Source organism: Hemicordylus capensis, chromosome 5 (assembly GCF_027244095.1).
Source record: "Hemicordylus capensis ecotype Gifberg chromosome 5, rHemCap1.1.pri, whole genome shotgun sequence".
Classification (NCBI taxonomy): Eukaryota; Metazoa; Chordata; class Lepidosauria; order Squamata; family Cordylidae; genus Hemicordylus; species Hemicordylus capensis.
In genome coordinates, this window is record NC_069661.1 from 217,422,028 (window position 1) to 217,654,168 (window position 232,141).

At 45.0% G+C, this 232,141-nt stretch overlaps 3 protein-coding genes and 3 long non-coding RNA genes across 13 annotated transcripts; 2 read left to right on the top strand and 4 right to left on the bottom strand.

The window, feature by feature from the left end:
* Positions 1 to 13,391: 13,391 nt before the first annotated feature.
* LOC128326522 (uncharacterized) lies at positions 13,392 to 41,215 on the bottom strand. Its single transcript, XR_008308093.1, has 2 exons — positions 41,039 to 41,215; positions 13,392 to 13,855 (listed from the first exon to the last, which is right to left on the bottom strand). It is a non-coding gene; the product is annotated as an uncharacterized LOC128326522 (long non-coding RNA).
* Positions 27,919 to 96,028, top strand: CSNK1E (casein kinase 1 epsilon). Of its 5 annotated transcripts, none has more exons than XM_053253479.1 (11): positions 27,919 to 28,221; positions 46,248 to 46,335; positions 67,427 to 67,537; positions 74,390 to 74,538; positions 75,516 to 75,744; positions 87,146 to 87,316; positions 90,273 to 90,421; positions 91,351 to 91,543; positions 92,290 to 92,429; positions 93,501 to 93,566; positions 94,584 to 96,028. In XM_053253479.1, the coding sequence occupies exons 2-10, from the start codon at positions 46,260 to 46,262 to the stop codon at positions 93,531 to 93,533; spliced, it is 1,251 nt and encodes a 416-aa protein (XP_053109454.1). In that variant the 5' UTR covers positions 27,919 to 28,221; positions 46,248 to 46,259; the 3' UTR covers positions 93,534 to 93,566; positions 94,584 to 96,028. The 5 variants fall into 5 exon arrangements, with proteins under 5 accessions (XP_053109454.1, XP_053109453.1, XP_053109457.1 ...); XM_053253478.1 differs by lacking the exon at positions 27,919 to 28,221 and adding an exon at positions 41,225 to 41,658; XM_053253482.1 differs by lacking the exon at positions 27,919 to 28,221 and adding an exon at positions 41,225 to 41,658 and having other exon boundaries at positions 94,680 to 96,028.
* Positions 96,029 to 97,623: 1,595 nt separating this feature from the next.
* Positions 97,624 to 112,027, bottom strand: LOC128326523 (uncharacterized). The gene is made up of 3 exons (XR_008308094.1): positions 111,764 to 112,027; positions 107,053 to 107,111; positions 97,624 to 101,197 (listed from the first exon to the last, which is right to left on the bottom strand). It is a non-coding gene; the product is annotated as an uncharacterized LOC128326523 (long non-coding RNA).
* Positions 112,028 to 112,484: 457 nt separating this feature from the next.
* On the top strand, positions 112,485 to 178,664 carry TMEM184B (transmembrane protein 184B). Of its 3 annotated transcripts, none has more exons than XM_053254460.1 (10): positions 112,485 to 112,872; positions 134,436 to 134,672; positions 140,925 to 141,090; positions 154,072 to 154,162; positions 154,835 to 154,910; positions 166,256 to 166,347; positions 167,732 to 167,901; positions 171,835 to 172,029; positions 173,442 to 173,465; positions 174,516 to 178,664. In XM_053254460.1, the coding sequence occupies exons 2-10, from the start codon at positions 134,478 to 134,480 to the stop codon at positions 174,755 to 174,757; spliced, it is 1,251 nt and encodes a 416-aa protein (XP_053110435.1). In that variant the 5' UTR covers positions 112,485 to 112,872; positions 134,436 to 134,477; the 3' UTR covers positions 174,758 to 178,664. The 3 variants fall into 3 exon arrangements, with proteins under 3 accessions (XP_053110435.1, XP_053110437.1, XP_053110436.1); XM_053254461.1 differs by lacking the exon at positions 112,485 to 112,872 and adding an exon at positions 112,923 to 113,124; XM_053254462.1 differs by lacking the exon at positions 173,442 to 173,465.
* On the bottom strand, positions 114,803 to 169,480 carry LOC128326820 (uncharacterized). 2 transcript variants are annotated; one of them, XR_008308295.1, is made up of 5 exons: positions 169,242 to 169,480; positions 163,905 to 163,986; positions 136,222 to 136,308; positions 127,090 to 127,387; positions 114,803 to 114,954 (listed from the first exon to the last, which is right to left on the bottom strand). It is a non-coding gene; the product is annotated as an uncharacterized LOC128326820 (long non-coding RNA). The 2 variants fall into 2 exon arrangements; XR_008308294.1 differs by lacking the exon at positions 114,803 to 114,954 and having other exon boundaries at positions 127,064 to 127,387.
* A 13,821-nt stretch (positions 178,665 to 192,485) lies between the features above and the next one.
* MAFF (MAF bZIP transcription factor F) lies at positions 192,486 to 230,460 on the bottom strand. The gene is made up of 3 exons (XM_053254826.1): positions 230,191 to 230,460; positions 200,240 to 200,313; positions 192,486 to 196,821 (listed from the first exon to the last, which is right to left on the bottom strand). Exons 2-3 carry the CDS (start codon positions 200,273 to 200,275, stop codon positions 196,408 to 196,410), a joined length of 450 nt encoding a protein of 149 aa, XP_053110801.1. The 5' UTR covers positions 200,276 to 200,313; positions 230,191 to 230,460; the 3' UTR covers positions 192,486 to 196,407.
* Between the last annotated feature and the right edge of the window lie 1,681 nt (positions 230,461 to 232,141).

The window sequence follows — 232,141 nt, forward strand, 5'->3', positions numbered from 1 at the left end:
AACACTCTTATTTAAATCAGCGAGAGCTTTACTGATGAAAGTGTTCAAGAAGATGGCTCCACATAAGTAAAACAAAGGCATTCTAAATATCTCTGGGATTGTTTTTTGTTTTTACTAACAATACCAGTGCTGGTGTTGGGGTGTGGAAGGCTCTGGGTCAAAACCCTACATGAGGCCTCCATGGTACATTGGGCCCTGTGTTCCCCAAACTTACTGGTGGGTGGCAGCTCCTCCCCCCTTCCCATCAGTGAATAAGAGGGCCAGTCTTTGGCAGTAGCCACTTTTCTCTCCCACTCATGAAGCTGTCACTCCATCCCACTTCTATTTGCCTTTGGGGATGGAAGGCAGAAAGAAGACAAGCTCCTGCCACTGTCAAATTCTGCTGTGGCAGCTTCCCTTCTCCCACTCTCTCCACCAGCCAATGGGCTTTCTCTCAAAGGGCCTCAAATAGTCTTGCATAATTACAGGTACCTCTGCGAGAAAGCTCATTGGCTGGTGAGGAGAGCAGGAGGAGCAGGAGCTGCTGTGTGAGTCTCTTGTCTGGGAGACTCATGTGGCATTTCCTCGTTCTCCTACCCATCACAGCAGCCAGTGGAAGAAACTCCTATAACAGGGTGGCCAACCTGTGGCTCCCCAGAACTACAATGCCTATCATCCTTACTCCCAATTTATTGAGATGGGGGGTGATGGGTGAGATAGTCCAACCAGAGCTGGAGAGCCTCGGGTTGGCCATCCCTGCTCTAAAGGCCCTGTGATAATATAGGGCCTCTGGCACATGCTCATATTTGTTGATGGGGGTGCAGTGCTGGGTGAAGCAGTGGTGGCACGAGTCTCTCATGCCACCACTGCCACCTGTCCGATGGTGTTTAGGGGTCATCAGTGGGGTAGGCCCTCTGATGGTTGTGGGCCCATACTAGTACCAACCTGGCCATCCTGCAGTGCTGCCCATGAACAGCCATTTCCTGTCCATCAGCTATACAACTCTAGAAGTGTTGTTCCCTCCATATTTCAGAGAAGCCTTCTGTGCCCTAGTGTCTTATCACAATCTATGAAAAGGAAAAGGGAATAAGAATGATTTGAAATGATCAAGAAACCAGCAAGGAAGCCTAAACAGATCTGGAAATAAATGAGTGCCTAGAAATCACAGGCCTGGTTCACACAATCATTTGAATCTAGGTTTAATGTGGGTTTCCAACAGTAGTGTGAATGTGTGAACTTGTGCCAAGGTGCAGAGCCAGTCCTGTGGTAGCAAGCACGAACTGTCGCCTTTGTTAAGCAGGGTTTGCCTTGTTTTGCATTTGGATGGGTGACTACATGTGAGTACTGTCTGCTGTAAGATATGCTTAGGGAATGGGGTTATAGCTCAGTGGTAGCGCAACTGGTTCAATTCCTGGATTTCCAGGTAGGGCTGGGAAAGACCCCTGTCTGAAACCGTGAAGAGCTGCTGCCAGTCAGTGTAGACAATACTGACCTAGATGGACCAATGGTCTGACTCGGTAGAAGGCAGCTTCCTATGTTCCAGTGTTCCAAGGCGGTTTTATAGCCAGAGATAAATAGTAAATAGTAAATTCCTGCCTTGCCATGGGTTCACACAATCACATTAATGTCGGTAACCCACATTAAACCTAGATTCAAATGATTATGAGAACCAGGACAAAGGAGACTAACAACAAAGGAACAAGAACAGCAAGCTGTCTGCAGGACTACCAATAAGCATATATGCCTCAGCAGTAATTCTCTCATAATGGATTTAGGTTGTGCAATGTGCACATTATCAAATAGCTAAGGAAGCCACACAGGGATTGTGGGTGCTTTGGTATTGCTAGCCTAACAGAGAGCCTCACGTGCAGATTGTTGATCCATCTGCATGCCAGACCCATCTCTCCAACCTTTCTTCCTCTGTGATCATTAATGAAGTCTTTTCTCCAAGGGCATGAACAAGGGCCGGTATTGACCCAGCTTTTAATATAGCTTTCAGAGGCCGACTCCTCTCTGGGGCATCGTACTAATGGACTGTGAAGGAAAGGCTCTGTGTGTGAGGACACAGGAATCCAGGGCACACATCCCCTCCCCACACTGGATGATGCAGTGCAGGAGCCCAACGGGACAGGCATATATGCACCATGGAACTCAAGCTAGTTGGGTGCACACAGAAGTTGATTGCAGGCCAAAGAGCTAAGCTAACGATCTTCACATGCCACCTACAGAGGGACGAGGTCTATGCACAAAAACCTTCGCATAGGGTTGCCAGTTCTACAGGACTGGCCTGGAGTCTCCAGGAATCAGCATCAATCTCCAGGTGACAAAAGCAATCTGGAGATTTTAATGGCTTGACACCATGAAAAATATTGGAAACCATATTGGAGGGAAAGTCTCCAGGATGCAGAGTGGGCAGCCTTACATACACATGCAAACCAGTGGATGAATGGGAAGAGAGCTGGTCTTGTGGTAGCAAGCATGAATTGTCCCCTTTGCTAAGCAGGGTCCACCCTGGTTTCCATTTGAATGGGAGACTACACTGTAAGATATTTTTCTTAGGGGATGGGGCCGCTCTGGGAAGAGTGTCTGCATGCTTGCATGCAGCGAGTTCCAGTTCCAAGTTCCCACCCTGGCATCTCCAAGATCGGGCTGAGAGAGACACTTGCCTGTAACCTTGGAGAAGCTGCTGCCAGTCTGTGTAGACAGTAGTGAGCCAGATGAAACAATGGTCTGACTCCGAATTTGGCAGCTTCCTATGTTCCTATGAAAGGGAGAGCATCACACTTTACTATGCAAATGTGCAGACATGGGAGTGTGAAAATAATTATTCTGCATGTGGAGAGGGATAGGCTCCTTGTATGCACAAGGCTATGCTTGCACTAATCTTCTTTCTTTCAGAGGACCCATAGGAAACAGGTTGAGGTGAGCAATGAGACCTTTAAGGGGCAGATCTCCCACTTGTCAGAGTATGTTTTAAGGGACAGTGAAGGACTTGGAAGCCAGAGAGATTAGCAATGGAGGAGAATACATTTCAGGCCACTTCCCCACACAGAAAGCACCCTTGAAATTAGGGCTACTTCACACACTACGTTGTATAAGTGTACACTGAGGGTTGCTAGCCCTTCAGGATTGGCCTGGAATCCAGGAATCAGCATCAATCTCCAGGTTACTACTGAAAACAGTCTTGGAAATGTTAATTTCCGCCCTGAGCCATTTTTGGAGGGGCGGTATATAAAAGAAAGAAAGCAAGCAAGCAAGCAAGCAAGCAAGCAAGCAAGCAAGCAAGCAAGCAAGCTTGCTTGATACTGTGAACATTGAGGGGTTGGGGTTGGCGGGGTGTGTGTGTGTGTGTGTCTCCAGGAATAGTTTCAGTCAGAATTGGAGGCTCTATGTATAGCTAAGATATTTTTACATGTATCCCTAAAATGGAAGATTATGCACGTGCACCAGTCAAGATTGGCTGCAGCTTCCTGTCAAATGCACACCATGACAAACTATCTTGGCCCATAGCGTCTTCTTTGCTCAACAACGAACTTCTTTTTGTAGGTTCTGCAGTGTCTGAAAGATATTTGGTCTTCATAAACTTGGGAGCAATTACTTAATGATTCCACAGAATGCCTCGCTCCTGGAGAATATGCTGCAGCTGCAAGGCCAGTCTAGGATTAAGTGCATACCCCACAACCATACTTATTTATCTGGTATATCAGCTATGCTTTCAAAATGGTTGCTGATGCATACTGAAGCTGCACCCCTAGGAGCAAATTCTCCAAATGTACCATTTACTGGTAAACGTGCCATAGGAGCACATTCTCCAAACGTTACCATTGATTCAGTGATGCTGAATTGAAGGACTGAAAAGCAAACTCTCTCTAAATGATAACTGGAGTTTTATTTTGTTCAGATTTCCAAAAAGCATGGCTAGGCACAAGATCTGACGGAAGCACACTCTGGCACCTCCAATTAAAGACCTCTGCCTGAAAGCTTTGAAAGGCAGTCTCAGACAGAGTAGGCAATATTGAGCTAGCTGGACAAGGGGTCTGACTCAGTATAAGGCTCCATCAAGCTGCATTACAGCAGTATTATCTAGCTCAGTATTATCTACACTAATTGGCAGTGAGTCCAGGGTTTCAGACAGGGGCCTTTTCCAGCTCTACCTATGTAGAGATGCTGGGGATTGAACCTGGGGTTTCTGCATGCCAAGCAGATGTTCTTCCACTTCTGTCCTTCCTCAATATTTAACTTGAGCTAATTGCACACCACTGAACTTCCCCCCCCCCACCCTGTCTTCCCACTCAAATCAAGCACTACAGTAATGGGACAAGAAGATGTACCCCATCCTTAGCTGTTGCTTCCATCCTTTGTATTCATGTAGCAAAAACCCACAAACGTGTTTTGGTTAAAGTTGGGTTTGCTAGGTTAAAACCTAGCCTCATTGATTATCCCAAGAGCACCACCTAGAGACCCAAGCATAAATTGCACATAAAAGTGTAGCATGCTATACACACACACATCTCAAACTTTGTATGTAGCCATATTGGTCCATTTAAGGGGGTGGGTGGGGGGAATCCACAAGCCAAAGTAGAGCCATATACGTTTATTGGGGCCAACTAAATGGTCAAACAGCAGTAAGAAGTGAGCTTTCAGGTTCTCCATCTCTTAATCGGGCTAGATGTTAAACAAAAAACTGCAGTGGGAAAAGATGAAGGGCATATTGGAAGTACCCCAATGGTCTGCAGTTTGTAGAATCTAAAGATGGTCAGTTGGCAGTTTTAAGCTTGGATCAGCCTCTGAAAAGTGTGAGGCAGTTTAATTATACTCAGTGGGTTTCTGGGATGAAGAGGCAACTTATGGTTATACCTTCATATTTGGGAAATATCAATCCAGGGGTTACTCAATCCAGAGTGTAATTGAAACACACAGGTTCCTTGCTTCCAAGGCAGAGAGCAGGGGGTGCGGGGGTGCGGGGAGAGAAACATGGTAGACTATATTCTGATAAAGCAAGAGATACAGGTGATACTGGGCTGAAAGTCAAAGGTAGCCAAATTTTGGCAATGTTATGTTTTCTACAGCAATGAGAGAGAGAGAGAGAGAGAGAGAGAGAGAGAGAGAGAGAGAGAGAGAGAGAATATTGCCATTATAACCCCTTCATGTGAGTGTTTATCAAAATAGTTTAACTGAAAATAATGAACGACCTGGTTCACTAAACTGCTCAAATCTAGGTTTAATGTGGGTCACCTACATTAGCAGGATTGTGTGAACCCATGCCAAGGTGGTTTAAGGCCAAGATGGCATTGTGATTGTCTTATAGATATTAATGTCTACTAATGGATACTGGTCTGAGGGCTATAGGCTACTTCCAGCCTCAGAGGCATGATGCCTCTAAACACCAGTTGTGGGGGAGCAGCAGTAGGAGAGAGGGCATGTCCTCAGATCTTGCCTGTGGGCTTCCCAGAGGAATCTGGTGGGTCACTGTGAAACAGGATGCCGGACTGGCTAGACCTTGGGCCGGATCCAGCTGGGCTGTTCTTAAGTTCTTATAGATCCATAAGAGGAGAGCAGTTCCAAAAGACCTTGAAGAGCACCTCAACACCATAGGGGCCACAGAAATCACCATCAGCCAATTACAAAAAGCAGCTTTACTGGGAACAGCCTATATTCTGCGACGATATCTATAACAATTGACAATAAAATTCAGCCATCCCAGGTCCTTGGGAAGGACTCGATGTTTGGATAAAACAAACCAGTCAATAACACCTGTCTGACTGTGTTAACAAGAAATAATAATTCGATTTCTATACCGCCCTTCCAAAAATGGCTCAGGGTGGTTTACACCGAGAAATAACAAATAAATAAGATGGAACCCTGTCCCCAAAGGGCTCACATTCTAAAAAGAAACATAAGATAGACACCAGCAACAGTCACTGCAAGTACTGTGCTGGGGGTGGATAGGGCCAGTTACTCTCCCCCTGCTAAATAAAGAGAATCACCATGGTAAAAGGTGCCCCTTTGCCCAATTAGCAGGGGCATAGAGCAGGGGCACTGCTGTGGAGACTACATGGGTGAGCACCATAAGATATTCCCCTCAGGGGATGGAGCCACTCTGGGAAGAGCAGAAGGTTCCAAGTTCCCTCCCTGGCTTCTCCAAGATAGGGCTGAGAGAGATTCCTGCCTGCAACCTTGGAGAAGCCAATGCCGGTCTATGTAGACAGTACTGAGCTAGATGAACCTATGGTCTGACTCAGTATATGGCAGCTTCCTATGTTCCGATCCTTACCTTGGTGTGGGTTTCACACAACCATGCCAATGTCAATAACCACATTAAACCTAGATTTAACAATTGTGTGAACCAGGCCTTTTTAACAACATCTGGTGGAAACAAAGTTCTGGAATGGAATTAATGTTCTGTTAAGAGTTGTTTTGTATAGCCTGGCCGATTAATACAGTCATGAAACCAGCAGAAGCAGCACTGGCTGGCCTCCCATTGCCCCACTTCAGTCATCTCACTTCTGTCCAGCACTCTGTTGCATCATCCATCTCTTTTATTACTACAACCACATGACACTTCCCCTTAAATTCTTGTACTGGACTTGTCTAGTAATAGTAGTCACATTACTGGATCCTCCATAAACTTCTTATTCTTTCCTTCCAAGCCTTCCATGACCTTGCCTCACCCCACTTCTCTCTTCCCTCTCATATCCTAAGACAGGGGTTCCCAAACCAGTTCAGCACTACTGGCGGCGGGGGGGGGGGGGAGTGGGGAGTGGGGAGCAAGGAGTGGGGAGCAGCACTACCTCTAAAAAGGAGGAGAGCAGGTCCTTTACTTGCTCTCTGCTGCTACATGCAGCTTCCTGTTATGATGACTCTCCACCCCAAGAACCCATGTGTGATACACGATGCACATGGCATCCATCCGTGCATGCACAGGTACCATCTGCATGGCCAGTGTGGTGTTGCTGACCAAGCAAATGGTACCCGCGCATGCATGGGCACCATCTGTATCCTGGCACCACATGTGGGTTCTTGGGGGGAGTGCCATTGCAGCAGGACGCTGCATGCGATGGCAGAGAGCAAGGTAAGAACCAGTTCTCCTCCTTTTAAAAGATCCCGCTATCAGACTCAGCAATTGTGCAAATAATGCTAGAGTTGCTTTTCCCCATTCCAGGGAATGGTGAAAACTGTGGTAGTGCTTCTTTTACAGCCGCTGGGTCTGAACAGTTTGATTTTTTAAAACATTTTTTACAGTGTTGAGGCTGCTTACGAGTCGATAGCAGCTCCAGTGTGGACTGTTACAGAAGCGAAATGCTGTACAACCAGTCAACCACTGTAACTAAGCCCAAGTTAGTGTACATGAAGCAATAGTATATTCTTTCCCTCCATCAGGGGTGGAGCTATAATTGGGCAGACGGGTTCACAGAACACGAGCCACCCAGAACCTGAGAGCCACCTGGCTTGCTCCTCCCCACGACTCCAGCCAGCCTCATTCCCAGCTGGCATCATTGTCGGCTGGATGTTTTCTTCGTTGGGGAAAAGAATGAAGGAAATACCCAGCTGACAATGAAGCTGGCTAGGAAATGAGCTCCTGACCAGCCGAATGGACCTTTCCAGGTGATGTTGTGCTGGCCATGCCCCCTGCATGTGACATCACATGCAGGGGTGTGGCTGGCATGCACAAGGTGCCAGCAGCCCACCCTCCCCTAGCGATGTGGCTGCCTGCATCCACTTCCCTGCCCTTCCTCTGTTGTCTTCTTTGCACCTCCTTTAGATGGTGACCTGTCTTCTTCTCACTATTTGTAAAGACCTATGCATATAGATGGCACTAAATTATAAACAACCATAGGGTGACTGCTTCCAGTGGAGGAGAGGCCTGCAGTATCTTTAATTGCTGTGAAGAAGAGGGGATTTTGGCATGTGCAGGACAACTCTTAAAGGTACAGGAATCCTTCCTTGCATTACAGCTACTCTTCCTTTTTACAGGACAAGTCCCAAGTCCTGCTCCAGGATAAGGGCTGAGTTCCAACGGGGCTGCAACTAAGGCTTTCAAGGATAAGACTGCTGCGGCAGCTGCAGAACAGATTTATCTTTATTTGTTTAAGAAAAACAACAACAACAATTCAGCGCAAATGCTTCCGAGGCCGCTCGCATGAAACTGGGAAGCCATCCAGGTCAAAACAAAGAACAATAAGACAACCAGGGCCTCCCTGAATATAGAAAATAATAAATGCAGAATAAATGCATCAAAGACAAAAAGAGGAATAAAAATTGCAACAGTCAATGCAGCAAAACAAACTATCTCATGAAGCTTGGGGGGCCAGGAACAGTGGCATAGCCACCACTGAATGGGGCAGGGTGCAAATGCTTAGGACCACGTCTGGAGGACGCTGGCCACGCCTCCCGCTTCCCCCCCACCCCGTGCTGGGTGCTTTGACCCAGCACCAGCTGCTGCGCTGGCCGCTCTCCAAAGCAACGGAGCTGATGCGAAGCTGCCTTATCCCACTGAGAACAGACAGCCCCTTTAAGGCAGCCCTGTCCTCGCTAGCATAGGGCATTGTGGCCGTGCCTTCTCTGTGATGTCATCAGACTGTGTTGGCATGGCTGGCGAGGAGTTGGGGCTGGCTGGTAGGTGCTGCCTGGTGAAAGTGGGCAGGCAATTGTGGGCAGGCAGGTGGTTGGGTGGCAGGCTGTGAAGGCAGGTGGACCAAGTCTAGCCCTAGGGCCTCCTCCACCCTTCCTACACTCCTGACTAGGAATGTTTTTGCCTGGTGCCTAAATTTTCACAGAGTGTTGCTGGGGAGAGTCCTCTACCACTGGACATCACCACCAAAACAAAGCCCTATCTACCACCTACCTAATTTCAGAGGATGGGAGTACCCAAAGAAGAGCCTCCAGTGAAAACTTTAAAAAGCAAGCAGGTTCATATGGGAGCCGAGCATGTCATATGAGATACCCTGGTCCAAGCTGAAAATATTTTACAGTTGAAAACCAGCACCTGAACTGTGCCTGGAAAAAGTTCTCCTCTGTAATGAGCTCCACTGGCAAAGCTGGCAAAGCTGAGTGAGTAAGAAGGAACTTTGTATGCGGCTTTCAGGAAATATGAGGTGTGCTTATTCCTGCTTCGTAAAATATTCGTAAAATAAAATATTCTCTTAAAATTTGACCACAGAGGGTTATGTCATAAAAACATAAGAACAGCCCTGCTGGATCGGGCCCAAGACCCATCTAGTCCAGCATCCTGTTTCACACAGTGGCCCACCAGATGCCACTGGAAGCTTACAGCAGGAGTTGAGGGCATGTCCTCTCTTCCTGCTGTTACTCCCCTGCAACCGGTACTCAGAGGCATCCTGCCTTTGAGGCTGGAGGTGGCCCTCCAACTAGTAGCCGTTGATAGACCTCTCCTCCATGAAGTTATCTAAGCCCCTCTTAAAGCCATCCAGGTTGTTGGCTGTCATCACATCTTGTGGCAGAGAATTCCACAAGCTGATTATGCGTTGTGTGAAAAAATACTTCCATTTGCTGGTACTAAATTTCCCGGCAACCAATTTCGTGGGATAACCCCTGGTTCTAGTGTTATGGGGGAGGGAGAATAATTTCTCTCTATCCACTTTCTCCACACCATGCATGATTTTATAGACCTCTATCCTGTCTCCCTGCAGTCGTCTTTTTTCTAAACTAAATAGCCCCAGGTGTTGTAGCCTAGCCTCACAAGAAAGGTGCTCAAGGCCCTTGATCATCTTGGTTGCCCTCCTCTGCACCTTTTCCAGTTCTACAATGTCCTTTTTAAGATGTAGTGACCAGAGCTGTACACAATACTCCAGGTGTGGCCGTGCCATAGTTTTGTATAAGGGCATTATTATATTAGCAGTTTTATTTTCAATCCCCTTCCTCATGATCCCTAGCATGGAATTGGCCTTTTCACAGCTGCCGCACGTTAAGTCGACACTTTCAATGAGCTGTCCACCATGACCCCAAGTTCCCTCTCCTGGTCATTCACCCTCTCTTGATGTCATCCCACAATCATGTCTCCAACCATCGTACAGATCACACATCAATTTCTGTAAGAGTGTAGATATGGCAACAATGAAAGGGGACGCAGGGAGATTTCAGGGAATATTCCCCGCCGCTCTAAACCTTTCTGTTTTAGGAAAATGAAATAACTGAAACAGTGAAGCAATGAGTTGATATGGCCCAGGAAATGATCCGGGAGTATATGATGTTCTGCTGCTAAAAGCTAAGCCTGCTGGGACCTTTCAGTTGCCTGGACTTTCAGATTATCTGGGAACTGTGGGGATGGGCCACAGCTCAGTGACAGAGCCTTATTTTGCCCTAGTTGAACCTGGAGCCCTTTGAGAGTGCGCCTAAGATGCAGAAAACTGCAAGTATTCAAGTTCTGCCCTGACCAAAGGGGACAGCATGTTAACACACATGTATCACACTTGTTTGAATGGTTCTTTCTTTCTCATGTCGGCGGAAAAGATCTCTGTCCTAAGCTTACTGCAGAAAGTAATTTCCTGCTCTCTCCCACCCTACCATAGGAGGGCTACTGTTGTGAGAGGCCTTTTGTTAATCAGCAGCCTGTCCCTGTCGGGTTGTTCGGCTGACCAGGACAAGCTGTCCCTTCTGCAGAAACCCCTTGCGTAAGAATTAAAGCTAAGCTGGGTTGAGATGCTGAACTAATCCACTGGAGCATGCTGGGAAGCTGCGTTTTAAAGCACTCCATGTGTGTGGATGATCACTGCTGCTCTTCCCATCGAACTGTGTGCATCATCCTCTCACAGAACAAGCTGGTTTCATAACCACATGTGCTGCCTGCTTCAGTCCACATGGGGGCAGCCAGCTCATTGGAGACTTGCATGCGGGTGGAGTGGCGGGGGGGGGGGAGGCTGCTGCTTGCCTAGGAAAAACAAACAAGCTACCCTGAAGCACTGCACATCCTTCTACACCCACGCACAGCGTACATGTGTGCTGCTGCTGCCCATTATTACACAGCACACAGAGGCTCATGGTAAAAACGCACATCCCCTGCTTGCCAGACACACACACTCTTCATGATTCCGCACAGCCTGTGTTAATCACCTAGTCACTGCAAACCTGCAAAGGCTGCTTGTCCCGCATTTAGACACATGATATAAATATACAGAGCTGCCTTAACACCAAGTCAGACCATTGGTACATCCAGTCCAGTATTGTCTGTTCTAACTGGCAGGTGCTGCTCAGGATTTCAGAAGTGGAGCAGCAATGATCAGAATGGTCCCCAGGATGAGTCCTGGGGCGGCTGGCTTCTGTCACTGATGCTGCCGCCGCTGCCACCCACCACTCACCCACTGCGCTCGGCTGCCGCGCATACTCTGCCCAGTTGCGCATGCTGCTTTCCTTTGCCAGGCCAGGCTGTGTCATGATACCACCGCGCTGGCCCAAGCCAACATCATGTCATTCTCAGACTGCATTGTGGCTGGCCAGGCCAGGCCGCCAGTGGTGGCAGCAACGGGTGACCAGAAGGCTGGCAGGGGCCACGAAGGCAGACGGGCCCTATGCCTGGCAGCTGCAGGAGGGGACCGCAGTGTGGCTGTGCAGTATGGTGTGGCAACACTAAGCACCCAGTGTGAGAAACCCAAGGGACCGAAGGTTGGGAAGGCGAACCTCCAGAGGCCCCCGGAGGTCCTACAGGCACTGGTGTCCTACCAACATTTGTCCATTAGAGCTACATGGGTTTCAGGCAGAGGACTTGCTCACTACCTGATCCTTCACTGCAGGTGATGATGATTATGATGAGGATCTTATCATCATAATCATAATCATAAATAACAACAAATTTATTCGTTAGCTGCCCCATAACAAATTGTTCTCTGGGTGGCTTACAACACAACATTAAAACATGAGATTAAAACCACACATTCAATCATAACAGACTCTCCAAAAGTGGGGGGGGGGGAGAGAAAATACAAAATAGAATACAAAAACAATTTAAAACATATTTTTAAAAAATCAGTTACAATCAGACCATAATTTTAAAAAAATTTAAATTTAAAAGGCCTGAGTGAACAGAAAGGTCTTTACCTGGCGTCTAAAAGAACAAAGTGATGAAGCCAAGCAAACCTCACTGGTGAGGCCAGTGATTAAGCAATGCTCAGCCACAGTCCCTTTCCAAAGAGAATGGGTACAGTCCTCGCAAATTCACTGTATGCATTCATCACAAAAATATCACACTTATACAAAGTGTGCACACCTAAGTCATGATTCAAGGGCACCTAAGCATCACGTACCATCATAATTGTAGACCATTTCCTTTAGGTTCTGCTTCCACTTCCCCAAGGTTCTGCTTCCACTTCCCCAAGTTTAAAAAGCAGAATGGGCATTGGGCACAAGAGCTGTGCACATATAGGTAGCACCAGAGGCGTAACTAGGGAAAACGGCGCCCGGGGCAAGCACTGAAATGGCGCCCCCCCACGTGCCCCCCGCCGCCCCCCCCCAACATACTACATTATACTTAGGTTTTTCCTCACAAGCGCCCGCCGCCGCCACCAAGCCAGGCCACTGACTGGCTGCCAGGCGCCAGCAAAGCAATGGGGGGGGGGTGCAGGCAGTGCGGAAGGGACCGCTCATGGGGAAGGGGGCACCGACGCACTCCCTTGACTGCTGCAGTGCTGCTGCACTGAGCAGGAAACATTTGTATTAACAAAAAATTTAAATTTTTTTTTAAAAAATTGGTCATGGCGGCGCCCCCCATGTGACCAGAAAAGATGGCGCCCGGGGCACGTGCCCCCCTGCCCCCCCTATAGTTACGCCTCTGGGTAGCACTTGTGTGCAGCTTGCACATACTCTGGGGCAGCAGTACACGCATGCAGCAGGCACATGCCCTGGAGGCAGTTTTTCTATTTGGATTTCTCATACCTATCCTCCAACCAAATGTGACTCATTTTTACATTTGGGAAGTTTGAACTGGAGATAAGATGGGAGCCTGCTCGTAAGAAAGCACCAGGAAGAGAGCTGGTCTTCAGGTAGTGAGCATGACTTGTCCCCTTAGCTAAGCAGGGTCTGCCCTGGTTGCATATGAAAGGGAGACTAGAAGTGTGAGCACTGGAAGATATTCTGCTCAGGATGGAGTTGCTCTGGGAAGAGCAGAAGGTGTCAAGTTCCCTCCCTGGCATCTCCAAGATAGGGCTGAGAGAGATTCCTGCCTGCAACCTTGGAGAAGCCGCTGCCAGTCTGTGAAGACAATACTGAGCAAGATGGACCTATGGTCTGGCTCAGTATATGGCAGCTTCCTATGTTCCTATAGTAATGCTGGTAAGCTGCTGCATGTATGTGCATCTATATAGGCCATATGCCAGAAATTTGGGAGTAGTGCCTGAAAAAGTAACCCTCCTTTCATCCTGCACCAACATTGTGAATTGTGATATGAAGAAGACAATCTAGAGTGTATTGAATGATTGATTTATTTCTATACTGCTTTTCATTAAGATAATCCCAAAGCAGTTTACAATATAATTAAAACAATGCACTTTTAAAATACAAGTCCAGTTATTAAATAAAAATATAAAATATAAAATATTTCTATTTAAATGTTTTAAAACCTATATAAAACAGTAACACTTTTTAAATGTTTTGATAGTTTTAATGTTTTAACATTTTGTAAAAACTGTGTTGGAGGCTGAGGAGCAGATGCCAGCTGGGAGAGCATGCCAAAGCCTGGGGGCTATGACTGAGAAGGCCCTGGCCCACATGCTCAACAGTCGAGCCTCTCGTTGTCAGCATGCAGAATAGAGACACACACACACACCCCCGATGATCTTGTCAAGTGGGCAGAAACCCTTGGGAGCAGGTGGTCCTTTAGATATCCAGGGCCCAAACCTGGATGGTAAGATAGCCAGGTTCACATTGCCTGAAAGGAAGAAATGAATCAAAGAAAAGGAAGACATACAGGGCATTCGTTGCAATTTTTTTTTTAAAAAAAAAAGGACAAAAAGGACAAAAACAGGGCACTAATTTGCATAAAATTGGCATATGTTAATTTATATGTGTAGATGTACATATAAATTAATAGTAATAGTAATAATTTTATTTACAGTCATTGACCAAACAGAAAATGGAAACTAGCAAGCATTAAAATGTGTGTGTGTGTATATATATACAATTTAAAATTGGGATGATATCCCATTATACCTTAACGTATAAGAACCCAACCTTTTCCAATGGCAACATTTAAAAACAGACATCAAAGTACACAATGCCTGCCTAATCCCTTTGCCCTCCCCCACCTCTGGAAGAGTTGAATAAAATTTTAAAAAGAAAAATAAATTATCTGCTCCAATCCCAGACAAAGAAGCAGTCTGAACAAATTATGCTATATTAGATTGGATGTGTTCCCTGACTTGATTGTTACTGGTGGGATGGCCAGGTCCACGCTGCCGAGAGAGGACATAGATAAAAAAAGAAAAGAAAAGAGGACATGGCCCTTTCCCCTCCACAAAGAGGACCGTCCTCTGTAATAGAGGACCCATGGCCACCCTTATATGGATTGGGGAAGACATGGTGGAAGATACTAATATTTAGTATTGGCATAGTCCTTTTGAACGTTCTAAGCACTTCACATACCTGGTGTGGTTGCCCCATTCCCATAATACCTATTAGGACCATTTCACCAGGCACATTTTAAAGGTAGCTGGTCCATAAGAAGAAATCCAAAAGCCACATTCTAGTAATACCTTTATTAGGACCAACCAAATGGCAGCTAACTTTCAAATGTTTAAGAACCCTGCATCAGGGACGTTGGGCCTGGTCAAATGGCTGCAAAGGTCTGCATTTTATAAAAGTCTTAAAACAGAGTCAGGAGGTGTTATGATGAAAGGTTCTTAAAAAGCTAACTGCTGCTCAAGGTGTCATGGCATTTTGACTCGTGGCTGACATTCAGAGAGCACAAAGTACCTGTGCAGTGAGAGAGCAGCCTAACAGAACTTCCTAGCTGCACCAGCGCAGCAGGGAAACAGTCATTATTTATACCCTCCTCTTCCCCAGGAACTTCTCTGTGCCATCCAAAAATATGTCCTTGAGGTTTGAACAGCCCTTCGGGACATATTTTTGGGTGTCAAAGAGGGCATTCTGGGGGAGGATGCTGCTTCCTTGGCTTCGGTCCTTTCTTGGGGCACGGTCTAGAAGGTGGGGAAATACTACTTGGCTCCTTGGTTATTGGCCTGTAGGATTCTGCAGGGTTTGGTTTTGTCCCCCATGCTGTTTAACATCTACATGAAACCACTGGAAGAAGTAATCTGCTGACTTGGACTGAGTTGTCAGCAATATGCAGATGACATTCAACTCTACTGAAGCGGTAGAGTCATCTGATCCTAGGGAGCAGTAGAGTAATCACCTGATCCTAGGGAGGCAGTAGAGATCCTGAGTCGGGGGCTGGAGGCAGTGATGGATTGGATGTGGGCTACTAAACTGAGATTGAATCCAGGCAAGACAGAGGTGCTGGTGGTCAGTAGGAGAGCCAATCAGGCTCTCCCCTTGAAAGAGCAGGTGCACAGCCTGGGGGTACTGCTGGATCTGGCTCTGCTTTTGAAAGCTCAGGTGGAGGCAGTGGCCAGGAGAGCCTTTGCACAGCTTTGGCTAGTGCATCAGCTGTGTCCCTTTCTCTAGGAGGCAGATCTGGCCACAGTTGCCCACGCCTTAGTCACATCACGGCTGGATTACTGTAGTGAGCTCTAAGTGGGGCTACCCTTGAAAAATATTCGGAAACTCCAGCTGGTGCAAAATGTGGCAGTTAGGATTGTATCCAGAGCTGCCTGCTGGGATCATATTACACCAATTTTGAAAGAGCTACATTGGCTCCCAATTTGTTTCTGGGTCCAATTCAAGATGCTGGGCTTGACCTTTAAAGCCCTTAATAGTTTGGGCCCTGGATATCTGAGGGACTGCCTGCTCCCAAGGGTTTCTGCCCATTGGACGAAGTCATCAGAGGGGACTCCACTCCGCGTGCCATCAATGAGGGCGGCTTGGCTGTCATGCACGCGAGACAGGGCCTTCTCAGTTATTGCCCGCAGACTTGGAATGCTCTCCCAGTGGGTATGCACTCCTCAGTCTTCATCAGAGTTTTTAGAAAGCAAGTGAAATCTTGGCTTTTTATCCAGGCTTTTATATGAGTGTTTTTGTTTGCTGCTGCTCTGTATTTTATGGTCCTATTGTGTATGGTTGTTTTAAAAAAATTAATTAGATTTGTATTTTTATATTTCAATTTAATATTTTTGTGTAACAGTTTTATAGTCTTATATAGTTTAAAATGTTTTATAAACCACCTTGAGATTGTTTTAATGAAATGCAGTATAAAAATATAACAATATTTTTAAATTTTTTAAAAAATAAATAAATAAAGGTGGTGTGGGGTAGCGCAGGGGGCAGATGCACTGCAGGCCTAGGCCTTGTTGCATCTTTTAGGGGCAGGATTTGGTCATTGTACTCGACAATACCAAAGGGATTTGTCATGTATGGTCACAGTGAAATACTTGAAATCTCCCCGCTCATTGGTACAGCTGAGCCAGTTGCTATTTCTAGTCCACACTAACACACAGCCTGGTGGATCAAGGCTTAAACGGATGGCGTTAGTGCCTTAATCATCTTTGCCCAGTGAGGGCAAAGGGGAAGGAGAGGGGGAAGAGGGTGAAAACTCCAGGTTCCCCTGTTGCTGCCCCTGCCACCCACTGCCTTATGTGACTCTAGGCAAGTCACTTAATTTTCCTGTACATGAAGGCCAATTAGTAACCACTTAAGAGTTCAGTCTCAAAGAAAGTAAGCAGACTGTGATAATATCTTGGGTTTCTCGTATGGAAGTGTGTTCAAACATATTTAGCTGGAACACTTGAGCAAGTGGTTTGTAAAACCCTCCCATCCCTGGGAGAATTTCATTAGCAAACTTGGCGCAGGCTTTGAATCCCCAGAGGTTTTGATTGCCCTAGAATGCCAAGACTGTGTGGGTTTAAGTTGCAATGATCAAGCCTCCCTGAGAAGGAGAACAAAATAGATTTGTGTCTCTGTGACCCATCCTGATGATTAACTGTACCACCCACACACTGCTTTTGGAAAGTAAAGGTGCACAGAGAGGCATTTTTGGTTGTGCTGCCTCATGCTTGCAGACTTCCTACTGCCTGGAGGCTCACCGAAGCCAGGGCAGCTTTGGGGAATGTTGAAGGGCCTTCTGCTTGTGATGGAGTTAAGCAGGTAGCAGGCTGTAGGTTTGAATCAGGACCGAAACAAAATTTCACATGAATTCAGAATGGGGCAAAATCTCCACGTTTTGAGTATCAGGGATTTTCAGATTTTGCTTTTAAGATTTTGATTTTGAGGCACTTCCTTTTTTTTTTTTAAAAGTGTTAACTTTGTTGATGAATATCAAGGCAATGACATATTGATGTCATGACCCAGACTCCCAAGAATGGCCAGATGTCCACTGACACAGAGGGATGGGGCTATAGCTGAATGGTAAAGCATCTGCCTTGCATGCAGAAGGTCTCAGGTTCAATCCCCAGCATCTCCAGGTAGGACTGGGAAAGACTCCTGCCTGGAACCTTGGAGAGTGCTTTCGGTCAGTTTAGACAAGACTGAGCGAAATGGATCAAGAGTTTGACTTGGTAGAAGGCAGCTTCCTATGCCCAGGAACCCCAAGCCAGGACCCCCTATGCCCAGGAACCCCAAGCCAGACTTAGATTCCAGCAAGGAATGTGCATGTTTGCCCCCAAGGCCCTCATGGTCCAAACAGCTCACTTGCCACCATTGGCACTGTGCCTGACAAGAACTAGTGAAAAGGCAATGGAGCACTAGGACGGAGGGCTGTCCCTTTAAGACTCTCCACAGAAGATGCTGAAAGGCATCTCTCATACTGTGAGGGAGGAGGCAATGGTAAACCCCTCCTGTACTCTACCAAAGAAAACCACAGGGCTCTGTGGGCGCCAGGACTCAAAATCAATTTGACGGCACACTTTATCTTTACCTTACCTTCTAACAAGGGGGTGGAGTCTGGGAGTGGAAGTCAGGGCCAGGGAGTACACAGGGGCTCAGTCAAGCTGCAGATCTTGTTGGAACAAGTTGTTTGCTTGAAACTGCTTGCTACCACTGACTGTGGCAGGGTCAGCCTTCCAGAATCTCTTCTTGTTCCACTGTCTCCCTCTTAGGAAAGGCAGTGAAGTTGCCAAAATGTAAAACTTCTCTCCATTGTTTTTAAACTTCTAATTCCAACAGCATTCATAATTTGTGAGAGTGTAAAAAAACAAACAACCCACTACCCAACAAATTAAATTAATATACATTTAAATAGTTGCAAACAAATTAAAGCTAGGGAAATTTGCCTGAGAATCCTGCCTCTTCGCTCTCCCTTCCTTATACCTTAGTTTTATCTGTTCTATTTTAGTTATTTAGGGGAATGTCCAAAAGGCAACTATCACTGCTTCTGGTTCAGCATTGTAAATATGGAAAGTATAGGAACATAGGAAGCTTCCATATACTGAGTCAGACCATTGGTCTATCTAGCTCAGTATTGTCTTCACAGATTGACAGTGACTTCTCCAAGGTTGCAGGCAGGAATCTCTCTCAGCCTTATCTTGGAGAAGCCAGGGAAGGAACTTGGAACCTTCTGCTAGGGATGTGCAAACTGGCTTGACGTTTAGCCAGCTGAACGACAAACCAATTTGGTTCAATGGTTCAGGGTCAAACCAAACCATCCCGTTCGGTCTGACCCCGGACCAAACACCCCCTGACTGTTTGGGGGTTCGCGAGGTTTTTTTAAAACGGATTTTTTTTAAGGCACTTGCCTCCTCCGGGGGAGTTGTTGGAGGCAGTGGGGGGGGGGTTTCCATGGAGGTTCCCCCTCCCCCCGCCGGCCTCAATGCAGCCCAAACCGGCCCATTTGGTTGGCTCTTTGGCCCGTTCAGGCCTCCCCCCTCGGTGCAGCGGCCATTTTAGAGGCCACCACGCCTGCACAATTGGCCTCTGAGAGGCTGCAGGTTAAAAAAGGAAAACAAGCTTGTGAACCCCCCCAGACTGAACGGGGGGGGGGGGATTGAGGGGTGCCGGACAGAACTGGCCCGGTCTAGTTCAAATCCGGTCTGGACTTGAACCGAACTGGGCCAGCTGGTTCCGTGCACATCCCTACCTTATGCTCTTCCCAGAGCGGCTCCATATCCTGAAGGGAATATCTTATAGTGCTCACACTTCTAGTCTCCCATTCATATGCAACCAGGGCAGACCCTGCTTAGCTAAGGGGACATGTCATGCTTGCTACCACAAGACCAGCTCTCCTCTCCTAACTAGAGAAGACAGGCACCTTTAACTAGAGAAAAAGGATGTGGTACAGCCTCCTGGGATTGTACCACTTTAGAATTCAGGTGGGCAATTAACTCTATTTTAAAGATATTTTTAATGCACAAAACACCCCACAATAGGTGATGTCTATTGGATGGATAGGTCCATCCATCACTACACCCTATGTTGTAGCGATGGATGGACCTATTGGGGCCTGAATTCCTCAGGTATGTTCTAGTCCACTTCCTAAGTTCTTGACTTTTATTTGGGGGGAGGCCACAAAAAGGCTGTTCACACACTGGGTAGGACAAATGACCTACTCTGGCTTGGAAGCTGTGCATGCTCCCAGTTTTTCCTTGTGTGTGAGCTAATAACTAGGTGGGGGGGGGATGATTGTGTGTGAGGCAGGAGCTGGGTTGGACAGTGCCGTCCTACCCAAGTTTCATACCCAGAATTTTACCAAGGTAAGAGGAAAAGCTGTTCTACCCAGCTCCCGCTTCACACACAATCACTCCCTCTTCCGCCTCCCTTGTTATTTGCTCACACACAAGTGACAATTGGGAGCACGCACAGCTTCCAAACCTGGGTAGGGCACTTGTCCTACCCAGTTTTTGACTGTATGAACGGCCTTAAAGTCTCTCTATAGAGAAAATGTGCAAGCATTAACTCTACCCAATGGCTTAGTAAGCCTTCTAGCCTCTAATGTTCTAGCCAAAAGCACTGGGATAGCTCTGACAAGCATTAGAGCACTTGGTGCTAATTTTTTGTATGTTATTAAAATTTTAGTTAATCTTCTTAAAATTTGTAATGCAGTATTTTAATTTAAATGTACAATACAACTTGTATTTCGCTTTTTTCAGCTTCACACTGTTTTAAGATTACTTCCAGTGTATTCTTAGCACAAGCACACATAGACGCACAAAAGTTCTGGCTGTGGGCTTGCCTGGCGCATACAAACCTAGCACATTAGAGAGAAACGTCGGCTAGAACCCTTCTCCCAAGCATGTCAGGAAGGTAGATTTTGATATGTGTGGACATTCAAACATGTGGTGCTGGGATTCTCATGGGGAATTTTGTTTTCTCCACAAAAGAAGCCCAGCAGCGGAGAGGAATAGTCTATCTGCTTCCCATCTAGTGCTGCCTGGTGTGAGTGCTGTTGGCTCCTTCTGCTGCGGCCTGCCTGCCTGCTCCGGCTTCCCCTGTGAGACTGCTGTCTGCTGCTTCTGTGAACATCGGTGGGGAATGTGTGCAGGACTGGGGCCAGGGGTGGATGACTCAGGATCCCCCGTGATGTGTAAAGGTGGGTGGGTATTTTAAATCGGCTTCTGTTTGAAATCCTGGGTGAGTTGAGTTTTAATGTGTCTGGGGTCTGTCTGGAGATGGGGAGACAGGGGGTGTATCCACTGATTATGGGGCAGCTATTCCAGTGGTGGTGAGGAATAAGAGAAGTCACACTGACAGGTCAGTAGGCCGTTGAAGGGGAAAGGAAACCAGAAACCTAATGGCTGCTTCCCCTTCTGGCTGTCCTGCCAGCTCTTTGACCTTGGAAAGCAATGCCAACCACCCACAGAGCCTCATCTTGCTCCTTTGTAATGCCAGGTTGGTCCAGAATAAACCTGAAATCATCCATGGTTTGATTCTGGATGAAGGGGCCAATCTGGTATGTATTACAGAGACTTGGCTGGGGGAGGCTGGTGGCCCAGTTTGGTCTGAGCTTCTCCCTCCAGGGTACTCCAGGGGAGGGGACGTAGGTGGGGAGGTGGAGTGGCTGTGGTCTATAAGAACAATATATCCCTTGCCAGGATCCCTGTTGAAATGTCTGGCCATATTGAATGTGTGTACAATACAATTTGGGGACCAGGAATAGACTGGGACTTCTGTTGGTTTACCAGTCGGGTTTACCAATCGCCTAGCTGACCAACGGAGTCCCTAACTGAGCTGATGGACTTGGTCTCGGGTTTGGCGTTGGAATCTCCCAGACTTGTGGTGCTGGGGACTTCATTGTTAACTTTGGGAAAATTTGTCCAGGGCGGCTCAGGAGTTCAGAGTAGCCATGACAACTATGGGCCTATCCCAAGTGGTCTTGGGAACGATGCATATTGCTGGTCACACACTTGATCTGGTCTTTCCATCTGAACAGGGTGGTGTTCCATGGGTGGGGCCTTCTGTGATTTCCCCATTGTCATGGATGGACCACTATCTGGTTAAGGCTGGACTCATGACCACATCCCACCTCCGCAGGTGTGGGGGGCCCATTAGGATGGTCCACCCAAGAAGGTTATTGGATCCAATCGGATTCCAAGAAGCCTTGGAGGGATTTAGTGTTGGCTCAGAGAGGTCGGAGAAGCCAGGAGATAGGGGTGGACAGGGCTAGAGAGAAGATCTCTAGAGAGACAGGGTATGTTCTGGGACTGGTGGAGCTCCAGTGAGGGACTGGGTAGGACAGGATCTTTGTCTAAAGGTCATAGGCAATCCAACTGTTGCTATGTTAGTCAGATTATCTATCTGTCTATCTACAGAATATTTGCCAGTGGGTGAAATATGTCACAAATCTTACATCATAACTTATACACACAGTAGTCAAGTCTTGTTATTGTTGTTATAGAAACCATTACCCTGCTAACTTGGCAAAGAGGCACCTTTTAACGTGGTGATTCTCTTTATTTAGCAGGGGGAGAGTAAGTGGCCCTATTCACCCCCAGCACAGTACCTCCAGTGACTGTTGCTGGTGTCTATCTTGTGTTTCTTTTTAGATTGTGAGCCCTTTGGGGACAGGGATCCATCTTATTTATTTATTATTTCTCTGTGTAAACCGCCCTGAGCCATTTTTGGAAGGGCGGTATAGAAATCGAATAAAATAACAACACCACCACCACTCTGGTGAAGAATTGGAATAATCAACTCACCAGGGCAGTGGACATGATCGTTCCTAAGTGTCCTCTCCAACCCGCTTCGAAATTGGCCCCTTGGTATATGGAAGAACTATGGGGGCTGAAGTGGTGAGGTATGACTAGAGCACAAGTGGAGAAAGACTTGATTCGAATCCAACAGATTACAACATAGAGAGCATTTGAAAATCTATGCTCAGGAGATACGTGCGGCAAAGAAGCAATTCTTTTTCTCCCATATCGCGTCAGCAAGTTCACATTCAGCGGACTTGTTCAGGGTTGTGAAGGGGCTTATGTGAGCCCCTTCCCCCTTGAATCAATCAATCTTTATTACGGTCATAGACCAGCATAAAGTAAGAGGGGTGATTAAGAGGGGTGATTACAGATTGCATTTTAAAACCAAAGTGTCAGTAGATAAAAAAGCCTAATACATACTTCAAGCATAAATCATGAATAAAAGAAACATTTCGATGACCAAGCAAAGATGACAATGGGTAAAGGCATAACAGAGTGGCTTAAAAAGTTACATGAGTAAACTTAGGGGCATATAAAATCATAAAGGCATAATTAAAAAAAATACAAAAGAGAGTCGCAGGAATGCAATGAAATGATATATATTTTTTAAAAAATTATTTATAGCCCGCTCTTCCTCCAAGGAGCCCAGAGTGGTGTACCACATACTTGAGTTTCTCCTCACAACAACCCTGTGAAGTAGGTTAGGCTGAGAGAGAAGTGACTGGCCCAGAGTCACCCAGCTAGTATCATGGCTGAATGGGGATTTGAACTCGGGTCTCCCCAGTCCTAGTCCAGCACTCTAACCACTACACCACACTGGCTCACCAATATAAAATGAAGCCATATAAAAAGGATGATTGCAAGTTAAAGTAAGAGCAGATACAAGTGATTACATATAAAATTGTACATATTAATACTAAAAGGACTTAAAATACTAAAAACAGTAGAAACAGAATCACACCTGAGGAATAGTAAAAGTCATAAAAATGCATTAAAAGTATTTTAAAAGCATAAAAGGGGGGCATAAAGTTGTAATAAGGTTAAAAGGCATTTTAAAAAAACAAACAGAAATACATAAAATATATAAAATCCTGAGTAATAAAACTAGAAAACAGCCGGATCGAGGGTTATGGGGAGCAGTAAAAGCGAGGTGCGAGAGCAATTGCAAGGCCTGCCAGAGTCACCAGGAGTCAGATTAAGGTTGATAGGACTCACTGCCCATCATCTGCCAACGAATGCTGGTTGCAGCCACACAGTACCTGGTGACGCTATATGTGATGGCAGGCTTAGAGTCAGAGAGTAGCAAGGAGCTGTAGAATTGGCTTGGACGACCTGGATACTTGCTTATTAGTGGAAGGATGAGAGAAGCATGTATGTTTCTATGGAACGAGCAGTATAGGCGAACATGCTCAGTAGTTTCGATCTGCCCTAAGCCACAGGGGCACTCCCTTGAATCAGTACTTGGAACCAGCAATTACTCGCTGTGATGTTTTTAATGATTTTTTTGTGTACAAAATCTCTTTTATTTGGGCCGACTTAGATTAAAACTCCACAATTATTACAGACTGTGATGCCGAGGTGTCCAGCAGCTCTTCTTATGTGATGACCCTGGATCAATTTCAGTTTGTGACTCCTGAGGATGTGGGCAAGTTGCTTGGAATGGTGAGGCCTACCACCTGCCCTCTTGATCCTTGCCTGACATGGCTTATACTAACTGGCAGGGAGGCTGTTGTAGAGGGCCTGGTAGAGATCATAAATGCTTCTGTGAGGGAGGGCAGGATGCCTCCTTGTCTTAAGGAGACAATCATTAGATTGCTTCTGAAGAAGCCTGCCTTGGATCCCTCAGAGTTAAGCAACTACAGGCCTGTCGCCAACCTTCTGTGACTTGGCAAGATGATTGAGAAGGGTGGTGGCCTCCCAGCTCCAGGCGGTCTTGGAGGAAGCTGATTATCTAGACCCATTTCAAGCTGGCTTTCGGATGGGCTATGGGGTGAAGACTGCCTTGGTCGGCCTGATGGATGATCTCCAATTGGAAACTGACAGAGGGAGTATGACTCTGTTGGTCCTTTTGGATCTCTTGGCGGCGTTCGATACTATTGACCTTAGTATCCTTCTGGAATGTCTGAGAGGATTGGGGGTGAGAGGCAAAGCTCTTACGTCACAGGCAGATTCCAGATGGTGTCTCTTGGAGACTGTTGTTCTTCCAAATCTGAACTTTCCTATGGTGTCCCTCAGGGCTCCATATTGTCTCCGAAGTTGTTTAACATCTACATGAAAACGCTGGGAGATGCTGAAACCAGATAAGAAAGAGGTACTTATTGTGTGGGGTTGGAACTTGAGAGACAATTTTGATCTGCCGGGTCACGATTTTGGATGGGGTCACGCTCCCCCGGAAGGAACAGGAATGCAGTCTGGGAGTGCTTCTGGATCCGAACCTTTTCCTGGTGTCCCAGGTTGAGGCAGTGGCCAGAGGTGCTTTTTATCAGTTTTGGCTCATACGCCAGCTGTGTCCGTTTCTTAAGATGAATGACCTCAAAATGATGGTACATATGCTAATAGCCTCTAGGCTGTATTACTGCAATGAGCTTTTGTGGGGCTGCCTTTGTATGTAGTCCAAAAACTGCAGTTGGTCCAGAATGCGGCATCCAGGTTGGTCTCTGGGTCATCTAGGAGAGACCATATTACTCCTGTGTTGAAAGAACTACAGTGGCTGCCAATATGTTTCCGGGCAAAATACAAGGTGCTGGTTATAACCTATAAAGCCCTAAATAGCTTAGGCCCTGAGTATTTAAGATAACGTCTTCTTCACCATGAGCCTCACCACCTGTTAAAGATCATCTGAAGAGGTTCATCTGCAGTTGCCGCCAACTCGTTTGGTGGATACTTGGGAACGGGACTTCTCCATTGCCGCTCCTGGACTTTGGAATGCGCTCCCTGTTGAAATAAGAGCCTCCCCATCTTTAAAAAGGCACTGATGACTCATTTATTCACCCAGGCTTTTAATTAGATTTATGGTTTTCATTTTTAATGTTGGTTTTAAATATTAATGATTTTAATGTTTAAATGATTGTAATTGTTTTAATGTTTTTAATTATTTTAATTGTAAACGGCCCAGAGAAACAAGTTTTGGGTGGTATAAAAATGTTAAATAAAAAACCAGTCAACCCCTTAAAAGCCATAATGCACATGTTCCCAGACTTGGGACCCAAAGGTTGCTGGACTAAAGTTCCCATTATCCCCAGCCACAATGGCCAAAGGCACCAGATAGCCAGAAGCATGCGCTTTAGCAAGCATTCTCCTTAACACTGGTGTAGCGATTGCATTTTGCTTTGCATCCTAACTTCTTGTTAGGTAGTAATGCAGATGCCCAACCACAAATGCCACAGTCAAGAAAAGGAGGGCTTCTATACAACTTCCTCAGACTAAACTGGGAGTTCAGGTGCGAGAAAACAGGTGACTTGCTCCATCTTTTCCCAGTTACTGCAAGTCCCTTCCCTCTCTGGTTAGCTCCCTGCAGCTCTCCTCCTTTTGCTTCTTGACTTCACCCCTTTCATACTCCTCAATCCACAAGGGAAGTTTACTCGGGAGTTCAGCATGGACAGCTATAGACCTGTTTCTAACCTTCCTTTATTGAGCAAGGTGACAGAGCATGTGGTGATGTCCCGGCTGCAGAGGGTCATGGATGATACGGATTATCTAGACCAGGGATCCTCAACACTGGGCCTCCAGATGTTCTTGGACTTCAGCTCCCAGCATCCTCAGCTGCAGTGGCCTTTGGCTGGGGATTCTGGGAGCTGAAGTCCAAGAACATCTAGGGGCCCAGCGTTGAGGATTCCTGATCTAGACCACTTTCAATCTGGCTTCTATCCTGGATAGGGGACATAAAATGCCTTGGTTGCTCTAGTGGATAACCTATGCCAGGAGTTTGACAAGGGGTGTATGTCCCTGTTGGTTCTGCTGGACCTCTCAGTGGCATTCGATACCACATGGTATCCTTCTAGACCGCCTCTCGAGTATAGGAATTGGAAGTACTGCTTTGGAGTGGCTTTGGTCCTTTCTTGGAGGGAAGGTCCAGAAGCTGGAATACTGCTCAGCTCCGTGGCCATTGGTCTGTGGGGTCCCGCAGAGTCTGGTTTTGTCCCCCATGCTGTTTAACATTTATATGAAACCACTGGGAGAGGTCATCTGTGGACTGGACTGAGTTGTCAGCAATATGCAGATGACACTCAGCTCTATCTCTCCTTATCATCTGATCCTAGGGAGAAAGTGGAGACCCTGAGTCGGGGGCTGAAGGCAGTAATAGGTTGGATGTGGGCTAATAAAGTGAGATTAAATCCGGACAAGACAGAGGTGCTGTTGGTCAGTAGGAGAGCCAATCGAGATGAGGGGAGTCAACCGGTTCAGGATGGGGTTGCTCTCCCCTTGAAAGAGCAGGTGCACACTTGGGGGTATTGCTGGACCTGGCTCTGCTTTTGGAAGCTCAGGTGGAGGCAGTGGCCAGGGGTGCCTTTGCACAGTTTTGGCTAATGGTATAGGTTTCCCTTTCCCGAGAAGGCAGATTTGGCCATAGTTACCCATATCTTAGTCAAGTCATGCCTGGATTACTGTAGTGCGCTCTATGTGGGGTTGCCCTTGAAAAATATTCAGAAACCGCAGCTAGTGCAAAATGCAGCAGTCAGAATTTTATCCGGAGCTGCCTGCTGGGATCATCTCCATCACAGTTTTTAGAAAGCAAGTGAAATATTGGCTTTTTACCTAGGCTTTAATGAGAGTGTAAACTACCTTGAGATTGTTTTAATGAAAGGCGGTATAAAAATATAAAAACAAATAAATGAATAAAATGTGGAAACAGATGTCCTGGAATTAAGAGGCGTGGGTCTAGATCAAACGACAGATCAAGCCCCATCTGTAGCAGCCAGCCTTGTATGAAAGGTCTTCGGGTTGATTGCTAGGCTGCTGACACAGGGACTGACTGAAGTGCTAGGATTCATTGCCGTGATATTTTGGAGGCCAGAACTATAAAAAGATTTCAGTACATCTCTCCATAGAAGAAAACATGGGAGGATTTGAGATACTGGTCGTGGAGGAAGACCCTACGTAGTAAGATAAGAAAATGTCCAAAATATTTTGCTGCTGGAAGTGAAAAAGAATATGATGTCTCCCCCCAATTGTAGGTAGGTGCTCAGTAGTCTCAGGTCATGCTACCAAGGCAACAGGTAGACAAGACATGTCAGCATCCTCAGACCATGCCACCAAGCCAGGCAGTAGTGTCAGGGACATTCCTAGCTCGTGTGGGTGGTGGAAGAAGGGAAAGAAGAGTTGCACCCCAGTGGGGCAAAGAGGGGGAAATTAATAGCATGCCCCAGCAGGCGTGAGGAAGATGGTGGCAGTGCATGGCAAAGAGGCTCTTGGGATGGCGTCTGTGGTGGCAGGGGGCTATTATGTTGCCCCATGTGCCCTCCTCACACCTGCACCTGAGGTGACCAACTCACCCTGCCCCTATGTGGGGAGTAAGTAAAAGATGGAGTCAGTGGAGAGAGAGTCCAGTAACTTAAGAGACAGGCCTTGAGGAAGAAATCTATTGAATGCTATTGAATCTGTGTGTATACCAATTTACCAAGTGCCACAGTTGCCATAGGGATTGTGATTGTGACTTGAAGCCTGAGTGGGGAGGGGGCTGGTGAGCTCTGTCCTTAAGTGGCAGTCCATGATATGAAAAGTCTGGCATAGAAATCTTTGCTCTGACCAAGGTACCTTGAATTAGGCTTCTCACACTAGTCCCCAGTGTGGCTTTTGTTACGATGGAAAAGCTTAGGTCTTCAAAAATGAGGTCACCTCACCGATTCCTCACAAATGGAGAGCCATTTTGTCAGCTGGATGAGGCCTAAGCAGCTGATGAAGTAAACTTAGCCTCTATGACACCACTTTTTCGCCCTGGACAAGCTGTTGTTCACTGTTGGCTGCTTGACAGCTTGGCTTTTTCCTAGCCTCTGAGGACTACATGGAATACTGCTAAATCTCAAAGCTCTCTTTCCAGAAGAAGAAAGGTTGGAGAAAGGTACAAGAAGCCACATTTTAAAAGGAAATATTCTGAGGGCAAGAGGCCATTTGTCTTGAATAGCTGAGATAGTTTAATCCTATTCAGACATTATGCTGTGTATGCATTCAGGTGTCTGTACACGTGTACATGTTTTTATGTGAATGACTGTACATTTGCTCATTTTAAAAGTGAACCCGGGTGCAGACCCTCTCAAATGCAGATACAAAGCGTACTGCTGTACATGCATTGAACATATAGTGTGAACTGGATGATAGTCTTGCTCAGTTCAATTATGAGCCGACTGCACATGATGTGGAAGGAAGATGGGATGTTGAGTCTAATGTTTTGTGAAACTTAAATTCAAGCTTTCCTCTCTGCACTTGCTGCTAAAGTAAGGTCAAAATAGATGGCATTTATGGCATGCTTAGCCATCGCTCATCTCTTTTCTTCTGCAAATAACAGCAGATTTGAGCCCAGTCTGGAGAGGGAGGGGAATTATTAACTCTTTCCCTCCACTGTGTCCTGATCCGGTTGCTATTCCACTCAAAAGGGAAGCTGCCATTGCCACTATGGAAGCCCATGTTTTCCTCGCCTGCCATTTAGACAGTATAGCCTTTTCATGCTTATCTACTATATGTCCATGGGCACCACAAAGGGCAGACAGGAGGAACCTATCAAACCTGCTCCATCTTTCAGGAAATGTGATTATTGCTCAGGAAGTGTATCTGCAGCCTGACAGTTAATTGGGTCTGTGTTAATTGGGTCTCCAGCCCACGCCCCCTAGCTCCCGTGGCAGGGTGGTGAGTTGCCATTTCTGTCTCTGCAGGGTGCAAACCATGGCGTGCCAATCCCTCCCACTCCAATGTCTCTACCTGAAGGATGCTACACTGCATCTAAATTTTACCTCATCTCCCCTTTTCTGACTGCCACTGTCATTCTTCTAGAGGTTCTCCTTCAGCAAGGCTTGTTCTTTTTTATGTTTAACAATTTTGTCCTTGTATGCTTTCTATCAATTTACCCAGCACAGTAGTTAAGCTAACCAGCCTGTAGTTTCCTGGATCCCCCTAGATCCCTTTTTGAAAATTACATTACCTACTTTCCAGTCCTCTGGAACAGAGCCTGATTGTAGGGACAAGTTACATATTTTAGCTAGGAGAACAGCAATTCACATTTGAGTTCCTTCAGAACTCTTGGGTGGATGCCTTCTGGCCCTGGCGATTTGTTTTTTAGTTTTTCAAGACAGTTAGAACATCCTCTCTTGTCATGTCAAAATTGGCCTTCAGCCTCCAAAGCTGAGAAGCTCAGTTTGAGAGTGGGTATATGGTCAGTATCCTCCGCCATGAAGATATATATTCAGCTTCTCTGCTATATCATCCTTAATCAACCTCATCATCTAAAGGTCCAACTGCCTTCCTGGCAGGTTTTCTGCTTCTGATATATTTAAAGAAGATTTTGTTATTCCCCTTGACACTTCTAGCTATATGATCCTCAAACTCTCTTTTTGCATCTCTTATTGTCTTCTTGCATTTCTTTTGCCAGAGTTTATGTTCCTTTCTGTTCTCTTCATTTGGACAGGACTTCCATTTTCTGAAGGAGGTCTTCTTCCCTTTTATAGCTTCCCTGACACTACCTGTTAGCCATGCTGGCGTAATCCTGAACTTGGCGGTACCTTTCCTCCTTCTTACTATACTTTCCAACTGAGCTTCTATTATTGTGGTTTTGAATAAGTTCAATGCATTCTGGAGTGATTTGACCCTCTTGACTTTCCCTTTCAGCTTCCTTTTTAGCAGGCCCCTCATTTTTGAGATTTCCTCTTCTGAAGTCTCTGTAGCACTTCCTTGGCAATGCTCCACTCACATATAAGCATAACTGGATCACATTATGGTCACTATTCCCCAGTGGTTCTATAACTCTGACAGATGTCCAGACCAGGTCCTGGGCACCACACAGGATTAAGTCCAAGGTTGCCTTCTCTCTGGTTGGTTCTGCAACCAACTGTTCAAAGCAGAGGCACTCTTACCCCTGGACTTCTGGGTGGATGTCCAAGGCCACCACACCACCTGCTCCCTCCCCCTCCGCAATCCTCTTTAGTCTGTCCCAGGTGGTGTGGTCACTGCACCACACCACTGGCCCGTGCGGAACCAGGCGGCTGAGTGTGACGGTGACCTCACCTGTACCATGTGGCCGAGCATGACTTCTGCTTTAGAGATTGGGGTGGGTGGGTGGGGAAAGAAATATGTGGGATGGGAATATGTTAAGTTGCGTGTTGAAATGTTTCTGCTAATGCATATTTGCATAAATATACTTGTCTTATATTCTTACATTTTTGTGAGTTCAGTTGCTGTTTGTGCCCTCAAGAACCCACATGTTAAAAATGGTGTGTGTGTAGGGGGATGATACTTAACGTGCAGTGGGGGTGAAGGGGACTTCCAAAGGCCTTTAGGTCCAGGCTCCAAAATTACCGAGGTGCACCTCTGGTTCTAAAGCACAGTCATTTAGCATGTCTAGAAATTTGGCCTCTCTGTCAATACTCACTTGTGAATTTGCCCAGTCTGTGTGAGGGTAACATAAGAACATAAGAATAGCCCTGCTAGATCAGGTCCATCTAGTCCAGCATCCTGTTTCACGCAGTGGCCCACCAGATGCCGCTGGAAGCCACAGGCAGGAGTTGAGGGCATGCCCTCTCTCCTTCTGTTACTCCCCTGCAACTGATACTCAGAGGCATTCTGCCTTTGAGGCTGGAGGTGGCCTATAGCCCTCAGACTAGTAGCCATTGATAGACCTCTCCTCCATTAAGTTATCCAAACCCCTCTTAAAGCCATCCAGGTTGTTGGCTGTCACCACATCTTTTGGCTGAGAATTTCACAAGTTGATTATGTGTTGTGTGAAAAAGTACTTCCGTTTGTTGGTCCTAGATTTCCTGGCAATCAACTTCATGGGATGACCCCTGGTTCTAGTGTTATGTGAGAGGGAGAAGGATTTCTCTCCACACCATGCATGATTTTATAGACTTCTATATGTCTCCCCGCAGTTGTCTTTTTTCTAAACTAAATAGCTCCAGGTGTTGTAGCCTTGCCTCACAAGAAAGGTGCTCTAGGCCTCTGATCATCTTGGTTGCCTTCTTCACCACCTTTTCCAGTTCTACAATGTCCTTTTTTAGATGTGGTGACCAAAATTGTACACTGTATTCCAGGTGTGGCCACACCATAGTTTTGTATAAGGGCATTATAATATTACCCATTTTATTTTCAACCCCCTTCCTAATGTTCCCTAGCATGGAATTAGCCTTTTTCACATTTTTCAGGGTAACTGAAGTCACCCATTACTACAGCTTTGTCTCTCTTTGATGCCTCTCTGATTTGCTTCTACAACTCCAGGTCACTTTCAGCGTTTTGATCCAGAGGGCAATAGCACATCCCTAGTAACACATTCCCTTTCAGTCATGGTTCTGATAATGCCTTGTGGTAAGGACAGTAGATATTATCATTGACTCAGATGGGATCATTTCTAGAACAAAGCATTACTCAAAAAAGGAAGTGCTTCTGGGTAGCTCATAATGAGGAAGCTAAAGATTCATGTGTTGTTCAGATGTTCTCCGGCAAAAAGAGGCTTTCAGCACTGTCCATATGGGTGGGAGGCATACAACACGATGAATTTGTATTCATGTAAAGAGGGAGTTGTTTCCTTTCTTGGAGAAAGGCTTTTGTGAAGACAGGAGCCAAAAATTTGCACTGAGGGCCTCTCATGAGTGGGCTTTGAATCAGGCTTAAAAAGAGAGAATTCTAGCCTAGAAATAGCAGCCCAGAGTTTAGGAGAAAAGCATGGTTATTATTCCTCATACAGAGCAGATTTATGTGATACCTTAGCATAGGGCACAGAGGACAGGTCTGGATGATGTAAGAAATGATGACACACGGGGATGTGCCAAGAGTACTCCTGACAAGATGTCCTCCATGGCCATCCCAATGCCCCCACTGGCATGGTCCTTTGTCTTGTGGGGAGGGCTGCTAATCTGAATGGCCCCTTTATACATCTTCCAAATTCAAGTATTTAGAGCAAATTCAAGTATTTAGAGTAAGTATTAAGTATGTAGGGGGCCATTTGGATGAACAGCCCCCCAACATGACAAAGGGATGTGCTGGGAGAGTATTGGGACGTCCACAGAGGGTTCTTGGCATACCCCCTTTCTAATTCTGTGGACTGGCAAAGTCTTGTCCAAACTGGCCAATATATACCCACCTTTCCTTCAAGGGGCTCAAAGCAACATGTATAGGATACCCAGTTAACTTTATGGCTGAGTGGGGATTTGAACCTGGTCCTACCCAGTTTTGTGGCCACTTCTGGGCCCCACATTTTAAGAAAGACATTGATGAACGGGTTCAGAGGACGGCAACAAAGATGGTGAGTGTGGTCTTGAAACTAACTGCTATGAGGAAGAGTTGAAGGAGCTGGGTATGTTGTGCCTGGAGAAGAGAAGACTAAGGGGCAATATGAGAGCTGTCTTCACACATTGGAAGGGCTTCCACATAGAAGGAGGAGCGGACTTGTTCTCTGTTGCTTCTGAGGGCAGGACTGGAAGCAATGGGTTGAGATTACGAGGCAGCAGATTCAGTCTAGACATTAGGAGGAATTTCCTAAGAGCAGAATTTCCTAAGAGCAGTTATGCAGTGGGACAGTATCAGCCAAACCTCATCCAGTGGTGGGCTCTTTTTCTTTAGAGGTTTTCAGACAGAGGCTGGGTGGCAGTGATGCCATAGCAGTTCCCTGCACTGACAAAGGGATTGGACTAGGAGATGTCCAAGGTCCCCTCCAACTCTAAAATTCAAGGATTCTGTTACTCAGTCCTAGTCCAGCACTCTAACCACTATTCCACACTGGCTCACAGTGGAGTTAGAAAGCCTTCAGCCACCAGTCCTTGAGGTAAGGACTCTGCAAGAGGAGCTCTGCTTGAGCAGACTAAGGATTCATCTTATTCAGCATCTTGTTTCCAACACTACTGCCTCTGAATATTATTATTTATTATTTTTACATGTATATCCTGCTCTTCCTCCAAGGATCCCAGAGCGGTGTACTACATAGTTTAGTTTCTCCTCACAACAACCCTGTGAAGTAGGTTAGGCTGAGAGAGAAGTGGCTGGCCCAAAGTCACCCAGCTAGTATCATGGCTGAATGGGGATTTGAACTTGGGTCTCCCCGGTCCTAGTCCAGCACTCTAACCACTACACCACGCTGGCTCTCCATTTGGTTCTCCATATGGAGGCTCCATTTAGCTATCATGGTCATTGGGTAGGCTTACATGTTGTGAATTTGGTTCTTTTAAAAAAATCATCTAGTTTGTCCTAAATTCTGTTGCTGTTCATTGTGAAAGTAAACCGCATTAAAATCAGTGGGACGTCCATCTTACCTGTTCGGCATCGTGGTGCTAGTCATTTTTTCTGTATCCAAAATAATAGGCTCCTGTGGGCATATGCGCATAGAGATTGCATACGGAATTTTGACACATCTCTTTACATTAATATTGATGTGTCTGTAAGTCAGGCCTCTATTCTCTGTAACATTCTTAGAGCCAAACTAGATGTGATGCAGAAGATGTCTGTGTGTGTGTGTGTGTGTGTGTGTGTGTGTGTGTTTAATAATAGCCACAGGGGAGGAGGAGACAAATTGGACTGCCACTTCAGTGCTGGGGCATAGAGTTTCATTTTGTTCTTTAGCCCTTTCCCCTTGCAATGCTTTCCCAATAAATGTGCACACACAACCTCTGCCACCCGCCACCCCGCACATACTGCTATTTGCCCAATTAAGAACCATATAGGTATTTATCACAGGAGGAATAGCAGCGGTGTGTGTGTGGAGGGGTGTGTGGGAGAGGGAGGAAGGGAGAGGGAGAGAGAGAGATTTCCAGGGTGGTCCAAGGATCACAGTCCTCAGGCAAGGCTGCCCCATGCCCCTGATGGAGGTAGAGGTGTACCTAGGTAATTTTGGAGCCTGGACCTAAAGGCCTTTGGACACCACCACACACACACCCTGCCACTGCACGTTAAGCATCATTTTTTAACACGTAGGTTCTTGAGGGCACAACCAAAACCACCCAGGACAGACTAAAAGACAATTTGGGGGGGCCCAGGGGGTGTGGAGGAGACCCTGGACTTCGGCCCCAAAGTCTAGGAGTAAGAGCGCCTCTGGGTGGGGGTCAGCCTTCTTTCAAACCCACCCTTGCAAGCTTTGAAAGTGGCATGGGGGGTGGGTAGCTGGGAAGCTTGTCGGCAGCCTCTTCTCTCCTCCTGCTTTTTACACACTTTGCGAGGCGTGTGAGGAGAGGCGGTCCTTGCCAAGCTTGCAAGAGTGAGGGCAGTCCTGAGGAGCTGCTCCAGTGGCAGCAGCGGGGAGAGGGGGGGCGGATCTTGCTGCCCTGCTGGTGCGCCAAAAATCTGCCGACTGAGATGACAGCTTCACTTTGGCTCATGAAAGGGCCACCGCCTCTGGAGACTTATATCAGGAAGACAGTGCAGAGAAGAAGGGTTAACCCCCCTCCATCCCCAGCGTTGCACTCCTGATCCAATTCCTCCCAGCCAACAGCTATTAACTTTTTAAAAAGAAAACAGGAGGCCCTGATCACAGATCTCTCATGCTGCATCTAGTTAGGCCTGTAGGAATTTCCAGAAGGACACCAGGCTGCTTTAAATGTGGCATTGTTTACCCTGTATGAACACACCACGCCCATCAGGGATGGAACAGCTGAGAGTTAGTGATCTTTAGGTCAGGTCAGATAACAGAGTTTATGATATGGCAACTGGACCAGTTAATAAGAGGAATGCCTGTTCCAGATGGGGTCATGATCACCCCAAAGGATCAGTTTTGTAGTCTAGGGATTCTACTGGAATTCCAGGTGGCAGCTGTGACCCAGAATGCCTTTCTTTTATCAGCTTTGCCTGATGTGTCTGCTGCTGGAAGATAAGGGACCCAGCCACTGTCACCTGTGCTTTAGTGACTTCCAGATTAGGCGCTTGTAACATGCTCTATGTGGACTGCCCTGAAGAGGGTTTGGAAGCTTCAGCTAATGCAGAGTGTTGATGGTGGATTATTAGCAGGCACAAGCATAGATATGATTATATTTGACTATGTTTCTACGTGTATGTGAGTGTGTGTGTGTGAGAAAGAGAGGGATACACACACACACACACACACACACACATATGGGGGGGCAGTATAGGGGGAAAGGGTTAACCTTCACCCCCTTCCACATAATAGCTGCTATTAATTTATTTTAAAAAGTAGAAGATCCTGGTCACAGATCTCCTGTTTCTCATTTAATCTGGCCCCTCAGTCATTTCCAGGAGTTACTGATTTTTTAGTCCAGGAATACCAGATTTTTAAATGTGATGTTGTTTACCCTGCATGGGTAAAATCAGCCAGCACCTTGAACTGGGCCTAGGGACAAACTGGTAGCCACTGCCAATGTCTCAAAGTAAAGGTAACGTGATTGAGATGTTGCCACTGACTACCAGTTTTTTTCTGGATCCAATTCAAGGTGTTGGCTTATTATTGTTGTTGTTTTTGTTTACTACATTTATATACCACCTTGCTACTTGGGCATTCAAGGTGGTTTACAATTTAAAAATATTAAATGAACAACAAAAATTTCAAGAGATAAAACAGGGACAACATAGAATGTTTACTTCTTGAATAATGTGAAATATTTTGTGTTGAGTAAAAGCAGAGCACAGCAGCATCAGATCCTGGGAGCAGTGTGAATTCCACTGCTTTCCATTGTGTGAACTTCTTCTACTGTCTACCACTATGGAGGAGAGCTGGTCTTGTGGAAGCATGCATGAATTGTCCCCTTTGCTAAGCTTCGTGCTCTGCCCTGGTTGCATTTGAATGGAGCACTGTAAGATATTCCCCTTAGGGGATAGGCCACTCTGGGAAGACCATCTGCATGCTTGCATGCAGAAGGTTCCAAGTACCCTCCCTGGCTTCTCCAAGATAGGGTTGAGAGAAATTCTTGCTTGCAACCTTGGAGAAGCTCCTGCCAGTCCATGTAGACAATACTGAGCTAGATGGATCAATGATCTGATTCAGTATAAGGCAGCTTCCTATGATCCATTCCAGATGCACCCTGAAAATCATGGCTTTTAAAATCATTTTATTTCAAAGAGATACAGTTAGAAGGGTGTTTGTTTGTTTGTTTGTTTGTTTGTTTGTTTGTTTTTAAAGGAAGCCTCTGGCCCCATATATTCCACTACTTCCAAATTCGTCTTTAGCACAGCTTTGCCATGTTAGACATGTCAGTTAATAATCATCATCAGACAACTGTTGAAGTCTGGTCAATGAACCTTAAATCTTACCTAGAGCTACGCTGGCACATTCACACAGTTCTATCGACACAACTTACATCTCATGAGTGAGTTACATCAATTAGTAACAACTGAGCTGTAGAGTTCTGCTCTGCTCCCACGGGGCACAAGGTGCTTTGGGAGCATTCAGAGGTGACAGGTACATTGCTACAACATGTCTTGCCTGTAGGTGTGGTTGTAATTAATTTTCTCTGAGGCAGGTTTAGCTGTGTGCGAGCCAAACTGTGAGGGGCTCTGGGTGCTGATAACAGCATGTGCTTGTTTAACATCTTCAAATTTCTCAAGAGTCTTTCTTTCTGTGTTTAATAATAGCTAAGCTGTGTAAGGGGAAATCCAAAGTGAATTCTTAGAGCTTTGTCAATACACATCTAACGGTTGTCTCAGTTTTCAAACCCATTGCTCAGAAAGCAAGTGCAAGCCACTTCCAGTAAGTCTGAACTTAGTCCAGATCCATCAGAGCAACTGACTTCTCTCAGTTAGCCACCTCATCCCTTGAGGATTTCACCCCACAGTTTTGCTAGTTGGTTTTTGAGAGCCTGCAGGGAGACAACGCCAGTATCCTCACTGTAAGCACAACACACCTACAGGATAGAAACTCAGCTTGGGTTCTGTCCTAGGACATAACGTTGACCCTAATAATAAGGTTATTATTATTTTATTATTATTATTATTATTATTATTATTATTATTATTATGCTTTATACAAAAAGGAAATATCTCATAGTTTACATAGCAAAAGAAATAAAGGGGTGGTGGTTGTTCCTGCCCCAAAAGAAATACTAGAAAGACACAAGCAAACAGCCACTGGAAAAAACAACATGCTGGGATGAATAGGGACAATTGCTCTCCTCCTGTTAAATGTAAGAAAACCACTCCTTAAAAGGTGCCGCTCTTTGCCCAGTTATTAGGGTTGGCTGGCTGGCTTGCTACCTCTGAATAATAGCTGCAGGGGAGCAACAGCTAGAAGCGGGGTATGCCTTCATCTCCTGCTTGTGGGCTTCCCAGAGGAATCTGGTGGGCCACTGTGGGAAACAGGATCCAGGACTAGATATATCTTGGGCTTGATATATACCACCTTTCATAAAATATATTGATTCAGCAAGGTTCTTCTTATGACTTATGGAGGCCAAGATGTGTGTTTTCATAGCTTTTTGGGAATCTTTCTTTCGCCAAAACTTGTCTTATTCAAGCCACTACAAGCTTGGTCTCACACACTCTTATAGAAAAAAGACGACTGCGGGGAGACATGATAGAGGTCTATAAGGTCATGCATGGTGTGGAGAAAGTGGAGAGAGAGAGATTCTTTTCCCTCTCACACAACACTAGAATCAGGGGTCACGCCATGAAATTGATTGCCAGGAGGTCTAGGACCAACAAACGGAAGTACTTTTTCACACAACGTGTGATCCACTTGTGGAACTCTCTGCCACAGGATGTGGTGACAGCCAACAACCTGGATGGCTTTAAGAGGGGTTTGGATGACTTCATGGAGGAGAGGTCTATCAATGGCTACTAGTCAGAGGGCTGTGGGCCACCTCCAGCCTCAAGGGCAGGGTGCCTCTGAGTACCAGTTGCAGGGGAAAAATGGCAGGAGAGAGGGCACGCCCTCAACTCCTGTCTGTGGCTTCCAGCGGCATCTGGTGGGCCACTGTGCGAAACAGGATGCTGGACTAGATGGGCCTTGGGCCTGATCCAGCAGGGCTGTTCTTATGTTCACTCAGGAAAGGAGGAGGAGAAGGGTTGGGCAACTCCACTGAAATATGAATATATATGCTCATGAACACATTTGCACACTTTTCTCTTGTTTTGAAGTGGTGGCCAAAGCAGAGCTAAAGTGATTGAGCTAGAAGACCAGGTCTGGGAAGCAAGAAAGGCATCAATACAGCACCTCCAATTAAGCAAGATTGCCCCTGTCAGAGGCAACTGCGGTATGATAGTCTACAGTAATAATTGCTGTATTGTACCCTTCTTTTAATACAGACTTACCAACCTTTTTTCCTGCACTATTTTCATTGACAGACAGGTACTACTGTGTCAATAGTGGCTGTCAATGAAAATAGTGCAGGAAAAATGGTAGTAGGTCTGTATTAAAAGAAGGGTAAGATAAAGTGTGCTGTCAAGTTGATTTCAACTCCTGGCACCCACAGAACACTGTGGTTTTCTTTGGTAGAATACAGGAGGAGTTTACCATTGCCTCCTCCCGCACAGTATAAGATAATGCCTTTCAGTATTTTCTTATATTGCTGCTGCCCACCAATAAGTACCAGCAGGGATTCGAACCGGCAACCTTCTGCTTGTTAGTCAAGCATTTCCCCGCTGTGCCACTTAAGGTGACTCAAAAGAAGGGTACAATACAGCAATTATTATTGTAGACTATATTGTATTGACTCTCCCTAGAATCTTATTCAGGAAGAAGTAATTGCTGATCTGGTATTAGTGGTACACACACATTTGACAGTGAGTGTTGTGACTTTTGATCAAGAACATCCAGAAGACTTTGGAACCATATCAGAACATTAAAAGTACAGGTAGGAATATGGATGATCTGAACATTCATGGTTTGGATTTTGTGTTTGGCATAAAGTTAGGTTTTCATGGCAAAGACAGTGTCTCATCCAAAACATGTTTATCTGGAACTACACTGATTTCAGTGGGTCTTAGTTCCAAGTAACTATGTTTGCAGCATGATATTTAAAATGAAATAATACATTTGTTACAGAAAAAAAAAGGAATGAATTTCAGGAATCCCCAATGAAGAAATTGTTTGTGCAACTGGAGAAATGGAGGAGCTCCCCAACTCTCTGTTATTGATGTATCATCACTTGAGAGCCAGCATGGTGTAGTGGTTAGAGTGCTGGACTAGGACCGGAGAGACCCGAGTTCAAATCCCCATTCAGCCATGATACTTGCTGCGTGACTCTGGGCCAGTCACTTCTCTCTTGGCCTAACCTACTTCACAGGGCTGTTGTGAGGAGAAACCTAAGTATGTAGTACACTGCTCTGAGCTTCTTGGAGGAAGAGCGGGATATAAAATGTAAATAATAATAAATATAAGTAATGTAGTACTGTAAGGGCAGAATGGGTGGGGCTGAAAACTGGTTTACTGAGTCATGGGGCCCGAGTTCATACATATTTACTTGGGAGTAAGTCCCACTGGCTGACATCCTGACTAAATTACTCAGTATTACTACTCAGGAGTTTCTCTAAAGGGCTACTAAATTTGAATAGGACTTCCTATAGTAAATTTATTCAAGATGTCAGGCATTGAGTTCCATGGGACTTACTCCTAAGCTGCAGTGCATAAGACTGCAGCCTCAATGGCATGATGTTTGAGTCATAACTATAATGTTTGTTTCTTACAATGAGGATTGCACTGCCATGTATCAAGCTTTCATTTTGCTCTAGGGTTTCTGTCCCTGATGGCTGCACAGAAAAGCTGCATTGAGAAAATATCTGAAGGATTGTCTACTACTCCCACATAGGTTTGCCCAGCCCGAGATCATGTAGAGCGCCTCTGCTGTGCAATCCCACTATCTTCTGAAGCACAACTGTCACTGACGCGTGGGCAAGCCTTCTCAGTGGTAGCCCTGGATCTTTGGAACTCCCTGCCCCTTGATCTTAGGCTAGGCCCCTCCCTGTTTAATTCTAAACTAAAGATGAAGACATTTTTATTCCAGCAGACTTTCCCCTAACTCTGTATATATTTCTTTGTGATTGCCCTGCTTTAAGAATGGTCTTATCTTGCATTGCTATGATTTTAGACTGTTTTGCTCTGTTTTTTTGATGGATCTTGTTGTAAGGTAAAGTGTGCCGTCAAGTTGATTTCGACTCCTGGTGCCCACAGAGCCCTGTGGTTTTCTTTGGTAGAAAACAGGAGGGATTGACCATTGCCTCCTCCTGCGCAGTACGAGATGATGCCTTTCAGCATCTTCCTATATCGCTGCTGCCTTATCAGCAGGGAGTCGAACCAGCAACCTTCTGCTTGATAATCAAGCAGTTCCCTGCTGCGCCACTTAAGGTGGTTGTAAACCGCCATTAATTCATTGATGAAGAACGGTAGCACATAAATCCTTTAAATTAATAAATAAATTTAGCTAGTGGAACACTTGGAAGGCCAATATTATGCATATGTCTTTGATATTAAGTCCCATTGCGTTCCATAGTTCATAAAGGGATCACATTAAGGAACATTAAATAAGCCTTCACCTCTACCCCCTCGTCTGCAGTTTACACGCTTGCCTGAAGTACGTAAAACATCACTCCTCTCTGATCTGGAAGCATCCATCTTCCAATACCTCTTCAGAAATGTAATAAGCAACAACAACAACAACAAAACCAGACCCGGGATGCTGGACTTCGGTGGGCTGAGCTGTACAGCCCCATCCTGTGCATACTTGCTCAGAAGCAAACTGCAGCAAGCCCGATGGCGTTTACTCCCGAGCAAGCCTGCACAGGAGGATTGCAGCCTTTAGTGTCCTTACCTGAACAATGGGCGCATGACTGGACTGACTCTCTCTCTCTCACAAAGCCTTTCGCGACACTTCTGGATTCCGGGAGCCGGCTGCGCGTCGCAGCGGCGCAGTGTCGAGCCACCTGTCGAGCCACGGAGGCGTTTGTATTGACAGGGTGGCGTTGGCAGACTTCTGGGGGGGGGGGGCGGGCGGGGGGTTAGTTTCCCAGAGTATTGTGAGCTGCTGTTGCTGCCGCTACCGGCGAGTGTGGCTGTGAAGGAAGAGAAGATTAAAAATAATAATAATAATAAAAAATAATAAGCAAGGCGGCTGTCCCTTTAAACCGGAGAGGGCGGGCCTTGGGCTTTGTAGGATGACATCAGTGGGTTTGGCTCGGAGACTCAATGGAAACTCAATGAGCGAGAGCCTGGGCTGTACACACACCCCGAGAGGCTGAAGGGGAAGGAGGGAGGCAGTTAGTTGAGCAGGCAGAGGAGGAGGCAGCAGCAGCAGCAGCTCTGCTCGGCGCTTGGAGCTGGCGTCGGCGCCCAGCCGCCCTTCCCAATCCTCCTTCATCCTTCCTTTCCCAGCGCCGTTCCCCCCTGACAGCCACCGGAGCAGCAGCGGCAGACGGGCTCCTTCCAGGCAGGGTCAGTATTGGGGGGATCCGCGCTGGTTTGGGGGTGCAAACCCGGGGGGAAAGGCGGCCCCTCCGTCCCTTTGTTTTTTCTGCTGAGAGAGGAGGATCGGGCTGGGGGAGGGGAGAGAGGCTCTGGCTTCCTCGCACTCGCAGCAAGGCACCAGCGGCGGAGCTGGGGAGGGACGGGGGGCAATCCCGTGACAGGCGGAGGAGACGGACCCGAAGCGGGGAGGACAAAAGGTTTTGATTTTTTGGACGGAGACAAAGGCTCACGCAGCAGCCCCCCACCCCCGCTTGAATCTCAGAAGGACGTGTTATTAGGGGGCTCCTGTACTCCTTCACACACACACACGCACCCCTTCATACGTTCTTCTCTCTCCTTTGGCAGGTTTTGCTTTTTACATCTTGAAATGGCTCCAATCATCTATGTCTTAAATCGAATTTTTGGCGGCGGGGGGGGGGGCGGTTGTTTGAGATCGCCATAATATCCCATTTTACTGGGGACACTGCTCTTTCTTCTTCCTTTCCGCTTCCCTGACTTAACATCTGTGAATGATTTCAAACAATCAGCAGTGACTAACGGGTATCTTACTCCCCCTTCTTAACTTCACCCCCCCAACTGGTTCATGGTGTGGGGGGGCATCTGTAGTAGGCAGCATTGTATTTCTGAAAGTGTTATCTGTGATAAATAGGATGGGCATGGAGGGGAGGGGGATGTTGTTGTAAATCACTATCTCCTTTTGTGCACAGGGAAGGTTGGGGTATTGTTGTTGGGGGCAGCTTAACAGGAGGACCTTCAATAATCATTTGTTCTAAAATGTAGCTTCCTTGTAGGTGCACAGAGCTTTGTAATAAGGATCCTGTCGTAAATAGAAGTTTTGTGCTATTTCTTACAGATTGTGGTCTAATTTCATTTTTATTTTTTCTGCATCATCAGTCATTATTTTATTTTTTCCCCTAAAGATGCTTCCCAGGTTAGAAGAAGGTGACTTTTATTTTAAGTTCTGCTTGTGGCTGAGTGAAAATACAGTCTCGCCAATTGTTACCTCTCCTTAGTGTCTGCATTTGTTGTGTGGCTGATCAGCCTTTCTTTAGCTCCTCTTCATATTTTTGGTAACTGCTCAAAAGAGAATTGGGGAGAGGAGAGAACAGGAAGCAATATCTCTGTTTTGGCCGGTTGCTTCTTAAATTGTGATTTCTTAAATTGTGTAAGAGAGATGTTTTCTCTCTCTCCCACCCTGCAAAATGCTGAAGCTGGTATTAAATACCCCACTTCCTTCCACCACCACCCCATCCCAATTCCTTCAACCCAGCAGCATCCATTATGTATCTGGTCAGCTCTTGTATAGTCTGGCCTACAGTGGCCTTAGGTGTATTCTTGATTTCTAGCAAATCAAGTAAGACTTGATAAGTCCTCATATTTGCAATAATTGGGTTGTTTTTTTTGGGGGGGGGCAGGGGCATTAGGTAGGGAGATGGTTGCCTACTTGAATTTGTGCTGGAACCTAGTTATCTGGGGGCAACTGTGTGTCTTCTGGGCATGTGTGTGTACATGTTGATAGAAACATGTATATATGTTCTGGGGTGTGTGTGTGTTTTCAAATCGTGCTTGCTGGGTTATAGCTTCCGAGAGTAGGTGAGTGTGGTGTGTAAAGAGGATATTAATATATTATAAGCATCCACTCACGCTGAGTGTATGCATTAGGGTAATGTGTGGGAATCCTTCCTGAAACTAAAAGAGGGAATTCTTGGTTGTCTGCTTGGCTGCCTAGGGCTGTTGCTGCGTTGGGTGAATGCAGGTAGAATTGGCTCGCTTTTCTCTCTTCTCTCTCCCCCCCCCCCTAATTTATCTTTATTTTTGGATGTTGGAGGCAAAGGCCTGAGGTTGGAGAGAAACGAGTATGATGGTGGGGGAGAACTAACTTTTCCCTCTGATACTTGGAAGCAAGTCCCTGTCGCTTTGCCCTTGGCTCAAACTGGTCTTGCTGCCCTTTGTGAACCCATTTGCATGCTTCCTGAGGCCTTATTAATGTTATGATCCTAGACACTCAGGCATAAGTCCCACTGGGATTAGTAGTATTTGGGATTGCGCTTCACGTCACTGCCCCAGCCTGTTCTACTCTAACTTCTTTTGTTGCCCTCTCACTGACTTTATTATCTAAACAATATCTGCTTTTTAAAAAGAGACTTTGAGGTGGCCTGCCTCTTACCTGGAAGTGTTGTGACAAAGCTGGGTGGAATACACATGAATCAAGCCTTGGTGCTCTTGTAGGTCACAAATCGTTGGCGACAGAACCTGGATTCTCTGTGGTGTATGGATTAGTAGGTGCTCAGACCTTGGGCCCTACTGTTCCTGTATTTTGTGTAGTCTTGCTGTTGAGCAGTGCTGGCAGAGAAACCTATGCAACTCGTAACTTTTTGGGATCAAGCCTCCCCAGAGTTGCTTTCGAAAGGCTCTGGCTGTAGCCTGTTCTAGTGTCACTAATTGTATAGTGATTGGGAATAATAGAACTTTGGCTTGTATGTTGGATCAGGTATAGGATAGGAGTCAAATAATTGTGCAGTTGACTCCTTAAATAAATATGTGACCTCTGAGGGAGAAATCCTGTCCCCTCAAGTTGGGTGCACCCTCTTTATTCTAGTTTGGATTTGTGAGTTGGTGCAGGCACCAGGTTTGTACGGGCCTTTCACTTTAGTGCCTTTCCACACCTCTTAGCAGTGATGGGGTCAGGAGTTCCACACTAGAAACCATTGCACTGATGATGCAATGTGCTCACCCCTGCTGTTTCATCACTAGAAACCTTATAGGTCAAGGATGGTGGTGGAGATTGCTGAAGAGTGCTCTGAGCTGCTGCCACCGCATACCTCAGCCAGTGTTCCCTCTAAAAGGGATTCCCTGACAGTTGTTGACCTCAATTTCCATAATCCCCAAGCAAAGGCTGGGGATCCCCAATGCAGCTGGGGATGCTGGGAGTTGTAGTCAACAACATCTGGGAATCCCTGCTAGAGGGAACACTGGCCCTCATCTCTTCTCACTGAGCCTTGGAGCTCATGGGACCTTGTCTGGTACTTGAGTTGGGCAATCCCTGCTCTCTCTAGGGCTGTACTTTCATTTTGTGCCCTGTTTGAGCTTTCAGATAAGAAGGGGGTAACATATTGGCATCTGCAGATACATACATTTGCAAGCATAGAAAAATGTTGCAAGGGTCTAGCCCTTGGTGTGGTTGGGATAACTGAGCATTTAGGGGTTGTGAGACCCTCTCAAAGCATACAGGGAACACTTAAATGTATCTGTAGCTTGTCTTTTCCTTTTTTCGTAATCCCATGACTTAGTGGGATTACAAAGTAAATACAAGGTTGGATATGCCCATAACATATCTTATTGGGCTTATTCTGGCATCTCATAGAGAGTGTTCCTGATTTCTCTCATGCTGCGCCCTATCGAGCAAAAGCACCCCCTTTGCTACTTAATCCTTACCCGTTCTTCAAAGCAGCGCACCCCCCTGGGAGCAATGCCTGCATACAGTGCATTAATAAACATGCATTACATAAATTAAACATACAGCAGCATCCTCTAAAAGGAGGCACAATTTCCCCTCTGCTCCCTCGGACAGATCTACATTACTTGAATGTGGAGGTGGAGAGCACAAGATGGTGGCCGTCCAGTGGGATCTTGTTGGGAACTCTCCAGACCTCTACTCAGCAAAGGTCTCTGCAAGGAGATTGTTATTGCCATGTACCCAAAGGTGGTATGGCTCAGGTTTGGCTAGATCTCTTGAGGGAATGGGTATACTTTGTTGAAAGTTGCTGAGTGTGGGAGAACATGGTGGACCTAGGGGTCCAGTCATCTGAGGCATGCAGAGGTGTGACTTGAGAGCCCATGAAGAAGATAAAAATGTGCTGGTGCAATCTGCTGTGGCACACGACTGTGAAGTGGTACTACTGCACAGGCAATAAGCAAAGTGGGAGTCTGTTCTGTGGAACAGAAACACTCTGAATCCAGTTCTGTTTCTTCCAATCTCCTCCCTTTTGGGCCCTATATGGGCTATGGGCATGAGGGAGGAGCCTTCTGGTTCGGTTGATCACAAAGCCTGACAGGTGTAGATTGCATCACCAGTTCCTGAGATGGATTGGCTTCCTCCACTAGAGGATTCTCTGAATAAGACTAACACCTTGATCTTAAGCATCTTTACTTGCATATCTGTCCCATTCATTTCAGTGATACTTGCTTCCAAGTAAGCATGCTTAGGCTTTAAGCCTAAGGTAGTTTTGGATTTAGGGTGAATGGTTAGGTTGTACTGCTTTCTTGGATCACAGAAATTTGTCTTTCTGACATCCTTCCTGAAGAAATTTCAGATTGCTGTATGCTAAAAAACAGTTTTGGGGATCTTCAGTGAATTTGGAGACTAGACTTCTCAAAGAGAAGTAGAGCCTAGGCTTCTAAATATGGCATCCTCTAAGGCACAGTACCAAATTTGGGCCCCCAAAACTTCTTGTGAGGAAAGTGGGAATCCAGGATTTGGCTCCTCATAGTAGCTGAATATACAGGTTTAAGACTGCTTTGACCTTACTTTGCATATCCTTTGCTTCATTCCCCAGAGCAACTGAATCATGGAGCTTCGAGTGGGGAACAAGTATCGGCTGGGACGAAAAATTGGTAGTGGTTCCTTTGGAGATATTTATTTGGGTGAGTTTCTTCTTGCTGCTGGAATGTTTCTTCTAACTTCTGCAGTATCTCAGATGAGTGGGGCTAGCGTGTGTGTTGAGAAAGGTAAACTCCAGGTATTCTGCTATCCTGTTACCCTTGGGGAGAGTACTGACAGAGTGGAGGAAAAGCAACTTCCCAGCTGTTGCAGATGGAAAAGATTGTGCTGAATAGCAGTGGCCAACCAAGTCAGCCCCTCCAGCAGATCTACCTTGCCCCTCCTGGATCTACCAATTTTTAATTTGTTTAATCAAAATGTAAGATTTGCCCACAACATTATTCGGGGGCAGGGGGGGGATGTTCTCAAATTGTAAGAATTAATGCTACAATTATACATCTCTGTATTGGATTGTATATGTAAAGTTGATTATTATTATTATTATTATGGCCAACATCCTCACTAACCACGCGCCTCCACTGTGCTTAATAATCCAGAGTCCCACTGTGCAGTCGGATGGAGATTTGTACCAATCTCTCCTTTCCTAGGAAACACTCCTTAATACATAATGCATCTCTGATGGCAGTGTTAAAGAACACTTCTGGGGAAGGAGAGCTCAGTGAAAATGCACAGCAGGATGCTGTGCGGTCCATAGCTCAGTGGTAAGGCATCTGCTTTGCGTGTAGAAGGTCAGAGGTTCAGTCCTTAGCATCTCCAGCTAGGGACATTGTAGCAGGACCTGCTCTCCTCCACCCCATGCAGCTTCCTGCTGGGGTGGCACGCATCCCAATACTACCCCCCTCCATGCATATGGTGTCGGTGCATGGTGTTGCTGGCCATGCAAATATGCAGGCTGGCACTGTGCGGGGGTTATTGGAAGGTGTGTTGCCCCAGCAGGAAGCTGCATAGGGTTGTGGAGAGCAGGTCAGGGCCTGTTTCCCCTTAAAGTTCCTGGTACAACGTCCCTAGAAGTACTTGAACCGCAGTTCAGGCACATCTCTAATGGTGGTACTCGAGGATGTAGAAGTTGGCCAGGGGGTGGTTGGGGAGGGATGTGTTCCATGCCCCTGACAAGGAAAAAGAACAGCTTGTGGGAACTTCTGGTTACAACTGGCAAGGAAGTACAAGCAAGAGTTGTGTGGGCTGGGGGAGCTCTTCAGTGACCATTTGACCGCATGCTGAGACAGAAGAGATCTGTATCTCCTGTGTAGCTATAACCACCACTGGGCGATGTTCAAGGTCTGTGGGAAAGAGTTCAAAGGTCTCTCCTGCATTATACTGGGAAAGAGGGAAATGGCATCTTCCAGGCCAATCGGCATACAAATGGAGGGGGCAATTCAGGAAGGCCCCTCACCCTAGAAAGCATGCCTCTCACACGTTGACAATGGCTGACTGAAATCATCACTGTCAGTGCTCTGACTTCCCATTTTTTTTTAAAAAAAATCTCCTGTTGTGCCTTCCTTTTGGCAACCTATTGTTCTTTCTCATACCTTGGACTTTCTGTATCTGTCCTTCTGGGTGTCCTTTCTCTTTTGTCTGCTTAAGGATGTGCCCAGGAGCAAATGAAATGTTCTAGGTGTGGCCTCCCTATCTTGTGCTGCTTCAGAAAAAAAAGGCTACTGTCTAAGTGATCTCTAACCTGATGCCTCTGCATGCCCAGCCTCCCTCCCATGTAGTTGGCTTTCCCAACACCCAGCAGTGTATCGCATTGCACACTCCATCTCCAGTTGGGTGTCTGGCATTGCTACAAGATTTGCCAACTTCACTCTTTCCCAGATTCCACCTCTTGAATGCACTTGGCTTCAGGTTATCTTCTTCCAAAGTGACCTGTTCATTTTTTTTCAATATGCGCTTGTCAGCTCATTCTAGTCCTTTCCCCTCCACATGGATAGAACTTGATTATCTCAGGCATCTATCACTTGGGCCCTTCTGCAGAGGTTGGACTACAGCTCCTGTCATCCTTGACGATTGGCCACTGACTGGGGGTGATGGGAGTTGTAGTGCAAACACAGCTGGGGGGCTGTAAGTTATACAGCCCTCCTCTGACTCAGTGGTTATGGTGCTCTCTGTGGAGTCCTGTTATTTATATGTGCTAAATGCTTTTCTCTCTCCATTATGTTGCATTTTTCTTATGATTCTTCATCTCCAAGGATTGCCATTATGATTACTGTAATGAAGACTAATTACATGACTTGCTTCTTGCCCATTGAAATAACTCTTGAACATATGGTTTCTGTTGTCATGCTGTGTACTGCATTTTGCATTTCTGTTATGGCGCATGGCCAACACAGAAATAAAACTGAACTTTAACTCCTCTCCAAGCTTCTGGTCTTCTACTTGTTAAACTCTCTGCTTTACGTGGATCTCCTCTTAACTCGTTTTACAAGCCCACTCCTTTGTCTCATTTCCCATCTCTCACCCCCCTTCCCTCTTCATGTGTTCTACTACAATGATTTAGCTATTGGACTTGTATCTCTCTCTTCCATGGATTCAGGTAACTAACAGGAGATTCTCATTTTATCCTCAGGAACAACTCAGAGGTAGTTTAGGCTGAGCATGTAATTCACTCAGTGAGCTTTATGGCTGGGAGGGAATAGAGCCACCTTAGTGGTTGCCCATTTGCTTTGGAACATGCTTCAAGAGAGACTGCTTGACCTGCTTTCTAGCAAATTTCCAAAAAGGGCTATGTCATGAAATCACATTTAAGCAGGCTCTTCCAGCGTGGTAGTAATCTTATGTGGGGTGTGTTAGAGTGATACTGCTTCTACTGATTGATGCACATTGCTCTGGAGAGCACCTTGGGGCTATAAAGTAGGGCATAAACTTTGAAATAAATGGAGATTTGAACTCAGGCCTTCCAAGTTCTATATTCTGTGCACTGCATCAAATTACATTCACTTCTCCTTGTATCTGAATTTGCTTTTCTCCCACACCCTGCTCTGCAAGTTACTTCTCAAAAACCAATTCTTCAACCAAGTCTGTTAGCTCCACATTAGCTGCACCTTCACTGCCAGCTGACCTCTATCTATCCTGCCTATATTATACCTTTGCCCATCCTTGATGTTTCCCTCATCCTAGTCCTGACCCTAAATTTTGGTTAATAAGCCCTCTAGACAGGCACTGCACCACTACTCTGGTCTCTTGTGTTTCACCTAGTATTCTGCTGCTAAAACACTTAGTATGTACCATTGCCAATAACTGTAGAATAACTGCCAAAGACTCTGTAGATTGTGATAATTTTACTGGCACTCTCTAACTTCATGGTATTGATGTGAGCTATATATATTTAATGTTTTCCTGCTCTTCCAGAGTTTGAGCACATATAGGGAGCTAAAATACAACCAGTAAGTAATTATCTTGAACCTTTTATAAGGAGCTAACACAGTTCTACAGGATTGCAGGTCAAATGGTAGCAGTTGGCACTGCATAATGGCTGTACTGCATATACATGGTCACTTCCAAGATGAACATAACAGCCCTGCTGGATCAGGCCCAAGACTTATCTAGTCAGCATCCTGTTTCCCACAGTGGCCTGCTAGATGCCTTGGGGAGGCCCATAGGTAAGAGGTGAGGGCACACCCTCTCTCCTCCTGTTGCTCCCCTGCAAATGATATTTAGAGGTATTTTTGCCTCTGGCTGGAGGTGACCTGTAGCCATCAGACTAGTAGCCATTGATAGAGCTGTCCCCCATAAATTTGTCTAAGCCCCATGATCAGACATCCATGTATTAATATATTGTTGGCTGTTAAAGGGGTGTATAGCTGGACAGAGACCCTGCAAGCTCGTGGTGGGGTATTTGTGGGGGGAATGTAGGGAGAGACCACAAAGAATGCCCAACACTGCTAGTTCTGGGGAAGAAGCCCAGACCTCCTGCCAAAACCAAAAACTGCTTCTGAAACAGCTGAGAGTACATAAGTGGAATGCACAGGTGAAGGTTCTGAAAGGAGGTTATTTTCCTCCTGTCAATCAGCAGGGCACAGCCAATAACACTGGAAACTTTCAGGGAGGAGAATGAGAGAGAATTGGTTGGCGGGCGGGGGGGGGGGGGGAGCATTATACAAGACACAGGCTATATAAAGAAAAAAGGAAGAGAAAATGCCAAAAACAGATAGGACAGCCTAAAACACAAATTAACAAAAAAAAGAAAAATCATGAATGCAACAAGTTTACTAAATAAAACCCATTCTGGCAAGACCTTCCCACCCCTTTATTTTGCCTTCCTGCTGCCCATCACTGCCTACAACTACAACAAATATTTATATACCTTTTCAACAAAAAAGTTTCCAAGGCGGTTTACACAGCGGAATAATAAATAAATAAGATGGTTCCCTGTACCCAAAGGGCTCACAACCTAAAAATAAACATAAGATAGACACCAGCAGCAGTTACTGGAGGAGTGCGGAGCTGGAGGTGGGTAGGGCCAGTTGCTCTCCCCCTGCTCAATGAAGAGAATCACCACTTAAAAAAGGTGCCTCTTTGCCCTGTTAGCAGGGGCATAGAGCAGGGGCACTGTTCTGTATTCTGTTCTTTCCTCCCCAATATGAGATGTCAGATCTGACGCAACACTTCTTTTCGTGGGTTCCTCTTGTTTGTTTAATTTAGAACATTTCTAATTCCCTTCTTGGGCAACACTCTCTGAGTGACTAACAAAAGAAAACTGGCAGATGCATAAAAATGCAATATAAAAAGGAAACTGCAGAAAGATAGTAAAAGCCATACTAAAACAATGCATAAAATCACAGTATCTAAAAGACAAGTAAAAATGTCTTCACAAACACTCGAAAAACATCAGACTGGATACCAGGTGGGCTTTTAATGGAAAGAGAATTCCAGAATCTGATCATAACTGGAAAAGCCCCATAATGAGTCATCTTCAGTCTCCGGGGGTAGGGGGGGAATAGGGGTCGTCTCTGAAGAGGGGCTTAATAGTCAACCGGCTTGTGTGTGTGGTATCCTTAATGAATACAGAGTTGATGAAGTAAAGGTGCAGTATGTCCTCCAGGAGTCAAGATGGCAGTGCTGTGCATCCAATTTTATTAGACACAGTATGACCCCCCCCCCCCCAAAAAAAATCACAACAGGAAGATTGCAACCAATAACAAAGACCACCACCTAAGTGTCTGCCGCTTCACATTCAACAGGATTTTAATACCACAAAATCAAAGGATGTATCTTGCATTATACATCTACTTGAGTCTGGGGTCTTGAAACTTTCCAACCTTTGCCTAAGATCTCCTTTTCTCTGTGTCTAGGCTGAAATGCATTGGACTTCAATAAGTGCTTCACAGCATTGTGAGACTTTGTCGTCTTATTTTATTTATATATTGCCTGGTTCACAATATATGCCTGGTTTATATATGGTGGTTCACAAGATGCATGCTTTGATTTGGTGGTATTAAAATCCTGTTGAATGTGAAGCAGCAGACACTTAGGTGGTGGTCTTTGTTATTGGTTGCAGTCTTCCTGTTGTGAATCTTTTTGGTGTCAGACTGTGTCATGTAAGGCGCTGCCAACAGGTGTTCAGCTCCCAAAACAGCAATGAATTTGGCAAGCTTCAGCAATCAATATCTGAACTGAAGTGTTTGGACCCTTCCCAAGGTTTATGTTCATCCCATCTCATCCAGATCTCAGTGTGGAATAGTGGGAAATGAATTATGTAGGTCAGCCCTGGTTGCTTTCTCTGTGTTCCACTTGTACCTTCCTCTCTACTTTATAGGTTTTCCACTTCTGTTTCCTCTGACTAATAAATGCTGCGTGAAATGCATTTTGTTAAATGTTTTTGAAAAGGGCAAACACTTCTGATGTTTACTGCTCCACTGCAAAGCTATAAAGGCTATTCTCACGACGAGCAGCAAAGACCGGCTATGTCAGCTAAGCCCGGGCTTGACTGCCCATGGGAACCCATGGGAGCCGACTGGCTCTCAGTGGCACCTCGGCAGCAAGCCGGCCTCTTAAATGAGGTTAAGGGAGCGAGCGTCACGTTTCCCTGGCAGTCTCTCAGCCCTGGCTGCTTTCAGCCAGCGCTGCAACACAGACGGGTTCCTGCCCACCACTGGGCCGGGGGGGGGGTGTCCCCACAATGCACCGTGCAGTCATGTGGTGCATTGTGGGAATCTTGGAGTGATCCTTCTGCCTTGTTGTGAGAATGGCCTCTTTGTGAGAGCAGGTCAGATGAAGCCAAGTGGTTAGTTGCTTCAGCACCAATGTGTTCTCTCATCCCCCCCCCCATCTCTGTGTTAAATGAGTTTTGTGCTGGGCAGCAGTATGAAGGCAGTGTGTGCACACGTGCATTCAGAGTGCGGCCTTCCTGATGCAACCTGAGCGGGGTCTAAAATTAACAGAGCGGACATTAAAAAATGTGAGTGAGAGCTGGTCTTGTGATAGCAAGCATGACTTGTTCCCATAGCTAAGCAGGGTCTGCCCTGGTTGCATTTGAATGGGAGACTTGATGTGTGAGCACTGCAAGATATTCCTCTCAGGGGATGGAGCCACTCTGGGAAGAGCAGAAGGTTTCAAGTTCCTTCCCTGGCTTCTCCAAGATAGGGCTGAGAGAGATTCCTGCCTGCAACCTTGGAGAAGCCGCTGCCAGTCTGTGAAGACAATACTGAGCTAGATAGACCAATGGTCTGACTCAGTATATGGCAGCTTCCTATGTTCCTATGAGTGTGCACACATGGGCACACCTTAGCGAGAACACGGTTCCGCACATGTCAGTTACTGAGTGAATTTACTCGGTCTGTGTTCTCAGAAAGCCGGTATGACTGGGCTGGAGTGACTTCACCTGAGGGAGGGCTCTCTGTTGTTTGATGAGCTGAGATTGGAGAATGCTGGGGACCAAGCCTGCCCTGGCTGATGAGAGACTGGGAGTATAGGGACTAGACACCCTGTAAGCCTTTTTTTGCATCGTATGGTTCTCTAATTCAATGGCTTCTGTAAACACATGTCTGGAATGTAGAGACTTTGCTTTCTATGGCGAAGATTGTTTTATTTGGAAGGCTCTGCTGAGCAACACTGGTTGAGCTGAAATGGTGGTGGGGAAAAGCTTGGGGCTCTGACACAGGAGCTGCTGTAGTTTGGGAGGTGTTGTGTTGGAGCTGCAAGAAGGTTTTAATAGGAGGAGCTGCCACAGGTCAGAACTGGGGTGTCTTGGCAAGGAGGACTGTGATGGAGGGAACAGCTTATTGCTTCAAAGAAGATTGTGAGCTGAAGGTGGTTTGGCGGGCAGGGCATGCTGGGAAACTGGTGGTATCTGTTTGGACAGTTCCTGGTTGCATGCCCCTCCCTCAAAGGGAGGGGATGCATTCTCTTTGTTTCCTGACCTGTTAACTCTCTCCCTGCCTGCCTGACTTCGCCCATCTGTTCAGTTCCTTCCCATTCTTTTGATTGAGAGAGAAGGAGAAATGTTGCTCTGCTGCTGAATGCTAATAGAAATTGTCCGTGTGTGTGATAACAGGTCTGTGTATCTAGAAAGGTCCCTTGTGAAAAGTGCCATTTTTACTTAAGCTGGTGATATCAATCTGTTTGTAAGACCTTCTCTCCCCCCCCCACCAACCTGCCCCCCATCAGAGCAGTTTGAAACGAATGGATTCTGAAGATGCAGCCCACATGATTGAGTGAGACAGGGGTGGATGCTGCGTAGGATTGTTGATCATTTCCAGATCTCTCAGATCGCTGAAGCATAAGGTCTCCATAGCTTTTGTATCTTTATAAAATGTCACAAAGAACAGGACTGTTTCTAACTACCCTTTGTAGTCTAGACTACGGCATAATTTCTTTTGGAAGCAAAGGCCATTTTACCTTAAAGCCTCAATGATGTGAAGAGATGGATGCCTGGGAATGTTAGGTTTGTGGTGGTGTGGTGTTCTGAACATAACAGCTGTAGACGCTTCTACAGATATCCACATCGAGTGGCAAGGCAAGAATCTAATGGCAAATTGGGGGTTTACAAGAGAATACTGGGTATGGGGGTGCAATCAGGTGGAGGTCATAGGTAAAGGAAGGCTAGTGGTTTAGGAAGGGAGTTGTTGAAGAACTGAAGCTTAAGGAGGAGCTATAGAAGCTTGACCAGTAGTCCATTACAGGTATAAGAAGCAGCGTGGCACAAGGCCTAGCGATGGAACTGGGAGAAAGGGGCAAAGGCGAGTAACCAAGTTCAGTCCTTATGGTTGTCAAGTGGTTTCTGTGATCTGTATGGTTCCTTCATATCCCTCCATCTTATTCCCCTATGCCATGCAGGCTAACCTTCTTAACGTTCCTAAGAAGCAGGAGTCTGTGGCATGACTGGGCTGGAACAGGAGGATTTGTGGGCCTGGCTGTGGCAGAAATTTAGGTTTACCTCTCTGGCACTGAGCTACTGCATTGCTGCTTGCTCCTGGGTCAATTGGGTGTGGAGGCTATGTAGGTATTGTGGTATGTGTTGCACGGCACATTTCATACACCAGACTTGGACACTTGCTAATTACCAGAATGGCTAGCCATTGTTGCCCTACCCATACTTTCCCACTCCTACTGCCTTATGAATCTGAATACAAGACTACTCTGAATTTAATATGAGCCCCTTTAAAAAAAGAAAGAGGTTAAATACAGGCTATACCCTTATCTACCCAAAAGGAAGAGGATTCTGAATTGAAGATAACCCCCAACTTCTAACATCAAATAACTTGGAAAAACCTTATCTTGGATTCAGGTAAATACAGTATTCCTGCATCTCCCCTGTAACCATCTTTTTTTCTTTTTTTGACGTGGGTGAGGGATAGACGAGACACTCCTCCAATGTGATGTTATAAAAATCAAACATATTAAGAACTTGAATGCAAAATAAGCAGGCTTGAATAATTTGTGTTATGCCCAAAGCCTGCTTGAAGCTGAACTAGGATTTTAGTTTTTTAATGGCAGTTTAGAAACAGTCTTCACAGGTATCTTAGGCCTTTAGCCTGAATGGCAGAATTAGTTGCCTTGATACATTTCCCCAGATGGTATTGTCAAACCAAACACAAGCCTATAATGTACAAGATTCCAAACCTTCTGCTCACAGAAATACCTCGCATGTGGCCACTGGTGTTATAAATGGATTCCATTTTTCCTGAGTCTGCAGACGACAAACCTGAACCAGTGACTCAGATGTTGGCTCCTGCGTGCCCATAGCCTGCCTCCCGCTCTGCCTCTCGGCTAATTTCGCTGGGGTTGTAGCTCTAAAGCCTAGTGACAACACTCTTTAAATGTCAGCATTAACTTTGGTTTGCTGATCATTTTAGCAGATGAAATGAAAATAAAGCCCAGGGGAGCAGGTGGGCAGGGAGAGGGCGAGAAGATCCTACAGAGAAGGAAATGCAGTGAAGAGAGAGGAGAAACCGGGTAGTTAGAATGAACAGGAACCTGAGTGAGCTTGTGGATTGTAGAACGCTGGTCCTAAGAGGGATAGATTTTCCTAATGAGTAATGCTAGGCAGGATGATAATGGCTGAGTACTTAATATTGGAAACGTGTGTTATGTAAGTGCCATGTTTTGTCTGGCCTATTCAAGAAGAGGTTTGAGTTGGAGGATCTCCATCTAGAATTTGCCCTCAGGGCTACAGCAAAAATGGAGTGCAACAGCTTTGCCATAACAAAGTTCATTGGCAGGATGATAATGCTGCTGCTCTATGTGTGGTTTCCCCCCCTTTCCTTCTTCCTTCCCTTCCCTATGAACACCTGTTCAGATGATTGCTTCACCTGCACCTGTTCCCTTGGAGCACACTGAAAGCTTCCTGTCTCCCTGGCTTATCCAGTAGTATCTGTTGTGTCTGCATTTATTTCCATCAGAGATAACACTTTTTTGTTGAAAAGCAATATAAAAGTAGTATTGATGATAATGATGATAAAAGAGCAAGGGTTTGGTAGCTTTTTGCCTCTTTGTTCAGTTCGAAGATTCTGCTTTGTAACCCTTTGTCATTTGGGGCTATAAGAAGAAATATATTCACTTTTCTTCTGCAAATCCAGCTGTAGATATAAGAACATTTTTAAAAATCAGCTTATTAATACTTTTATCTTCCCCTGAAGACAGTTGTTGGGATGGAGCCTGGCTATGGGAGCAAGTTGCAGTTGCTGTGGTGAGAGATTGACACTTGGCACATGTACAGAGGTGCTCTTTATTTCACATTTTCCATAGCAGACCTCTAGAACTGAACATAAGCAACAAGTCAGACTTGTGGTCCATCCAATATTGTCTAGGCTGACTGGAAGGAGCTTGCTAGGGTTTCAGACAAGGGCTCTCTCAATCCTATTTGGAGATGCCAAGGATTGAATTCGAGACTTGCCTGTGTTCTGCCACTGAGCTTTGGCTGCTTCTCATCCACATAGGTTCAAGGGGTGGGCCCTGGTCCAGGCTCGATCACACTGCCTTGCCTGCACCCGATCTGTGTCCCAGGATTTGAGGGTGGTTCAGAAGCACTACTAAACCACGGCTTGGTGTGATGTAACCAAGCAGTCAGGGAGTGGTTCTTGGCCTCTTTTCCTGGTTTGAAGCAAATCCTATTTTTGCAATTATCCAAAATGGTGAGCTATAAAGTTCATGCTTGCCCTTTGTATCAGGACTGGACGTCAGTGTTTGATCCTGGATTTCAGTCTTGATATGCAGGGCAAATGCAAACGATGGCTTGCCTCAAACCAGGGAAAGGGGCAAGGGATCACTGTGCATGTGAGGGGAGAAGGGTCCACATGAACCTCTGGCTCCTTGTTTGCTGCTTCATGGTGCCCCAAACCATCTCTTCAGTTGGTCCAGCAGGAATGCTTAACTGGCGAGCTAGATCTGTCTTCTCCAAGACCCCAAATGGCTCTCTTCCTCTCATAAACTCAGACCAGCATATGTCTCTGTGCTAATGATTTTGTCCATAGAGCCTTGCCCAGACTGAAAAGTTCAAAAAGCATGAGGACTGTACTACACAGAATGCCCTCTACTTGCAACTCCTCTTGATTTGCAGGTGCTGACTGAAATGAAATCAAAATATTGCAGCTTCATCTTTTTACTTATTTCATCCTGTTGCCTTTTTGTGAACTGTTGGGTGCAGCTGACTGGCCAGGCAGCCCTTTTGGTGAGGCATTCTTTGGGGGGCATTTTTCTCTTCTTCCTCCCCTTCCTCCCACGATCTGTATTGAAAAGCAAGCAGTCCCTCCAGCCACCAAGGGTTCCAGCTATACTCCATCTCCTGCTTTATTCAGAAGAAACAGGGTTACATTTGAGCTTTGCACTTCTTGCATTTCATGGCCTTTGGCCCCACTGTTCTCCCCTTCTATCCCTTGTGTAGCTACTTCCTCCCATTGAGAATAACACTTGACGCACATGGCAGTGGGCTCTAGTCTGCAAAAAGTTTATGCCACAATTAATTGTTAGCCTTTGGGGAGCCACAAGACTCTTTGGTGCTGGCTTCTAGGACTGTCTTAAGAGAAATAGTCGGGATTGTGTGTTTTCCATTATTACCTCTAACAAACATGCTGAGCCCAAATTCCAACTTCCTGAGTGTGCGTGTGCTCCCTCTCCCAATGCTTCTTGTAGTCCTGTTGTTACTCTACAACAGGCCTGCTCAACTTTGGCCCTCCTGCAGATGTTGGCCTACAATTCCCATAATTCCTGGCTATTGGCTGCTGTGGCTGAGAATTATGGGAGTTGTAGTCCAAAAACAGCTGGGGGGGCCTAAGTAGAGCAGGCCTGCTCTACAACTATCAGTGCATGACAGGAAGGGTTCTGTGGCCGCGAGGTAAAGCTTCAGCCCTGTCTGTTCTGCTTCCCCTAGACATGGGAAAAGGCAGTAAATTGTTTTGTTTATATGTATATTACATTTATATACCACCTCAAACAGCTGTCTCTATGTGGCATACAAATAATTGAAAATAAGAATAAATTTAAATAATTAAAAGACCAAGGCATAATGTCAAAACAGAGTGGTTAGGCATAACCAAACGCCTAAGTGAAGAGTTGTGTGTTTAAGGCCCCCTTCAATGCTGGCCAAGAAGCCAACCCCTGCAGCTTGTCAGGAAATGGCCTAATTCCTGAGCATGGCCCAAGGAGCCAAAGGTGACTGTAAACTGGACCTCTCCATCGGATCCTAAAGACCAGTGGGGTCTATACAGAAGAAGGCATTCTTTCAAGTACCGTTCAGGGCTTTGTAGGTGGTAACCCACTTTCTGTATTTCACTTGGAAATCTACCAGCAGCCCTTGTGACATTCTTAAAACTGGAGTAATATGGACTCTTCACGTTGTTCCAGAGACCAACCTGGCAGCTGAATTTTGTATTAGCTGAAGCTTCTGGACCACATACAAAATTGCAAACGTCAGTTATGCATACAGTATCTGGAATTCTATGTATCTTATTAATGGCAAAGTGTGCACAATCCCTGACACTTTTCAGGCAAGACTAAGCTAACATTCTGCAACCTGGGAAGCCAAATTCTGTAATATCACTACAAGTAAAACCGGGGGATGGGGGTGGGGGGGGGAGGAGTGTATGTAATGGTGTTCTTATCAGGCATACCTGACACTCGCGCTCTCTCTCTCTCTCTCTTTTTGGCATGCCTCCTCTGCAAATACTGAATAGAGTGTACCATTATTGGCATTGTGCCACGCTGTCTAGGTACTTTGGATTGAATGCAAAATTGAGCAACAGCAGAAGGGCGGGAGAACTGGGGCTTGTGGTCATCTTGTATGTAAGTGACAAGTAGGGCAGCTGAAAGTGGGGAAGAAAGAAGAGCTCTTTCCTGACCATTGGAAGCTATTTGGTTTTTTTTTGCCTCTTTCTAACTTCTCTGCAAGAACAATGGATTCCCAATATTGTAGTATATTTGCAGGTTCTCCTCTGCTGTGCTTCTACTTTATTTGATATTGTGGTTGTGTTGTGGTGGTCTGTTAACATTGTATGCCACTTGGGTTGAATTTGCAGAAAATTAGCATATAAATTTGTATTAATAAATAATCCCACAACTTGTCTCTCAGCTTGTAGCATTCTGTTAAATAAGATCCATGATTCTCAGGAAAAGAGCTCAATAGCCTGTGAAACAAGCTAGGTACAGCAAGCAGCTTCTGCAGAATTATTTTGAAATGCTTAAACTGGGGGAGAGTGACTATACCAGGATAATATATACCACTGTGATCTGAAAATTAAATCTGAACTTGGGACCTGAACATTTTTTATGCAGCTGTACCCAAACTAGGGGCTTGGTTTCATACCCCCAGAAAACCAAACCACCAGAAGGGGTTTGCAACAAGGTGCACAGCATGTTCCCTGTAACAGGGATACCCAGATATTGTTGACTACGACTCCCATAATTCCCACCTGCAGTGGTTTTTGGCTGGAGGTTATGGGAGTTGTAGTCAACAGCAGTGAATCCCTGTGACAGGGAAAATCGGTACACAATAAACTGCTGGGCCAAGACAAATGTGTTAATATGTGTTGTCACGCTGCAATGAAACCACTTCAACAAAGTGTGGTGAGCGTCCCCATTGCCAAGGCAACCAGAACTATTCTGTCTCAATAGCGCAGTTGCCTAGACAACAGGGATGTTCTCTTCCCCTCCCATCCCCTTACCGAGGGCAAAGCATTTAACAGCATAAGAACAGCCCTCTGGATCAGGCCCAAGGCCCATCTAGTCAAGCATCGTGTTTCACACAGTGGCCCACCAGATGCTGCTGGAAGCCATAGGCAGGAGTTGAGGGCATGCCTTCCCTCCTGCTGTTACTCGCCTGCAACTGGTACATTTGCCTGCTCTTAAGGATGCCACATTGCCAAATCTGGCTATATGGCACTGTGCTGATGTCGTGTTCTTGGTGTGGTCTCTGGCTAGTATCTCTTGGAGAAAGTTAACCCAAAAAGTGTCCTTGCAGCAGCAGAGGGGGAAACTGAGAGGTGTGAATTGCTGCCAAAAGCACCCAATGAAAGTATTCTTCAGGGAATGTTTTGAGCATCCTGTGAACTCCCCTTTTGAGAGTGAAAACATAGCATGGCCCTAATCTTCCTTAAATATTTGTAAATGTGCTGTGTACATAAATCTGTACTAAGAAAAGCTGGACTCTGCTGCTTGCACAAATACATATTTTGCATAATTCTGGTGATGGGAAAGGGTAAGGAACCATTTAGGCTGATCCCTTGTCCATCACTAGAAATGCCACTTGGGGAAAGAGCTCCCTTGAGAGCTCATTCTGTAACAGTCTGGGGTGGCAGCACAGGTTAAGAACATAAGAACAGACCTGCTGGATCAGGCCCAAGGCCCATCTAGTCCAGCATCCTGTTTCACACAGTGGCCTACCAGATGCTGCTGGGGAGCCCACAGGCAAGAGGTGTGTGCATGCCCTCTCTTCTGCTGTTGCTCCCCTGCAACTTAGAGGCCTCGTGCCTCTGAGGCTGGAGGTGGCCCACAGCCACCAGACTAGTAGCCATTGTTAGACCTGTCCACCATGAATCTGTCTAAGCCCATTTTAAAGCCATTCCAGCTAGTGGCCATCACCACATCCCATGGCAGAGAATTCCATAGATTATGTGCTGTGTGAAAGAGTACTTCCTCTTGTTGGTCCTAAATTTCCCAATCTTCAGTTTCATGAGGTGACCTCTGGTTCTAGTGTTGTGAGAGAGGAGGAAACACTTTTCTCCATCTTCTCCACTCCATGCATAATTTTATACACCTCGATCATGTCTCCCCTTAGTTGCCTATTTTCCAAGGTAAAGAGCCCCAGATTCTGTAGCCTAAGCCTGTATGGTTTCCATCAATTTATCCAGCACCAAAGTTAAGCTGACCAGCCTGTAATTTCCCGGATCCTCCTGGATCCCTTTTTGAAAATTGGGAGTCATACTGGCTACTTTCCAATCCTATGGTACAGAGCCTGATTGTAGAGACAAGTTATATATTTTTTATTATTGTTGTTTACATTTTATATCCCGCTCTTCCTCCAAGGAGCCCTGAGCTGTGTACTACATTGGGAGAGTATTGGGACGTCCACAGAGGGTTCTTGGCATACCCCCTTTCTAATTCTGTGGACTGGCAAAGTCTTGTCCAAACTGGCCAATATATACCCACCTTTCCTTCAAGGGGCTCAAAGCAACATGTACCGGTATGGGATACCCAGTGAACTTCATGGCTGAGTGGGGATTTGAACCTGGTCCCACCCAATTTTGTGGCCATTTCTGGGCCCCGCATTTTAAGAAAGACATTGATAAACGGGTTCAGAGGACGGCAACAAAGATAGTGAGTGTGGTCTTGAAACTAACTGCTATGAGGAAGAGTTGAAGGAGCTGGGTATGTTTTGCCTGGAGAAGAGAAGACTAAGGGGCAATATGAGAGCTGTCTTCACACATTGGAACGGCTTCCACATAGAAGGAGGAGCGGACTTGTTCTCTGTTGCTTCTGAGGGCAGGACTGGAAGCAATGGGTTGAGATTACGAGGCAGCAGATTCAGTCTAGACATTAGGAGGAATTTCCTAAGAGCAGAATTTCCTAAGAGCAGTTATGCAGTGGGACAGTATCAACCAAATCTCATCCAGTGGTGGGCTCTTTTTCTTTAGAGGTTTTCAGACAGAGGCTGGGTGGCAGTGATGCCATAGCAGTTCCCTGCACTGACAAAGGGATTGGACTAGGAGATGTCCAAGGTCCCCTCCAACTCTAAAATTCAAGGATTCTGTTACTCAGTCCTAGTCCAGCACTCTAACCACTATTCCACACTGGCTCACAGTGCAGTTAGAAAGCCTACAGCCACCAGTCCTCGAGGTAAGGACTTTGCAAGAGGAGCTCTGCTTGATCAGACTAAGGATTCATCTTATTCAGCATCTTGTTTCCAACACTACTGCCTCTGAATATTATTATTTATTATTATTTATTATTATTACATGTATATCCTGCTCTTCCTCCAAGGAGCCCGGAGCGGTGTACTACATACTTTAGTTTCTCCTCACAACAACCCTGTGAAGTAGGTTAAGCTGAGAGAGAAGTGACTGGCCCAAATTCACCCAGCTAGTATCATGGCTGAATGGGGATTTGAACTCAAGTCTCCCCGGTCTTAGTCCAGCACTCTCACCACCACACCAAGCAATTTTAGCAAGGAGATTGGCAATTTCACATTTGAGTTCCTTCAGAATTCTTGGGTGGGTGCCTTCTAGGCCTGGCGACTTGTTAATTTTTAGCTTTTCAAGACAGTTTAGAACATCTTCCCTTGTCACCTCAAATTTGCCCGGTCTCCCAGTCACTAAACTGGAAAAGCTCCATTCTGGAGAGTGCGTATGGTCACTATCCTCTGCTGTGAAGATAGATGCAAAGGACTCATTCAGCTTCTCTGCAGTCTCCTTATCCTCAATAATCCCTTTCACACCCTCATCATCTAACGGTCCAACTGCCTCCCTGGCAGGTTTTCTGCTTGTGATATATTTTTAAAAGTTTTTTTATTTCCCTTGACACTTCTAGCTATATGCCACTCAAATTCTCTTTGCAGCCCTTGTTCATAAGCAGAGTATCAACAAACCCAAATTCTATACCCAAAGTAAGTGAAGTTATGCTGAATATCATAAAACAATGTCATGTCATTCCACTATAATTCACTACTGCAACAGATTTTAAAACCCCATAGCCTCAAATACGTTCCATAAAATGTAGGTCTTGACTAGGCCTGGAGTAGGGGTGTTAATAAACCATTTGGTGTGCTTTGTTCCAAATTCAGATCAAACCGTGGGTATGTGGACTGGTTTGGTCAAACTGATGGGTTGGGCCGGTCCATTTGATGAACTAGCCTGAACCGGTTCTGCACATCCTTAGCTTGGAGGGATTGAATCAGACTCTTTAGAAAGTAAGTTTCTTTGGGAAGGTGTCACTGCTGAAAAAGTTCCTTTTATAAACTTGGCATTTTTTGTAATAGAAGCAACATCCAGAGCAGGGTCTCTTCAGATCTAGGACTTCTTCAGGTAGTCATGTGGAAGGAGGTGCTCCTACGTGGCCTTTATCCATCAGCTTTGCTCAGTCTGATCAACATAGTGGGAAAATAAGGGAGAGGAATGATGGTGTGCCCGGAGACTAATATGTTGGAACCTAGAGAAAAGGGTGGGAGTGGCTTTGGGGCCTTGCGGGGCAAGTATGATTAGCTTGCAACAGTCTGAGGGACCATGGCACAGTTCCTGAGCACCTTGCTGAAGCTAAGCAGGTCTGGGTTTGGTTACTGTCTGGATGGATGCTGCCTAGGCCATGTGCTCCACCTTGAGGTCCAGCATGGAAGAAATGCAGGAGATAAATGTAATGAAGGAATAAAATTGATTGTCGAAGATCAAGTAGAGTTTAAACACTTGGAATGGCTAGCCACCTAAAGGTGCAGCTGGGAAGTAATTTGCCTAGGGAGCAAGAGGTTACTGGTTCAAATCCCTGCTGGTATGTTTCCCAGACTATGGGAAACACGTATATTGGGCAGCAGTGGTATAGGAAGATGCTGAAAGGCATCATCTTATACTGTGAGGGAGATGGCAATGGTAAACCCCTCCTGTATTCTACCAAAGAAAACCACAGGGCTCTGTGGTCGCCAGGAGTCGACGCCAACTCAATGGCACAACTTTATGTTTTATGGCTAGGCTAGAAACCACTGGGCAAAATTCCCTTTGGAAAACTGCAGAGTGCCACTCATTCACAGGGTGGGTAAGTAACATTGTACACAACGACCACACTTGATTGTGGTTGACAGGGAGAGGCATAGATGTAGTTTGGCTTGAAGTGGCATAACAATATTTCCCAAAGGACAGGTGGTTGCTTAGATAGTCTTTGTGGCACTTTCAACATGTGAAGTCTCTTTATACCCCTCCCCCAGGTTCTCCTTGCTTTGTGCATTTTAGAAGTAGCACGTCCTGTGATAGCTGAACTCTTGTGTTAGCTTTTGTCCTGTGTAGTGACAGAGTTCTGAAGTAAAGGCCCTTCCTTAAAATGACACACCTTACAACCCTGAGCTTAGGAAAAATACTGTGATGTGATTGTTGTAGGCTGTGTGTACATGTATCTTCTTGTTGTCCTTTTTTAGACTTGTGGAAATGTAGGACTCAGTTATTGAGAAGATGGCACACTTCTCCCACTGCCCTCAAAGAAAAACTGCTCTCATTTTTAAAAATAGGATTGCATACTGCACTAAAACAATTTCTGGTTTTGGTGGCTGCTAAATTTAGCTCTGCAATGCCAACATTTAATTAACGAGGAATATAATGGTACCCTGGGTGTAGTAGTACCTATGTGGTTTAATTTGCTAGTGAATTAATTTCTTCTTCTTCAGCGTGTTTTGTATTTTGTGTGTTTTCCCCTAAAAATGGATAAACCAAAAGAGTTTTTATGTTAGAATATAATTACATACTTAGTTATCAGGAAGCTGAAGAGACTGACATTTAAATAGGTGGGGGAAAGGGATTGTGTGATTTAGAAAAGGAGGGGGGAATTAGCTGGTTGCTAGCTTGTGATTTAGTGATTTAATTGTGGAGTTAACAATGTACACATTGTTTTGTCAGAAGTGGTGTTGCATATGGGTCTCGGGATGTGAGGGGCATGAACAGGAGCTACTCAACCAGAATACCACTACTGGTAGAATTCTGATTCATAGCATTTACAAAACTGTTGTGCACGTGGTCATAGAAACATCTGTGGGGAAAATTGGGTGTTCCTTACCTTTCCAGGATTCATTAGCATGATGATTGGTGTGTACAGTCAGCAATCAATTCATTATGCAATTGGCATTCTGTTCTTTGTTTATGTTAATGTTGTCCACCAATAGACGGTTGTTGCTCTGAATTGCATCCAAACCCTGATGTGAAAGTCACTTGAACTATTTTAAAGCAAATATTTTCTTCTTTTTAAGGACTTTAAAAAAACCTTGCACAAAAGCAAATCCAGGTTTACTGTCAAGCTCAGTAGGGAACTTTAACCAGTTTCATCTTCCTGACAGATGTACATGCATGTTTTTCAAATGCTTGTGGTGTTTTCAGACTTTAGATATTTTTTGGTATACATCTAAAAATGTAGTATGTGAAGAATAGGTAGTGTAGCAATCGACCCCTACCTTACCCTGAAGAGTGAACCAGAAGTGAACCCTGTCCTGACTGACAGGCAGTGACTTCTGGGGGATCAGCCACTCAGCACACGGTGACCGGGACCTGGAGGGCCTGCTGCCCGGAAATGAAGGCTGTCTTTGTTCTCAGGAGGAGCCAAGAGGGCGATGAGGGAAAATGGAGAGCAGGCTTCGTGAGCACCAGCAATGAACTCTTGCTGCCTCATGGTCTTGTTCCCTCATGACTGCTCTCATGGAAGGGCATCTGCAGATCCTTGAGAGTCAGGATTGTAAGAAGCTTGAATTCTCTCCTGGAGTTTGGAGTGAGTTCATGGAGAAAGGAAGCCAAGGGCTTTTTGGCTTCGGAAAGACTTAGACAGGGAATAGTGTGATAGCTAGCCTGAGTTAAGACTACTTACTTTCCTTTTGTGCTTTGCAAATCCTTACACCTGGTCTATTGTGTGTTATTTTGTAATGTAACCTTCTAAGAAACTCTAGCCTGAGCCCTTTCTAGCCAACCAGGGGGGGCTGTAGAAGTCTCTGTACCCTGTAAAGGTGCTTTTAAAGGTTCCTTGCAACTGGGGTGTGTGTGTGCTTTTTGAATTATATAGGCAACTGAGTAACCACAAGTTTTATTTAAAGTGTGCCACTCCAAATACTAGCTGGTTGTCTTAAGTACTGAGTACTTCTTTTTACCTGTAAATCAAAGCTGAGAGAGCCTCGGACTGAAGCAGTCCATAGTATTTTGAATAAAGTTTTTCTCTTCTTGTTCTTTATATTACACCTGCCTCTGAGTGGATTTTTAACTTAGGAAAAAGGGGTTTTACTTTGGTGCAGACATGCCTCAGAGTTAATTGTTCAGCAACCTACCAGGTTCTCTCACCAAATGGAAGCTGCACATGGAGGGGTTTTTGTATTTTTCCATTGGTAAATGAGGAGAGTTCCCTGGACATTCACCCAAATCCAGAAGGGGCAACCTCTGTAATTTGGGTGTGGTGGCAGTGATTACCAAAGGGACAGTTTTAAGTTATAAAGGAACAGCCTTTGTTGAACAAACATGGAGGGAATGAATCAGCATTTTTCTTTCCCCTACGTGGGCTTGCCTTGAGACAAAGGCTGGGCTTAAATCCACTATTCGCTACTGGTGGTAATCCACTTCTTGATTCTGTGAGGTGCTTCACTTGTACAACAAATGATCGGAGACTGAAGGGTGCTGCCTTGTCAAATACCATAAACTCATGGCTAAATTGGGATTTTAACCCAGTTGTTCCTGGCTCTAGTCTGTGCATTGGTCTAGCAGATACACCTATTAACTTGTGTTCCATTTCCCTAGTGAGTGTTGCTGGCAAACTGGTAACCCACCCACAAGTATCTTGAGACTTCTGATGCATCCTTCAGGCATGGCTGCTTTACGTGGATGGTATTCCCCTAATCTAAATGTCTCCTATTGCTGCAGTGTATTTATTACAGATGAGACATAACTGGTGATGGATGTGCTAAAAACCTTCACCATATTAAATAGTTCATGGATCTTCGCTGTCATCTGCAGCTTGGGGCTATGTATGGATCTGGAAGAGGCACATTGGCTATTATTGGGCAAATGTGCATTGGTAAGCATTGCACTTAACAACTTTTGTGAGAGACTCTGGCCAGCCTCTCAGTAATGGTGCAGAGGTGTTGTGTGCAAAGCTCCTCTACAGTATTTGGTAATTGGAATCACACTGTGCTGCAGGTCATGGTGATGCAGACTATTTTTGCCGATATCTCCTTCCCCCACAAGTGTGCTTTAACATCCCTGAATATGCCGAGTGCTGTGTGAAACTTGTTAACTGGGGGTTTGAATGTGATGTTGCCCAACACTTTCCTTAACTATAGAGTCTTACACCCTCCAAGTTTGATTTGCCTTGAATTCTCAGGCTGACTTCTTTCCCCTTCCCCCAAATATATACGGACTGGCACCTTAAATTTCTGTCAATGCAAAAGAATTTCCAGTTCACAGGTGTCTGGAAAAGGGCAAATATTGGGAGAGACTCCTGCACACCAGTTGAAATGGTGAGATTTGTGTCTTAACTTTATCAAAGGCATGTGCAATACTATTTTTACTCTTTGTTCTTGTGCAGGTGCCAATATTGCCACAGGAGAGGAGGTAGCTATTAAGTTGGAATGTGTTAAAACCAAGCACCCACAGCTTCATATCGAAAGCAAATTTTACAAGATGATGCAGGGAGGAGGTAAGTTATTGGAAATGTGTTTTGTGTTTTTGTACAGTAGCTATACACTTGAAGCTGGTGTCTGAACGAGAGGAGTTTACCTTTGGTTTCTTATATTTGTTTATCATCCCAAACTTGTGTCTCTGGACAGTTGCTTTGTGTTTGGGTAGAGTGAGATTCAGAGCCTGAAGTTTAATACCTGTGTATCAGTGACGTCTGTGTGTGTGTGTGTGTGTGTGTGTATGTTCTGATCTCTGTGGGGATCCATGGTCTCTCACAAGTGGGTCTTCGCAGTAGGCCTGCGGAAGAATAGTTAGCTTTATTTAGGCGCTCCGGCCCTTTAAGGCATAGTGATATCGGAGCCCTCAAAGGGTGCCTATAGAACAGGCTGTAGAACGTCTCCCTCTTCAGTTCTTTTTTGTCCGCTGCTCATGCTGCCTCGGGAAGAATCTGCTCCTGTTTTCCTTCATTCCTGTAAGATATTTAGATACTACTTAATAAAAATATTTGGACTTTTGACTTCGACTGTTCTTGACAATTCTTTCTGCTTAATACTCTGGACTGTTTCTTAGCTTAGATATTCTGACCTCGAGCTGTTTCTGGACTTGGCTTGTTACTCCCTTCAGCTTAGGCATTCTGTCTCTGATCTTCTTGGCTGACTTGGACTGTACTTGGACTTAGGTATGTCAACCCCAAAGAGTTTTAAACAATGTGCAGCTTGTAAATATACTATGCCTTCCTCAGATGGACAGCATGACTGCCTAATTTGTTTGGGGCACTCCCACAACACTAGTGCTTGTAAGGTCTGCCTGTCTTTTAAAAAGAAGACACAACCAAGCCGAGAACTTCATCTAAAGGAGGGGTTCTCAACCTTGGGTCCCCAGATGCTGCTGGACTTCAACTCCCATAATCCCCAACCAAAGACCACTGGGGCTGGGGATTATGGGAGATGAAGTCCAACAACATCTGGGGACCCAAGGCTGAGAATCCCTAATCTAAAGGCTTCTCTGTATGAAAATATCCTTCGCCCAGGGACATTGAGATCGAGCCCACTATCGCTGCTAAAACTTGCAACTTCTAGCAGGTCGTTGACGTTGACCTCAGCGCCTGCACCATCAGCGTCCATGCCTTCAGCCTTAACTGGCATTTTAAAAAAACCCATAGAAAGAGAGTGCGAACAGCATAAGCAAAAGCATGATTGTCACCATTATTCATCAGGAGAGCCTCACAAAAAGGGAAAGCATGCTTCCTCGGGGGCATCAATCGCGGCAAATCTGGCTCTGACTAAGTCGGGCTTGGCATCGAGGGTGTCAACAGCGCTGTCGACAAGAACACCCTCCGCTTCGGCTTAACCTGTGACGTCATCCTCCCCTCAATCCTTGTCTCCGATTTACCATTTCATCAGCTCCAGGATGCCCAACCTCATCTCTTTCAACATTGGTGGGTTCCCAACCTGCGGCGCTAGTGCACTTGACACCTACTCCACCTATGTTGACTCATCTACCCTTGGCACCAAGACATTTGATGTCGGCGACGCCGACACCACACACTTCATCGGCACTGACTTGTGGTTTGCCTTTGGCGGCAGCGGTGCTCTCAATCTCCATACAGACGTCAATGCTGGTAACGACTTCAGATCCACATAATCTGTTTCTAGTTGGTTCAACGCTGTCTTCGCCCATAGTTATTTCTCAAACATCTCAACGATCACCTGAGCATCCAGTCACACCTTCCTTGGATTCCCTGGCGCTCCAAAGCTGCCTGCGTCAGGAGCTGGAACACCTCTTGGGATCTATGCATTCTACTCCATCAGGCTCTACTTCTTTTTTTAAAGGGTTCATCCAGTCACAAAGACTTAGAAGAGGAGGAACCTGAATTACCCATGCCAATACTGAAGATGCTTATTGGTGGCTTGTAGATATGCCACAATGTCCTTTGGCTTTACCCTGGAGGGAGCGTTTTCATTTCTCAGCTTCCCATGCTCCTCACGACCCTCTGGATTATTACAGCTCCCCAGGGACCTTTGATTCACCACACATCTGAATTAGAGAGTGCTTTCGTGCCTGTTCTCTGTATAGCTCACCAGCTTTGCCTTAAGATTTTGAGGAGTACAAACTCTAGAAGACCATGTGTCTCAGGGGAGCTTTGCCAGATCCACTGAGTGTCCTTCCCTCGGATCCTTTCAAAAAGCCTGCTGTACCGCCAGGGCTCCACCACCAATGCCAGTGCTGCTGGTGTTGCCTGCTCCTGAGTTACCTCCCATTCTGGCTTGTCCCTTAACACCTCCTACTCCAGTGAATCCTGGGCCAGTGTACACTCCATCTGTGCTGGCATCACCATCTTTCCCCTTGCAGCCTTCTCGTAGGGATCCTTCCCCAGAGGACCCGGACTCTGATGGGGAGTGCTCATACACCACCAATCCTGACTCTAATGTGTCAGAGGGGGACCTCGCCCGATGACAGTGTGGACAATCAACGGTCAAACTTGCCATCCAAGGAAACCAAATCCTATTGGATGCAAGTTCAATAAATGGTTAAAGCCTTGGGCCTTGAGATTCCCCCACCGGAGGTTATGGTCATGGATCCCGTGTACAGTTCCTACCACATCTGTGGGGCATCGCACCACACTTCCAATGCTACCGTCCCTGCTGGCGGCTTCTAAGGCCGCTTGTTCAGCCCCAGTAACATCTACTCTTCCATGTAAGAAACTGGAGAACCTGTATTGGGTCCAGGAGGCATCCTGCCCTTTTCAAACACCCATCACCAAACTTCCTAGCAGTGGACTGTGCATTCCAATCCAAATCTACGCGGAAACACTAGGCCCCGGTAGATAAAGAAAGCCATAAGCTGGACCCCATGGCATGGAGGTTTTACTCTTCAGGATGCCTTTTGCTCAAGGTAGCGAACTACCTGGCCTGTATGGCCAAATACCAGCAAACACTATGGGACAATATGAAAGATGAAGCAAATGCTCTGTCTAAGCCCTTTAAGGGCAGGTTCCTTTCTACTCTCTCAAAATCAGTGGATCTCATGTGGCAGCAACTAAGCACCGCCAAACACCTGACTGAGACAGAGTCGAAAGTACTGGCAGGATCCATTGTACTTTGTCGTCATGCCTGGCTCTGATCTTACCTTTGGAGCCAGGAATGAAGGAAAAGATGATGAATCTCCTGTTTGATGGTGAAGGATTATTATCGAAAGACACTGTCAACACAATGGAAAAATTAAAGAAATCACGCTATACTGCTAAGACCTTTGCGCAGTCCCAGTCATCAGAGGTATCGGCCTACTTTCAACCGGAGGTACCAGCCTCGGCCTTCCCAAAAGAGGAGGTTATTGTGGTGGATCTAAGCAGTATTCCAGGTGCCCCTTCCATCAGCATCAGAAGGGCCAACAAAAAGCCAAAGCTTGAACAACCAAAGCAGTTGTTTTAATGTTTCGGACCTGGAAGTATCTCTCCATGTTTCTTCAGCTGGCATCCATCTCGCCCCTTTCCTACCTTCTTGGTGTTAAGTAACAACAAATGTCTGGGTGTTATGCATAGTGACCAACAGCTATGCTATTAAATTTGACTTTCTACCTGCCCCTGCAGGCATAAAATACACCCACGCAACTCCTGTCCTTGAAGAAAAGGTGTCTTCACTGCTCCAAAAGGATGCCATAGAACCAGTTCCATCTTCCTCCATGCACACTGAGTTCTATTCCAGATACTTCCAGGTCTCTAAGCATGATGGTGGGCTCTGCCCCATCCTGGACCTCAGAGCTAAACAAATTTGTCCAGACCTCCAAATTTTGTATGATTTCTCTACAGTTGATATTGCCACTGCTGGGGGAGGAGGAGTGGTTTGTGTCTTTAGACTTAAAGGATGTTTACTTTCACATCATTATACGTCCTCAGCACCACCATTTCTTGTGCTTTTGTCTGGGCACTCAGGCCTACCAGTACAAGGTGCTCCCATTCGTCCTCAGTACCACCCCAAGAGTTCTCACTAAGTGCATGTTGGCTGTCATTGCCTATCTCCGTGTTCAAGGTGTATCTGTCTTTCTCTCTCTGGATGACTGGCTTTTTATGGCAAGGGAGAAGTCGACTCTTCTACTCAATCTACAACTTTCTCTCTCTTCTTGCAGATCTGGGGTTCAGTATCAATCTAAAAAAATTGGTCCTGATCCCACAGCGTGCCCTCCAGTACATAGATGCAATCCTGGATGTAGGCAAGAAATGTGCATACTTGCCTGCAGAACGCATTCAGGCCATCTCCTCCATGGTGCTCACCTTCCAGTCTACCCCCAGGCAACAGGCTCATTCCATCCACCACTTGTTGGGCCTGATGGCTTCATGCACAACAACAGTGGCGAACGCAAGCTTGAGGATGAGGAGGCTCCAGCTCTGGCTTCTGTTTGACTTCCGGCCAAATCTAGAATAGCAATAGCAATAGCACTTACATTTATATACCGCTCTATAGCCGAAGCTCTCTAAGCAGTTTACAATGATTTAGCATATTGCCCCCAACATTCTGGAATAGTGGTTAGTTGTCCCAGATAATATCCTACAAGGTATACTTTAGTGGTTGCAGCCTGACTCCCTGACGAATTCCTTTTCAAATGTTAAACCCTATGGTATTGGACACTGCTGATGCTTCTGTGCAGGGTTGGGGTGCTCACTGTGGGACACTGAAATCGTGAGGCCTGTGGAACTCCCAGCAGCAGGTACTCCATATTAACCTTTTAGAACTGCTGGCTGTTTCTTTCTTACCCGTCATCCAATGCCAAGTGGTTCAGGTACATATTGATAACACTACAGCTATTGTCTACCTGAACCACTAAGGAGCACTGTGTTGAGCTCCCTGAACAACCTTGTCCTATAACTGTGGGACTCTTGCTTGCATTATATTGTTCCTATGGCCATCCATATAAAAGGAGAGGATAATGTTCTGGCCGACTCCCTTAGTCAGGATGTCTCCTTCTCTATTCTCAATGAGTGGGCGCTAAATGATACTGTTCTGTTAGACCTTTTTGACTCATGGGGTACATCCACTGTTGACTTATTTGCCACTATGGACAATACTAAGTGCTCTCTGTTCTGTTCTAGGGCGGGCCTTGGCAAATGGTCACTAGGAGATGCTTTTCAACGGCATTGGCAGGGCAAGCTGTATCATATTTTCCCCCTTTCGTGTTGTTATCCAGGGTAGTAGGGAAGATCCTCCAAGAGCACACACAGTGCGTCCTAGTCTGCCCCTGGTGGCCCCGGCAACCCTGGTTCCTGGCTCTTCTTCGGCTATTCAAGGTGTCTTACCGTCGCCTACTACCACGTCGGGATTTCTTCATCTCCTACCACCGCATTAGGATTTCTTCGTGAGAGAAGACCCTTGACCACGCTCTGTGGTCCCTCTCGCTGACGGCGTGGAGACTGAACTTCTAGACAAAATCCTGCTAAATGAAAGAGAGGCCTCTATGAGAAGGTCCTACAAATGCAAATGGAAGCGTTTCACGTTCTAAGTTTCTCTGAAAGGCTGCAACCCTCTCAAGGCCTTGATACGGCAGATACTCCTAAATCTCACCTATCTCAAAGGATTGGAACTTTCTAACATCTCCATTAAAGTTCACCTTGCCTCCGTTTCAGCACACTACCAGGGCTGGGATGACAAATCTGTCTTTGTCCATCCTGACTAAATGCTTTCTAAAGAGGGTTAACAACTTATACCCTCCGGTGCAGGCACCCATTGAGCCTTGGAGCCTCTCGCTTGTGCTGTCCACACTTAGAGGCTCCGTTTGAACCATTACTATTGTCTTCCATGAGACTGCTATGCCTGAAAACCACCTTCCTAGTTGCCATCACATCGGCAAGGCAGGTCAGTGAGCTGGCTGCACTAAGGGCGGATTCCCCTTATACCGAATTTTATCCAGACAAGATTATCTTCTGTCCAGATCCTAACTTCCATCCTAAAGTTGTATCAGACTTTCATATCAACCAGGACATTGTGTTACCTACTTTTTTCAGTGACCCTTCTACACCCCTTAAACATTCTGTGCACACCCTGGATGCCTGAAGGGGGTGTCCTTTACTTCTTGGACCGCACAAAGGCGTTCAGATGATCAAACAAACTATTCATCTTCTATGCAGGGACTAGTAAAGGTTCAGCCATTTCAAGACAAAGATTGTCCAACTGGCTGGTTCAGCTGATCTTCTTTCGTTACAAGAAGCGTTCAGCTGCCCTCCAAGATCAGGGTGCATTCCACTAGGTCCATGGCTACCTCAGCTGCCCACATGTCAGGCATCGGTATGAAGGACGTTTGCAGGGCTGCTACCTGGTCCTCAGACCTGCCCTTTGTCTAACACTATGCTGTAGACTTGTGGTTTGCTTCAGAAGCCAATGTTGGGCGGGCAGTCTGTAACTGCTAGCACTCACCTCCTCCTTATGGGAGCTAGTAACTCACCCAATTGTGAGGGACCATGGATCCCTACAGAGATAAACAGGTTACTTACATGTAACTTATGATCTCTGTGGGGATCCATGGTCACTCACAACACCCGCCCAGCCGTCTCCTCTGTTAGCTTCTTTTTGACAAATACTATTTACACACCTGTGCTGCTGTGATTCTTGCTGTCATCTGCTACCTCTGGATGTTGTCAGTCTCTTGGCAGCGGTCAATTCAGGAACCAAAGAGGGAGGCGCTCTACAGCCTGCTCTATAGGCACCCTTTGAAGGCTCCGATATCACTATGCCTTATAGGACCAGAGCGCTTAAACGGAGCTAAAGATTCTTCCACAGGCCTACTGCACAGGCGCAGAAGACCCAGTTGTGAGTGACCATGGATTCCCACAGAGATCATAAGTCACAGGTAAGCAACCTGTTTTTCTTTTTGGCCCTTTTAGTGGGTATCCCTTCCATTAAGTGGTGTGGTGCAGAGGGCGACTATAATGTGATGGTGATGGAGCTGCTGGGGCCCAGCCTGGAGGACCTCTTCAACTTCTGCTCCCGCAAGTTCAGCCTCAAAACTGTTCTGCTCCTGGCAGATCAGATGGTGAGTTACAAATATACAGTGACAAATTGTAAATAAAATGGCTCCCTGTCCCCAAAGGGCTCACAATCCAAATTCAGTTCCCCATGAAAGCTTTGGTTCTTGTTCTCATGCCCTTTTTGCTGTTGGCTTCCCTTCTTCATAAGAACAGCCCTGCTGGATCAGGCCCATTTAGTACAGCATCCTGTCTCCCACAGTCACCTACCAGATGCTTCTAGGTCCGGAAGCCCACAAGTAGGAGATGAAGGTGTGCCGCTTCTCCTATTGTTTCTCACCTGCAACTGCTATTCAGAGGCATCCTGCCTCTGAACCTGGAGGTAGCCTACCCCTATCAAGACGAGTCACCATTGATATAACTGTCTTGCACAAGTTTGTCCAAGCCCCTTTTTTAAAGCCATCCAAGCTGGTAGCCATCACCTGAGTTGTTCCACTTGAATGAGGATGAGGGGACTTTGTACAAAAATAGCCTTCCTTTGGAAAAGCACAAATGGTCATGCAGGAGAAAAGATGGGGGTAGTGCTGGGGAGGGGATGAGATGGGCTAACGCCTCATTTATGAAGATGGAGCGGAATACGTTGCTGCGTTTGGTAGGTGGATACACTCAAACGTGGAGGCCTTGAAGAGGCCTGAGTGCCTCTCCTCTCAACCCTTTGGCACAAAGAACACCTAATTCCTGCTAGCTCCTAGCCTCTGGCCAGGCACATATGTTTGAAGTTGGACATGTGCAGTAGCTGAAGGAAAAGTGTATATGTAAGGGTCCTGAGAACAGACCTCCTTATTTTTGCTTTCATATTGCTAAATACAGGAGGTTAGATTTAAAAGGATTGGGCTCCCCGAGGCTAGCATTTTTAGGCCATATCTCCAAGTTAAATTGCATTTTAGGTTATAGCTGTGTATCATCGGACTGTATAGTTAGTGGCTATGCTTTCATAGATCTTTCCTATTTCTCACCACCACCCCCTCCACTCTTTCCAACCCAGATCAGTCGTATTGAGTACATTCATTCCAAGAACTTCATCCACCGAGATGTGAAACCAGATAACTTCCTTATGGGGCTAGGAAAGAAGGGCAACCTAGTGTACATCATTGACTTCGGCCTGGCCAAGAAGTACCGAGATGCCCGCACCCACCAACATATCCCTTACCGGGAAAACAAAAATCTGACTGGCACAGCCCGCTATGCCTCTATAAACACTCATCTTGGGATTGGTAAGTATGGCTTTATTTTCATGGTGTGGTGGAGCTGGGGGATGCAAATAACGATTTAATCAATCAGAATGTAAAAACTCAGGTCAGAAATGTGTAGGAACTTTGGAGTGACATTTAAAACTGCAGTTGAGAATGGTGATGGAACTAAAGAATGAAGATCCTTAAGTATAGCTTACACACTGCATTCTTTTGGGCACATTCTCACAACCTGCACAATGCTGGGGAAACAAATGGGGCTGGGATTTACAAGGCCTGCACACACCCAGTTCTTCAGCATGCGCAAAGCTCATAGGTGTAAGAGCACAGATGATCACTAGAAGAACCAAAGTTACAGGTAAGAAACCTGTTGTTTTTTGGTCATAAGAACCCAGAAAGTGTTGGCGATTTGAACAGAGATTGATAACTGAGGATTAGATCTAGGGCTGGCGATCTTCATTCAGTGTTGGGTTGGCACTGTGCCATCCCAACATAGCTGAAAATTCCCGGGTTCTTGTGACTGGAAATCAGGATCATTCATGCCTCGTAAATCGCCCCCTTTCCGTTAACCCATAGGTAACAATCCAGTTAATGTATGTATTGGGGAAAATCTTAAAGGTGTCTCATTGAAGCTCTTGAAGGAAGACAGCAGTTTCCCAAGTATCAAATAGCAATTCTGAACAGCCTGCTGGTTCTGGGTATACACTGGAAAGGAAAGCTATCTAAATGTCTTCCATCAAATTTGGCACAGGGAGGAGAGTGTGTATGTGTGCACGCTCTCATGTCAGCTTTCATGTTGTTCGTTCACGAATCCCAGAGTGCTTGTTAGCTGTACCAAATTAATCGGTGACAAATTCTAATTTTGTGTGTGTTGATTTGCACATTAATAAAATTGTAATCCATCCTACCTATTTAGTCAGGATATTCAAAAATCGGGTAGAATACTTATTATACTGTCCTGACCACCCAGTTTCAAAAAGAAAATGGAAGAGGTAGGGGAAAGTAGAGAAAAGGAAAACCAAAATGACCAAGGAGCTGGAATATTTTTTTCTGTCAAGAAAGGTTTAAGAGATTGGGACTAGTAAATTGGGGTGGGATGGGGAGGAGAGGGGTGGACTAAAAGTAAAATGAAGAAATTTGTTAAACTACAGATTGCGTTGAGAGCCAAATATAAATTGTCTCAAAACACTAAACCTTTGCTCCCTTGGTGACTAGGGTAAAACACTTGACTAGGCAATGAACTCAGCCAGGTTAATTATGTGTTATGTGGACACATGCTTCCTGTTGTCTATCCAGAGGTTCAGAACAGACAACAGGAAGCTTTTGTTCATACAACACATAATTAACCTTGCTGATCTCATTGCCTGGTTAGCTTTTTGAAAGGATTAGACAAATTTGTGGAGTCCTTCAGTGGCAATTAGCTGTGGAAGCTGAAATTGGAACTTCCATTTTCAGAGGCAGTATACCTCTAATTATGACTGTTAACATTATGCTCCGCTTTTGGGATTACAAGTGGCATCTGGTCGGTCATGGGAGACAGAAAGCTGAACTGAATTCATTTTTTGTGTGACCCAGAAAGGCAATATCTGTGTTCTTCCAAAGCATAATCTCCTCTGGTTGCCCTTAATTCCTCCACTGAAGGCAATGGGGATCCATTGCAGAATCTGAAGCAATAATATAATAAGCTCTCATGATCCTTTGCTTGCTTAAACCTCTGGGCAGTGAAAGGTTAAATGTCCAATCTTAGCCAACTTTGTACTTAAACTCTACAGCAGTGTCCTTCAGTCTAAGTGCAGGAGCCAGTGGCAGCCTCCATCAGCCCTAAGTGTGACCCCTTGACTAATTGTTTAATGGGCCCGTGTGAAGCTTTGGCCAAAGCTGAATACTCAGCACAGTTCCCCTGGCACCATGTGGAGTCCGTCATTCCCCACCGTGCAGTGCTATGCTTTGCCCAGCACCAATGTGGTTCCTTGAAGGGCAACAGACCCCTCTTGAGACAATGTGCCACCTTGGAAGGATTGCACAGACTGCTGGGAAGTGTAGGCTTCCCAGCGCTTTCTTCCTGGGGCTCTAAAGAGAGGGCTCCGTCTCTCTTAAAGGGCTCTCCCAGCACTGAGAAAAACATAGTACTGGGTGGAGGTTGGCACAGTGGGAAACTGCTCTCCCATTGAAGTTTTTAATTTTTTTAATTGCCAAAGTGACTCCCACTTTGCTCTACAGGCAGCATCCACACAATGTTTTGCTCACACAACAGGAGAGTAGAGATGTGCACGAACCGGTTCAGAGGCCCTGTTACGGACCCCAGAGCCAGTTCAATGGTGTGTGGGGGGGTTACCTTTTAAGAAGCAGGGAGGGTGGTCCCCCCCACCCACCATGTGTCACTTGCTGGTGCTGTCTTAAAAAACAGTCCTGTGGGGCAGTGTGCCTCCTTGCAGCCCTGGTGCACGTCAGAGTGGAAGTGCCCGGGGCGCACGTCACACGCACACACCGGGCACTTCCGGTCCAACGTGCACTGGGGCTGCAAGGAGGTACGCTGCCCCACGGGACCATTTTATAAGACAGCACCAGCAGAGGAAATGTGGTGGGCGATGGGGAGAAGAGCCCCCTTCCTCCTCCTTAACTGTAACCCCACTCCCACCGTTGAACTTGCTACCGCCAGTTCCGGACACATCTCTACAGGAGAGGGGTGCCTTTTAGCCAGACCTTGGAGCCATCGCTTTGGGGGCAGCAGAAGGAAGGGTGGACTGGTGCAAGTTGCAACAGGGGAGGAGCAGTTTTCATGACCAAAATGTTCATATGTGAGGGCAGCATTAGTCTTGCTGCTGCCATGTGAATATTAGGTTGTCTGCTTAAACAGACAACCATGGAGCCAGCGTGGTGTAGTGGTTAGAGTGCTGGAGTAGGACCGGGGAGACCTGAGTTCAAATCCCCATTCAGCCAAGATACTTGCTGGGTGACTCTGGGCCAGTCACTTCTCTCTCAGCCTAACCTATTTCACAGGGTTGTTTTGAAAGAGAAACTTAAGTATGTAGTACACCCCTCTGGGCTCCTTGGAGGAAGAGCGGGATATAAAATGTAAAATAATAATAAACCATGGCATGCCCCTGTAAACTGCTCCTGTGCCTGCCTGTTACTATCTAGAAGCACAGAAGCTGAGTTTACCCCTACATTCCTCAAGGTACAGATATGATCTGTCACTGCTTCCTGGGAACTGGCACATGCAAATAATTTTTACAGCTATTGGGAAGGTTTGGCTCCACAAAATATTTCCTTCTTGCTGTTCTGAAATTGATAAAGCACCAGTGTCTTTGTCTGGAGGATTGAAGGATCCCTTTCCACCCAGTGCTGCGAACATTAACTATGTCACACCCAGGTCAAGAGGAGAAAAGTGTTTCACATCATTTGCATTTTGAAAGCTGTCTAGAAATATCTGTCTGCATTTTCCTTCATGGGTTTCTGGTTTTAGGTGATTAGAGTAAGGGGCTGGGCAGCTTCATACGCTCCCTGGAATAACTATATTTTTTTGCTACCCCCCCCCCGCCAGTTACCAGCAGAGTAAAACTGACCTGATCTTGAGCAGATTACCCTCTGTCTGGAACATTTTGAATAGCAGCAGCTGAAGTGAATAGAATCTTAACTCTGGTGTTTTCTTGTTAAAGCTGCAGAAGGTTAGGAAAGCCACTTCTCTTAAAATTGCAGGCTTTTAAAAAATGACTTTATTTAACTACAAGTCAGTTGACCCTCCAGTCCATCTCTAGCCTAAAAATTACAGGCAAGTAACCTAGATGTGCACCATTTGGTTTCACCTTTTATTGCCCTGCTTCACAATGTTGTCCCCTTTTAAAAATGTATGCCTGTTGTAAAAACCATGTGGTTATGTCTTGAGGCTCTTCTACACTTCTTGCGCACACAGTGTGGCTTAGATGATAGTTTCCAAACTTTCTGTCTTCAGGGAAAACCCTTTTCCCTGAGGAGCCTCTTCATAAACATTCTGAGGTATATTGCTGGGCACACAATCTCAGTTTCCACAAGGTGGCAGCCAGGCCTGTTGGGCCTAGCTCTTGCCATGGCCAAACTAAGAGTGAACCCTAGAATGTGCCCATTGCTCCCAGAGACTGTGGGGAAGGAAAGGTTGGTAATTTGGGTTATAAGCTTCAAGTAGCCCCAGTAAGCTTCTGGAAGACCCTGGAGTTTCAGGGAAGTGGTTTTAAAACCAGTAGCTTAGATGTTCATTGGCTACGCTGGCCATCTTCACGAAAAATTGGCTTTGGCTCTGCATGTGAAATTCTAATCTTAAAATTAGCATTGCAACCAGGAAATGGCCTCTGTCACTATGCTTTCAAAGAGTGCTTCCAAATTCTTTCATACTGGGGGTTGGCTGCCCTGCTTATGTCTTAATGGCCAAGTAATACCTAAGGTTGCTTCAACTATGATGCATTTTTGGTAGCATAAGGCAAATTGAGACATCACACCAAACCGTGGTTAAGGGAGCTTGACTTCTGGTGTGGTTGACCAACAACTAAGAACTGGAATCCATGATTTGAAGTGAGTTTGTAAATAATGGCTTGACATGATGTCTGAATTGATGAAGATAGCTGTGGCTGTTGGTCCACTTCTGGAGACCACTGCACATCTAGCTATCCCTATAGTGGCAAATTGGGGTGATGTGGCATCTGCAGTGGCTTTTCAGAGTGTGGAGCAGATGAAAAACAAAAGCAGATGAACAGCTCTGAACCAGGGTTTGCATGATTTTGGGGAAGAGTAAACCATGGTTTAAGTCATAAACAATAGTTGAGCCAAACCATATTTTGACATGTCTGAGTTGAAAAACTGTAGGGCTCTTGCCATGGCCATTAATTCTTCCTACTTCAGGAGCTGTGGGTCTTCGAGCGTGTGTGCAAACAGCTAGGTAGGAGGGCAGGGGAGTGATCATGTGTGAGATGGTTTCTGTTGTACCTTGTCAAAATGCTGGGTATGAGGGTTGTGTAAGATGGGACTGTCCTACCCAACTCCTTTCTTGCATATGATCACTCACCAGCCCAGTAGCATGCTCACACATCAAACATTGGGAGTGCGCGAATCCCTTGAAGCTTTTCGATTGTGTGAACATCCTTTGTGTGTATGTGTGTCTTCACACCACAATTGCACAGGCATATATATGTGCAGTCCAAAGTCACAAGTGTTAACAGGTTATGAGCTATTTTCTGCTCACTGCCTTTCATGATGTTGGACTCTTTTCATGCCTGAAGTGGCCTTTAGTCAAGGTCCCTTCAGCCACTCTAACTGCTAAACTGGGCATGTACTCACTATGCATAAATCAATCCGAACTGCTGTTTGAGTGAATGGCTCTTTTGGGCTTGGCAAATGAGCGGCTCAAGTATTAGTTTGCATGTTGATTGAGGGGCCTTTAGTCTTTGCAGTCTGGCTTTTGCATTACAGTGTTTTAGACATTGCTCCAGAAAGAGCAAACAGTAGTGTGTGTGCTATAAGCCTGATGAGTTTGCCCTAGGTATTTCAAACTTAAATAGTAACCTATAGAAACTAATTTCTCTGAGGCTGCAAATAAAAAACAGAATCTATGTGATAAGGAAAGCCAAAGTCTCTATAAGTTAAATCTCGTAGCTGAATTAAGTATGCAAATTTTGGAAATATTTGTTGAATAATTTATATTATCTTGGCGGATTCTGAATGGTGGGATAGAAACAAAACCTCTTATATTATTGACCATTTCCTATCCAAAAACCTGTGTGTCATTTGAAAAAATTCCCTTAAATTCATGCTTCATTTTATAGAATAATCATGCACTGTACCAGTGTTGTAGTCCCTGGGCCAAATTCAATATGGCAGATATGTATTGCAATCTGTCTGGTGCTTGATACCCTCCGCTCCTACCCCGCAAGCTGACCCTGTGTGTTGACATCAGCCTTTACTGCTGGAACCTTTTTAAAGAAAACTGGCTGAGGGAATTTGGTATAGTCGAGGGCTAAGTAGGTTGTTTGAAGTCTTGTGAGGAGCCGAGGCAGGAGCTATAATTGGAATGCAAAGCTTTTAACTGGACGGTTGACAAAAGCTTGCAAATATTCAGAGTCTGGAATTCTGTGCCTAAGAATACCGCATTCTGCAACCAGCCAGGTCTCCCTTTTGGAATAAATTTAAACAAATGTGGCTGGCTGGTGTTGTTTGGCGTGCCAAGTTTTAGCTCTGATTTCGACAAATATCCAGTAAGTACATTTTCTCCCTTGATGGAATGTTATGGCTTGTGTTTAATTTTAGAGAGGAGGAAAGGAATTGCATTCGGCTGAACTTCAATGTTTACATGCTCAAAAGATGACTTCCAGCATATCCTGCACCCTTTAGAGCTCTCGAGATCTGAAATGGACACCTAGAGGTGCCCAGGAGAGGGCTTGAAACACATTCTGTCTGAATAGCTGGGGAGGACGAGGGCATAAATATATCTGTGGTTTCTCCTCACATACTTGCAAATGGACCCCCCCACACACACACACACAGAGTTGACTGGAAGTACACAGCGGGATCCCAGAGCCTCCCTGCTGATCCTGCCTTCCAGCACCTACTGTGAATTTTCATGCCAAAATAAAGGCATTGAGTATTTTCCGCATGAGCTTGATGTGAATGCCTAATAACAAGAGCTGAATGTGAGGGGAAAGTGAAGTGTAAACGACAGCATTGCTCAGCTTCACCAGTAGCGGGTTGGGCCCACCGTAGGCGCAGTCATGTAAGCATTGTGGGTAGGAGTGCCAGTCTCCAGCATAGAAAAGAATCTTCTGCTTCCAGATCAGATATCGCAACTGACAGATTGAGATCTAGAGAAAAAGGCCAGAGACAGAGCTTGCAACGTGGGGATTCTGTGAGGTCATTCTCAGGACCAGCTCTGCCTGAGCTAGCTCAGCCCTACTCAGGTAGAGCTGCTTGTGAGAACTGCTGGAATTGGTCCCGATCCTGGTGCTCCTCGGACAGGTAGCCCATGTTTTAAACCAAGGCTAAAAGTGTGGGAGGAGGATGTGAGTGTGGAAGCCTGGACTGCCTGAAGCCTGGGCTTCCATAGAGCTGGGTAGAAAGAGCACCTGGCAGCTCAGAACTAAACCCCGCCCCCATGTACCACGCTCTTCATGCGGTGCATTGTGGGATTCTGGAGGACTTCCTTCTCTGGATCACCGCCCATCTGGGTGCACGATTGGCAGAGCTTGAAGGAGCTGATGGGTTGTCTGGGAGGAGGCAAGTAGGAGCCAGTCTCCCCTCCCCCGCCATCCTCCAATTCACAGTTTGGTCGTGTGAATGACCTTAATGTACGCTTTGCTGGATATGTCCCCTTCCCACCCCCACTTCTGTGTCTCTCATAATCTACTCTTTAGCAGTCCCTTAAATTATTTAAAAGGTTTGAAGTGAGAACAACACCAGTTACAGTACAACACCAGTATGGGATATAATAGATTTGTGGGATATAATTTCCAGCTGGAAGACCAACGATTGGACTTGCTTTTGTCCACATGTGTAAGCCTCAAACAAGCTGTTTACTGAATGTGCCTCATCTCAGCTTCATGTACCAACACTAAGGGAGGCTCAGTTGTAATGCACATGGGACAGGGCCTTCTTGGCCATTGCCTCTAGGCTTTGGAATGCTCTCCCAGTGGACATCTGATTCTGTCTCCCTCATTGTCTTTAAGAGGCAGGTAAAGACCGAGCTTGTACTTGGGCTTCTGTATCTTAAGAGTGTCCCTTTTCTTTTCTATTATTGATAATGCTTTTATGTGCTGTATTTTTTTTGGTTGGTTTTAAAAAATTCTTATGGATCGTATTGTGTTTAACATATTGTGAGCTGACTTGAGATTTTGTAATGAAAGGTGATATAGAAATCTGACAATATTTTTATCAACTGAAAAGATGAAACATGAGTAGGATAGGCATGGGACTAAGGGTGAAATGACATGTGATTGTTGCAGACCTGTATCTTCAGATGCAGGCCACTGGCAGATAGAGTGGAGAGGTTGGTTTTCCCAATTGAGTTGCTGGAAGAAAGTGTTGAACCCTTCACCTCTTACTGCTGCTCCCCTCTCGTGGCCCGCCCGCCCGCCTGCCCATCTGCTTTTCTCGCAGTCAGACTCGGACTGCAAATGAGCACAGTTTCCTAGGTCAGGTTTGATTGAGGGGTGGAAGGAGAGGCCAGCATGCTTCTGTGCTGGAATGCCAACCTCCCACCCCCGCCTCTTACTTAAACAGCTGTTTGGTAGCAACCCACCTTGGAAGATAGCCTTCTGCTGCCCTCGCATATCAGGAATAAAGCAGGAAGGCAGATGAAGAAGGGCTGCTAGCTCTGCCACTGCCTGAGATGGTCTGTGGGGAAAGTGGTAGCAGTGAGGAAGACACAAGCAAGATAGTGTGGGCCAAGCTTGAAGTTGGGGCCCAGGAATTCCAGGATTCCACTCGAGTGTTTGATGCAAAGATGCCTTCTAATCTTGCAAGAAGCAGCAGGAAGTGGACACATGAGTGAATTGCACCTTAGCTTCTTACTGCAGTGTGCGTGTGTGCTTGTGTGTGACAGGGAGCTACCCACAGTCTTGCTACGGCTGAGTTCATGTGAACATATGTAAAGTGCATATGAGTTAGTTAATAATATTATTTTAGTGAGGTGTCAGTAATCATCCTCTTCCCTTGCTTTAACTCCTATATTGTTCTTGCAGAGAGGAACTGTTTAAATGTGTGTTAAAATACACTGATACTGCTTGGAGGAGTACAAATTTGTGCCACACAGAGTGTGGGAGGAGAGAGGTTTCCAGGACTCTGTTCTTGCTGCAAGAGAGGGCCAGACTAGATGGTGGCAGGCACCTTGATCACACACAAAGTGTGTGGTGATGAGAGTTTAAGAAGAGGAGCAATGCTGAGCCTGCTCCCACCCACTGTTCATATCCCTGGTACTTGTCTGCTGGTCTTGCTTTTCGCTCAACCAGGCTTTGAGATTTGAAGTGAACTTTGCTGGGAGAAAAGTGCTGGTGGGGTAGGGAGGCAATGACCACAGGAAGGACTCTGTGTCCCCTTCTTCTGCTTAAAGCTAACCCTCATCCCCTGCTTTATATTTCATCAGTCTACTCCTTTCATGTCTAGTTTAGGGCAGACCAACATGGCTTCCAAATTCAGCATTTTAGATTGTGAGCCCTCTGGGAACAGGGAGCCATTTTATTTTTATTGTTTTGTATTTATATCGACCTACACTTGGGGGATTTCTGTTGAAAAGCGGTATATAAATATTCATCGTATTCATATTCCAACTCCCTTTGGAACTTGTAGAAGAAATAGCCAGCTGGCCTTCTCTCTCCCCCTCCCCCAGTTCTTTCTGTACAATTGTACTTTTACCACTATAGGATATATGGGCATGACAGACTTGCGGAGGTATTGGTTTATAGCCGGGGTAGGCAGTCTTGGCACTCTAGCTGTTATTGAATTATATCTCCCACCATGCTCAGCCACAATCAGGGTGATGGGACTAATAATTCAACAACAGCTGAAAAGCCAATGTTGCCTACTCGTATATAACATATTTGTGTTCTGGTATGGTAGACTGGATTAGAATGTTAGGTTAGGACAGCTAATGATGATAATCCCAACAAGAAAATGGCTTTCCCCCACTCCTTCCTGTGTTAGCCCTGTAACAACCCTTTGAGAGAAGGAAGTCTGAGATAGTTTGGTGGTCTCACATCATCTAGTGAGTTTTGTGGCCAAGTGGAGATATGAACCTGGGTCCAGTGCCCTGATCACTAAACCACACTGAAACCTAAAATCCTTGCTCAGTGGTAACCCATTTGGGTAATTAATTACATGTGTACCTCATAGCTGTTGAGGTCAAAATTGGGATCAAGATATACTGTAACTTGCCTTGAACCCAAATAAGCCACATAGCTTACTCTGGAATACCATAGAATTTTGTACAAATTGTGTGTGAACATGTTCCTTTTTAAAATTCTGCTAGTACAGCCCTGCTGGATCAGGTACAAGGCCCATCTAGACCAGCATACAGTTTCACACAGTGGCCCACCAGATGCCACTGGAAGCCTACAGGCAGGAGTTGAGGGCATGCCCTCTTTCATGCTGTTACTCTCCAACTGGTACTTAGAGGCATCCTGCCTTTGAGGCTGGAGGTGTCCTATAGCCCTCTGACTAGTAGCCATTGATAGATCTCTCCTCCATGAAGTTATCCAAAGCCCTCTTAAAGCCATCCAGGTTGTTGGCTGTCACAGAGAATTCCACAAGTTGATTATGCATTGTGTGAAAAAGTACTTCCATTTGTTGGTCCTAAATTTCCTGGCAATCAGTTTCATGGGATTTCCCCCCTCATATTGACAGTAAGGTGAGTATTGTTCCAGCTATGTACTAATTACGCTCCGGGCAGGTGACCCTTAGTTTTATGTGGAAACATAAGACTGAAATGCATGCTACCTCATGTCCTCAGTATCATCTTTTCTAGTTTTCCTGATAATGATCCTAACAAGAAAATGGCATGGCTGTAAGGGAGGGAAATTGACATGGTGGAGGAGGATTTCTTAGCAAAGTGGATGTTGGAGGTCAAGTACTAGAGATCAGGGCCCCTGCCCCTCATCGTTAGGCATGCTTTAAGCCCATTGATACTAGTGGTGGGCTTGACAGTAACTTGGTATATTGGATTCTTCTCTCCCCCTCCCCGTGCAATGCTTAAACGATAAGGGATATTGTTTGTGTTTGTGTTTAGGCAAAGAGTTAAGTCAGGGATTGAATCCCTGTTCCTGATCATGGGAAATCCTGTTCAGGTCATTCTCTCCCTCACCCCACGTGGCTTCACTAAAAATTACCCACAACACTTGCAGTCTTTGCCATACATAATTATAGGATCAGTTACAATTCTGAAATCACAAAAATATCACCATTTATTCATATATTATATGCTTTTTAAAAAAACAACAAACAGCAGTAGTGGTTAATGGAAACTGTTCTAAAATATATATTGTACGGTAAGTAGGTCACTAAAGTACTCTGTTATGTAGAAGTTTCTAGGATCGAACAAAATGGTAGGGCTTGCTGGACCTTTGCCAGCTAAGAACGTGGCAGTACAGTTGACTAGATTTTTGTTTCTTAATGAAAGCAAAGACTCCCTTGGGATGCTGAACGCTATGCCAATACTAAATGCAGTACTCCCACTCCCTTGCACGAGATGGTGAAAACACATAACCCTGCTTGTCGCTGAAACTTCCCACATACTTGCAGGAGTTTCTCTGTAGTGGTAATGTATTTTTCTCTCTAAAAATCCTGGGTTGTTGACATTCTACAGCATCTGCCGTGTTTTGCAGCTTGCCTGTATCACATTCTTGTTTTTCCTGATATTACGTGAACTGTTACAGTGCTCGTGCTTGTGCATTCAACTCTTTCCTCTCCCCCGCAGAACAAAGTCGCCGTGATGACTTGGAGAGCTTGGGCTATGTGCTGATGTACTTCAATCTTGGCTCGCTGCCATGGCAAGGCCTGAAGGCTGCCACAAAGCGCCAGAAATACGAGCGCATCAGTGAGAAGAAGATGTCAACGCCCATCGAGGTGCTCTGCAAAGGGTACCCTTGTAAGTTTGTGTGTGTGTGTGTGTGGCTTTTCTATGCTTCAGTGGGATGCATGTGTATGCACACACATGCGTAAACGTACTTTGATTCCTGTTTGACCTGTGGCTGCAATAAAAGAACATACATACTTTGAGTCAGTTAGGGTCTACCATCTCTAAAAATGCTGTGCATCCCTGCCACCTGCCTAGGATCCAGAGGAATGTTGTGCTCTCTCTGTGAGCACAAAATACTAGATGAATAACTAAGAGTTTTTCAGCAAGGACAGCTAATGTAGTTAAACCTTCCTTGTACCTCTTGGTGACAGTGGAAGCGGGGGGCGGAGTAGAAGACAGAGTATACCTTTAACCGACAGTAAACGCTCCCACCACCACTACCTGCATTGTCAATGAGCCCCACCACCCAGCTGGCCAGTATGCACGTGAGGCAGCCTGCTGAGCGGCAGAGGTAGGGCTTGCCTCTGCAGGATGCCAGGCAGTGGCTGTGGAAGTTTTTACCGGCAGTTAAAGATATACTCCGCCCCGCTTCAACCTCCACCAGCCGCCACTGCTTGGCGATTCAGTCTACTGGTTATATACCCATACCTTTAGTCACATCACGGCTGGGTTACTGCAATGCACTGTACATGGGGCGGCCCTTGGAGAATACTTGGAAACTTCAGTTGGTGCCGAATGCAGCTGCCAGGGTTCTCTCTGGAACTGCTTGCTCGGAGCATTTCACACCAATTCTGAAAGAGCTGCACTGGTTGCCAGTTTGTTTCCGGATGCAATTCACGGTGCTGGTTATTACCTTTTTATTATTAGTTTGGGTTCTGGACACCTGAAGGGCCGCCTGCTCCCAAGAGTTTCTGCTCGCCCAGTAAGGTCATCAGATGAGTCTTTGCTCTGTTTGCCGACATTGAGAGAGGTTAAATGGTTGTGCACGTGGGACAAGCCTTTTTCTGTTGTTGCCCCCAGGCTCTGGAATGCTCTCCCAGTGGATGTCCACTCCTTGATATCTCTGGCTGCTTTAAAAAAACAAAACAAAACTAAAGTCTTTTTTTATTTGTTCAAGCTTTTACCCCTTAGGGGCTGCCAGGTCTCTCGGCTCTCCTGCTTCTGTTTCTTTTTTTTATGGTTGGTGTTCTTTAGTGGTTTTTATGCTTTTTATTGTTTAGCTGATTTTAAGGTTTTAAATGTGATTTTTATGAAGTTTTATGGTGTACTAACTTTTTTGTAAACTCCCTTGGATGCCTTATGAAAGGAGGTATAAAAATTAAACAATAGTGGTTTCCAGTGCAGTGGAGGCTTTCCAAGTTGTATGTGGTGTCCTCCATAAATGGAATTGGAAGCTTTGGGTATGTGTGTGCCCAAGCGCATTATTAAACCATAGCAGATCATTAATGAACTTCCTTCACTGCCTGTGAGGAGACGCAAAGCCCTCTTTCCTAAAGACAGCTCAACTTCACATAAGAAATGTAAGGGAGATTATAACATCCATGCTAGAGTTTTGTTCTTGCCAGTAGACAAACCCTGAACCTAAGGGGAAAAGTGGATGAGGCTATTTGCATGAGAGGGATGACTGGCGAAGAGTGGAAGCTGTTCCTCTCATAGAAAATGGGGGTGGTAGGGGTTATGTCTTGGTTTAGCAATAGCACAAAAGCTTGAGGCAGCAGTCCCACTGAATTAAAAGTCACAGCTAACTTGTCCTAACTTGTTTCATAGCTGTCGATGGTGCTTAGTCATGACTGGATGTTGTCCTGTATTTGAAACTAACATAAATATATCCAGCAACAGGTTAAGACAAAAATATAAAAAGGAAGCAGCAGCACATAAACGAATTACAAACAAATAGGCAAATACAATTCGGAATGACTAAAGGCCTGCTGGAAAAGCCTGGCCTTCAGTAAACCTTGGAAGAAGCAGATGGGGAGTCAAGTGAATCTTCCAGGGTAAAGAATTGCACATCTGGGACCACCACGGAAAAGGCCTTCTCCTCATTCGCCACCAACCAAACCTTGGAGGAATTCTCAAGAGACTCTCCTGGCTGATATAAATGAGCAGACCAATTCATATATGGGGGTAACCAGTCCTTTCAGTTTGATGGTTCCAAGCTGACTAGGGCTTTAAAGGAGATAACTGGTACTTTGATTTGTACTCATAATGGACCAGTAGTGAAGCTGGTGCAAGATAGTTACATGCTCCCAAATATGGCCCCAGTCAGAGCTATAGCAGCTGCGTTTGGTACCAGTTGAATTTTCTAAATGGTCTTCAAAGGCACTCCCAGCTAGAGTGCACTGCAGTGGTACAGATGAGATATGGCTAAGGTATGAGTGAATGGAGAGAGAGTAAAAATCTAGATACCCTTGAAATGATGGTGTGGGGTACATGTGGCATCTGGAATGGCCTTTTAAAGGCAAGTGGTGGTTGAAGGGAATTGCAAGAGCACTCTTGCACAAACACAGTGGCACAATGAATGGCCATTATTCTCAATGGCCATCCATCACACAACTCCATTTTCTGCAATGTTTGAGCACTCTTGTGCAATTGTGCACACATTAAAATGCAGACAGAATTTTGCGCAGAATGTCAGCCAACCAGTATATACTTCTGCCCCCGAATTCTTTCTCCCACATGGGTGTGTTGTAGTGCAGGGCTATTTTTCCTTCTCTCCACTCCATTGGCTCTCTGGTTCCAGAACCTGTCTTCTCTTGCTGCCTAAAGCCCCACTCCTCTTTGCCTAGTGCCCCACGTCCACTAGACCTGCTATCCTTTATCTCAGGCAGTGATTTGCCTTGGTGCCTTAGATGATCAACTTCAGTGCTCCAAATGAGTGAACATAACACTTGGCATGCTGCCGGAGTGGATTAATGCTGTTGGGATCTTCTAGCCAGAACATGAAGCCATTTGTAGGGAATAGCAGTGCCTCATCGGGGTGGGACTGAACTGGATGATAAATAACTCTCTCTTTCTCTTTCTCTAGCTGAGTTCTCTACGTACCTCAACTTCTGCCGCTCACTGCGGTTTGACGACAAACCAGACTACTCCTATTTGAGGCAGCTGTTCCGCAACCTCTTCCACCGCCAGGGCTTCTCCTACGACTACGTGTTTGACTGGAACATGCTCAAGTTTGTGAGTAACTTCAGTTCTTAAAGTGTGTTTTTCTATTTTGCACAGTGGGATACATGCCTGCTATTGAGTTGCAATTGGGGTGGGGTGCAGTCTTCAGTCTCTGGACCCAGGGCTGTGTCTTCAGATATCTGCAGCCACACTGCACAATGAAGAAGTGTTCAATGCGGTGCAGAATTCCATGTCCTGAGGATCTCTGTTTTTTCTTGTTCTTCCATTCACCCCACCACCCTCAAGAGCAAGTTCATAGCTCTTATGACTGTGTAAATTAAGCTTGAAACGTGTGCATGCCTGGTAAAATCTCAGCAGATTGGGTGAGGCTGAACAGGGCTGCATAGCTCCTTCTTGGCTCAGAGCCAGAAATCTTGTGGTGAGTGGCGGGCCTCAGGATGCACTGGAATGCCCTTGGTAGTAACGATGTCAATTAAGATTGCGTAATGGGCTTAGGTACTGTATTGAAACAAGTTTAGCTTGTAATACCGTAAAGGACCATGTCCTTTTCAGTCACCCCAGTTTCTTTGCACTCTTTGTGCAGGACAAATGGACAAAAGACCATCTACAAATGGACGTTTACCATCACTGGACAACGGGATAGAATGCTACCTGCATAGAATGGAGACTTGTTCAATTAATAATAATAATAATAAATAAATAATAATAATAATAATAAATAAAAGCTGAATATTCAGGGAAGGAGCTTAAGTTGGGGAATCACCTGCCTACACACTCGTGCCTTGCCCCTTGCGGCTAGCAGACAACTGAATATACTGTACAAAATAAACTAAACGTATAGGAACTGCTTATTCTGCATAATATGTGGAATTTGTGTTTTCAGCTCTGAACCTACCCTGTTAACTTTGTAAATAAAGTGGCGGTGGTTCTTTGCCCACTTCTGAAGTTTGAGACCATTGTGGGGTGTCTGATTGTTTCAGGGGGCGGCCCGGAATCCTGAGGACATGGATCGGGAGAGGCGAGAACACGAGCGAGAGGAGAGGATGGGGCAGCTCAGGGGATCTGCAACACGGGCACTGCCACCTGGGCCCCCCGCTGGAGCCACAGCTAACCGCCTCCGCAATGTCGCTGAGCCCATGGCCTCTACACCCACCTCCCGTATCCAGCAGTCTGGTGAGTAGAGGGAGGGTCACTTGCAAGCCTGTAATCTCCGTAGCCGTGGAAGTAGGGCCCAGCACACAAGTCTTGCTTACATGCCTTCAGCTGCTGCTTGTGGGCTGCCCTGAAGCATCTGGTGGACCACTGTGGGAAACAGGATGCTGGACTGGATAGGCCTTGGGCCTGGCCCAGTGTGGCGGCTCTTATGTTCTTAGTTGCTGGCTTAGTCTTATTCCCAACCAGAGCATTTGCTTTCATTTCATCTGCTTGCGTCTTTCTCTTGTGGCTCTGGCCTGTCCCATCCCTCCCCTCTCTACGGTGTAGATTGTTACCTTGACCAGAAGAGCTGGTCTTGTGGCAGCAAGCACGAATTGTTCCCTCTGCTAGGCAGGGTCCACTCTGGTTTGCATTTGAATGAGAAACTACATGTGAGCACTATAAAGTATTCCCCTTAGGAGACTAGGCTGCTCTGAGAAGAGCACCTTCTTGCTTGCATGCAGTTCCAAGTTCCAAGTTCCCTCCCTGGCATCTCAAGATAGGGCTGGGAGAGACTCCTGCCTGCAACCTTGGAGAAGCCGCTGCCAGTGTGTGAAGACAATTCTGAGCTGGTCTGACTCAGTAGAAGGCAGCTTCCTATGTTCCTATGCTTCACTCTTTGACATTTAGAATGGAAGCTCCTTGAAGAAGGGCCTTCTCTCCCTGTCTTCATGTTACTCTGTGAAGCATCGCTTATGAATAATTATTCTCCCCCTTCCTGTTAGGAAACACATCCCCCAGGGCAATTTCACGAGTGGACAGGGAGCGGAAGGTGAGCATGCGGTTACACCGAGGAGCCCCTGCCAACATCTCCTCGTCTGACCTCACAGGACGGCAAGAGGTGTCACGGATTTCAGCGTCTCAGGCGAGTGCCTACTGACTAAAAGTAGCATTTGATTATGGCGTGTGGCTGGATGAACCATTAAGCTAAGTAACTGTGGAGTTCCACAAGGGCATGTCCTCTTGGTAGCTTCCCAGTTGGTACAAGTGCTTATTCTGCTTCAGTGCAACACTGCTTAAAAACCCACGTGTCCTCCTGAAAATGACGGGATTTCCATGCAGTAAAGGAGAGGTTACCAAATTCCAGCTGTGGAGAACATAAACTCGGCCAGCCTGGCACAAGCAGTGGGAGAGAGATGCTGACTGCACTGCAGTACTTCTCAGGTGGCAGACTTAGGATTCAGACTGGAGAGTCTTCTTTTCTGTGAAGCAGAGAGGGAGTTTTCTCAGAAGTGCAAGCCCTCCAGATATGGTTCAGCCAAAAGCCAGGCTGCTGCTCTGGCATCCTCCCCAAGATTATTAGGCCCTTGAGAGCTTTGTGGACTTCATAGCAGCACCATGATTTGCAGCTGGTCACTGATGGGTAGCCTGTGCAGTTGGTGTTGTTGTAGTAGCAGCAGTGTGGGGTTGTCTATTTGCCTGCATCAGCAGAAGGCAGCCTGTTGCTTTCTACACCAGCTGAAACTTCTTGATATCCTTCAATGGAAACCCCTCTTCAGTCATCAGTGTTAGTTACAAAAACACCAGAGATGGTTATCCGAGAAGATGCTATCATTGGACTAGACATAATGGACAGAAAGCACTCTTGCACATGGCTACCACCCGCTCTTCCAAACTGTAACTCTGATCCACAAAGGATGGGAGTAGTTGCTTTGGGGAATATGTGACACCCCAATTCCCTGGAACCCAGGAACCAAGAGTCACAATTGCTTGAAGTTGGCCTGGGTGTAAGGCAGAAGTGTATTCAGTGATTTAAGCCATCTACCATACTTGATGAAAACCTCAGATTTGTGGATAAGGAAATGTAATCCTGGGAAGGAACAAGTTGGTCAGCCTATTGAGATGAGGGTGGGGGAAAGCACTTGGCAGGGTCTTCCTCAATCCCTCTGTAGTCCTGTTTGGCAAGCTATTTACTTCGCTTATTGTTTCTTTGCAGACAAGTGTGCCATTTGATCACCTGGGGAAGTGAAGAGAGGATGCCACCAGACCAGTGTTTGCTTAGGTGAGTTGCTTCTTTGGCTTTCTCAGCATTGGACACCATTTGCTCTAAACCAGGGCTGGACAACTTTGTCACTCCAGCTGTTGTTGGACTACAGCTGCCATCACCCCCAGCCACAGTGATGAATAGTCAGAGATGATGGGATTTATAGTCCAACAACTGCCAGAGGAACAACGTTGTGCAGCTCTGGTCTAAACAGACGCTTCTATCCTGTGTCAGATAATTTAACCTGAGAGATAAGTGACTGTCCAAGTAACCCAGTGAACCTCGCAGCTGAACAGGGATTTGAACTTGGGTCTTCCTAGTACTCTAACCATCATACCATGAGGGCTCTCACTTCTGTAGTTTGTGTGTCCAAGCTGTTTGTTGACCCAGGACTATACTAATTTTATGACTTCACTGCACAAACTAGGTGCAGAATTCAGCATCTTGGGACTCTCAGCTGCTTAAAAATAGTTTAAAAACCCCTTCAGGGGGGTTAGAAAATTGGCATGAGCATACATGAAAAAGACCTGGTGAACTTGTTTCTTGTTGAGCAGGGGGGCAATCGACCCTCTTCCTTTGATCAACAGAATCACTTGCACAAAGACAAGTAAATCTGACCAATCCATCTCTTCTTGATGTGCAGAACTTTCTTTTATTTGGAAGGAGGAAAGAGTGTAACTGCTCTGGTCTGACATTTTTTAGTTTTAAGAAAGATAAGCAACTTTAGTGTGGGTTTTTCCGCTGCTTTCCTACATGTAAAATAGTACATGCCTGCCTCACAGATGTATTGTGAAGTTGGAGGAGGATTAAGGAGCACTTTATAAACCATTGTAAATGTTGTTAATTCCAGAGGCTGTTAATGGCAGAATTACTGAGACTTTCTTTTCTGCAATTTACATTCATTTTAATGCGGTTTGCACAGGAGTGCTGAGGACAGAAATACCTTTTTTTTGCCATAACAAGGCTTCTGCTGGTATTGTAAAATATTGGGCAGGGGAAACTTTTTAATAATAATCTTTTCTTTTCCCCCTCTAGTGTCTTCACTGTATTTTTTCTTTTAAAAAACAAAATAACAAACAAAAAATTAAAAAAAGAAAAAACCGAAAAAAACCCCATTTTTTTTTCCGCCAGCCACAAGGAGAGGAGCTGCCCTGTGCTGGCATTCATGTCTTTTCTGAGATCGCTGCCTGCGTTCCCGAGTCCAATTGCCTTCGACAAGTTGCAGACACAGGAGCCTTGCAGAATACACCCTGCTGCTGCTACCGTGCAGCCTCATCTCCGGAGGCCTTGCCTTGTCTCATGCCAGCAGGCCATGCCAGCCACCACGGCTTTCCAACTCCCCTTTTGGATCTGTTTGTATCATTTAAATTTTTCCCCTGACTCAGAGTTTGGTTCGCCTATGATGAGATGATTTCCCACGTAATATAAAAATTCCTTTGGCAGTGTGGGGAATGTTTCCAGGAGACGCAAGATTCCGGCACTTGGTGGTCTCGGTAGCTGGCTTAACATTCATTTCAAAACGGACTGCAGTTGTAAGCTGGCACTGCCTCCAGAGGAGAAACGGCGGAGGAAGCCTGCTCTTTGTATTCAGGCATTATTTCCCTAGGGGACACCACTGTCCTTCTGTGCATTCATGGGCAAGTTGGGAGATGCTGCTGGCATACCAATAAGGCGAACAATACTGGCATGGCAGCCATTGTGTGTGTGAAGGGTGTGCCTATGGGTGGAGATGTGCTGGGCAAGGCAGAAGCAAATGTGAAGGATGTGGAAATGTCGCCTGCCTCTCGCGTAAGCGGTGGGGATCTTTTTTTTTTTTTTTAAAGCCCTGTTTTCGTGTGTGTGAGTTATTTTTTTTTAAAAAATGTTTTAATTTTACCCCGGAGATGGGGAGGGTGTTGAGGAAACGGTTGGGGTATGTGATGGTGGGGAGAAGCTGGTTTTATCGTAAAGTTTGCTCCCTCCACCAGCAGTTAAAAGGCCAACCCTGCTCAAACGCACAACCTCCCCAACACACACACGCGCGCGCGCACACAAACACACAGCCTCCCCCACCTTCCTTCGTCCCCATTGTTTTCAAAGTTTAGCCTTGACCCAAGAAATCCAATTTCTCTTGGGTTTTGCATTGCAGCTGTCATGGCCATGCCCTCCAGCCTCTGGCTTGGCACACTTCTGACGTTGGACAGTGCAGACCTATTGGAAGGGGGTCAGGCTTGGCTCTTTGGTTCTCATTCTTTCTGTTTAACACACAGCTCTGTTCCCCCCCTAATTTATTTACCCCGCTTACTGTGTCTCTCTCCTTTTTTTTAATTAAAGTAAAAAAAACTTTTTATTACTTTGTAATTTTAAAAAAAAACTGAAAAAAAAAACCTTGGAGAACTTTGGGGGGGATTTTGTACTTTTTTCCTGTGTAAATATTGGACTTTTTTGAGCTTTATTGTGGTTGTTAATTTGAAGTAATAAAGTAGAAAATTATAAAGTGATGGAAGCATCTGTCCTCTTTCCCCCTCCTCTCTCTACCATGAGTCTGGCTGTGGTGATGTCATGTAGGCAGGAAATATCATCTTTCACAGATGAAGCCTTGCCCCGACTCTTGTTTTCAAGTTCCAGGAAAAAGATTGACTAGGAAGAGAATGTACGACATTTGGACACCTAAAAATAAAGCTGATCTGGCCTTCAGGTTCATAATTGATATTGGTCTGATAGCAGAAGAGCCCTGGAAAAGGCAACATACTTCAAAGCATACAGCCTGTGTTTTGGAAAACAATGATGAAACATGCAGCCTGTTACAAGAAAACAATGATGTGTTGGAATCTCAGATCTGGTTCATTCAGAGACCCTAGCTTTCTGAGGTTTGGAGCTGATGACTGAGCTATTAGATGGATACCAGGAATATACTTCAACAGACTTTTATTGCATACCACAAATTCAGTGAATAAATGGAAATCAACTCAAAATGACACTTCCAAGTCACAGTCTACATTTCCAAGTCTACAGTGGTGATAAATTTCTATTACTCCATTTGACTTGAAGTGGTGTAATAACATGTCATTTATAACTACAGTATGTCATAAATAAAAAGCAAGCCTTTTTGGATAAAACTGATAAAAGTGAAACCCTTAATTTCAGCCAGATAACTTACAAATCCTATCCCTTCTTTGGCTTAATACTGTTAGGATTCTCCTGCAGAAGCTTGGTGCACAGTTTTTACAACTATTTTTTCTAATTTTTATGTATTCATTCATTCATTCATTCATTCATTCATTCAATTTCTATACCACTCTTCCAAAAATGGCTCAGGGCGGTTTACACAGAGAAATAATAAATAAATAAGATAGATCCCTGTCCCCAAAGGGCTCACAATCTAAAAGAAACATAAGATAGACACCAGCAACAGTCACTGGAGGTACTGTGCTGCTGGTGGATAGGGCCAGTTACTCTTCCCCCTGCTAAATAAAGAGAATCGCCACGTTAAAAGGTGCCTCTTTGCCAAGTTCGCAGGGGCAACTAGCTTGACAACTGTAGATTTATTTGCATTGGTCCCTTGCTTAGAGATGTGAATTGGGGATATGCAAACTGGCTTGAAATTGAGCCAGTTCACACTCAAGCCAGCTCACTCTTGAGCTGGGGGTGGGCAAGGCTTGGTCAGGTGGTGAGCTGAGCCAAAACCCCCACTTGTGAGCTGGATCAAAGGCCATACTCGTAAAGGGGAATCCAGCTTTACAAGTAAGGTGGAGGGGAAAGTTCCGTCTTCTAGCTTGAAAAAAGCCCTGTTGTTTGGTGGGATGGGGGGGGTGGCCACAGCGGCCGTGTGGAGGGCAATGGGGGCTTCTTCCACCTCTCCAGTGTGGGCCAGTGTGTGTCGCATTTTTGGCCTCTCAGTGCATGCTAAGGAAGGCCTGAAAAAGGCCACAGAATGGCCCACACTGTCATTTGGGAGGCAGGCAGGGAGGTGGAAGGATCCCCCGCAGCCACCACCCCATCTTGCCACTTTTTTTCAAGGTAAAAGATGGGACATTCCCCTCATCACCCCCTTCCCCCCCCACACAGCGCAGCCCTTTACTTGTAAAGGGGAATCCTTGCCAGATTCCCCTTTACAAGTATGGCCGTTGTACCCTCAAGCCAGCTCAACAGCCGGCCCAGGCTCATTCAAGGTGAACCACCCAGGGAAGGCTCAAATCTAGTCTGGATTTGAGCTGATCTGGGCTTGCTGGTTCTGTTCAGATCCCTAAAGTAAACCATCTACAATCCTCTGATGCTTTTCCAACCCTACTATGTGTTCAATCCTGGGCAACTTAATATAAATCCATCTACATTAAAAGCAACATAGGCATTAAAAAGAATTCTATGAAGTTTGGAATTGCCAGAGCCCTGGGAACATGTGTGAGCCTGACTTCTAGTGTTGGGAAGGATATGCTGACGCTGGGCATGATGTCCAAACCTGCCAATTTTGACACATTCTGCCCAACTTGCAGTTCCAAATCAGACACCTATCCATTTCAGATATTAGTTCTGGACCCTAAGTAGGGTAGAATATGCCAGAGAGAGAGAAGATTATAGCATAGTAAGAATCCTTAAGTACCTTGTTAGTTGAAAAGTACTATAGAAATAAGACTAGCGTGAGCATCTCTTTCTTGTTCAGTACTGATGGCCAACATTTTATGAATACTACTCATTGGGGTGGAAGGGGGAAATGTGGTTGAATTGAAACACATCTCGTGTGAAGTGGTGGCTGGATGTAGTTATTTAGGTAGGACATTCTCTGAATTCAGACTGTGCCTCTGAATGTTAAGTGTCTAATGTTTATACAAGAGAGAATCGGAACCACAAAAGAGTATTGGTGAAAAGGCTGTCATGCTCTTTTGTTGGCTTGCAGTTGGGTTGTTAATCTACTTTCCAAGTTGTGTTGAAGTTTGTTAGGTTTAGTATTAATCCATGAGCCAAGCCCACAGATTTTGGCCAATGGTACCATCTCAGCAGGAGGCAAATACTCAGTGATTTTTGGCAACCCCTCCCCAGAAATGGAAAATAGGTGATAAAACTGTTGCACTTACAGCTTTCTCTGTATTATTGCCCCTTCTTTATCCCTATCCCCCAAATGATTAGGGCAAAATGAGTCTTTTTTGCACAGATGAAAGGGTAGGAGTTGGGGTAGGGTTAGTGTATGCCTGCTCAACTTAGGCCCTCTCAGCTGTTTTGAGACTACAACTCCCATAATCCCCAGCCGCAATGGCCAATAGCCAGGTATTCTGTAAGTTGTAGGCCAACATCTGTAGGAGGGCCAGAGTTGAGCAGCCCTGGGTTAGGGTAATAATGAACAAATTGTACTCCATGAAATAATCTTTGGGGGGGACATTTCCATTTCCATTCCTCTGATAACACTGATCAAATTGTATAGTAGTTTTTATGTGTGAAAAGCTTTTAAAACACCACTGAAAATTTGGACCATCACGGCAGGCTCAATGGTCAGGACCAGTGTTCCCTCTAAGGCATACACACACATGTTTTTCTTAATGTCCACTCAGTTAATTTTAGATCCCGCTCAAATTGAATCTGGAAAGTCCTACTCTGAATATATGTGCATGCACACACACAGCCTTGATACTGCTACCCAGAACAAAACTCATTCTTCACACAGATGAAGAAAATTAGAACACTGGTCAGGACAATAAAGGCATGATAACGCAATGACAGAATTGCAATGCTGCCACCCGTTTTCCATCTCTAGGGGTGTAAACCTTGTCAAGGATCTCAGTGGGCATTTGTTCCCCAAGAGGGTACTGACCACTCCAGCTGCTTCATGTACCATATGGGAGGCAGCTGCTCTTAGTACTGTACTTATCCGAGAAAGAATGGTAGGTACAGCATCCATCACTACAGTACTGTGCTGACAGAGGCAATACCAGCCCAAAGTTCTCTCTTTACAGCCGCTTTCAAATGCAGGAGCCTCTTCCTATCCTGAATCCAGTGGGCCTGGTCCAAAGGAGCCATAGGAAAGGATTGAAATCTGTTCTGCTTTGCTAGCAGTACGCTACCCATGACCAGTACTAACCAATGTCCTTTCCCCTCCCTTTCCCTGTTTTCCTTGTATTACTAAGCTGTAAACCTCTGGCGAGACATGTCTGTCTTCAACTTGGTTGCAGCATTGGGTCTCACCTGCATTTTGTACTTGGGAAGAGATACCCAAGTGCCAAATACATAGGCCTCTTTGTCCAGGGTGGCAGGTGTATTGCACCCTCAATGAACATTAGGAAAGGAATTGGGCTGATGCTCTGCTTTGAAGGGGTGCAGTCCTTTCACTCTAAGCAAGAGGTGTGTGATGTAGTAGTAGTAGTAGTAGTAGTAGTAGTAATAATAATAATAATAATAATAATAATAATTAATAACTTGATTTCTATACCGCCCTTCCAAAAATGGCCCAGGGCGGTTTACAAAGAGAAATAACAAACAAATAAGATGGCTCCCTGTCCCCAAAGGGCTCACATTCTAAAAAGAAACATAACACACACACCAGCAACAGTCACTGCAGTACTGTGCTAGGGGGGGATAGGGCCAGTTACTCTCCCCCTGCTAAATAAAGAGAATCACCACGGTAAAAGGTGCCTCTTTGCCCAATTAGCAGGGGTTTGCCCAGTTAGTGGGGCCAAGTAGTACTTGGCCCCACAAAACAAATCCTATTACAACAGAGCTTGTACTTAGCATGCATCGGACACCAGGTTCAACCCCTAGCACCTTCCGTGAGAAAGATATTTTCAGGTGCAGGGCAGGGAAGGTCATCTGTGTGAGACCCTGGAAAGCTAGTATTAATCGGAATAGAGAGTACTGGGCTGTGCAGACCAGTGATTTGACTCGGTATAAGGACGCTGTGTGTATTCCCAGCTCGGTATGCCTAGTTTAGAGAAAAGATGATGGAGGGGAGGACCAGGAGCAAGTGGAAAACTTCCAAATGTGTGTGTCACAGCAGCCCTGTCGGTAGGCCAGTGTAATTAACCCCATTATGCAAACAGAGGGCTGAGGTTGCAATGTATAAACAAAAATGCTTGAGGTGAGATTTGAATTGGGGACTTGCCGGCTCACACTTTCAGTATGCTAAAATGACAGGGAAGTGGACTTGGGTAAACATCAGGCAAGGACTGCCTATGATTGCAGCTCAGCAATGAAACTGGCTGCCTCGGAAGCCTACGGAATATTTCCGTAGACCGCAAACTCTTGGGGAGTGTCTTGTACTAGCAAGAGTGTTGGCTCACATCCTCAGTTGGGTCCCTTCCAACTCTCATGATCCTGAGGTCGACTTGGGTGTGTGAGTGAGAGAGTGAGGGGGAGCTGATAGTCACAAACACCATCCCTCTATATGCTTCCTATCAAACCTGTACTGCAGAGTTCTCTGTCACAAGATGCTGCTGGAACTGATGTGGCTGCACATTCCAGCAAGAGTTAGCTGGCGCTGTGACGAATTCTGGCATCATCAACCATGAGATTGGCCAAAACAGCAATTGCAAAGGCAGCTGAGTTGCCTGCTTCCGTGGTGCATGCTGGTAGGCATCCCACCTGTATGCACAGTATTGCTCCAACAGCTATGTTGCCCCGGGGAATAGGAGAGGTTTTCTTTCAAGCGTCAGCCATTAGTCACAGAAAAGGAGTTCAGTTTCTGCCTTCACAAGAAGCATGACATCAGATTGCATCATTTTGTACAAGGAAAAACTTCCTATATAATATAAAACATGTAAACTACCCCATAATCTACTTAACATTTAGACTATTGATAGCTGGCTGAAATAGGAAAGCTCGAAGTCCTTTCAGAAGGTATATCCCACCTCTGGTTGGGTGCCCTGCCCTTTAAACACTCTCCTAGCTAGCCTTATCTGGAGCAGATCCTCCCTCCCATGCAATTGGGGGACACATCTAATGACCCAAGCATGTGGGTAGAGCAGATCATGTGAGTCTTTTACCTGGGATTGTCGCCCTGTGGAGAGGAAGAGCTAATTCTCTAGGAAAGGCCTGATTAGCCCTGCCCACTTGATTGGGACTAGAAATATAGAGAAACCATCCAAGAACATTTTCCCCAAACTTCTCCTTAGGAAGTACCCCGAAATACTTGTGAATTTCTTGGAAGAGAAACTTTGTTTCTAGCCTAGTGGCATTGAGGCATTTCCCGGCCATGGGCTATCTGCTTGTAGGGAAGTGGCAGTAGAGAACATCAAAAGAGTAACTGGGGCTGACCTTTCACACTTGTCATGTCCCCACAGTGTGACCCCATGTACCTGTGGGGCAGTGTTTCCTCTAACAGGGATTTCCAGATGTTGTGGACTACAACTCCCAGAATCCCCAGCAGCAATGGCTTTTGGTTGGGGATTCTGGGAGTCATTGTCAACAACTGGGAATTCCTGTTAGAGGGAACACTGCTAAGAGGTGTGTGTGTGAGAGTGTGGGAGGGCAGGCCACAGCCATACAAGCATGTGATTGGGTCAGTCTTTCCCACCAAATCAACACCTTAGAATGTGGGAGTATGCCAAATGAGTGGGGAAAATCCAAGTGACCAGTCCCACATAACTATGACATCCACACACATCTCAACCACTTGGGAGAGCATCACGGGGAAGTAAGCATCTCCTGAATGGCTTGGGTGGAAGGGTGTGTTTAAGTGGTGGATCTAAAAACAGGGAGTTTGTTTAATTTATTTGCATTTATATACTGCTCAGAGTAGTGTATATGGTTATGTTTATCCCCACAACAGCCCTGTGAGGTAGGTTAGGCTGAGAGATAAGTGACTGGTCCAGAGTAACCCAGAGTGTTTCATGGCTGAGTGGGGATTTGAACTTGGGTCTCCCCAGTCCTAGACTAGCACTCTAACCATTACCCATTTCTACAGTCCCAAGTCTCTCTGCATGCCCCTACTTGAAATACAGATGGTACAGTAAACAAGATCTTCTGTTCAGCTTAAATATGAAGGAACAAAGGATAGAGGGTAGCAACTGAAATGTGCAGGCCTTAAACTAGGTCAAAACTAAAACCTAGAATTGTTTGTAGTATTTGCTGGGTTTTTAATATTATGTCATTAAATGACTTATTTCTATGATATATTGCTGATTCCCGCCCCACCCCCTTGTCCTTTGCAAGGTAATAACTTAATTCTTTATTTCTACCTTGTTTTGCAAGCATCTTTAGTGGCCGTAATATTGAAGTATGGTTAGGTTTCAATTTCAGCTGAGAGCTTAGACTAAGAACCTGTTCCAACTGGGTCTGAGATATTTAATAGAGTACCTTCTTCATCCACCCCACCACCTATTAAGGTCATCTGGGGAGGTCTGGTTGTGGTTGCCACCGACTCAGTTGGTGGCAATTCGAACCCGGGCCTTTTCTAGATTTGCCCCAGGAGACTGGAACACGCTTCCTAATGAAATTAGAGATTTCCCTTCTCTGAATGTTTTTAAGAAGGACCTGAAAACATATCTGTTCAGCCAGGCTTTTAGTTTATAGTTTTAAAGCTTCAGGTTTTAGAGCTTTTAGTTGTGTTTTTAAATCGTGTTGTTTTAATGGTGATTTTTAGATCGTGAACTGCCTAGGGACTTCTGTATGAAATGTACTAAATAAATCAATTGAGAAGCTGTGCTTTAGGGCAGGAGTATAGCTCAGCATGTGCTCAGGGAGAAGGAAACCACATCTGGGAGTCAAAGGCAGGCCTTCCAAGCAGGAGAATTACTTCAAGGGGAGGGAACTTGACTTTACTACCACAACATTCTGCATGTGAAGTCCTGAATAAAATGCTAATATGAACAGTGACTTTCTATAGGCATCCCTGTGGTATATGTTGTGAATTATTGTTAGCTTTTTTAAAATTAAGGAAGTACGTTCTCATTGTTATCTGCGATTATGACCATTGTTCTTCTGAAGGAGGGAGCAGCAGTAATAATGATGGTTGGATTTGGTTTTTGCAACTGCCTTTTAGGGATGTTCAGGAGAGACTCTATCTATGTAGAAGCTAAGAGTCGACACTGACCTGACGGCACTTAATCAATCAATCAGAATGTTCTGAACTCAAAATGTTCCGACTCAAACTCAAACCATTTCGAGTGTTCCGAGCTCGGAACAGAATGCCCTTCAAATGAAGGGCCTGTTTCAGGCTCGGAACAGAACGACCCCATTCTGAGTCGAAACGGTTCGAGTGTTCCAAGCTCATTCCATCAGAACAACCAGCTTGACTGGTTGTTTCTGGCAAGAGTCTTTCCTCAGCCACACCTGGAGATGCCAGGGATTGAACATAGAACTTTCTACATTCAAGTAGATGAGCTGCCACTGAGTTATAGCAATAGCAATAGGAATAGCAATAGCACTTACATTTATATACCGCTCTATAGCTGGAAGCTCTCTAAGCTGTTTACAATGATTTAGCATATTGCCCCCCAACATTCTGGGTACTCATTTTACCGACCTCGGAAGGATGGAAGGCTGAGTCAGCCTTGAGCCCCTTGGTCAGGATCGAACTTGTAACCTTCTGGTTACAGGGCGGCAGTTTTACCACTGCACCACCAGGGGCTGCTATTCCCCTGCTAAGGGGAATATCTTACAGTGGACAGGACTCACATACAGTAACCCATCCAGATACAAACCAAGATGAACCTGCTTAGCAAAGGGGACAATTCATGCTCGCGACTAGCCACCTAATGGTGCAATAGGGAAGTAACTTGCCTAGGGAGCAAGAGATTGCCAGTTCGAATCCCCACTGTTATGTTTTCCAGACTATGGGAAACCCCTATATTGGGCAGCAGTGATATAAGAAGATGCTGAAAGGCATCCTTTCACACTGCCCGGGAGGAGGTAATGGTAAACTCCTCCTGTATTCTACCAAAGACAACCACATGGCTCTGTGGTCGCCAGGAGTCGACACTGACTTGACAGCACAACTTTACTTACTGAAAAACCAGCTCTCCACCCCACGGTTTTTATGGATCAGAGATGGTGCTCCAGTTCCTTCTTTATGACAATCGGCAGTAGCAGACTGTCTGTCTGACTATTCACCCACACAAATTTGCATCATTGCCACAGTTTATGAAGATTGCAGAATTCAGCTTCATGCAGAATGGTGAAGAAGGTGAATATGGACACCCTCTGCCTGGAAACCACGTTGCAGTGGACGTCAATATGAACAGCCACCAGCCTACCATGAAGCATTGAACAACCCTTTACTTGTGGCTTGAAACCGTTGCTCTATTCCGTTGCACCTTGCAACGCTTCTACCAGCGCAAAACTCATAATCTGGAAAATGCCCAGGGTAGTTTTTAAGCACAAAACATACACCCCACCTTGGCAACTGCTCCTACATATCTGCAGTCTCGCCAATTGTTTTAGAAGAAATGTTAAGTCTCAAACAGCAGAGTGTGTGACCAGTAGCCTCCAGGTGTTAGCCAAAGCAATCACATGCAAATAGCTGTGAATGCTCAAAAGCTTTTATAATGCAGATGAAGCATGGTTAGCTGCCTAGCTAAAGATCAAAGAACTGATTTCAGGTAAGGAGCACTTCAGAGGAACCAAGCCTTTAAGATCAACTGGATTCTATCAAACTCCCAGATATCAACCAAGAGCTTTCAGCTTTGTGAGAAAGAGGGTTATGCCCTCTTTCTTCTAACAGTAGAACAGTATTACCCTCTTTCTTCTAACAGTAACTCACAGGAAGGGCCCAATGGTTAGCCCAAGGCCAACTGGTTTTTATCAGTGCATAAACCAACTTCAGGCAGATAACTCTTGCTTTAGACTTTAGATAAGCAAGGGTCCAATCAATGAGTCCTTGTACCCAGACATCTATAATCTTCAAAATGGTCTCTCTGTTCAGTTCTGGAAGATAATAAGCCTTGTAGTTGAAAGGAAAGGTTGTGCTGTCGAGTCAGTGTTGACTCCTGGCAACCACAGAGCTATGTGGTTTTCTTGGTAGAAGAGAGGAGTGGTTTACCATGGCCTTCTCCTGCATGGTATGAGATGATGCCTTTCAGCATCTTCCTATATCGCTGCTGCCCATTTGGGAAACACACCAGTGGGGATTTGAACCAACAGCCTCCTGTTGTCTAGGCAGGTTACTTCCCCACTGTGCCATTAAGTGTAATGGGAGACTACGCTGGGGAGACCTGGACTACAATGAAAAAGAGGCATGGTTCACATCAGGCTCTATTCCTTTGAAGGAAACAGTGCATCTAGGTAATTTTGGAGCACACACCCCCACCTCGCAAGTTAAGCATCACCCCCCCACACACACACACATTGTGACACACACAGCATTTTTACCTTGACACACGTGGGTTCTTGAGGGCACACACAACAACTGAACTCACAAGAATGTAAGAGTATAAAACAGCTATATTGATGCAAATAGGCATTAGCAGAAACATTTCAACACACACACACACAACATATTCCCCACCTATTTCTCTTCCCGCTCCCCCCTCTGTCTCTAAAGCAGAGGTCATGCTCGGCCGCCTGGCACAAGTCACAATTATGCTCGGCCGCCTGGTATGGGTGGGTGGCATGGCAAACACACCAGCCGGGACCGACTAAAGAGGATGCAGGGGCCCGCAGGGTGTGTGGAGGCCCTGGACCTCCGCCCAGAAGTTCAGGGGTAAGAGCACCTCCACGTAAAAAACTAGATTTTTCTACATTTGGCAAGGGTTTTGCTAGGTTCTTAAAAGATCCAGGGCCTGTGCCCACAGCCCCCCTTTTGATAATGACCAAACAGTGTGTGTGTGTGTGTGTGTGTGTGTGTGTGTGTGTGTGTGTGTGTGTGTGTGTGTATGAAAGTCTCTGAGATTATAATACAGCACCTATGATGGCGGAAGCAGCAGAGAGCTGGGTGATGCTCGGAACTCTCTCCCTTGCTTTGTGCAGGTGCCCCCACTACTGGACTTCCTTACAAGAGGAGGCCATGGAGGAGGGAGGTGACTGGTGAGATCCAAGGCTCTGAGCAACTCAATGGGGGGTTGTGCCCCATGGTAGGGCCACTGCCTCATGATGCCCCTGAGCTTCGATAACTGGCAGCTGAATGTGTGGCGGTTGTGACAGGACCCACAAATTCTCTCCCCACCCTAGAAAGCAGGTGGGGAACAATTTTGAATACAGAATGCTTCACACTACAGACGCAAATCCACAGGATGAGCCCCAGACAGAGGAATTACACTGAAAATGCAAAAGATGTTTCTGCACAAGCTAGCCCCGGTTGCTACCTATAAATGCATTGCATACTGGGGGCGATTCATTTCACGTGGGTCTTAAATGTTTTATACTGTTCTAAATGTTTTGCATACCGCCTTGAGAGAGATTGTTTTAAGGAAAGGTGGTATAAAAATGTATAAATAAATTAATTTAATTAAAGTGTGGGATGCCTTTTTAAAATGGAAAATGCTGCAAAGGTGTAATGAAATAAATTATTCTAGAAAGAAGCTTTGAGTGGAGCTGAAGGAACCTTTCAGAGCCAACAGAGGCAATATCTGGTCGCAGACAGTCAAGTGGGAGGATGGATGCTTACCTTTCAAGTGGCTGCTGTGGAAACCTGAGCTCATAAGGTGTGGGTGGACGACTGTGGGACTGGAGGAGAGAACATACTAATTACAAACACACCTTAACAAAAACTAAGTGTAAAAGAGGACAGAACAGATCATTATAATTTACGTAACACATACTCAATGCAGTCCAAGTATGCTTACTCAGAAGTAAATCACGCTGTAACTTATTCCTTAGTATGTGTGCTTTGTACATGGGCTTTGGGGATGGTAGTGCATCTGCTTTGTGTTCAGAAGGTCCTAGGTTCAATCCATGGCATTGGCATCTCCAGGTAGGGTAGAAAGACTCTTGTCTGAAACCTTTGACAGATGCTGCCAATCAGTGTAGGCAATATTGAGCTGGATGGACCAATGGCCTGACTCAGTAGAAGACAGATTATTCATTCATTCATTCATCCATCAGATTTGTACACCGCCCCAAACTTCCGTCTCTAGACGGTTAACAATAATATAAAAACAAGTTAAAAACATGCACACACACAAATTTAAGCAATTTAAAATCAAACACAGGTTAAAACCTAAACAATTAAAAAAGCTGAAAAAGCTTGGGTGAAGAGGTGGGTTTTCAAATGCTTTTTAAAAATTGTCAGAGATGGGGAGGATCGTCATTTCAGTAGGGAGCGCATTCACAATCTCAGGGCAGCAACCAAGAAGGCCCACCACCCTGTGGCCACTGGCCACCAGGCGAGCTGGCGGCAACTAGAGACGGACCTCTCCATACGACCTCAATGGGCGGTGGGGCTCATAATGAAGAAGACGTTTTCTTAAATACAGTGGTCCCTCGACTTACGAAGATAATCCGATCCGAAAGCACATTCGTAGGTCGGAATTTTCGTAAGCGAAAAGCGCATCCATGGAGGTCCGGAACACTCGTAAGTCGAGGAAACCGCATCTAAAAATTCGTAGGTCGAGGAAGCCGCATCTAAACCGGCAACGACTTCCGGTATTTTTTGTCGTTCGTATGTCGAAACATTCGGATGTCGAGTGCTTCGTAAGTCGAGGGACCACTGTACCTAGGGCCCAAGCCGTTTAGGGCTTTATAGGTTATAACCAACACCTTGTATTTTGCCCAGAAACCTATTGACAGCCAGTATAGCTCTATCAGCAAAGGAGTGATGTGGTCTCTCCCAGATGACCCAGAGACCAACCTGGCCGCCACATTCTGTACCAACTGAACTTTCCGGACTACGTACAAAGGCAGCCCCACATAGAGTGCATTGCAGAAGTCAAGTCTGGAGGTTGCCAGCAGATGTACCACTGTTTTGAGGTCATTCATCTCAAGAAACGGACGCAGCTGGTTTATCAGCCAATTCTTGTGATTACAACAGTACAGCTTGTTTCTTTCCATTTTTTTCTCTCAGAAGGAAGACCCATTAATTCTTTCTAGCCTAGCATCCTAGTGCACTTAGTTAGGATAACTGTCTTTTAAAGTGCAAAGGTTGGTTGGGGAGGCCCCAATTATGTTTCCCCCCTTCAAAGCACATTGTGAAAAAGTCTGAGCATACCAGCTTTATAATGAAGTGTACTAGGTGCAGTGTAAATGGGATATAGTACGCCCTCTACCCCTGAAACGCATGTGCTCCTGGAATCCAACCCATGCATCCCACAGGCACACTTGGGGCATAACTATCATAGGGCAAGGGGAGACAGTTGTCTGGGGGCCCACTGCTTTGAGGGCCCCCCCAGAGGCAAGTCACATGACTGACTCCTCCAGTCGCACACCCGCCTGGGCTTCCTTCAGTTGTATTCACCCTTCAAAATTGATGTAAGTGTTAAGACCTGGAGCTACCAGGTCTTTCAGACCTGCTACCAGAACAGCATGTCTTTCTCTAGTACCATTCAATGACTTGCATCGTCCACAATTCAGCCTCATTTAAGATTCCTTTACTTTATGAGCTGAGCTTCAGTGAGGGGCGGCCCATTTTAAAATCTTGTCTCTGGGCCCAACCTTGCTTCGCCCCTGAGCACACTAACTTATCTGTGGCAGCCATTTGCCGTGAACCATGGGCCAGTTAAAAAAAAAAAGACCCTTGATGTGCTAAGAAGCCAAACAGCATCCTGGGGTGCTATATCTTGACAGCATGAGTGCTTAATGTATATGCAGTCACAGATCAGTTTCCTACTTAGCATGCAAATAGCCTCATGTAGATACATAAAGTAGATACATTAAGTATTTCTTCAAATAATAACAATAAGATACTGAAATGTGGATTCTTTGTGTGTGATAGAGAACTCCCATCAACCACTGCAGCAACAGACGGAAAACTCTTGGATGCCTTAAGAAGATCTCAGCCTTCAATGTTTACTCTCCCATAGCGGGCTTCAGGGTGCCGATAGTGCCCCCTAGTGTTGTATTGAGAAAGGGACAGCAGGAAATATTTCCTCCCCTATTCTAGCACTGTCAGTGAATTCTTAGTACAGTAAATTCCGAGTTGTATTTATTAGGGTAGCAAAAGAACATCCCAAGAGTATCCTCCTCCCAGAGATTTCAAGGGGTGCTTGTACTAAAATACACAGAAAAACGAAATTGTTCATAGACCATCAGTGAAGGCAATGAGGGTCCTTGTGGGAGATTTCTTAACACTGGAATAACTGTGAATATCTTTAGGCAGTGATCCTCCAAAAACCACCCTCTGGCTTCCTAGTCAAGTCATTTCCATGCTGCACTATTAGGTAGCTTAGCATTTAAAAAGTTCCCCCTTAGTTTACTGAACTTCCTCCACAACCAAAAGCTAATAACAAGCATGAATGGTCCCCTTTCCTAAGCAAGGTCCATCCTGGTTTGCATTTGAATGGGAAGGCAAGAGATGAAGGCATGCCCCCTCTCCTGCTGTTGCTCCCACTATAATAGTATTCAGAGGCATCTGTATTTTATATAGGGTGGGATAAAAATACGATACATACATACATACAGGCCAATTGGGAGGATATGCCCAGCACACTGCAGGCGCTATTAATTCATTCCCCTTCACCTAATAATATGGCTGCAGTAGTGGCACCAGGGGGGGAAAAGATTGATTGATTGATTGATTGATTGATTGATTAAGTGCAGTCAAGTCAGTGTTGACTCTTAGCGACCACATAGATAGATTCTCTCCAGGATGATCTGTCTTCAACTTGGCCTTTAAGGTTTTTCAGTGGTGTATTCATTGTTGTCATAATGGAGTCCATCCACCTTGCTGCTGGTCGTCCTCTTCTTCTCTTTCCTTCAACTTTCCCCAGCATTATGGACTTCTCAAGGGAGCTGGGTTTTTGCATAATGTGTCTGAAGTATGATAGTCTGAGCCTGGTTATTTGTGCCTCGAGTGAAAATTCTGGATTGATTTGTTCTAGGGTCCATTTGTTTGTTTTCCTGGCTGTCCATGGTATCCTCAAAAGTCTTCTCCAGCACCAAAGTTCAAAAGCATCAGTACTGTTTCTATCTTGCTTGTTCAAAGTCCAGCTTTCTTATCCATAGAATGTAATGGGAAAAACCACTGTCCAAACAATTCTAATCTTTGTAGGTATAGACACATCACACCATCTAAATATCCTTCCAAGGCTCTAGCAATGAAAGTCAAGGAGTACAGTGAAAAAATGGGACTACGACTAAATGTAAAGAAGACTAAACTAATGACGACAGGTACAGTAACCAGTGTCAGAACTGATAATGAAGACATTGAAGTGGTAGATATCTTCTGCCTTTTAGCATCCACCATCAACAGTAAAGGATCCAGTATTCAAGAAATACACTGCAGACTAGCACTTGGTAGGGTTGCAATGAAGGCCTTGGAAAGGATATTTAGATGCCATGATGTGTCTACACCTACAAAGATTATAATTGTTCGGACAATGGTTTTTCCTGTGACATTCTATGGATGCAAAAGCTAGGCTTTGAAGGGGCATGCAAGAAAGAAAAAATTAAGGGGCCCATAAAGGGTAAAGTGCATTTCTGGGAGCTGTGTCCCACATGTTAGATTTCTGAAACAGAAATGGGTGAGGAGCTACTTTTCTGAAGGGGCACTCCCTCCCACCCCACCCACCCCACCCCTGGGGAGCCACCTTTGCAGGGCTGGTCCTGTCTATTAATGTTTCCCACCAATTTTTTTACTGGCTCTATCAGGGAAGAACCACAATGGAAGGGCACCTATTTGTATACAAAATATCCCGGGTTCCTTGGTGTCTCCAGGCAAGGCTGGGAAAGACTCATCTGAAACCTTGAAGAGCTGTTATTTGTCTGTGTAGTAGACAACTCTGAGCTAGATGGACCAATGGCCTGATTTAGGCAGCATCGGTATAAGGCAGCATCTTAACCTGTAGGGCTCAGAAAAGCCTTTAAAATCCAAGCTTCACCCTAACTCATCACCAGGTTGCATCCTGGCTCAACCCTTCCTGGCTCTCCTCCTGGTCAGTCTGAAATTTCCTCCAGGTTCTTGCCCTTTAACCCGCCGCCGGGCTCAGCCCTTGCTCTGTCTTTCAACCGCCCCCCGCCCCCAACATCTGAGGAGACCCACCCTCTTTTACTGAACTCCCTCTCCCAAACAAATAACCCATATCGTCCCCGCAAAAGTGTCTTTCTTCCCCGGCCTCACTAACTTAAGTAGTGACGCTCCTTCTGTCTGCACCACTGCTGTCCCGGACAGGACCCCAGGATGCCCCCCACCCACCCCGCGCTCGAATCCAAAGCAAGCAACATACTACACGGATGTCCTTCTGATGTGATGGAGAAAGCAGCACAGCCCTCGAAACTCGGAGCAGCCTCCTTTCTCCGTAGACCAAGGCTATCTTCCGAGCTGGCTCTGCTGTCAATGGCTTTTGAGGGGAAGGCGGGGGTGGGCGGTAAGCGGATCTGCTGTTTTGCAGCCACCCATCTTCTCTGAGGCTGGGTGCCGCATGTTCCAGATTAAACAGCGGAGATAGATAGCTAGATAGATAGATAGATAATACTGGTAAATACCTTTTTGTTCCCACGGGCCTTTTAAATTCGGTTTCTTAAATTCGGGTTTTCAGATTTGTTCTGATTTTTAACTAATTTTAAAGTGAGTTTTTAAGCTGGCTCTGGCTTGTATTGTATTTTGCATTTTTTAATCTTCTTTTTTTGGTCTGTTATGATTTAATGTTATGTGTTTTTATTGTATGTTTGACTCCTTTGTTGTGAGCCGCCCAGAGAACAAATTGTTATCGGGCGGCTAACCAATAATGTTTGTTTGTTTGTTGTTGTTGTTGTTATTAGCAGCAGAAAGAGAGAGAGACGCTGGCTTTTGAAGCGACCGCCAGCAGAGGACGCCGGGCTCAGAATCTTTTTGGTGGGCGGCACGGCACTGTCCCTTTAAGAGCTCGCTGGTTATGTCACCCTCTCGTAACTCCGCCCCCTCCCCTTGGGCGGGGGGCTGTGGGGGGGGCAGAGAGAGACGGGGGGGGAGTCAGTAAGTTGGCTTGTGCTCAGCGCCTGCGCAGGAGGTCTTCTCTTCTCGCCTGCCCAATCTCTCAACGCCGGCGCTGTTTTCACCCCCGCCTCCGGCTGAAGGCCGCGGCGACCAGCTCGGGTGCAGGACGGAGACCGGCGAGGAGAAGAAGGAGGAGGGAGCGGGCCGGAGTGGCTGCGCATCCCCCACGGAATTGCCGGCGGGAGGCCCGCCTCCGGCCAGGCCTGGCCATGGGCTCCTGAGGGCCTCGCGCTCCGCCCCGTCCCCCGAGTGACGGACGGAGCGGTCCCTGCCGGAGGAGGAGGAGGCGGCGGAGAGAGCGGCGAGCGGCAGCCCCGCCGCCAGCATCGGTCCGGCGGGTCCCTGCAGTGCCGCGTGGCGGTGAGGGGGCCAAAGTGGGAGAAGGAGGGGAGGCAGATGCGGTTGGGTGGGAGCGGCGGCTCGGCCGGTGTGGCGTGGTGGGCTCACGAGCGGCTCCCGGGCTCCTCCGCCTTCGGGCACGGCAATGGGGTGGGCGAGTGGGCTGCTGCTGCTGCTGCTGCTGCTGCGTGGCAGTTTGCAAGGGGTTGGGGTGCAGGATGGCGAAGGGCAGCGGCTCGCCTGGGCCAGGCAGGAGTGGACAGGCGCCCCCAGGCAAGTGGCTTGCCCTCCCGCCGCCCCTCACTTCTGTTTCAGAAATCTGATAGGTGGGAATGAAAAGTGCACTTTGGCCCTTTTGGGACCCCCTACTTCTCTCCCCCCCCCCCGGTGTTGCTCCTGCCAGGGCTACTTCCTTGCAGCTCAGCCAAATGTAGTAGCCTCCGGGGCTCAACAGCTTGGGTGTACCCAGCGACTGGGGAGGGAGACGTGGGTACTGATTGCCACAGTCTGGACCTGAAAGGTAGGGAGAACCGCACTAATGCCATGGGGTGCCATATGGGGGTCTTGGGCAGCCTGTGAGGTGCAGAGTGGGACAGTGTGGTGTATTTTGTTCTGGATCTTTCTTTGTTTATGAGCCACCTGCCTACACACATGTGTTTCAGGTGACTTGAATACAAAGTTGGTAATCTAGGTGTTGCAGTGCTGCAGCATGATGGTCAAATCATGTACCCTGGTATGGTGCTGAATATGGGTGTTGAGTTCTTTGGTACAGAGCGGCGTGGCGATAGCCCTGGATAAATGCACTCTGTTGTGGGACAGGTGGCATATTCAGTGCCCATTGACTTTAGCACCAAATGGTAAAAATGGGGCACATGCTGTGGGTGGTGACTTTCTCTGCCTCCCATGTGGGACTGAATGTGACAAGAAGCATGATTGACATAATAGTGTGCTACTCAGTAGCATAGAATGCACTTAGTTGTCTTGTGATACATGTTGTCTTGAGCAGCTCAGCTTGTGCACTGATGCTGAATGTGGCACTGGGCAGAATGCTGCAATATGTTCTGAGCTTAGTAGGTCTAAATGTGGTACTGTGTCACACCTGTTTGAATAACCTTTCAGCCACAATATAGCATTGAGTATTTAGATAAAAATGACATGTTGTTGTCTAAAAATAATAGTGAAGTTTCAAGACCAGTTTGAAATCCTAAGCCTTTTGTTCTGTTTTGGATAAAACACTAATAGCTAGGCACTTGCCTCACTCCTCTAAATTTACAAGTTTTATACCCTGAAAAATGTAACATCTAACTGTGTTTGGTGGTGTTGCAGTACGTGTACACAGAGAAGATTGTGTCAGTTTTATGCTTTGTAAAGAAGAAGCTGAGCAAGTGTTATTTGGGGCTGTGTATTTTTTTTTCTCCCAGGCTGACTTGAGAGGCTGCCTCTGAGGGCCAATTTGTAGTTCACTTTTTGAACTCAGGGTCTTTGGCAAAATAAACATAAATACATGGCAGTTTTGATTGTGAATAGTGCACCTATTTAAGTGATTGTGTTACTCTGTAACATAGGAGAAGCATTCATGAAAAGATTGCTCTTCCACTTTGGGGTTTATTTCAGGAAAACATAGCTGCTTAGGCTAACAAAATGTGCACCACTTATAACTGATGATGATATATATAGATGCCATTCAAATTTGAGAATTGTCTTTGTGCCCAGATTCCAAATGTAGCGTATAATGGCAGTGTGTACTTTGTACAAGATTCATGGCTTGGTTTTTGGGAAGGAGATCAGAAGTAATAACTATTCTCTGTCTTAGCAGGTCCATCATTGGTTGTCAGGCAATGTATATAACTTCTTGTTTTAAAAAGCTGTTATGATTAATGTGGAGCTGATTCTTATACTAAGAAGTAAGGAAGGTTGTAATACTTGCTCTGTTGAACCTGTAGAAATTGCTCACTGCAGTATATACATGACATCCTTGTCAGTGGAATGGAAGTGAAACATGTTGAATTTAAACCATTGTAAAGTTTTTACATGTGGTATTTTTAGATTGTATTACACACTACTTCTAGGTTAGCAGCTTCAGTTCTCTGAAGAGTGGATATTCTGTGAGATGAAATAAAGTGAACAGAAGTTAATTCCATTGAAAGGAATAAATTGAAGCATTCCTATGTATTAATTAGTTATAAACTGCCTACTGCATGAATCCTGGGAACAAATTTTAATTGTCAGCCGCAGAACTGCTTCCCAAAACAACACAGGATGCTGAGGAAAAGGTTTGGAGGACAATAATAAGCTATTGTACAAAGCCCAGCACGTGAGCCGGGCCTTGATTTTTCTCCTGATTTCTTGCCTGCATATTTTGTACTCCCTTTCCAGTTGGTGTTACGACTATATCCTCTTCTCTCAGCCGTTCTTGTGCTTAGCCTGGTGATGGAAGATCAGGCTCCTGCCAAGATAATTAATCCTGGCAGAGCCCCTTGGGTGTCTTTTAAAACTTGATCTGTGACCAATCGCAGTTATAAAGTGGAATAAACAAAGCATACAGTTAAAATGCTCTCAGATATGATGGATCTTGAAAATTATTATCTAGGAAAGCATTTCTGTTATGAGTTTCAAGTAGGGGTGGGAGGGGATCTCTCCTGAGGCAGCATGTACTATATACTCACTTTATCAAGCGCTGTCAGTTTTATTGTGTGATATATCGGAACCCTAGTATTTGTTGTGATGCAGTTCAGTTCGAGAGTGTTGTCTTCTTGTTAGGTTCCACCTTTTTTCAGTAGAGTGCTCTTCACTGAGATTTAGAGTTGTTTGTTTCAGTGGTAAGCAGTGGCTGAGAAGGCAACAGATCGGCTTCTGTCCAGGGAGTAGGCACATGAACACCTGAGCTTGTAATACAGCCTGGTGATCATGTTAATAACCCCTGAGGGACTCAGTTTACAGGAAGCAAAAGAGGAGGGGAGAATGGACTAACATATTTCACCTGCAGCACTATATAACCTTTAAACCTGTACTCGGACTACTCTTGGATTAGGATTATCCCTTAGCCTATGCTGTTATAGAATAGTTTGATTTAAGATGGGCCGTGACAAATTTTCTTAGATCTAGGAGCCAACCTCAAAATTTAGGAGCCAGACAATGGACACCAGTGTTCCCTCTAAGGCATGCACATGTGTGCGTACACAAGTTTTTTGATGTCCGCTTAGTTAATTTTAGATCCCGCTCAGGTTGAATCAGAGAGGCACACACTCAGTGTTCCCTCTAACAGGGATTCCCATGTGTTGTTGACTACAACTTCCAGAATCCCCAAGCAAAAGCCATTGCAGCTGGGGATTCTGGGAGTTGTAGTCAACAACACGTGCGAATCCCTGTTAGAGGGAACATTGCACACACTGCCTTGATACTGCTGCCTAGAACAAAATGTATTCTGCACACAGATGAGAAAAAATTAGAGGGAACACTGATGGGCACTTGACAGAATTATCAGACTTGGCAATGGACATTGTGGAGGGAAAGGGTAGATGGGCTTCTCTTTATCTCTATCTCTTTATCAAAATTGACTTGATGGCACACTTTACCTTGACCTTTTACCTCTGAATATTTTAGTTTAGGCACCATGACTCCCTGGTGCCCAGGATTTGTCAAGCTCAGATTTTAAGACAGGGCTTGATAAATCCCAGGTGCCAGGGAACCATGGTACCTAGAAATTTAACCATGGCATCTAGACTAGGGCAGAGGTAGTGTTTTAATTCAGAGGTAGAGTTCTAATTTTTTTTCCATTGGCAACCCTGTTTCTGTTCTAAGGATGATACTTATAAAGCAAGTACAAAGAAACCTATTTACCCTTCCCCTTCACAATCTCTGTTATTATCTCCATTAATTTTAAGATGGGCCGTGACAAATTTCATTTGTCACAAATTTCATTTGTCCATTGTCTGGCTCCTAGATTTTTGGGCTAGATCTTTAAAAAAGAATATGAAAAGCTAGTCAATGCCTGATTTAAGTACCATACAGGGGATGAGAATGGTGTACGTCCCATCTCTTGCAAGGGAGCTGCGTTTCCAGGGGGTCTTCTAGTTTTTACTGCATCTCCTTATCAAAGGGGTCCTCATTGGGTCAAACTGATGTGGCTGCCTCTCCACTAGATCCTGAGCCTGCAGACCTTTAGGAAATCATGTAACCATTAGGTGTTTCTTTTAAGGCAGGCATTTACTTTTCTATAATGGATATGGTTTGTCTTTAAATTATTAGTGCTGACCGTCTATGTTAGTGTAGAGTTCTTAGGGATAACTACGGTTGTGTATTATTGGTGTTTTGTTTTTGTTTGTTTTTAAATTGGGCATTGTAAAATCTTGAGGATCATTGAATTGTTCAATCTCTGGCTGTGAACTTCAGGATCACAGCCCAATTCTTGATATACGTCTTACTTCATTTATAAAATATTTTTATCCTGCACCTTCCATCTCTAAAAGTAGCTTATAATTCAGATAGAACACTATCAAAACACAACAGCTTAACAAACAATCAGTTGGTCAGCAACAATAACAGAAGTGACCATATAACACTGATCTTAGAGGAACTGCACTGGCTGCTGCTATGTTTCCGAGCAAAATGTAAAGTGTTGGTTATTGTCTATCTTAAGGGCTTAGGTCCATTAAGATACTTAAGAGAGTGCCTTCTCTCTCGGTCATAAACCCTGTCATCTAGTGATAGCATTTTGGGTGGTCTGGTTACAGTTGCTACTGGCTCATTTGGTGGCAACTTGGGGCAGTGCCTTCCCTATGGCTGCCCCAGGGCTTTGGAATGTGCACTCTGTCAAAATAAGAGCTGCTGCATTAAAAACATTTTAAAACTGTTTCAATTGTTATGGTGTGTTTACTTTTGCTGAATTTTTAAAAACAATGTACACTGCCAAAGATGGTTTGTAAATATGACAAATAATAAACAAAGGTGCAGCAAGATAAACAGTGCAGTTGGAGTTTGCAAGCATCTCCATAGAATGCAAACAACCAAAATGTCTTGGCCTGCTGCCAAAGGGCACTCAGTGAAGTGGTAAGCTCAGAGCTGACCTTGGGGGTGGGCAAGCTGGCAGTTGCCTAGGGTGCCTACCTGAAAGAGGTGCCAACTGATAAACTAACTTGAGGGGAGGCACCAAAAGCACTTCTTACCCAGGGTGCTGTTTATCCTAGGACCAACCCTAGGTAAGCTGGATTTCCTGAGGCATGGAGTTCCACAGGCTGAGCACCATTGATAAAAAGCCCTCTTCTGTGTCCCTGCCCTCCTCACTTGGCAAGATGGCGGGATGCAGAGCAGGACCTCTGTCAGTGATTGGAGTTGGCAAGCAGGTTCATTGGTCCTTCAGATACTCTGCTTCCAACCTGTTTTAAGGTTTTAAAAGAACAACCAGCACCTTAAATTGGGCCTCAAAATGAACTGGGAGCCAGTGCAACTGATGTAATATTGGTCAGATGTGATCAACAAACCATCTTCCCCTCTGCAGTCTGTCTATTGTGTTTTGTACCAAATGAAAGGGAATAACCGCCCTGGTGAAATAAGTGCCATATTTGTGATTATGTACGGTAGTCTGATTCATGGCCCTGGATCTGTAGAGCAGACTCAGTTGAGCACCTGGTTGTTGCAGGCCTCTATGCTTGGAAGCGGGAGACAGCCAGGCAAAAGTACTTTCCTTTTGCCACATCTACATGATATTTCCTGATTCAAGAGGAGAGGAGAGCTGGTCTTGTGGTAGCAAGCATGACTTGTCTCCATAACTAAGCATGGTCTGCCCTGGTTGCATATGAATGGGAGACTTGATGTGTGAGCACTGCAAGATATTCCCCTCAGGGGATGAAGCCGCTCTGGGAAGAGCAGAAGGTTCCAAGTTCCCTCCCTGATAGCATCTCCAAGATAGGGCTGAGAGAGATTCCTGCCTGCAACCTTGGAGAAGCCGCTGCCAGTCTGTGAAGACAATACTGAGCTAGATAGACCAATAGTCTGACTCAGTATATGGCAGTTTCCTATGTTCCTAAGATGCAAGCAAAGGGGGAAATGGGAAGAAGGTTTCAAAAGGAAGCATATATGAATGGTGATGGTAGGGAGATGCATCTCTGCAATGACTGCAGGATAGTATTGGTATGTCTCTGCCCTCTTGGAGAACTAGGGATGTGGAAAACTCCCAATTCTCCACTCTAGTTGAAACACTGAGATGTATACTCATGACTAAATGACACGTCTGCCTGCCTGCCTGCCAGCCATTAAGGTGCCACAGGACTCTGGACTCTGTGGCTTTTCCTGCTGTAGACTAACACAGTGTGTGCCTCTGCAGTTGGTGTAAATGAGAGCTGGTGAAGTTCAAATTTCACCATAGCCACAGGCAATGGCTGCTTTCCTGTTATGTCAGTGTATTTGAAAAAGGAATAGAAAGTGATGGTGCCTTTTCCAAACGTTGACCTTACAAACTCAACTTCTGTTTTCTGTCCATCAACCTGTGACTTTAAAGGACCCTTTGTGATCTTCTGTGTGCCTCTCTTTTATTTGGGAAGCTGGGTGACACACCATGGAAAGGGGCTGCTGCGCAGTCTGGATCAATGTACTGACTCTAGGAAATGCACCACCCCACCGCAGCCATGTTTGATCCTGTTTCCAAAGGAAGAGTGGCATTCAGGGACCTGCCCCTTTCCCTTTCCTCCTGTTTCCCAAGTCTAAGAAAACTATGTAGGTAGCTATGTTAGTCCTTTAGAAAAAATCCAAAAGTAACAATCAAGTAACATCTTTATTAGGACTAACTAAAAAGGCATAAGATTCTCCAGAACTTTTAAATCAGGCTGGGTGATAAGCAAAGCAAAAAGCTGGCCAGTCATGGTAAAATAGTGCAGCTTTCCTAATATAAAGACCACCATGTTTCTCTTACTTCTAAGAGGCCTGTGTGCTTCACTTAAACACTGCGAACTGAACAGAGTAACTATGGGATTCTGTAAAAATGGTGGAACGGTCATTATTGTCTCTCCTTCATTCCGGAAGCCTTGGGGTGTAGTCTGAGATCATGTCTTACTCCTAGTGGGGATGAGTCTGCCTATTAATCTCTTGAATCTCTTGAACTCCTTGTTAGAAGCTGCAGACATTCAGAGCTATTTCGCCATGTGCAGTCGCCCTGCTCCCCTTTTTGCTTTGCTTAATATCCAGCCTGGTTAAGAGTCCTGGAGGATTCAAAAGCTTGCTTAAGATTTTTTGTATTTTTAGTTCTTAATAATGGTATTCCTTAAGACACAAGATTTTAAGGAAGCTTTTGAATTCTCCAGAATTCTTAATTGCATTCATTGTGGTTCTCGTTTCCCCTTATTTTCTATCATCTTCGTCTTCTTCCCCCGCAAAAAGCGGAGTGGGGGGGAGCACTGGCTGTGGTATGCTGATCTATTATAATGTGGGTCAGTCCACACAAAAAAACACCAAACCCAAAACAAAACACAGAAAGGGGAAATTAATAGAGCAGAAAAAGGGAGAGAGAGAGGTTAATAGTAAAAGTGTTTCATTGTTGGTCTGCAGAACTGTTTTGATATGGAGGAGAGATGGATGAAAGAATTGGTTGCATCTGTGTAGAGCGATGTGTGTGAAGTCAGATAAATGAATGATTAGGTGGAACACAAGGCTGGGAGAAGGGGCCGTTCTCTGTGAGGGAAAGGTAAGGATGTGCCTTACTGTTCTAAGAAACAAAAATGGAAAGTGTTGAGGTCGCGTGCTTAAACTGTGTTGATATCTTCAATGTGCATTTAATTAAAAGTCTAATTGCTTAGGAGCATTTATCAGACAAAACATTTGTTGATATTCACTTTCTTCCATTTTTTTCTCCCTCTTGTTCAGACTTTTAAAAAGCCTGAGTGGCATTATCTGTCCTTTGTTTCACTGAGCAGACTGCCAGCTGTTTGTATAAGAAATGATGAATGGACAAAAATCTCATGAGTATTCAGGCTATTCACTCCTCCATAGAGCTGTATTTGGATGGTAGTTTGTTATGCAAATATCTGAATTGTATCATTAATTGGCAGCCTGGTCAGTGGGGACAGAAAAAATGCATGTGTACTAGAAGTGAATGGAAGCTGTTCTGGGGTGAGAATCCAAAAGGTATGGAAGAGGTGGAGAGTACCTGCTGACATGATGAAGGCTCATTATATTGACCAGCCTTTTTGTTCTATAGACAGAGTAGCTATAGCCTTGCCATCTGCTTGGTTACTGGGCTGCTATTTCATGTGCTGTGTTGTCAAGACAACACATGACCCAACAACCCTTGAGTCAGTTGGAGAAATGACAGTAGATATTCTATCTATCTATCTATCTATCTATCTATCTATCTATCTATCAAACTTCTATACCGCCCAAACTTTCATCTCTGGTCTTGTCATAAGTAAAGTTAAGTTGTGCTGTTAGATCTGTGGTTGCCAGGAGTCGGTGTCGACTCCTGGCAACCACAGAGCCGTGTGGTTTTCTTTGGTAGAATACAGGAGGGGTTTACCATTGCCATCTCCCCATACAGTATGAGATGATGCCTTTCAGCACCTTCCTATATTGCTGCTGCCCGATATAGGAGTTTCCCATATTCTGGGGAACACGCCAGTGGGGATTTGAACCAACAGCCTACTGCTCTCTAGACAGGTTTCTTCCCCGCTGCGCCATTAGGTGGCTGGTCTTGTGTTAGCAAGCATGAATTGTCACCTTTGCTAAGTAGGGTCACCCTGGTTGCATTTGAATGGCAGACATGTATGAGCACTGTAAGATATTCTCTCTGGATGGAGCTGCTCTGGAATGAGCATCTGCATGCTTGCATGCAGAAGGTTCCTTCCAAGTTCCCTCTCTGTCATCTCCAAGAGAGGGCTGAGCAAGATTTCTGCTGCCTGCAACCTTGGAGACTCCGTTGCCAGTCCGTGTAGACAATACTGAGTTAGATGGACCAAGGGCCTGATGAGGTAGCTTTCTATGTTGAGCTTTGGGGAGAAAGTTGTTTTCAACTTTGAGACACCACTTTGGAAAAATAGATTCAGGAAGCTGCCATATACTGAGTCAGACCATAGGTCCATCTAGCTTAGTATTTTCGACACAGATTGGCAGCGGCTTCTCCAAGGTTGCAGGCAGGAATCTCTCTCAGCCCTATCTTGGAGATGCTATCAGGGAGGGAACTTGGAACCTTCTGCTCTTCCCAGAATAGCCCCATCCCCTGAGGGGAATCTCTTACAGTGCTCACACTTCTAGTCTCCCTTTCAAATGCATCCAGGGTGGCCCCTGCTTAGCTAAAGGGACAAGTCATGCTTGCTACCCCAAGGCCAGATCTCCTCTCCTCTCTGTCAGCTTGCCGTGGAGCTGAGAGGAAATCACCCTTCCTACCTCCTTTCCCAGTTTTAAAAAAAAGTTGCTTTTTGTCTACAGGCAGTCTTCACAATTAGGTTGTTACCGTGATTAAGCTGGTATCGGGATTAAGACGACTTATATTTACAGTCCGAAGGGACTATACATATAGTCCCTTACAGTCTAAAAAGAAAAAAGGCTAAAACTATGCTCTCTTCCCTGAAAAACTATTACTGCAGGGGGGAGGGGTGCTGGTCTTTTGGGAGCAAGCAGGGAAATCCCCTTTGCTAAGCAGGGTCTGCCCTGGTCTGCATTTGAAAGAGTGACTGTATGCAGAACCTCGCAAGATATTCCCCTTACAGGGTGGAGCCACAGCTCAACGGAAATGCATCTGCTTGCCAAGTACAAAGTCTTGGGTTCAATCTCTGGCAGCATCTCTAGGTAGGCCTGGGAAAGACAGCTGCCTGAAACCTTGGAGCGTCGCTGCTGGTCAGTGTAGGCAACACTGAGCTAGATGGATGAATGACCCGGCTCTGCAGAGGGCAGCTTCCCACGTAGCTCACACACAGCCCAGCTTGGCTGCCTCACTTTTTCATTATTCCAGATAATGAACAATTTATCTGTTAAATATGTAGCCGTCTATCAAATCAAATGAAGGATTTACCTTTATCCAAGGGCTTGACAAATCCCAGGCACCACAGAGCCATGGTGCCTAGACTAGAATATTCAAAGGCAGAGTTATTTAATAAAACCTTTATTAGTCCCATGCAACCTTGTTTCTGTTCTAAATATGTTACTTGAAAAGCATATTAAGAGAAGCCCCTTCCCGCCCCCCCACACCCACACACTCTAGTAGTTCTGTCAAGTGTCCATTGCCTGACTCCTAAATTTTTGGGGTGGCTATTCAGCAGTTAATCTATGGAATTATTAATCTCTGCCGTGGGATGTGGTGATGGCCACTAGCTTGAACGGCTTTAAAAGGGAGACGAATTTATGGAGGACAGGTCTATTAATGGCTACTACAGGTAGTCTGGTGGCTATAGGCCAGCTTCAGCCTCAGAGGCAGGTTGCCTCTAAATACCAGTTGCAGGGAAGCAACAGCAGGAGAGAGGGCATGCCTTCACCACCTGCTTGCGGGCTTCCCAGAGGCATCTGGTGGGCCACTGTGTGAAACAGGATGCTGGATTAGATTATTATTAATTTATTCGATTTCTATACCGCCCTTCCAAAAATGGCTCAGGGCGGTTTACACAGAGAAATAATAAATAAATAAGATGGATCCCTGTCCCCAAAGGGCTCACATTCTAAAACGAAACATAAGATAGACACCAGCAACAGTCACTGGAGGTACTGTGCTGGGGGTGGATAGGGCCAGTTACTCTCCCCCTGCTAAATAAAGAGAATCACCATGTTAAATGATGCCTCTTTGCCAAGTTAGCAGGCCTTGGACCTGATCCAGAAGGGCTGTTCTTATGTTGTGTTCTTATGTTATAGAAATATGTTATATGTTTTTTTTCTCAGTAAATTATTATACCGATTTTCCTGATGCCCTAATTAGATTATGATCTTGTCAAATAGTGTGTTTGAGCTATTTATATAGTCAAAACAAAGAACCCAAATGTCTATCATATTAAGTTGCTTTCACTGTGTATAAAAAGGTTTTTCAACTAGCCAAGTTGAAATTTTAGAAATGGGAAAAGTTCCAAGAAAAAGTTCCGGGAAAATTTTTTGTATAAAGTTTTCTACCCCACATCTCTAGGTTAATGTGAACAGGACCTAGGCTTGTTTCAAACATTTCTGAGGGTAGGAGGGAAGACAGCAATTTCTCTTGCACACACCTGTATTGATTGCATCTGTTCAGAATGGAACTGTTTTCAAGATTTTGCATTCTTACATATGACCATGACTGTAAAAATCACAGGACAGTAGACTAGTCAATCTGCTATGTAGGTAACTTGAACTGTAGATTTTCTGGGTGCAAGAGGGGTATGGGTGTGTACAAAGGTCCACATGCATTCCTGTTGATCTAGGAGGATAATATTTTTCATGCCTTTTCTCCATTTGTAGTTATGACTGTTTCACAATATTCTTAACATTGGTTGCAGCTGGCAAAGATTTGAAGTGGAATGTGAGCCGTGTGGTTCTTTGCAGCAGCCACTAAATTTCAGTCTCCACAAACACTGTTTGTCTGTGTGAACTCCAAAGTGTCATCAGTGAGTAGCATCCAGAGCAAATTTTTGTGAACTTCTGTTTGCACTATGAGGGGAGAGGAAGTTGCTGATTATTTTCCCCCTTTCCCCCATGCCCTCTGAAAATACATTCCTGAAGGCTGGGGGACACCTAGGAACAGATTTTTGGGACCACAGGCGGCTGCAGAAGGAAGGGAGAATTGCGGTAAATTGCTTGGTTGTGCAAGCAGAAGCATTCTGCACATGCAACTTTTACTCTGAAATTTACCCCATATTCCCTCTCCAGTATCCTGTCTATGCCATGAGATTATTCGAGAGATCATCTTTTGACTCAAAGATAATCTTTTTAAAAAGCTACATTTATTTTTTAAAAATTGTTTTCTGCTCTCCATTGTGTAAATCCAACATGGTTAATAAAATACATCAGAAAAATTGCACTAAAACAGTCTGTAAAAGCTCCAATAAACAGTAATGGACAGCAGGATAATAATCATTGGTTCCTGTGAAACTGCTTTCTAAATAAAACTTTAAAAAGCACTTTGTAGATCTGTCTCAAAGAGAGAGAGATGGGTGGACTTTGGCAGAAAGTGCATTTCAAAGCCTCAGACCTATAGTGGAGAGAGTCTTGCTCCTAAGCTTTGTGAGGTTAATCTTCCCCATAGACTCAGGGCTGCACAACTCCAATGCCCTGGTGGGCCAGAACCATCCACAACTTGGTGTGTAGGGTCCGAGGTCAGTTTTTAGCAGATTATTACATTAAAATTAAAAACATTATTCATTACTTGTGGATCTATTCTCCCTGTCAGTGGAACCATAGTTTTAACCGAGGATATTTATTATTTATTTATTTTTAAATTTGATTTATATACCACCCTTCCAAAATGGCTCAGGGCGGTTTACAATTAAAACAGAAAACATTAAAAACAATTAAAACAGAGATACAAATATAAATACCAATTTAAAACAACTTAAAAAACAATTAAACTATCAAAACAATTAAAACCCTGAAAACCAGGTATTAAAACAATTAAAACTGATTAAAAACCCTGAAAGTCCAGGCCAAACAGATAGGTTTTAAGGGCTCTCTTGAAGGACAGCAAAGAATCAAGATTACGAATTTCCGCTGGGAGTGCATTCCATAGTCCAGGAGCAGCTACAGAGAAGGCCCGATAGTGGCTAGAAAATAGGTCCTGTCCCTGCTCAGTCAGTGGGGCCCCTGGAGTGCATGCCAGCCCAAAACAAATGCCAAGTCCTCACCTCTCCCTAAATTGTTGTTGCATTCAGGCTGCAATCCTAGGCATGTTTACATGACGGTAAGCCTCACTGGGTATGCCATGGAACATATTTCTGAGAAAACATGCATAGGGTGGTGCTATAGGGCAGTTTCCAGCTCCTGTTTTGCTGAGGATTCCTGGGGACCAGTAAAGCAGTCCCTGTGGGCCAAATCCGCCCCCCCTGGGCCTTATGTTGTGCAGGCCTGCTTAGAGGGAAGCTTGAGCACTGAGTCCTCAACAGACTGGGATTGGAGAGTAGGGGGATGCAGAAGAAATGGAAGGCTTTAAAAGTCAGAACCAACATCTCTGCTCATTTCAAGTAGTATACAATATAGATCACCCATGCGGCTATTGGAAAATAGGTTGTATATCTCTATTTTGCAACTAATTGGCTGAGAAAATTATTCTACTGCTATACGACTGCACACATTTATTTTCCGTTCTTCAACCAAAGTTCTCAAACGGTTTACAAAAAACCAAAGAAAATACTACTTAAATAAGATGGCCCCCTGTCCCCAAAGAGCTGACAGACTAAAAGAACCATAAGGTAGACACCAGCAATAGCCACTGGAGGGATGCTGTGCTGGGGTTGGATAAGTACGGTTGCTCTCCCCTTGCTACACGTAAGAGAAACACCATTTTAATCTGCTTGTAAAATTCTCTGTCAGTTTGTAAAATTGACTGTATCAAAAAATGGGCTATCTGAATGAAGTGTGGTACACCTGTTCAGGACACAATTCTACACTTCAGGTTCAAATATCAGCTTGATCCTAGATGCTAGTTTTCAAAGCAGAGGAAGAAAATGCAACATAATATATGCCTTGAAAATAGAGGCATTGAAATGAAAGTGGGTGTGCACATTAAGGACTCAATTAAATGTTGATATTCATCCCTGCACCTGTTTTCAGGAGGTAGGTAAAGGACTCCTTAGCTCCAGTGTGAACAGCATCAGAGGCTTTGGTAGGCATCTCAGCTGCTCGTTATTTCCCTGTGTCTTGGCTTGAAAATATAGAAGTGAGCAGCTGAGATGCATCGGGTGGGCTCTGGCAAAGCCTCTTTTTTGCTCTTCACACTTTTTGTTGCCCAGATTGGACTCCTATGTCTGAAGTTGCCTATCCCTCTCGGGATATAATCCCACCTCCAGGCAGCTCCTGAGCTTTCCAAACCATCCTCAAGGCAGCTCCATATATAGTGTATTATAGTATTCCAGCCCTCAAATTTACAGATGACCATTTTTGCAAGGATGTGTGCCAGCAGCATACTGGATGTGAAAGCGTTCTTTAATCAGTGCTCCCACTTCTCCCCTGTGCCCCGCTATGGCCCGGGCCAGGCCCAGCAGTAATCTCAGGGTGCCTGCCTGTTCCATCAGGAGAAGTACTACCCTTTCAACAACATACCCAGATGCACCAGCCTTAAATATACAATGTCAAGTACATTTTAATTACCTTCTCTTCCATCATAGATTACTCTCTTACTTGCAACTCCTTCTCCTTGCTGCTTGGCCTTCTGTTGGATCACCTCCATTTAGGACTCTGTTGCTAAAATCATTAACCTCTCCTTGTCACCCCAACCACATCCTCCTTAAATCTCTTCACAGTCTGCTCCTGGACACAGCACGTGCTCCTTGTCCTTGCCTTCAAAGTTCTCCATGGCCTCCCCCGCTCAATACCTCTTAGATCTTGTATCCTGTTGCACTCCTGTCTGTCACCTTCATACCTCCAGCTCTTCCACCTTTAACATTACCTGAAAATATAGCATGCATTTCTATGGTTGCAGTGGCAACATTAATAGTGTATTCTGACTGTATTCCATTAGATTAGACAGATATATCATTCACTATCTCCATGCACTAGGGGGCAGTGTATGTTTCATGTGTTCTCTTAGCCTCCTCTGATTTCTGAATGTCTTGATATAACTAGACACCGGCTGTCTAAAAGTATGTGTTTTCCTCCTTTTATTTTGGAGAAAGGCTTTTCCTCCTCTCCTCTCAAATCCTGACTTGCTTGAAAAGTGTTAAAGATAAGGTGTTCAAAATTAGGGATGTGCCCGAACTGTGGTTCGAAGCACGGTTCGAGCACTTTCCCCGGAATCAAAAAATGGACTATAAGAAAAAGGAGAGCAGGACCTGCTCTACGTCAGCATGGTGTTGCTGACCACACAAATAGCGCTGTGCATGCACAGATGCCATGCTGATGGCTCGTGAGCTGTTTTGGGACCAGTGTTTCCTCTAACAGGGATTCCCAGGTGTTGTTGATTACAACTCCCAGAATCCCCAGCTGCAATGGCTTCTGCTTGGGGATTCTGGGAGTTGTAGTTAACAACATCTGGGGATCCCTGTTAGAGGGAACACTCTTTGGGATCAGCACTGCCCCTGCTGGAAGGGGTGGAGGGGAGCAGGTAAGCACCTGCTCTCCTTTTTCCTAAGGTCCCTTTTTTAATTTCCGGGAAAGTTCTTGCACTGTGCTTCCCACGGTTTGGGCACATTCCTATTCAAATTGGAGCGTGCAGCTTCTGTTTGGATAATAATGCTTAGCATTTACGTAGCACTCTAGAGGGTTCGGAGTGCTTCAGATATATTATCTTGGTAATCCATATGGCAATTCTGTAAAAGTTGCTAATCTCCATATTGCATAGGGGCGGGGAGCTAAAAGATAACTGCTTGCCTAAGGCCACCTTTGTGGTAGAGCAAAATCTGAATTGAGAACTTCCTGATTTAGTTTGGTCTCCTAACAGGTGGATCCTCTGCATGTTTACTCAGAAGTAAGTCCTGTTTTATTTAGTAGAATTGCTTCCAAGTAAGCGCCATAGGATTTCATCCTTGATCACTAGGCTACAGTAGCAGAAGTAGTGCAAAGTCCAGTTGATTCTTTTGTGATTCCCGAAGGCTATAGTAGAGCTCCGCATCTTAAGAAGATTGTTAGAAGTCCTGTTGTGCATGGCAAAAGAGTTCTTCGTTTGGGACATATGTAGTTTATAGGCTTGTTACATTCCATGTTTTCTCCAAGGAGCTCTGGGTGGCATATGAGGTAAGGTAAGCTTGTGAAAAAAGCTTAAGCCTCCGCACAGTAGTGGCTGCAAATAATCAGCTGGCTCCAAGGAAGGTGCAAAGAAATATGCACAGTGGCTGACTTCCTGCAGTCTTACGCCTGTCTGTCTTATTAAATTTTTATACTGCCTTTCATGAAAACAATCTCAAGGCGGTTTAAAAAACATTTAAAATAATATCCTCTATAATAAAGAGCCAGGTGTCCGTCCGTGTCTCCCTCGCCTGGCGTGTGTCCGTGTCTCCCTCGGCTGTTCTGGGCATGCGCAGAGCGCATGCCCAGAACACGCCGAGGGAGACACGACCGCCAGCACCAGGTGGCCATGTTTGGACCGCTGGAAGCGGCGGCGAAGCAGCAACAGGAGGCGGTGGCGAATGGGTCCGACGCCGGCGGCGGCGGGCTGACAGGGCCCGATGGCGGCGGCGGCTGGGGCCCATGGCGGCCGTGGCAGAGCCGTGGCCGCGGCCGCCAGACAGGGTGAGGAGGCGGCGGGGGAAGCCGGTAAGGGGAGGCCGGAGGTGGCGGGCGGCCCTGGCCCGGCCGGGGAGACCGGTGGCAGCATGGAGGCCGATGGCGAAGGGCCCGGCCCGGCCGCGGAGGGCGGCGGCGGCCCGGCCGGAGACTGGGTCACGGGGGGACAGAGGTGGCGGCGGGCCCGGCCCGGCCGTGGAGTCCACAGGCGGCGGCCAGCCCAGAAAGGGAAGGCCTGGGGTGGCGGGGGGCCCTTGCCCAGCCGGGGAGACCGGCTGTGGCATGGAGGCTGGAGGCGGCGGGAGGGGGAATGGCATCGGGGGGCCCGCAGCGCAGAACTCTCCTAGCGCCCGTTAATTTAACGGGCCTAAAATAACTAGTAAGACTATAAAACAGTTGAACAATAAAAATATTAAATTGGAATATAGAAATACAAATTTAATTAAAATTTTAAAAACATACACACTAGGACCATAAAACATAGAGCACCAGCAACAAATTAATCAACTGTTTCCGTACTTTGTTCCTCACATTAGACAGAATTCTCAGGAGGTATAGTTGGTTGTACCATGGGTGAATTGGTTTTTACAGGTGTGACTGCCGATAACCATACGGTAGCTGCTTTAAACTGTTTGTTTTTCTGTCTCTGTATCTTTGCATTTCATGTGGTCAACTAAGGTTTTTAGTTTCTCTTCTTCCAAAAGAAGCCTAAATGCTGAATTGACATTTTTTTGCCTGTTGTGTTGCTGTAATCTTTCTGCACAAGAGCAATTTTAGCTTCTAACTCTGTTAACATTTCATCTTCTTAAATTCTTCTTGTGCTAGGTTCAGATTCTGTGTACAAAGAGATAGGTTTTGTGTAGACTGTTGTGAACAGAATAACTGCAAATGTTGTGCTTGTTTTTCAAATTTTTGTCTGGTTATTTGCCAGTTATTTGCTTGTCAGTTGTGTGTTCAAATTGTCCACTTTATCATCCAAAGTCTGAGCAACTTAGTAAAGTCCCCATAAGCAAGCTGCTTTAACTTTTTTTTTTGGACGCAGTTTGTTAGTCTTGCAAAAATTATCAAATTCCAACTCAAAGGTTTCCAGAGCTTGTTGAGCTGGGAATGCTTCTGGCATCCAGGGGCTATGCCCCTTAGATTTTAGGTATGTACCAGTGGTGGGTCTATAACGTCTGGTGCTGGGGTTGCTGTACAACAGGCATCCCCAAACTGCAGCCCTCCAGATGTTGCTGAACTACAACTTCCAGCATACCCAGCCACAAAAAATTGTGTCTAGGGATGCTGGGAGTTGTAGTTCAGCAACATCTGGAGGGCCGCAGTTTGGAGATGCCTGCTGTACAACTTGAAAGGCAGCCCTGAAGGTGTAGCACAATAGGGCAGTTGTGCAACACCACTTCCATTGATTAAAACACCATTGTGCAGTACCGTCAGGGCTGCCTTTCAAGTTGTGTAGCAGCACCAGCAGGTCCCTAATACCAGCTTAATGCTTCCTAGAATGTTGGCCAGTAATCTTACATACCAGTAGGTACTAGCTTAGCTCAGAAGTTACCCAAAATCATGGTTTAGCTCCTGAGGCTTTGGATTCTGTGCTCGACCCTTTCCTTCTCACATGAAGTGAGGAAGTGCTCAACTTTTGTTTATGGTTTAGAAGAACCAGCTGGTATTTGTTGTAATGTCAGAACCCAGCAACATATCCTGGCTTGTATTAAAATGCTAATGGAAGTTGAAGACTTCTTTCTCTCACATGCAGAGGGGAAGGGTGTGTGTGTGTGTGTGTGTGTGTTTGATGAGCAAAACCATAATTAAATGAAGGCGTATCAGATGTGCCATGTCTGAACTGGACCATCATGAGCACAATGATCATGTGAACATATCCTAAAGAATAGCTCCCTATGGAGATTACACAGCAGTTGTTAGTTCTAGAGAGAGAGTGTGTGAGAGTGAGAACAAAACCAAAGAAAAATTATCCACTAGTGCAAAAATAAGCATTTTATTCAGAGATTCCAATGTGTTTCAAGTGCTGGCTCTTAATCGGGGTTTTTTCTAAAGAAATAATTGAGAAATAAAAATGTGGAAAATAAAACATAACACAAAGTAAACACTACTTAAAAACAACAAGACTACAAAATCCAAATATGGAATGACAAACTCAAACAATTACAAAAACTAAAAATCATTGATGATCTTATTGCTTTCTTTATATAGACCCTTGATGTGGGTGGTGGTGGTGTTTTTGCACCAGTGAAGTAAGTGTGTGTGTGTGTGTGCTGTGTGCACGCGTGTGTATGCGTGCGCATGTGTGTGTGTGTTTGCTGCTGCTTTCTTTGTCCTGCCTCTGGTGTTAAGAAAAAAACAACACCCCTTCTATTGGAAACAGTGTTAAAAGCCTTGGGTATCAAGGCTTTTTGCGTATTGAGATGTGCTCTTTCTTCATGCCTACTGATTCCTTCTCTTAAAAAACAACGAAGTTAATTGGCTAGGTGCACATTTATGGTAAACCCTCCCTGCATGTGTACTTCATAAGCCTGGCAAAACCTCCATTACTTGTGCCCTGTGGGATTTTCAAAGGCGTAGAATGTTGTCAGAAGGAAACCAGTTTCCTCTAGGCCCAGCAGAGACCTCTGTGATCAGTGACAACAATCTCCACTCTGTTTTTAGCTTTCCAAGGCTTCTCTCTTTCTGTAGAGCCACTTGCTTCTTGTGAGATAACTCTCTCTCTCTCTAGGCAGTTTTCTGTCTTGCTTTTTCTGTTCACACAATGCAGGCTTATCTGCTTCTTTTTCTCCCATTCCAATTCCTATTTTCATGCCATCTGTCATACTGAGAGCATCATCACTGCTTCCTTTCCTTCTCTTGAACCCATCCTGAAAACCCACACTATACAAAGCTTTTGGGCTTGGTTGAGCCTCCATAGTTCTATCTCTGATCTGCTACTAGTAGACACCCCACCTCATTCCCACTATTCCTCACTAGCTTCTTCTCAACCTTTTGAAGTGTATGTCATAAGCTGTAATTCTATGAAGCCTTTCTTGAAATAGATGAGACTGCCTTTCCAGTCAACTGCCACCACCCAGGAAGCTTTCTGTGTATATAGTCCATGCATATCTGTGTTTGATCTCTGATTCTCAGGGCCCCACTGAATTGACTGGATGCATCTTTCAGTGTATGTGAGGATAATGTCTCCACCTGGGGTTGCTAGTTGTGGTATGTGACTAGTTTCACACAACAGATGGAGTTGAATTTGGGCCAATCTTCTTTTAAGGTTGTGTTGCCAGATTGCAGGTACCCCAGACAAGACTATGCATTTCTATCCTTCTTTGTATGTTGTTGGGACCTAAGCTCTATTAAATGTCTGTTTCTTACTCATTATTCTCAAAATACTTGTATCCTAATGCTTTAAAATAGAATTCAACATTGGACAAAGACCACCTATGGAAACCATTATTGCAATGGTGGATATTGCAGTAATGAAAGTGACTTTAAAAGGAGAAAACTGGGATAGGAATAGTTACATACTTGAACTGTGGCTGCTGACCCATCTATAACAATAAAAAGATCTATTTTGGAAGGAGGCCAGTTGTTTCCTTGCCCGTGTTTACCTTATTTGTTCTTGTAAGCCAGAAGGAAAGCAAAATATCTTTTGATTCACCTGCTGATCTGGAAATGGCAAGTGTAAATGTGGCATATAGAAATAATTTAACTTGCAACTTTTTTTCTTGTTAGTGTAACATGTGGTTGTGCTTCAGCATTTGAAACCCACAAACTGTAGATGAAGTATTTTTACTCCTCTTAGAATCAAGAATGTTTTTCTTATGATCTCATTTCAAGATGATGATGGTGCATCTTTCCAGTTTGGGTGTGATCCTGACAGTGAACATTGAAATCCTCAAAGTTTTGTGTTTTTGTTTTTTTTAAAAAATGTGTTGCCCTTGGGTATTGATTCCATAGACGTGTTCACTTCCAGATGGAAGATATAAGGGTCTATGTATCTACATTGCATATTGCACTATGAAGTATGAAATCTGGTAAAGCCACTCACAGTTATGGACCTGTAGTAATTAGAAGATAGTGGTGTGCGGTGTGCACACGTGCAGATGACTGCCTTCCCCCACTCCCTTTGTGTTTCATTAGCACAAATCTTGACACATTTACAGCATGCGATGGATATAATTGAATTTAGAGTAAGGGGTATCAGAACATGAGATGATAAACTTTCCATCTGGCAGATGTGTTGATGCGTATTATATGCTGGGTCCCAACATGCACATACTCTGCAAAATTACTCTTCAGTTGGAGTTTATTGGCCCTTTGTGCCATTTTATTTCCTTTGTGAAGTTCTTATTTCATGGTGTTCATCTAGAGAGGTTACTAGGGAGAGAAGCATGCACTTTCTTCTTATTACCTCGTCTTTATGTTGCGTCAGGTTTTTTTAACATTATTACAGCCCTGTGTTTAATCACTTCAAAGAGGAATATGATTGAATGCCCTAATGCTGGACTGTGTTTAAGTAGTGCTGGGCTGCTTTTAGGCAGCTTTTCCAAAATTTCCCACAATTTCAATCACGTATTCCTCTAAGGTATGCGCATGTGCGCACGTTTACAAGTTTTCTGATGTCTGCTCAGTTAGTTTTAGATCCCGCTCAGGTTGAATTAGGAAGGCCCCACTCTGAATGCATGTGTGCACGCATTGCCATGATACTGCCACGGAGTATCATTTTCACAGAGATGAAAAAAATTAGAGGGACCACTGATTTCAACTTAAAATCAGCCTTATTTCTTACATTCTGTTTTCCCTGACATATTAGGGCTGTTCACACAATCGAAAACTGGGTCAGTTGGAGCTGAATAGGATGGCTTTTCCTTCTACCTTGTTAAACCACTTGGTATGAGATCTGGGTAGGATGGCACCATCCAACCCAGCTCCTCTCTCACACTTGATCACTCTCCCTTCCTCCTATCTAGCTGTATGCTCACACGATCGAAAACTGGGAGCGCACACAGATCCTGAAGCTGGGTAGATTGCTCCCGCCTACCCATTGTTTGATAGTGTGAACTGCCTTATTTTATGTGGCTGAAATAGCAGTTGGAACCATTCGTGTACCTGTGAGTGATTCCAGCTGTGCATCTTCTAACATTTAGGGCATTATGAAGTTTAGCAAAAATATTTATTAAAAACTACAAATAGACTTACTTTGCCTGAAACTGATTGTTCCTGATTATTGTGAGTCTTGAGTCCCTCCTGCTCATACCTTTTTTCTATCTTTCCCCCTTCAGGTTTGAAAGATCCACAACTCATAGGTGACTCTACAAAACGACATGATGACTGGAGGCGTATCAGTGCCTGAGCCGGGCTCTCCAGCCAGCACTCCTGCTGCAGCCCTCAGCGTATCTTGGATACCTGAGGATGGCAGCCCCACTGCTGTGGAGGAACCATTTTTCCTAATGACCCCAGCTGCCCAGGCCATCTCAGGTTTCTTTGTGTGGTCAGCTTTGCTTATCACCTGTCACCAGGTAACCAAAATTCTTTGGCATTTTGAATTGTCCTTGGGAAAGAGACCTGAAGGAGAGCATCTTTAATTATGGCAAAAACAGGAAACGAGTTACTAATGTGCGATGTGCTTATTCCTACTGGCTGTGCTTTGACACAGTTCACATCTCTACCACTGGAGAATGCCTTCTGAAGAACAAAGGAGTATGTGAAACTGTCGTGGTCACTGTTTCTATAACAGTTCTAGAGGTTCTGAGACATGTGGTAGGTTAAGGTGGTGCCTCCATCTGCAATGTGCAAGAGAGCTGTTAAACTTACTAGGTTGGCTGCACCATGTCAGACTTGTGGTAGCCAGTGGCATTTTTGGATTATAGAACTTGCTGCCAAAAGTGGTTGCGGTTACATCAGGTTGTAGTTCAGCCTGCCTTCAGCTTGCGTGCACTTACCCACCTTGTGCAATGTTATGACTTGTAGTGTGTATGAGCAACCTCCAACTATTTCCAGATCACTAAACCAAAAATAGCTGTGTGTTCCCACTCCTGCTCAGTGTGCTGACACTTCCATATAGGTGTGGCCTCACTGAAGCAGGTCTAGGCAGTATCTTACAAGGAAAAGCTGGACAATGTCAAAAATATGGAAGATCACGCTTCCTTCCTCTCAAACTGTTAATATTGAGAGGCAGATTGTTATGCCAGACCTGGAGCCCCCCCACCCCGTGCCCGATTCCTAAGTAGCCATCAGTTCTTGATCTTCTGAGACATGTGAGCAACTCATGTTCCCCATAATAATGCATTTGGCTGACTGAGGCATGCTGTATGGTTAATTATGGGGAGTGGGGAAAGAGAGAAGGCTATGAGGAGGAGGAGGAGTAGGATGAGCTATGATTCATGGAGTTGAATAACCCTTGACTTTATCTTCCCATTTTGTAGTGTTGTCTGCTTTTAGCACATGGAATAAGCAGCCATTTATCATTTTAAATTTCTGCCCATGGTGTCTGTCTTGATGATGATCTCTCTGTACCAATGACTACAGCAAACCTAGTTGCATCGTGAGGAAGGGTTTTTCTCTTTCCTCTTCTGCTGCCAGATTTGTTAATGTAGGCCTTGGCTGCTGTATTTCATTAGGCTTGTATGTGCCAGTACAAGCCAGATTTAGTATCCTCTTTTGTAATATTCTCTAATCATGTCCTTGTGTGATGAGTAATGCTCGGAAACCCTACAATTCACCAACCTGTGTTTAGCACCTGTGGGTTAATGAACAGATAAGTGACTGTCATTTTGAGAGCTTACAACATGTTGTTGAAGCGACTAGAGTGAGATTCAAAAGCAGATTACTTATTAGGCCGTGAGGCAAGGCCCTTTATCGTGTTGTTTCATGGCAGCCCATCCCCCACTGCCCCGAGGGCCTAAGTAATCAATGCAATTTTTTCTTTTTCTTTTTCTAATAAATTTTATTGGTTTTAAAGATATAAAGATACAAAAGTGAGGGGGGAAATGAAATTAAGATAAGATCAAAAGAATAAGATACATCTCCAAACTTACAATAGCCACTAATAAAAACAGTTTTGCATACCTGTTTAGCAAACTTGTTATCCACAAGTAAGTACATTCTTATCATCAAAGTTGTCTAGTCTGGCCAAGCATCCTTTTAAAGCAAAATCTAAGGAAAAAAGTATAGTGACAAAAAAGTGACAACTCCATCAGTTATGAGCTTCAAATTAAACCTGAATCTCATTGGTTTTTATATCATTCAGGTATTTAGCGTATTATCTCCCACAAAATATTGAATAATTACATCAAGGCAAACTAAGAAGAAGGGAAAAGAAAAATAATGATAGTAATAATAATAATGAAAGAAAATGGCAGAGTGAAGTAATCTGTAATTAAATACAGTTTTTCTCTAAACAATTTGATTTTAAAAGGAAAGGAAAGAAATTAAAGAACTACCAAAAATATGGCAAAAGCTTTATTTGGAAGCCAATGCCATTTTTTCTAGGCAGTAAACCAAGGGTCTTTCATTTTCATTTATTTATCTCCCAGTAGTACTTTGTCTTTATTTTTTACATTTATATCTTGCTCTTCCTCTGAGGAGTCCAAATGGGTTGATGTACATGGGTTGTTTATCTTCACAACAACCCTGTGAAGTAGGTTCAACACTGAGATAAGTGATTTGGCCCAGTGATGTGCATGGCTAAATGGGATTTTGAACTCTGATCTCCCTGGTCCTAGTCCAGGACTCAAAGTGCTACATCAGTGTTCTTCATTGTAAGGCCCAGGGGCCAGTGACGGCCCCCATCAATTCCTAAGAGTAGCTCCCTGGCTGATTATTTATTAGGCCAAAGCTGAATATTCTGTATAGTCCCTGGTGCCATACAGAGATGACCATTCTCACTGTGCCCTGCTGCACATTGTGCAAAGCCAGGGCTCGGGTAAAGGAAACAAAGCCCTCTTGAGTCCCTGCACCATCTTGGAAGGTGTGGACGCAGTGCTGGGAAGTGTAGCCTTTTCGGTGCTTTCCTACTAGAGCTTTTAAGTGAGGGCTCCATCTCTGTTAAAGAGCCATTCCAGCACAATGGGGAACTACAGGGTTTTTTGGTGGGTTTTTGTTGTTGTAGCCGAAGTGGCCTCCACTAGAGGCCTTCACAATAACGAAGATCACTGGGCTACACCATGCTGCTCCAGTTGTTTCTTTGCAGTTGTTGCATAGTTTTTTAATAATTGGGGGGACAGGTTGGGGAAGGAGAAGATATTGGTTATAATGTGCAGTTGGAAAACCAAGTATCGGGAGGAAACAGTACATCCCTAACTCTTACACTGACGGGGTCAGTTTTAGGGGTGTTCCTTTAAATGTGCCCCCCCCCCGCCAATAAAACCCTGCAGGAGATTTTGCAAATAACTTTTGGCCCAAGGACTGAGTGTGGTTATTGGCTCTAAATAATCATTGCATAGTCCCTGCAGTATTGTCACAAAACCCATATTCTATGCACTCTCTTTCCAATTTGCTTCATGGCTGATATAAATCAGAGTAACACTTTACCTGTCATTAACTCAGTTAATAAATATAAATTTTGCTTTAGCACGTTAATTGGTTGCTGCAGGTCCATTGGAATAGCGTAATTAATATGTGGTCAAGGCATTTTGGTTACTGGCAATATGAAAGGAGGTTCCAGTCATGCTACATCCTTAGTTATGAAATACTCTTCCACAAGCAGTGGTGCACCCACACCCCCGCTGACAATCATCTGAGTTCCACCCTATTTTCCTGAACTCCCTCCAAACCTAGTAGCCCATATCTTCAAAATACTCTCCCCGCCCCCCGCCCCAAATTTGAGGAGTTGTTCCTCAAGCTTTTCCTTTGTTTGCATCCCTGGCCACCAGATATGGTTATAGACATTAGTTAAGATGGCTTTAAAAGGGAAGACACGTTTATAGAGAATGGATCTATCCATGACTCTTAGCCCTGATAGGTAAATGTGTTCAAAGGCAGAATTCCTATATAAACCAGGTACTGGAGTGAGTTGTTTTCTCTGTGCCCTTCTTGTATCCATATTTACCTGAATCGAAGACAACACTGAATTTAAGATGACCTCCTTAAGTAGAGGTTAAATTTTTATTTTATTTATTTAGCACATTTGTATACCACCAAAACCTGTGTGTCTGGGTTGTTTACAATAAAACACAGATTAAAAACAAAGTTGAAACATTAAAACATTATAATAATTGAAAACAATGATAGATTCTATAATTAAAAGCCTGAGTGAATATATGTGTCTTAGCAGCCTTTTTTAAAGCTGTCAGAGATGGGGAGGTTCTTACTTTGTCAGGGAGCACATTTCAGCGTCTTGAGGCGTTGAGAGACTAATGTATGAGTAAATGCAGTTGTTGTAGTTTCATTTCATCTGGGGCTAGGGGGTTAATATAATACAGCATTGTTTCTCTGCCCAAGACTCCTGTTCCCTTAAATGACACTGCCTTCTCTCCCTCCAACTTATGAAACTCCCTCTCTGTTTCTCATACAGGTTACACCTGCATTTACTCAAAAAGAACAGGACTCTGAATTTAAGATTGCGGCAGCCAGGTTGGTCTCTGGGTCATCTCAGAGAGACCACGTTACTCCTCTGTTGATGGAGCTACACTGGCTGCCAATAGGTTTCTGGGCAAAATACAAAGTGCTAGTTATAACTTACAAAGCCCTAAACGGCTTAGGCCCTGGGTATTTAAGAGAACGTCTTCTTCAGTACAAGCCCCACTGTCCATTGAGGTCATCTGAGGAGGTCCGTCTCCAATTGCCGCCAACTCGTTTGGTGGCTACACAGAGATGGGCCTTCTCAGCTGCTGCCCCGAGATTGTGGAATGCACTCCCTAATAAGATATGAGCCTCCCCATCTCTGGCAATTTTTAAGAAACTACTGAAAACACATCTCTTTAACCAAGCTTTCTCAGCTTTTTAGAACTTGTTTTTCAATGGCTTCAGCTATTTAATTGGTGTGTTATGATGTTTTAACTGTTAATTATTATTTTATGTAGTTTATTTTTGTTTTGTTAGTTGATTTTAATGGTGTTTTAATGTAAACCGCCCAGAGCCTTTTGGAAGGGCGGTATAAATTTTTTAATAATAAATAAATAAGATGACCTCCTGATTTCTAACATCAAAAAACTTGGAAAAAACTTAGTCTTGGATTCAGGTAAACAGTCCCAGAGGCCTCTGAATGGGCACTGAGATTACCAGGGCTGTGCAACTTTGGTGCTCCAGCTGTTTTTGTACTACAACTCCAATAATCTCCAGCTAGAGTGGCCAATAGTTAGGGATGATGGAAGTTGTAGCCCAATACCTGCAGGAGGGCCAAAGTTGTGCAGCCCTGCATTAGGCTATCTAGCCCAACATTCTGTTTTCCAGAACACTCTGTTCTTATAGTTCATTTCCACATCTTATTATTATGTTGTAGCCAGGTTGGACATGTGATGCTAGGTTAGCATATGCCATGAGCTTGCTTGATGTATGACCCTTCCTTCCTGACTCCAGGGATAATTCTGTGGTTAACCCCAGTTAGGAGGCCTAGGAGTCATCCAAGCAAAAATGTATGCTATCCCTAGATTGCATTGTATGTGACTGGCTAGGTATTACTGGATTGTAATGAGACAAAAGGAGAATGCTTCAGCATAATATCTTAACAAGCCACAGTTGCACACAACCCCTACATTAGGAAGAATCTTTTCTGCAAAGTACTTCTTGTGTTGGCATTGCTGTGTCTGGAAGCACTCTAACTGCCAGGACCAGGACTATTTCAGAATTGTTTATAACCAGCACTCGAATGTACTCTCTATCCAAGAGTACTCATCCGATCAGTAAAGATTTTAACCTCTAAAGGAGGCAGGCTATTCTCTGAAACAAAATATTGTAAAGATGAGACTGCATTCAGTTACAGAACTGCCAGTGCAATTTGTGGTTATTGGGGAAAGACGTGTTGTGATAGTTTACAATTTAGAGGCTCTCCCTTCAATACACAACAGGTTAAAGTTGTGTTTTTTATTAATCCTCATTCCTGTTGTTTATATGGAACAAAAAACTTCCCACGGGGTGGCTTATGATATGATATAGAAGGTTCTGCTGATATCGAAGGTTCTGCTTCTCAGCAGCACTGAGAATTTGCAAGTCATATGTAGTACAAGGGTTTTTGGTATGTTAAAATTGGTTTTCTAAAAATAATAGATTGAAACTGTAAAGTGTAAGTGAATTGTGACTGAAGGATGGTAGAGTCTAACTTCATTGTCAGAAAGAGTTTCTTGTGTCTACTCTTGCATTTTATGCTGTTGGAATGGTGTGCACAAGTGAAAATGAAGGCACAGTTTGTAACCTAACACAAACGAATTGCAGCTGAGAATCTTATTCAGATCCCCACCTCTGTTTATAACAACAAAAAGAGTTTCCAGCTCTTGGGATTCTGCAGGTGTTGGAAGTCTATCCCTTTTTCATATGAAATGCTTAGCTTCAGGGCAACTACTTCTATCTTGGATAAATGTATTGTATAGCATTACTTGATTTTTAAAAAGTAATATAGAACTACTTATTAGGCTTTTTTGTCCTTAAAGAGTGGATGTATTCTAAAGGAAGAGGTTTAAATGCAAGATCAAGTGAATATTCCCTACAAAATTTTCAGCAGAAGACCTTACAAGAGCAACAGTGGCTTATGTGATGTTTGGGGTTGTATTTCCAGTTTTCCCTTCTCTGTCTTTGTGATGTGACTCTGACTCCAGTCTCTGTCTCTTCTTTCCCAGATCTACATGCATCTCCGCTGCTATAGTTGCCCCAATGAGCAACGTTATATTGTCCGGATCCTCTTCATTGTGCCCATTTATGCTGTCGACTCATGGCTCAGCCTCCTTTTCTTCACCAATGACCAATACTATGTTTACTTTGGCACTATACGTGATTGCTATGAAGGTAAGGCCTTTGAGAGAAGGAAAACATAGTAGAGGGAGGGAGTACTTCATATGTGAGCCTGGAACTATGGGGGAAGGAGTGGCCTTGCTCAGCTATGGATAATGTCCTAGTTCAAGACAAGTTTGGTGGTCTTATACAATGGAGAAGTGACAGCGTATGCTAGCCAGGCTGCTGGCAGTGAGTGCTAGTCATAATAACAAAAACGGAATCGGGTTGTGTAGTGATAAGGATATGAGCAAAGACAAAATTCTGTTGGCATCTACAAGCATTCTGCTGCATAATATGAGAACGTGGTTCAAATGAAAACTAACAATATTGTTACAAAATAATTCAGAAGTACAGTGATGATAGATCAAGAACATCACGCAGAGAGGTAAGATTTCTTTGGTTCTGGTGAGTCACTCATAAGATTATGCCGGTAATTTTCCATCTGATAAGAAAACATGTGATTGACATTCTTAGCAGGCTACCACCAAATTGGTAGGAATAGAGCTCCAGGAACTTGGTGGGACAGGCCAGACATGAGGAATTTTTACAGCCAAATGTGGTTAAATGGAAGAAATTCTACAGCCGGATAGCTCCTGATCTCAGATCCTCTAAAATCTTTCATCCACAAAAGATGACCTCCTCAGCAGGGTCATATTGGAAGAAGTAGCAATGGAGGTTGGAGAGTCTGCCTGAGATACTCTGGACCCAGAATATTGATTAGCTGTGGATTGGAACTCTTAATTGAGTCTTCTTGCAAATCTGCAAGAAGATGCAGGTGGAGGGACCTGCACCTTCCTGAACTTTCTAGACAGTTCCCAGTTGCAGTCTCATTCATCTGTATGGCTACACAAATGGGAGTTCAATGAATCCTGGCTATAATAAGTAACTTGTTTATTTCTTGGAACTTTCAAGTCACATGATGTCACTAGGGTAGGCTTAGTTGACTGCTGGCTTACATAGCAGTGTCCTGCATGTGCCTTCTATGATGTTAGTGCACTATATGCTACATGGAATCATAGTGTTGGCATGGGCTTGTAGACTATCTAGTCCAACATTCTGGTGCAGGAAATCCAGAACTATAGCCAACTATAGAGGCTGTCTAGCCTCTGCTTAAACACCTCCTATCGAGCCGAGTACACCTAAATATTTGATTCAGATGTCAAACTGCCTTTACTGATTAAGATAAACTCTTTACATTTAACTAAAATTTGCCTCCCTATAACTTAAGCCATTCAGTTCAGCCTTTGCTGCTCTGAGGCAGCAGAGAACAAATCTTTGTTCTCTTCTTGTGACAGCTCTTTGGATATTTGAAGAGTTCTATCATGTCATCTGTTCACCTCCCCGGTTTTCGCTTCTTCAGGCTAAACATATCCAGTTTCTTCCATCTTTCCTGATAAGGCTTGTTTTCAGGCCCTTACTTTGTTGCCATCCTCTGAACCCATTCCAGTTTGTTTGTGTACTCAACATGTGGTGTTTAGAACTCAACATAGTTCTCCAGATGGGATTTGACTAGTGCTGAATAAAGTGGAGCTATTTTACTTATCATGACTTGGAATCTAATATTATTAATACAGCTTAAAATTGATTAGCCTTTTCCACAACCGTGTCACATTACTGAGTCATGTTCAGCTTGTGATCAATTGCAATCCCAAGATCTCATGTGTGCTGCTGCCAAGCCAGGAATCTCCCATTCTATCCCTGTGCATTTGATCCCCTGCACCTGTCTCTAAGTGCAGATGATTGCATTTATTCCTGTTGAGTTTTTGTTAGTTTCAGCCCAGCTTTCAATTCTGTTAAAGTTATTATTTTCTGAGGTGTTGGCTATCCCTCCAGTTTTGTCATTTGCAAATCTGATGAGGAATCCCTTTACTCCTTCATCTTGACAAAAATGTTTGAGAGTGCATTTGAGCCCAAGACAGAACCCTGTGGCACCTCACTCAAAACCACTCTCCAATTTGATGACGAGCTGTTGATGAATGCTGTTTACGAATATGATGAATATTCGTATTCATTTGAGAATGGTTTTCCATCTAGTTGTGAATCCATTTGATAGTATTATCATCTAGCCTGCAGTTTACCTGTTTGCTAATTAACATATCATGGCAACTGTCAAATGATTTGTTGAAATCAAAATAAATTTCACCCACAGCATTACCACAATTGACTAAGCTACCAACCCAAGGTGGCGGGTGGTGGTGGTGGGGAGGATAAAGTTAGTGTGGCAGGATTTATTCTTGACAAATCTATGCTGGCTTCTACTAATCACTACATTGTTACCAAGATGCTTACCAACTAACAGCTTTATAATCTCTTATAGTATCTTTCCTGGAATTGAAGTCCATCTGGCTAGTCTGTAATTTCCTGGATTTTCCTAGAAATTGCTGGTTTTCATGGCTGTATCCTGCATGTTCCTTGTATGATGTTAGTGCACTATATCACAGAGTTAGTGATTTCCCCTTTTTGAAGATCAGAACATTAGCCCATCTCCAGTCTTTTGACACCTCACCCATTCTAGAGTTCCTCACCTGCACCGGAATGTCTCCAAGATGACAGACCAGTTCTGATAATGTATTAACAATTTCTTTTAGTGCCCTAGGATGCAATTCATCTGGCCCTGAAGACTTGAGTTAATTTAAGGTAGATAGGTGTTTCCTGACCAGCTCCTTGTCGATTTTGAACTGCAATCCTGACCCCTCTCTATTAATGCTGCTTTCATGAGATTGTGTGTTGTTCCCTTTTTGGGAGAAGGTGGAGACAAAATAAAAGTTGAGCAATTGCCTGCTCTTTGTCACCTCTTTTATAGTCCAAGAGCCCATGTCAAAAAATGTGTGTGATAAGGTACAAAAGGTTTGACCATCTAGAGTTGTTAAACTAGTTCTGGCATTCCCAAAAGCGCCAATCTTATGAGTGGCTTCTGGGGGGATTGTATCCCCTAAGCACCCAAAATGCCTTCTTGGGGCCATTACTTACATCATAAGGTACATGGATGAAACAAGCAGTATCTGTTGGGGAAGAATGTACCTAATCCCAAACTGTCCAATATGACTGATTTTGTTGGGGCTTAACCCCTTTCAAACTCTCTGCAAAGGGATACTTCATAATTACTTCATAAGGTACATGACAGTTTGGAAGCAACTCTTGAGAAGATAAGGCTGGTACTTAAAATCAAAAAGGTTGCAGAGCAGCTTTTTTAAATGACACCTGGGGGATTGCTGACAGGAACTGGATGGTATCTGGTTCGGCAAGCAAAATCCCCTAAGGTGCAAGGGTGCAAACGTTTCAGATAAACCAGAAGGGGACAGAGTAGAACCAAGAGTAGAGCAGATGGAAATACATGACAGCTGGTCCAATGACAGTAAGGGAGATAGTACACATCAGCACCAGGTAAGAGACTTGGTGTATAGGTGTTTATATATCAATGCCGGAAGCCTCTGAGCCAAGATGGGTGAGCTGGGGTGCTTGGCTGCTAATAAAAACATAGATATAGTAGGCATAAGAGAAACCTGGTGGAATGTTGAGAACCAGTGGGACACTGTTATTCCTGGATACAGACTCTACAGAAAGGACAGGGAGGGGAGGATTGGGGACAGAGTAGCATGCCCAGGAAGATCTCAGTATTCTCCTGGGTTCTGTTTCTCAGCTAGTGCCACAGATACTGAAACCATGAATACTGGGTAATTGGGGCTATGGAACCGTGGGAGTTAGGCTATTAAGCGGGGGAATCGGACTAAAATGGTGGGTTAAAAAAAACAAAACATTTTTTTAAAGATATTGGTGAAAAAATGGGTGAAATTAGCTTTTGGGGTGGTGGTGGGTTTTCTTTCTTTTCCTTTCTGCATTTTACCTTTTAAAATTGTTGTGGAGGTGGCTGCCGCAGTGGGGATTGCTGTGGGAGCAGCAACGGGGACTCCTCCCTCCAAGCCTCTCTTCCAACTCACCGCGCAGACTGGTTTGGAGCCCCACGGATGGCCTCCGCCACCATCCGTGGCAATTTTAAAAAGTAGAGTGCTGCCTTCTTTCCCCTCGTTCCCTCCAAACAAAGCCTTTTACTTGTAAAGGGGAATCCTTGCTGGATACCCCTTTACAAGTATGGCCGTGGCCAACCCCCGACCTGCGGATACGCGAATCCCCCCGCCGCCCCCCCAGTGTATGCTGAGGTCGGCTGCCTGTTTCCCCCGACCGCGGATACGCAAAACCACGAATGGTGAAACTGTGGATAAATAACGAAGTTTGCCTGTATATTAAAGAAGGGATAGAATCCAACAAGCTAGAAAACCTAGGAAGACCGGAGTCCTCCACAGAATCATTATGGGTGACAATACGAGAACTGAAAGGAAATGTGTTACTAGGGATGTGCTATCTCCCTCCATGCTGAGAGTGACCTGGAGTTGGAGATGAGGTGTCAAAGAGAGACAGAGCTGTAATAATGGGTGACTTAAGTTACCCTGACACATACTGGGCAAATTCATGTGCAGATATTGACAGAAAACCCAAATTTCTGTTAAATGACTGCCTTAGAGTAGTGGGTCATGGAACCAACCAGAGAGAAGGTGACCTTGGACTTAATCCTTAGTGGTGCCCAGGTCCAAGAGATGCACCTAGATAATTTTGGAGCCTGGACCTAAAGGCCTTTGGAGCCCCTCTCCCTTTGCTGGAGGATCCCCCCCCCCACACTGTGTGTTAAGCATCATCCCCCTTCACACACATATACCCACACCATGACACACATAGAATGTTTAACATGTGGGTTCTTGAGGGCACAAACAGCAACTGAACTCACAAGAATGTAAGAATATAAAACAGGTAGATTTATGCAGATATGCATTAGCAGAAACATTTCAACACGCAACTTAACATATACCCATCCCACATATTTCTTTCCCTATTCTCCCCTGTGTCTCTAAAGCACCTGGCACAGGTCATAATCACACCTGGCTGCCTGACACAGTGCAGGCCAGCGGTGACCAGACATAGGAACATAGGAAGCTACCATATACTGAGTCAGACCATAGGTCCATCTAGCTCAGTATTGTCTACACAGACTGGCAGCGGCTTCTGCAAGGTTGCAGGCAGGGATTTCTCTCAGCCCTATCTTGGAGATGCCAGGGAAGGAACTTGGAGCCTAGATGCTCTTCCCAGAGTGGCTCCATAGTGGTAGAACCATTGGGGAACTGTGACCATAGTGTGATCCAATTAAGCTTATATGCATGTGGAGCATTGCCAAAGACGTCCATCACAGATGTGTTGTGTTTCAGAAGAGGAAACCTCTCAAAAATGAGGAGATTGGTAAAAAGGAAGCTGAATGGGAAAGTCAGGAGGGTCAAATCACTCCAGAAAGCATGGAACTTATTTAAAACCACAAAAATAGAAGCTCAGTTGGAATGTATACCAAGAAGGAAGGAAGGTACCTTCAGCATGGCTAACAAGAAGAGTCAGGGAGGCTATAAAAGGGAAGAAGACTTCCTTGAAAATGGAAGTCCTGCCCAAATGAAGAGGACAGAAAGGAACATAAACTCAGGCAAAAGAAATGCAAGGAGACAATAACGGATGCAAAAAGAGTTTGAGGTGCATATAGCTAGAAGTGTCAAGGGGAATAACAAAAACTTCTTTAAATATATCTGAAGCAGAAAACCTGCCAGGGAGGCGGTTGGACCCTTAGATGATGAGGGCATGAATGGGACTATTAACAAGGATAAGGAGATTGCAGAGAAGCTGAATTTATTATTTATTTGTTCGATTTCTACACCACCCTTCCAAAAATGGCTCAGGGCGGTTTACACAGAGAAATAACAAATAAATAAGCTGGATCCCTGTCCCCAAAGGACAATATAAAAAGAAACGTAAGATAGACACCAACAACAGTCACTTGAGGTACTGTGCTGGGGGTGGATAGGGCCAGTTACTCTCCCCCTGCTAAATAAAGGGAATCACCACGTTAAAAGGTGCCTCTTTGCCATGTTAGCAGGGGTTTATGAATAAGTTTATGTATCTGCCTTCATGCTGAAGGATACTGACCACATACAGGTTGAGTATCCCTTATCCAAACTGCTTGGGACCAGAAGTGTTCAGGATTTCGGACTTTTCTGGAATATTTGCATACTGTAATGCGATATCTTGGGCATGGGATCCAAGTCTAAACACAAAAGGTTACTGTACACTGTATTTTTTGGGGTGGGTGGGTTAAAGTATAAAAACAAATAAGCATTGAATTTACGATAACTACAGGTAGCTGTAAATGTAATGAAAACTAATTGCAAGGAAATTTTCAATGCAATAATGTTGCTGGTCATGTTAGACTCAAACATGGCATTTTAGGTGGAGATGAAATTCAGATTTCATGTGAAAATAATGTTTTGTTGGTGCTGCGGGGGCACGCTGTGGTGGTTTCCGGATTTTGGAGCATTCTGGATGTCCGGATTAGGGATACTCAACCTGTACCAGCTTCGGAACTGAGTTTCTCAGGCTTGGAGGCTGAAGAACTGGGCCAATTTGAGGTGATGAGAGGATGTTCTAAACTGTCTTGAAAAACTAAATATTAGCAAATGGTGAGGGCCAGATGGCACCCACCCAAGAGTTCTGAAGGAACTCAAATGTGAAAGTGCTGATCTCCTAGCAAAAATATGTAACTTGTCCCTACAATCAGGCTCTGTAATGGAGGGCTAGAAAGTAGCTAATGTAACTCTGATTTTAAAAAAGGGATCCAGGGGGGATCTGGGAAACTGCAGGCTGCTTAGTTTAACTTCTGTGCTAGGTAAATTGATGGAAAGCAAACTTAAGGACAAAATTATTAACCATATAGAACAGGCCTTGCTGAAGGAGAACCAGCATGCCTTCTGCAAGGGCCGATCTTGCCTCACTAAACTTTTGGAGTTCTTTGAGAGTGTCAACAGGCATGTGGATAAAGGTGATCCAGGACTTTCAAAAAACTTGTGACAAAGTTTCCCACCAAAGGCTCCTGAGTAAACCTAACAGGCATGGGATAAGGGGACAGGTTCATGTGTGGATTGGTAACTGTTTGAAGGGCAGGAAACAGACGGTAGGAATAAATTGAGTTTTCACAATGGAGGGAAGCAAGAGGTAGGGTCTTCCAGTCTGTACTGGGACCAGTGCTCTTTAACTTGTTCATAAATGATCTAGAAGTTGAGGTAAGCAGCCTCAAAGTGGCCAAATTTGCAAATGACACTGAGCTATTCAGGGTAGTGAAATCTAAAACAGATTGTGAGAAGCTCCAAAAGGATATCTCCGAACTGGGTGAGTGGACAAAAAATGGCAGATGTGATTCAGTGTTAGCAAGTATAAAGTGATGCATATTAGTGCAAAATGCCCCAACTTCATATATACACTGATGGGGTCTGAGCTGTCAGTGACTGACCAGGAGAGGGATCTTGGGGTTTTGGTGGACAGCTCATTGAAAGTGTCAACTCTGCACGGCAGCAGTGAAAAAGGCAAATTCCAGGGGCATAGCTAGGGGAGAGGGGGCCTGTGTTCACCCCTCTCCCTGGTGGCCCCTCAGAGTGAGGTAGATAATGAAGAAAATAGGGAGGGGGTGGAGCTGGTACCCCCGGATTCTTTGAACCCATCAATTATAGGTACACCCCTGCCAAATTCCATGCTAGGGATCATTAGGAAGGGGATTGAAAATAAGAATGCTACTATATAATGCCCTTAATCAGATCTGTAATGTGGCCACATTTGGAGTACTGCATACAGTTCTGGTCATTGTATCTTAAGAAGGACATTGTAGAACTGGAAAAGGTGCAGAAGAGGGCAACCAAGGCTGCTACAGTTTCCTTCCTTCCTCTTCATTATTTATTAAACTTGTATACCACTTTTCCTAAATACTCAACATGGTGTACAAGGATAAATAAAAGTACAGTAAAACTTGTTAGAATGATAATTAAAACAATAACATCCAAATAAAACAATCCAAAAACATACCAGTTAGACTGACTACAGATTGAACAATGGATGAAGCACTTAGTCAGGGAACACATACCAGAATGGAAAGGTTTTCAATCTGTGGCGAAAGGTAGACAGAAAGGGAGTCAGAGAGATCTCGAAGGGGAGGGTGTTCCATAGCTTAGAAACCATTGCAGAGAAAGCCCTGTCCCTGAGTCACCACTAAATAGGTTTCCAAGCCATGCAAGACCTGGGATAGTGTCCCAGACGGCCATCTCAAAATCCATGCATGCTCTTATGGGAGGAGGCAGTCTGTAAGATACCCTGGCCCTGATCTATTACTTCCTTATACTTGGAAGGAGCCAAGCCATATAAACAACTTGATCTGCTTGAAGGAGTAGTGAGGTCCTTCACACCTGTGACAATACACCAAGACTTGATGGCAGATGTACACATGTGTGTTCCCTTTCTCTTCAGAGGCTACCTTTGTTCAGCCTGGCTTTCCTGTTCTTCTGCCTTCCACTGTCTGTGCATACAAAAGGCATAGGTACTCTGTAAAACTCATCTCCTAGCAACAGCTGTTATCCCCTCTGCCTCGCCTAGAGAGTTTGCAAACATCACAGCATCTGCTCAGAGGGTCAGCTTGCATTCTAAAGTTCACCGGTTAGTCCATGCTCTATTCTAAGGGGTGGTCCCTCCCCCGTCCACCAATTCTTGTGTTGTCTGTACTTGAAACAGTTTCAAAGCTATCTAAGAAAAGCAGGAAACAGGACAGGGTGGGAATCTTTTCGTTTTGAGGGAGATTTTTCTCATGGGAAAAACTACTCTTGGAAAATATTAATGAACATATCTGGCATTTAACTCTAAATCTATTTTGTATTGGCCATTGCTCCAGCTTGTACATGCAGAGCAATTGTACATCTGTCTGTGCCACCCCCTCCCCCCACCTTCCTTTTTGAATATTTTTACACATGAAAGCCTGATGCTGGAATCTATAGTATTTTTTATTTTGAGTTTAATAGCCCTAGTTGATTGAATAATCTCCTTTTAGGAATGTTGGTGATATTGTTGCCAGAGACTTCATGTACTTCCCTGAGGACACTGGGAATGCTGAAAAAGTGTTTTTGTTCTTTCCTCTTTGATTTTATTTCCTTCTGACCAAGGTTTCTGAATGGGCAGTTCTTGCTAGAATTAACCCTTCTTGTATCAGAGGACAGGGAGGAGACCTGTTGGAGAGCAATAGCAACACAGCATACTTCTGTGCTGGATACTGAGTTCCACCCAACATTCTTCTAAGATCCTCTACACACTTTATTTATTTAACAGATTTCTGTACCGCCTAAAACTTATATCTCTGGGCAGTTAATAGTAAAAACACAATTAAAACAAAATTTTATACATTAAAACAATTTAAAACTTAAAACAAGTTAAAAGTATTAAAACAGTAAATTTAATCAAAAGCCCGGGTGAAGAGATGTGTCCTGATAGACTTTTTCAGAGTTGTCAGAGATAGGAGGCTCTTATTTCAAAAGGGAGTGCATTCCAAAGCTTCGGGGCAGCAGCAAAGAAAGCAGTAGCCACCTGAGTAACTACCAGACAAGCCTGTTCCAACTGTAGACAAAATTCTCCATATGATCTTAATGGGTGGTGGGAATCATGGCAAAGAAGACACTTGTCACCAAGAGTTGAAGTTTGGTAGAGGATCTCAGGCAAACGTTGGATGGAACTCTGTAACCGGGGCAGGAACCAGACTTTGGCAGATTCAGACATCACAGTGATTGGAAGAATGTGCTCCTGGTTTCTGAAATGTTACCTGCTTACTGTCTTGCAGCAGATCATGTGAACCTGCCCAATATATCCTAAAACTTCTGTCAGAATAAACCCTTTTGTTAGTGTCACTGAGTATGAGTTAAGAACTCATGTAAACTGCCCAGAGACGTGAGTTTGGGGCAGTATAAAAATAAGTTAAATGAATAAATAAAAATAAACATCTCGAGGCTATTCTCATGAGCAGCCAAGCCTGGGCTTGGCTGCCCATGAGAACCACTGGGATCCACATGAATCCCAATGCTGCCGCGGCACCAAACCTGGCTTTCAAGCCCAGCTTTTAGCTAGGGTTAATGGAGCAAGTGCTCCATTAACCCAGGCTCTAGGACCGTGTACCTATGGGGTGCCTAGAGCACCTGTCCCCTGGGAGAATTCCCCAATGCACTGCGCTCATCGTGTGGTGTGTTGTGGGATTCCCCCAGCCTCTGGAACACTGCGCTGGTTGCCACTGCTGCAGTCATGTGCCTGACAGTGTCGCTGGGGCCAGTCTGGGATCGTCCACTGGCAGGGTAGCTTTAACCCTGCCTTCCCTCGCCCGCATTATCGTGTGAAAGGCCCCCTTATGTCTTTCTCATTACAGTAATCCCTCGACCTACGAACTACTCAACTTACGTTTTTTTCGAGTTACGAGCGACAAAAAAGACCGGAAGTAGTTGCCGGTTTAGAATCAGCTTACTCGACCTACGAATGTTTAAATGCGGCTTCCTCGAATTACGAGTGTTTTGAGACTTCCGTGGTGCGCTCGACTTACGAAAATTTTGACCTCCGAACGTGCGTTCGGAATGGATTATTTACGTAAGTCGAGGGACCACTGTACTGTTCCTATTTTGAGGTCAGAAGTAGAGTCTGTATCTTGTGTCCTTTTTTCAAACCTTGGACACCACAACGATTACAACATGAAAACAGAACCTCTATAGCTCCTGGCTGAAAGTGTAGCAGAAATGCCTCATAAATTATAAGGGGCCTACAACCTACTCTTGAAAATGACAACTCAAAGAAGCAGATGAGGCGAATTTAAAACCATGCTAGTACACGCACAATTCATAAACTTGAACCAGTTACTCACTAGCCATAAGCACACCACAGTGCGGCTGTATCACTGTGGCACTTGCTATAGCCCAGAGTGCCAGCTGTTTCCCCTAATAAACACTAACAGCATAGTTAGAGGACCAGATTGTACTCTCCATCCTGTATTGGGGCCTCTTAACCTCCCATTCAGCAGCATGTGTGTGTGACAAAGGGAGTGTTTGGAATGTTCATCAGCAGTGTGCATTGGCCAAGCAATGGGAAACTGACCTCTCTCTCCCTCTCCCTCTCCCTCTCTCTCTCTCTATCTGTCTATGGATACCACCTCAACTTGTGTCTCTAGGCAAGACAAAATAGAAATACAGAACTCCAGTGAATGGATACAGAACTCTCTATGGAAAATAGCCAGCCACTCTTGAGTTCTCTTATCTACTTGCAGAATTTTTTGATGACTTTGAGAAGTCTGTTCCAGTCAAGCCTGAAGCAGCAATTCATTCAGAAACTTGATTGTGTACACCGGAGTGTGCTCTTTGCATTCTTGAGTAGTTAGCAGTACAAGGAGCTGTTCCTTTTAAAAGCAGGGTACTGTGAGATTGAGTGCAAACACTCCATTAGCTGTCTTACGTTGCTTGCTGACATCTGAAGAAGGCCTCATAAAGCATATGCTCTTATTAAAATGAATTGGTCTTAAATATCTTGAATATTCAATCTTGGGTTATATTTATTCTAGGTCTTTGACCCTATTTTAATAGTGACTGTTTGCCAGTCATAACTGAGGAGTAACACTGCTGAGAATCTTAGCATTAATATAGCACATCTGTAGCACTGAAAGGATTTCTCAATCTTTACAACAGTTCCTAAAGCCAATCTTCTTGTCCCCATATTGCAGGCAGGGGAGCTGAGGCAAGATTTGAACCAGGAACTTCCCTGCTTACAACTGTCCTAATGTATTGTCATAGGTGACGTTCAGTCACTAAGCAGACAGATAAGCCGTACCCCTTGTGGACTGAACTTTCAGATGCCAAGATATCCTTCCATTTTACTTAATTATTTAAATCCGGCTGCAGGGACCAAACTCCATTGGCTCATACTGTAGAAGGATATAATCTCATAATTCCGGTCAAGTTTAGTAATTTGGTGACTGATCATTCTTTGGATAAGAAATCTTCAAGTAAACAGAAAATGCAAAAAGAAATTATGTGACTTGTAAAGAGCACTTCCACATCCATCATCAGTGTCCCAGAATGACACTAGGGAGCACTGTAATTCAAGGAAAGGCATTTAAAATGTGATGAAAAGAGACTCTGAATGCTTCCCGATATCTTGGAGCACTTTCTGAAATGTTGTGAGGTTAACATCGTTTGCTTGGTACAAAGCTGGTGAGGCAGGGTTGAAGAGAATGTCCTATCAGGCTCCTGGGGGATAGGTCACTTGCTGCCTGCAGAGTAAAAATCCTATGCATCTGTATTCTTCTACAAGCCCTCTTTTTGAGTGGAATCGGCTTTCAAGCAAATATACGTAGACTTTCAGCCCTAATTGGTCTTGTAGAATGTTGTATCCAGAACCTTATTGTGGAGCACAAAGAGATCAGAACATGTAGGATCTGGTTTATGTGTTTGAAGATGGCCTACCTGGAATTGTAGTGAGATATCTTCCTGTCTCTCTGAGACAGTGGCCTGTTGACTTGTTCTCTGTTCTTAAGTAATGATGGGAAGGATCCCCCCGCCGCCTTTATTTTTTGGTATTCTGTCCCTTTTCTGGCTCAAAGCCTAGTGGCGTAGGTGAACAGTTTCAGTCTGCAAGTTATCTGCCACTGTGCCTGCTGCTATAGCTTCTAATAGTGGTTTTCCGAGGTCTAACAGTATCCACCGGTATGAAGTCCCATCATACCTGTGGAACATTCCATGTTTAGACAATTGACTGATTTATTTATTTTGATGAATTAAAAAGGTTTCCCTGCTTGATTGTGTATCAGGATTTTAGAGTCATATTAAAAAATACAGGTACAGTACTTATAAAAATTGTCAGAACTATTGCTGTATTTATATGTAGGTTTTAATTGGTTAACTCATATGATCAATTGTCTAAGATTTATTTAATTAAGTTACAGCCCTAGTGAATACAATGTAGTTCAAGAATTGATGAGCTTGATGGAATTTTTTTCTTTGTGGTTTATTTTGGACAACTTCATTCCTTTGGAGTATATTGAGTGATCATGTCTATTTAACATGTTTTTTGCAGCTTTTGTAATCTACAATTTTCTTAGCCTCTGCTATGAGTACCTTGGTGGAGAGAGCTCCATCATGTCTGAAATTAGAGGGAAGCCCATTGAGTGAGTATGCTATATCTCCTTACAAAATATCTGGGGTTGGGGGGCAGGCAGGAGGGCAGGCATCAATTCCAGCATTTGTTCTATCTCTGCCACTGGAAATTCTGCAGTAAGACAGAGTCCCAACATTGAACAAGACCCTGCCTTCCAACTTATCAATGTCCACACCAGACTGGTTGAGACCATTTCATCACACATTGATTGAACTTGCAGCCTTTTTTACTCTTGATCTATCAAACACCTCTGGCCTCACTTTAGGTATACAGTGACTGTCTTTCTGACTCGTTACCCTAAGGTATTCTGCCTTACTTTCAAACTCTACAGATGTGTGGAATCTGGTAATTCAGAAGCACCAACACCTTTGTTTTTGCTAGTGCCTTAATGGAAGAAGAAACTGCAGTCTAGCTCTGTGAAAATTAGTGTGGGTTTTCCCTTATGATAAGTGAGAAGTGGGTTATACCCTGATTTAGTTTTTAAATTTAGCATGTTTGGAGAAGGCAGGGTAGGAAGGAAAGGCATGGTCCCAAATTGTGTGCCAGTGTTTGGCTTGCTTGTTTCTTTTTCAGTTCCCCTCTTTATAAAGGCTAAAAGAGGGATATCATTGTCCTATGTCATGTCCCAGGAGACGTTACTCAACTTTCTCTTTTCAATTGACCATTCTGTTGTTACTTTTAGGTCCAGCTGTATGTATGGAACTTGTTGCTTATGGGGAAAGACGTACTCCATTGGATTCCTAAGGTTCTGCAAGCAGGTGTGTATGAGTTGAGAGAAGCAGGTGCTGCCATAGTGTTGCTAATCCCCATGTGATCCTTTATGGCCTATTGAGACTCTTAAGCCAGTTTTAGGACACCACACAAAGTATGAATAAAGGTGGCAACTAAGTGTGCCCCTGAGAGACCCCCACCCCACCCTGCACTTCTCCTAATAACTTTTACTAGAAATGTTGGGCCTTATAAGCATACAAATCAGACTTGCCTCTGAAAAGGTCTCCTCACTTACGAAAATTAAAAGTGGGTGGCGGGGAAAAAAAGATAAGGATCAAGTTACACCTAGCCACGTAGCCTTGGAAATATGTGTGAGTTGTGGAACAGGAAACTGTGCATTGTAATTTCACTGGCCCTGCTTATGTAACATGTAACTTCACTTTTCAGCCAAAGACCTACTCTGCAATAAAATAAACTTGAGCTGCTGTTTCATTTTAAAAATCTGTAGGGACAGTTGATGCAAGAACCACAACAGGACTAGAACCCAGAACTCCAACATAGTTGATCCAAAGCAAAACTTAACTACTGAGTCATACTACCTCTGCTGCAGTATTGATTTAATAGGAAGTGTGAAAAAACTTCAGGGTGTGCTTGTACTGGTGGCTTTTAAAAAATGTTTTACTTTTACTATTTGTGCTGTTTCAGCCATATTGCTCTCTCTTGGTCCCTCCTATTTCCAAGTCTTCATGAACTCTTACTGTCCTTTTTAAAACAGAGTTGTAAATCTCTTTGTGCTTGTCCTCTTCTTGCCTCCTTTATTGTGGATCCACTGTTTGTGTTACAGGAAACCCTTTCTGTCCCACCTAGCAGGTAAAATGGCATCAGCACAAGTTGATCATTTACAGACACTAGGGATGTGCACACTCAATTTTTTAAATTTGATTTGTGCCCAAAACAAATTACCCTGATTTGTTTTGTATCCAAATCTACCCCCTCCAAACCACCCCTGATTTGATTTGTATTTGCTTTGATTCGATTTGGATTTGGACCACCAAATTTGGGTGGTGGGTAGGTCCCCATGGGTGCCACCTACCGTCCAGATTTCAAGGCAATGGGACACTTGGTTGATTTTTAATGAATTTTTAAAAAGTTTTTACTGATTTTGAACATTTCTGCCATAGGAAACAATGGGGATTTGAAGTTGCTGTATCCTAACCCTAACACGGATCTGCAGCTTTCATTTTTTAAAAAAAGCTAAGCTCTAGCCCTTGTAGAAGTGGAGTTATGGAGCAAAAATGTGCAGTCATCATTTTTTCCCAAGTGTTTGGATTCTTTGGTGTATAATAACTTTTCCTCATAATGAATCCTTATGAGGAGTCATTGCACACCTTCATTTCTTCTGTTCATTTTGACTGTCACTGGACAGTGCCAACTGTAAACTGCCATGTGCCAACTACACTTCCCTCCCACCTGCAAGGCAGTGGGGTACTCATTTTAATTTTTAGGAATATTGAAATATTTAGATTCTTTGGTATCTAATAACTTTTTCTCATAATGAATCCCTATGAAAATTCATTATACGCCTTCGTTTCTTCTGTTCATTTTGACTATCATTGGACAGTGCCAACTGTCAACTACACACACACTGGGGTACTCAGTTTTTGGGGTTTTTTTTAGTATTTTTGGAGTGTTTAGATTTTTTGGTGTTTTCATTACACACACCTTCATTTCTTCTGTTCATTTTGACCCCACTGCTTTACAGGTGGGGTTGGGGAATTAGTGGCATCCCATGTTCCAACTACCCCCCAACCCACAAGCCACTGGGTACTCAGTTTATATTTTAGGAATTTTTGAGGTGTTTAGATGTGTAATGAATCCTCATAGGGATTCATTATGAGGAAAAGTTATTAGACACCAAAGAGCCTAAACACTTGGAAAAAAATCCTAGAACATAAACTGAGTCGTACCCCACTGCCTTGCAGGTTGGAGTGGGGTGTAGTTGGCACATGGCAGTTGATAGTTGGCAGTTGGCACTGTCAAAAAGACAGTCAAAATCAATAGAATAAATGAATGTATATAATGAATCCTCATAGGAATTCATTGAGGGAAAGTGATTATACACCAAATAATCCAAACACTTGAAAAATAGTGACCACACATTTTGCTCCATAACTCCACTTCTACAAGGGCTAGAGCATGGGTTCTCATCCTTAGGTCCCCAGATGTTGTTGGACTTCAACTCCCATAATCCCCAACCAAAGGCCATTAGAGCTGGGGATTATGGGAGCTGAAGTCCAGTAACATCTGGGGACCCAAGGTTGAGAAGCCCTGGGCTAGAGCTTAGCTTTTTTAAAAACGAAAGCTGGGAATCTGGGGGAATTAATAGAAAGGATCAGAATCTCGAATCAATTTGAATCGAATCAGGTGTGGTTCGATTTGTACCCAAATCTAGCCAATGGACCCCAGGGGTGATTTGTTTTATCTCCAAATCACCCGAATCAGCTAGATTTGAGTACAAATCTATCTGTACCCAAATAAATTTGCACATCCCTAACAGACACACCCACCCATATTTATTCCCTTTTTAGGGAATAAAATATGTGCAAAAGCAGCATTAATCCATCTCCAGAGCAGCAAAATATGCCTTTGTACAAATACTGAGTTGGACAATACTGATTAAACACAAATGAATAAACTAACAATGAAACACAAATAAAAAGATACAGGGAGCAACGAGGTGACATGCAATGAATACTGTACCCTTAGTGGCCTGATTAGAAAAATGATGGTGAATGTTACTTCATTTCAAGTGTTTCTAGGCGGAAAGGGCATATGGTCAAGTATCCAAGTTGTGGTTTATATGAGGGAATGTTGTGTGACCCAGTTGTTTGGGAGTGGGATTGGGGCAGAGGCAATAACCCTGTGTCGGGATTTTCTACCTTCCTCTGCGAGACAGGGTTGTTTACCCAGTCAAACAGCAGTGTGCCAAGAGAAGCAGGGGGCTCCAGACACCAGGAGAACCCCAGTAATTACCTTTCAGAAGCCAGGAAGGGCTCAGAGAGGCGGGCAGCAGCTGCTATCAGCTCCACAGTTGCGGAAAGCGGGTGGAGTTGGAGAACAAGTCCACTTTGGAGGCCAGGGATTGGGTGGCCAATCCACTTGCCTGGCCAGGGAAGAAGGAGCAAGTTGGAAGGGGAGAGGAGTGTCCTTAAAGTGTAGGGCTTTATTTAAGGCAGGGACTGCCAAAGATGAGATGATCAGCAGGGATGGGGTTTGTTAGTCTGGTGGACTCCCGGAGAGGAGCTCAGACCTTTGCTCCCGCTGATAGGTGAAGGAAGTAGAGTGACTATTCTTCCCTCCTCCCCCAACTCTGAGGTAATGCCCATACTTATAATTTAGTGTGAGAGGATGGGAAGGTTAATTAGAGAATTCCTCCTTCCTGATCACAGACACCCTGATTGCACATGGATTATTTTCAGCCCATGTATGTATGTATGTTGTGTAGATCTGGCTGGGTTGCCCAGATTGTTTGTTTGTTCTTCATGATGGGCATTTCCAGGTCTATACATGTGATTAAATGTCATGTGCTCATCATATGAGCAAGCAAGTGATCCTTGTACTTAAGGCTTGCAGAGGAAGCAGTCAGTAATGAACTACTACTCTGCACTGAGGACACTTCTGCCATTTAAATTGTAACGAATAAATAGCTTTATGTGCTGCAGTCAGCTGTGCATACTGGGTAAGGAATACTGCAGTAATTTGCAATACTGGGTGTGGAAGGACAATTTTTCTTAGTAAAATCTGTTCTTCTGTTCTTCACACCCCCAGTGGTGATGCTGGAAGCAGAAACCTGTCTTCTACCAAGCAACAACTGCCCTTTTCTCTTCCCTTCCTAGAATCCATTCATCCCACATGAAAACTGGTCTTCTGCATAAGTTGCAAGCACTTGAGAATAGCTGACTCGCATAGGGAAAGTCAGGGCCCTTGCCTGCAGCTTGGTTTAAAGTCTCCAGCCACTTTTCATACCGAGGGGAAAATGTGTTCACAGTATTTTACTTATTGCTCAGTAAGAAGAAAACCACCTCTTGGCTTCCAGTGTTGGCCAATATGTGCAAATATACTAAGTTGACCAACAAGCCCTTGGGACATGTGCCACTTCGGTTTCCTTTGTTGCACTTTTAATTCAGTTCAGTTTATTGCAATCTTTGATCAGATATACACATTTCACTCCAAACCCAAATAAAAAAGAACCTTAAGGGTAATAAATATTGGTACAGAGAAAGACACACACACACACACACACACACACACACACACACACACACACACGTAAAAGCTATTACATTTTTTAAAAAGAATAAAATGAAACAAACTAAAAAACCTAAATTAAAATGTTACAGCGATGATGAGATACAAATCTTCCAAACTCCACAAGCTTTTCCAAAGACCTTTTTAATGTGTAAATTTTAAAAAGCCATAAACCAGATGTTCAAAGTTTGCAGACACTTCAGTGTAAAACATCAGCTTCAATGCTATACACTGGTGGCTGAAACATCCTAAATTACCAATTTCTAACACCATGCATGGATCTTAATTGCAGCTGTACAAAATCTGGCTGCCTGATATGAGACAACGGTGTGTTTATCAGAAGTACTGTAAATGTATATAAAACTCATCAGAATTATTTGGCTATCTAAAAATGAGAGGAGTAATATATCTAAAATGTAAATCGCAGGGAAAGGAACAATACAAGAGCACATAGCCAACTGTCTCAATATCCCCATTCCCACAGGGACACAGTTTCTCCAGACCTCTTATACCTACCCTCCAATACCACAGAGAGCAGCTCGTCCAGCCAAGCCAATGTCAGAGCTCTTCTCTGTGTTGGATATGTCAGATTATACAAATACTTAGCTGGTTTTTGCAAAGGCTTAACAGCTCCAAATCTCACATAGTTTGATACCCGACTTAGATCAATCTGGTGTTCCATAACAATAACGTGCTGCTTGAGGATCACCTTGACATTATCATAACCCAAAGGGAGTAGATATTCCATTGACAATCCATATGATTTAAGCTTTTCAGTAATTAAATACATCCAATCAGATGTATTTTCCTCCTTACAAATTAAGGGGGCTAACCCAGAAGGAAAATAGATCAATTTCAGCCAAAAATTGAAAATATGGATCCAGACACAGATATCCGAACTTAACAGGCCCGCTTCCTGTTGCAACTTAGTGTTAGATACACACACAACGGGGTTGAAAAAATTAGGCCTAAGAAATTTAGACTGGATCCTCTCAAGTGGATGGAAATCACTATATATACAAATCTGGGAGCCATAAAGAATTTGTGAAATTACCTTGGTCTGAAAAACCTTAAACACAACTGGAACATATCTACCCCTTGAAGAAAAAAAGAATCTCAAAATTGTGGTAGCTGATCTCTGAGCATTTGTTACGGTGGAATTACTTTGCTCTTTCCAGTTACCAGTTGTCTGAAAGATGACCCCTAAATATTTTTATTGTGTTGTCTGCACTGACCCCATTAATTTGCCATTTAGGCATAATGGGTTTTCTGGTGAACATTACGACCTTTGTCTTCTGATAATTTATGGAAAGCAAGCTTTCGTGACAGTAGTCAGCCAGAACTCTCAGCATTTTTCTCATCTCCACCAGAGACTGTGACAAAAGCACGGCATCATCAGCATAAAAGAGAATGGCTGTAGATTTCTACTGACCAATTTTGGCCGGTAAAATTCCAAATTGGAGATTCTATCCACTATGTTGTGGATACCCCTGCTAACTGGGCAAAAGAGGCACCTTTTACCGTGGTGATTCTCTTTATTTAGCAGGGGGAGAGTAACTGGCCCTATCCAACCCCAGCACAGCACTTCCAGTGACTATTGCTGGTGTCTATCTTACATTTCTTTTTAGAATGTGAGCCCTTTGGGGACAGGGTTCCATCTTATGTGTTTGTTATTTCTCTGTGTAACCTGCCTTGAGCTATTTTTGGAAGGGTGATATAAAAATTGAGTTGTTGTTGTTGTTTGTAATCAGCCAATTACAAAACGCAACTTTACTGGGAACAGCCTATATTCTGCGACGATATCTATAACAGCAACACTGACAATAAAATCCAGCCATCCCAGGTCCTTGGGAAGGACTTGATGTCTGGATAAAACAAACCAGTCAATAACACCTGTCTGACTGTGTGGATAGATAGATAGATAGATAGGCTTGAAAACATTATTATTATTATTATTATTATTATTATTATTATTATTATTATTATTATTAGCCAATATACAACCCTGCCGTCCTTTCTCTCTGCACTAATGGGGCTATACCTTTTAAAATCATTTATTAAGAAACTGATTTACAAATAACTTCAAGTGGAAGTTATACAACGTATCGGAAACCTAAATACAGTGGGTTGTTTCCAAAGAAAGTCACAAGTAAGCCCCGTTACAAATAATAGGACTTAAATTAGTCATGACTAACTTAAGTCTATTAATTTCAATGGTACTTAGTCGTGACTAGGTTTCTTATGATACAATCCACTCTAAATATATTGTTTACTTGTGTTTAGGTTTTTGCTGATGTGTATTGGCTTATCATGGTACCTCATAATACCTTAGTGCCCTGCACCACCACCAAATTCTCAGTCACGGGCCTGGGAAGGAGAGTGTATGGCAAATGATTGTTCACTTTGACACTTCATTCTGCACTGTAGAGTGTGAGAATGCTTATGTGTGCAGGGCAGACATAGTTAAGAGCAGCAATTTCATAATCCTTTGCTTGTGTTTAAACCCAGGACACTGTCTCTTTTGGTTGCCTTGGAGGTGTGTACTGCAACAAATATCTATATATCAGTTTTCACCAAAAGTCCTCAAAGCGGTTTACATAGAAAAAATTGTGAGCCCCTTTGGGACAATGAGCCAGCTAAAAGAAATATAAGGTGGATACCAGTAACAGCCACTGGAGGGATACTGGGCTGTATAGGGTCAGATGCTCTCCCCCGCTTAATAGAAGAGAGTCGCCACTTTAAAAGGTACCTCTTTGCTCACTTAGCAGGGTCATCCCTGCTAAATCACTTCTCTAAAAGGTGCCAGTTAATATAAAGGTAAAGTGTGCCGTCAAGTCAATTTCGACTCCTGGCGCCCACAGAGCCCTGTGGTTTTCTTTGGTAGAATACAGGAGGGGTTTACCATTGCCTCCTCCCACGCAGTGTGAAATGATGCCTTTCAGCATCTTCCTATATTGCTGCTGCCCAATATAGTACCAGCGGGGATTTGAACCACCAAACTTCTGCTTATTGGTCAAGCATTTCCCCACAGTGAATAACTCTGGGGAGGGAAAGCTTCATGCCAGACTTCTGCCTGATGACAGAGCTGCTGTCTAGGTCACCTGCGCACGCTAACTCTTCCCCTATGTCTTAACACTTTCTTCACCAGGAAGTGCCTAAAAATAAGAGCTTGTGGGATTGTGCTGCAGGAAAATGATTAAACAATCCCCAGAATGGAGAAGAGGAAGCTCAGAGGCATAGTTTAACAATTAGCTTGACCTTTTCTAGTTTACATCTTGGCAGTGACTCATTGACTGGCTTGTGCTGGGATTTTTGATCTCCTTTTGAAATCTTATGATCACCACCCAAGAGCCATTTTATCACAAGCCATATTTTTCCACCTCCTTTTGGTTTCCTTCTCTCCTTCATATGACTGCAAACCAGATGCAACTGCTTCTATACCTACCAGAGAGGAGAAGAATCTTTGTGGAAATCCCATCCACCCCTTTCTTCCTTATCTGAACATGATGCCTGTTTTATAGTCTCTCTGGGAATATAAATATAGCCAACATGCTTGGAGGGAGAGTGAACTATAAAGTTAGATGGGACCCAGGAAGTGATTCATTCAGACTCCCTGTAGTTAGAAAGTATAGTACCATACCCAAAGCACTTGTAAAGTGGTCTCAGATGTGGTGTCCAATATCACTTCCAGCTGCTGTTGGTCCTTAAACTCTCCTCCAAAGATGGGCTAAACTGCTTTCACCTAGAGACTAAACTTAAACAGGCTCTCGGAAGACACACAGTGCATTCAACTGAGTTGATGAAGAAGGCAGTATCTTGTTGGCAGCAGGTTATATATACAATAGTTGTTTCTGGCTTGAGGCATGCTTGGTGGAAGCAGGGACATGACCTAAAGTATGCTTAAGATTTCTCTTACTTGCCTCTGAGCAGTTTACAACTCCAACTCTTGTATCTCTGACATGTCTCTTGGAAGGAAAAGAACAACTACAAGGACTAGCATGCCTCTTTTGTTGATATTCCCAATTATTTCATGAAAAATACTGGATTACAAAATCAACCAATTAAAAAAACGTATGCTAATGACACATTCCTCTGCAATATAGTAATTGCTTATAGGATTCATGGACAGAACAAGGTAAACCAGAAAGATGTGGGGAACCCCATGTAAATACCCATTGGTTTTTATGAAAAGTAAAACAAAATTAGCTGGGCTGGGCGCAGAGCATCTGCACCTCTAGTTTGGCCCATCCATTTTCGCCTACCGCCACCACCATTGTTTTCTCGCCACCTGCCCGCCGGCGCTTACTTTCCTGCCCACCCGCCAGTTGCTGCCGGCTGGTCTGTTACCACCACCTCCCGTCAGCACAGCTCTGCCGGCCCACCTTGTCATCCCACTGGAGTGGCTCCACCAGCAGGCCGCCTCCACTGGCCTCTATGGCTGTTTTCTTCCTCGTGGCTCTCAGGCAGCTCTACAAACTCTCGCGAGAGCTGCCACACATGAGATTAGCCACGGGTACATCTTAGAGAATTAGAATTAAAAAATATATAGATGGCAAGGCAAAGTGGACTTACTGCACTTCTTTGCAGACTACTTATGTAGCAAATCTCTAATAAACTGAAGCCAAATTAACCTTCCATATGACACACATGCAGAGAAAGTTGATCTGACCCTCCTCTGAACTAAAAACCTTATATGCAAAATTTTTATCAGGGAGTATCCTTCGAAAACTTACAGTAAGAGCAGGCACTTAGTTTTAATCCATATCATTCTGATCTCTGCTTCCCCAACTGTCTGGAGCTGTCATCTGCTTGAGTCTAAAAGAAGTAAAACATATTTTGGCTGCCAGGTTGTCTTGGTGGGTAACCAGGGAGCCTATCCTGAACAAACCTGATTCTGACAAAAACAACCTTTTAAAACTGCAAAGTTATGTCCCAGGGACAAATCCTGAAAAAAATGTGATAGGCTAGGAAATGGGGAGCATAAACTCATTTATAGCACCTCCATCCATCAAAAAATGGCAATGCAAGACAGCCACATGTATGTGAATAAATCATAGAAGTACTCCCATAGAAACAGAAACCCTCAGGGCTGAAGGCATCCCACTATGAATATTTATCATCTAATCGCTAAACTGTGGTACTATGCTTAGGTCTGCTGCTTGCTTGTGAACAGTATTTGTAGCTCCAAGCCATGTATTGCTGATGTGTCTGCTTATGTTAAACAGTGATGGGGAATAAGGAAAGGAAAATCCTTGCCAGGGACGCACACTTGCTGCATGTTTACAGAGAGGGGTGGAGGAATGAAAATTCTGTAATGATGGGCAAATTAGGTGAGAATTTCATGATTGGTTGTTGTTTTTTTAAGCGAATGCAAATTGCTGCTCACTAGGCCATTAGTATGTAAAATGCTTCCAGCATTTGGTTATATCTAGAAGAGAGATGCTGCAGCCAAATTATGTAGGAATGGGGTACTTTCTTGCTTGTTTTAATAAGAGAATAACATGAAGGTGTACTGCCTTATTAAAACATGGACTGGAGAGACTGCAGTCCTCTCTACATTTTGCAGTTCTGGATTGTGGCATGATAGCAGAGGATGTAGAATTGTTTAACTTTCTTTCCCCCAATGTTGCAGTCAGGGTCTTCTAGTTCTGTGACTGGAATAAATTACACAGATTAAGAAAGCAGACATGATACTCTTGTGTAATTCTCTGGTATTCAAGTCTCTCTGAACTTCTCTGGATCAAATAGTCCTTTTTTCCTAGTGGAAGAAAGTAATATTTTGAAACAAAAGCATATTCCATGTCGTAATGTAAGATCTGATTATTGTTTGGACATGTGCATTGTTTTCAGATCTAGTGCTCTAGTTATTAAGAGGTGCGGCTGAACTTGTTTCAGCTGAGTACCTGCACCAATGGTATTAGTAGGAAACTGGGGTTCTTGGCTCATTTCAACGATCTGTAGCCCCTAACAAACTGTGTACAGAACAGACTTTGCTGCTATTTTTTGTGATTGGACCACAGTCTCCATGGAGTACAAAAAATATTTAGATCTGCAGCTGTAAATAACCCTGGCTTCAGACTCAACATGGCAAAGATGCTTCTACCTTTCTCAGACTCTCATGAGTCTAACACAAAAGATGCATAATACTTCACTAACAAAAGTTAGTCTGGATACTACCTGCTTTTGTTTTTGTTTTTAAAGACTAAGAAGTGCACAAGCAGTACGCTTCCACTCATGCACGGGGGCAGAAGGGTGATTTCACCCATTCTTCCTTCCCTATGCAGCCTTCTGTGCCAGCCAGAAACATGTCCCTGGGGTTGGGGAGCCCTTAGGGGCATATTTCTGGCAGGCAAAGGTGTTGCAGAGGGAAGGGAGTACAGTATTGACAAAATTTGGCGTTCCACCTCCCATGCATGAGAGAGAGCATTCTGCTTGTACAAGTCTTGATCTGGATGGTGTCACCCTTGTTTCTCTCCAGAATTTCCTAATAGATAATGGTGTAGTGGTTAGAGTGCTACACTAGGACCGGGAAGACCCGAGTTCAAATCCCCATTCAGCCATGATACTAGCTGGGTGACTCTGGGCCAGTCACTTCTCTCTCAACCTAACCTACTTCACAGGGTTGTTGTGAGGAGAAACTCATGTGTCTGGGCTCCTTGGCGGAAGAGCAGGATGTAAATGTAAAAAATAAAATAAGTAAATAATAATAAATAAATTCCATTATGGAGTATTATTGAGTACCCTAAAAGCAGTGCAGATGGTTGCCTTCTCTTTCACAGCCAAGCCTCGAAACTAGTTGTGAGCAGCCTCTTTCAGTACCCAGTTTTTTCAGACAGAGAAGCAGCTGTGTTTAAACATACTCTTACCCGGAGCCTTCTTCCTGAAACATTCAAATTGCAGCTCATTGGTGTGCAGTCCTTTTGACCAGAGATGCTAGACATACTACCTTGCTGAAGGTGCTGCTGTAGTGGCTGAGGCAGGTGTGGCTGGTTAGAGATTTAAAGCCAAAGAGGAGGGGAGATGAGCTCGTTTGATTTTCCCCTGTTCATCTTGTCTTCCTTCCTGCCTGTTTCTCTCTCTGTAGGCCACTCTGCAGTTCTGTGTGGTGAAGCCCCTCATGGCAGTCACTACAGTCATCCTTCAGGCATTTGGCAAGTACCAAGATGGTGACTTTGAGTAAGTAAATATTTTACGTTGTAAGGAGATTTCTTAGTAAGTACTGTAAAGTAAGGAGTCTTCCAAAAGGGGAAAAGGCTTGCTTGCCCTAAGAATTGGAAGAACAGAGGAGGGTCTTGACTAGAAGGTATACACTATGGACAGTGCTAGGTTCAAACCTCCAAGATAAGGGTCTAATCTCTGCTTGATCACAAAGCACACTGGGTGATCGAAGTTGTTCTTGGCTTAAATTATTTCACAGAGTTGTTGAGAAGATAAACTCAGGGTGTATTATAACCTGCCCCAAGCCCTTGAGTGCAGGGTGGAACAAAATAAAAACAAGGCCAGTTATCACAAACATCTGGCAGTGTGGATGCAGGGGAATTCCTCTGGTAAAGCCTGCACATGTTAATTCCTACAGGTTGTGTGCCAACATGCAAGGCTTTCTCCAGGGCTATCATATTCTTAGATCATGTTATAAATGGATGTTGTTTTAATAGACTGTTGAACTATCACGGTCTCTGAGTATGCTGGAGGAATATGAGTATGCCACACACACACACACACACACACACACACACACACACACACACACGCGCACAGTATGCCAGAAGAAGGAACTGGGGAAACTTTGCAACCCCATCGTTGCCAAATTGTACCAGGGTGCCGGAGGTGCTGGTGCCCCAGGTGGTGGCCCCACCATTGAAGAAGTGGACTAAGTTGCTCTGGACTGGACTGTAGGAGTAACTTCCACCTGCTCTTCTGCCTTTTCCAGTCAATCAGTGCTTTTCTGGAGGGGTTTTCCTGTGGTGTGTGTGTGTGTGTGTGTGTGTGTGTGTGTGTGTGTGTGTGTGTGTGTGTGTGAGAGAGCAGAGCTTAACTTGTTCTCTGTTACTAAGAGAGGCACTGCCAGGTTAAAGTTTGTTGCAGATATTCTGATACCCTTGTTGGTGGAAAGCATCTGCATCTTTGTGTTGGTATGTCTGATTTCATCACCCTTGGTGCCTCTCAGAGGCGGGCACTCTCAGCCCCATGCGGTACTTGCTGTTTCCTGCATGGTGAAAGCACCGGGAGCAACTACATTCTCAGATGCCCCTGTGTGCCTTCCCAGCTGTCCCTGTGGACTCCAGTTCATAGAAGTGGCTCCCCTGGCCTTGGAAATGGCAGATAAAGCACAGAGCTGGTCGTGATGGGAGCTCCCACATCCGTGTAGCACAAAGGGGGTGTGGATACACATTAGTCAGAATTGGGCATTTTGACACACAGGCCTACATCCTGGCATTAGGCCATTGTTAAATGATGGAGCTGAGAGAGAAGATTCCGGTAGAGAGGTCTTTCTAACACTGAGAAAGGAGACACTAGAGATATCTGAGAGACTGATTATTCGGGTTTTCTTTCCCTACAGTGTCACAAACGGGTATCTCTACGTGACAATCATTTACAATATTTCTGTCAGCCTGGCTCTCTATGCCCTCTTCCTCTTCTATTTCGCCACACGTGAACTGCTCAGTCCCTACAGCCCTGTCCTCAAATTCTTCATGGTGAAGTCTGTCATCTTCCTGTCCTTCTGGCAAGGTGAGACACCCCCTCAGACAAAATGTGGCTGTTACTTGGGATTGAAACCTGATCATGCATGTCTAGTAGATATACAAATCTTCATTTTCCTGATCTCTTAACACATGTCCTTGGTTAAGTCTGTGTGCCATTTCTGTTTGATCTCTTCTTCAGTCATGATATAATGCCCATTTCTGTTCTTAACTCTGCTACAAATCCAACTGTGAAAGTTCTTGCCACTGAACTGAACGGGTTCTCCAATTACAGCGCGCAAACGTTATGTTTAGTTACCAATCCTGTTTCTCTTGATCGAAGTGACAAATAAACATATTGTAACCTGTTTTTAGAAGTTCAAACCAGGATTTCGCTTCAGAGTGTTGTGCTCCTCCTTTACTGCACGTATTTTGAAGGATGCTTCACGTGATTGTGGCATTCTTGCTGGTTCAGTAGCTACATGCAAAATTGGCCAGTCCCAGAAACAATAGGAAAAAATCAGTGTCACTTGATAATATTCCCTAAAGGGGTTGTTGATTTTAAAATGGAAAGGGACAGAGCACATTATGAGAACATTTTATGTCCTTTTGTGAGATTGTCTGTCTGCATTTCTGAACATGTACACAAGAATAAATGAAGTTGACAATACTGGGAAGAGAGAAGGAAAATGTGTGGGAATAGTAGGACAAATGTTAGAACTTTGGGATAATGACAGTTGGTTTGACAGTTATATTCTTTTGAAAAACTGTTGCAAACAGTTCATGAATGTCGGCTTCCTGAGAGATGGGTAGGCTGAACTGGAGAGCAATGTCATAGACTCAGAAAAGAAAATACATATCCCAGTGATATCAGATATTGCAATGACAATAAGAAAGAATGAAAAAATCATACCAGTGGAGGATAGGAGATAAAAACCATAAAAGGAATGCAAACTGTTTATATCTAAGGGAAATAAAATAACCTATTGGCAGTTAGAAAACTATGGATAGCATATCTGGTTTAGGAGAGCAGCCATAAATGTGGTGGGGGGAGGAACAAATAAGATTTGAATGTGATAACCCCCCCCAAAAAAAAATCACCCATAGCAGTACTACATTCAACAAAGGTATCTATATTAGCAGTCTGAGAAAACATAATAAAGTAAAAGAGCGGAAGAATTTTCTCACACACACATAATTAACAGCTGGAGAGAAATTTCTCACACACACATTCATAATTAACAGTTGGAGAGAAATAAAAAGAGAGAGTGGTATCAGACTCCCAAGGGACGAAGTGGGCTCCTAGCCCTTCTTGAACCCCAGAATGACTGGAGCAACCCCAAAACGTTCAGCCTCAGCAACAGCTGGGGGAGGAGGTTAGTTTGTCACCTGAGTTGTCCTCCTGGCTTGCTACATCCAGCCAGTTCCCTCCCCTGGAGAACTCCTGGCTCCCATACTCAGAAGCAGCCCCTCATCATCTGCTGCCTTGTCTTTGAATACCCCAGTGCAGAGCTGACAGGGCTTAAAGCCGACTTCCAGCCACGCCCCCTTCCTGATCTGGCTTCCTGTTTCCTGCCACACCCAACCTAGCTTTCTCCCTGGAGCTGTTTCCTGCAGCTCTCCCTGCCTTGCCCTCTAAGCCCCACTGGGTTCCAGCCAGCCTGGGCCCTTCTCATCCCCACTGCCCCCTGAAGGGAATGAAAACCCCACAGGAGGGATGCCACACCCTTCTCCAGACTCCACAGGGCCACCCAAGCGAGCATGTAACATGGCATCCCGACAAATTGAATAAATGGTTTCCATGAAACAAACCAAAGTGGGAATGTGAACCAAATCCAAGAATAAGTAAAAACAAGAGGAAAGTATTCAATTTAAGCTAACTTTACCAGAAATTAATAACACTCCATAGCAGAGTTCTCTCTAATTTTTTCCATCTGTGTGCAGAATGAGTTTTGTTCTGGGTGGCAGTATCAAGGCAGTGTGTGCGCAAGTGCATTCAGAGAGGGGCCTTCCTGAGTCAATCTGAGTGGGATCTAAAATTAACTGAGCGGACATCAAAAGTCGGGTGGGCACACATGCACGCCTTAGAGGGAACACTGGTCCATTGGGGTGGCAGTAGGATTTTCTGGACCCAGTCCACTGTATGAGGACTGAAATCTCCCACTCAAAATCTGTCAGCAGGACCCAAAAGCTGGGCTGAAAAGCAATAATTAATTAAAACTGAAAGAATATTATATTTACAGGGGAGTGCAACAAACAGGATAGATAGATAGATAGATAGATTTTTTTTTTAAGGTCCTACACTTATCACTAAAAAGTAGATTATTGCTACAGCAGCATCCTTTGTGTTCTGAGCCTAGTATTCCGGGCTAGCAAAATGTCCACTGTTATGTGTGAGATAGAGAGCAGATAAGGGATGCTTGCTATATGTGTGTTGAGGGAGAGCACACTGCACCTCTATTGCACACTATTGCACTCCCCCTCTGTTGAGGGGGGTGCACACGGAACCTCTGTTGTACAGGTGACCCTTGTTATCCACAGGATTGCAGATTGCAGTTTCACGTTTCCATAGATTGGTCTACGGAAGACCCAGTTTCTTTATCTGTGGCATGAAATCTAGGCAATTTCTGCCTATCCACAGTGGCCAGAAATAACTTCCGATGTCATTTTTGGCCGCCATTTTATTTATTTATTCATTCATTCATTCATTCATTCATTCATTTTATTCAATTTCGATACCGCTGTTCCAAAAATGGCTCAGATCGGTTTACATAGAGAAATAACATAAATAAGATGGATCCCTGTCCCCAAAAGGGCTCACAATCTAAAAAGAAATCTAAAAAGAATTTTGAAGCATAGAGCAATTTTGTGGCTCTTTGTAAAAAAATTTTTTTAAAAAATAACAGATTTTAAACGGGGAGGGGAAGGATTGCTCATCTGTTCTCTATGAATTTCTCTAATCCACCTTCAGAGCCATATAAACTAGTAGCCATCACAATATCCCATGACAGTGAATTTCATGAATTGTATTTTGAAGAACTTTCATTTGTCTTGAACTTGCTACCCATAATTTTCATTGTGTTACCCTGAGTGTCATGAGTGGGGGGACACGCCCTTTCTCTTCATTTTAGAGATAAAATGGTGCAAACAGAGGGAATGTGTAGGAGCCAGGAATGTGCGCAGAACTGTGGCCGGACGGTCCGGAAGCGGTGGGCTTGGCACTTTAAGAGTGGGGGGAGGGTGCACTTATCCCTCCTGCCGCATTTTCCTCACTGATGTCGTCTATTTCCAAAAACCTTTGGGGTGACAGCGTACCTCCCTGCCGCCCCGTTGCCTGAAGTGGCCAGAAGTAATGGGCGCGCATGCGCCTGTTGCGCACACGCGCCCGTCTGCCATGCACACGAACTCACGCAACGGGCACATGTGCAGCCGGTACTTCTGGCCGATGAGGGCAAAGGGACGGCAGGGAGGTATGCTGCCGCCCCGAAGGTTTTTGGAAATAAACGATGCCGGCAGGGGAAATGCAGTGGGAGGGGTAAGTGCACCCTTCCGCTGCCCTTAAAGTGCCAAGCCCGGGGCCTTCGAACTTTGAACTGGCCCCGGTGTTCGAACCGGTTTAGAGGCCTCTAAGATGGCATCCGAACCGGTTCGTGCACATCCCTACCAGGAAGTAGGAGAAAAAGGTGGGAGGAGATGGGGAATTGGGCAAATGCGGAAGAAAAAGTGTAGGAGCTGCATAAGAGTATCCAGTGAAGCTTCTTGATTGAGGGTATGTGGAATGTATAGTAAATTTTTGAAGTGATTTCATTACACTTGTGAAGCAGTGCTTTAAATTGGATACAAGCATCCAAGAGGTCTCTCTTGTACCAGACCAAGATTATTCTGCCTTGGCCCTTGAGTTCACTGGCAGATAGTTGTCTGTTGTGCTCTGGTGTTCTGAAGTCCTCCCCAGTGCTTATTTTCTGATTTTTATCCTGTTCAGGGATGCTGTTGGCCATCCTGGAGAAGTGTGGTGCAATTCCCAAGATCAATTCAGCCAACGTATCTGTGGGTAAAGGGACCGTGGCCGCTGCCTACCAGGATTTCATCATCTGTGTGGAAATGTTCTTTGCAGCCATTGCTCTGCGCCATGCCTTCACATACAAGGTGTATGCAGATAAACGTCTTGATGCCCAAGGTATGGAAACAGGACCAGACTGGGCCCTGGGGTGAGATGGGGAGGTCTCTCCTAAAAGTTTTATTTGCCCTCTCTCAGCAACCTGTTTCTACAGCTGATCACTATTTTTCCTTCTGCTGTATTTGCACACTGATCACCACCTGGTCTGGGTTTCATTTCCCCTGGACATCTTTCAGCCTCTGCTTGCACAGCTGTTGTTGGTTGGATGACTTTCACCAATGCTACCATGGCTTCCTTCCCTGTGTTTTCACAGGGACTTTTGCCGTGTTCAGGTTACAAAGCTGGCACAAGGGGAATGGAGGTCATTTTCCTCTTTGACTGTTTGGGTGAGATAAGGAAACAAGCTATGATTTGCAGAGAGCAAATTGGGCTGTTTCTGTAGCAATACTGAGGGCAGAGGAGCCTGAGACCCACATCTTGGCTGAAACCAACGACTGCTAAGATGAGGGAAATCACTCAAAGTCGTCCCACTGAAACTGAAAGGACATGTTTGGCATTGTCTAACTTGTCCTTTTCATTTCAGCAGGACTACTTTGAGTGATTTTCCTCCTCATGTCAGCCGCTATTTCTGCAGGGTGTGTTTGCCAGTAAAGACATCAGAGTGTGTCCTTGCACTCCCCCCACACCCCGCCATACTAATAAAAGCGGTGTGGTCAGTTGTTTTAATGTGGTGGTGGTGGTGGTAAAAAAATCTACTCTAGAGATCAGTGCTCTTCATCATAAGGCCTGGGGGCCAGTGGCAGCCCTGATCAGCCCCAAGTGCAGCTCCCTGTTTAATGGGCTTGTGTGAAGCTTCAGCCTCACAAGTTGAATACTCTCCACAGTCTTCCTGGCACTAAGCAGAGGCAAGCATTCCCACCGTGCAGTGCTGAGCTTTGCCCAGGGCCGGGGGGGCTCCTTTAAGGGAAACGCGGCATGCATGGAGTTCTGGGAAGTGTAGCCCTCTCCAGTTCATTCCTCCTCGAGTTCTCAAGAGAGGGCTCGGTCTTTCTTAAAGGGCCCTGACCGCACTGAGAAGAGTGCAGTCCTGTGCGGTGGCCAGCAAAGTGGGAAATGGTTCTCACATTGGAGGTTTTTTGCCCAAGTGGCCCCTGCTTGAAAAATAGTAAAAATCACCGATATTGATTCTGTCCTCTTGCTTGAGGAAGGAGAGTAAATCAACAGCAGAATTGAGATGAGGCAATGAATTCCTAGTGGGGATTTGGGAAAGGAAGTTAAGTAACAAGGTTTTGCAGTCATCTTTTTGTATTTTATAACTAGGTTTGCTATAGAGTGGTATTTTGCAGTAATATCCTGGTGAAGAGTCTGAGAATAACTTGCCTTTTCAGCCTGTTGTTTCCCATATCTTTTTCTCTCTCTCTCTTTTCTCTCTCTCCTCTTTCCCTTGCTTTGGGCTATGGTGTCTGGAGCAGCTGTTCCGTCCTATGGGCCATATGGTAGGTGCCATGCTCGCTCTGCATTTGTTTCTCTCTCTTTTTATTGGGACATAATTTGCTGCTGTATCTCCTTCCAGCTCCCTGTACTATTTGTCCTGTGTGCACACCAGTATATGTAACAAATGTACATGTGTAAACTTCAGGAGAACCATAAATACGAGAGGTCCCTTTTGAAGTTTTGCCTTGGCAGCTCTGACTTCCAAAGAGGCAAGCTGTTCTTAAAATCAGAAGTGACCTGCCTCCTCAACAGTGTGAATTGCTTTAAAGAAGCCTCTAACTAACCACCTATGAGATTCACTGTATATGCAGAAGACTTGATTCTCATTGACTGCACCATAGGGTAGCTCTCTGCTTAGCCACACACACAAAATGGCATATTCACAACACATTGTCCAAAACATACATTATCAGTCATTTCAAAGAGATAACTGTTATGGTTGGATTGTTTGCTGGGAATGGAATTTAGCAATATTTGGAAGCAGTCATCCTCCCTCTGTATCTGTAAGTGGTGTGTCCAGTGAATTTTGCAGTAGATTCTTCCCCGTCTCCACCTTCCTTACCCTGCAGTATAGCTTCCGTTTTGAGCTAGTTCCATCTTTATCTTGCCACTACACACTGTGGGTCTGCTTTTGAACACTTGCTATCTCTCTTTCCCTTGTCACGTACCTTTGGACAGGAGGCCACCTCAAGCCACTTTGTCCTAGACCTCTGTCCTCTTAAATGCACCCCCCCATCCCTATAGTTGCACCTTTCTCTTCTGTAACCTTTCCTCATCCTGAAGGGTAGCATTTTGCAACCTGTCGGGTGATCTCATACCTGTGCTGCCTCAGGAATGTTGTCGGCATTTTGCTTTTGCACTCTTCTAACCTGGCATAACCAATTAATCCTCCTCTAGCTGCCAAAGGCTCTTCCTGCCTCATTCACATGATTAAGACACAGCCATCACCCTGAAGCCTCAGGAAGCTTTTGCCCAAATTCACGGGGTCACTGGGGGGTGGGGGAGTAGAGCTCCACCCCCAGCCGCTCTTAATTTGCGCTCTCTCCTTCTAGGTCGCTGCGCACCCATGAAGAGCATCTCTAGCAGCTTTAAGGAGACCATGAACCCCCATGACATTGTGCAGGATGCCATCCACAACTTCTCCCCTGCCTACCAGCAATACACTCAGCAGTCAACCCTAGAACATGGACCACCCTGGCGTAATGGTGCCCACATCATCTCACGCTCCCACAGTAGTTCTGGTGTCCGTGACAATGAGAAGACCCTGCTCCTGAGCTCAGACGATGAGTTCTAGAGGGGGAGGTGGTGGTAGTATGGTATGCTGTGGCCTGGAATTATTCCCTTTTATTTATTGAACCAAAAACGCAAATCACGCCCCCCCCCTTTCCTCCCTCCTTAAATGGTGCTCAAGTCAGGAATGGGCACTTCCTGCTGCCAGATTGTGAGCGCGTGGGCCATTGGGACAAATGGCGGGTGATTTGGACTTTCTTTTCCTGGTTTTCGTTTTCATTAAAGGTTTAACTGGAGCACATTTCGCTTAATAAGGAAGATTTAAAAGAACACAAAACCCGCCTGTCCCAGAAGGGAGCAAGGATCCATAATGAATGGAATGTGCCATGCTTTCTTTGTGGTGGTCCTTCTGCTTTTATTGGTGGGGTGGGGAAAGGTCAGGCAAGAGCACCTCAAAGCCATGAAGCTGTGTCTTCACCCACTTAACAAGCTGTCTGGAATGTGACTGACTGAAATCTGAAGCAGCAGAAATTTTATCCCACACACACACACCTGTACTCCTAATATGTGTTTTCATACTTTGGTTTCTAAGGAGTTAATTGGGTTGCAGGTTGAACCCTCAACTATTGCCCGAGTATTAACTTTGACCAACCTCTGAGTTGTGACCAGAATTCCTTTAGGTATATTCTGGAGTACAACAGTCACACATCTTTTCTGTTTCTGCTAATGATCAGTGTTGGGTGCTTCAGAAGGGAGCAATATTCTGCTTTAGAATAAGGAGGGAAATGAGAGAAATCTCTCCTGGATCAAAATAATGAGCAAATCTGAAACCTTGTGGAGGTGAAAAGTGGCTCTTGTCATGGGTTTTCTTGCCTTGTATTCTCTTGAAGTGTTAGACACTTCTTGCAAAATAGGACCTGCCATCAGCAGAGGGGGAAATGTCTGGCTCTAGATTGTGACCTAGCCATGGTCACCCAGAACAAGCTGCCCCAGATAGGAGGAGGAGGCACATTCCCCCACACATTGCTTGGTGGATGAAAATGTGTCTCTTCTTCCCCACACTTCTGTATGGATGGGGACCACTTTGGATGACTCTGCTGCAGAAGAGTGTCCATCTTGCACATGTAGCTCCTGATCCAGCAAGGGAATCCACATGCAGAAGACTGCTCCCCTGAACAGATTGCAGGGGAGGTCATATGCTCTTGTACTTTAATTTCTAGGAAATCTGCAGTCGTTGATTTCATTCTCTTCTGTATCCTCTCTTCTGGTGATCGAGTTCTGCAGTCTTTGATATTAAACTTTCTGTATTGCATCTGCCCCTCTTTTTAGAGCTGAACATCTGTGTGTGTTAACCTTCAGAAAATCTGTTGCAGGTCACTAGTTCTCCTTACTGTTACCTAAGTTTTATCCTTGTTAATAATTAGTTTAGAATGCCAGCAGGATAGTGTTTGCTGAATATTTGCCAAAGATGGTGAACATTCTGCTTTCTCTTCCCTTGCTCTGTCCTGGGCTTGTTGCAGCGTTGCCAGGATATGTAAACATATCGCTTCCGTGTGCATCTGCAACGGTGCCATTACATTCTCTACAGTGCATATGATAAAAACTGTACACTGGGCTTCTGTTGGCCTCATCGGGATTGGCCTGACCCTTATACAAGGTCTCTGCCACATGTCCCCTTTATAAGCTGAAGAGCCTGCCAGTCACAGGTTTTACCAGACACTTTGGTGTGTCCATTTAAAGCTGGGGGGCAGGGGGCAATAGCATTAATTGCAATGTATTGCACTTCTCTGCTGTTGTGGTTAATTGTGCCTGTATTAACACTGCCCACAGAAAGGGGAATAACGCTAGACCTCTTCCTTCCCCCACCCCTCTCTCGATTCCTCTTCCCCCTTCACTACCAGTAATGCTAGTTCTGTTCTAAGCTGCTATGATATCTCTCTCCCACAGCTTGTCCATGGTTGTTGGGCACCTGCTTGCTTGCAGTGCTTTTTTAGCTCCTTCTGTGGAGAGTCCAGAAATTAGAACCTTTGGGGACTGACTCTTGTTCCTTTTTCTCTGTGCCTTAATTTTCTCACACTTGCATGCACACCCATCACGGTTAATGGGGATCCCAAAGGCAGGAGCAGTTCCCTTTTGCCCAAGTTGTGCTTGGCCAGGCAAGAGGTTTGTGTGGGGCTGGGCAAGTTTGCTAAGACCCTTAGTAGTTCTTCCTGGAGGAGTGCTTACGCTGCTGCTGAAGTTGGCACTCCAGTCTGCATGTTCTAGCAGAAACGGGGTGGGAGGTGGGACGACAGTGGAGCACAACCATCCCATTCATATTCCCTGCTCAAAATAGCCTGAGGGGTTGAGAACTCAGGAGATGGAGGACGTAGAAGAAGAGAGACGGAAAAGCAACATGCTTCTGTAAATATATAGTCACCCCTTCCTTTGCTGTTAGACCCGTGCAATATATTCCTGCGGGGTGGCTTTTAAAACCCTGCTGCTGCTTTAAAAGAACACACACTCAGACCCACAGCCTATGGGTTTCTCACTAGCACCCCCCATTGGTAAGCTTTATCAGATCAGCCAGTGACTTGTGCCATTGCAGCCCAAGCATGATCCTGCTTGTCTGAAACCCCTGCCCTCTTTCTTTCGTGCTAGATATGGCCACCTCCAGTTGCTCTGGGCCTTTCCTGATGAAGTGGAGCAGGAGGAAGCCGCCACTTGCCAGAACAGCACAGCTACATTTTCGCAGCTGTGCAGCTCTTGATGCAGGGAGGCTAGCAGCTGATCTTGCAGTCGACAGGGCTTGGGTCAGGTCCCTGCGCCATTGGGAGAGCAGAGTTATCTGTCTGTGCCAGCAGCCTGGCCTTTTACAGCCAGTCCTGTGACACGTTGCCTCATGAAACGAGGATGAGTTTCAAAGAACTCTTTGTTGAAATGCTCTTTTCTACTTTTAATTTTGGAATGGGCAAGGGAGTTGTTGCTCAGTTTTGCCCATTCCTGTTTTTGTGGGACCGCTTCTCTCTTCCCTGCTTACCTCCATATACTTCCCAACCGTGTGCCTACTCTCGCCACCAATCAATTGAATTGTGTGTGTGTTGGGTCTTCCCGGTGAGTCCCCTTTTGTATGGGATGGGTGGAGGACGTGGCTGAAGTCTTACCTGCAAGTGAGCAGGAATTTCAGCATTGGGAGGAATTCTATATATATATTTTAATTTTTTAAAATGCATACTATATATAAATATATACTGTGCATAGGAACTGGGTATTCTTGAAGCTTCCTGTAGGTAGTGGTTAGAAGTAAGCATAACCACTCTCAAAGCAAGAACAAGTTCCCGTAGTCTCTGGCTGAGTGGCTTTTTAAACGTAGAGCCACGTTAAAGCCACCTGTGCTAAAGTTTGGGTTTCCTTCTGTCTTTTTGTTCTGTTGTCTCTCAAGACAGGAAAGGAATAGTCCGCGGCTGCACAACTTCCACCCTCCTTCAGATGTTAGACTATGACTCCATCATCCCTGACTACTTTGTACTGTGGCTGAGGATGATGGAAGTTGTAGTCCAAAAACACCTGGGAGGCTGAAGTTGTGCAGCTTGGGAATATAGCCCAAAGAACTTGATCCTCAGCCCAGCAATGATCATGTGTTTTGCTTAGGGCTTCTCAGAGGCTGATCACTTTATATACTTGCCTAAACATCAGGCCTACCAGAACACTCTTAGTGCTGTCCTCTTCCTTCCCCCTTATGTAACATACCCCTGGAATTTGTTTTTACTATTTTTCCATGTAGTTTAGTTATTTGTATATAAATGACTGAAAGAGAATACCCTGTATGATATGACAGAGTTACCTAGTTTTGTACCTCTCGTGTAATAACTGATGTGAGCTCAGAGACAAGCCATTGTCTCTGTTTTGGTCTTTTGTGATGTTATACTGCTCTGCAGAAACAAACAAATACAACAAATAAAAATATAGAGATAATATAGATTCTACTTCAATATGTCTCTGACTGCTGTTTTGTTGATATTGTCCTTTTTTATTTTCCTGGGATCTTTTCTCCGCACAGTGATCTAAAATAAATTCCAATTACTGTAGAGCTTATGCTGTTTCCAAAGTATATATTTGACTGGAAGTAAGCTGGTGAAAGGACTCTATGAGGCAGAGAGGACAAAGAGTGGAGGCCATGAAAAGTGCAAGTACCCCATCTCTTGGAACTAATTTCCCACAGTGGTTCTATTCTAACAGAATTGATTTTGGGCGGTTCCTACCTCTCTTATATTGTCACACACAGGCATCCTCCCCACATAATCTCCACTCCACACCTTCCCGCTGCACCATCCCCACTTGCTAGATGTCGGCATCAAAATGTTCAGCCCTAACGTAAAGTGTTGGGTAAGCTACCATCATGGAAGCAAGACGTGGAGAACTTTGGCTCAGTCTAAATCCATCTTCATCCATCGCCAGCTTTTTCCTTGGATAATGCTCTGCTCAGTCTTTGCCTGTTTTCTCGCAGGTGTCTTCTCAACTGTTTTATTATTGTTTGTCCAATTTCTATACTGCCCTTCCAAAAATGGCTCAGGGCAGTTTACACAGAGAAATAATAAATAAATAAGATGGATCCCTGTCCCCAAAGGGCTCACAATCTAAAAAGAAACATAAGATCGCTAGCTTATGGTGACCAGGGTGATTTGAGGGAGAAACTTCAAGCAGTGGAGGGTACTAGAGGCTTGCCCCATAACAGCCCCACACCCATGACCATGGTCCTCATCTAGAGAACTGTGTTTTTCTTCTTGCACTCCACATGTCCATTCCATTTGGGCATGAGGCAGAGGGTAATTTCATTCTCCTCCTCCAGCAGCAAGAGTTGGACTTAAGGATGTCAGTGTTGTTGGATAATATACTGGACAGAGTGCTGGTTCAAATCCTTGCTTGGCCGTGATGCTTACTTTACTGTAGATTATACATTTTAACCTCCCACTGTATGAGACTGAATGAGTGATTCTGCTGTATACTTCAATACCTTGACTAGTTTCCTTATGGAAGTGTCTAGTGACGCTTAACAAGTTATGCATCCAGTGATCTGTTTTATTTAAAAGATGTAAACCTAACCTTTTTCCAATTTAAAAACCTCACAAGGTAGCGAACAACAATAGTTAAAATACAGTAAAACATCAAGAATTTAATGTGAGCTGCTGTTTTTATTGTGATTATGATTTGATAGTCTCTGTTTATATTCTGAGTTGTAAATGAGGCAGAAATACTGGCCAGGGTTAGTGCCAAAGAAGCTGCCCTAGTTGCCAGAAAAATCAGCTATATATTTGGCCTTGGGATACTCCAACCAAAATAGGGCCTGTGTTCATTTCTGAACCAAGGAAGTTCCTCCAGTCTACACTTTTATTCAAATGACCTTTCCGTTGAGAAAGGATCTGCAGTTTCTGACTATATTGAGGTTTTAGCTAGTATCCAGGGCAATGACAAGGTGAAATCCTGTGCAGTCCAAAAAGAGCTTGCAGACTTTGACTTCACCCTTTCTTCCATTCTCCAATGAGTTAGGCTGATCTGCCTTAGCCCAGTCAAATCTGAAAAGTATGTCTTTTCCGAGACTCATACATGGCTGGTTAGAAGAAACACATAGACTGCTCATCTTCTTGGGAGAGTGAAATCAGCCCATTGTTTGTTAAACATTAAGGTTGTGCACACAACCAAAACAGCTGGCAGGGCAGACGGCTCATGGGGAGGCAGGCTCCTGCCTGCCTTCCCGCAAACAATCTATTATTTTTCTTAAAAAATAGGCTCTGCTGCTCACCATAGCACATGAGTGGTGAGTGGCAGAGCAGGGAACCAGAGGAGGAAGAAGTCTTCCAGCATCCCTCAATGCACCACTTCAGGAGCGTGGTGCATTGATGGATCCTCCCTCAGCTGGGCGCTGTTGCTGCCTGGGTGCTGTTGCTGCCTGGGTCTCTATATGCGTGGGCTGCCTGCAGCCCCCCCCCCATGATCCCGAACCTGGGGTTAAGGGCGCACTTGCACCCTTAAACCCAGGTTAAATCCTGGGGTAAGTTCCTAGGCTTGGGGCTGAGGCAGCCCTGGGATTGGGCTCAATCACAGCACTTCACATGGGCGGCCAAGCCCAGGCTGGGCTGCTTGTGTGAACAGCCGCATAGTCTCCTTTTTGTGTGAGCTGCCCAGACTGATGCAGCTCTGCTGCGAGCAGCGGAATGGGAGAACAAGTTCATGCACTTGAGCAGAATGGAAGCGATGGCTGCTCTGGTGGGAGGGGGGGGGGCACACTCGCTTCTGGCCGGTCTGTGCCAGTGGGCCTGTTGGTCTGTGCTGACGGGCTGGCACCCAACACATTATGTACCAGCCTTGCACTTCTTGCCAGCAGGAAAACAAGGCGAGGGAGTGAGCCTTGCTGGGCTAGACTTCTGGATCACTTCAGCCAGTTACCCCAAGCCTCAAGAGGAGGGAAGAGGATTAGCTGCCACCTCTGCCTTCTTCTTTCCTCTCCATGCTTCATGGCCCTCTGCAGTTATGCTCAGGGGACCCCTTCTCCTGACTCTTGCAGGCTGTGTTCCAAGGTGCACTAATTTTCCTCTTCTGTCATATTTGCAGATTATCTCAAGCAGTCTGTAGTCTCTGCTCTTGGCTGGGGAGAAGTCTTAGGCCACAGTCAGTGCCTGTGGCCTTGGGCTCCCTCAGCTCAAGCCCCCATCTCCTTCACCAGCTTTCTCTGGACTCATGACCTTGATGCTGTGGGGTTACCCCACCCACCCGCAACAATACTCATGAAGCAATTTTGTATAGACTTTCTTATGTCCCTAGAAGGACGATGACTATTTCTGGAGACTGCCAACAAATGGTGAGACTACACTTTCACTTCCCTGCAAGCCTGGTGTTAGTGGCTGACTTGTGTTCTACTACTACTTGGGATGGGTGGGTGGGGTTCAATATAAGGCTCATGTAGCTGTGTGCATTCTATATTTGCATTCTTGCCAAAGTTGGCATCAGACAGCACAAAATGCAGGAACAATATAGATTCAACACTTACACGGTTTGTAATTTCCCCCCCTCTTGCCTTCACTATATGGCTCAGCTTATGTACCTGAGCCATTTTGTTCTATCTGCTCAGTAGAAGCGTGTAGGCCCCTGGTTAATCAAAGGGTGTTGTGGGTGCACTCCCCTTATTGGGTGAAAGATCCTGTGTTTGTGCAAGAGTTATTGTTATTGACCACCTGCATCCTTCCAGCCCTGTGATTCCATATCTCTTATAATAAGGGTGGGCAGCAATGTTCCCTCTAATTTTTTTCATCTGTGCGTGGAATGAGTTTCGCAGTCTGGGAAGTACTTCTGGATCCAAGTACAGGTTCGCAGTCTGGGAGTACTTCTGGATCCACACCTCTCCCTGGTTTCTCATGTTGAGGTGGTGGGTGGCCAGGAGTGCTTTCTATCAGCTTCGGCTGATACGTCAACTGCGTCTGTTTCTCAAGATCAACGACCTCAAAACAGTGGTACACTTGTTGATAACCTCCAGACTGGACTTCTGTAATGCACTCTACGTGGGTCTGCCTTTCTACGTAGTCCGGAAACTTCAGTTGGTTCAGAATGGGGCAGCCAGGTTGGTCTCTGGGTCATCTCGGAGAGACCACATTATTCCCTTGTTGATGGAGCTACACTGGCTGCCAGTAGGTTTCCGAGCAGAATACAATGTGCTAGTTATAACTTATAAAGCCCTAAACAGCTTAGGCCCTGAATATTTAAGAGAACGTCTTCATGATGTGCCACATCGCCCATTGAGTTCATTTGAGGAGGTCCATCTCCAGTTACCGCCAGCTCGTCTGTTGGCCACATGGAGACGGGCCTTCTCGATTGCTGCCCCGAAATTGTGGCATGCACCCCCTGCTGAGATACGATCCTTCCCATCTCTGACTATTTTTAAAAAACATCTGAAGGCTTTTTCACCTTTTTTTAATTTGTTTTTTTTAAATGTTATGCTGTTTTTAAATTGCTAAACTGTTTTAACCATTTAAATTTGTTTTAATTGCTTTTATGTCATTGTTAACTGCCCAGAGACAAATGTTTGGGCAGTATGACAGACAGACAGACAGACAGACAGACAGACAGATAGATAATCGCCCAGTGAGGCACTACCTTGGCGTGCTCTGAGGAAGGTGAGAGCTATGCCAGAGGTCCAACCATACTGGACAGGCAGGGGCGTATCTAGGGTGAGGTAGGCAGGGCACGTGCCCTGGGTGCCACTTGAAGGGGGTGCCATTTTAAAAAAATTTTAAAAATGGCTGCAGAAAACAAAATGGCCACCATGTATGCTCAAATTGCCTCTGTGAGGCCCTAGGCCATGCCAGGCCTCGCAGAGGCCATTTGAGCATGCGTGGTGGCCATTTTGTTTTCAGCAGCCATTTAAAAAATATATATATTTTAAAAACAGCCACCGCACATGCTCAAATGGTCCCTGCAAGGCCCTAGAGGCCAGTGGGGGGAGGGGGAACCTTTGCAGACCCCCACACACATGGCCTTTAGGAAGCCACCCCGAAGGGGCTACAGGTAATTTTGTGTGTGTGTGTGTGTGACTGTACACATATTTAGTTTGGCACTAAGTACAGAGAATCAGGGCTTGTGAATATTGAGCTGAGGCTTATGAGCTAGGATTGTATTCATTTGCTCTTTCTTTGCTTCTTGTGATAAGTGAGTTAAATGTGATGTCTTAATAATATGGCTATTAATGGTGAGTTTGTCTTTGAATCAGTGTGAAATCCTTAGTATTAAGGCCCACTGGGAGTTTCTTGCTCTCTTTCTCTCATTTTAACTGTCTTTCTGAAATACTAGAATATATTCCAAGCAGTGACACAGTTTACTCTGCATATCCTTTAATTATTTTCAGATAATTATTTATTATCTGGGAAAAGCCAAATTCTCCATTTATTTTTAAAACTTATCTCATAGTGATGCTACAATGCATAGTAGAGAATTAGACTGGCACTTTTGTTAAGTTTTCCAAGTACACCTCCACATAGTATTTAGGTATTTCATGAGCCCCAGCATACTGAAATTTGTAGTTTCCCAGCATTTTTTTGTCTGGCTACGTCCACTGCTAAATAGTTCTTGAAATATTAAAAGATTAACAAGCTTGACTTGTATTTTCCAGCTGATATTATGGTAAAGTTATCTGAAAGATGGGTGTCAGATGTTTGGACAGGGGGCGCAATTTCAGTGCTTGCCCTAGGCGCTATTTTCCCTAGATACGCCTCTGTGGACAGATCTCATCAGAGGAGCCAGATGAAGAGTGCCTCTCCCATTAGCAATATGGTGAGACATAACTTTAATAAATCTATACCAGATCAGTCATCGCCCGGGTCAACAAGGACCGCGCCAGGTGCTGGAGTCCCTGGACATCTGGTGGCAAGTGGGCTACAGGACTCAGGATCTTCAGTTGAGCAACCAGGGCTGGAGACTGCAGGGTTACTGGAAGAAACGTCACCTAACCGGAAAAAATATACAAAAAACACCAACAAGGAAATAATGATTTGCTATAAAATTGAAAAAGTTGTAGCAAATGAAGATGCAAAAATATTATGGGACTTCCGACTATAGACAAACATCTGCCACACAATACACCAGATATAACTGTAATCAAGAAGAAAAACAAGTTAAAATAATTGACATAGCAATACCAGGTGATAGCAGAAGAAAAAACACAGAGATCTACAAATTGAAATTGAAAGGCTGTGGCAGAAGAAGACCAAAATAATCCCAATAGTAATTGGCACCCTAGGTGCAATTCCAAAACACCTTGAAGAGCACCTCAACACCATAGGGGCCACAGAAATCACCATCAGCCAATTACAAAAAGCAACCTTACTGGGAACAGCCTATATTCTGTGACGATATCTATAATAATAACAGCAACAATATTGATAATAAAATTCAGCCATCCCAGGTCCTTGGGAAGGACTTGATGTCTGGGTAAAACAAACCAGTCAATAACACCTGTCTGACTGTGTAAACAATAATAATAAAACCTATTGTTGGACTATGGGGATTATGGTTGTGTGTGTTTTTAAAAACGGACCATACAGTTTTGAAGTCAGTCTACGCATCGTTTATAAGGGGCTGATTCTGAGACATCACTAGCACATAGGAAACTACCTTATGCTGAATCAATCCATTGGTCCTTCTAGCTCAGTACTGTATACAGTCAGTGGCTCTGCAAGGTTTCAGGCAGAAGTATTTCCCAGCTCTACAGTCCATGCCAGAGATTGAACATGGAGCTTTTAAAGTAGATCCTCCTCTAACACTGAACCACAGCCCTGTCCCCAAACACTCAGGTAAATCTAGTTTGTTTATTTCTTTAGTATCTAACATGCAATCTCCCCTAACCACATAAGTGGAAGTTATGTGTGTTATGTGTGACTGTTATGTGTGTTATGAGTGGAAGTTATGTGTGTTATGTGTGACTGGTATTGGAACAATCATGGAGGAAATGGCAGAGGAGAGCTGGTCTTGCGGTAGCAGGCATGAATTATTCCCTTTGCTATGTAGGATTTACCTTGGCTTCCATTTGGATGGGTGACTACATGTGAGTGCTGTCTGCTGTAAGATATTCCCCTTGCGGGATGGGCCATACCTTGGAGCATCCGCTTTGCATGCAGAAGTTCTGAGGTTTAATCCCTGGCATCTCCAAGATAGGGCTGAGAGAGACTCCTGCCTGAAACCTTAGAGAGCTGCTGCCGGTCAGTGTACCAGAGATTCTCAACGTTGAGTCCCCAGATGTTATTGAACTTCAACTCCCATAATCCCCAGCCAAAGGCCACTGGGGCTGGCTGGGGATTGTGGGAGTTGAAGTCCAGTAACATCTGGGGACCCAACGTTGAGAATCCCTGCCTTAGACAATACTGAGCTTGAAGGACCAGTAGTCTGACTGACATAAGGCCGCTACCTATGGCAGCCATGCAGTTCAAGGGAACATGTAAACCAAGCTCACTACTACAACTACTACCACTTTTCAACAAAAGTTCTCAAAGTTGGTTCCCTGTCCCCAGAGGGCTCGTAATCTAAAATAAATGCAAGTGCTATTAGGATGATGCTGTGCTGGAGCTAGAGAGAAAAAGTTGCTCTCCCCCTGCCTCGTAAGAGAATCGCCACTGCATCTTTGTCCAGTTAGCCAAACCTAATGCTCCGACAAAGGACACGCACAGCCAACTAATCTCGAAACGTCCAGTTTCAAGCCGTGGTCTCCACTGCCAGTAAGCTACCACCCAGTGGGCCCATCACGGTGGCCTTGAGTGGCTGATAGCTAGGCTCCCACACAGGCTCCCGGTCACTGATGTGCTGCTTGTTTCCTCCTGCGTCTGAAGAGGATCCTTGTTTTACAGTGATGGCAACAGAATGGAATGCGGAGTGGGTGAGGCCACCTACCAAACTCTCTGACCTCCAGGTAACATTCCAGGGATTCTTTCACATGCCTGCTTCAGCTGCCCTGGTTGGTGTTCCTCTCCTCTTAAAAAGCAATTGATTCCATCTGGCACGTACCACCCATAGGTTTCTATATGCAAAAGCCCTGTTATTTTGGGTACAGGAACCGTTTGGATTGTGGATATTTAGCTGGTAGCATTTGCTGGCATAATCCTAGTGCTGTAATCAGGATGTGCTGGTCATGGCTGTGGTGCGCTGCTGCTGTTGTGGTTTTCTTCAGAGTGAAACAGCTTCGGCCAGAGTCTGTAAACCGTTTACTGCCTCATCAAAGCAACTTAATTCTTCAGCGTAGGTGACACTGTGTCCGCTGTCACTGCAACAGGATTTATAGTTCTATGGAAAAGGCTCTGAGGTTGCTGCCTTCCTCCACTTTCTCTTAGGGATGGCTTCTCTGCCAGTCCTACAGATCAACCCATATGATTTAAGGACAGGGAACTGCCTTCTACCAAGTCAGACCATGGGTCCATCTCGCTCAGTATTGTCCACATGGACTGGCAGCGGCTTCTCCAAGATTTCTGGCAGGAGTCTTTCCCAGCCCTTCCTGGAGAGTGCAGGGATTGAACCTGTGATCTTCTGCCTGCAAACAGATGCTCTATCACTGAGCTACAGACCCATCCCCTTAGGGAGACAGCTTACAGCACATGTAGTCCCATCCAAATGGATACCAAGCTGAACCCTGCTTAGTAAAGGGGACCATTCATGCTCACTTCACAAGAGAAGCAGGGAGGAAGGGATTAAGTAGGGTTTAAGTGCAAATGCTTGGAGTGGCTTGCAGGATTTCAGGAGAACCAGTTCAGTGTTCTTGACTGCAAGGCCTGGGAGCCAGTGGCAGCTTCTAACTGACTGAAACTTCACACAGCCCTAATAAGCAAAGCTGGAACACTGCATGGAGGCGAACGTTTCCACTGTGCACTGGTGTGTTTTGCCCAGTATTTGTGGGGGTGCCTCTAGAGCCACCTTGGAAGGTACACACAGGTTGCTGGGAAGTGCAGTCCTTCAGTGCTTTCACCACAGAGCTCTTTGGGGAAGGCTTTGGGAAGGACTGCATTTCCTGTGTGCTTTGCAGTATGGTGTGGGAGCGTGGCTGGGCTCAGTTTCACTTAAAGCCCATTCTCCACGGCTAGGGGAAAGTGCATCTCTGTGCAGAGGCAGGGTGTGGTGGGAAATGGCTCTCGCACTGAAGGTTGGTTTTTGGTTTTTGCCCAAGTGGCCCCTACCTGAAAAATAGTGAAGATCACTGACCTAGTTTGTGCAGTCCAATTGGACAATTGCACCCTCTCAATACTCAAGAATGTGTGTGGTGAATAGGGCATTTGAACTCTGCCCACAACTCCCATCTGTGCTTACTGGGTTGGTCTGATCCTGGTCCATTGGAGAGAGGTCTTAAACGGGGCTGCCTACTGGTTCCCTTTTTATTTGTTTCTATTAATGACTTTGTCTTGGCTATGGAATCGCAATGTTTCTTTCCTCCTTCACTTAGCAGGCGTTAAATTTCTATCTTAATGGATGCACCTATTTCCTGTGTTGAGATTGGCCTTAGAAGAATGCTGGCTAAATTGGCCAGTTATTGTGAGAAGGATTCACAATAATGTGAAAAGGATTCACCCTCCTGTATTCTACCAAAGACAACCACAGGGCTCTGTGGACGCCAGGAGTCGAAATCGACTTGACGGCACACTCGTCTTTTAAATATTTGGGTGTTTCATTACATAAGTGCCTGGCATCGAAGGCACACCTCATTATTGTTACAGCAACTGTTTGACTTTCTGTGGTGGCTATCTGAAGTTTTTCTACCCTAAAGGCAGGCAGTTAAAATATTTCAGGGCAAGGTGACAGATGCTATCACAGATGTTATCACAGATGTTGTATGGGGTTGAGATTGGGGGTGCGATGAGAAGGTTCAACTGAAAATAGTCCAGAGCAACTTCCTAAAGAAGATTTTGGATCTCCCCCAGGGCATTCCTGTTGCCTACCTAAGAATGGAGGTAGGGCTACCTTTAATCTCCATCAGAGTTCATTTAGCATCGCTAAGGTACTTCAAGAAACTAGACTGCCTGCTGGAACATCATTTAGTTAAATCTTGTTATTTATATTATTATGGATGGGAATTGGTGAACTAACTTTCTGTCTTATATAAAACAGTTGTATGCCCGGCCTTCGATGGGGGAACTTAGATCTTGGAGCAGAGGAAACATTAGAGATCAGCTCCTTGAACAGGATGCTTGTAGAGAAGCCACTGTGGTACAGTTGTCAAGGTTTTCATTTTGGTACCACTATAATAAGAAACAGAAGTTTCTCCCAGTACCTGGTTAATTTTACTCATGTGTCACTGAGGAAGTCTTTTACAACATTACACTTTCAAACAATGCCCATGTCATATCTCAAAGGGAGATTCCTCAAACTTCTGGTGGAACAGCACCTTTGTTCTTGTGGTGCTGGTCAAGTGGAGGATATCCACTACATCTTATGTTGTCCTTTCTATGATGTGATTAGGGGAGGAACGTTGAGACAGTTGATAGATAAATCCAAGGGTTCGGATGTGGAATGTTCTATCTTCTTTAGATGAGATTCCATACGTCAGTTCCATATGTCAAATTGCCACTCTTGCCTTGCTTTCTTATAAACTTAGAAAGAAATTCACAACTGCTATGCCTTGTTCTAAATTGTAGCGTTGGTTTTCGCTTAATATTTAGCTGAAGTAACTTTATGGTACATGGTGTTTTGTTACATAATATGACCAGTGGTTATAACAAACTTACTAGTTACTTACTGGGTGGACTGCAAGGCGGCTCAGAATTGGTCTGGTGCTCAATGTACTATGTGGTGGAGCAGTTGGGCAATTGCTTCATAATGCAATGTCATCATGAATTGTCATGATGCAATGTCATCAGTGGAGAGCAAATAAGGTACAGGCAGTCATGAAGTGCACAAATGCTCATTGCAGTCACCACAAATCCAACAACCTGTTTCAAGTTCCCATTAGTTCCTTTTTCCGTACGAACCCTATAACCACACTTTTGACTTGATTGTTTGGCCTTTAAGTGTGCTATGAAGAACTAATTCAAGTTTAGATTAAGAGCTAGTTTAAATTCAAGCATTTAGGAGTAGGGGTGTGCACGGAACCGTCTAATTTTTAAAAAACTTTTTTAAAAAAATTAGTGATAAATACCTGTAGCCCCTTCGGGGGGCTTGCTGTAGGCCACGGGGGTGGGGCATGAGGGTTCCCCCTGCTCCTGCCGGCCTCCATCACCGCCATGGCCGGGTGAATATAGTATTTTGGGCCCTTTCAGTCCAGAAGGAACTGGGGGGCGGGCGGGCGGGTTCGATTCAATCCCGGACTGAACCGCTGGACCGGTTCGCACATCCCTATTTAGGAGGTGGTTTTTCTTGGGAAGCCACCTAATGGCACAGGAGAGAAGTAACTTGCAGGGGGTTGCTGGTTCAAATCCCCACTGATATGTTTCCCAGACTATGGGAAACAACTATATTGGGCAGCAGCGATATAGGAAGGTGCTGAAGAGCATCATCTCACACTGCACGGGAGATGGTAATGGCAAACCCCTCCTGTATTCTACCAAAGAACCACATGGCTCTGTGGTTGCCAGGAGTCGACACCAACTTGATGGCGCAACTTTACTTTACCTTTTCTTGGGGGTGGGGGAGTAGTAAGCTATAATTTAGCCAGAAGTCAAACAGATATTTGGACTGGGGTGCTATCAACATAGCTCTCTTTCTCGTATTTCAACCGTCTGGTCATAATAAGGCTGTTGAAGTTCTAAACTGGTGTTCTGGAGCAATTCTGAAGTGGATGAAGGCAAAGAAATTGAAGTTGAATCCAGACAAGTCTGCTGATTGGCAATACCAATCTTGAAAAAGATGTCCAGTCTGTAGTAGACTGGATTGCAATTCCCCAGAAGCAACAGGTTCACAGGCCTGGTTCCTTACCTGCTTATAGATGCACAGATGACTGTGACGGCCAGGAGGCTCTCTTACCAATTCCATCACTCACCAGCCATGCTTTTTCTTGGAGAAATCAGATCTAGCTCCTGTTGTCTGTGCCTTAGGCACTCCAGGATGGATTCGTGGCTGACATACCATGCAAAGGTACATCAGCTCAGTAACACTGTGTGCATGCAAGCTGTGCAAATGCAATTTTTTTTGGGGGGGGGGTGTCGGCAAATGTTATGTAAGAGTTTATTTGCCTTATGTAAGGCAAATGTTATGTAAAAATGAACCCATTTCCAGGGGGCTTACTCCAATATTTGTGCAATGAGTGCATGCATTACAGGGTGATGTACCTTTGCATCATATGCCAGCCACTGTAATGAAATCTTCGGGGGGGGGGGCCTAAAGACTGTCCCAGGGGCATAACTAGAATAGGGCAAGGGGAGACAGTTGTCTGGGGGCCCCCAGAGGCAAGTCACATGACTGACTCCCCCAGCCACGCACCCACCCAGGCTTCCTTCAGTTGTATTCATCCTCCAAAACTGATGTGAGTGTTAAGACCTGGAGCTACCAGAACAGCATGTCTTTCTCTAGTACAATTAAATGACTTGCATCGTCCACAATTTACAAAACCGTTTTAAAAATAATTTAGGATGAGCTGAGCTTCAGTGAGGGGGGGGTGCATTTTAAAATCTTGGCTCTGGGCCCACTCCAACCTTGCTACACCCCTGGACTGTCCAAATGTCAGTCAGACTTCTGCCTGGAAATCTTCCACACTTGGCTTTTAGTTTGTATCTCCTCTGGAATGGAGGGGGTGCGTTCACATAGCAGCCACATTTATCCTGAAGTCGCCAGCAAGCTATCAGGGAGCACTTCACACACTTTGGGTTTTTAATTGCACATTAAGATTGTAGCCCAAGTTATATCCGGGATTTTTTTTTAAAGCCCAACTGTTTGCATCTGTTTTGGGGGACAACTTCAAACTTGCAGTAAAGCCTCACAGAAAACCTGCAGAACAGCCTGCTGTCTGGGAAAGCTCCTGGGGCTGAAAGGATGAACCATATTAGGCCTATTTTTATTCCAGTTGACTTCCAAGTTCAATTCAGGTTGCAGTTTAGAGCTTTAAAGCCCTAAACTGTCTGGAACTGTGAAATCTTGAGAGTTGGTTCATCATCTATTCCTAGGGCCTCATATCGTTCCTTTTGCCCACTGAAGCACAGTTGGTGAAGACAGGAAAGGGTCTCTTCAGCCCCTCTCCCTATTCAGCCCAAGCATAACATCTTTCCACGGGCTGTTTTATTTATTTATTAAACACATTTCTGTACTGTCCCATATGAAAGTTTCTGGGCAGTTTGCAATTTAAAACAATAAAAACTGGTCTCTCCCTTGTGTGTGTATATAAGATTGTGAGCCCTAAGACAGGGAGCCATTTTCTCATGCCTCTGAGAAACAGCCGTGTGTTGGCAAAAATTGAGGGAGGACGAAGAAGTGATCACATGCGAGCCGCAATCTGGGTAGGATGGTGTGGAATATGCTTTACCCTGGATATAGCACTAGACAATGTGGGTTGCATGATTTCCCACCCAGATTGTGGTAGAGGTCATGGGAGAAGTGACACGGTCACTTCTCCCTCCTCCTAGCTTGACTTTTTCCCAACTCATGGCCATTTCTTAGGAGCGCTCCTAGGGCTTGGAGCTTGGCTTGGATGCTCCTCCTACCTAGCTGTCAGTCGTGTGAGAACCAGCCCCTTCTGTTCCATGGAGGCTGTCCCCGGCCAACTGAGCAAAAGAGGCACCTTTTTACAGTGGTGATTCTCTTTATTGAGCAGAGGGAGAGCAACTGGCCCTGTCCATGCCCAGCACATCATCCTTCCAGTGGCGGCTGCTGCTGGGGTCTATCTTAGGTTTCTTTTTTAGATCGCGAGCCCTTTGGCTACAGGGAGCCATTTAGTTTGTTTAAATCTAAGTAAACCGCTTTGGGAACTTATATTGAAAAGCGGTGTATAGATATGTCATATTTTTATCTTCTCTAGTGCTGGAATGCACTCTGCCTCTCCTCTTACCTTATGCCAGGGATTCTCAAACTTGGGTCCTCAGGTGTTATTGGACTTCAACTCCCATAATCCCCAGCCTCAGTGGCCTTTGGTTGGGGATTATGGGAGTTGAAGTCCAATAACACCTGAGGACCCAAGTTTGCGAATCCCTGCCTTATGCCATTACCTGTGTACTTATCACACTTATCTTTGAAAAGCAATTATCACTTAGACTAAAAATTAAATGTGAGAGACACATTCTCCCATTGTTTGGACGATCTATAAGTCTGGCTCATGAATCTTTTACTAATATGAAAAGAGAACAAGCACAAGCAGCTTCAGCTTCTCCATGTTGAAAAAAAAACTGGCTTTATTTGTAAAGTCTACAAAATACAGAGGAGTCTGGCAGGACACTTACTGTAAGTCAGAAAATAAATAAGTATTTTTTTCTTGCTCTATAGAAGATAAAATGTGATTTGCATATATAAAATATAAAGTACGGCTCTGTACCAACATCCTGGCCGTGCCACAAGGCGGAATGGCATAAAGGACGTGAAAATAACTTATATTTGTGCAATAAATAAATCACAGGGTAGGAACAAGAAGAAATGGGATGGGGAAGAGAGGGAAGAAAAGCCAACAAGAAACCCCCATAAGGATAATCAAAAGGCGGGTAAGGACGGACAGCACAGATTTGGAAGCTGGTTCCATTGTGGGGGTGAATCTCATGGTAAGCTGCAGGATGGGTGAACCCAACCATATGTCTACAAAATTAAAGGGTTAATCATCTGCCATATAAATAAGTTGCTGTGGTACATGCCTAGAGGTGACTGCCCACAAATACTCAATGGTTTCTATGTTAGCGTATACACTGACCGATGGAAGCTATTTCCCAAAGTAAGCTAATTTAGCCCCTCTGCCCTTCTTAATGAAGGGGCCCTTGTTCACTTGCCTACTTTTGAAAATGATCACAGGGTGGTCCTGGCAGGTCTTCCCTTGGTATAGAGCAGAGCTGCACAACTTCGCTCTCCTGCAGATGTTGGCCTACAACTCCCATCACCCCTGGCTATTGACCACTATGGCTGGGGATTATGGGAGATTTAGTCCAAAAACAGATGGAGGGCCTAAGCTTTGCAGCCCGGGTACAGAGATTCCATTTTTCTCTTCATGCACCCTACTTGGGCCAAGATCCTAGGTCCAATATAAAAGTGACAGCAAATAGGCTCAAATTTCTTGCCTGTACAGGCTGAAATGCAGGCATCACATTTAAATCCGGGGCCAAGTCCTGCAAGTGCAGAGTTTGTATGCCATTGCCAACATACACTTGGGCCACAGATTTCCAGGGAGAATGTTGGGACGGGGCTGGGAAATACCCCTGCCTGCAACCTTGGAGAAGCCAGTGCCAGTCTGTGTAGACACTACTGAGCTAGATGGACCAAGAGTTTGACTTGGTATAAGGCAGCTTCCTTAAGCCAGGTGACCTGGCTTAAATGGAACACTGGCTTCATCAAAGCCTGGACAGGTTTTGTGTTTAAATGCAGTCAGCATCACAATTAAAGTCAGGCTTCTGAATGGCCCCGCAGCCATTTTCCTGTGGAAGATTAGCAAGCTCCTGGCAAAGTTAAACATGAATCCTCAGACTTCTGGGGAAGCAGGGAAATTTTCTCAGAGTTGTGTAATGAGTTGCCCTCTTCCCTTTTAGTTAACTCCTTGAAAAAGTTTCTCCCCTGCTAACTAGGCAAAGAGGCACCTTTTTAACGTGGTGATCCTCTTCATTTAGCGGGGGAGAGTAATTGGCCCTATCCACCCCCAGCACAGTACTTTCAGTGACTGTTACTGGTGTCTATCTTATGGTTCTGTTTAGATTGTGAGCCCTTTGGGGACAGGAAGCCATCTTATTTAATTATTATTTCTCCATGTAAACTGCTTTGGAAACTTTAGTTGAAAAGCAGTATATAAATATTTGTTGTTGTTGAAGAAGCTAGATTCAAATGAACAAAAAGGAAAAATACACAGTGGGGCAAACGATCTCGATTGCCTTACCAATTCTGTCACTTGATTCCCTGCAACTTCCTTGAAAAAACCTCTGCCTGCCTTTGTGAATCAATTTCTCCAGTTGTGTTTTGGCTGTGTAGTCCTTTGGGGCAGGAGTTTTGTTTAGGCAAGGACCCTTCAATTTTTATTTGCATAACAAGGGCTGACTTAAGCCAGTTTGCTGCCCTAAGTGAATAGTAATGCCACCTCCTTTAAAAAAAAAAAAAAACTCATCCGCCTCTACCTGCAGTTCTTCCATGAGGGCTTTCCCAATTGCAGCAACTGCTTCATTCAGGTGTATAGAGCAAAGGGAAGGAGCTGCAATCCAGAAAACAATGGAGAGGAATTGCATTTTCTTTTGGAAGATATTTCCAGTTGCAGCTTCCCTTCCCTGCTCCACCCAGTGTGAATGGACAGTTTCCCCTCCACTCACTTGAAGGGAGGAAAAACCAACTATAATCAGAAAGTGCACACATTGCTCCTGCCCTTTAGACCCGACTGTCTCAAGAGACTGGCAGGAGGTGGGTGCCGAATTCTTCCTTTTAAAATCCCTGGAATTCTGCTACTCCGGGAACTTGCTGTACTCTCAAGGGGTTGGACCATCCCTATCTGCATCTAGATTCTGCTGAAATATCAGATTTTATCTCCCTGGCACCTGTATGGATCTCTCCACCCACCCCCACCAAAATATACCAGATTAAAAACTGGAAGGGAAATATGGAAGATTTCCTCCTTTGTGTTGGACATTAACTTTTTTGGTAATATTACTTTTTATACAAGCTGATCTAGCATAATCAAGGGACACTGGCCTAGCATTTGAGTGGATGGCTCATGCCTCTTGTTTGCTCCCTACTTGTGGTAGCCATCTCAATGTGTTCCAGCATCAATGCTGCGAAATAAGGCAAGAAAGGCAAATTTAATGGTTCAACCTAGAACAAATGTTTCCCCAAGTTTTTAAGTTAATAATCCTGTTGCCATTTCCTGCTCCAACCATCTCACTTGTCTTAGCCTTCTATCTTCACATGCCTTCTCTACTTTTCCCACCAACTTGCTCACTCTCTTTCTAAAGCTGCTTCTTCTACGTGGTCCCTGCACATTTGCAGTGACAGGTTTACATGCATGTGCAGAACCACAAACTGGCATCCTTCAAAGCTTTCCTGAGTAAGCACTTTGGCAGTAACTCCACCCCCTAGACGCCTCTCAGAGTGCTTCCAGCCCAATCTCCTTAGTCGTCTTTGCTATAACCTCATCACAATAGTACTGTTATGACAAAAGTGTTATGAATCAAAGTGATGTGTGCACACACCTGAAGAGAGCAAGTGTCCTTTTTATGATTACAGTGGTGTGCAATATCCTCCTAGGATGCCCTGTCAGCAGTTGACCCTGTCTTAACATGTACCTCAATGACCCCTTCCTTGCACCATTTTCATGACCACATACCAAAAATTCCCTCCCTCGTCTCTTGCTACATCTAGTTCCCCCTTTCCTTATATTGCTATCAAAAACTCAAATCTGATTGGGATTGCCCTTGGGACAGCTGTTTAAAAAAACAACAACAACCCCTCAGTTTCCAAACTGAAGAGGTTTGTGGGGTTTCTGAGTGCACAGCTCCAGCCTACAACAAGGCAGAGCACAGGAAGAGCTGCAGGATGGCCACACAGAAGACCTTGTCAGAGCCAGACCATCAGGAGATCTGGAAAGTGATCACTTCTGGCAATATCCCAGATGGTTCTTGCGCCCTGGCTTTTGCCAAGAAACACAGGCTTCAATCTAGCATCCCTTTTGCTCCATCACACAGGATTATTTCCCTTTTGCTACCCTTGCAGTCAAAAGATTCTCTGACACTGCATTCCCAGCTTTCACAGAGAGGCCAATGCAAGCCTATTCTATTCATTAACTGCAGGAAGGAGAAGGGCAGGAAAAGAAAACCTGACAAACATTAAATGGAAGAGAAAAGCAGTTGTGGGGGGGAGGGGGGAACTGGCCACTGCATCCCAATCCATGGATAACATCAACAGCTAAAATTACATGAGTCAGGTACAACCTCCCTGTCCTCTCCCAAAGGGATGGAAAGTTCAGCATCCAGCCATTTTGTCTTCAAGTCAATTTTGTCTCCTTAAGATAGCAGAAGAAGAGTGGAAGAAGGGTTGGGGAGAGGTCAGTGCAGCTACAGCCATTCTAGGTGAGAGCTGGGCAGAGGCATGGCAACAGCACTCAGTTCGTGACTCGCCTAGTAGACACTAGGAGTATGTGGCCTGGTTGGAGCCAGACTTGACGATAGTAATGACGCTGGCAGTAGCCACCTTGGCAGTAGTGCCGTGAGCGGTTACTGTGCGGGCAAAGCCCTGCAAGGCCTCATACTTCCCACGCAGGGCGTCGAGCTCCAGGCGCATGGCAGCATTCTCGCGGGCCAGCTTATCCACCTCCCGCTCCAACTCCGTCTTCTGCTTCTGCAGCTCTTCCTTCTGGCACACCCGCTTGACCCGGCAGCTGGCCGCGTAGCCGCGGTTCTTCAGCGTGCGTCGGCGCTGCTTCAACCGGGCCACTTCTTCCTTGGACAGGCCGCGCAGGTGATGGTTCAGCTCCCGCACCGACAGCCCCATGAGCTCTTCATCCGAGAGATGCGGAGTGTTCTCGCCCATCTCCCATTTGATCTGTTTGAGAGAAGAAGCGCGAGGTGAATCTCAAATGCGGCGGTGGGGGTGGAGAGATGACAGCAACACAGGAAATAACAGAGAGAGTAGCCCAGAAAGGTAAGAAAGGTGGGGGGAATTGAGCAGATATGGTGATATTTTGCACCAAGGAAGCTGACAGTTGAACCATTAAAAAAAAAAAAAGGGTTCAGCTCTGGTTTGGACCCATCAATATTTTTTAACTCACCAGTTTAATTCCACTTCAGACGCAGGGAGCAAAGATGCCTCAGTGCAGTGAGAGAGCAGCCTAACAGAACTTGCCAACTAACTGCAGTGGGGCAGCAAGGATGTGGGGAATTCTGACACCTTCCCCCCCAAATCCTCTGTGCCACCCCAAAGTGTGGCCCTGAGGGCTGCACAACCCTCCCCTGGAGAAAGGGAGGACATTAAAAACTGTCGCTTCCCGATTGCATCAGTGCAATTAGTTAGGAAGTTCTGTTAGGCTACTCTCTTCCTGCACCAGCGCATCCTTACTCATTTCAAAAGGCAGTTTGGTAACAGGGTCAGACACTTTCAGCTTGTTCCATTTTAGACACATGTGAAGCAGAATGATATCAAGTTTCAACTCTACATTAGCTGTCATTTGTTTAACTTGAGGGGGGAAATTGTTTTTGAATTGTCCAAAGTTTTCTTCCAACCAAAAAAAACCACAACAGGATTTTATTAAAAAAAAAAAAACAGGAGAAAAAGCATTAATAAAACTGAAAGACCTCTCTGACCCATGCTGCTTCAGGATGAACACTAGAACCTCTAACTATTTTGGCCTTTACTGCGTGGGGAACTACAGTAGCATCTGTCCCAATCCCAGAGCATATCCAGGTGTGAAAGAACTAACAGGATTGCCACTCACAGAGTATGGTTCTCCCTCCAACACACACACACACACACACACACACACAGTTGATCAACCCATTTCAGCTCTTCTCCCCTTAACTATACAACAGTTCAAGCCAGTTACAGCAAAAGTACAAATTTTAACAGGTGTTTTTTTCCCCTAAAGAGAGAGTCCATGGTGTCAGAAACATGCACAGTAAACATTAAGAAGTGAGAACAAAAAGAACCCCACTTAGGCCAATGATTACTAGAGATAAGAAAGCAACATTCTGCCACACTGAATGGTAAGAGGTGGGGCTCTTGGTTACTTCCCAACAACACCTGCTCACCTTAACTGCCTCTGGACAGAGTGCATCAGCTTCCTGGGTAGGGCAGCTCATGTGAAGTGCTGGGATTGAGGCCGATCTTGGCGCTACTCTGCCAGTTAGCCTGGGATTTTTACCTGACTGTTTACCTGGGTAAAAAAGAACGAATGTGTTCTTTTACCCAGGTACAGGGTCGTGAGTTGGCCTGGAGCACCCAACTCACAGCGAGATCCCTCGATATGTGGTGCATTGTGGGATATCTGGAAGCTGGGACTCATTTTCCTGTCCTCCCAAATGCTGTGGCCCACAAAAGCATCGGTCGTGTGGGCGCACGAGCTGCACAGCCTGGAAGCACGCTGGATCATCTGGAGGTAAGGTTAGGTGCTATCCTAAGCCCGGTGCTCTCAATGGTTGTGTGAACGACCTCAGTGTTCAGTTGTTTTCTCCCACTTTGTGCTTGTGCCTCCCCAACAGCCATGGGCTGCTTTACAGGGAATCTCCCCTAAATTAGCTCAGTTTTCTCCCCCACCCTCACTTTATGCAAGTCAACATTATCTAGGCCCAGAAATAGGGAGGCAATAGACACAAGCAACATTCCCATTTCTCTCCCACCCCTAATTTCCTTTCTTGCAAAACCTTCTTGTGGGAGGGAGACACCTCTATAGAATTCTGCATATGTGGGGGGAGACCTAGGCCTGCTCATGTTTCTGGGGAGGTGGCGGCAGCTGGGAAACCCTTGAAACCTGCCAGTTACATCAGAACGCTGAGGAAGTACTTCTTTACGCAGTGTGTAGCTGAACTATGGAATTTGCTGCCACGGAATGCGGTGATTGCCACCAATCTAAATGGGCTTTTCAAGGGATTAGACAGATTCATGGAGGATGGGGCTATGAATGGCTACTCGCCTTGCTGGCTACATGATGCTGCTGAACACCAGCTGCCAGGGAAGACTAAATGGGATCTTTCCCCATTTGCAGGCTTCTCAGATGCATCTGGGTGGCTACTGTGTAAAGCGAGACTATCGGACCTGGATCAGACCAAAGATTGGACTTTTGGTCTGATCCTGGAGGAATTTTCTTATGTTCTTATCAAATACAACCACTTGCAGCTGTTTAAAAATGGTTTACAGACAGATGTTGGGGAGGGGGAACAGATAGGACCGACCACATACAGAGCAAAACGTACAAGCTAGTGGTAGTAAAAACAGCAGATTTCATTAATAGCCACACGTGCAATCACACCCTCAGAGGAAAAGTACTGGGTGGGGGGTGGGGGTGGGGGAGAGAGAGCACGGGACATCCTTCTCTTGTCGCTGCATCCTGACGGGAACCTTTTGCAGACTATTTTCAGACGTGTCGCTGCCACTATCTCAAATGCATGAACTTTCAGGATCCTGCACCAGGGCTTAGGTCCTTTCCGATTCTGTGCTGAATTCTATGTACCTACCAGCCATGAAGACGGGGTGTACCAAAAGGAGAGTGGGCCATAATACAGGCAGGAAGAACAGTTATGAAATGAGAGATGGAACGAACAGAGAAGGAGGAAGTGAGGGGATCAAGAAAAGAGGGAAAGTGGAGGGTGGAGAGAGAGGTGCATGAGGAGAAATGAGAGAGAGAAAGCACAAAAAGGAGGGCACAAATGCTGGGTATTGATTGAAGAGTAAAGAAGTTTCATTTCCGACATTTGGCTTTAGGGTCCAGTTTTCTTCAACAGGAGAGCAGTTGCCCAACTGAATCATGACCGGTGTTTCCTATAACAGGGATTCCCAAATGTTATTGGCTACAATTTTCATGATCTCTAGCCAAAGGCCATTGCAGCTGGGGATGATGGGAACTGTAGTCAACAACATCTGGAAATGTGGGGACATTGATCACAACCCACTAGTTTCCCACCCCAGAGCATGAAGTGGCCCGTGTTTATAAGAGCTCCCAAAGGAGGCCACTGTCTCACTCCAACTTCTTCCTAATGGCACAGTGGGGAAGTAACTTGCCTATGGAGCAAGAGATTGCCGGTTCAAATCCCCGCTGGTATGTTTCCCGATATGGGAAACACCTATATTGGGCAGCAGTGGTATAGGAAGATGCTGAAAGGTATCATCTCATATTGCGTGGGAGATGGCAGTGGTAAACCCCTCCTATATTCTACCAGAGACAACCACAGGGCTCTGTGGTTGCCTGGAGTCAACACTGACTCCACGGCACAACTTTACCTTTAAGATCTGGGTGCCCTCCGAATCTTACCTTCAGGGCTTTGCTTGACAAGCTGTCAGCAGACATTCTCCCTTGCACTCTGCTGCAGTCCCCCAAGAATGAACCTGCAATTGAGAGGGGGAAAGAAGAAAAAATAAGCCTGTGATTGCTATTCATCCCTCTGCATTTTGGGAGGGAAGGCAGCATTATTCACACACAAAAGTGTCGCTTCCTTTTATCCTGGCCGAGTCCCCTCCTCCATGAGCCACCACACCAAACAAAAAGGCATGGGACAGTCAACTGGATTCCTTCCTTAAGAAAATCCATGTTTGTGTGGGTGGAGGGATTCTTTAAAGTTCCACAACCCCACAGAGCAAGGGAGAAATACCAGGTTGCTGACCCAGCATCAATCATGAGTCATGCTTGTTGATCGGTTTTGCTTTCAACCAAACAGAAGGAGCCCTTTCTAATTTCCCCAGCATGGACTGTGTCAGGGGCCAGTAGCTGATGCTCTCGCATAAGTTTGCCTACCTATCCACCCAAACAGAGGCTAGGCAGACGCTATTCATCGTCTCCCCTCTCTAGTGTCTCTACACTAGGCATGGCTGCGGCTACCGGAAACTGCACAAGGGCAAACATTTCCTGAGAAGGAGGAAACAGAACTGTGGGGAGCCAGCTGGTGGGTGTGTCCCTGAAATGCCAGTGCCTGAAAAGAGACACTAGGGAGGGAATAAAAGCAATATTATGTGCACAGCAAGAGAGAGCTGGGAAATGGTGTCTGTGGGATTTTTATCCTGCCTTCTCTTGAAGCACTCAGAATGGCATTAATGTCCTCCCTCCATTTTATCCTCATAACAGCCCTGTAAGGGATATCAGGCCGAGTGGTTTTGCGGGGTGGGGAGACTGACTGGTCCACTATAAGTAAGACCCTTCCATACGGCCAGAGATGTCTTCAAGTTATCTAGCAGGCACCGTGCGTTAGCCAGCTCTGTGCAGCCTGGGATCTATGTCACTTTTGGATAAGCTGTTCCTCGAAGGCCAGGCTGCACAACTTTGGCCCTCCAGCTCAGGATGATGGGCGTAGCAGTCCAACAACTGCTGGAGGGCTGGAGTTGTGCAGCCCTGCACTAAAGGAGGAGAGTCTCTCCAGTGTTTTCATTGGGGTCCAGCTCTTGTGTTGGCACCGAGGATATGGAGCTGCCTTCTACCAAATCAGACCATTGGTCCATCTAGCCCAGGGATTCTCAACGTTGGGTCCCCAGATGTGATTGGACTTCAACTCCCACAATCCCCAGCCCCAGTGGCCTTTGGTTGGGGATTATGGGAGTTGAAGTCCAATAACATCTGGGGACCCAACGCTGAGAACCCCTGATTAGCCCATTGTCTGGCTGGCAGAGGACTGAGCCTATGCAAAGCTTAGTACAGCTAATGCTACATCTTTCAACAAACAGAAACACACACACACCTCTGCATACACCATGTTCAATGGTAGCTCAGCAGTATTATTTTCTCCCACCCCCTGATTCTTCAGTTGGAGATCTGCCCTACACCACTCAAAGCGGAAATCATGTAGAGGATTGGGAAGTCTGAGGACAGGCATGGAGTACTTCTCCATCCTCAGAAGGCCTCTGCTGTTTTCCTCAGCTATACTGGTACTACACTCATTGGAGAAGTTGACAGGCTGTTGCATAAAGTGAGCACGGAGGAGGATGAACAAAACCGACACATTGTGCGAATTGGATTTATGGGGGAAACAACAAGTGTAACTGCCACACAGAACACATCTATCTATAACTGGCTCCAAGTACACACACTGGCAAGCAATGGTCTCTTCGCTTTCTTCCTTTAAATCCCTTCTTAAAATGCATCTTTTATGTGAAGTTTTTGCCACAAGGCCCTCATCCCTACTGCAACTAAGCCTAAGTAAACACGACTGAAATAATAACATCTTCTTGCCCAGTTTACCTCCGTTTTCCTCCCGTTCCCATTATCTTGCTTGTGTCAGCAACCAATGGTAAGCCCTTTGGAGCAGGTATGTCTTATTCTTCTTCATCACATATGTGGATGGCACTATATAAAAGAGCTTTTATATCATAGCTTCCCAGTGCAAAGATGTAAACTGATGTACATGCACTTGGGCTTATAATATTACAACCTATCTGTAGGAGGAAAAAAATCACAGTTTCCCTCACAATATGCAAAAGCAACCCTCAGAAATAAAAGGGTGACTTGTTGACAGACTAGGCCACCTAATGACACAGTGGGGAAGTAACTTGCCTAGGGAGCAAGAGGTTGCTGGTTCAAATCCCCGCTGATATGTTTCCCCATACAGCAGCATCCGGGCAGCAGCAATATAGGAAGATGCTGAAAGGCATCATCTCATACTTTGCAGGAGGAGGCAATGGTAAACCCCTCCTGTAGTCTACCAACCACAGGGCTCTGTGGTCACCAGGAGCTGACACTGACTCAACGGCACAACTTTATTTTACTGTTGACACACTAGAATTTCAGTGGTCAGGAAATGAGGATTTGGGCCCCTGCCATGTTATCTGTATCTAGCCCCTGTCTTTCTGACCCATAGCTTCTTAACAGCCCAGTTTTTGTCACCAAATTTTCATCACCAAATTTTGAACCAAGTGATTAAATTTTTTTTTAATTCAGGCAAGCATGTTCAAACAATAGCCAGGGCGATACAGCATATAGAGTGTTGGACTGGGACTACTGAAATGCAAGTTCCAGCCCTCATTTAGCCATAAGCTCACCAGGTGACCTTGGACCAGTCACCATCACACAGCCTAAGCTACCTCACAGGGTTGTTGTGAACATAAAATAGGGGAAGAGAAACTGTGTATACCATCCACCATTTCTTGGAGGAAAGGATGAATAAAAATATAACGTTTTACCTCTGATCAGAGATGGGAATGAACTTTCTTCAAAAGGCAGGTTTGGGGAAAATACTTTAAAAATATATATATATAATTGTTCCCATGCATCTTGATCCTGTGAGAGCAGGATAAGTTAGAGCAAAACAAATAAATGCATCTATGCTAGAGTTGAGAGGGCTCTTGGAAGTCTGCTATTTCAACCTTCTGCTCAGTGCAGGAATCTGTTACAGCGCTGGTGGTCATTGACCGAAATAAAGAGATTGATTGATTGGTTACAGCAGTGTTTCTCAATGTTTTTGGAGTCATGGATTGGTATATTATTTGTGCACAGGTTCCTGGACCAGCTGTTAGTAAGGGGGCTGCTCCCCTCACCCCCAGCCCCACCCCCAGGCACCCCCCAAAAACAATTTTGGGCAGCTCTGGAGCTCATTTCCAGGCAGCCCTCACTGCTGGATAATGTTCATTTCAAGGAAACAAAATGAACGTTATCCAGTGGCGAGGGCTGCCTGGAAATGAGTTCTGGAGAGCTCCCGCCGGCCCAAAATTATTTTTTGGGGAGGTGATTTTTTATTAGTGATGCCTCACGGACTGGTACCCAATGACTTGCGGACCGGTGGTTGAGAAACACTGGGTTACAGCATCCTGCAAGATGCCTGTCTGGTGTCAAGCCTCTGAACACCTCTAAAGGAGAGTGCACCACTGTGCAAGGCAGACTGTTCACGGTCAAACAATTCTTACCATGGAGAAATTCTTCTTAATGTCTAGTGTAAATATACATCTTTGTCATTTCAACCCATTGGTTCTAGTCCTGCCCACAGGAGTAACAGAGAACATCAACTCTTTCTTCTGTATGACAGACCTTCAGATATTTGAAGACTGCTATCCTATGACTGCTATCCTATCTCCCCTTAGCTTTCTCTTTTCCAGGCTAAACACGCCCTCAAAGAACCTCATTTTTTAAACCCCTTGCCTGCTCTGATTAAACTGAACTAGATTCACAGAGCAACAGTGAAATTAACACCTCCTTAAAATGTGGTGCCCAGAACTAATTTATCTCATTCCTCTAGCATCTTAAAGGTAAAGTGTGCCATCGAGTCGGTGTAGATTCCTGGCGGCCATAGAGCCCTGTGGTTGTCTTTGGTAGAATACAGGAGGGGTTTACCATTGCCTTCTCCTGTGCAGTATGAGATGATGCCTTTCAGCACCTTCCTATATCGCTGCTGCCCAATATAGGTGTTTCCCATAGTCTGGGAAACATACCAGCGGGAGTTCAATCCGGCAACCTCTGGCTTGCTAGTCAAGTCATTTCCCTGCTGGGCCATTAGGTGGATTTCTAGCATCCTAGTCCTTGCATTAAACAAGGTCAAGTTGCATGTGAACCCAAATATTCTCAAAGTATTTATTATGTGTGTATGAACCGCTACATACATTTATTCTGAACACAGAAGTTGGGTTTAGGGGTGTGTGTGTGTGTGTGTGTACACACAACAGCCTTGGATGTTATTACGAATGCTAATAAGAGCTTTAGCACAGTTGAATGCCTCTCAGCTTAGCCATCTGAAGTGAGCAATACGTATTCCCTCACTCCACAGAGTCACTTCAGCTCGTCCCCAGACATGAAGCTGGAGGCAGGTTATATGTGGATTTCTCTAAAATCAGCTGTAATTTTCCAGGAGTCATGGTCAACGCAAATGGCATTTTTTTTAACCTCATCTCCAAAACAAAGTTTAGGGCATTTGTGGGAGATTCCACTCTGAGAGATGGATGGATGTATAATTCCCCCTGCCTTAGAATGTGAGCCGGAGTTAAGAGGAGGAACAACTTAGAGGAACAACTTACTCAGGTTTTTGTTTGTTTTGCTCCTAGACGTGACCAGACAGGAGACTGGGGACAGAGGCAACTGAGAGAGGAACGACAGGCTCCCAAGTCCACAAGAACAAACTCAGCCAGCTGCTTGAAAAGGGCAGCACTTTACCGAGCCAACTGAGATTGGGGCCTTATCTACTTGCCTCTGAAACACAGTCCCAAACTAATCCGGAGTTCCTTCTAGGATCTCAGATCAGTAGCACTGCAAGTTCATGCCACACACACACACACACAACTCGTCTTTCTGCCCAGCAAGCAGAACTATAGTCATTCGCTCTGGCTCCAGTTCCCACAGCTCAGTCAGTCACCATTTTCAACTCCCAAGGCAGCTGCGTTTCAGTGGAAGGACAAGCAGTACCCGCTTGTATAGTCAAATGCTATTTGGGATGAGAGGCATAGAGGAACCATGAACTAAATCTTCCTGCTGGGAATGCAATATCTAGCAAACACAGATATATCTAGATATAACAAAACAGGCCCAATTAGTCAATAAAGGATGTAGAAAAGTGATTCCCTAAGAACTTGACCAGGATATCATTCCTTTATACAATAAATGCACACATTTGTTGTGGGACACTCCTTTTTCTTTCAGTGGAAAATCAAATTTCCCCAAAACTTAACCTGGAATATTTCATCACTGAGAAAATGCAACATACACACACAGAGAGCTAGGACATCCATTGCAATTGCTTTGTGGACACTAGTTGCATGTGTCACAAGCACCTATTGGATAGTACCTGTGATGTTTCTAATAGTATGTAATACAGTGCTGCCCCCCCAACACCCCACATTTGCTTTTCTTTAGTATCTGATCACTCCTCTCACTGTGCCACCTAAGTGCATGAACGCTCATGAGTACCCCTTCTCTTCCACAACATCCAACCATCTTGTGAATCTTTTGCTTAATTTTGTTGTTACTTGAAGACAACCACTGTCCCCACTGCTGGAGCATACATTTCCCCTTCTCCCATCACTTTGTTTAACAAAAAACAGGAAAACAAATTCCCCGTCCTCCTTTCACAAAAACTACCTCCCTTCCACTACATGGGGACACTTAACACTGTTTCTGCGGAAGTGGTTGTAGCATGAGTGCTGCACTAAGAGCACTCCCTCTCACATAACACATCTACCCAGCTTCTCACTAGAGACCCCTGAAGTGTTTACAGCAAAAATAAGACAGTTCTAACATTTTAAAAACAAGCAAGACAGACAGCTGGCATTTGTGTTTAGTCATATACAGACCCAAATGCCTGCCAGAAGCTTTTGCCGCTTGCCAGAAGGCAAGGAGAGGAAGCCGAGTGGGCCTCTTTCTGGAAGACATTGCATAATTTAGGGGCCACAACCAAAAACTGCATTTCCTTTACTGCTCAGAAAAGGACTGTGTAACACGAAGTGTGAGGCAAGCTAAGCAAACAGTTGCTAAGGCAGCCTTGAGTTTCTCCCCTCCCATCAACCTTGATCGGAGCCGGAATCAAAGCGTCAACCATTGTGTTGATTTGATTGTCGGTGCGAGAGATAAACAATATAACAATCTGGCTTTTCCAAAGCCATTCCTTCTGCTAGCTTAAAAGCATGTAGTGGCAAGCCTGTCTTCCTCTCCTCAGATTAGCTTGCTCCTATGCTAAGGACAAGAGATTCTTTGAAAGCTGAACTAAGGAGATAAAATATAACGATGAGCCATTTTTTCTAGCTAAAAATGGCCAAAGGGTAACCCTGAGAAATTGGGTTTTATGAGTAGGATGATGCAGAGCACAGGGCAATAATTAATGATTAACACGTCTCAGTTGGGTTCCTAAAGATAAAGAGGAACCACTCTAGATGCCTTTAAAAAAACAACAAAAAACCACTTTAATCTACCCCCAGATACATTAGGGCTCTCAGAATCCAGATGATGCCCTCTGCCAAACTTGAAGGGAGATACTTAGGCATTCCATCGGCTCAGCAGGCCTATATTTGTGACCAGATTGAATACCTTACCAATCAGCTGTTGTTCTGCCCCTTGTATGTGGACAGAGGCGCTCTTGCCCCTGGACTTCCAGGCCAAAGTCCAGGGCCTCCACACCCCCTGGAGGCCCCCACATCCTCTTTAGTCTGTCCCGGGTGGTGTGGTCACCACACTGCCAGCCTGCACTACACCGGGCATGACTGTGACCTGTGCCGGGTGCTGAGTGTGACCTCTCTTTAGAGATAGAGGGGGAAATAAATATGTGGGATGGGAATATGTTGTGAAATGTTCCTGCTAATGCATATTTGCATAAAGATACCTGCTGGCCTAGAGCAACTTCCTTATGAGGCAAGACTACAATACCTGGGGCTTTTTCGTTTAGAAAAAAAGATGACTGCAGGGAGAAATGATAGAGGTCTATGAAATCATGCATGGCGTGGAGAAAGTTGATAAGAGAGAATTGTTTCTCCCTCTCACATAACACTAGAACCAGGGGTCATCCCATGAAATTGATTGCCAAGAAATTTAGGACCAACAAACAGAAGTACTTTTTCATACAACACATAATCAACTTGTGGACTTCTCTGCCACAAGATGTGGTGACAGCCAACAACCTGGATGGCTTTAAGCGGGGTTTGGATAACCTCATGGAGGAGAGGTCTATCAACGGCTATTAGTCTGAGGGCTATAGGCCATCTCCAGCCTCAGAGGCAGGATGTCTCTGAATACCAGTTGCAGGAGAGTAAGAGCAAGAGAGAGGGCATGCACATACCTCTGGCCTGTGGGCTCCCCAGAGGCATCTGGTGGGCCACTATGTGAAACAGGATTAGACGGGCCTTGGGCCTGATCCAGTAAGGCCGTTCTTATGTTCTTAAGTTTATATTCTTACATTCATGTGAGTTCAGTTGCTGTTTGTCCCCTCAAGATCCTCCCCAACCAGGGTTCCTCCAGATGCTGCTGAACTACAGCTCCCATCATCCCCAGCTACAATTTATTGTGGTTGAGGATGCTGGAAATTGTATTGCAGCAACATCTGGAGGAACCCTGGTTGGGAACCACTGGCGCAGGGGGATGATGCTTAACTTGCAGCAAGGGAGGGGTGCGCCAATGGCCTTTAGGTCTAGGCTCCAAAATTACCTAGGTGCACCTCTGCATGTGAAGCTGAGGAAGGCTTTTTTGGCAACTATCCTTCAGCTGTATCCTCACAGATTGTCCCACAGTTTGGAAGTGGGATTACTGGGCAATATTTGTCCTTATATAACATATTCAGTCACCTGATTTGCAGTAGTGGCTAGGAAGTTACAAGCTCATTTTATTTCAAGCAGTCAGGAATGTTAGTTTAATGGGGTTTTTATAGTTTGGCTTTTTTCTTAATTTTTTTAAAAAATGATTTTATTGTATTTTTATTGGCAATGGCCTGTGAATGAGCACAATAGGATTAGTATGAGGATGAAGATAGTGAAACCTTTTCTGTGTCTCACAAAGGCAGATTTGACAAGGCAGTTATTCTCTTGACACGGGGAGTACCATTATGATAGAGTCCAAGATCCCCCATCGACGCTGGCAGTTCCAGCGACTTCCTGCCTCTCGAGGAAGAACCTGGGACCAGTAGGGCTGCAAACTCTGACTGATGCCATGTGTGGACGGTGGCACTCTTACCCCTGGACTTTGGGGCTGAAGTCCAGGGCCTCCACACCGCCTGGGCCCCCCCAAACCCTCTTTAGCCTGTCCAGGCTGGTGTAGTCACCACTGGCCCGCACTACACCAGGCAGCCGAGTGTGATTATGACCTGTGCCAGGTGCTTTAGAGACAGAGGGGGGAATGGGGAAAGAAATATGTGGGATGGGTACATGTTAGGTTGCGTGTTGAAATGTTTCTGCTAATGCATATCTGCAAAAATCTACCTGTTTTATAGTCTTACATTCTTGTGAGTTCAGTTGCTGTTTGTGCACTCAAGAACCCATGTGTTAAACATTCTGCATGTGTCATGGTGTGTGTGTGTGTGTGTGTGTGTGTGTGTGTGTGTGTGTGTGTGTGTGTGTGTTTAGGGGTATGATGCTTAACTTGCAGGAGGGGGAGTCCTCCAGCAAAGGGGGCAGGGCTCCAAAGGCCTTTAGGTCCAGGCTCCTAAATTACCTGGTGCATCTCTGGGTCCTGGGCACCACTCAGGATTAAGTCCAAGGTCGCCTTCTCTCTGGTTGGTTCCGCAACCCAGTATTCTAAGGCACGGTCATTCAACATGTCTAGAAATTTGGGTTTTCTGTCAATACCTGCACATGAATTTGCTGAACCAGATACTGAAGTCACCCATTATTACAAGATTGTTTTAAGGAGTCACCTAGAGACTGATCTGATTCCTTGAGACGCCAGGCCAATCCTGAAGGATTAGCAAGCCTACGGAAACAATGCCCCCTCAAACATACACACCCCAACATATTTCTGCTTCTATTGTACTTTCATGTGGTTTTGATTGTAGGCTACAGAGAACCAACCTTGGTGGGCGGAGGAGAGAAGGTACAAACAAACCTATGGTAAAAAGCATTTGGTTTTAACGTTCCTTGCCTATACTAGAATTATTATTTGCTTTATAACTTTGATAATAAACAGTTCAGACCCAACAGAACTGTCTCTTCCCCATATCTGTCTCTTCCCCATATCCCATCACAAATGCAGAGTGAAGAAGAATGCCCTTTTAACAAGACAATCTGTGTGTCATATGCAGGCAACTGGATTTGTGGCTGTGCTACAGGCATGGAGCTTTCTCCCAGGAGGAGGAGAGCTGGTCTTGTGGTAGCAAGCATGACTTGTCCCCATAGCTAAGCAGGGTCTGCCCTGGTTGCATCTGAATGGGAGACTTGATGTGTGAGCTCTGTAAGATATTCCCCTCAGGGGATGGAGCCGCTCTGGGAGGAGCAGAAGGTTTCAAGTTCCCTCCCTGGCATCTCCAAGATAGGGCTGAGAGAGATTCCTGCCTGCAACCTTGGAGAAGCCGCTGCCAGTCTGTGAAGACAATACTGAGCTAGATAGACCAATGGTGTGACTCAGTATATGGCAGTTTCCTATGTTTCCCCCTAGAGACAGAGACCCCTGTAATCCCACACTCTCAGTCTGGACTAGGCCCTCTGTGGTGTCAATGGGAGTTCCCCCCCTCCTTGCCAAATAGCAACTGAGAGGGGGTTCGAGGTTGGGCCAGATCAGGACCTCACCTCACTCCCATTTGTATCTGAAAAATCAAGCACATGGGCCCCGGTCATGCAACAGGTATATTGTCTCATTTCGGCTTCAGGCCTGGGTCTAATATTAAAATTTTAAAAGTTGTAATGTAAATTGCTTTGAGAACCCTTTTGTTGAAAAGTGGTATTCAGATATGTTTAATCTGCATGTTTACTCCATGGTAAACATAGGAAGATAGAAAGTTGCCATATACTGAGTCAGACCATAGGTCCACCTAGTTCAGTATTGACTACACAGACTGGCAGCAGCTTCTCCAAGGTTGCAGGTAGGAATCTCTCTCAGCTCTGTCTTGGAGGGAACTTGGAACCTTCGGCACATAAGCAAGTAGATGCTCTTCCCAGAGCAATTCCATCTCCTAAGGGGAATAGCTCATAGTGTTCACACATGTAGTCTCCCATTCAAATGCAAACCAGGCTGGACCCTGGTTAGCCAAGGGGACAATTCATGCATGCTACCACAAGACCAGCTCTCCACTTTGGGCCACAGCACACTTACTGGGTAGTGGTAGGCAAGGGCGGGCACTCCTTCAGCAACAACACCATTTTAGATTTCCCATGCTCCACACAGGGGTATCTGGGTAATCTGAAATAGCGCCACCACTGCGGTTGCAGGCAGTGGCACTGAAGGAGGAGTGCCCATCTGCACCACCCAGTACATGTCCTCAGGTGCCATAAAGGGGGACCCAGCAAATGCCACTGGGGAGGTGTGGGGGGCCCCAGTGCATGACTCTGGAGGCTCAGCACAAGATTTTGACTCGGAGCTCAGCTCAGCGCCAGCCCACCCCTGCTAACAGAACAAAGAGGTGTCTTTTAAAGTGGTGATTACCTTAGATTTAGCAGGAGGAGAGCAACTGTCCCTTTCCAACCCCAGCACAGCATCCCTCCAGTGGCTGTTGCTGGTGTCTCCCTAGAGGTATATAAGTAGTAGTAGCAGCAGCCGCCAGCAAAGGCACAAGTTTTGAGTGCCCCCCCCCCCCCCACATATGGAAACAACTTCCTGCAAGTAAAGATTGCAGATCTGGGAGAAAGGGTCTAGTTGAGCCTATTCACTGCTGTGCTTATTTCTATTTGCAGGAAGTTCTTCTCACCACATAGGAGAGCATTCAGAATAGGATCCTCCACTCAGGACCACAAATTATACAGACCTTTCTACCCGCTAGGAACTCTTGCCACTTCATGTATCTGAGTGTGTACTGCAAACCAGGGGTGGAGCCATCACTGAGCGAATGGGTTCAAAGAACCCGGGCCGCCAATGAAAAGGGCCGCTGGAGCCCCTGTGGCGTGTGATGTCATGTGCGAAGGGGGCGTGGCCCGATTGCCCAAAGGCCCGCCTCAGTCCTCGCCCTCTAATTTCCAGGCAGCACTTCCTGCCTGAAAGCATTTATTTCCCTTTCTCTCCCTCCAGCGAGAGCGAGGAAGGGAAATAAATGCTGTTAGGCAGCAAACATGGCCTGAAATGAGGTGGGGAGATCTCACTCAGGCTATCCTAAGCCCAGGCCACGCCCCTTTTGCATGTGACATCAAGTGCACGGGGGCGTGGCTTGGGCTTGGGATAGCCCAAGCGAGCTCTCCCTGTCTCATTTCAGGCAGCGTTTGCTGACAGCATTTATTTCCCTTCCTCTCCTGGAGGGAGAGAAAGGGAAATAAATGCAGTCAGGTAGCAAACGCTGCCTGAAATGAGAAGGGGAGAACTCGCTCGGGACTCTCGAGAGCCCGAGCCACACTCCTGTTTGTGTTGTCACAAGGTGTTACTGTCAGGGTCGCTAGGCGAGGCCAAACACAGGCCGCCATTTGGCGGGTTCTGCTCCTGGTACAAACCACACCTGAGTGTCTTGTAGAAGTATTTTCAGACCTTGATGGACTTACCTGCAGGGACAAGCCAGCAATGGAGTGGGGATTTGTAACGGTCTTTTTTAAAAATCTGATTGAATTTTATGATGTTTTAAATTGCTTTTTAATCACCACCTGTTAGTAGACCAGGATGGGATGGCCTTAAATCTAAATAAATAACCTAAGTGTTTAGAAAGTCCCTTGTGAAGGAGGAATGAGGGTCAGACACAAAAGGGACGTGGGAGGGAGAAAAGCCGTCTCACTGTGAATCAGCACGAACAGGAAAAGGTTGCCAAGGCCAGACGTGCTGCCCTCTCCATGGTGCCTCGACTCAGAACGGAAGGTTAAACATAAATGCTGCAAAGCACTCAGACACAGGCTCTACCCTCGCAATGTGTGCAGGGTTGGGAGACAAGCCACAAGGCAAACAGGTCAGGTAAGGAAAAGGCAGGAGAGCAGAGGAGAAGGCGGGGCTGCCAGGAAACGTGAATTGAAAGCTGACCGTGCTGGGATGAGATCCCACAGCTCAACGGCAGCAGAAGAGTCATATGTTCTGGAACACCAAGCAACACACACACACACACACACACACACACCAACCAAGAGATGACTGCAACACACAGAGAACCTTCCAGAAGGTCACTACTTGTATCTCTGTGTGTGAACACCATTGGCCCACTTCAAAGTAAGATGCGGCCAGCAGGGTAAAACGTAGCCGGCTGCTCCAGGGTCAGCTTCTTGTTACAGTGAGTCCAGCACAGCCAAAGTCTTCCTATATACCAGCGATTTCCGCTGTTTTTCAAGTGGAGGCCACTTTGGCAGAACACCTTCAGTGTCAGAGCCATTGCCCACTGTGCTGACCTCCATACGGTACTGCACTTTTCTCAGCGCTGGGAGAGCCCTTTAGGAGAGACAGAGTCCTCTCTGTGGGGAAAGATAGTCTGAGCTCTGTGGGGGAAAGCACTGGGCCGAGGGCTAAGCTTCCCAGCACTCTGTGTTCACTGTCCAAGATGGCTCTGGGGGCTCGAGAGGGCTCTATATGACTTTTAATATGCCTGACAAGATGGTGCAGGGGCTCAAGAGGGCTCTGTTTCCCTTAAAGGACCCCCCACCCCACCCCCCGGGCATTGGTCTCCACATGGTGCCAAGATAGGCTGAGGGTTGCCATATTCTGGCTTTCCAAATCCGGGCACCTAATTTGCATATTATGTAAATTTGCTTGGTAATAATGTTTGAGCAGAATAGTGACTGCACGTTTTGCTCCATAACTCCGCTTCGACAAAGGCTAGAGCTTAGCTCTTTTTCCCCCTTTCTTAAATGAAAGCTGAAATCCGGGTGAATCTGGGTGGGCTAAGCAATCTGGGTGAGATGCTTAAAATCCGGGTGAAACCTGAAATTCCGGGGGGCATGGCAACCCTAGGGCAGGGGGACTGTACAGAGTATTCAGCTTTGGTTGAAGCTTCACACAGGACCAAACAAACAATTAATCAGGGACAGTGGTGGAGCCAGGGAATGGAGCCCCACGTTCCGCCCCGTCCCCAGCAGCCCTGCTGTGCGTGCCAGTTATGCCCCTTGTGCGTGACGTCATGCACATGTGGGCATGGCCCAGTCTCCAGAACCACCTGTACAATGGCTACATTTATTTCCTTTCTTCTACCCCCAGTGAAGAAGGGAAATAAATGCACCGAGCCAGCAAACCCACCCAGCCTTTGGAGTCAGGCGGTATACAAATTAAATACATAGAACAAAACGCTGGCTGGGAATGCGTTCCGGGGGGCTAGCACAGCCCTTCCATGGCTCATGGCCGGGTTCTTTGAACCCGTCCACTCAATGGTGGCTCTGTCCCTGGTCAGGGAGCTGCACTCAGGGTTGATGGGGGCTACCACCGAGCCCCTGGGCCTTACAGTGAAAAACACTGCTATATACAATCGCTGGAAGCAGAGAAAATTAAGAGGCAAAACCAAATAGGCATCTACGAGATCATTGACCTGTAAACCAGGGATGACCCCTTGTTTAAGTTAGGCTGCTGCTCTAAATTTGCTTAGGTGACCTCAGGCAATAGCTCTCTGCCTCTTTCGCCACCAGATCTGCAATTCACCACATAGCAGGGACAGTCCAAGACATTTTGGTATCTGAGGTGAAGGACAATTAGGCACTTCCCAATCAATAAACAGTACTCCTCAACAAGGCAAGGGAGAGTGAGGGCAGCCGTGATGGCGAGGGCTTGGTGAGAATGAGCCGCCCCCGATTCCTTCCCTGTATCCGAGGCAACTGCCTCACCCCTGCCTCATGGAAGGACACCACCTGCCATATAGGGGGGCTCTAAGTACGACTGAGATTGTATATGTGAAGCATTTAGGGCTTTCTAAAGCAGGGAGCTAAACGAACCCAACGCTGAACTAAAATTCCAGTTCTGAAAGTTTTTTCCAGTAAGCCGACACTAAACCCTAACCTAGAATCTCTTGGGTGCCTTGAACCGGAGCTGGAATGGAACTTCTAAACATAAGTAGCAGTAACCAGTTCAAAATAAGTGACTCAATAACCAGGCACTCTGCTTGCTATTGTGTGAGTGAGTATGTTTTATTTTCTTGAGTTTTGTTTTTGTGTGTGTGTGTGTTTTAATCCTGTTGTATATATTTTGTTTCAAAAAACCTTGACAAATCCAGAAATAAGCAGTTAATAAATAAATAAATAAATATTTTTCTTCAAGTTAAATAGTGACTATATTCATTTTATAAAGATACGCTGCAAGTAAAAGGATTTGCTATTTTGCATGAAATGGAACTAAACTGGTTCCTGAACCACTTTTTAAAGTTAGTTTCTGAACCAGAGTTAAAAATACTGATGAACCTGAACTGGAGATGAACTCAAATACTTTATGTTTCAACTTTCTGCTCTAAAGCTCTACATTAGTGTTCCGAGATTGATTAGATTCCTAATAATCCTCCTACGTCTACAAGACTCAAGATTTGTTTCTGCACAGTCAAAAAAAGTCTGCCACGGCCACATTTCCAGCCTTTGTGCAATATTCCTGCATGCCCCCAATTCTGCGCCAATAAGCATTGTACCCAATCCCCATATAATGGGAAAGGGTGGAGACAGGGACGCAACAAGGATGCCATGGGCCCGGGGTGGGTGGGTGGGTGGGAATGAAGATTTCCCTTCTTCTTCAGAGAGATGTGAGGGGCAGAGAAAAGAGCAAGCCGTCACCCAGTTGGCAGCCCTACTACCCCTGCTCAGGGGCCCAGAGATATTTGTCCACTCTTCCTCCCCCTTGTTCAATTGCAGCTACGCTTTTGGGTGGATAACAGCCTTGCTGGAGGGGAAGATTCTTGCTGTGGGTGGAATAACCTTGTTATTGGGTACATGGAACAAGTTGGTGGAGGAAGCAGAAATGGCCATGCTGCATGTTAGATTTAGATAAGTACGTGTTTCTGTACCAGAGAGGGTGTCTCCAAAGAATTTTCTAAAAGGCTGTTTAAGAGTTATGAATAGAATAAGACAGAGAGATGGTGCAGGTGCAGCTATAATTACTTACATGAAGTGCACCTATGTTCAATTGTTCTGTGGGACAGTGCATAACCGCAGAATTAGGTATTTAACTGTTCACAAAATAATTTCTAAAAGGATTTTTGTCTGTGCAGTTGTCCACTGAGCAACTCCAGTGCTGAAGGGGGTGTGTGTGTTTGGTAGTGAACGAGAGACACAGCCATCCCAGCCAGTTTTACCCTTTTGCGAACCTTTTGATAAAACACTTAAACAGGAAGTTCACAGGGAATGGTGGCGGGGTCAGAGAGCAACTTGTGCCAGACATCATTAGTTGCATCACAGGGAATGCCCAACAGATCTCCGTGACGCTTGTGTAATCAAATTCCACAAAGGAAGCCGGGTAGCAATGAATGTTCTCTTTCTCTACCCCTTCCATGCCCTGCCTCCACCAAGACCTCCCCAAATACTAAATACTGTGCTGGTGGGAGGGGAAACCTCTCCCCACTGCAACAGGCACACAGCCTCAAGAAAAGATAGGTGACCTGCACCCCCCCCCAAAATTAGCAACAGATTTATTGTGGGGTGGAGGAGGAATAAAACGAAAGGCCCTTAGGTTAGGGTGCGAAAAGGGGACATACTGAACTCTTTGCAGCAAGTGGATTCCCTTAGTGTCTACGCTTCCCAGGATCAGGAAACTAGGGCAAGAGGTCTGAAAATAAGAGGTGCCTGAAATTATAATATGAACAGGCTTGTCAGTTTGCAATCATTCCTCCGTTATGAGGGCCAACAAGCAGTTTGGGGAGCAAAGGGGTGGCCAAGAGCATTATTGGAAATGCAACAATGAATAAATAAATTACAAAGGAGCACAGCAGGACTCACTTCTAAGTAAACCTATATTTTGGTTGACAGCCAGACTACATTACTCATGAGTAGTCCCATTGAAATTAGTGGGACAAGATCACAACCAATTTCAATGGGACTACTCATGAGTAATGTAGTCTGGATGTCAGTCGCTTGCACTGAGCAATACCTAGTTTTTGTAACTGTGCTGGTTGGCTTTTCATTGTATGTTTAATAACATTTTATGATTCATTAGTGTGCCATTCACCACCCTGAGGTCCCAGGATGGAGGGCAGTATAAAAATAATAAGTCACGAGTGCTTATAGCACAAATTAATAAAAATAATGAAAATGCCACACTTTCATTATTCAGTGAATACACGGACTAGAAAAACCCACCTGGCTGCGCTGACTTCTGCTGCTCATTCTGGGGTAAAGGAGTGAGTGGAGAAGGCTTCTTGAAACAATGGTCTTTAAAAATAGTTAATTCAAACTATAGGACTACAATATACTATGACTGTATTGTCTGACACTTTGCTGTAAAGTTCCAGTCTGGTGGATAGGGGAGAGAAAGGGAGAGCGTGAAGTATTTTGGAGGAGTGCCTGCTACCCCTTGGAATCCTCCCTGTCTGCCATCCGCTTAGATTTGAATTCCACAGCATTTCCCTTTTACAAATATGATGGATATTTATATACCGCTTTGCAAAGTTCCCAAAGCGGGATGGATCGATAGGCAGGCAGGCTCCCTGGGGCTCACAGTCTAAAAAATAAACATAAGAGAGAGACACCAGCAACAGCCACTGGAGGGATGCTGTGCTGGGGATGGATGGGGCAGTTGCTCTCCCCCTGCTAAATAAAGAGAGCCACTACTATTAAAAGGTGCCTCTTTGCTCAGTTAGCAGGGGGTAGTTTTGCTGTCTAGTTCCACTTCAGGTGGAAGGCTGTGCATGGTTTAAGAGGGTTAACCAGTCCAAGTTGTAGCTTTAGCCATAACAAATGAATTAAAGTTTACAAAAGGAATCACAACCACAAACAAAGACTAAGAATACATCCACTACACCTGTTAGATCCATTTAGGGCAACTGGCATGGGAGTTTAAGAGGGAGAGAAGAGAAAGGTTCTTAAGGTTTGTAACTTTGTTTGAAAGCTTTAACTCACAGGCTTGGTGCACAGCTCTATCCATTACCCTGTTAAGCTGAAGGACTTTAATGGCACCTCATTTAGTTCTGTTGAATTTGATGGGACTATTAGTTGAAATCTAGATATTTCAGGTTGTAAATTGGATGGGTCAGTGTGTTAAGGGGATGTCTGTATGCCTCTGTGCACTTTTCCCTTTCTTTTATTTCCAACAGCTCATCTTTGGTGCTAGTGAAGGCGGAGAAGCTCCATAGCTCCTAAGGATTGTGTCCTCATTGTCCTAATTATTCTCCCATCATCCCCAATGGGAGAATCGTCACTACAGCTACGACACAATCCTTCATAGACATGGAGTCTTCCTGCCTTTGTTAGCAGCAAGGACAGGCCGCTGAGTTGTACAGAACCAGCACGGACCCCTTCTCTTGGATCAGTGCAATGTTGTGCAGAATGTAAGCTGGAGACTGTCTTGTAGCAGATCATGTAAACCTGCCCAATATTTCCTAAAACTTCTGTCAGAATAAATCCTTTTGTTAGTGTCACTGAGTATGAGTTAAGAACTAATGTAAACTGCCCAGAGACGTGAGTTTTGGGTGGTATAAAAATATGTTAAATAAATAAACATGAAAACAAAGACAAGCTATGAAGAAAGGATAGAGATCCATTAGATACGCAGTTCACCTCTGGTCTTCTCTAAAGCAGCAGCACAGCAGGACTCACTTCTAAGTAAATCTATATTTTGGTTGACAGCCAGACTACATTACCCATGAGTAGTCCCCATTGAAATTAGTGGGACAAGATTACAACCAATTTCAATGGGACTACTCATGAGTAATGTAGTCTGGCTGACAGTCGCTGGCACTGAGCAATACCTAGTTTTGTAGCTGTGCTGGTTGGCTTTTCATTGTATGTTTAATAACATTTTATGATTCATTAGTGTGCCATTCACCACCCTGAGGTCCCAGGATGGAGGGTAATATAAAAATAATAAATAGCGAGTGGTTATAGCACTAATTAATAAAAATAATGAAAATGTAACACTTCCATTATTCAGGGAATAGAAATTAAGTTAGATATACTGACCTACTGGATCTACTAATGACAAATAATGACAGGTAGAACAGTTGTATTTGTGTCATAAATGCTCTGTATACTATAGTAGGTTTGTAAATGAAGATTTTTTTAATGTTATAGTATTATGGAATATATTTAACAAAAATAGTAAAAAGAAATAAAGTCGGCAGCCCTTTCTCATGATCCCTTGAGCGGCGGGGAAGGCTGTAGCAGCTTACTTTCCCTGCAGATGATCTAGAACAGGGATTCTCAACATTGGGTCCCCAGATGTTCTTGGACTTCAACTCCCATAATCCCCAACCAAAGGCCACTGGGGCTGGGGATTATGGGAGTTGAAGTCCAAGAACATCTGGGGACCCAACATTGAGAATCCCTGATCTAGAAGAGTTGCCAGGCGTGCAGATCACACACCCAGATGAGCCGCTGCTGCCCAGGCAGCACAGAGAAATCCCACAATGCACCATGCAAGTGTGCAGTGCATTGTGGGGATTCCCCCCCCCCCCACCGCAACAGCCTGCTCTTGTGTGAGTGCCGGCTGGGAGCAGCTGATGCTGACACACGAGCAGTTAGCCTGGATGAAGGCCGGGCTCTCACCCTTAACGCTGGCTAACTAGCGGGCTCCCTAGGCGGGTTTGCCACCGAGGCACCGCCGGGAGCCACACAGCTCCTAGCAGTTCTCCTGGGCAGCCAAGCCCAGTCTTGGCTGCTCAGGAGAATAGCCTCATAGATGGGAGGAGAGCTGGTCTTGTGGTAGCAAGCATGACTTGTCCCCATAGCTAAGCAGGGTCTGCCCTGGTTGCATATGAATGGGAGACTTGATGTGTGAACACTGCAAGATATTCCCCTCAGGGGATGAAGCTGCTCTGGGAAGGGCAGAAGGTTTCAAGTTCCCTCCCTGATAGCATCTCCAAGATAGGGCTGAGAGAGATTCCTGCCTGCAACCTTGGAGAAGCCGCTGCCAGTCTGTGAAGACAATACTGAGCTAGATAGACCAATGGTCTGACTCAGTATATGGCAGCTTCCTATGTTCCTATGCATTAGGATACAGTATTGAAATAAGGAATCGGGAACACCAGACACTCCCAGTACCGACTGGCAACCAATCCTATTCTGACCACTCTCCAGAACTGCCTCAGTTTCCAATTCGGCCATTGTGTCCGTAGATGATGAGAGTTTATTTATTTATTTATTTATTTATTTATTTATGATTGTTCAATTTTTATACCACCTTCCATAATGCATCTCAAGGCGATATACAAAAGTTAAAATACAATAAAATTCCATAATTGTCACATTTAAAACTTTAAAATCAATTAAACATTAAATCCATAAAACACCAAGAAACAATTAAAAAGAAACAAGTAAAAAAGCTGAGAAAGCTGGAAGCCTTATTTATTTTATGTGGAGCAGGGGGTTGCTATTTGAAAGGGAAAGCTGAAACAACAACAAATATTTATATATCGCTTTTCAACAAAAGTTTCCAGAGCGGTTTACATAGAGAAATAATAATAAAAGATCCCTATCCCCAAAGTGATCACAATCTAAAAAGAAACATAAGACAGATACCAGCAACAGTCACTGGAGGGGTACTGTGCTGGAGGTGGATAGGGCCAGTTGCTCTCCCCCGCTAAAGAGAATCACCACGTTAAAAAGGTGCCTCTCTTTGCTCAGTTAGCAGGGGACATGAAAAGCCTCTAAGCTACAGTCCAACAACATCTGGAGACCCCAGGTTGGGAACCCCTGTTTCATACGATTTCTGCAGGGGAAAGGGAGGAGAGAAACATCTAAAAATAAACAGGAATCAATTTGTTCATTGAGCTGGTCACAGTCTCGATATAGATTTTCTAGCCAAATCTTCCAAGATTGTTGTCTTTACATTTGGAAGTTACTCATTCAGTTCCCAGGGCAGCAAGCAGGGGGATAGCCTTTTTATTTAGCTCAAGTCTTGGAGTCAGTGCTACTGGCATAAATTAGTGCTACTCTGATGATTTCAGTGAGGTAATACAAATGTACGCCAATTCTGCCATCTAATGAAGCTTAATTATTTCACTGGAGAGTTGCTACTTCAGAGCTAGCAGATATTAATGCTGTGTGTGCACTTATGAAAGCAAGGGTGGCATATATTTGGGTATGTAGGCATCTCTGGGCACGGCCAAACTCTGACGTGCAGTATCAAATGCTTAAAACAGCTCAAGGGGAGAAGCTTCTTCATGATGAAGCAATGAGACCTTATACTCTGACAGCTCACACATTCAACTATCGACAGATGACTGCCAGCCAGTGATCCCTGTGATGGGGATGCCCAAATGTTGTTGACTACAACTCCCATCATCCCTAACCAAATGCCACTGCCGCTGAGGATTATGGGAGTGATAGTTAACAACATCTGGGAATCCCTGTTACGGGAATACCAATGGCCATCGACAGTCATGTATTCTACATGTCAGGGCAGTGATGGTGAAGGCAACCCAAAACACGTTGAATTCATTTCCAAGCTTGGGTCTCACAAGTCACCACTGTGAGAAATCACCAAATCACCTTGTGGCAGGAAGAGTGTTTGTGAACTACTATCTCTTTCCAATTTTAGAACACACTCATGTATGATGCACACTCAGTCTACGGTAGTTCAGTGGCATCCTGGCTGCATATTATTACTGCTACTACATTAGTAGCCGAGGGAAGAGCTCTCTCGTCTCCCAGCTGGACTTTGTCTTCTGCCTGTCAGCTTGCCTGGCAGGCAGACCTGCCCTCCTAGCTCGACTCGGTTGCCAGCAGGTGATTGGCAGAGCAGGCAGCTAGAAGGGCCTAGGTTTGATTTCTAGCGTCTACAGGTTGGAGTCTGCACCTTCCTCCTCCAGCTGGGAGGATGCACACTCTTGCCTCTTCCTGCCCCACTCCCCCATTAGAATGTGTGTCTCCATGTATTCTACGCATCATGGACTGAGAGGGTGAAAGGTATTAAAAACTGGGGGAAGATGGTATCTCCCTTTATTGTGCACATCATGGCCTGAGACTGTTATTAAAGAGGGAAAGTGTTATAATAATTGAAAACAAGACAGTCTCTGAAGTGTTGCCTCCTATCACAACCTGCCTGGGTGTTTTCCAGATTAAACCTTACAACGGTGTCACCATGGATGAGCACTAAAGTGTGCTTCTGCACTTCCTGAGTTGTGACACTGCAGTCCCTGCGCTGACAGCAAGGTGCTGTTCAGATTTCCGATGCCGTATCCCGGATTTTATCTTTGTGATAGTGCTACAATGTTGCAAGTCCATTGCAGAATAATAGCTGTATTTTCCCACTGTAGAAGTTTCGGATTCTGGGTATCGTTTCCAATATGATCCTGCCAAGTCTAAGCATTTTACCCATTTAGTGTGTAATCTGGAAAGCGCCCTGGCCCATAAGGCCTTTTAGGGAGAATCTCCTCCTGCTGGAGGTTGATTGGTGGCGACACATGCGAGGGCCTTCTCATTAGTGGCGATACATGCAAGGGCCTTCTCATTGGTGGCTCCCACTTTGTGGAACTTCCTGCCATGCAAAATCCACTTGGCGCCCTCCCTTGCCTGTTTTTCTATGTAAATTTAGCACCTTCCTCTTTTAGCAGACCTTTCCAAACACTTTTAAAATTTTGCTCCTCTGTTTTCTGCCTTCCCTCCCTACTTGGCTCTTGATGTTAAAGCTGCTTGACTGTTGTTAATTTATTATTTTATAAGTATAATCTATAATACTTATATACCACTTTTCAGCAAAAGCTCTCAAAGAGCAGATTGCATAGCAAAAATCTTTTTGAGAAGGTGGTTCTCTGTCTCGAAAAGTCTCACAGTTAAAAAAATAAGCATGAGGAAGATCTTAGCAGTGTTCCCTCTAAGGCGTGCGCATGCTCACCTATTTATTTATTTAGTACATTTCTATACCGCCCTATACAAAAAAGTCCCTGGACAGTTCACGATCTAAAAACCATCAAAACATAAACATGATTAAAACCATTTAAGAATACAGATTAAAACTCTAGAACCTGGAGCTTTAAAACTATAAACCGAAAGCCTGGCTAAACGGGTATGTTTTTAGGTCCTTCTTAAATACCTTCTGTGAAGAGGGAACTCTAATTTCATTAGAAAGTGCGTTTCAGAGTGCATTTTTGATGTCCACTCAGTCAATTTTAGATCCCGCCCAGGCTGAATCAGGAAGGCCCCACTCTGAATGCATGTGCATGCACACTGCCTTGATACTGCCGCTCATTCCGGACACAGATTGGGGGGGGATTAGAGAGAATGCTGGACCTCAGCAATAGCCACTTTGAGGAATGCTATGCCAGGCTGAAGAGGACCAGTTGCTTCCCCCACTGCTAAATATAAGAGCAATATCACTTTAAAAGGTGCCTCTTTGCCCAGTTAGCAGGGGCAATTGATTGCTGCTAGCTGCCTTTCTGACATTTGTGGAGAGGGGCAGGATACAAATATTTTTCAATATGCATCAATATGCCGGGCACTTGGCAGAACAACATAGGCAAGAAGAGGAGACTCGGCTCCTGAGAAGACCATAGAAGAAGAGAAGTAGCAACAGCAGCAAGGTGGGAATATGAACATAAGAACAGCCCTGCTGGATCAGGCCCAAGGCCCATCTAGTCCAGCATCCTGTTTCGCACAGTGGCCCACCAGATGCCTCTGGAAGCCTCCAGGCAGGAGTTGGGGGCATGCCCTCTCTCCTGCTATTACTCCCCTGCAAATAGTACTCAGAGGCATCCTGCCTTTGAGGCTGGAGGTGGCCTATAGTCCCCTGACTAGTAGCCATTGATAGGCCTCTCCTCCATGAAGTTATCCAAACCCAAGCATACCCTGCTTGTGTCATATACGGATCTGTTTGTAATATCCATATACTAGGGATGTGCACAAACCAAGGTCCATGTACAGGTTTGGTGCCACAGGGAGGGCAGCAGTGAGTGAGATCTTTAAATAAAAGGAAAGGAGGCCCTTACCTGCTCTCAGCAGCCACATGCAGCTTCCTGCTGTGGCAGCACTTGTCCCAAATATTTGCACGGCGCCAGCACACACATGGCATCCGCGAAAGTGCAGGTGCCATTTCTGTGGTCAGCATGGTGTTGCTGACCACACCCACGGTGCCCACCCACGTGTGGATGCCATGTGTCTGCTGGCGCCGCGCACGGGTACTTGGGACAAGTGCCGCAGCAGGAAACTGCATGTGGCGACAGAGAGCAGGTAAGGGCCTGCTCTCCTTTTATGTAAAGGTCCTGCTCACCACTCCCCTCTCTGCCAAGCCGATCCGGTTTGGACTTGGTCCAAACTGGTTCGGTGCCAAACCTGTGCAGGAACCTCGGTTCATGCACATCCCTTGCTAACATGACCTTGATCTGTTGCAAACATGATCTTTGTTTGGCATAACCCATATGCAGACTTTCAGTTGGTGAAACCAGCTACTTGATAGGAATCCTGAATTTAGGAGTCTGGGGGTCACCACACACGATTGCATGTTTCCCCAGGTAAACAAATGATATTACACAGTTTACAACCGATGGATCAAAAGACACACATTTTATGATCCACTGAGCAAACCTCTGTGCAACTTGAATAAGTTAATCATGTGATTTTGATATTGTAGGGCTCATAGGTTGTAAAGTTGTGCCGTCGAGTCGGTGTCGACTCCTGGCAACCAAAGAGTCATGTGGTTTTCTTGGTAGAATACAGGAGGGATTTACCATTTCTTCCTCCCATGCAGTATGAGATGATGCCTTTCAGCATTTTCCTGTATCACTAATGCCCGATATAGGTGTTTCCCATAGTGTGAGAAACATACCAGCAGGGATTCGAACCGGCAACCTCTTGCTCTCTAGGCAAGTTATTTCTCCGCTGCACCATATGTTGGTGGCTGCTACACTTGTTGTAGGAAATGGTTAATATCCACTTCATTTCTGTTCTCTGAATGAAGTCATCCGAGTGAAGCTGACCAAATGTTAATTAGACACATTTTTTGCCCATTTACATGTTTGGCCTTCAAAGGAGGGAATTTGGATGGCCCCAAACCCTAAATCAGGGCTGCACAACTTTGGACCACAACTCCCACCATCCGCACCCACAGTAGCCAATAATCAGGTATTATAGAAGTTGTAGGCTAATGTCTGCAGAAGGCCAAAATTGTGCAGCCCTGACCTAGCCTAGGAAAAAGGAAAGATTGGGCCCTCGAGTCGGTGTTGACTCCTGGCGACCACAGAGCCCTGCGGTTTTCTTGGTAGAATACAGGAGGGGTTTACCATTGCCTCCTCCCACACACTATGAGAGGATGCCTTTCAGCATCTTCCTATATCGCTGCTGCCCGATACAGGTGTTTCCCCATAGTCTCGGAAACATACCAGCAGGGATTCGAACTGACAGCCTCTTGCTCCCTAGGCAAGTTGCTTCCCCACTGTGCCATTAGGTGGCTGACCTAGCCTAGACCATACAAAAATTAGCCTTCCCTTCCCTACACACCACCCAAACTTATCCACTTTTGTTCAGTAGGAATAGGAAATGCAGAGATGGTGAATACAAGCATCTGCAAGAAGGAAGTTCCACTAACAAAAAAGAGAGTTGGCTGTCTCTTTTAAGTGTGTTCAAAGTGTGTTCAGCTGAGGCAAACTCATATGGCTGGTGACCAGACATGGTTCTCAATACTGGAGAAGAATTAATATGCGAATGCATAGCCTGCAGCGGGTGGAATGGAGCAGACAAGATCTTACCCCTTGTAATTTCCCTTCCTTTGGCAGGAAACACTATTTGGCAAGCTTAATTCCAACTCAACATTCATGTGAGACTGAACAGAATAATAGTCATGTGAAATGATAGAGACTCACAAGGTGAAGAGTCTTTACATTTTATAATGTAATATATGTAATACAGCCACAACGGAGCTCACACAAGGGCCCTCACCAAGAGACAATCTCATTTTCCTTCCAGCTTCTTCACTCAAGTGATAAATGTGTCCACTGTGCTTCAGACAGAATGTCCACTTCTAAACATTTTTCGACGCACCACCTGAATATTCATGTATTTTGTGCCTTCATTCTCTTAATTTTCTCCTTAAAAATAAGCATTTTTTTTAAAGTGCCGGAATGCACTTGTGGTTCTTGAGGACATCAGAGAGAGCCGATCAGCACCACACACAGCCAGTTTTTGCCTGAAACTCCACCCACCAGCAGAGCTCACCTCTGGAGAGGAATAGGTATATTTGGAGTGAGCGTGGCGAGGCTATTTACAACCTGGTCCCACTACAAAATCCTGTGCCAGTGTGGCATACAGCCAATGCGGTATAGTGATTAGAGTGTCAGTCTAACACCAGGGAGACCCTGCATCAAACCCCCACTCAGCCATGAGATTCACTAGCTGATCTTAGATCAGTTATCTTCTCTCAGACTAATCTACTTCACAGTGTTAGGAGGATGAAATGAGGAGAGGGAAAAAGAACCATATTCACCACCCTATGTTCCTTGGAGGAAGTACCAACTAAGCATGTAAGAAAATAGACATTACATGTGTCTTTAACATGCAAAGGTAAAGTGTGCCATCAAGTCGATTTCAACTCCTGGCACCCACAGAGCCCTGTGGTTTGCTTTTGGTAGAATACAGGAGGGGTTTACCATTGCCTCCTCCTGCGCAGTATGAGATGATGCCTTTCAGCATCTTCCTATATTGCTCACACAAGGGCCCTCGCCATGGTACCAGCGGGGATACCAACTGGCAACCTTCTGCTTGTTAGTCAAGCATTTCCCCACTGTACCACTTAAGGTGACATTTTTTGCAGGGACTTTTTTGCTGGCCCATGGGAAGGAAATTCCTGCAGCAACAGCAGGAGCCATGAAGAGCACTTGGCTTGACATGTGACAAGCAGAAGCAGCTCAATGCATTTGTCCACTTGAGACCAGATGTTCCTCACCCATCTTGCTGGTCCTGCCCCTATATCAAAGCCCACTAGCACCATCCCTCATCCCCCTTCCTCCCCACCGCCGACTCCAACCTTCTGCTCCCTTGCTAATTTTCGTGTAATTAATGTGCTGAAAGTCGTCCTTGGCCCCTGTACACCAAGTCATGGTCGTTTCCGGCCCACCAGGACATTTTAGTTATGCACCCCTGATCTAAGCCATGCCTTTAGGATCAAGGTCAAGCCATGCCTTTAGGATCAAGGTCCTGCTCTCCTCGCTCACATTATGATAAGAAAAACAATAGGTACAGTGTTCCTTGGATGCGTTACAGCACCTGTACAAGTTATGAATTATCATAGCTGTAAGAGTTTACAGTTATGCAAATAGAGGAAGTGTGGTAGCTTAGCAAGCCAAGTATTCTCAACAAAAACACCACAATACACAATGGTGAATTAAACACATTATATTCTACCCCTACTGAATATGGATACAAATCCATAGATTATAGACCATTGAGAGGAGAGCTGGTCTTGTGGTAGCAAGCATGACTTGTCCCTTAGCTAAGCAGGGTCTGCCCTGGTTGCATACAAAAGGGAGACTAGAAGTCAGAGCACTGTAAGATATTTCCCCTGCTCTGGGAAGAGCATCTAGTTCCAAGTTCCCTCTCAGGCTTCTCCAAGATAGGGCTGAGAGAGATTCCTGCTTGCAACCTTGGAGAAGCTGCTGCCAGTCTGTGAAGACATTACTGAGCTAGATAGACCAATGGTCTGACTCAGTATATGGCAGCTTCCTATGTTCCTGTTCCTAAATCCTACCTACTATACCTGTTGCTTCACTTCACTTATTTCACGGATTGTTGTCTCCCCCACTGTCAAGATTTAGATCAGGGTGGCATAATTCCAGCCCATCATCAGCTGTTTTAAGACTTCAGCTCCCATCATCTGTAGCCACAGTGGCCAGTAGTCAGGGATTATGGAAGTTGTAGTCCAACATCTGCAGGAGGGCCAAAGTTGTGCAGTCCTGATTTAGGTTATAAGTCCCTTTGGGCACAAGGACTTGCCCTGTTCCTTCTTTTCTCGTTTAAGTATTGATATATATCTCCCCATTGTTTCAGATCAATCACAGCCACCTCTGACTACTACTTCTCCCTGCCTAGTCAGCTGGTCTCCCTTCCAGCCACACTTTTAGAAACTCACTACAGTATAGCACACAGATCATCAAAAATTACTGAGCAGCACCAAATGTCTCTGTGTATGGAAGCTGTTACTAAATGTGGCCTTAAATGAAAGAATTTTCTAATCAGAGCAATAACTAGACAGTGAAACAAATCACTAGTTATAGACTTGCATTCCTGAGAAGCTGTAAACATGCATCAAAGATAGTCCAGAACAGGCTAAAGATTGTGCTGGGGGGGCAGGCGGGGAGTGTATGTGGCAAAAATGTCTGTGAAAACCACAAAACCTAATTGCACCTTAGAAATATATCCTCATATAATGAGTGTTCATATATCCATTTACATTTTTGATACTGTCCAGGTATCCTGATGCAAATATTTGATATAAAAAGCAGGAAATATCACTTTCCATTTTATACATATGCAGTCATTATGTTTACAGTTGATCACTTTTTAAAAATGATCTTGCAGTGCAATCTCGCACATGTCAATTGAGAAGTCCATGTCAATAGGATTACTCTCAAGTAAGTGTGTATAGGATTACAGCTTAACAAGTTCTCTGCCTTTATGTTTTGCCTACAACTGAACATAGCAGTATCTTTGATCCCTGCCCAGTTCCACTCCCCTTGGATTAAGTAATTTTCCTTTAAATCCATGTGACAGAATATTCAGAAATAAATAAATAGCCTCACACAGTAATTACCACTAGTAGCAGTACTAAATAATCAAATTATACAGAACTGACTCCTATCATGCTGTCATACGCAGGGCTCCAACAACATCTAGGATAACCAGATATCGTTCTGATCCCACTATTCTAGAAGCAGGTCCCTTTTTGCAAGGCATCAAACTCCAGGGAATAAAACCGATGCCTTCATTTCTCACACAACTGGAAGGAATTAAAAACACAAGCTGGTCTTACCACCTGCCCAAAAGGCAGGGCATTTTCCACACCAGCACTCACAAATCAGATCAACACGCCCATAGTGTAGATTTCTGTTTGAGATCGATGCGCCGTGAATAGGTACTACTTAGACCAGTTTCAGAGGTCCTTCTCTGGGTCCCTAACACCCTTTGAAGGGTGGGTGGGAATCAGATCTAGGGCCTTAAGAACACCATGCCTCTGTGGAGCATCCTTCCCAAGGATGTCTTCATGATGCCTACTCTGGTGTTTTTAAAAGCATGGATGAAGACTCTGTTATTCTGTTGTGCCTTTGGTTTAGGTGTTCCTCAAAGTTTGACCAATTTTAGTTCTGCCCATTTGATACTTTTATTGAATGGTGATTTTATAAATAAATTGTCAGCCACTGTACATCACACAATATAGAAAAACCAAAGCTGTAGTATATTCCCTAAAGAAACACACCAAGCCAAACAGGAGCACTACGTTCTTCCCCCAGGTGACTCCTACCTCCCTTTCCTCAACCATCTCCCTTGTGTCTATATACAGATTGTAAGCCCAGCAGGGCAGGGACCTATCTTCTCATCTTTTGCAAAACACCACATACAAGGATGGCATTATATAAACAACAACAGAGAGCAAGTAGTGCCTCTCGGTAATTCTGGCAAATCATGCCAAACACTACACAGGAACAAACTGACCCACCCACTTGACCTCTAGCCAGTTTGGTCCAGGACAGATTCCTTCCTGATCCCAGACATGGGAGAAACCCACCCACCCAGCAAGTTTCCTTCCGTGCCCAGAGAAAATGTCATATGCCAAACAGCTCCAGACTATTCTCCAGTGTGTCTGTTTTTAACACAACCTGGAATCTCTCCTATAAGAGGTTACTAAAACTTTGGTTACACCACTCCCCCCACCCTCCGGCTCAGCCAAACTGTCTCTGACCATCCCTTGCCCTCTGTCATCAAGCTTCCAGCCCCGCTTATGGCGTAGGAAATCCCTTTTCGCATAGTACTTCAGAAGACAGAACACCGCCATGCCTTGGAACAGAGAACTGGCCCTTTATAACCGGGGGGTGGGGGCGGGTTTGGGACAAGTAAACGTCGGTTTGTCTGGATCCTCATGACCACCCTCGCCCCAACCCAGCCCTCAAATCACAGCCGCCATCTGGGTCCTCCATAGTCAGATTACCGCACATGACCAAGGCCTCAGCACGTGCATACACATGGTTAACATGAGCCATGAGTAACTCCTATGTTATTGAGTGATTTCCTGCCTTTTGCAGCTGTCTCGGCTCCCTCGTAACTGGATCTGCGTGAACCGAAGGCAAAACAGAGCACGTTTTGCTTTCTTCACTCTTGGGTCTGGATCATTTCTGAAGATCCCTTCCCCACAACAACAACAACAACGTCTCTAAATAAACCTTTAATTTTTTTTAAAAAAAAAAAAACCCAACTCATCCTAATAAGCATTCTTGTCTCTCCCTGAAGAAAATCAACACTAACTCCTCACAAAATGCACACGCCAACTCCCTATGAGAGCCATAAACACTGTTTCCTATCACATTTTCAGTTTCTCTGCTCCTCGCCCTGTAGGGAAGGCATTAAAAGCCGACACTGAAAAGACGCACCACCACCCAGAAACAGAAACACCCTCGTCCTTCGTTCTCTGACGTCGGTAAGTTTCCCTACTACACAGTTACAAACCGAGGCTCCACTTACTTCACAGCACCCCACCGAATCAGGCTTTGTCTGTTGTCCTTCTCCTTCTCTTGATGTCCTCAAAGAGCCCCTTCCTCTTGCTTATTTTGCTTTCAGATCACCTTGTTTGTTTCTGTAAATGAAGTTGTTGTTTTCCGAGGAGAATGGCTGAGCTAGGCTCTGCGCTGTGATCTGCTGAGTTGTAATATGAGTTTCCTGGAATTACTCACTCACAGGATTCTTTTCATTCATAAAAACACAGTCATGCGATGACATCATTCTTTCCCCTCCCTCCCCATCTTAGTGAAGGGCAAAGGCAGAGAGAGGTGAAAGGAAGCTGCCATCTTGGTACTGGGCACTAATTTTAAAGGGACCGGCACCTAATGTTTTCCCTCTAGTATTGATCATCCTTAGAATCAATACATCACCTTGATCTCTACTCTGATACAAATTAGTGCAACATTTGAGTAAAAAAGAGAATGATTGGGCCTCAAAAAGCAAAAAAAGCCAGTCTCAGCTACTACCAACCTCAATTTATAAATACACTTATTTTAAATAAACGATTCCCTTATTCCTGTATCCTTTCGCTCACATTTCTTATATTTTTATGTACAAGAGTCTGAAACTTAACAGATGTGTAATGGCAGAAAACCAACAGGTGGAGTCAGTCCTATTTCCATGTTGCAGAAAGCATAATCATTGGTTGAATTTCTGCCTGTTATGGAGCTGTTAAAAGCACAGTCCTGAAGACTGATAGTTCTCTGACTTCAGAGGACAGAACACTCTGCTTCTGTGGTGGTCTCTCTCCTTTCTGCTCATTCTTGACATGGCCTCCTGTACCCTGGGTTAGCAATTTATACCTCTGAGTGAAATAATTAGACATATTTAATATTGTTACTCACTCACACCACTTCCTCAAAAAGTTCCAAGGACAAAGTGTCAAAGTTTACTTTAGATGAGAGAGAACACTATAAACACACAGTGTCTTTGTAATATTTGCAAGCAAAGCATATTGTAACCAAACAGGCACTCCTACAGCAGGCAAGAAATCTGCTGACCATCAGATTCCCAGAGAACAGCTGTAGTAGTCAGCTTCAAAGCTACACCAAGTTTTAACTCCAGCTAATTTTTCAGCTTCTCCAAATTAAATTGGTTGTCTGGCTTGCCTGCCAGCCTGCTTCACATTCACACTGAAGAACACTGATCTCAGATCTCACTGACAACAAATATTTATATACCGCTTTTCAACAAGAGTTTCCAAAGCGGTTTACACAGAGAAATAATAAATAAATAAGATGGATCCCTGTCCCCAAAGGGCTCACAATCTAAAAAGAAACATAAGATAGACACCAGCAACAGTCACTGGAGGTATTTACTATGCTGGGGGTGGATAGGGCAAGTTATTCTCCCCCTGCTAAATAAAGAGAATCACCATGTTAAAAAGGTGCCTCTTTGCCCAGTTAGCAGGGGAGAAACTGCTAACATTCAGAAAACCATCCACAGGTATTTAAGGAATATTCTTTTGTAGCTAACTAATCAGTTACATTGAACAAGCTGGCCAAACTCACAATATTTTGATGTATACAAATTTAACAGAGTTACCTAAAAGTAAAACACAGCTTAAACAAATTGGTTATTAAAACCAGTTTAAAACTTCTTGAGAACATAATCTACGATATATTAGAGGGACAGACAATTTAGAAATAGTCAGTGTGACACAATGCTTAGAGTTTGCAGCCTGAGTGAAGGAAATCTATTTCAAACTTCTGGATTGTCTTGGGAAAATGGTATTATCTCTTAGGAACACCTAGCCCAGGATTTCCAACCTTGGGTCTTCAGATGCTATTGTAAGATTATAACTCCCATCATTCCCAGCCACAATGGCCTTTGGATATTGTGGCTGAGGATGATGGGAGTTGTAGTCCAACAACATCTGGGGAACAAAAAACTGGGAATCCCCAGGATTACTGTG

What these genes read in the sequence shown, in the direction of transcription:
- CSNK1E (XM_053253479.1), top strand. Translation starts at nt 46,260, where the DNA reads ATGGAGCTTCGAGTGGGGAACAAGTATCGGCTGGGACGAAAAATTGGT. An exon ending in CTTTGGAGATATTTATTTGG is followed by an intron (nt 46,336 to 67,426) that starts GTGAGTTTCTTC and finishes GTTCTTGTGCAG; the next exon opens with GTGCCAATATTGCCACAGGA. An exon ending in AAACACTCATCTTGGGATTG is followed by an intron (nt 75,745 to 87,145) that starts GTAAGTATGGCT and finishes TCTCCCCCGCAG; the next exon opens with AACAAAGTCGCCGTGATGAC.
- MAFF (XM_053254826.1), bottom strand. Translation starts at nt 200,275, where the DNA reads ATGTCTGCTGACAGCTTGTCAAGCAAAGCCCTGAAG. An exon ending in TGTCAAGCAAAGCCCTGAAG is followed by an intron (nt 196,822 to 200,239) that starts GTAAGATTCGGA and finishes TCTCTCAAACAG; the next exon opens with ATCAAATGGGAGATGGGCGA.
- TMEM184B (XM_053254460.1), top strand. Translation starts at nt 134,478, where the DNA reads ATGATGACTGGAGGCGTATCAGTGCCTGAGCCGGGCTCTCCAGCCAGC. An exon ending in TGCTTATCACCTGTCACCAG is followed by an intron (nt 134,673 to 140,924) that starts GTAACCAAAATT and finishes CTTCTTTCCCAG; the next exon opens with ATCTACATGCATCTCCGCTG. An exon ending in TCCGTCCTATGGGCCATATG is followed by an intron (nt 173,466 to 174,515) that starts GTAGGTGCCATG and finishes CTCTCCTTCTAG; the next exon opens with GTCGCTGCGCACCCATGAAG.